This window comes from Chelonoidis abingdonii, chromosome 5 (assembly GCF_003597395.2).
Source record: "Chelonoidis abingdonii isolate Lonesome George chromosome 5, CheloAbing_2.0, whole genome shotgun sequence".
In the NCBI taxonomy this organism is placed as follows: Eukaryota; Metazoa; Chordata; order Testudines; family Testudinidae; genus Chelonoidis; species Chelonoidis abingdonii.
In genome coordinates, this window is record NC_133773.1 from 44,862,359 (window position 1) to 45,150,716 (window position 288,358).

The 288,358-nt window shown below is 39.8% G+C and overlaps 1 protein-coding gene across 1 annotated transcript; it reads left to right on the plus strand.

The window, feature by feature from the left end:
- The first annotated feature begins 3,971 nt into the window (after positions 1–3,971).
- Positions 3,972–234,808, plus strand: FAT4 (FAT atypical cadherin 4). Its single transcript, XM_032775006.2, has 17 exons — positions 3,972–9,564; positions 121,927–122,058; positions 125,595–125,856; positions 129,874–130,224; positions 138,513–139,435; positions 140,156–140,330; positions 164,209–164,389; positions 170,999–171,249; positions 174,103–178,452; positions 198,281–198,385; positions 200,918–201,225; positions 210,050–210,135; positions 212,137–212,316; positions 214,644–214,768; positions 215,736–215,953; positions 224,669–224,930; positions 231,489–234,808. The coding sequence occupies exons 1-17, from the start codon at positions 4,129–4,131 to the stop codon at positions 233,363–233,365; spliced, it is 15,222 nt and encodes a 5,073-aa protein (XP_032630897.1). The 5' UTR covers positions 3,972–4,128; the 3' UTR covers positions 233,366–234,808.
- The last annotated feature ends 53,550 nt before the right edge of the window (positions 234,809–288,358 follow it).

The following is a 288,358-nucleotide window of genomic DNA, read 5'->3' on the forward strand; positions in this document are numbered from 1 at the left end:
ATTCCATACCCCTCCTGCACCCCAAGCCCCTGTCCTGAGCCTCATGCCGCATCCTGCACTCCTCTTGCATCCAACCCACCAATGCCCTGCCCTGAGCCCCCTGCACCTCAACTCCCTGCCCTGAGCCCCCACTGCACCCTGTACCATTTCTGCACCCCGTGGGGGCAGCGTTGGGGTAGGGACTTTGGGGAAGAGGTTGGATTGGGGCAGGGAAAGGATGGGAAGAGATGGAGCAGGAGCGGGGCCTAATGGAAGGGGTAGAGTGGAGGCAGGACCAGAGGCAGCGATGGGGGGTGTCAATGATGTGGCCCTCAGTTCAATGAACTAGTCCTCATGTGGCCTACGTGGTCATTTGAGTTTGAGACCCCTGAGCTAGACGCAATAATCAAATCCATTTATCCACAGTCCCCTTTACTTGGTGTTAACTTGTATCTCTAACTCAAAAGAGTTCCAATCTATAAAGACCATGACCAAGTATGTGTTGCTCTTCCAGACTATGCCAGATTCCAACTCAGCCATAAAACAGAAAAGGAGATACACGGGAATTAATGACTGGCAGTATCTCTTTACTTTTGGTAGCAATACCACCCAAGAATAGGGCCAAATATTTCTTCTTCAGTGAGGAATGCCAGCCAAGAATCTTGCTAACATTTATATTTGATCTCCCTCTTGCATTACAGCCATGGGAAAACAACATAACAAACCACCTCTGGCACTGTATCATCATGCTAAATGGGACTAACAGTATTCTTTGGATGCCACATTATTAGTATTCTATCCCTATTTCTTTTCACCTAACTTCTATCCTTTTTAATCTTTCTCCCAACTTTTGCTACTTTTCTTAAGAGGGAAAGTCCAATAAACAATGTGGCTGCTGTTTTCTTTTATTTCAACAGTATGTTTACTGTTACTGATTTAGTTGTCATTTTACAAGTTTAGTTGCTATCAACAAGGTGAAAACACATCTGGTAACCATTCAGGTTTGATCTTATTTATTAATTAAAGAGATTTTAAGTACCAAAGCTTGACTGGTATTTATTTAGACAAGTAGTCTGTTAGACAGCACATAACAGAAAGGGTTATATGTTACCATAGTTTGTGTGAACTGACCTTTGCAGCTGATAGCAGTTGACAGACAGTGCTGCTTGGTTGATAGGTCAACAGATTATACTGAAGTGTTTAATAAATTATAAATGTTTTTGCTACCTTATTAATTTCTGGCTACGCTGTTATGCCCTGATACTTATACCATTACTGCAGACAGTTTAGAGACTAAGGCTCCCAAGAAATTTCTTTTGACACCTGTATTTTGAGAAAGAGTGATTATTGAGCTAAGATTCTTTATATCGTTGGACAGAAATTACACCTTAACCAAAAAGATGCAATTCATAGGTTCCTGCAAATCATCTTTTTCCCCCTTTTTTCCCCCTGCGGCTATCCCAAGCCAATAAAGCGGAAATAGCATTGTAATAGGAACCTTCCACTCTTCCAATAAAATTTGATGTAATAGACAATGCACTAAAATCTGTTTTAATGAAAGAACACTAGAGGCCACTCTTTACCTGTACAGTAGTTGAGTTTCCAGTCATTGCTTGGTGACTCATCTGCATAAGAAAGTACAAACATGCTGAGGGTCAAGGGGGTGGAAATGCAGACATTTAAATCTTCACTACTGTGTGTAATTCACAATATCCTAAACATCCACTTGATTTGTTTAGAAGTTTGTTGCTGCATAGCTGAACATTTTCTTGAGGATAAAACAACTTGATCACAGATTGTTCCTTGCTTTTCTAAAGATTTCATTTAAACAAAGAAATGCAGGCCTGTGGCCATATCATTTTTGTTTTTAATAATAGACATGCCTTTGTAAATCATCTTGTTTTAGCATAACTTCCGTTTACAGTGCTCAGATTTTTTTTTAATTAAAACTGAATTTCTTTCAGCAGAGACAAAATTTTTTATCAGTATAACTATTAAAATGCATTGCTTACAAAAAGGGCAAGCTCCCAGCAAAATGTACTTTCGTAGGGGGTTTCCCTCTCTCACTCCAATGACCTGGAAAAATAATTGTTCAAGGAAAAGGATAAAAGTTGAATCCTGATCTAGGCCCCACTCCCCGAAATTTCATAGTTTAATGGAGAACAAACTTATCTGCTCTACTGCATCAAAAGAAACTCAGACCCTGACACATCCCTCACAGCATCAGCATATAAAACCTTTAGCTCTGGTACTTGGATCCTACTGGATCAACTATTTTTGATACCTGCCTCCAACAGGGAAGAAGCCACTCTCATTGCACCACTAAAATTCAGAACTTGATGCATTCTGGCACGGCAGCGCTGAGAAACCCCAGATCCGGCATCTGTATCCTGGCTAATTTTTGGCCCAACCCCAGTAATTGTATGGCATCACAGCACAGGAGTATTGCAGAGATACTTGGATCTAGGATCTGGAGCTTGTGTCAGGCTGTTTGGCCCCCAACTCCACCAATTACACTGGTTAAATAGGGAAGAAGTTTATCTTCTCCTTCTACCAACAAATAAAATCTGAATGTCCGTGCTTCCTAGGATGGATTTTATCTTATATAGGCAACTATATCTTCCCACCCCCTCAAAAAAAGTGTCACAATTTTTCACACTTGCTGTCTGGTTACCCTAGTGCATCTGCTGCAATGGCACTGCAAATATCCAAGTCTAAACATGTTCCTTGCTTCACTAGTGGGCTAAATCTGCAGGGTGGAGGGCAAATACTGATTGCATCTGCCAGGATCGAGACCCAGGGTTTGCAACACTGTCACATCAGGATGTGTTAGGCTGAGGGCTCTGGAAGGAGTGACCTGCGTGCAGGGAACACATGCAAGAGGTTGACAGAGCATATGCGATTAGCAGCTTTCACTTTGGGGGGATGGGTGAGTGTGGGGAGCTTGACAGAAAGCCTGCTGCAAAGTTTGCACAAAGGGAAACACTGGGAAGCCTGTCTGCTGCCAAAGGGGATGAACGAGTTAATGCAAATCTGCGCACTGCATTCCCAGACGCGCTTTACCTAATCCCCTTCTCATTTATTATTATAGCAACCTAGCGCTCCTCCCTGCAAACCCAACCAACCGCCCCCTCCTCCTTGTTGCTGTGCTGCTGGCTGGCCGCTTGCAATGGGAGGACCCCCGCCTCCAGCCGCGGCGGTGTGATTGGCACCCAAAGGGGGGCTAGAGGCCAGGCTCTGGAAGCTGAGCTCTCCATCTAGGGAGGAGAGGCGGGGACTCTTCTCGCCGGGGCTCAATTGCAGGGCGAGAGGGAGGGGGCTGTCGGTGACAGGCCAATTGGAGATCGCGGGGGGTGGGGGGGAGTCAGGGCTGGAAGCAAAGAGTGAAGAGCTCAATGAGTAGTGAGGAAACTTTGTGGCTCTGGGCTGCGCGCTACGTGGGCGCGGGGCAGGCAGCCGCTCTAGCCGTGCCAGCGGGGAGCTGTCCTCCAGCCGCTCCGGGGGCCAGCCCCGCGCCGAGGATTACAAGTGAGCCGGAGCCTGGTGGGACAGGGGCAAAGCTGCAGAGGGGCGCGCGGACAGCTTTGCTCTTGCTGTGAGACTGTAGGTGCCCCCCCTCGCCCCCCGACACACACCTCCCCGCTCCTGGCATGGTGAGGGGAGCGGGGCTTCTGCGGCTGCCGGCTGCCCAGCCCGGAACGGCGCGGCGGGGGCGGGCTGGAGCGCCCGGGATGTACAACTGAGCCAAGCCCCGGCCGAGCTGACCATGCTGAGAGGCGCCGCTCGCTGCCCGCGCCCCCTGACAGCCCCGGAGCAGCCGCGGCGGCGGCAGGAGGGGCAGAGCCGAGCCGCTGAATGAGCGTGGCCGGAGTGCCGCGGGGCAACTCGTTCGCCGGAGCTCTTCCCAGTGGCGGCGGGCGGCGAGAAGCCCGGCTCCGCTCTGCGGCGTGACTTGCAGGGAAGTTGTCTCGGGCTGGACACCGTTACTCCGTCCCGCGAGGAGAGGAGCTGCGTCCTGCACAGCCGGACCCCGGCCAACTCACCGCACACCCCTCCCTCTGCAGCCGAGGGGAGCAGCGGCTGTTCAACACCCCTTGCCCTGGGCGAGCCGTGCGCTGGAGGGGAGGAGATGCGGGCAGCGCTGTGGATATGCTGACACCCGCCCTCCCCTACCTGGATGCCTTTGCTGATGGGGGTTTGTTTGCCTTCTTGAGACTCGCCGCGCCTTGGCTTGGTGGACTTGCATTGATTGTGGGCTTGTTTTTTTGGGGGTGGCTGGATTTCCACACCCCACGCCTGAGCACCATGGGCCTCCTGTCAGCAGGTAGCTCCTCTCTGTCTTGGCTATCCCCCTTTGCGTTTCTTCTGCTGCTGCCTCACCATGTCTCTGCTGAGCCCCGACAGGTCTTCCAGGTGCTGGAGGAGCAGCCCCCGGGCACCTGGGTGGGCACCATCGTCACCCGCCCAGGCTTCACCTACCGCTTAAGTGAGCATCATGCCCTTTTCTCCATCAATGCCACCTCGGGGGCGCTGCACACCCGTGCCACCATCGACCGAGAGAGTCTGGCCAGTGACGTGATGGACCTGGTGGTGCTCTCCAGCCAGCCCACCTATCCTAGTGAGGTGCGTGTCCTGGTGCTAGACCTGAATGACAATGCACCTGTCTTCCCAGACTCCTCCATTGTGGTGACTTTCAAGGAGGATACAGGCAGCGGCCGTCAGCTTATTCTAGACACAGCCACTGATGCTGACAGTGGCACCAATGGTGTGGACCACAGCTCCTACCGCATTGTGGCTGGCAATGAGGAAGGGCGCTTCCAGCTCAACATCACCCTCAATCCCAGTGGGGAAGGTGCCTTCCTGCACCTGGTATCTCGGGGTGGACTAGACCGAGAGGCCACCCCCACCTACCAGCTGCTGGTGCAAGTGGAGGACAAGGGAGAGCCACGGCGGCATGGATATCTGCAGGTTAATGTCACTGTGCAGGACATCAATGACAACCCACCCATCTTCAGCCAAGTTCTCTACCAGGCCCGGGTGCCTGAGGATGCGCCAATTGGGGCCAGTGTCCTTCAGGTGGCAGCAGCTGATGCTGATGAAGGTACCAATGCTGACATCCACTACCGTTTGGAGGGGACAGAGGGTGGTGGTGGGGAGGGGGTTGGGGGAATCCCATTTGAGGTGGATCCGGAGAGTGGAGTGATCCGTATCCGTGAGCCTCTGGACTATGAGACAAGGCGGCAATACTCGCTGACAGTGCAGGCCACAGATCGGGGGGTGCCGGCGCTGAGTGGCCGAGCTGAGGCACTGATCCAACTCCTTGATGTGAATGACAATGAGCCACGGGTGAAATTCCGCTACTTCCCAGCCACCTCCCGTTTTGCATCAGTGGATGAGAATGCGGCACCTGGCACAGTGGTGGCACTGTTAACTGTGAGTGATGCTGACTCGCCTGCTGCCAATGGAAACATCTCAGTGTCAATCCTTGGAGGAAATGAGCAGCGTCATTTTGAGGTGCAGAGCAGTAAGGTGCCAAATCTCAGTCTCATCAAGGTAGCGGCGGCACTGGACCGGGAACGCATTCCTACATACAACCTCACTGTGGCTGTGGCTGACAACTATGGGGCTCCACCGCCACCAGCTGGCTCCCCCACTTCCTCTGTACCTCCAGAAGGGGCAGTTGCTGCCCCAGTGAGCCGCTCTTCAGTGGCCAGCCTGGTGATTTTTGTGAATGACATCAATGACCACCCGCCTGTCTTTGGACAGTCTGTTTATCAGGTCAATATCAGTGAGGAGGTGCCACCGGGCAGCTATGTGAGGGGTCTGAGTGCCACTGATCGTGACTCCGGTCTCAATGCCAACCTCAAATACAGCATTGTCTCTGGCAATGAGCTGGGCTGGTTCTGCATCAGCGAGCATAGCGGCCTGGTCACCACCACTGGCATTGCTGGCTCTGGAACTAGTGTCCCGGGTATTGGCATGGCGTCCTCTAGTGGGCTGGATCGAGAGACAGCTTTACAGGTGGTGCTGAACATCAGTGCCCGTGACCAAGGGGTGCAGCCCAAGTTTTCCTATGCCCAGCTGGTGGTGACCATCCTGGACGTCAATGACCAGAGACCTCTCTTCAGTCAGCCGGATGGCTACCAGGTGTCCCTGGCTGAGAATTCCCCTTCAGGAACTGAGTTGCTGGTCTTGAGTGCCACCGATGGGGATTTGGGGGACAATGGGACAGTACGCTTCTCCCTGCAGGAGGCTGAGCCATCAGTGACAGCAGTTGGCCCTTTGGTGGCCACTCGCCGGGTCTTCCGCTTGGATCCTGTGTCAGGCAAGCTCAGTACCATCTCGCAGTTGGATAGGGAAGAACAGGACCATTACTCCCTGCAGGTCCTGGCCACCGATCTGGGCTCTCCTCCTCTCTCCTCAGTAACCCGAGTCAATGTGAGCCTGCTGGATGTGAATGATAACAGCCCTGTGTTTTACCCAGTCCAGTATTTTCCACATATCCAGGAGAATGAGCCTGCAGGCAGCTATGTTACTACCATTTCTGCCAGTGACCCAGACCTGGGGCCCAATGGGACAATCAAATACAGTATCTCAGCTGGAGATAACTCCAGGTTTCAGATCCATGGCCAGACAGGGGTCATCACCACAAAAATAGCCCTGGATAGGGAGGAAAAGACTGCCTACCAGCTGCAAATAATAGCCACTGATGGTGGCAACCTCCAGTCCCAAAACCAGGCCATAGTTACTATCACTGTTTTGGACACCCAGGACAACCCCCCAGTTTTCAACCAAGGTATATACAGCTTTGTTGTCTTCGAAAACGTTGCCTTGGGCTATCATGTTGGCACCGTTTTTGCTTCTACAATGGACCTCAACACGAACATTACTTACCTTATTACAACAGGTGACCAAAGGGGCATGTTTGCCATCAACAAAGTGACAGGCCAGATCACCACAGCCAGTATCATTGATCGGGAAGAGCAAGCATTTTACCAGCTAAAAGTGGTGGCTAGTGGTGGGGCAATAACTGGAGATACCACGGTCAATATAACTGTGAAAGATTTAAATGACAATTCCCCTCATTTTCTTCATGCAGTGGAAAGTGTTAATGTGGTTGAGAACTGGAAAGCTGGGCACACCATATTCCAAGCCAAAGCTGTTGACCCTGATGAAGATGTCAATGGCATGGTCATTTACAGCCTTAAGCAGAATCCTAAGGGCCTGTTTACGATCAATGAACAAAATGGTGCCATAAGTTTAATAGGGACACTTGACATAAATGCTGGATCTTACCAGGTGGAAATTTTGGCCTCAGATATGGGAGTTCCACAGCGTTCTTCTAGTTTCATTCTAACTGTATCTGTCCGTGATGTAAATGATAACCCACCAATATTTGATCAGCTTTCCTATGAAGTCACTATTTCAGAGTCCGAGCCTGTGAATTCCAGATTCTTTAAAGTGCAAGCTTCTGACAAAGATTCAGGAGCAAACGGAGAAATAGCTTATAGTATAATTGAAGGAAATTCCGGGGATGCCTTTGGCATATTCCCAGATGGCCAGCTGTATATAAAGAGTGAATTGGACCGTGAACTTCAAGAAAGATATATTCTTCTGGTTGTTGCTTCTGATAGAGCAGTGGAACCACTTAGTGCTACTGTGAATGTTACAATAATTTTAGAGGATGTAAATGATAATAGACCATTGTTTAACAGTACCAATTATGTGTTTTATTTTGAAGAGGAACAGAATGGTGGATCATCTGTAGGTAAAATAAGTGCTGTAGATAAAGACTTTGGACAAAACGGTGAAGTCAGGTATTCATTTGAAAATATGCAGCCAGATTTTGAATTGAACACAATAACTGGGGAAATAACAAGCACTCATCAGTTTGATAGGGAAACTCTTATGAGGCAAAGGGGAAAAGCAGTATTTAGTCTTACAGTAATAGCAACAGATCAAGGGTTGCCAAAACCTTTAAAGGATCAGGCAACTGTGCAGATTTACATGAAGGATATCAATGATAATGCACCCAAATTTTTAAAAGATCTCTATCAAGCTACAATATCAGAATTAGCAGCAAACCTAACACAGGTTTTAAGAGTTTCTGCCTCAGATGTTGATGAAGGTAGTAATGGATTGATTCACTATTCTGTAATTAAAGGAAATGAAGAAAACCAGTTTACAATTGACAGTGGCACTGGTCAAGTAACATTAATAGGTAAACTGGACCATGAAGCTACTGCATCTTACTCACTTATTATCCAAGCAGTAGATTCTGGGACAGTTCCCCTAAGCTCAACTTGTACATTAAGCATTGAGGTACTGGATGAAAATGACAACAGTCCTTCCTTCCCTAAATCTACTTTGCTTGTAGATGTCTTAGAAAACATGAGACTAGGTGAACTTGTATCTTCTGTCACTGCCACTGATTCTGATTCAGGTGACAATGCTGACCTTCATTACAGTATTACAGGGACAAATAATCATGGAACCTTTAGCATCAGTCCCAACACTGGCAGTATTTTTCTTGCAAAAAAATTGGACTTTGAAACACAATCTTTGTATAAACTAAACATAACAGCGAAAGACCAAGGAAGGCCACCTCGGTCATCTACAATGTCAGTGGTAATACATGTTAGGGATTTTAATGACAACCCTCCTAATTTTCCTCCTGGGGATGTTTTTAAATCTATTGTTGAGAACATTCCTGTTGGTAGTTCTGTGATTTCTGTGACTGCTCATGATCCGGATGCAGATATTAATGGGCAGCTAACATATGCAATCATTCAACAGATGCCAAGAGGCAACCATTTTAGTATAGATGAAATCAGAGGGACAATATTTACTAATGCTGAAATAGATCGTGAATTTGCTAATCTCTTTGAATTAACAGTGAAAGCCACTGATCAAGCTGTCCCTGTAGAATCCAGACGATTTGCATTGAAGAATGTAACCATTTTAGTAACAGATCAAAATGATAATGTTCCTACATTTATATCACAAAACGCTCTTGCTGCAGACCCATCGGTTGTGATTGGTTCAGTCCTAACTACAATTGTTGCTGCTGATCCTGATGAAGGAGCAAATGGGGAAGTTGAGTATGAAATAATCAATGGGGACACTGAAACCTTTATTGTGGATCGTTACAGTGGAGATCTAAGAGTGGCGGCAGCTTTGGTGCCTTCTCAGCTCATATACAACCTCATAGTTTCAGCCACAGATCATGGCCCTGAAAGGAGGAAATCAACCACTGAAATGACAGTCATTCTGCAAGGGCTTGATGGGCCAGTGTTTACTCAGCCAAAATATATAACTATTTTAAAAGAAGGAGAGCCAATTGGGACTAATGTAATATCCATAGAAGCAGCTAGTCCAAGGGGTTCTGAAGTCCTGGTGGAGTATTACATAGTTTCAGTGCGTTGTGAAGACAAAAGTTTTGGACGTCTCTTTACCATTGGTCGCCATACTGGTGTAATCCAGACTGCTGCCATTTTGGACAGGGAGCAAGGAGTACGTTTGTACCTGGTGAACGTTTATGCCATTGAAAAATCAGCTTTTTTGCCTCGAACACAGCGAGCAGAGGTAAAATATTTTATTCAATGAATATTTGCACTTTTTATATTCTGAATAAGTTGCTTTTTGTTGTATCAGCTGACCATTTTGATTTTACAGATGTTGGTGATCAAAGTAAGTGAAAACTCCAATATCAGTCTTGACATCTGTTGGTTCATTAGAGAAACATAAGCTTTAAACCTGCAACAAACTACTTTCTATGAAGCTGAGGACGTCCATGCATAGAATAGCATTATTAATATTTCTTCAGTGTCAGTAGTTTTTTTTCCCCTGGTATTTTTGATAGTTATGAGTACAGTGCTGCTGTTCTGTCTTCTTAGCCAAGGGTACTGGCCAATTAACTTTTGGATGCTAAATATCTCTGTTTTAAGCAAAAGGCTTTTCTGGGTCTTTTATACATCGTCATTCTAGCCATAATCCGCCATCCCCCCCCCATTTTGTTTTTTTGGGTAAGCCTTTCCACTTCTAGCTGAGTTGCTTTCTCTAGAAGCATCACATCAATATTAGTCTGAGAATTGGACAGTAGGTGGTGATTGCTGTCTGAATAACTCAGACATAGTCCTGGACTGGACTGGACAAAATTGATCCACACTGCCTCGTGTCCAGTTCATTCACTTAAATGGATCTCCTACCATTATATCTCAAAGTTACTGCTGTTCCTCTGGTGCTGACTGTAGTAAAAATTGTGAAAAAAATCTTGCTGATACCCTCAGGTTGCTATGAAGTATGAAAATATGACATTTTATCAGAATGCCACTTTAAATGATTCACTGGAGAGTGTTAAAAAGTTCTCTCCATGATTAGCTTGAATATTAAAGCATAGGGAAATAGGCCCTAGGAAATTACTTATGAAACAAGAATATTTTAATTGCCATTTTCCTAAAGGCTGTATTTGACTGTAGACTCTATTACACAGCTGGAAGCATATACTGCGATATTGTCTTTTAGATAGAGACTTAAATATGGGGCTTTGCTTTTATTTTTACTTATGCCATAGGCCTTCTTCCCCCTACCCCCCCACCCTGCATGTGTGCTATAAGTCATTTAATTTTCATTCATTGGAAGTTTGGAACCAGCATTGTTTTATAGGTCAACCAGCAGGTGATGCTGGAAGTGCACAGTGGTTCAACCATTTCCCCTTAGCTAAGCACATTACCTCAGTGTTGTTCAGCCTTTCACATCCAGGAGTTGTCCCAATCCAGTCTCCCCTATAGAAGTGCATTTTACTGTTTCTAAATCACCAGGAATGTTATGCTTTTTTCGAGAGCTGTGCTGAATGTAGTATCTGGTATTGTGTTATTTGACTCATGCAGTTTTTTGTTTCACTTGTTATTGCTTTTTGTTTCATTTTGATGTTTGGTATGATACTTCAAAGAGTGCAGGATTGGGCTCCTATATAGGTAATTGTTTATTTTGGGCCAGAAATTAAGAGTTTTAAAGTCAAAAGAAATTTGTCAATATGTATAAGGCATCTTATTTTGTTGTTTGCATACACTGTACAATGTTTTATAATATGTTAGGAAGAGCAATAATGAATTTGAGCACTATAGCTATTTTAGAAATGCAGGATATTGATTTTAATTAGTGGTTCTCAAACTTTTGTGCTGGCAACTCCTTTCACATAACAAGCCTCTGAGTGCAACCCCCATTATACATTAAAAACACTTTTTTAAAATATATTTAACACAATTATAAATGCTGGATGCAAAGCGGGGTTTGGGGTGGAGGATGACAGCTTGCGACCCCCCCATGTAATAATCTTGTGACACCCTGAGGGGTCCTGACCCCCATTTTGAGTACCCCTGATTTAAATTATGTATATTACTGATATTACAAGATTCCTATTATTGTTCTTTGCAAAGTATGCGAGTAAATTATGAACATTAATATAAAGAAGGCAAAAAAAGCACAAGAGGAATAAGTATGTGTGTAAAATTTTCCATGGTGATTTTGTTGTATTAAGGATTAACAGTTTTCCTCAGTAGGGAATTTGGGCCCACTCCTGCAAACACTGATTTCAAATAAAGCTTTTTCAATCTTGAGACTACTTGCATAAGCAGGGAATGCTCGAGTGAGTAAGGGCTTGCAGGACCCTGTGGTTGCAATAGGTTCACACTTTGTAAAAATGCTTAATAAGAGCATATGGTGAGCATGAAGAAAGCAAGCATTGAAATCTTAAACCAACTTTAAATTGTTGAACACAAGCCACTCCTAAAATGAAAAGCAAATGTGTTTCTGTGCAAGAATATTGAAAGCAGTGGTTGAGAGCTAGGATTTCATATTATTATTGGTTGCATCTTTATAACTTCTAAAATGCTTTCTCCCCCCAAAACAAACATAATTAGTTCACTGTGCTTCCTTAGAAATACATTATAAATTATCATCAGTTATCAACTTCAAAAAAAATCTTAATCAATTGCAGTCTCTGTCCTTACCCTGGTTATGGTATTTACCGATTTATCTTTCATTGGAAAGACTTTGCTTACCCCATGTTTGAACAAGAACCACTGAAATTGACATTTTAAGGGCAAGCCTGTTGTCAGAGGGTGCTGAATAAGCACAATGCAATCAGTGTCCTTATTCTTTGACAGATATTTTGTTTTGCTAAAGCAGTGGTTTGAACGACTGACTCCTAAGTTTACAGATTTAAATTTCAGAATTTTAAGAAAATGCCATTGCACAACTACAAATAGATGCTACCAGTAATCCTTAAAATTCCAACCTGAAAAGTGCAAATTTTAATATATGCCTTCTTGCATCAAGTCCACAGGTTATAACCTTTAACTTTTTGGTCTGAATTCTAATTTTTTTACTTTGGAGATTTTAATAGTAATTTTACCAAAACTTATATTAGGGAATAGGAATGCAAAATCATAGAAATGTAGGTCTGGAAGGGACCTTGAAAGGTTATCAGGTTCAGTCTCCTGCACTTAGACAGGACCAAATAAACCTAGACTGTCCGTGTCAGGTGTTTGTTCAACCTGTTCTTAAAAACTTCCAGTGGTGGGGATTCCACAGCCTCCCTTGGAAGCTACCCTTATAGTTAGAAATGTTTTCCTAATATGTAACCTAAATCTTCTTGTTGCAGATTAAGCCCATTACTTCCTGGCCTATCTTCAGTGACATGGTGGACAAGTGTTCCTTGTCCTCTTTATAATAGCCCTTAACATATTGGATGACCATTATCAGGTCCCTCAGTCTTTTTCTCAAGATTAAACATGTCCAGTTTTTTATCTTTCTGCATAGGTCAGACTTTCTAAACCTTTAATCAATTTTGATGCTCTTCTCTGGACTTCCTTCAATTTGTCCACATTTTCCCAGAGTGTGGCACCCCGAATGAACACAGTACTCTAGCTGAGCCCTCTCCAGTGCTGACCAGAGTGGGACAATTACTTCCTGTGTCTTGCATACAACACTCCTGTTAATGCAGCCCAGAATATTAGCCTTTTTTTTAAACTGTATCACATAGGTGAATCCTATTCAGTTTGTGATCCACTATAATGCCTAGATCTTCTTCAGAAATACTTACCACCTAGACAGTTATTCCCCACCTAGACAGTTGTGCATTTGATTTTTTCCTCCCTAAATGAAGTACTTTGCACTTATCTTTATTGAATTATATTGTGTACATGTACATACAACCCTGCCACATGCAATATTTAAACATTCTTATTTGTAATGTTTTCACCTACCTCATTTTATTAGTATATGTTTGGTAAAATGAGGATTTAAAAGATCCTCTTTGGTAGATATTGCTGTAGATACAATTTTACATTTTCTTAGTGTCCAATCAAAGACATCTATAAAGTTATTACTATAATTAGAGGCTAGTAGGTCAAGTACTCTGTTTTCTAAAGCTATGCTTAGTTAATGAGAGCATAATATTATTTTGCATTTTTTTCTAAGCTCTGTTACAAGGGATGTGCGGATCTTACTTTTAAACCAGTTAAGAAAAAGATGTTAGTTCTAGTAGAATAAATAGACCAGAAGAATGTCTACTTGGTTCTTCTGTACAGCCTGGCATGCTTACAGCAGCACTGTGGCCAAACATCATCTTAAATGCTGTGTAGCACATAAGTGATTCAGAGAGCACTCAGTGTTACATTTGTTAGCTCAGAATGATGAAGAGGACAGTAATAGAACATGAGAAATAAGAATGGGTTATTTAATGCTTTTCCAAGTGAGGCTTGAAGAGGCATGGAGGTATGTGATAGATGGCTAGTATGGTGTCAGGGAATATTTTCAGGCTTGGAAATGTTTGCCAGACACTTTCTATCAAGTTGCCTATATGAAAGAATAGCGTGTGTGAGTGAGAGATGGAGAGAGAGAGAGAAGGACCAGTGAAGTCCAGGGGCAGTTCCTCCATCAGAAACCTAACCTGTACACTTCCATCTGTTGGGAAGTGGCATGATGCTTGAATTTGTACCAGGATTCTGCCCCTGGACTCTACTTATGCCTTTTGTATATGTCTGATAATTATGAATTACCAACATTGGATTGGGTAAATCAGAAGGAAAATCATTTACCATCCTTCACATTCATCCCCATAGGAATTTTCATACTGGATTAGACCTTTGGTCCATGAACTACATATCTGCCAGTGGTGCATACCAGATATTTCCAAGGAGTGTATAAAATTGGCGTAGTTTACAATGATGCAATAACATGTTTATGCAGAGTTTCTTCTAAACATCGGTCAGTTTATGTCTTGAAGAAATGGGATTTATATTGCATATACACATTAAGTAATGCTAATCCAAAATAATTAGTCAAGCCTCAAAATCATGAGATTAGTTTAAAAATCATGCAATTTAAAGAAAATAATATATGTGGTGATCCTTTTATTTGTTGTCTGGTTTTTGAGCCTTTAGGGTTCTCACTGTCTTTCTTTTCTCCCCTACTATGATGATTAGAAACTTACTGTTTTTTAAAAACGAAACATGAGATTCTCATATACCCACAGAACTTTGTGAACTGAGGCTTTATGGGAAGCACTAATTATTGCGAGGTTTGTGATCAAATACCAAGAGTTAGCAATACTAAATGTTTAACTCAGCTAGTGTAATTTTGGATATTATTATCCAGTTGAATGTTTGATTCTTTTAAAAATCCTGCTAAACTCTTTGACAAGATAATACCCAGTGTCAATGAGTTCCACAGACTACTTATAAGTTGTTTAAAAAATACCTCTTTCCTTTTATCAGTTACAAATTTGTTCTCTTATAATTTATTTAGATCCCACTATTCTTGTGTTATGAGAAAGCATAAAACAAGCCCCTTAATTTGGTCTTTTTTTTACCATTTGTTATTTTGTATACATCTCTCATGTTCCTCTTAAGATTACATTTTTCAGAAATGGATTTTTTAGCTCATTGCCTCCCAGTTCCCTCTATGCATTTCTTATTAATCTCTGTCAACAGATGTTTGAACTTTTTAACCCAATGACTATATTTTTAATATGTATAATATGCATAATTAATACTTGGAAATGGCTCCAAAATGTGCTAGTTTTCGCATATTTTTTTTAAAAAAACTCCTCCTCTTCCCATTCCGTAAGTGGGTTACAAATGTATGTTGTGTTGTAACTGGTGTAGTATTATGCCTGGGACCACTGGTCACCCTCAATCTTTGGGTATCCAGGAAACAGTTAATACAAAGATAAGAGCAAAACCCAGCTGCATATTTTTACCTTGGTAATAAACAAAGAAGATTGCAGGTTCCTTTTAAAGCAGGGGTGGCCAACCTGTGGCTTCGGAGCTGTATGCGGCTCTTCATAGTTAATATGCAGCTCCTTGCATATGCATTGACTCCGGGGCTGGAGCTATAGATGCTAACTTTCCAATGTGCTGGGGCGTGCTCAACCCCCTGCTCTGCCCCAGGCCCTGTCCCCACTCCACCCCTTCTCCTGAGCCTGCCATGCCCTCACTCTTCCCCGCTTCCCACCAGAGCCTCCTGCACACTGCGTAACAGCTGATCGTGGCGGAAGGGAGTTATGGGGAGGGAGTGGGAGGCACTGATTGGTGGGGCTGCCGGTGGGCAGGAGGTGCTGCAGGTTGGAGTGGGGGGAGCTTATGGGGGGGCTGCTCACATATTAGTGTGGGTCTTTAGCAATGGTACATTGGTAAATTCTGGCTCCCTCTCAGGCTCAGGTTGGCTGACCCGCCAGAGCCAGGCAGGATCTCTGGTTTGGAAATTTAACCCTTAAATGCATAACTTCCTGGGAAGAAGCAGTGGGTTCCTTAGTCCACTTCTGGTGGTTTGACCCTCTGTCTGAACCACCAGTCGAATTGGGTGATATCTCTTCTGGACGGGATCTGGGCTGAGGAATGTCATGGCTTAGAGAGTGCCCTCTTGTTGTCCTGAAAATGTAGGTTGGTGGGTACTGAATTAGTAGGTGGTAAATGGAATCTTATTTCTGTTAATTAAAATAAATAAAAAGAATCTCTAAAATTGTTCCAAGGGAAAAAAGTGTTCCGTTATTTTTTAAATTATGAGGTTTAGCATTGGTTTAGGTGAAGAGGAAAACATCGAAAGAAAGTTGTAATAATAATTAGTGTATACAGTGCTTTTTTCATCAGTAGATCTGAAGGTACATTTACAAATGAGGTCTGTATCACTTTCCCGATTTCATAGATTGGGAAATAGAGGGGCAGAGCAATGAAGGGAATTGCCCAAGATTAGCCAGCAGGCTAGTGTCAGAGCTGATAATAGTAAAAGGTCTCCTGAATTGTGGTCCAGTGCTCAACCCACTAGGTAACACTGTCTCCCCTAAATCCAGGTTCAGAGATTTCTTTGTTCCTGCCATGTTCAAAAAAAAATCTACTTACAAGACTAAAACACTTTGTCCAGCCCCAGTCAACGTTTAGAGGACACAGTGGTGTTGAAATAGTGCAGATCTGGAGAAGAGTGAAAAATCTGGACACTATAAACTGGAACCTGCTCCTACTGAAGACAATAACAAAACTCCTCTTGAAATCAGTGGGAGCTGGCTAAAACCATAACTATATAACCGAACTATTATGATGTGTACAGTGATTTGAATATGTAAAGTACGATGTAAGTGCTATTATTATAAACATCATACTCTAACTTCAGACCGAATTTCTGACTTCAGTGCTGTTGCCTAGATTGTTACACATTTAATATCCTCTTGTGTGAGAAATGGGAAGTTGTGCGTTGGTGTGGTAATGTATTTAAGAAATGCAACAAAGTGTTTAATATGCAGCACTGGAGAGTTTTACATTAAGGCAAGTTAGAGAATCTGAAACAGGGATTTTTAGATGAATATTTTGTGGCATAAATTATTTATTTTTGTAAGAACAATGGAGTATTCCTTGTATTCATACTATTTATAGATTTTTATTCTTTAGTGATCCATAGCATACTAATTGTAGCCTGAAAAAGGAAATCACTTATGACATACTGAGTAAACAGTGACCCCTTGTCAAGGTTCTAAAGCCAAAGCCAAATTGCCTTTGGTTTTGATATTCTGGATTCTAATGGGATAGTTGTTGATTGTTTCATATATTACTGTAGTTTGCACTGATCGGAAATTAAATTACCGGTTAGTACTTTTCTTGATGTAAAGTGGGAGATGAACATGCCTTAAACTATGTCACAAATTATTCCAAAGCAATTTGTGTCCAGTTATAAATTCAGAAATATTCTTTTTAACTCCTTTGTCTTTTATTTAAATCCTTTTCGTAGTAAAATTTGACATCTTTCTGTTATTTGTGCTGTGTAATGTATGCTGTCTAATTTCTCACAAAGTTATAGTTATGTGGCATTATTATTAGCTTAAAAATCCTAGGTTAAAATGCATTATCTTGGGAATGTAAAATATTCTTTCATTTCTTCATAGTGATAATGTTGCATTATGAATTTAGGAATAATGTCACATAACTATATGACCATTGTTTTAATTGGCCTCATCCTGCCAGATTCAGAGTGTCTCATACAAAGTTCTGAAAAACTCTCAAATCCCATTGACTTCAGTAGTCCCTACCTTTGCCATGTAAAATGTTACACCTAACCTATTGCAATGTGGGTTTCTTTAAAACGGATTCTTGGAATGTTAGATTCAGCATTTCTTGAAATAGTGGTTATCCATTGATTACAGATACAGTACTTAACCAATTTTTATATGTGTCTTTGGCCCCCTAAACCATTCTCCATTGTCATTGGGCATTTCCTGTGCATTTGTTGGACTACACCCCAATGGGAGAGGACTCCTTTGTCTATACCCTTTTGATTGAGAATCCAGAGGGCATTAGAATCCAAAAAGTCTCACTATTGTTTCTAAGAGGTTGAAGGTTGTCGTGCCTCCCTGGGACAGTTTGCATTGAATTTTGAAACTACAGTAAGCTCCAATCTACACAGTTTTTGCACTGGTATAAGTAAATCTGTAGAAAAAAGCAACTTTTTAGTTAAATCAGTGCAACCCCCTAGTGTGAACGTAGTTACGCTGATATAGCTTGTTTCAAATGTGTCTAAACTAGAGGTTTGCATTGCTTGTAACTAAATTGGTTTTTCCAATTTAATTATATCCATGCAAAAACTGTCTGAAGACAAGCCCTAAGCCTCGGGTATAGAAATGAAATGTATAAAGGATGGAGAGAAAATAAAAGGAAAACAAAACTAATATATTTAGTCTTATAGTTGGCAAACATGATGCCGGATTGCTGTGGTATATCTTATGATTGATTTCAGTAAAATTACAGCCTTACTTTTGCCAAGAATAAAACTAGATCTGTGAGAGGCAGTGTTTATTTTAGTCTGATTTTTCTCAGAATTCATAATAAATATTGCCTTAATTAGACCATTTGAGTCTGAGACTGTCACCTATGTATTGTTTTTTATAATGTTCAATTTTTGTTTATTTCCCGCTGTAGCAAATACCAAAAGGACAAATAGTAACAATTGAAAAAACTAAAAACCATAGTTATGCTCTAAAAATACATATATTAACAACAGTAATGCAAAAGAATGCCAAAGGAGGTTTTCAAGGAAGCACTAATTTCTGTACTGCCAACTATGCAAAAAGAAAAAAAAATAGAGCTTTAGTGTTTAATATTTATGTAAAAATTGTTGTGCAGACTACATGCACGTGAATGCAGTTTTGATGAGTTAAATCTCAGTTCATGGATATGATATGGCAACCATGAATAACCATGCCAATATTTTATATATGGGTTGCAATATGTTTAACACAGCAATCTAGACATTATCCAGATATGTAGACATAAAGGCATTCTGATGGCATCTGATAAAAGCATTCAGCAAAATCAAAAGTTTCAATGTTTAGGAAGTAGTCCTGAAGGCTCTTCTCCGCCCTTCCCCCCGCACATGGTGGCAAGGGGCAGCGAGCAGAAGCTTGGTCCTGCCGACTCCCCTGCCTCTTCCCATAGTGTGCTCTCCGTCCCTCCCTCCCTGCTGGCCGATCAGCTGATGGCACTTGTGAGGAAGGGGGTGGAGAAGGAGCAGAGTCAGCATGCTTGCTGCTCCCACTGGAGGCAGAGAAGAAGCAGAGGCAGGGCCTTTGGGAAGGGGGGAGTGGAATAGGGGCATATTCCCTCCAGCCCCCTGCCCTGACTGCCCCCAAGCCCTCTGCCCTGAGCCTCGCAGCCCCGCACACCCCCCAGACCCCTGTCCTGAGCTCTGTACCTCCCTCATACACACCCAGCCCTCTGCTTGACTCCTTCACACCCCACAACCCGAGTCCTGACTCTGGCACCCTCACACATCCCCAGCCCTGCCACCCCCTGCCCTGACACCTGCACCCCCTTCACATGCCCCCAGCCTTCTGCCCTGACTCTTGCACCCCCCACATCCTGACTCTTGCACTCCCACATCCCCACCCTGAACATCAAACGAGAGTTCCTGCACCCCCCCCCCCATATTCCCACCTGCACCCTTCACACCAAATGGGAGCTGACCAGGTAAGTGCCCCACACCCAAACCTCCTGCTCTAACCCTGAGCCCCCTCCCTCATTCTAGCTCCTGGCCAGACCCTTCACCCCAGCCCTGACGCTCAAATATGCAACCCCACATTTTGAGAGTCCCTAAGCCTCTGACTGTCAGCTGCTGGGGCTGGATGACAGGGGATGGATGACCTGATAATTTCCCTGCTCTGTTCATTCCCTTTGAAGCACCTGGCATTGACCACTGTTGGAAGACATGATTCTGGGCTAGATAGGCATACTGGGTCAGACCAGTGGTCCATTCTTGTGTTGTTACATTAAGGGCCATTGCATTTAATGTTTTTGTGAAGTGAATTTTTAATTAGGACAGTTTTTCTGTTGTATTCCAATAGTAATTTGTGTTTAAAAGCAGCTTTGATATTTGATAACTCATGGTGACAGAAAATACTGAATTCATATCACAAGGCAGAGAGAGAGAAATTAGACTGTAGAGCTAACTTGTGGTTTTGCCACAAGTCCTGCGTACGGGCAGTGTGCAGTTATGCTGCCTCAGGAGCGGACTGTGATTTGGGAACAGCCAAAGAAAGCAATCTGGATTAGGCTTTTAAATGTCAACTTCTTTGAAGCTATTCTTCATAAATTAGTGGGATTTTCTTGGAATATTTTAGGAAAGATCAATACAAGTGCCTTTACATCTATACATCTGTATAGTGTCTACCTAAAATACCTGATATTTTCCATGGGTTTTTGTTACCAAATTATATTTTATATACCCTAGTGGGTTTTTCCCCCTCTCTCAATTTCTGACAACATGAAGTTTTGCTGGATTAAAAAGATTTGTAGTATAGAAACACAAGGAAACATTTGCCATTTGAAGTATGTATGCAAGCAGAAGGCTAATGCTGTGGTTTGTTTATTGTTTAAATATCTACTTGTATTTGTGAATAGGAATTTACTGATTTTTGAGGCCAACTCTTCTTATCTTGGTGAAGTCAGTGGGAGTTGTGTCACTGATTTCACTGGGAGAAGTTCTGGAACTTTTGGAGTTCAATACACAAATTAAAGACAACCTGGATTTTTCACCCTATAAGGTAGCATCAAAGAGCTTTAAATTATACAAGGATTAATTTATGACTGTGTTGACCTGTAAAAGAATTTATTACACTGGTTTGGCATCAGCCTTTTTTTTTCTATCTAGTAGCTGAGGTGCACAGAGTGGCTTTTAATGCTCAAGAAGAAGAAACAAGGCTTGAATATTATATGCAGATACTTAGATTTTCAGTAAAGGCTTGAATACTAACCGCTTTGTATGCATTAAACTGAAAATCCCGTTTTTATCATATTTTTATTTCCTTACATAATGTTACCAAATGGTTGTAATTATTCAAAAAAAGTTAAATGATCCTGTTGAGATTATAGTTAATTAAACGTAGGCAGTGATGTCTTATTTTTTTAAGTCTAGCCACTGACAGATTTAGAACACTGCTTAACCCTTGTACTGATGTAGAAAGGAGGAAGTGGGAGTGAACATTTTCTTTGCTGGGCAAGATCACATTGGGTAGGAGAAAACTACACATTCCTGCCAAAGTGCTTGGATCAGACTAAAGGAACACAGATGGCTGTAACTGATAAAGGTGTTTGTTATTGCTTTTCTGCTCAGCACTGTGTGTGAGAGGGACACAGAGTGCGTGTGTCTTTGTGTGTTTAGCTAAAGTATTTTTATTTAATAGGAGAATGGACATTGTGTGCATCCAGTTATCTTGTATGCCTGTGGTCAATAGAAGGGTACTTACTAATGGCCAAGCTCTAAGGGAACAAATCCTAAGCTGTTGAGCAAAGCCCACTTATTACATCTATGCTACATAAGAAAAATATTGTATCCTCACCACCAGCTGATTGTGCTGCCTGCACAATCACTTCATAGCTGCTAATATAAATACTAGTTGAAGCAATGCAAATGGTCTGCTCCTCCCTCCCATATCAGGTTTTGTCTCAGATGGTCTGTGAAATGTATGTGTTTTGCCCACTCAGGATTCTGTAATCACAAACCTTTCTCTATATAAGGTGTGGTGATCTTTGGATCTTTTCTGTGGTGCAGGGGTTGGGCTATGTGTTAGAGTCCCCTGTACTATGATGGTTTGGGGTGTTAGTGGACGGGAGAAGAGCCCAATATTTTGCCCTTGTTACATTGATTGAATGAGTGGAAATTCTTTACACAGATGTGAAGAAAAGAGTGGAGAATGTATGATTTATTTCTTAACTTTACATTGGAAAGTTGTCATTTTTAATGACAAGTGTAAAATTAAACAATCCATTGGAATACAATATATACACAGAATAAGTCCACGTTAATAGACATGGAATATATATCTGGTATAACTATAAATCGCCAAAATTATTATTTTTTCAACCTATAGTGAAATATACTGGTGAAAATCTTTATGGATAAAAAATATTTCTGTCGCTCAGCAGAGATACTATGTATTATATTCTGTTGTCAGCATGCAGCAAGAAAAGTAACTTTTCCAGAATTGACTTTTTGAAAAAGTTTAATGACTATTATACTTCAGCAATAAATCCAGAAAAACTAGTGCTTTGTCTTTCAATGCAGCCAAAAAGAGGTTGGTCCTGCTGAGAGTCTGTTATGGTCCCAGGCGGGCTATCCAGAATTACACTTGTTTTTCCCAGGGGGAGTTATTACCGTCATAAATCAATTTTAAAAGTCTGTGTTGTAGAGAAAGTGCTCATAATAACTTTCTCCTTTCTCTTTTGATTCTTCACAATTATTTAACGTGAAAAGACCATCAGGGTTTAATCAACTCATAGTTCTTCACTTTCTGGGTTGTCACAAAGAGAATTTTGCACCATCTAGTAGTAGTTCACAAGTTGACCTCTTATGAAAGATTGAAATGATCCTCTTAATATAACGTGAAACCAAAGGATTTTGAATTGCATTTTTTGCTAAGCCAAGTTGTTAAAACTGAATTATAGAAATAAAAATAGGCGTTTTCTTTTTCTTCCTTTTATCGCCATACTGTAGGTATACCTGCAATGCCACTGTTATTTTAAACCTTTATTTATTATTATTATTTATTATTGCAGAGGTAGTTGCTGAAATGAGATAAGCTGTGTTCAAATATACAGGAAGTCATGGGCTCCAAACTTGCAATGTGATTCGAATGGATGGACGCTTGTGATTATGTGATTATTACCCCTTTTGACTCACAGGGGTAAGGGTCTGCTCACCTGGATCCACTTTCAGGGTTGGGGCCTTTGTCTCTATCCGGAAGACCTTACAGTCAATAGACCTGCAAACATATATACATGAATAATTTTACATACATGCCATGGTGTTTTCAGGCTTGGATCCAAAGTGTTTGAGAGGGTGTTAAGAACGCATTTTGTGAATTCCGTTTATTTTAATGGATATTTTAATAATAATAATAATTTTAATATATAAATGCTATCTTCAAACTGCCCTTCTGTGTAGCCATTTAGTTTATTTTCTGCTTTCTTTTAACTCGTCTTTTTTCTATTTTTCTATTATTATTTAAAACTTTGGTTATTTTTTATGTAACCTGTTTTCAATTTAAAAACAATAATCAATCGGGGAAAAAGCATTACACATCCACCCCTTGATTTACACTGCTATATATTTTAAATAATTATTCATTTGCTAAGATTAAAATACTAAACTTCCTTCTTGTGTCAAAGTGACATTTTGCTCCTGTCCAGTCCGTGAAACGTCCATTCAGAGAGAACACCCCTAGACTTGCTTAAGTGTGCAGTCCTCCAAGGTTCTGAGTTCTCTGGCTTTGATCTGGAGCAGCTCATATTTAACTGTGTAAGGTAGAGCCTTGAGAAGTCTCTATAAGACTCCCTTCCAGTAGCCATTTGATTTCATCTACAAATGAGCAGGGCATTCTCGATATCACAGGGTGTGGCTCCCAGTTAGGTCAGTGAAGATGTTGCGCTGAAGTCAGTCCCTGGCCCACCTGATCCCTGTGGGAGGTGGTGCGACTTCTTCCCACATAGCTGCCCGTGGTGGGGAGGCTCAACACTGAGGTCTAGGTCTAGGCTATGGAGTGACGAGATCCATCATGGCACCACTGCCGCTGTTGATGTGCTGACACCTGTGTCTGAGCCTGTGGCCTCTTGAGAAAAGTCTTCCCCATCCCATAAGAAGTTATGGCCTACTACCTGCTACAGGTGTCCTCAAAATGGAGTTGTCTACTCAGGCATAAACCAGGGTAACAAGAGTGGTCAGGGGATGGGCATGACATAGATTAGTAATGAATTATGGAAACCTAATGTAAAAAAAAAGATGATATATTGCTGTACCACTAGCATCCTCTGTACTCCACCTACTCTTTCAGAAAAAGACTCAGTGGTGAAATTCACACCCATGCAGAGGATTGAAGTACTGCTTAAGACCCACTCAGACCTTTAACACGACACTGAAATGGTACAAGGGATAAGCAGGGCCTTGTGGAGACCTCCTTGCAACATGCATGGGAAGTCAAGAAACTCAGGCTCTGTTGGACCAAGGGGGGAAGAGAGTTCCAAAGTGGAGGGACTTCCACTGAAAAGATATTTCCCAATTCTCTTTACATCTAAATTTAGAGACTGTTGATTTCCGTATCCCAGTTGATCTCATCTGTCTACAAAAAGCACGAAGAGCCGGTTGGCACATTTTATTCCACTCCCTGCACTGACCTCATAGAAAATATTCAGGAAAATACAGCCAGAGACTGTGTTAACTTTCTTACAGAGCCTCCTCCACATTGAAGAGCCTCCCTTAAAGGAAAATAACTGGGGCAGTCATCAGCTGAGTCCACCAACAATCTTTTGGAGCTGCACTGTCAGGAAGTGAGGCAAAGCTGCAGGGAGCCAAGATCCAGTGCAGAGACATAGGGCCCCCATCCAGATATAGTCCTGGATTTTGTGTGGCTGTTTTGAAAACCCCACAGATCTGGGGGGATTCATGAGTTTTGGGTGCTGAGCCACCCAAAGTAGCAACTGGGAGGAAGTCCTGCTAGGAGAGCCTGAGGAAATCCCCCTCCTCTCTGTTTCCTTCATATGGGTTTGCCTGTCAGATGATACAGTCAGGCCTTGGGTTTTTGATCTTTACACAGCTTGTACTTGATCTGATAGGTGCTCTCCCTTTCCTGTTCTTATGGCCCTGCACAAGGTTTATTTCAGCTCTAGGTTTCTATTACCATCTTGTTCCTTTTGTGGACAGTGTGGTTGTAGTGAGATTAAGGGAAAAGAAGAACAAGTCCAAGATTGGTATTGTGGAGCATAGTGGGCAAGGCTTTCATTTGTATGAAAGCTTTTCTCCTACAATGCTCAGATTTATTATTATTCATATGTTTACTTTATGCAGCAAATAAAAATGTGAACTTGACCTGTTGAGAAGCCAGTATCCATGCCTGGCTCAGCTTGTTAAACCCAGAAGGCTACAGAAACATTGGAGAACAGGGACAAAAGGAAGCTTCTAAAGAAGAGAAGGACATGTTCCAGGTCTTTTTTTTGCATTAAGTAATTATTTAAAAATACAACCATACATCACTATCTGAAAATGATATGTATGACCTTTAAAATACTTGCAGAAATAAATAATTACAAACAGGCTATATTTGTTGTTCCATAAAATGATTGAGCAACAATATCCATCAACCCAGACTTGGGAAAGAATGACTGGAAATTATGTCTTTCATTCTCCATTTATAAAAGCAAAAATCTTTGAACAGGCAGCTTCATTAAAACACATTAAGAAAGATTCCTGTTTTATAAATGCTGGCAGTAATGTTTTCCCACTGATCACAGCTGAAAAGCCACAGGATACTCTTGCTAATGAACACGAGAGAGAAACAGCCCTTTAGACTTCATGCTAGAGCAAAGAGATTTTATGTTGGTCTTTTCTGTTTCCTATCATCAACAAAGCTGAGCTATTGCAGAAGTTTTCTTTATAAAGTAGAAATTAAGGCATCTGAAAAATAGTTGTAAAGCCTTACTAATGGAAGCCTGTCAAAATGGATACCTGAAATTTTACTGATAAGAGCATCTTTCTAGTTTAGTATCTTTTGGACACTCTCTCTTTTAAAACACACTATACCTATTATGAAATATAGCCCTAGTTCTGTAGTAATTGAAATATTTGGTCTTTTGGGGCTGAAGAATGAGTCACAAAGGAGGGAGAACAAACCCTACTATAAGAACTGGTAACATCATTTGATAATGGTTTGTTCAGTACCTTGAGATAGTCCATATGAAAACACTCTATTGTATATAAATGTAACATTATAATTATCTGTCAGGGCTACTACACAAATAGGGAAATAAAGTAGAGCTGTGTTCCCTCAGACAAAAAGTCAATACAGAGGACATAGTTTTATGGAAAGAAATGGTATTATTAAGGCCTTGATCCTGCAAAGGTTTATGCACTAGTAACTTTACACATAGGAGTAGTCCTGTTAAGTTCAGTATGTGTAAAGTTGCTTGGGTGGTTTTGTCTTTGCAGGATTGGGCCCTAAATTTGTAAAAGGAATTATTACAAACAATTGACTTGGTTCTCCTTTCACTCATGCCAGTTTTTTTGCAGTGTAATTGTACCGACTTTGCTGTAGTTACTCTTGATTTATACTGGAGTAAGGCCTAATGTAACTAAAATATAAAGGCTTTGGATTTAATTAAATTAAAATATATACGATTAGACTGAAAGTGACACAGGGTAAATATTAAACATCCTTTTAACAAAATCACTCCTTTCCCCAGAGGATCAAAAACTCTAGGTGTTCTGTGGCCTACAGTGAGACACTTTACACGGATGGAATTCAGTACTGAAGAGTATAAGACAATAGTGTTAACCTAGTACTAGTATGAAAATGACTAGCGATAAATTAAATTCAAGTACTATTGGGACTAGTACAGCTTAATGTGGAACATTTCTTTAGAAACCGTGGTCTCAAAGTCAATTAAACTCCAAAAAAATATGTTAGGAGACATATGTGGTGTTCATTGTACACATAATTTGAAAATAGATGTGGATCCTTGTGTATTATTAACATTCAGCACTTCTAAAAGACAAAAATGAGCTAGTTATTTTTTTATCTAATGTACGTGAACACGTTTGGTACAAAAGTGTTTTCCTAAGATGGTACAAAGACAGACAGACTATCTTAACTAGTTAAGTAGGTGTGTGTTAGCAGGCCAGCACTAACAATGTATTATCAGATATGGATGTTACATCCATTCCAGTTGTCAGTTTGCTTGTGGGAGGAGTAGAGGAAGAGAGAGGAGTAAAGAAATGCAGAGAGACAAGGTTTACTTAGATGTCTTGTTACTCTATTGATTATTTTTGTTTTATAAACCTTTTTATTAGCTATTTTAATTTCAGGAATAGTTTATTTAAAACAATTATTTTTGGGAAAAACATAAACAGTCAGTACTTTTTTTAATGTATAAAATTTAACTAATGAACTACTTTTTTTAAAAGAGTTGAAGGCCAAATTCTGCTCCCGTTACTCTGATGAGTAATCCCATTGAGACCAATGGGATTACTCATCTGAGTAAAGTAAACAGGCTTTCATGTGATTCTGTGTAGATTATTTGTAGGCCATATATCATACTTTCGAGAAGAACATGTTTCTTTGAGATAAGAAAGTGCTGTTTGCCAAAAATAGGAATTTCTTTATTAAAACCATTCCCATTAGATAATCAGTACAGAAAACTGCAGACTCAGAATAAGTTGAATGTAACTGTTCTTCACTTTTTCCTGCCCACATTCTTTCTCTTTTCCATAGTGACCAATATTCCTCTCCTTTCAGGATTTAATTTACTGATAACTCTGCAAATTCAGACTTAGATACATATTTTGCCTTCCTGGGCTGGAGAGTAGCATATTAACAATTATCCCTTTTAGTATTTGCACGGCATAGGAACCATAGTAGCATAATATATGAATTTCCCTATTCTCCAGCTATTCAGATCCCACTAGATGTAGTTTTTTTACTCCAGTTGGTACAGAGTTAAGGTGATGCTGAGCAGTTTTGAAAATCACACCTTAGATATTTCAGTTGTTAACAGTAAAAAATTCTTTAATTTCTTTTTTAGTTGGTTTGGTATCCATATTCAATATTTATATTCAAATCATTGAATGGATGAAATAGGCTGCATAATAAATTCTTTGGTGTTTAGAACTTTTTAACAGACTTTACAAGACAATGTTCTCTTTAAAAGAAGTTCTGATTATTAATAACTTCTTTAGCACCTAAGAGCGTATTATCACTTCAGTTGCTTTCCATGAATTCAAAGATTTGACAGTATTTCAGGACCCCTAAAAATATTTTAACATAATTGTAATAAGTGTGTCTTTTCATAATGCTGTAAGTCTCTCATTTGGAATAAAGGATTCTGAATTAAAAAGAAAACACTGTATTCTGTTCCCTTTGTGACTCCCAAAGACATTGATTAATTGAGACAGTCAACATGACTTTCTTTTTACAAGAAAAAGGTAAATAATTAACTAAGTTCTTTTTTCTCTCTCTCCCACTGAGCATATAAAATACCTATAAAAGAATGTAGAAATGAGACATTTGGTGGAGTTGTTGTGCACAGTGGAAACATAGCTGAATATTTCATAATTTACTATATATAACAAATAATTAATTTTCATGTCATAGATGTTATGATCTGAATATAGTAATGTATTTTCCTAGTCATTTGGTTAAACAGAGAGAAAATAGCTGCTGCTCTCCCTGGGTGTGCAACTAAAGTGAAACTTATACACAACAATTTACAAACAGTTGCTATTACACTTGTGCCTAGCATTAGAACTGAAGATTCAGTCTCTGAAAGTGCAGAATAAAAATAAAAAAACCCAAAATAACAATTCATTTATCTGCATCAGTACTCGATTCAAAATGGATTGTAATTAAAAATGTTAAAACTAGAATAATCTACAGGAAGTTTTCAGTCTTCTGTTGCAAGACTTATTCTTAAAGACATTTCTGATTTGTCAAAACATTACTTATTTATCATTGTAATTTGAGGATTACATCTTTTGCCTGAAGGGATCATTGGAGAGGAGCTGAGTTTCTGTTGTGGACTAAGGAATTATTTGAATTTGTACAGAACAAATCTTCCCCCAACCTCCAAAGTCTGTAGAAGGGCCAAGAAGTAACATTACCAATGGAAGTCTGCTGTATGTATGTGTGCAGTTTAGGAGACATGTCTAGGTAATGCATTGTCTAATTGCGAGGGTTGCAGGGAGTGGGAATTGAGGTTGAGCCACAGAAAGAGCTGGCAGATCTTTTACTATCTGGATCTATCAACTACACCTTCAGTGGAGTAGTGGTGCAGAAACGAGTGTAGCTTTAGGGATATAGTAATACATGGAAGGTCTCTGCAGCTTTCTACAGCTTGTAGGGCAGGGGTGGGCAAGCTATGGCCCGAGAGCTGCATCCAGCCCTTCAGATGTTTTAATCCGGTCCTTGAACTCCTGTCAGGAAGCAGGGTTGTGAGGGGCAGGGGGCTTGCATGGCTCTCGGAAGCACTGGCATGTCCCTCCTACGGCTCCTATGTGAAGGGAAGCCAGGAGGCTCTTCACACTGCCACCAGCAAATGGAGCCAATGGGAGCTGCAGGGGCAGTGCCTGCGGACGGAGCAATGTGTAAAGCCACCTGGCTGCACCTCTGTGTAGGAGCCAGAGGGGGGACATGCTGCTTCTTCCAGCAGCTGGTTGAGGGAAGCGCTGCCTGGAGCCTGCACCTCTGACACTCTCCCATGCCCCAACCCCTTTCCCCAGCCCTGATCCCCCTCCCTGCCTCCAAACCCCTCAGTCCCACCCTTCTGCACCCCAAAATCCTCACCTCCAGCTGGAGCCCTCACCCCCCGCCATCGACACCACAACCCCCTACCCCAGCCTGGAGCCCCCTCCTATACCCTGAACTCTTCATTTCTGGCCCCACCCCAGAGCCCAAATCCCCAGCTAGAGCCCTCGCCCCTTCCCCACTCAACCCTATTTTGGGAACATTCATGGCCCACCATACAATTTCCATACCCAGATGTGGCTCTTGGGCCAAAAAGTTTGTCCACCCCTATTGTAGGGATAGATTCACCCTTTTTTCAGCTCCCGCCATCCCACACCCTAGCTATTTAGGCTGTTTACTGGGGGACAATTTGTCTTTGTACAAATAACCAATGCACTTAGACCTCTTTGTAAGTTTCAATAAATTTTCCCAGCAATGTGTAAGATTACACTGGGATACACATCTTGATGATCAATCACAGTCTTTACAACTAGATATTTGTGAAGCACTGAGGCAATCCTGAATGTCTGTTGACATCTATTGCTGTGAAAATTGCAGTATGGAGATTTGGTTTTAATTTATAAGGTCCCAAATGCTGAAGTGTGGTTAAATGCTCTGAGAAGTTACTCTGTAAAAATTGTACGTTAATGGTCGGTCAATGGCTTCTAGATCAAATATGCTCAGTTTAAGAGTGCTTTAAAAATGTTTTTTCCCCTAACTTATTACACTGAAGGAACAACAATGTGTTTTCTAACACTGATTGAAAGGAAAATTCAAAACATTGTGAGTTGCAGCACCAAAACCAGCTGGAAACATATGGTGCCTTTAAGGCACAGCCTTGCACTGGAGTACTGTAGAGGCTCACTGTGCCCAGGAGGTGCTGGCACAGTGGCTCACAAGGGAGAAGGAATGGTTGCTGTTGGACTGTGGCTATTAAAGTTCAGCTATTTCTAATGTTGCTTATCTGCTCCTCCCTGTTCCTGGCCTGCTCCCACTGAGGAGGAGTGATGAGGCTAGGGACCTGACCATTCCCTGTCTCTGCATATCCTCTTTGGAGAGGCTGGTCCTTACAATGGTGCTAATCTTGCTCTCCCATTGTGCTCCCTGAATTCAGTGCGACTGCCATTGTGCCTGGCCTCCATATAGGAGTTTAAGGGATGGGGGAAGCTCTTCGTGGACTTGTTTAGGGCTTGTTACAATCTTGCCACAGTTTTTGTTTCAATTATAGTTAATTTCTTAAGGGTCTGATTTACAGAAATGTAGATGCACTAACACAGATGACCTAACCTCCTTACGCAGCCCACCAGGCCCCTGTCGTACAGTGGGGAAGGCAAAAAAGCCCACTTTGCCTCAGCCAAGACAAGGAAAATTCAGCCCCAGAAGAATAAATGGTGACTAGCACAAGGCCCACAGCAGATCGTAACAGCTTGGTCCTACTCTGATCCCCTCGATGGGAGAGTAGGTGTTGCTACCCTGTGATTGCTGAGAGAGGCCTTCTCTGCAACTGTATATATACTCTTCTCTTCCCCTGAGCACCTGGAGGGGCAGTGTGCCTTCTCACTTCAGCCAATTCCAGTTCATTAAGTGTCCCTCTCCCCATAATCCATATGCAGAGAGGTCTCTTAAAGCAGTAGTTCTCAAACTTGGGCCACCGCTTGTTCAGGGAAGCTTCTGGCGGGCCAGGCCAGTTTATTTACCTGCCGTGTCTGCAGGTTCGGCCGATCGCGGCTCTCACTGGCTGCGGTTCGCTGCTCCAGGCCAGTGAGGGCTGTGGGAAGAGGTGCGGGACGAGGGATGTGCTGGCTGCCCTTCCTGCAGCCTCCATTGGGTGACCGTGGCCAGTGGAAGCAGCGATCGGCTGACTCTGCGGACGCTGCAGGTAAACAAACCGGCCCGGCCCGCCAGGGGCTTTCCCTGAACAAGCAGCAGCCCAAGTTTGAGAACCACAGTCTAAAAGGACCCCTTTTTCTTTCTGCTGGCTTGACAAAGACCCACTGCATTCAGCTGTAGTTAGCACATTTCACGTGAGCCCCCGGATAAATATTGTAGCTAAGTCTCTTCCTATGTGTGAAAACTGTTGTAAGAAGAATTTACAAAGTCACATCCCTTCGCTGATATCCAACTTGTTCTGTGATGTTTGTGTTACAGGCTGATAGGTTTTTGTCTGACTCCACTGGATTTTTAAAAGGCCTCCAACACAGCAGCATGATGACCAGGTTATCTCTTTTAGATTATTTAATTTTCTGTGAGGGGCAATAAATTCTGATCTATAGTGTAAATCCCCTCCCTCGCAATGGCAGTTTTATTCTCTGAAAGTGAAGTCATTACTATGTTTTTTAAGTCATTAGTAGGTTTTTATTAAAGGTGACATTTTCAAAATTTTCAAAAGTGCCCAAGTCCCTCTCCCCCCATCCCCACAAAAAAGACTACTTAGGCACTTAAGGACAGACTTTTAAAGGTATTTAGGTGGCTGTCTCCCATGGACACTTCAGTGTTTATTGAAAATCAAGGTGACTTAAGTGCCTATCACTTTTAAAAATAGGATTTAACTCTGAAACCATTTTGATACTTTTGAAAATATTACCGTCAGTGCCCTTTGATTATAAGTGTGGAAAGTGCAGACTACCATGCAGGACTGGGTCCTTACTATGTTTTTGTTGTTGTTGCAGAAAGGTGAGATGCCCCTTTGACAAGCCATACTGACTTTGTTCTGAAAATGATTGCTGAGCCATCTGAGATTTGTCTAGTTTAGAAGGTTGCATGTATTTTTTGTAAGATTTTGCCCTTCTGGCTGAAGTTAGGTTTTCATCTGTTTTTATTCACATTTTTCAAATAATCCCTGTGCTGTTCTTACGTTTTCAGAAATAGAGCCTTGTGGTACTGAGAGGGTCAGTGTTTTCTTTTTCTAGTGTTAATTTTACTTTAGCAAATAAATATTCTTAATAGATTCTTGGAAAAAAAAGAAACAGGAAACAGTTAACCTTGTTTGTTATGGATTGTATTTCCTATTGTAATGAACCTGAAAATGCTATCTAAGGCAGTCTTTGACTATACTTTGCCATAGTTCTGCCAAAATATAACAAAATGCTATCTAAGGAATTCTTTAACAATAGAACTACTCCTTATTTTAAATGCAGACTAGCATTAAGGACTGCCTTAGCAAACAATGTTTTATTTTTTCACAAAAGAAGATAATTAAAGACCTGATCTTGCAAGCTGTTGAGTGTTTCCTGTGAGATGCTGACACCCTATGCTTCCATTGGTTTCAATGGCTATTAAGGGTGTTTGGCACCTTGCAGAAGAAACTCAGCAATTTAGAAGATCATCCCCCTGGCAGAGGGAAGCGTACAGGGTGTGTGCCCCTCCTGCAGAGTACACAGCCTTCACTCTGTGTGAGCTCCAGTCACTGTAGCTCACAGAGTGCAGGAGTGATGGACATGGATAGACCAGGGAAGGGTCAGGAGCTACTTTGTGAATCTTCCCCAGAAATGGGAGCATGTTAAAGTCATACAAGCCATTGAGTTGAAGTCTCATGGAATGGCTGTGGAACCACTTTTTCGTGCATCCTGTCGTGGAGTCTTCCTCCTCTTGCTCCGGTGTATTTACTTTTGCTTGGCCCAGCAGCTTCTCATATTGAATGCTAGGTAGAGTATTTGCCCCTACTGAACTAATTCTAAGATAGTTCTTGGTATGTGAACTCAAAATGAACCAAAAAAAAAAAATTAAAACAACAGACCACAATTTCTGAAAAATATTAATTATTATTATTTTATTTTAAATTATATTCTGGTTTTATCACCAAAACTGTAGACTATTTTGGATTTATACTCTTTTTCTAAATTTAATTGTGGTATTTCCGAGTATGTAATAGTTTGCATTTATTGTTGTTCATTTAGCACTTTTTTTGCTGTTTTACTGCAGAGAGAAGTGTTTGATTTATTCCTGCAATTAATTTCTATCCCTTTTAGTGCTATCTCATCAAGACTTTTTAAAAAAGAAATCTTAACAATAATAGTAGTTTTGAATCTCTTTTATCTTCATTTTGTTCCAGCTCAGTGGTGAATATTCCAAATTCTCCATGGTAATAGAGAAGTAATTCAGAAGTAAATATCTTGCCAGATCTTTGCATTTTCATTACAATTATTGCCAAGTAGAAGGAGTACTTTATCAGACATAAAGCTTTGTAGTACTAGAACATAAGATGTTTAAAGCTGATGCAAATTAGTGTTTTCTTTTCATTGTGAGTTTACCGCTGAAGTGGTACAATCTTTTAAGAACCAAAGATCTTTTCTAAGAAAGATTTCACTGGCATCTCTTTGTTGAAACCATAGAGACACTTTTGGTAAGCAAGTAGTATGATGCATCCCTGGAGTTTTTTACAGGCAGAACAGAGAGATCTCCTTTACTCTGCCTATTTTGTTACTTGTGGATTATGTGTATTAGGAGTTATCCCATTATATGGTACATTTATAACTCTTCCGTTCAGGTTTTGAAGTAACCAGGTTGGAACTGCATGTAGCCCTGCTAACAGAAAAAAACACAGACAAAAATAAAATGAGTGTATTGGGCTACTTTTAAGACAAGTAATTAACCAAAGGTTTCTATTTCAATTGATTCAGACCTTTTTTTACTAGCTTGGGTTGTTGCTCCTGGTCATAGTGTTTTTTTTTCCTTCTCATTTTGCACCTTACATCTAAACCATAAATAAATGGGGGACTCAAATGATTTTTGTAGAAGATTATGCCTGATTTTATTGCAGTTGAAATAACTGTTTTCCAGAAAGCTGTACGTCATTATGAGAATGAGGGCTGTAAAAGTCAACTATGCTCAGAATTCACAGGAGACCCCCGTTCAGTGCTTCAGTCTCATATGACTAACACATTTCTTAAAATGTACCCAAATGAACAAGCGACATTCTTTAGTGGATCAAATATCTATCGCTTTTAGAAATCCACCCATGTGTTTTCAGGGATTGTTCAACTGTTAAGGGAGAAGACTCAAGGGGTCAAGTTGAAAGAACCAGTACAGTTAAGTACCCTTCTTAGAATAATGTTGTTGTATTTTGTACTTTATATTCATTCTGTTAGCTGATATGAATTCATAACTGAGCACACGTAGACTGCAGTTAAATTTAGCAGAGTCCTAGTATAAAAAGACTTAGGCTTAGAAATGTTTCGCTTAGACAGTTTACAAGAAGGCTGCCCACATTCTTCTGCAGACTTTTAGTTTTTGAGAGGCCTCTTTTATCCATATATTTTTAGATCAAATCAACTCTTGTTGAATAACTCATAAATGATATTGGTGAATGCAAAACTCTACTATAGTCGAAAGTAATCAGCTAAAATGTTAAGGTTCTTCAATGGGTATTTAATTAAACTTCATGAAAAATAATCTAATAAAAATATAATTAATCATTATTTAAAAAAACTAGTTAATTATTAAAATGCTATAATGATAATGATCTGTAAAGCAAACATATTGTGTTTTTACAATAACTGATTTGTAATTACCATAGTAAAATATCATGTTTATATGTCATACATGATACCATTTTATGAGAAATTAACATATGAATAATATTGGACCATATTCTAGTTCTGCACCAGTCAAAGCCATTGGGATTCTGCAGAAGCATGGGGGTGGGGGGGCGAAAGGGAGTCTAGCTGTGTGGGTCTCTCTGCAGGATCTGGGCCTCTATCAGAACGTAAAGTAAATTATTCAAAAACAGGGCACTTAGGCTTGTCTTTGATAAAATTTGGCAGGCTGTGCATAAATGAAATTGACCCAAGTCTTGTAAGAGAACTACAGCTAGTGCATGCATTAAGGTATGTATATTGTGATGGGGAGTGTCATAAGTAGATAGGTAAGGTAAGGGTTAAGTTTCTTTTACCTGGAAAGGGTAACCAAACACCTGACCAGAGGACCAATCAGAGAACTGGATTGTTTAAAGTCAGGGGCGGGAATTTGTATACTCGGGGTCTTTGTTGTTTTCTCGGCTATGGGTAAACAAGTTTTCTTCTAACTCCATCTTATCTCAAATATTCTACTAAAAGTCTGTGAGTACAAAGGAAAACAAAGTAATTCGGCTATGAGGAGCTTTGTGTTGTATGTACAGATGTGGATTGCTGTGTCTTTGTTGTTTTCCTCGGCTGTGAGAAAACAAGCTTTGCTTCTAACTACCTCTGCTTTCAACCCTTCTCCTAAACATCTGTGAGTACAAAAGGAAGCAAAGTAATTCGGCTATGAGGAGCTTTGTGTTGTATTTACATGTATGTGATTGCTGGTCTATTTAAATTGGCTATTTTTTAAATCAGACTGGGTTATTCAGATTTTCTTAAGTAGGAGCCTGTATAAATGTTTATGCAAGTTATTAGTCTGTATTGTCTCTTTTTCTATATAAAGCTTTCTTTTTTTCAAAACTTGTGGAAGTTTCTTTTTCTAGTAAGGCAGAGAAAGTGAAACCTCTGTATCAGGTACCTGTCTCCCTCACGGGAAGGCAGGCACGGGGAAAGGCAAAGCCAAGCTGTTGGTATTTTGCATCTCAATTGTCCTGAGGGCAGAGAACGCTTATCTCTTGGGAAGCAGAGAAACCGGTTTCTTGATACTTGCAGGCTAGACCAAGAGGCAAGCCTGGGAAGGAGGGGGGAAGGGGTTTTCTCCCCTGCTTTTAGCATCCAAGGGATTTGGAATCTGGGTGTCCCACCAAGGGAGGGTTGGGGACACCAGAGAGAGGAAAGGGGGGATCAGGCCCTATCAATTCCTGATCTGGTGGCAGCCTATCAAATCTAAGCTGGAGATTAAGCTTAGAGGATTTCATGCGAGTACCTTATATTTGAACTCTAATGTTCAAATTGAGGATTAATACTTGACAGGGAGGAAAAAGGGTGAACTATTTGTACGCTGCTATGAATTCTGCCAGGATCAGAACAAGGCACTCAGATGTAGTAATAAATGTTTGTCTGTGTGTGAAAGAAAATTCTGAAAAAGCATAAGACTAAAGAAAAAACAACAACAATTTGCTCTCTTCCCTGGGCTTCATGCATTTTTTAAGGGGCAAAAACTTTATCAAACAGGTGAATTTTCACATTTCAGTCCAAATATAGTCAACTAGAGAGAACCTTCACTGGCATGCATAAATTATTGCTACCTGGAATGAATTAGGGAGATAATAGAGCATAAGTAAAAAATTACCATAAAAGCAGGTTTGAAGGCAATTTTATTATGCCACTGTTACTGGAAGTTCATCTGTGTAATTCAGACTGCTGTCTTCACTGGGTTATATGTGTGTTCCTTTCAACACATGTGACAAACAAAATCCACTTACAAACTGAATGTACTTTACCGCTGGTAATATGTGGTAGGAAGATTTCCAAGACATGTTACTGCAAACTATATGTCTTTCACACCACTATCCCGATAACCTTTTGTCATTGCCCAGTAAAACTAACACTGACATTGGTGAAAGCAGAAAAATGTCCTTAAAAGAGAAACTTTTGGTTAAAGCACATGACTAGGATACAGGAGATTTGAGTTCTCTTCCAACCTCCATATGTCACACTGGGCAGGCCATTTAATCTTGTGTGTCACCATCTTTGCATTCTTGATTTGGAGATAATATTTTCCTGCTTCACAGGAGTATGATGAAGCTAAATTAATTAATGTCTGTAAGGGCTTTGATAGATTTGATGGGTGAAACAATAGAAGTGTGTAGGTTTTTTCTTTCTTTGGGTATCATGCTGCAGTTACATGTTGAAATGTTCTGTAGCACATAAACTATGCCACGGCTTGAAAAATTTGCAACTATCCAGAGGACTAAACCAACCAGTGTTAGCCAGCATCTGGTATTAAAGACAGGCTGCACTACCTTTGAGGGCAAAGGCCAAAAGAGTTGGTGAGAAGCCAAGCTGTGTTTGGAAGGGGGCTTATTAGTGTCCTGCCATTGTGGTAACCTTAGATCCTACTCAACGGCTCCTTCTTTGGTATCAGCCTCTTGGTAATGGATGACTAATTAATTTAAAGCGCCTTCATTCCTTCCCTTTGGTTTATGGATTGGAGAACAAGCTTTTTCTGTCTCAACTTGGAGCCTTCTAACTGTTGGGGAGAGAGAATTTCACAGCTGCTCAGGGGGAAAGCGCAATGAAACGGACCAAAACATTTTTAGTTTCAACTGCTGCTGAAGTTAAGGAGCACTGGCCATAAAGTTGACTGAATGAAGATTCAGGAAGACAGTAGTGCAATGTTTCTTAATTGATATCATGCTATTTTAGAAAAACAACCAATAGAAAATTATTTTTTACATAAATGAAAGATAAAATTCTGCCAAAATTGATGCATTAGAGCTCTTTACTCACTCTGCACTGACAAATGAAAGCTTCAATTTTTCAGACATGATGCATGTTTTTGTTGTTTATTTGTATTGTGGTAGAGCCTAGGGGCCAGGGCTCCATTGTACTAGACATTTGTACACATAACAAAGAGATGGTCCTTGCCCCCAAAAGCTTACAATCTAAGTTTAAGCTGATAGAAAACAGGTGGATATGGCGGACATACAAGGTGAAGACAAAGTAACAATGAGATGATTATAACAACATGGTAAGCATCAGTTCCAGCACACCAGCTGCGTAAGCAGTGTCAGATTTTTTTTGTAGGCATCTTGATATAGGTGGGTTTTAAGGAAAAATTTGAAGGAGGATAATGTAGTGGCTCTACAGATTTTTACTGGTTACTCCTCCCATGCATAAGGGGTGGTGAGGAAGAAAACATGATGGTGTTTGTCAGAAAATTTCACAAATAGGAAATCAAGAAGGGCATTGTTGGCTGAGGAGAGGCTGGAATCTTCAACTCAGTAATGTATAAGAAGTTGGATGGGGCTAAGACATGAAAAGCCTTAGGGCTTGTACACGCTGACCAGAGGTGAAATTAAGCTGGTACGGGCCAGTACAGAGGACCGGTAAGAAAAGGAGACTGGCTGAGGGAGGGAGAAGGCTGCCCCCTGCATAAGAGTAGTTTAAACTCAGCTGTTCCCTGAGTGGTTCAGCCCTCAGGGTTAGGAGCGGTTTCTGGCATCCTTTTTAACTTCACTCACAGTAGCAGGGGGGAGGGTGTGTCTGACCATGGCAGGGACAGTCCTTGTCTGCCCCCAGGATGAGAGGATCTTGTCTCCAATACTAATATACACAACAACTACAAGCATTTGGCTTCACAGGTTAAATCCAGAGCTAATAAAAGGAGGTGGAAGGGGAAAACTCACTGTCACATTGGTTTCTCGTCTCCTCCCTCCCCCTCCTCCAGCCAGGCGGCAGAAAGGCTCTGCATTCCTTCCCCCCGCCAGCAGGGGTTCTCCTCTAGGCTCTAGCTTGCAGTAGGGACACTGGCTGAGATGCCTGCTGCTGCTGCCTGCATAAGAACAGTTTAAACTCAGCTGTTCCCTGCGCAGTTCAGCCCCCAGGGTTAGAAGCCATTTCTGGCATCCTTGTTAATTTCACTCCCAGTTGTTGTTGGAGGGGGGAGGGTGTGTGTGACCATGGCAGGGGCAGTTCTTTTCTGCCCCCGGGGATGAGGGGTCTCCTATACACACAAAACACAATCAAAATCAGGAACCATTTCCAAGTTCAAATCTATCCCATTCCCTCCCCAGAAGAGGATCATGGTTGTGATGTCCAAACTGCTTGCAGATCCTCTTTGAAATGTTACTGAACTGCGCAGGGAACACCTGAGTTTAAACTGATCTTGTGCAGGAGGCAGGCTTCTCCCTCCCTCAGCCAGTCTCCCTGCTCCTGCTGCAAGCTAGAGGGAAGCCCCTGCAGCTGCTGCTCAGTGCCAAGCAGGGAGAAAGCGTGGAGCCTAGTGTCCGCAGCCTGGCTGGAGGAGGAGGGAAGACACGGAGAAAAATGTGACCGTGAGTTTTCACATTTTCATGCTTATTCCAATAGTAAAGTTTTATTACAGACAGTACTGGTAGTAGTAATAGTAGCTTTATTTTCTCTGTCTATGTCATGCAATGGGAGGGATCCATGAAGTACGTAGGAGAGGTGGGTGGGTTGCTTGCGATTGGACCATACGGGTAAGAAATGTAAATTACTTTCACCCCTGCCCAAACCCCAGGGCTCCCAGCTGCCTCTGCAGCTGGTAGCTCTGGGGGTGATTTAAAGGGCCTGGCTCCTAGTTTCAGCTGAAACCCCAAGCCCTTTAAATCCTGATTTAAAAGCCCCGGGATTTAAAGGCCCCACCTCTTCCGATAGAGGCCACGCCTCTTCCAGTTGAGCCTCTCCCCCTCCGCAGGACTCTAGAGTACCAGCAAGTCCTTTAAGTTACTTTCACCCCTGACTCTGACATATATGTTGCTCAGAGCTGCGAATAAGTTACTCCTAGAATGACGTAAATTACACTGACCTAAGCGCCGATATAGACAGTGCTATGTCGGTGGAAGAGCTCCCACCAACATAACTAACTTTTCTCACTGAGGTAGTTTTATTATACTGGCGGAAGAGCTCTCTCCTGTTGGCATAGGGTGTCTTCACCAGCACTTCTAGTGTACACTAGCTCTTAGAATGAAGAGAAGTAGCTTGTGCCTGATGTTGTGAAAAGTGGGAGCTAGAGGAGGGATACAAAGAGGGAGGTGATGTGGTGAAGTGATGAGCCAAGAAGATTACTTCTGCAGAAGAGTGTGGAATGGATTTAAAGGTGTAAGCAGGGGTGAAAGTAACTTAAAGGACTTACCAGTACAGGGCTGCAACCGGAAGGGGCATGGCCTCAACTGGAAGAGATGGGACTTTAGAGCTCTGGGCCCTTTAAATCTCAATTTAAAGTGCCCGGGGCTCTGGCTGCGGTCGTGGCAGTTGGGAGCCCTGGGCTCTTTAAATCACTGCCAGAACTACCTGCTGCGGAGGTGGCTGGGAGCCCTGGGTCTCGGTGGCCATTTAAAGGGCTAGGGCTCCAGCCACCACTACCCTGGGCCCGTTAAATTGCCACCTGAGCTCCGCTGCCACAGCTCTGGGGTAGCAGTGGCGGCTGAGGGCTCAGGTGGTGATTTAAAGGGCCCAGGGCTCTGCTTTAAATCCTTTAAATCTCCGCTGGCTCCAGCACCGAGGCTTGGGCAGCGATTTAAAGGGCCTGGGGCAGTAGCGATGACTGAAGCTCCAAGCCCTTTAAATCGCCTCCTGAGCCCTGCTGCCTGAGACCTGGGGTAGTGGCGGCGGGGCTCCAGTGGTGATTTAAAGGGTCAGGGGCTCCTAGCCACCACTACTGCAGCAGAGCCCCAGGCCCTTTAAATCGCTGCCTGAACCCTGCTGCTGGGGCCCCCAGGGTAGTGGTGGTGGCTGGGGTCTCTGGTGGTGATTTAAAGGGCCCAGGGATCCTGGCCACTGCTACCGCAGTGGAGCCCTGGACTCTTTAAATCAGTGATGGAGACCTGGGGGCTGCCGCTACTACTCCTTGGGCTCGGAGCACTGGCAGAGATTTAAAGGGCCAGTGGCTGTAGTGGCAGCTGGGAGTCATGAGCCCTTTAAATTGCCGACTGAGCCCCGCTGCTGGAGCCCTGCAGTAGCGGTGGTGGGGCTCTGGTGGTGATTTAATGGACCAGGGGCTTCCAGCCGTCGCTACTGCAGTGGAGCCACAGGGCCTTTCAATTACCAACAGAGCCTCGGGGCTCCCGGCCACCTCTGCTACCTGGGGACTCCAGCAGCGGGGCTCTGGTGGCAATTTAAAGAGCCTGGGGCTCCAGCTGCTGCCAGGAGCCCCAGGCCCTTTAAATTGCCACCTGGGGAAGCCAGTCCGGTAGGGTGTACTGGCTCTTGCCAGTACTGTGTACCGTACTGTACCGGCTTACTTTCGTCAAGACCAGAGAGTAGGAGGTTGTAACAGTTGTGATGTGAGATGCTCAGTGATTGGATAAGATTAATAGATTCATAGACTCTAGGACTGGAAGGGACCTCGAGAGGTCATCGAGTCCAGTCCCCTGCCCTCATGACAGGACCAAATACTGTCTAGACCATCCCTGATAGACATTTATCTAACCTACTCTTAAATGATGGAGATTCCACAACCTCCCTAGGCAATTTATTTCCAGTGTTTAACTAGCCCTGACAGTTAGGAACTTTTTCCTAATGTCCAACCTAAACTCCCTTGCTGCAGTTTAAGCCCATTGCTTCTTGTTCTCATCATTAGAGGCTAAGGTGAACAAGTTTTCTCCCTCCTCCTGATGACACCCTTTTAGATACCTGAAAACTGCTATCATGTCCCCTCTCAGTCTTCTCTTTTCCAAACTAAATAAACCCCAATTCTTTCAGCCTTCCTTCATAGGTCATGTTCTCAAGACCTTTAATCATTCTGTTGCTCTTCTCTGGACCCTCTCCAATTTCTCCACTCTTTCTTGAAATGCGGTGCCCAGAACTGGACACACATACTCCAGTTGAGGCCTAACCAGCGCAGAGTAGAGCGGAAGAATGACTTCTCGTGTCTTGTTTACAACACACCTGTTAATGCATCCCAGAATCACGTTTGCTTTTTTTGCAACAGTATCACACTGTTGACTCATATTTAGCTTGTGGTCCACTATGACCCCTAGATCTCTTTCTGCCATACTCCTTCCTAGACAGTCTCTTCCCATTCTGTATGTGTGAAACTGATTGTTCCTTCCTAAGTGGAGCACTTTGCATTTGTCTTTATTGAACTTCATCCGGTTTACCTCAGACCATTTCTCCAATTTGTCCAGATCATTTTGAATTTTGACCCTGTTCTCCAAAGCAGTTGCAATCCCTCCCAGTTTGGTATCGTCTGCAAACTTAATAAGCGTACTTTCTATGCCAACATCTAAGTCGTTGATGAAGATATTGAACAGAGCCGGTCCCAAAACAGACCCCTGCGGAACCCCACTTGTTATACCTTTCCAGCAGGATTGGGAGCCATTAATAACTACTCTCTGAGTACGGTTATCCAGCCAGTTATGCACCCACCTTATAGTAGCCCCATCTAAATTGTATTTGCCTAGTTTATCGATAAGATATATCATGCGAGACCGTATCAAATGCCTTACTAAAGTCTAGGTATACCACATCCACCGCTTCTCCCTTATCCACAAGACTCGTTATCCTATCAAAGAAAGCTATCAGATTGGTTTGACATGATTTGTTCTTTACAAATCCATGCTGGCTATTCCCTATCACCTTACCACCTTCCAAGTGTTTGCAGATGATTTCTTTAATTACTTGCTCCATTATCTTCCCTGGCACAGAAGTTAAACTAACTGGTCTGTAGTTTCCTGGGTTGTTTTTATTTCCCTTTTTATAGATGGGCACTATATTTGCCCTTTTCCAGTCTTCTGGAATCTCTCCCGTCTCCCATGACTTTCCAAAGATAATAGCTAGAGGCTCAGATACCTCCTCTATTAACTCCTTGAGTATTCTAGGATGCATTTCATCAGGCCCTGGTGACTTGCAGGCATCTAACTTTTCTAAGTGATTTTTAACTTGCTCTTTTTTTATTTTATCTTCTAAACCTACCCCCTTCCCATAAGCATTCACTATGTTAGACATTCCTTCAGACTTCTCAGTGAAGACCGAAACAAAGAAGTCATTAAGCATCTCTGCCATTTCCAAGTTTCCTGTTACTGTTTCTCCCTCCTCACTGAGCAGTGGCCTACCCTGTCCTTGGTCTTCCTCTTGCTTCTAATGTATTGATAAAAAGTCTTCTTGTTTCCCTTTATTCCCATAGCTAGTTTGAGCTCATTTTGTGCCTTTGCCTTTCTAATCTTGCCCCTGCATTCCTGTGTTGTTTGCCTATATTCATCCTTTGTAATCTGACCTAGTTTCCATTTTTTATATGACTCCTTTTTATTTTGTAGGTCATGCAAGATCTCGTGGTTAAGCCAAGGTGGTCTTTTGCCACATTTTCTATCTTTCCTACCCATCGGAAATAGCTTGCTTTTGGCCCTTAATAGTGTCCCTTTGAAAAACTGCCAACTCTCCTCAGTTGTTTTTTTCCCCTCAGTCTTGATTCCCATGGGACCTTTACCTATCAGCTCTCTGAGCTTACCAAAATCTGCCTTCCTGAAATCCATTGTCTCTATTTTTGCTGTACTCCCTTCTACCCTTCCTTAGAATTGCAAAACTCTATGATTTCATGATCACTTTCACCCAAGCTTCCTTCTACTTTCAATTCTCAACGAGTTCCTCCCTATTTGTTAAAATCAAGTCTAGAACAGCTTCCCCCCAGTAGCTTTTTCAACCTTCTGAAATAAAAAAGTTGTCTGCAATGCAGTCCAGGAACTTATTGGATAGTCTGTGCCCTGCGGTGTTATTTTCCCAACATATATCTGGATAGTTGAAGTCCCCATCACCACCAAATCTTGGCTTTGGATGATTTTGTTAGTTGTTTAAAAAAAAGCCTCATCCACCTCTTCCACCTGGTTAGGTGGCCTGTAGTAGACTCCTAGCACGACATCACCCTTGTTTTTTACCCCTTTTATCCTAACCAGAGACTCTCAACACTTCCGTCTCCTATGTCCATCTCCACCTCAGTCCAAGTGTGTACATTTTTAATATATAAGGCAACACCTCCTCCCTTTTTTCCCTGTCTATCCTTCCTGAGCAACTATACCCATCCACACCAACATTCCAATCATGTGTATTATTCCACCCAAGTTTCAGTGATGCCAACAAATGTCATAGTTGTATTTTTATTAGCACTTCCAGTTCTTCCTGCTTATTACCCATACTTCTCGCATTTGTATATAGGCATCTAAGAGATACTGGTTTGATCTTGCCTCCAGTTTTTGCCCTGACCCTCCTTTCTCTCCATTATAGCCCACTTATCCCTCTTGTTTCGACCCATCTCCCAGGTCTTCATGTTCCCACCCACTTACCTGTCGGGCTTTGCTCACCTGTCCATTGGAACCTAGTTTAAAGCCCTCCTCACTAGGTTAGCCAGTCTGTGTGCAAATAGGGTCTTTCCCCTCCTCGAAAGGTGAACCCCATCTCTGCCTAGCAGTCCTTCCTCGAATAGCATCCCGTGGTCGAGGAAGCCAAAGCAAAGCAAAGAGTTTCAGCTGTGCAGATGGAGGGGAAAGTCCAGATTTTGGAGATGTTGAACTGAAAGAATAATCAAGGTTTAGACACAACCTGGATGTATGGCTCTAGAGAGAGGGCTCAGTCAAAATGATACCCACATTATGGACCTGAGTAACAGGGAGGAATGTGATGTTGTCTCTGGTGAATAATAGACACATACAGTGAAATATGATTTAAACATCAACTGATTAAGGGTAGAAGATTTAATATGTATATAATTAATGTTCACTGATCACCAGCCATATACATGTGCACCCTGAATTACTTGTGAGGATTAGTGGTAGGATTTTCAATTAATATAGATATTTCTTCTCCTTCCATTTTCATGATTTAGTATGGAATTCAGGAGTTAAAGTACAGTAACTGCGTGAAACAAATGTAAATTAAATGTACATTTGAGATAGTTAAATAGTTTAACAGTAATTGTGAACATGTTTTACACATTATAAATCATCACAAACAAAAAGAGATGGTTGCTTGTCCTTGTTACTTTAAAGTTTGAAAAGGGTTTTCCTCTTCTGTGAGCCACATCTTATTGTATTCAGAGTCATAGTTCAGTAGGGTGCTTGTGATCTGCATGGGATTAATCTTTCTTAGGGAGCAATGAAAGTTTTCTTATTTTACTCTCTGTCGACAAGGCTTTTTTAAAGTAATGCTCTTATGAGGTCATTAGACATTTGAGGGTTAGTCACTTTGTTAGCCCAAACACTAAAACCTTGTGTCTTTGGGTTCTGATTAGTGACACTTTAATAAAGTCATTTGAAGTTCAGTGGACTGAATTTTCCACCTTTTCTAATGTTTCTATGGTCACAGGGAAGCGACCTGTATTCAAGCCTGTATACAATCTTTTAAATGCAAATCTTTCAAAAGGAACTGTGTAATTTTGTGTATCGGACTTCTTCATTGGCTTTAAAAAGTGGCTTTCAAAAAAAAAACAAAAAACTACAGCAGTGTTTTTATTCCTTCTCCTTTCTGTCCCCCTCCCTTTTCTTTTTCTTTTTCTTTTTCTTTCTTTTCTTTTCTTTTCTTTTTGTTTTTTTTTCTGGATGTGACAACAGTTGAGTAAGCTGTAGTCTTTTTGGATAACAAAAGATTGAGAAAATCTTTAAACTTTTTATTGCAGCACTTTTTTTGGATGGGCCAGTGCAGACAAAGACCTTTTCCACTTGATTAGATAATAAGGCTAACATAGACTTTGAGTGAAAAATACCTTAACATTCCCTGATTTTTCTTTTTTTACGGAGAAAAGGAAAACTATGCCTAATCGGCTACAATTAAATCATTCATGGTGAACTCACTTTGGAGGAATTAATGCATTTTGTATTGGCTAACGACTTGAGTGAACATTTACAACATGTGAGAACAGAGAGGAAGAAAAATTATGGCTGTCTTTTGGTTCACAAGGAACAGGGGAGGCAGGTCATTGACTTGATTTTCATGGGAAGACTGACTCTAGGCTGCTCGCATATTCAGAGGCTGAACAACCTGGTATTGACAGCTGCAGTTTGGGGAGGGGAGCATGCAAGAGCATTGTGCCATGGTTTGTTGAGGAAAAATAAGGGAAGATTTAAAACAAAGCTGTGAAAGGGAACAGTAGTTCTAGTGTCTTGGAGATGAGTGGCTGTTCCTTGTAAGTGGCTGATAAAAGTGTTACTCTTTCTCTGAATCAGTCATGTTAGGACTGTGACAGGAGAAATATTTGTTATAATTAAAGGGACTGCCTTTAAGTGAGAAACAGTTTGCACTTAATTAAACTGAAGAAAAAGTACAAAAACCTCTCACTGGATGCTATAAAAATGCAAAGTAAGAGGTGCTTTGTGTCCTTTTGTCTTCTGCACTGGTGAGATAGGTACATACAGAACAAACTTGGAAATCCAGATGTGATTTCCCAGAACCAAGCTGTGGTACATAACAGAAAATGGTCACTAACCATTTTTTATTATTTACTTTTTACATATCATGCCTTCTACCTAGTCCACATACTTCATGATTAGAAAAAAAGAAGCCATAGTAACTGAGGAAACACACACACACACATGCAAATACTCAGTCTCAGCCTCACACAACTCTACTTGAATTGTCTCTTACACACACACCTGGACAGACATTGACACATACACACAGTCTCTCTCTCTCTCTCTCTCTCTCTCTCTCTCACACACACACACACACAGTTTTCACTCATTTTCTCATACACAGCCAACCACACCACTCTTATCAATCATTCATTATGCAACCCCACCATCTGAGCCACATGCATCCCAGATCACCCGATTCTTCCCCCACCCACTCAGGCATGATTCATTCTTCACGTTGTCACAGTTTCGTTCACTCACCCTCAGAGACCCCAACTCATCAATTCTCTCCCTTCACCAAACTCTTCAATTCTTTCTTTCCTCCCTCCCCACTTAATTTGCTATATTCCTGCCTCATCAAATCTCAGCACCTCTCTCCACACTAGGCTTCCTCCTAACTTCTTGTGGCTTCCTCAAGCTTCTTTCCCCCTCATGTCTCAGTTCTTACCTTGAAGGCATTAGCAACACATTCACATCTCCTCAGTGCTATTACACTTTAGAAAACCATATTCCCAGACTCTGGGGAGGGCCATGCTTGGGGGGCGGGGGAACCATTGGAGCTGCTGGGATCTTTGATCATACCATGGAGAGAAATAAGGAAACATGTATTTTCAGTTCTGCTCATTGGCCTAAAGAGGGAGCTACTGGAGCAGCATGAAAAAAAGAGGCTGAGCCAACCATGGAACAAGGTTGCAGGGCGGAAGAACAGGAGTGCTCTGTACCTGGGTTTAGTTTACAGGTGTGTGGAGGGACCAGGCCTGGCCCAGGGAAGAAGGACCCTCGACGAGTCAATGATCTTCATTGCCCCTTCCAATAGGATTAGCTTAGGGGGAAACTGAAGAGCGAGGAAACCTAGGGATTCAGCATCAGTCACTGCAGCTGTCCCTTGACTAGCTTAGTACAGAGGCAGAGTGAGCAGAGCTCCTTCAATAGATCCAATAGTGTAACAACATCAGATGTTTTCTCATACCTCAGTAGTAGCATCAATTTACAATCATTAAGTTATATGGCAGTGTTATAGATGTGTTTGGTACCAGGATATTAGAGCAACCAGGTGGGAGAGGTGATACTGTGTATTGGATCAACTTCTGTTGATGAGAGAGAGAAGCTTTTGAGCTTACAGAGAGCTCATTGTGTAAGCTTGAAAGCTCGCCTCTCTCACCAACAGAAGTTGGTCCAGTACAAGATATTACCGTTCCCACCTTGTCTCATTAATGATTATGTTAAAATTTTAAGGCTTTCTTTGTAACAGATATGGCTAGAAATATGTGGTTTTTCAATTTATTTATGTTAATGAAAGCTTAGGTTCTGTAGAAATTGATGTTATTGGTTATATTCTTCTGGGAAAGTTTCCTAGTTAAAGTGTCCTGGGACAGTGAGATTGTGTAAGGGCGACTTAAATCCTGTTTTACGTAGTTTGTTATCAGTGTAGAATTTAGACTATGTATTTTTCAATTTGACCTGAAATAGTTGGTCCAGCTTATTTCTATCAAACCTTCCATTGACACATTCTGTACAAGAATGGGATCACTTGGAAGCATAGACCCTAACTGTTTCACCTTTTCTGTGAAACTCAACTATTCCCAACATTTTGTAATGATTTCTATTGCAATTTACTCTTGGATTTTTCAGGATCAGTACTAAATCATCTGTACATATGGCATGTATGGAGAGTGTGCGTATTTTAGTATCCCACATTAGATCCCCTTTACATCCTGAAGGTCCCATAATTGTTGAGCCAAAGGTTCCAGTGCTAGAGCGAAGAGTAATGTAGTTGCAGGTACCTTGGGTTGTAGGTTAAATGAGGTGGGGTGTCACTTGTGTATACTACACTGACACAACTGCATAGAGTTGCTTTGTCTCCCTTATGCCGTTTAGTACTATTTTCTGTATATAACCTTGGAGGCAAGCACTCTGGGTTTGCCAAGTACTAGGTTCTAGCCCTCAGTGGTTCTCCATAAATGCTGATACCTATTATGCAACTGATCTCTTTACTAGGGCTGGCAAAATAAAAGTGCGGCACTCTAGGAACAATTACTAAGATCTGTAAGAAAAAGTCAATCCAGTAGTTCCTAATCTAGTCTCTAAGGTCAGTTCTGTACAGGGCTATAAAGGTAAGTGTCTTGTTGCAACCCTTCTGCATTCTCCTGCTGTCTGAAGGCCACTCCTCTGTATACTCTTGATGCAAACTACTGGCCCCTTACCAGCACCAAGGTGCATCTCTGCCTGACTCCTAGGCTGCTTGCTGTCCAGGTTTCCCTTCACAGCCCTCTGCCAGGCAACTGCTTCACACCTACTGCTCCTGCTCTCAGCCTCTGGCTATCTCCTCTCTGACCTCAGATTACTGCTTCCTTTTACTGTATTCTGGGAATTATGGAGCTATCCGCTGGCTGGATTTTCTCCTTCAAGCTGAGTCGAGGATGATGGAGGGAAAGTATCCAGCAGTGAGACAAGATTTTCACAATACTGCCATCACAGTGTGGCTGATTATATAACTAATAAAAGAGGACACTATTTCTTAAGGCTTAATAATATTACACAAAAATATCTATTTGATCTGTCTTTTGTCATACATTTTCTTTGTGTCTATTATAGTGATTACCACAAGTTATGTTACTGATTTCACTTGTAACACATTCAGTATTTCGTCATAGGTACTGGACTAGTCAAAACTTCACAAACCTTGTTTGATTTGTGTGTAATAGCTGATCCAGTTTGCTGTGCACCCAGGCGGCCAATGTTTTGACTAGCAGACTACAGCCAAAGATTATAAGCTGCATAATTCTGAAAGCTTCTGCGTTCCCCTGCATCTTTACTGGATTTGAAATAGTATTATGAAAGCATTATTTGCTATTCCAGGTAGTGTCCCCACTTCATACAAATGACTCAGAGTATATTATAAAATGGCACCAACAGTTCACTGAATTTGTCATGAAAGGTGTACTTACATGTCCATTATTTCCTAGGGATTTCCCTTTTCTGGTAGTCTTGGGGTTTTCCTTAAATTCTCTTTTACTTGGCACCATTAAAGCTTTTTTCTTTATCTTCCACACTAATTCAGTCAATTTGTTCCTTTCTACAAGATCCTCTAATCCTACCTTATTTTTATCCATTGTGATATATGAAGAGCTTTTTAAAAAATATTTGACTTCTGTAAAATTTATTTTGTCTGGACTACTGATTAAAATATCTCCTTTTCACTAAATACCTATTACTATTTTATTCCTCTTTGGTTTTTTGCATCAGGCATTTGCCAGCCTTTACAATAACACTTTTAGTGAGCCAATATATTTTTAAACTTTCTCTGAAACTCCTCTGCCAGTTTATAATTTAGAAAACTCAGGTTAGCTGATTACATAGATTCATAGACTCTAGGACTGGAAGGGACCTCGAGAGGTCATCGAGTCCAGTCCCCTGCCCTCATGACAGGACCAAATACTGTCTAGACCATCCCTGATAGACATTTATCTAACCTACTCTTAAATATCTCCAGAGATGGAGATTCCACAACCTCCCTAGGCAATTTATTCCAGTGTTTAACTACCCTGACAGTTAGGAACTTTTTCCTAATGTCCAACCTAAATCTCCCTTGCTGCAGTTTAAGCCCATTGCTTCTTGTTCTATCATTAGAGGCTAAGGTGAACAAGTTTTCTCCCTCCTCCTGATGACACCCTTTTAGATACCTGAAAACTGCTATCATGTCCCCTCTCAGTCTTCTCTTTTCCAAACTAAATAAACCCAATTCTTTCAGCCTTCCTTCATAGCTCATGTTCTCAAGACCTTTAATCATTCTTGTTGCTCTTCTCTGGACCCTCTCCAATTTCTCCACATCTTTCTTGAAATGCGGTGCCCAGAACTGGACACAATACTCCAGTTGAGGCCTAACCAGCGCAGAGTAGAGCGGAAGAATGACTTCTCGTGTCTTGTTTACAACACACCTGTTAATGCATCCCAGAATCACGTTTGCTTTTTTTGCAACAGTATCACACTGTTGACTCATATTTAGCTTGTGGTCCACTGTGACCCCTAGATCTCTTTCTGCCATACTCCTTCCTAGACAGTCTCTTCCCATTCTGTATGTGTGAAACTGATTGTTCCTTCCTAAGTGGAGCACTTTGCATTTGTCTTTATTGAACTTCATCCGGTTTACCTCAGACCATTTCTCCAATTTGTCCAGATCATTTTGAATTTTGACCCTGTCCTCCAAAGCAGTTGCAATCCCTCCCAGTTTGGTATCGTCTGCAAACTTAATAAGCGTACTTTCTATGCCAACATCTAGGTCGTTGATGAAGATATTGAACAGAGCCGGTCCCAAAACAGACCCCTGCGGAACCCCACTTGTTATACCTTTCCAGCAGGATGCTCAACTTTCTAAAGCATTTTGAACAATTCTTCTGTAAACTGTTTGTCTTTGAACTGTTTTCTACTGTTCAATGGAAGAACTGTCCAATTTAGGAGTTAAACACCGGCTAAAAGCAAAACAAAAATAAGACTGGGGTTAGCAAAGAACAGAGAGAGAGCTTGCAAGTAGGTGAGTTTTTGCTCTAATGGCTTTTATTTGAATCTCTGCTTCACTCAAACTTCAGAAATCAAATGCGCACAAGCAATGCAGTAGATAATTTGAGATGTGCGCGGGAAGGTTGTCCACCTGATAATGAGGAATACCACTTCCTCCAAAACAAAGGAAGCTGGAAAAAGAACAGCTTTTAAAAAGCCCTCATTCAGCTCCTGGCTTCCCAGGAAGAAGGTAGGGATTATAAATTATTCCTCCTGTCTGTTTTGAAAAAGATTATATGGGAATTTATTTATTTAAGATTTGTTTACCTTTAAAACAAAAAAGCCCATGTAGTGAATTGTTTTGCATAAATACAAGAACATTGTATCATACATCACATAATTTGTGTACAAAATATTCTACTTAAAATACATTAGGAAGGTTAAGATTTGAACCAAGAAATAAACACAGTTTCCTATAGTCTTGCTGATAGTTTAAAGAGACAAATTATATTTTACACATACACAAAGGAGGAATTTCTAGGCCCAACAGACAACTTAGCAGTGCACTGCAAGTGCTCAGGCACCAGAAGGAAAGGAATCTCCTCCCTCCTCATGCTGTGAAGTGACAGCAGTGTAGTATGATGATTGGAAGTGGAGAAGCAGCATCAGGTTTTAGGAGGGATGTACTTTGGGGAGGCACTAACGGCTCAAGAATGCAAGCTGAGACCAACCTGGTACACAGACATACTGCATGTCATGGTGGTCTCAGGATGCTAATAGAGATCTTTTCTCTACTACTCTGCTTGCCTGCTGCACTTTGGATTGCTAATGAACAAGTGGAGCTGAGCCATAGTATTACAGCTTGTCTGCTCTTTGGATGTTACTGCAGCAGTCCCATTGCTCCTTGGGCCATTACCCTACATGCAGGGATAATGGCCAGTGAATGTGCATAGTTACAGATCCCCTGGCCCAGCATACTCTTCTTACCTGACACATCCATAAGCTCCCTTTCACGCTGGGTGCGGGGAATCCTGGAGAGCACAGCTCTGTCGTATACACAGCGTGCAAAACGAAGCTTGCAAGCTACAGAGCACAGTTGTCCTTAGGATTTATGGGACCCTATGCAGTATTATTAAACTAGTGCCCTTAGGCCCGACTTGGGGCACAGCCACCACCCCCACCCGTGGACCCCCAGAAGAACAACTCTCCTCCTCCCCCATTGCTGACACACACCGAGCTTCATATGCAGCAGACGCTGCAGCAGCCCAGGCTCAAAGCCCGGTAGGATGGGGAGGTACGAGGCAGCAAAGCATACTGAGTCGTCCAGCCCGCTTCATGGCAGCGGAGAGTCACAGTTCCCCGCAGAGACCCCTGTACCCTCTCCCTCATGCAGAATGGCTTCGCCGGCACATTCAGCTCTGTGAATATTGCCCCTGCCTAAGGAGACTGCAGCACGTGCTGGATGTGTGGGAGCTGACCTGCTCTTACCGCTGTTCTGGTGGTGTCCCAAATTTTCAGGTGCCCTGGGCAGCTGCATATGTTGTGTATGCCTAATGACGGCCCTGCTGCAAAACCATAGTTAGATTTCCAGACGTTTTCCTTACAGAGTTCAGCCACCAGCACCGACTAGACCTGAGCAACCAATTTCCATAGAGTTCTGGCTTGATATACTCTGCTTATTTGTCAAATATTAGGTTTATTTCCGCTCTGAAATTAGAGAATTGTGGAAAGAGACATGTGCATGACCAGTGGATTGAAGGACACCAAAATGGGAGTGCCTCACAATTCCCTTATGCAGATTAGGCAAGAAAGGAAAGAGTTACCCCTTTGTTTTGCATTAGTGGGAATCAACCCTCAGAAAGGAATTACAGGAGACATTTTTCCAATGCAGAACTCCCTCTGGTTCTCTGGGAAGTTCCTGATCCCTCTCCTTAGTCACCAAAATTTTTAATTTGGTCTGTAGTGTTAATAATCTCTGTAGATAACACAGAACAATTTCGAGGTGTATATATCACTGTATAGTGCCCGGAGAGATCAGTCAATGTCTTTATCTCAGATCTCAAATGGCTTAATCAATTTGTCATTATGAAACACTTCAAAATGGAATTGGTTTGATCTGTAATCTTGTCACTCAGCCCAGGAGATTATCTATCCTTAATTGACTTGTAGAGCAGTAACCTGCACAACCTGATAGATAAATGCCATCAGCAGTACTTATTCTTTTCCCATGTCTACAGCACACAACTCTTCCCTTCATTCTAGCATCCAGGCCTTTAGAGCAGTGGTTTTCAAACTGCAGGTCGCAACTCCGTACTGGGTCGCGAAATGTAAGGCACTGGGTTGCGGTGGCTCCGGTCAGTACTGCCGACCAGGCATTAAAAGTCCCATTGGTGGTGCTGCCCAGCTAAGGCAGGCTAGTCCCTATCTGTTCTGATACCGTGCTGCGCCCTGGAAGTGACCAGCAGCGGGTCCAGCTCCTAGGCGGGGGTCATGGGGCTCCGTGCAGTCCCCCTCCCCGAGCACTGGCTCTGCACTTTCATTGCCTGGGAGCCAGCCAATAGGAACTGGGGGTGGGCAGTGCCTGTGGGTGAAGATGTGAGGAGCTGCTTGCGCACTTCTGCCTAGGAGTTGGACCTGCTGCTGGCTGCTTCTGGGACGCAACGCGGTCTGTGGTGCCAGAACAGGCAGGAAGCCTGCCTTAGCACCCCTGCTGCATCACTGACTGGGAGCCGCCTAAGGTAAGCCCATGCCCCAACCCTGTGTCTCAGTCCCCTACCCTAGCCCTGAGCCCCCCCAACCCTAAAAGGTTGTCTCTTTCACCAACCAAACCTAGTCCAATCAAAGATATTCGCACCCCACCTTGTCTCTATCAATATCCTACTGACACAGCTGCAACAACACTGCGGTTTGCATTGGCTGTTGACAATTGCCTAAAGAAGTTTCATTTTGATTCCAAAGATTATATGATTGACAATATAAACAGTTTATAGCTGTTTGGTGATATCACAGGTTACTTTATGGCCTTCCTGTTTCGTAGTATTTGAGAACTTGGAATCTAATCCTTATGTATTTTTTAGTATGATGAATCAAACTTTAGTATAGGGTAAAAAGTCACTCCTAGACATTTGTCCTGATTAACTTGTCGGGTATTGAAATAAAATACCAGACACTTGACATGTCAGAGGCTGATACGAAAGATGGGGTAAGAAGACACCAATAATGCCAGTCTGCTGTCCCTGTACCTTGCTTGAAGGAAGACCTCCTGCTCCCACTGAAAAGAAGGGTCTTATTTTCTCTCTGCTGCCACTGCTCGGATTATCCTGACTATCAGGATGTTGGGGAGTCAGAGGGCTCTACATCTCTATCCCAATCCAGCCTCGTAACTGCTGAGAGGATATAGTCTCCACTATTTTATTACTTCATCTGTTGTATTAGTTTTCATCCTTGAATAGAGCCAATGACTGTTTCTGTTGCTCATAGCTTTCCTAAGGGTCTGCCAAGTGAAATTGACATTATGTTTGTCAGTTTCTTTACTGCTTCTGGACTGCAGACATTTAATTTTCTTTTCTTTTCACTGAAATCTTAAATTCTGCAGTAACTGATGGGTTAGATCTCCCTCCCCTAGCACAAATGCACACTTGCCAGAGAAAACTTCCTTCTTGCCACTTGTTGGTGAACTTTACAGGAACCTACAGAGAAATGTGTTGGGGTTTTTTGTGTGACCATAGGGTGAGATTCTGGCTCCATTGTTGTTAATGGCAAAACTCCCATTGATGTCAGCAGGGCAAGGATTTCACTCATACCCTTTATGAGCTGTATCTGATTCGCTAAGTAGTTAATCAGAGATAGTCTGTTTACATTAGCAATAAAATAAAATCACAGCTTTTATGCTTGAAGATAAATATAGCCATTTTAGATTTTAGTGGAGCAGTTTGTAGCTGAGTTGGGTAGATTTTTTAAAAAAGTGTGTAACCCATCAAAAGGTTTAGCAGACAATTTGAATGATTGCTTAATTCCACCAGTCTTACAATAATTTTAAAATGGAAAATCAGCTAGCAGTTTAGTGATATCATTCAGAAATGTCTTGCTAACATTCTTTTAAAACAAACAAAGAATCTGTTCACTGATTGATATACATCATCTCTGCATCCTGTCCCTTGTTTTCTTATACTTTCATATATATTGTTTTGTTGAGAGTAAAAAAAAAATACCATTGTGATAAGCAGTTTCTTTTAAAATAATCTAGTGCCAATTTAGTTTGGGCAAATAAAGCCTTGAAGTGCAGCCAGCCTAAAAATGCTAACTCTCATTTTGTGTACTGTTGACTGGATTAAGTTGTTAGGGTTATGTATTCACTATGTATCATACAGGCTCTCTGTAGTCTTAGTACTGAAATGGTTTAATTATTTGGAGTGACATGAATATGTTTTGCTTTCATCAATATTAAGTTAAACAGAAACCTCTGAGGTATTTGCAATTCAAAAGGTCTGATTCTAATCTAGTTTACACCAATGTAACCCTGCTAGATTCTGTTGAGTGACTCCAATGTCACTGAGAGTTGAACAGGTTCCTGTACTCCTCCAAGACTAACATTTCATTGTAAGATTAAATATCTTACTGTCTAGCTTTGCAGTTCACAATATGTGAGTGCATGTATGCCTGCATATGTGGATGGAGACTTCAAAAAAAGCTAACAGACTCAGAATGCTTCACTTTACTCTTTATGGTTAAAGGTTTTATATCCAGGTCTGTTTCTTTTCTTTTGACAGTAATGGTTCAGGATAAAATCATTAAAAACTCCCTATAATCCAAAATAAAGTCAGAACAGGGTAGGGTAAAGAATGATAGTGCAGAACTAGGGTTGCCAATTTTGATTAGACATATTCTTGACGGTTTCATCACATGACATAATCTTTAATGAAAGATTAATTTTTAATTCCTGGAGAGTCCAAGGCAATCCTGGAGGGTTGGCAACTCTATTTGGCAAATGTAAGAACATCCTTATTCAGTAAAATTCTACTGATCTCTGACTGCTTTTAGCAAACAACAGGACATATAAAAGTTATACTTATATTAAGACTATGAGAGAAATAGAAAACAGGTTACAGTAGAACTACAAAGAATTAATGATAGAAAAGGAACTGAAGCCCACAGAGGCAGAGCAGTAAGATGAGACAGATCTTAGTTAAAAATTAAGTTGTTTTATCTAAATATTCACATTCTAAAACTTTTGGTGTTAGTACAAAGTTCATCTGATGGTATCCAGTGCACACAGAGAAGGATTTTAAACAATTTTATTATGTCTGTCACATGTGAATATGTGAAACAAAGACCTCAGTTATGTGGTAATATCTGGTTTTTATTTTTAAATTAACACATGTGTTTCCAGTTTAGGCAATAATAGGAATGATCAAGGCTCATCTCTTGTGTAATTTTCTCCTTGTTCCCTAGCTACTCCACCCATATTACCTTGTTTAACATCCTTTAGAATTTCCAGCTCTTTGTGCTCATACCTTCCTCAGTGCTCTCCCTCCCTTTCCTTACATGCCAAATGACCACTTTCTTTCTCTTTTCAGTCAAACCCACTTTAAAACTCATATTGTTCATGAAGTTTATCAACGTTAATCCATTACAAAAGAACAATGAGGAAAAAGTGGGCAGAAATTATATTTGCACCCCTTAGTATTTAGACTGGTGGTCTGATACATTTAAGTGTCGGATGTGCTTTGTCTTGGCACTTTATAATTTATAATCTAGATCAGACATGTCTTCCTTTATGTTCTATACCGCACCAAGCAGACTGATAGTGAATAATTCTAATAGGGACTTGCTTAACATTTATTTGTTACATGCTATAGAGAAAACTGGGATACTTTAAGATGTATGATGGCAGGGTTTTTTTGTTTGTTTGTGTGATTTTTTTGTAAATGTAAGCATATGAAAATTGCACCTAAGATTTTTTTTTTTAAAATGGATGCCTAAAGGTAGGCCCTTATGACCATGTTTAGCCATTTACATAAGTAGTCCTATTTTCAAAAGTGCTAGGCTAAGAGTCCTCATTGTGTCTGGTGAGCCGAATTTTAGGTATCCATTTCTGAAAATCCTTGCCTGCTTGTTTATGTTACAACTTTTGGAAGCCTGTAGTAAAAAAGGACAAGGTACTATAAAGGTGGCGATTTGCTGCATGCTATTGTGAAGATCTATACACATTTTAGCCTGAGATTTTCATCAGAGACTGATCAAATGTCACTTTGTTCCAAGTAGCAAAATGTATACAGACTTTATGGAGCATTATAGAGCATCTTCATTTGAGGCAAGCATACTTTTAAATGGCAAGATTTAACACAGTTATAGTGCTTAAAAAAAGGTTAAAATCCACTTCTTAATGGTTGTGTCATTTGTATGGGGATATAGTTCCTTTATACTGGAAATATACTAATAGAACAGCAAAATACAGGGAACTGATTTGCTAAGAAAATCGATGGACTAGTGATGTAGGCAGAATCTCTTTTCTTTGTTGAGAAAGGGAGCATACCATTTGCTTAGATGAATTGCATTAAGATGTTTATACATGTTCAATTTCTTTAAGGTAATAAAATAACTTAGTGAGTGCAGCTATACAGTAATGATTCTGGTGAGAAGGTTTCAAGGCTGTTATTTATTTAGGGTTTTTTTTGTTTGTTTTAATTTGGGCTTAATTACTACTGACACTGACCTTAGGACTCTTGAGGGGAAGCACTGTGCTCTGGCTGAAATAACACCTGCTGTTCAAAAATATTTCACCTGAACATCTCTCACCATGATGCAGAGTGTAGTAAATGAAGAAGAATGGCAATGGGAAGGGAAGAGGGCTGAGCCAAGGTGGCATTGTAACCTTTCTTAGGACAACTGCATGATTGCAGTTCTGTGTATTTAAAGGAAGGGGTAAAGAGTATGTCATGCAGATGGGAGCAGAGCTGGAGCTCTCTGCAGAATTGTCCCTGAAAATCCCATAGAAATGCCAGCAGGAGTTAATGCTGTTCATATCAACATTAATTCTTGCTACAAATCTTTGGGATGTTTTATCTGTATCCACTGTTTTTTATTGTTTATTGACAGGCATCTGATAGAGACGTGGTACTGCATGGAACTATAAAGGTTTTTGTTATTGTTGTTGCCAGCCTGAGATATCACATGCTGGCTTTGCAGAACCTTTCTGATGCTTCTCCACCATTCAGTATCAAAATTAACAAGCAATACCGTCATGTTTGGAGCATATTGTGTTATGGTGTTCATCCATAAAGAATGGTTTTAAGCTTATCAGGGAAAATATGCACTCTTTGAAATGAACAAGAGGAAGTTATTAGCTACTGAGATTTTTCTCATATAGAGACTTTATTATTTTATATGAAACACTGTAAGGGGCTACAATCCACAGGTATGCCTCAAATCATATAGTAGTTCCAGAGTTAAGTACATTTTAAAGAGGATTACAATGTGATGTGATAAATGAATGGTGTGTACTCTTCAACACTGTTGGTCTACATTTTTATTTGAGAAATGACAGCATACAATAGCTTTTCTTCAGAATTAAAGTGACTTCTGGAGTTTGCCTTCTCAACATCTTGATACTTACTATTCCAGCTAAGGTAAACCTGTCTAAGACTGGCATGTACATGCAGATAACAGTTAAAAAAAAAGCACCCTGTATCACAGCTGCATCCTGTGATTGACATAGTAATATCCTGAGAATAGTAGTCCTGCTGTTTTAATCATGTTTTGTTTTCTGTGAGCTATGTATCACAAGTATTCTCCTCAATGGGCTCAGCAGACCTGAAGTGTGGAATTGATAAAAGCTGCCTTGTCAATGAGGCTCTCTCTGAATTATTCCAAAGGCTAAGATTGCAGCTGTGATGGGTGTTCCCACAAGCAGTCATGGTGGTCTCATTTCAGGGCAACCTGATAATTTTCTTTTTTTTTCTTTTTTTTTTTAGTGAAGTGGAGCATATTGTTATTTAGTTCAATCTCCATCTATTTATCCAGTAATGACTGGAAATATGAATTGCTGGGTATTTTAATGGCTCCACATTGTTTGGGGAACAAAAGACAAACTCTTTTAAGATTTGAGCATCATGTTTAGAAACATTATGGCTGGAGAAAATGGAATATTTAAATAAATGATCTAATTCATATTAATTATTTATTAGTAGTAACAGCTTCCCCTCACTCCCTATGTTGCAGCCGTCGGAGACTGAGCACAGTTACCTACCCTGCACATACACTAAAGCAAGGACTGTATAGATCTAGCTGCATGAGACACCTCAAAGGAAGAGGGGAGGAGGGTGAATAATGGCATCATCTCCCCCTCATGCCATCCATCAGAACCGGCCAGTCAGAAAGGGATGCATCCTTTTGAAAAGACCATTGAGGAGGTATTGGATCTTGCGGTACTTGAGGGTGGGATTTTCAAAAGCACTCAACATCTGCTCCCACTGAAATCAATGGAGGCCAATGCTGATTACTTCTGAAAGTCCTGTTCAGTGCCTCCTGAAGCTTCTTCTGGGCAGAGCAGCTCCTCACCATGCCCAATGTGAGGTGCTGCCCTGAAAGGCACAAGCCAACTTAAGGTGTATAGCAAATTGACTGTACACAATGTTTATGTAATTCAAACCTCAATTATTACTACTAATAGATGACTCCATAACATGTTTACCTGAGGTACACCAAGGTCAACAAGATTTTTTTTTTCCTCCGAAGAACTGAGGCCATAATTAAACCTTTCTTATGGAGTTTTTTGTTAATGACATCATAACATTTTCATAGTTACCAGTATTGATGTCATATACTTGCAACGTTAGGTGATGAATAATTAGCAGGAGCAGGTAGCTGTTAAGAAAGATCCTGGGTTTGTAAAGATATCCCTATTAATCAATCATAGAAAGATAAATACAAAATACAGCGGACGAAAGCTGGTCATGATTCAGCAATGTGCCCTTGTTGCCAAGAAGGCCAACAGCATATTGAGCTGTATTAGTAGGAGCATTGCCAGCAGATCGAGGGAAGTGGTGAGGGAAGTGGTGAGGCCACACTTGGAGTATTGCATCCAGTTTGCCCCCCCCCACTACAGAAGGGATGTGGACAAATTGGAGAGAGTCCAGTGGAGGGCAACGAAAATAATCGGGGTTATTTAGTCAGCAGAAGAGAAGAGTGGGGAGGGGGCTATGATAGCAGCCTTCAACTACCTGAAGGGGGGTTCCAAAGAGGATTGAGCTCGGCTGTTCTTTGTGGTGGCAAATGACAGAACAAGGAGCAGTAGTCTCAAGTTGCAGTGGGGGAGGTCTAGGTTGGATATTAGGAAACACTATTTCACTAGGAGGGTGGTGAAGCACTGGAATGGTTACCTAGGGAGGTGGTGGAATCTCTATCCTTAGAGGTTTTTAAGGCCCAGCTTGACAAAGCCCTGCCTGGGATAATTTAGTTGGTGTTGGTCCTGCTTTGAGCAGTGGATTGGAATACATGACCTCCTGAGGTCTCTTTCAATCATAATATTCTATGATTCTCTGGGAAAAAAAAGTAGAATGAGTCGTCCCCAGATAAAGCATGAACCCCAGTCTTGGGACCATCCTGTTAGTCCCCATGCTCCCAGCCAAGGAATTGTCACTAGGCAGAGATACCTGGCAAAACCCCATCATTGAGCAAGATACTGAGACACATGCTTTGCTGAAAGATTTTTCACATAACTCTGCAAGTCAATATTCCCAGGCTACACTGGCAGGCGAATATCAAGATATTTAACTCTGTATTAATAATTGTATTTTTGTTTGGTTTGTATGTTTGTATGTTTTGAAGCTGGTTGTGAGATAGATTCTTTTGGTGAGTAAACTACTGTTCATATGGGGAGCAAAAGCTAGCTTACCGAACAATTGTTCATCCTTTATTTCACAGGCCAAAAGTACCAGCATGATGATTGACCAAATATGGATATCCTAGTTGTTTGTAGTCATTCATAAAGTTATGCTAACAATCACCATTGGATTAAAAAAAATCCCTTTTATAGATTGTTTTGACAAAAGATACGCTTGCAACACCAACTACCACTGCAACATCTTGATAGCTTTAAGTGTTCTTTCCCTAGGTCAAATTTATTACTGACATGATGACACACACAAATTCACTGACAAGCTGAAAATGATCTATGAAGCAAACTCTAGGAGTAAATTTATAACCTAACCCATGGGGAAAATAATTTAAAGTCAGGAATTAAATAATAGGAAAACAAAAGGGCAGGACAGAGATGGACAGAGAAACTGGTAAAACACACATTAACATTGAGATGTACCAACCAGACTTACTCTATATGATATCCTAGGGGTTTCACACAAAGGTCTGTAGGATGTTATTTTATAACTCCTTCTCATAGGTTTCACTGCTCTGACTAATGAGAAGCTGAATATTTTTCTTCAGCTTTGCAGGTAGCGTTGAAAGTATGATAAATAAAGTATAAATGGTTGAATACTAAGGGCTTGTATCCTGTGGATATGTTTGCATCTTAGTTTTAGAAAGGCGTAGTCCTTTCTCCTGGGGGAGGGGTTGTCATTTACTGCTGAGTCTCTTGTCAGATTGATGTGAGTAGTCTTAGAGAGCCCTTAGACATTATTGAATTGTATATGTTAATAAAGTGACAGAAGTAGGGAACCTCCTTCCCCGTAGAAACAGCTAGCTCCTTCACTTATCTATAAAATTCTTTCCTTTCAACCACTGATATTAGTTTCTTTTGAAGTCGTTTAATCTTTGCTTTATAAAAAATTGGAGGAAAATTATTTTAAGCAGATCGATGGGCAAAAGGAAATCTTGTGATTGAACACTCACAAAAAAAGGTGTGATTGCAGGAGTTAACGCATTTGATGCTGGCATGTGGTGCTTACTGAGGGCTGCACCTATTTAATATAGAACTATGTTCTAATTGAATATCACGAGGAACAGTGCACATATAGAAACATCATGGTTACTGCTTTACTGGAAATACATAGAGAATCCTTCCTCATAGAAAAATTGAAACAGTTAAAGGTTTGTCAGTGTTGCTGTTTTTTTAAAATAATATTTGGATTATAAATATCATAATAAGTAGAAATAATGTTTAGAGTAATTCTGAGGAAAAATTAGATATAACAAAGGTATTTCTAATGGTCCGCTAGGCCCCAACTCATCAAAGCAATTAAGCACACACTAACTTTAAGCACACACTTAAATCCATCCCTGTTCAGCAAAGTATTTAAGCAGGTGCTTAACTTTAAGCATGCACTTAAGTCCCATTGAAGTAATTCTTTGAGTTCACCAAGTGTACTATGTTTTTACATATGTAAATTCCAAAAAAAATGACATTTTTTATTAATGCTAGTTTAGTTAAAAAATGAAAAATCACAATGCAGCAGCTTCACTGCATTGATACTGGTTGCCAGAAAATACAGAGAACTCCTAGCCATAAAGCTCATAGCTATCAGCAAGACAATTGAAGAAAACAAATTTGTATTGCCAAATTAAGATATATATATTTGGAATGAAAAGTTAGTGCCCTATAATCATTACTCTTTGTCTGTCTCTGCATTATCTCAGAGACAATAAATTATTATCCTTTTTATAGTTGGCTGTGGAGTATCAGTGCTATCTCTTCTAGATTTCAGAGTTACAGGTCACATTTTTGTGTGTAGTTGCAAATCAGTTTTAAGTTTCATTCCATATTTATTTTTTCTTTTGATCGGTACATGTTTTTGGCATTTTCACTCTCCTCCATGTTTTTTTTTAAATTATTTTTTTGCATACGGTCCCATAGTTTGGCAAGAACAGAATTGTATCATCTCAGGACTTCAAGACATGGAATATTTGGCAAGGTTTTTCATGAACTGTCTCTTGAGAATTTGCCAGTTTTTTGCTGGATATGAGGACACCAATTTAGGATGCTGAGACAGGGTTAGTAATTGCAAAACAATCCTCACTTTGTAACAAGAATTAATTTAATTAATATAATTTATTTTCTAATTACACTTGAATTCTGAAGCACAAATTCTGAAAAAACTGTATTCGGCTGCCATACTTTAATGCGTGACATATTTTTGTAGTTTGATTGGCTGCTAGATATCCCACATTTTTGTCTCTTTTCCAATAATAATAAAAGGAGGTAACAGCCAACCTAAGGAGACCAACCAAACAAATGATCAAAAATATGCTAATACAATATCCACGCTTACATTCCTTCACAGACTCTGCTGGTCATTATAATATCCCGCTCTCTGCTCTCATATCAAGTGCCTTATGCAGAAATACTTACTCAGAGACCCTCTCTTGGGAATAAGGTTGCCCATTGATTTAATTCCTGAATTAGGTCCTCAGCATTGGACTTGAAGACTCACAGTAGTACAGTGTGAGTTCATTCTCGTAGTGAGGACTGTACTTTTGCAATTCTTCTTAGATATTTTATTTAGCAGGTATCTTTTGGAACTATATGGACATTGGCCAACTGTCATTCTCAGCTAAGCAATTCTAGTCTCAGTCTCAGCTGTCTTGTTGAGGAGTGTCCACACCTGAAAGCATTTGATGAAATCCCACAATAAATCCCACAACTTGTAGGAATGTAGTTGCGCCATGTTCCTGAAAATTTATTACTATTATTTATTATTAATTTAATAATTGTGTAGTAGTGTCAGCAATGTGCATTGAAATGAAACGTGAGAAGGAACTAGAAGAAGGATGATACCACCTCTGGGTTAGATTCAGGCAGCAAAGCCACAGCCCCAAAGTTGAAGGAGTGCTGAGACTACTCTGCTGGAATTTCCAGATGCTCTAAAGCCTGATATTCAATACTCTGAGTACTTGCAGTTCCTAATTTCAGCTTAGTGGAAATGGCAAGTGCTCACACTTCTGAAAATCAGGCTCTTTGTGCCTTAGATAGGTCCAGTGCATCCAGGAGCACAGAGGAAGCTTGTGCCTTAGTAGCTCTACTACAGACTTTGAAAGGTGCAGGTTGTACTTCCCATGTGGTGGCCTAAATCTACTGGTCATTTCAGAGGGTGGTAGAGGCATGGGTCTGCCCTCACTTCTTCCTGTACCTTCTGTGGAATCTAGCAATGATTATTACTGTGACTGGCTGCTGTGAAGGGGCACAGAGGGTCAGGCATGACTTCTTATAACCTCTTCTTTGACTATTTGTACTGGGCTAGTCACAGTGTCTCTCTAGATGCATAGTTTGTGGAGATTATTATTAAAATTACTTTACTATGATGGCTTACACCACACTTCACAGATAAGAGCGCATTGTCATTTGGCTCTGTACCATGCTCAGTGTTTAAATCCAAAAACTAAATCCAAGAACCTCAAGTCATTACAGAAAGTCATTTTTTAGAAGTAATAACTTTTTTCAAAAGGAAAACAAACACTACCCTCCAACCCACTCCCCCCCAGAATAGCTGTGTACTTGAAATCTTGTCAGGGCTTCTTTATTGAGTGAAAGAGCATGCTTCTGTCTATTTCAGTTATTTATAAGCTGCCTGTCACTGTGGCATTCTAAGCCCTGTGTTTATCATGGCAGAGATTTTACCAAATGCTGTAACACCTCTACAGATTATAGGGCAGTTCATTCTCTCTCCTCACTCAGTCTTTGGCCTCTCTGCTGACATAGCCAGGATGGGTGCCAAATCTAATTGTTTATGTTATGTGGACCACCTGTCCCCTGCTGTCAACGTGCACTGGCCTTCTGTGACTAGTGACCAGGGCTGGATCTGAAATGGTGACCTTAAGGTGAAAGTCTCTGTTGCATTCCTATTCCCAGTCTTCTGAATTGTCCTGTTCTCCGACAAAGGTGGTGTTTTGAGTTAAAAAAACTGATACCACATGACATTTAACAATACCTGAAAAATGATATCAGTACTAACAGGACTGAAGGGAAAAACCTGTTCTAATTTAAGAACTAGTCCTACATTTCCAATACACCCAAATCTCTAATGAAAGCTTATGCACAGCGAAGGCTGTAAATATGACCGCATTCTTAACAGTTCAGTCACGTTTACTAAAGGTCCCAGGCTGATAAACTTACCCCTTTTGAATAGTACCTTACAATGAGAGTAGCCCATTTATTTAAAGGCTCAGCATGAAGAAAACTAAAAGAATCTGGCCCTAAATGATGCACATTCAAATAACATCATCACATTGGAACTGATTGTGAACAATTTACTGATGTTGGTGAGCAACTACTTATACAACTATTCAATGAACCAATGGATCAACTCATAAGTAAGAGCTTATCAGGGTGAGCAAGGGTTTCCCAATTTGGCAAATCATATGTGAGTAGGAATTAAAGTGGCATGTAAAAATTAAATCTATTTGTCCATTTATTTTTACTCAAATTTAATTTCAAGGTCCTTATTATTGAAAATAGAAGTGCCCTTTGCACTTGTATTTACTATTGTATTGTACAATGTTTTTTTGGGGGGAGGTGATTACTAATATCTGTTAAATGTTTACTTGTTATGACATAAATATGTGAAGTAGTGAACATTTAGATTTCTCAAACTGTTTCATTCAGATTGCAGTCTTGCTGATTCTGCTATTGTAGTGCAAGCCAGAGTGACAAAGCTACAAAGCAAGAGATAGGAAAAAGCAGATGGAAGTTAAAATATCAGGAAATGTCTCAAAGAAATTCCTTTGGGCTAGGCTGAAAAATCATGTAGGGTGTCAGACATCCTTGTTTTTAACACATTTTGTTTTTTGTTTTGATTCCGCATCTTTGTGGCTCACCTTTAATATGGGTAGCCAGTAAAAACAATGGGCCAGATTATTGTTCCCCTGCCGTGGAAAATCTTTGGTAGAGAAGCTAGGAGGAGGAGAACTCCATAAAGTTTCTCTCATGGAGGTTCCAGTAGATCGTTCCATTGCAGTGAAGGGGGAGTGGGATCAGGTCTCAGAATCCACAAAGCTCAGGGATCTGCCAGCTGGCAGAGTCATCTATATAGAGACCTTGTGCCTTAGTTACCTCCCAGTTCCTGTTGGTCTCCCCAGCCTCTCCTTCACAATTGTTTCTGTCTCTGGAAACAACTCCATAAAGGAGTTTTCCACACTGGGGAGGGACTTTACAGGAAAGGTCCTATGGCTGTATATTACCTTTAGAATAGATTACCTGCTGGTTTCTGTGAAATGGCTCGCCTCCAATCTTTCCCCTCATTCCTTAGTCTGCTCCATTACTTTAATCCTTGACCCAGCAGACAGCTCTGTGTAGGATCTAAGGACAAGGAGAACAGGTCTGGGGAGAGAGCACTCCTGTCCCCTTCTGGCGCAGTGTTGTTATATTTATACCAACAATTTAAGAAGTGTCAAAGCTAAGAAAATACCCTAGTCACATGTGACTGTGTTTTCTAGCCATTATTGATACTGTGTGTGAAGTAATCAGAGACAGAACACTGATAACCTACAGTTTATTTGATTGCCTCTATTCTGCATGGATTTAGAGGGGAGCTTGTATTGCTCCCTGTGAAAAGGTGGGTACAGTACATTAGCTGGATTTCCCTGGAGGTCCTTAAGCATGATGCTTGCCTATAGGCTTAATATCTTCTGTAGCTCCCTTTGGGCTGTGTGTGCTACACCACCCCTGAAGTAGTTCAGAGCTTATTTGGGCTTTACAGTATATTAAATACAGTGTAACACATGCAGTTTCAAAACAAATTGTTTTGTTCCTACATGACACTGACTAGAATTACTTGATCTTGAATTTTGGCAGGCTGGTATTTTGGTAAATTATTCATGAAAACTGTTCACTAGGTTTCACTGGAGTGTTAATAATGACTTGGCATATCTCTGACCTTATCTCCTTAAGACTGTGAACTAATCACTCCATCTTTCCTCCCTTACCCCTCTCCCCGTTCTCTGGCACGTTTTCATTTTGCTGTTATGATGGAGTCTTTAACCTTTGCAAAAACATGTGCAGTAGTGAACATCTAGATTTCTCAAACTGTTTCATTCAGGTTGCAGTCTTGCTGATTCTGCTGTTGTAGTGCAATATTTTTTTGAACTGAACAGAGCAGGGAAATGGACAGCAGTTTCATCTGTAATATATAGAGATCAGTTATAACCAAATTCCCAGTTTCAAATACTTACATACTTTGGGGAAATTTGAATTTAGATCCAGGTTTGAACATGACAGTTTAGGTCATCAAGGCTGATCATGGTTCATCAATATGATCATGAGATGGGTAAATCTGCTACTTTAAAATTACGATGGCCATCAGTTAATCACAGTTAACACATGAGATTAACTCAAAACAAATTAACGTGTAATTCTGGAGATGGGACTTGGCAGCGGCTGGGCTAGGAGGGAGACACAGCTGGCCTTAGGAGTGGACAAGGGGGCCAGGCCACCGCTCAGGGCACCATGCTCAGGAAGGTGCTACTGCATGTCTCTGGGGCAGGGGTGCCCAGCCTCACTGCTGTTCCCGCCTCCCCCTTCACCTGCCCCATGGAGCTGCACCTGGCGAAAGTGCTCCAGACTGGGAGCCTGCTTCCTGTCTGCTGTGTAGAGCAGGGAGGTCCGGGGGGAGCTGGGCTGGGCTGATGTTGGCATGTCCACCTCCCGTGTACCCGGTCTCTGATGAGTTGAGGTCGGGAGACGGGGGAACTGCTGGCTCAGTAGTGAGTGCTGCTGAGAGCAGCTGCTGCTGGCTGAAAATGTGTTCAGACTCCTGAGTGCTCTGCTTAAAGAGACAGTGCTCCTCCTCCCCCCGCCTCCCAACACACACACACTCTCACACTAAACCAAGGTATGAAATAATGCCCTGGTGTGCCAGGAGTGGCCAGAGGGCTGTGGGATGGCCATGGGCTCCGGCAAGATGCTGGCCCCATGAGACAGCATGGAGCCCGCCTTGAGCCTGAGGCAGAGAGCCAGGCACCACTAGTCACAACAGCAGCACAGAAGTAAATAAGTAAATCCAAAAATATTTAAATAAATTATCGTTTAACACTGTGAATAAAACTGTGATTAATCATGACTATTTTTTTAATCTCGTAATTAATCATCATTAGAGTCCTAGGCTTTCAAGTCAGAAGGGACCATTATGATCATCTAGTCTGACGCCCTGCACAACACAGGCCACAGAGTCTCACCCACCCACGCCTGTAATAAACCTCTAACCTATGCCTGAGCTATTGAAGTCCTCAAATCATGGTTTAAAGACATTTTTTAAAAATCTTTTGATAGCCCTATTTATTACCCAATGAAAAAAAGATGTAGAAACTAGGTCTCCAGAATGGGTACTTTTCTCTAGCAAAGATGCCACTATTACTGTTTTTTTTTTTTTACAGGAAAATCTAGAGATCTAATGAAAATAATGACGGCCAGTAGTATCAAATCATTTGGTTGTAGTGCCCAATACTATATTGTTTGCACTCTCAAACCTCCCACTAGCTTTAATGATAGTTTCACATGGGGAAACAGTACAAGAACAGACACACAGTTGCTGCACTTTGACTACCTGTGTTGACTGACTTTGCCCTTCATTTTAAACAGCTGATTCTAGTAATTGAAGAACAAAAAATTCAAGAGGCACTTGGAACATTCTTGTTTAATTTAAGCTATTTAATGATAAGCAGTAAAACTCACATGATTAAGTTCCAGTTGTAAATGATATAAATTAATTTGAAAGTAAATGCTGTAATTGTCATGATATTCTTTGAGGGACTGATCCAAAGTCCAGTGACGTCCAGTGGGAGTTTTCTCATTGACATCAATGAGCTTTGATAAGGTCCTGGCTTCTGAGGTCAGCAGCAGTTGCTTACTAGTTAACTTTCAAACAAAGTTATAAGTGAACTCAGAATAAAACAAATGAACCAGAATTAAATATTTCTCATTTGATAGCATGACAATAAAAATTATGTCTATAATTATTTCAGTCAAGATCTATCAAAATATTTATTTATTGGTGGAAAATGTGTGCATCTTTAGTCTTTTGTGTTTGATACATTTGTTCTCAGATGATCATAAAAGGACAATATGCCAAAAAGCTAAATACTTGTCACTGTGCCATATTAAAGGCTAACGTTTTCCAGAATACTTGCAACATGTATAATGCCCACATCTTGGATACAGAACACTGGAAATGTTCAAACACTGACCTTGTGGTGCTTTGATGAGAAGAAAAATCTTTTTGAATTACAGGGATTGGTTTGGTTTTTTTTTTAATCCAAGTGTTCTTTGTTAACCACTAAATTATAGATTATTGTGGCATGAAATAAAAGTTCACTTACACTGCACATTTTTGTTCTGAAATTGGCAAAAGAAGGAAATGCTGATATGGGTGTATACATCAGAGGAAGACTTATCAAAGAAACATGCATTCACACACCCACTTTTTCAAAAGTTATGGTCACTAAATGATAGGCTTCCTTCCCTTCTTTGAATGTCAAGAGATTCTAAAGAATGTATTTCTATATATACACAAGTCTGTACTAAAAATTAAAAAAAACAGCAGTAGGTCACAGCAGAATCATAGAGGCCTGGCTGCAGTGGGAGATGAGAAAACTTCAGACCCAGTCTGACCTTGCCCCTTCATCCTTTCCCTTCAGTAGAGCTTATTTTTGCTATTTAGGAGGTGGGGAGGAAGACAAAATATTTATATATGTTATACACACATTTTATTGTCTGTAATTATGTAGCTGTTTCTTGCTGCTTTATTTAATGTGTATTGATTGCACTTTAACACCCTTCAGAGTTGACAAGTTTAAATATTGCAACTATTAGCGCCCATCAACTTTATGATTTTCTATTGCTTCTCTATCAAGTAAGATTTTATGTTAGTAAAAGGAATATATTTATGTTTATACAAGTATGACAGGCCGAGATTGGTGTCTCAGTACATAAATGCTGGAGTTAAAAAGCAGACACACTACCCACTGCAGTGTATGCTGAACAGCATATATTTCTTAACAAATTCATGTTTTTTCTTCAGCAGCTCATCACTGTCTTGTGTTAGTGTCTGGCCTTGTGTTTCAGAGCCAGAAAGGAAAAAGCATGTATGCTGGTTAACTTTATTTTAAGCCTTTTTTATACTTGTACTGTAGTTCTGAAATATTTCCTTTTGAATGGGTTATTACATATTTAAATAATATAAAATATTGCTATTTATTATTATGACAGCATGTAGAGGCCACAGTCAGGATCAAGTGCATATTTAATGTAGTAGGTGTTCTACAAAACCATGACTACAAAACATAAAATTCCTGCCTGGGAGATCTGCCGATCCAAAAGGAATGATAAAAAGAGGAGGAACTGGGAACAAGATACAAGCAAACTGACATCACCTCACATTAAGCCCCTTTAAGGGCCAGAGAGCCAAGGTTTGACTTTTGACTTCAGTGGCAGACCAGGTCAGGGTGGGAATGCTGACCCATCTCCCCATGTCCTCATATATCCAGAAGAGAGGAGGGCTATATAGGTACATGCCGGTGCAGTAAATACCCTCTTTTACCTGAACCAGGTGGAGCATCACCCATCTTCCCACCCATGGAAGAGGTGAAATACCAGGTTTTGGCAGGATGCACTGTGGTGTGACGGGGCAAAACCAGGTGGCTGTAGTAAAGTAATGGGAGAGAGATATATTAGCCACAGGCTAAACAAATCCCTGTTACTGGGATAAGCAAATGGCAACAGCTCCAGGTCAATTAAGACACCTGGGGCCAATTAAGATCTTTCCAGAAGGCAGGGAGGACAGCTAGGTTGATTGGGACACCTGAAGCCAGTCAGGAGCTGGCTGAAACCAGCTAAACGCCTCCCAGTTAGTCAGGTGGGCATGTGTGTCAGGAGCTGTAGGAGGAATTTGCACTGTTGGAAAGACTGAGCAATACAAACCATATCAGGCACAAGGAAGGAGGCCCTGACGTAAGGATGAAGTGGATCTTGAAGAAGTGGGGGCTGCTGTGGGGAAGTGGCCCAGGGAATTCTATGCATCCTGTTTCTAAAACATTAGCTACCATAGGTAATACTATTAGGGTCCTCGGCTTGGAGTCCAGAGTAGAGGGTTGGCTCCTCCCTTTGGCCCCCCGATTAATCACTGAGCCTGGGAGACAACAGAGACTGTGCAAGGGGGGGTAGCTTCTCCTCACCTCTCTCATTGGCTTATGATGAAAATGGCTCAGTAGGCTGTGACTCCTGTCTCTAGAGAGAGAAGGGTTACGTGGAGGGTCACAGTGAGCCTCTGAGGCTACCGAAAACTGCCAGGAAACACGGGACCCATGGAGACAAGGACAGAGATTTGTCACAGTGGCTGTTGTGCTAGTTGCTAGGGTGGCCAATTTTGGTTGGATATATTCCTGGAGGTTTCATCACATGACATAGTCTTTAATTAAAGATTAATCATTAATTCATGGAGACGCTAGGACAATGCTGGAGGGTTGGCAACCCTACTAGTCCCTCCTTTCTCAGCGGGCCAGGAAGAAACTTTTTCCTCACTGCCAGATTGGCTAAGGCAAAGTGGGTTTTTTTCCACCTTCCCCATGGTTGGTTTGGGTAGGCTTAGTTGAATGAACATGAAATGGGAATTAGGCAATTATGTCACAATTCATTATGTAAATGTGGGGTGCACGTCCAGTGCAGGTACTATGTATGGAAGGGATACAGTGATCAGATAAAATGGATTGGTAAAGGGTTTAAAGGAGATATTCTTTAAAGGAGAGAAAATGAGTTTAGGGGCAGGGTTTGGGGCTCCTATGACTGGTGTGTCAGGAAGCCAAAGAGTCAACTCCTACTGCTGTATAGCCCACCTATATCCCACCTGTAACTCCAGCAGGTTGGCTGGGGACCAGGATGGGTAAAGGGGAGGACTGACAGAAGGCCCACCCATGATTTTGAAATTAGCTGCACTGTACACTGGTCCCAGATATTTAAGAATAAAGTTGCGGCCAAATTAAACCACATTTAGGGCTTGTCTTCATTACTGGCAATCAACGCTGCTGCAATCGATGCAGCAGGTGTTGATTTAGTGGGTCTAGTGAAGGCCTGCTAAATCGACAGCAGAGCACTCTCCAGTTGATGCCGATACTCCAGCTCCCCGAAAAGAGGAGGTAAGTTGGCAGAAGAGCATCTCCTATCAATGCAATGCAGTGAAAACACTGCGGTAAGTCGACCAAAGCTATGTGGACTCCAGCAACATAATTCACATGGCTGGAGTAGCGTAACTTAAGTTGACTTACCCCTGTAGTGTAGACAAGGCTTTTGTGTCTCCCTTTCCTTCTTCCGGCATAGCTGGATAATGGTCAAAATAATGGTAGTCACATGTAATGCTCTTTCTATGGTGTTGGATTTTTGTCCAGAGACAACCTGCCGACATAGGTTTAGAAGAGGGGAACAATCAAAATAGCTACAGCTATATCCCATACATTTGTGGTATATAGACATATTTAATAAATAAAATGTTGTCTTGTTATTATAATAAGAAAGATGTCTTGAAAAATTTTCTAACACCTAGTTGCCAGAAGATTGAGCCGATTAGCCCATGTGGATAATATCTGTCACCACTCCCAAAGATTGCATCCCCAAACCAGGCATAATTAAATCAATTCCATCCTCCACAAATAAATTAGCTCTATCTCCTGTTAACATGGTGGATTGTTCATCCCTTGAAGATTTTAGATTAAGCTTGAATGTTCCAGCAAAAGAATGTTTGGAGTGTCAGAAAGTTTTAATGCAAGGTTTTCCACCATAAGTTTCCATGTCCTCCTTCTCACTTGTTGAAAATTGTTCTTCCTCTGGGGATGCCTACATGAAATTCCCAGCCAGCAATCTAAAGCTACAGGGCATCTAGTCAAATGAGATGCATTAAGAATAGAGAAAAATAAGACTGAAACATAAGAAATACAATGAAAACGTAGCTAGCTATACTTGCTGCAAAAGCTCAGCAAGAGAGGTCCCCTTCACATAGTCGAAAATAGGAGATATCTACATTTTTTAGAGAATATACTGTCTCTTGGCAGGCAGTATGTCAGCAATGAACATTCTGATTTCAAATGTTTTTGTCATTGCTGCCCCTTCATTGTTCCTTCCAGGGATCCTTCATTTCTATCTTTCAGATTATTTTGGTCTATTCTCCACAGACATCATCCACAAAGCTAATTGTTGTAGCTTCCATGGAGAATATGGGGTGTGTCTTAAGAAATTACCATTAGTCATATCCTGAATCCCATGAGCTTACCTTCATTGGTTTTGGGGGGAAAAGTTTTAGTTTCTTTTTTTCTGAACCATTTTATCCTTTGGAAGTTATATACACACAGTAGCTTTCTCTCAGTCTGCCTTTTCATCTAATTTCCAAATAACCATCTACCATTCCCACAGCCATCTGCTTTTTTTTTTTGGCGCATTAAACCCAGTTTCTCACGTTATTTGTCCTGGCTACAAGTGTTTATCTGAGTCTAACTTGCTAGCTGGTTTGAATCTCAATTTAAGTGGTCAGAGCTCAAATGTCGTAATCTGCTCTTAATATTACACTATACTTTTCTACTGTGTATCAAATATGAATTATTTACAGATCACACTGTGGAAGGGTAAATATAGAAACACTTTGGTAGAGTAGATTCATAATCAAAGTAAACACATTAATATATTTGCACTAGTGATCTTCCTTACAGGAGTTATTTCACTCAAATCATTTTGGTGAGGCCAAATTCTATAATGATTTACATCTTTTCCATTCACCCAAATTTGTCTCAATCAGTTTCTACAGTAAAGAGATTTTTTATAATTATATGCACAGAATATATTAGAACAATTATGGAGATTTTGTGTGTGACAATGTCAGTTATGCTCTTTGAGTTATAAAAATCTAGCCCTTAAATGTTTTCTTAATTACCTGTTTCTCTGAGAGTATAGAAGCTATTCAAACAAACCAAAGAGATTGACTGGCAAACTTCACGTCTAGATCCATTTTGTTCAAATGAGATCTGTGTATGCATTTCATCTGCTCCTACAGGAAAGCCAGTAAGAGAAGGTAACCTATCAACAGCTGTCCTACATCTGGGGTTAAAATGATTTAAATAGAAACTGTGAGCTTCTCAAAGTCTTTGGTTAATTGCTCAAGGGGAAGCCATATATTTTTTAAGTTATGTAAATAAACAAAAAGGAAGGCGTAAAATTCTACAATCACAAATAGGTAGTTAGTGAGTACAATATTTTCCCAAGCTAACCAAAGCTGTTATGTGTTTTATCACTAGACCATTGACTTAATGTATTTTTTTAAAAAAATCTCCTCCCCAGTTAGTGAGACAACGGGTAGGTATACTATAATATAGCTTTAGCTATCTATAGATAGGGAGTGTGTGTGTGTGTGTGTGTGTGCGCGCGCGCATGAGAGAGAGAGAGAGCACTATATAATTATCATTTTTGTTAAGACTCCTGTTTCCTTTTTAGTATTTCTCCTGGTTAAAATTAGTCTCTAGCTTTACAGTAAACAGTGTTTGTTATGATTTAGTAGTCTTCCGAGTATATAGGAAAAGTGATTTATTATTTTTGTGATAGTCTTGCTTTGGGAATTTGAAAGATTGTGAATCATTAATTAGCATCACTTCTTCCTTTAAATTACCATTGTTTGTTTAACCTGTGGAAGGCCAAGCTTGACCATAAACCATCAAACTAACATTTTAATGGTGTCTTTTGTAATTCTATGGAATGAGATATCTTTCTGGAGAAAACAGATATTTTTTTTCAGGGTTTATCACCAGTATTAGTTTGATGGGAACAATAAAATAAATCTGTCGGTTCAAATACTGAACCACAGCATCCAACCCCAAAACTGGGTTACGTCCAGGGGATCTTGTATGGTTTGGATGAAAAGAACTCCTTCTCATAGGAGCCAAATAGTGAAAACAGGGCTGCTTCATGATTGCTACTGTAGCTGCAGCAGGCCCTTTGAATAGTATGCTCCCCCTCCATGAGGGAGAATGGTCAGGGGTGAAAGTAAAATACAGTTCTTACCGGTACAGGTCCTGCTCTGCTGCCCCTGCCCCCCAGGGGGTGGGGCCTCAGATGGAAGAGGCAGGGCCAGGGTAGAAGTAAGTTACATATTTTACCTGTACAGTCCAAACACAAACAACCCATTTCTCCTACATTGTTCATGGATCCCTCCCATTGCATGACTTAGATATAAAAAGTAAAGCCACTATTATACTAGCAGGACTGTCTGTAATAAAACTTTACTATTGGAATAAGCCTGAAAAACTGAAAACTCACTGTCACATTTTTCTTCTTGTCCTCCAGCCAGGCTGCCCAATGTGGCTAGGCTCCCCATTCCCCTGACGCTCCCACTCAACAGGGCTGCAGGGGTTCCCCTCTAGCTTGTAGCAGCGAGCAGGGGGACTGGCTGGGGGAGAAGCCTCCCCAGGTAGCCTGCTGCCTGCATAGGAACAGTTTAAACTTAGCTGTTCACTCCCTGGTCTGAACCCGGGGATTCGGGGCTATTTCTGGCATCCTTGTTAATTTCACTCACGGTTGTTGGGGGGTGGGGGTGACCAAAGCCGAGGCAGTTCTTTTCTGCCCCCTGGATGAGGCGATCTTCAATAATATAATACACAAAAAGTATAATCAAAATCAGGAACCATTTCCAAGTTCAAGCAGGCTACTTGGGGAGGCTTCTCCCTCAGCCAGTCCCCCTGCTACAAGCTAGAGGGGAGTCTCTGCAGCCCCTGCTGAGTGGGAGAGTCGGGGGAACGTAGAGCCTAGCTGTGTCGGGCAGCCTGGCTGGAGGAGGAGAGGAAGAGAAACAACAACCAAATGTGACAATGAGTTTTTCCTTTCCAAGCTTTTATTAGCTTTGAGTTTGAACGTTTTGTTATGCAGCCAAAAGGGGTGAAAGTAAGTCAGTACTGAATGCTTCACTTATTTGCCGGTACACTACTGCACCTTTTTTCTCTGGAACTCCGTACTGGGCTGTACCGGCTTACTTTCACCTCTGAGAATGGTCCATGGATCTTTGTAGTTGCAGAATCATTGGCCACCCCTTCTAGATTCTTCTGTGCTCCTGGGACCCTCTCTAGGACCCTCCGTATTGCACCTTGCAGGAGATGCAGACACCTTAGGGGACTCTGCAGATCCCGACCCTCCACTACTCTTATTTGCATGATGGAACGATACCTTTACTTCTGGTTCAGGGCACAATCATGGTGGAACAAGCAGGATCTGATGTAATACAGACATTTGTTTCCAAGGTATTGCATTTTCTTAATTGGTTTAGACCAGTTTTCAGTCTGTGGTCCCCTGGCTCCTGGGGATCTGCAGATTATTTCTAAGATTTCCAAAGGGGTCCGTACCTCCATTCAACATTTTCAAGAGTCTGCAAAGGAAAAAAGGTCAAAACCCCACTGATTTAGACCCCAGCTTTGATCTATTGTAAAATGTTACTATTAAATAGAAACGTTGTTTAAGTTGTAAATATCTGTTTTGTTTTAAAAATCTAACATTTAATTGTCAAGAAATTGTCAATAAAACAAACAACAAAATAGTTTTTAAGTAAAAGTAATTATATTAATATAAGCCCCTACTATATTTTGCTGTACTGCTGCAGAGGCAGCAGAGGGAGCACAAGTTAACACAAACTCCTTTATCAGGAGCTGTGCAGACATCACTGATGGCGTTCTCTAGGATGTTTATTAAAAAACAAAAGAAAAACAAAAACAAAAGTTAAACACCCACTAACTTAGTAAAATCAGGGCCTGTTTTCCATAAGAAAGGGAATGGATATATTTTTCTATATTAAATATGAGCCTAATTATAACAAGATAAAAAGTTAAAACACATGCTATCACTGATACTGGGCCAAATGTTATTCTCAATTGCACCCATGAAATCCCACTTAAATTGTGACAATAGTGTTTTATACAGCAATGAAATTGAGAAAATAATTATTTTGGAGAGCTATATGGTAACTCCTCATAATAATATGCTTTTCATACTGTGACCCTTTTTAATAAGCTCTCTCTTAATCTGTGGCAAAAGTTTATTTGTTTCATATCTGTTTCAATGTAAAGTAGTCTAATAGAGCAAATTAACAAAAGTAGGTACTGGAAGGAAAGTGACAGTGGGAAAGTATATTTGGGGTCACATCCTGGCTCACTGAAGTCAGTGGGAGTTTTGCCTTTGATTACAACAGGTACAGGATTACACCTGTGGGACTACAGAGTTTTTAAATCCTTTAGCCTATTCTCCTGCTGACTGAAAAGTAGGAACTAGCTCTTTTCTCTGTCTGTATCCCCAATCCTCTTCGTGCGTGTGCGAGAGTGAGATTGCACGTGGAATGGCAGTTAAAAATACTGTGACTAATGACAATGAAACAATTGTGATTCTGGTTATTTGTTGATTAAGCCTCACACCTGCTATTTTGTCAGCTTCTCTTTCATTTGATCAGAAGTTCTTTGGACAGGGCCAGCTTTATGGTTTTTGGTCCCTGAAGCAAAAACCCAAATGAAGTCAGAGAGGTGTTTTTCTGCAGGGGGTTTCATAAATAAAATGGAAGCTTTAATATTTTGCTTCAGAGAGGAGATGCCAATAGCACATCTTTGCTGAATTGTTAAGCAGAACTAAAGGTTATTGAAACATGCACAGATACAGAGCTAGCGGCCCAGATCCCTGTCTCTGTATGTTTAAAAGCATAAGCAGTGCCACTGGCCAATAACTATTCCAGGTAATAAAGTGAGTAGATAGACTTTTTTGTATGAAACAATAAACCTCCAGCCTACTTGCAAAGAAGTGCCCTGCCTACTTGAAATGCTCCGAAGGCCAACTCTTGAGTACAATACAGATATGTATGAGCTGCTAAGAAATGAGATGTCGTATGAGCAGGTCAAGTAACGTATTCATTGTTTCCCCATATCTCCTTTTAAAATTCTGTCATGTTTTGCTGAAAGCCAAAGTGTAAAAGTTTAGGCGCCATATTTGGGCTTCCATATGAACAAGACAGCCAAGATGCACAGGAATTTCATCTTTGCCCAAAGTCTTAAAATTACAAAATACTTTTACTTTGCCTTTCTAGAAAAGCATTGAGAAATTATTATTATTATTTTGTGTATGGCTGTTATCAAATCTGGGTTTTTGTCTTGAATGATTGTTTCTTAGGGCTTGTCTACACTACCACACAGGGTTGATCTAAGATACGCAACTTCAGCTACGTGAAACAACTTTTTTTTTAAAAAAGGGCACTCTGGAACCTTTATTTCTCCATCACATTATATTGTTATACAGCTATAACAGTAGCTTGATGTAATGGATAGTATACAACTAGGCATTTGGTTAAAGTATCAAATTGACTATTAGAATATGTGATTAGCTGGTGATCTGTCTAGATAATGAGCTTTATCCAACTAATGAATTTGTGTTTTGTGCTACCCTTTTATTTATTTTCTTATATAAAATTAGAATACTCTCCCTTTTTCTTTGCCATGCATGAAAAAGCAGACAAGTGCCAATTGTACCATAGAGTTCCAAAAAGGGCATTCAGAGTGGCCTGGCGGCTATGTGGGATATTTTCCCTGAGTTCTGTGTCGAAGAAATCTGTGTCCAATACTCCAGCTCATATTATTAACAGTTGCACTTTTCCCATAGAACACAACTACCATGAAAGATCATGACTATGTGGAGAGAGGCAGTCCCTACTATAGTTTATTGAGCAATTTGAAGATTAAGACTAATATCTTGAAATCAAATTTTCAGTTGAGGAGCCTCTATGATAATGTGTGTGAGCTAATCAGTGTTGCTTAGTAGGTGAGCAACTGCATGATGTTCCAGAGGGCTTTTTAAATGACTGTTTTCATTGCATGTAAACAGTGTATTATACAAGCTGGAGGTCACTAACACTCCTCATTTGTTACAATGGATGGATAAAACCATTTTTAACTTGTTGGTATCAAGGTGTCCAGTATTGCCAGGAATATATAGCGTCCAGGAGAAACCCAAGGCAGCATCTCACTGTGACAATGAGGACATAGATGCTTCCATCTTGGGTTGTGAAATGGTGTAGAAATATACTTCAAAATCAGGGCTTTGGAGCTGTGCTCCAGCTCCGCTCCAACTCCAGGCAAAAACCTGCAGCTCCACTGCTCTGGAGCTGCTCTGTGCTCCAGCTCTGGGCTCCGCTCCAAAGCCCTGTTCAAAATGTTTCCTTCTTACCTCAGTATCACTCCTCTCCTGTCACGGTTAGATTCTGCCATCTTTCTGTGATAAATCAAGTGTCTTTATTAAGATCATGATTTTTAGTGTATAGCAAAGTTATGAATTTAAACTCCTAGGCTTGTCTTTTGAAACTGTTGTGTAGATATTCTTTGTTAGGTCACATATAGAGTAGATATATGGCTTATTACAACATTCTGTAACCAGTAACCCCCTTTTTTGTCCTATGACTAGCAGTATGTTAATGGGCTACTTCATCTTGAATTGTCCCTTAGAATTTGTGCTAAGCACTTATGCTAAACTATCTGTTTAATCATGTATTTAGCTGTGACACTGTCAATACCTTTCCCAAACCTGAAGAAGAGCTCTGTGTAGATCAAACGCTTGCCTCTCTTCCCAACAGATGTTGGTCCAATCAAATATATTCCTTACTAGCCTTGTCTATCTCTGTATTGTTGGCATTTATGGTAATATTTTATGACCTTTCCTAGTGGTTTAACATTAATGTTGAATACTTAACTGGGGGTTAAATGAATTCTGCTAGTTGACTGTTAACTCCCGCCCTGTGGCTTCTCAACCCCTTTTTGGGGACATAGAGTGCACCCACAATGAGAAACCTTTGTTGGTATGGTTCGTAAATCAGCTGGGCTACTGAGAGTGGGAGATGGCAGGAATAAAATGGCGGGGCAGGTGCTCCATGCAAATGTGCAAACATGTAGGGAGTTGGGACTAGAGATACCAACCAATCCTATATCTGAGCACAACTGAAAGACCTCACACCCTTAGTCTTCCAAGACATCCTAATGATAGGAGATAAATGCAGTCTGTGCCATCAGTACTTTCTCCATGCCCTCTGTCACTACATTCATGTGATGACTTCTTCTGTGGAAGAAGAGGATGTGACCCCAAGAAATCTTCCTACATTCATAACATTTCCAGCATTTAAATAAGATGTCAATGTTGTCTATCTTGTCTCATTTGTGGTTAGTTTCTACTGTTTGCGAAATTCCAAGTATAAAGCAAAGTAGATAGATATTAAAGAGAAATAAACAATACGGTTTCCCTCCTGATAGGTCTGTTTCCCAATCTCCCTAGGTCTGGCCAGTTCCCTCTTTCCTGTTTCAGTGTTTATTAGCGTTTCTGAATTGGCTAGTGAATATTTGCCACTTCTTGTTCTTTTGGGAGCTGGACAGACAAACACAGAAATGCCATAAAGTAGAGAGTAGAACCTTACTTCTCTATAAAACAACAACAAAAACAAAAAAAACCCACCATAAGTTTAAAGGGAAAACTATAACTATATGAAATGATCAGTTTGCATATTTTTGCTACGCAAAAAACAAGGGAAAGAAAGATGTGGGCTGGGAATGGGATTCAAGCCAATCGGCTTGGTTGGTAGAGCATCTGAAGAGTAGCCAAGAAATCTCCCCCTCCCCCCTTCCAGGTTACATCTTCAATATTTTTCCTCAAAGAAAAACTTACAGCTTAGTGGTATGAAATCAGGTAACCTCCCACCTCATAGCTATTGCTGGTTTTGACTATTACTAAAGAGACAGAATAAGAGATTTTAAAGATTGTATGACAAATTCTCTCTCCAGTTATATCTGTGGAGCCAGTGACTAAAATGGACTTGCACTGATATAACTGAACAGAGTTCAGCGTTATCTTTATACTGCTGCTGGAGATTAACCTGTGAAAATCCGAGAGAGGGGAAAGTTACACAAGTATCAATGCTGCAGACCAAGCTTTTTAAAAAAAAAAACAAAAATGTAATTCAAGCCACAGAAAAGTAACTATACATTGAGAAAAGGGATAAATATATTTTCTGGCTAAGAATTAATTGAACACAAGAAATTTAAGAACAGATTTTTTGGGAGGAGAAGGGGAGAGATAATCTCTTCAACTTCTCCATTATGCCAATTTACAGATAATTATTATTCACAATCTGCTTATTCAAGAAAGTTAAAAAAAGAAGTCTATGCATTTTTTGGGAGTGGAGAAGGTAGAGGAGGAAAACAGAATTTCAGTAAGGGTCTCTTCCCTTCCTGCCATCCTGATTGGACCAAAAAAAATAATCCTCTCCCCGTCCCCCAACATTTTGTCTTCCCTAGACAGACATCTGCCTGAGGCATTCTGATAAAATTTGATGGAATTTTGGTACACTGTGGAAACAGTGCTTTACATTTTTCCTCTTAGAGCTCCAAGAGCCAAAAATAACAATATAGTGAGCATTCAGATTTATAAATCGCATCCACTGGTGCCTTGTTGATGTGCATCCCTTGTTCACTTCCATGGGTATATTTCATTCTGGTAGAAGGGAAAAGTAAAATATTATGGTCGGCCACCACATTTATCTCTGAATATTTTTCTCTCATAATTTTTGTTACTAAATAGAACAGTTTCACACCAAAAAATTAAAGTGATAATTCAAGATTCTGAAATTATGGTATGTATAGAAGATCCCTCCTCTCCTTTTAACAGCATAGTGCTTGTTTGAAAACTGATCACAGCTCATGTATACATCACTTTGCCTTTCTCAAGGCATGTTTTCAGAGTAAAAGACACATCAAGGGCCACTAAAATATTAATGTGACACAGCAGTATCCCTAGGGAAGAAAGGTGTATTGTTTGAAGAGGTCAAAGTTAAGATAAATAAATAAATAATGACAACTCCTGAATGTATATTAAGTGAAGGTTTAAATAGCCACTCATGCAATCCTCATCAAGAGATAATTAAGCTTTATATAAAGTCTGTGAAGTCTGAGGATGGGAGTATCACACACATTTCATTTTGTAGTAGGATTAATAATGTTACACATTGGTGCTTTAGATGGTAACATTACAAAATACAGAGCAGTCACGCCTGAAGTTAATATTTGATTGTGAAGGATGCAGCTTCAGAATAAAATGTAAGAGCATCCCAAATACTCTACAAAGGAACAAATCCTTTTTTATTGTGTTTTCAGAAATCATGGACATTCAGGCTATAATGTGCAAATACATCTATAAAGGATCTCAAAACTCTTCTTTCTGAATTCTTATATTTCTTTCCAGATATGCTGAGCTAGCCTTGTAAAATTGAGGCATTTAATGTTTCGTTTTCAAAACATTTTTGTGTTTATAGATGCAGTTTTTTAGATCATTAGTAAAAGAACCAATTCTATTCTGTTTACTTGTAATATTTCAGTAATTTAAAATATTTATTTGTATGCTTATGTTTAAAAGTAATAATAATAAATATGCATTACATCTATTTTTCTAATACGTTTATTCTGGATATAAATGATCATTAAAATATTGATCAGGAAGTTTAGAATTTTAATCTTCTTTCCAGGTGTTTATGAAAAAATAGATGAATACTAAATACCATTCTCTAAACCCCATAGTTGATAATCTGTCTAGCAGAGAGAGAGAGCGAGAGAGAGCGAGAGTGCTCACATATAAAAATGATGAGAGGAACAGGGATGAGGGACAGATTTGCAGAAATGAGAGACACTTGTTACTTAGGGATCCTATAAAAATACTTCCTCTTGTAGACACAGCTGCCTTACAAAATGTTATTTTACAGTATATTGTAGACATCACATAAATATCCCTAATTCACAGCTAGGATACGGTGCAATATGGGCCTCTTATTTATACGTGTGCGCCCATTGTTTATAAAAGATGTAAAAGATGACAGGCAGAAAAAGAGAATGCAGTGGCAGGATAATTTTTGAGGCTGTGATAAAGCAGTCTCAAAATTAGATATTATAGATACGATTTCCTTTGTGGGGGGGAATGAAAATATATTTCTAACACCTCTTTCCTCCTGCCCAGTTACAGCCCTGTAAAAAGTCTATTTTAAACATTCTGCTAGTTGTTTATGGAGTGGAGAACAGCAGTGTCCCTACATTTTAATTATTCCGGTTACAGGCTTAATGTAGTTGAGCCTTTAATTGGTCATGTGTAGATGGCAGCATTTACCTACTGTACTTTCTCATTAAATGGCTTCAGGTGAGTAGGAATGACAGTTTACAGTGTAGAGATAAAATCATATTCCACATCTAATACAGGTAAACACTTATTTGGGCCAAACCCTGCTCAAGTCAGAGGGGCTACTAATGTGAGTAGGGTGAGCAAGATTAGGGTCTTAGGAAGTAAAGTTCATTACCGTTACACATTAAGGCCTCTTTACATTGCCAATAATTAGACTCTCTATGTGCAGGATTTTTTTCCTACTGTGAATAATCTTCAAATGTTAAACCACCTTTGGGTGTTTCAGTTGTTCGGGCTGAAAAAGGGCAGTGCTGAGTGTTCCTGTCTTCTGATAAGAAGCTTTGCATGAGAACCTACCTTTTAACCATCGCACCCTTATTTCAAATCTTTCACTGTGGTGATTGACGCTCCCCAGAGACAGGATTACAGTGGTTCTGTATTCCAAGAACTATTGAGATTTTTATAGAAAACTACAACTCACTTATGTTGGGACTCACCTAACTATTCTCTTATTGTTGAGTTTTGTTGTTTTAAGTAAATTATTTCCCCAGAGCCTTTATAAATTTAAATTGAATACTATAAATCTGAAGTACAGTAATTCCAAGAATTCTTAGAGGCACGGGTTTTCAATAAATGAAATCACTTAACATTTTGGAAGTTTTAAATGCTGACAGATTGGGGAGAGTACAGGGGGAGAGAGGGAACCATGCAATCATGATCTAACTGAGGTATTTATTAGCTGGCTTTTGGACAAATAAAGATGAATTCTTTGGAGGAATAAATAGTGTGACACAAAATAAACGAATAGCTGCAAAACTGCATATAATACCAAAGAATGTAACCCTTTTTCATTTTTTCAACAAACTCATTTATAAAGAAAAAAGTGAAATTTGTATGCCCAAAATTTAGCCCACTTTTTTCTTTATAACTCTGCAGTGTATATACAACTAGTGAGACATTTTTAAAAAAGTGTTTTAGCCTTACAGCTCAGAATTCACAAACAACAAAACCAGTGTGTATATACACCAAAGTGAAAAACTGAAACAGATTGACAGTGCCTCAGAAAATATGGTAGGGTTGGGTGACTCCACATTACCCCTTGCATTAGGATGTAGATTAAAGGCCCAGTTGAGCTCAGCATTTAATACAAATAGCAAAATGTTTGGGTGTGTGTGTGGGGGGAGGGTGTTGCCTGAAATCACCATTTAAGATTTTCCATAAAGATCTTTTAATAGTCTGACAGTCTTCTTTTATAATTCTGTTTGTTTAAAAATATCTGCACACCTCTTTGTTGAGCTTGGCTATTTCAGCAAAATAAAATATATACAGTCTCTGTCCTGAAGAGTTTACAGTACGAACAAGGCACACGCAGCCAGAAAGAATCTTCTGGGGAGAACAATGGAGGAAATGAGTAAGATTTTTTTAAATTTATTTGTAAAATTATTATTATTGACTCATATTTCCAGTTATTATATTAAATCTAAAATGAAAACAAAAACAATACCTGGAAACCCCACAAATAAAATAATAGTGTGAAGAACATAGTACTATAAGATTCTGTAAGAATCTATGGCTTAGCAAGTTCTGTTGCCATAAAGATTGGCTGTGAAGAATAACAAAGTAATAAAAGCCAAATACTTCTGTTTGTAATTGTGGTGGTGATGTGCTGAGCAGCAGTAAGAACAAATCAAATGCAGATGTTTTTTGCATGAAGACCTGACGTTTATTAGTGATATGATGCTCAAGGTGATGTTGACAATGGAATTGCAATAAATACATGTCACAAACTGTAACATTCCCCAGGGTTCAGTCTGGACTGTTGAAAGAGCTGTGTCCCCTCAGTTCTGAAACTGGGGTGCCTTTTAGACTGCTTTACTGTGACAGCAGCCATTCCTGGCCTGTTCACACACAGCCTCTAGCATGCAAAATCACTCCCAATTGAATGATATGTTCTAGCCAGCCACCCCTGAATTACATAACAAAATGACATCAGCAAATTCCCAGTCCCAGACTTCTTGCCAAAAATGTGCATCTTGTACTGCCCATCTTGTTTTTCTGTGCAGTACAAGCTTATAGAAAATTCATCGTTTCATCAATAGATATTCACAAACCCTGTTATCTCAAATGGAGGTTTCAGACACTTCAAACCCTCACTGCTTTAGATAAACCAATACAACATATTTATTAACTACAGAAAGAAATATGTTACGTGATTACAAGTAATGAGGCATAAAAGTCAGAATTGATTACAAAGAAATAAAAGGTGAAACACAAACGAATACCTGATTTAACAATCTGAATGAATTAAAAGCAGAGGTTTTTCCTTACTGCATGTTTTTACCGACTGAACTCCTTCAGTCAGGACCACATCCCCAGTTCACTGACACTTTCTTTGTCTTTCAAATGTTGTTTTTGACATGAGTAGAGATGAGGGAAGAGAGGTGATTTGTGTCCTCTTTTCTTCCTTCTTTTCTTTGAGAATCATCTCCAGCTGGGGTTCAGGCGAAGGCAAGTCTACTTTCCAAGATGTAGATTTCTCGCTCAGATCTTTCTTCCTGCCAAAGAATAGCTGCTCAACCTGGTAATAGTCCATTTGATTATGTTGACACCTAGCTGAGGTGCTGGCTAACCTTTTGTCTCTGAGGAACTGGTTTGGGCTGCTTTTCGGAACTTGGGGCATGTCTCAGTATTGTCATACAGTAAAATCTTGTAACTTTACATACAATGTTGCTACACACATTTTACTAGGACAATAATATTCAGTAGATTATAGTTTTAAAATGATGCCCCACAAGGCATACTTCATACAAAATTTATCATAATCTTGTAAAAGTGGTGGACATAACAGTACAGTCTGTCACACAAACTATTGAAAAGGAATGCAGATGAGTATACCTGGCATCTTCAGAAAAGTGTCATAAAGCAGAAAAGTTTGTAATGGCCTGAGGTCTGATTCAACTGCTGTTAAACTCCAGACTCAGTGTTCTTACTCAACTCTCCACTGCTGGTAAATTCTCAGTGGAACTATTTCCCCAAGTCTTCAAGGGTTCTTGTTTAAAATCTCATGCATATGTCAGATGGCTTGAAACTGGGTGTGGATAGCTAGGATTTTACTTGTTCCAGGGGTAATAAATGAAGACATGATAGAGAGGCAGGTACAGGACATGTTACATAGCTAACCTCTCTAACACTTCAGATGCATACGTTAGAGGGTCACTTGTAAAATTAGGAAGTTATAATGCATTGACCACAAGCACCCTGGCGCTGTTGCATCAGAATATTGTCAGCTGCATTGTTTCTGCTGGTTCAGGAAGGATATGGAAAAATCAGAGGAAAATAAAAGTTATACAAAGACTAGAGGTAGATAGTAAGACATATGAACAGAGCTTGGAGGAACTGAATTTTTATGGTCTAGAGCAGTGGTTTTCAACCTATGGTCCACAGACCCCTGAGGGTCTGCAGACTATGTCTAAGATTTCCAAAGGGGTCTGCACCTCCATTTGAATTTTTTAGGGGCCTGCAAATGAAAAAAGGTTGAAAACCACCGATCTAGAAAAAAGAAAACTCCTAAAGCACCTTTATTGTCAAGAGCAGCTCAGACAAGAGAATTCAAATGATACATTAGCAGAATGGATGATTCAGGTGATGTTTCCTTGTTCTTCTCTAATAACACAATAGAACCCTCAATAGATTCTATATTAGAGAAGAATAGTACAACTGGGTGGAGGTTCTGTCAAAGAAAGAAGTATTAATATTTCATAGCAAGCCAATGTAAAGAATATCATACATCCATAATATGGTTATGATAGCTCAATGCAGTTAGTAGTTATGCAGCTTCATTTCGAAAAAGTTGGAAGTGATGGAACAGCTCTATTGGAGTTTGGCAATGAATGCATTAAATTAACAAATGTAACTAGTAGTCACAAGAGTATATATTTCTGCTGCAAAGTCTTCACAGGATAAAGACATAAAATATGCAAATTGTACAGCTGAAAAAACATTAGTACAATGTCAGTCATCCTATGTGCAGGGTATAACCAAAAGTGTTTTCAGGATATTTAAACTCATTTACTAGCTCTGAAATAATCTCAACAAGTGGGGACACAGAGGAGGAACAGCTATGCTTGCATAGATGATTTCTATTTAATTGCAAGGGCTTCTTGGTTACATGGACAAGATAAACCTCTGCATTCAGCGAGCAACACTTTTAATCATGCATTTTTCCAGAAGACAAATGTTCAGGGTCTGTAAAGTATATTGATTATATTCTACCCTCTGTTTGGAAATGATTTTATTAAGGGCCTTCATATATAACTGACCATGGGGAATTTTGTAGGATTCAGCTGTGAAGGATGTCACATTTCAAAACTCCCACTGAAGACAGTAATTACTCATCACTCATTGACAGCTTTATAGATGTTGCTGGAGGACAGCTCCAAACACATAACCAATGTCCTTTTAATCACCAAAAATAACAACACATTGGCAATTGGAATAAAAGCTGCTGAAAGCTTCAGCATGTCTAGAATATTTAGCTGACGCTTATTGAACACCAGCAGATCAGTCATGATTTAAACAATTGTAATCTTAACCATCCAGATTAGAACCTAGACAGGATGTCAGTAGTGCTCAGTGCATTTGGAATTAAAGACTTCTCAATCCCCTTCCCTGAAAGTGAGCACTTTTCAGACTAGATGGGGTTTGTCAGGCATTCCAGCATCATGAAATTGTGGATGGTGCAAAGGAATATTTAAGGAATATTGGTGTCCTTTGTTTGCTAAGTGAGATATTAATAAGGCCTGTCATCGATGTAATTACAGCTATCCCTATTGCCTGAAGCAGCAAATACAAGCTACAGAGCAAGTTCACAAGTGCTGTGTCTCAAGAAACCCAGGAAACCATAGATATCCTTATCAAAAATCAAACTGAATGCAGGCAATGGGTGCTGGTCCACTGGTACCCCACAGTTGTCTAACCTCAAAGTCTAGAGAGATTAGCCATTTTACCCACAAAAACAAAATAAAAACCCCTCATGTCAGAAATCATTTGAAAGAATTGAAAATAACTACATATTGCATTAAAGTGTTCAGCTGGGTGTTTCCCTGTAGTGTGTATGGCTGTGAAAAAGTAACATTTCTTACCTTCAGACATAGCTCTTAGTTGCTTTTTTGTTTATTTCTTGTGGATGGAGGAGCCATTGACAGGATAGCTTCTAAGAGAGGCAGGATTCAAGTTGAAGGCAGGGCAGTATAATGAAAAGGCCAACACACCAAGTGATAGGAATATTTCCCCCTGGCCAGGTCCTTGGGGTCTGCAGCACTTGAAGGGTTTTTTTGTTTCACCATAGCCCTGCCAAGTAACTTGCCCTTGAGGAAGGTTCTGTGAGGTTCTCCTCAGCTGCCTAAAATTCTCTGCCCTGCTCCTGTGGCAGGACAGTCTGTCAGTAGGTGGAGCTGCAGTTTGGTGCAGATGGTGTTGGATGACACTTGAAGGCTTCTTCACCTCTTGCCTTCCCTTATTACCAATAATACACTGTACAGAAATGGTCCAAAACACTTCAATTATCCAATTGCACTATTATAAGTTGTTTGACCATGAGAACAGCCATACTGGGTCAGACCAAAAGGTCCATCTAGCCCAGTATCCTGTCTTCTGACAGTGGCCAATGCCAAGTGCCCTAGAGGGAATGAACAGGTAATCATCAAGTGAGCCATCCCCTGTCACCCATTCCCAGCTTCTGGCAAACTGTTTGGAACCACTAGTCTAGAATTGAAATGTGTGGGTTTTTTTGTTTGTTTGTTTGTTTTTTTTGGTCAGTGAAAATTCTAGCTGTGATTGTTTTTAGCAGATTTCTTATATTGTCTTATTATGACTTTTTTTGGGTTTTCCTGTCTCTGTGCTTCCTAGATCAATATTTAACTGTCTTTGGCACAATCCTTGTCCTCCTGACCAGAAAATTATATTTCTTCAGCCATGTTAAGAATCTTTCTGGACCTCGTTGCTAATCCCCCAAACCTCTTTTATAAAAAGCTAGACTTTTTTCTAGATCTGCCAGCCCTTTTGCTTCAAAATCTAAGATATTATTTTTAAGCATAAATATTCTGAAATGGTTTTCTACTAAAACATATTAAAGTAATTTTACTTAATTATTCATGATTTAAGCCCCAGCACTCACTAGTGTATATTTATTTTGTAATCGTCTACTGAGACTTTTCTTTTGGTAACAAATTCCTGAAAATAGGGCCCAGCTGTTACCCACCTGTGTATGGATGGAGATATAACTTTCAGGAGGCTTAGTTAACTGCAACTCAATCAGGTATTCACATATATTAGGCAAATAGCATGTTTAACATGTTTTTCATATATCCTTGCAGATGGGCTGTGAGATGGGCAAACTTGTAAGACTTTTGTGTCATTATCTCTCAGTTAACTTCGAAAACATTATCTCTGTAACCATAAGGGATAAAAATACTTATTGTTTTTAAAATAATAAATGCTTTGGGAGCAGAATTCTGTAGCAAAGGAAGAATAATAGAGCTGCAGAAATCCAGGACCCTGGTCATATTTTGCAGTTGGTAAAGTAACAAGTTTTCATTTTTTTACAGTGCTTTTCAAGTGTAACTGCTGCTCAGTGAGGATTTCAGTGGAAACTGTACCTAGAACTTCTAATTCTAAAGCAGAGACTTTCTTTGCCACTTGAGTCTAAAGACTGTATCTCTTAACAAGATGCAGTAGCAAACAGCAATCCTCTTGGGGATCACCCAAAGAGGGGGATACGCAAAATACTCCTACAGTTTGTTACACAACACTTTAAATTATTATGGTGCTTAAGTAAAATAAAATAAGATTTTATGCATACCAGAAAAAAATATAAGTTAAAATTGTCATCATTTACTGTAGTTATATATTACAGAAGCAACTTTGTGTCATAGCCATTGTGTAGACTTACACAATTCAGAAAGTCATATAATAAAAGTAAAACAAATCTTTCATGATGGCGCTTTGTCACGGGACTGCTGTTTTCTATACTGTACCCAATGACTAAGTTAATGGCCAGATTCTCTTTTGCCATAACTATATTGAAATAAAATGGATTGATTTAGACCAGCAGAAAATTTGGTCCAGTGTAATTAACATTTCAATACCAGGAAGTAAACTTAAGTTGGGGGGAGAGAAATGATTATCCAAAAGGTTGTTTTGTTTCCTAGTGTAACTCTATTACTTGTTGTGGAAGTTATTATAAGTTGTTATCCATAGTGTAACTTCATTTATAATTTACAGCATGTGGAAATGTACCAAAAGAGCAAAGGATGTATCCTCTCGCTATACATCAAATAGCCAATTTGCTCACTTATTATGAATAATAACACTGTGCTAGAGTACAGCATAGAATTGTAGCACATAGTGCCTAATTCTCTGGTAACATAAACTCTCTACAGCTCCAGTGAAATAAGTGAAGTTGGATATTATATAAAATAGCACCAAATGTGACCTGTGTTCTATAATCATTTTATTCTTCTGGCAATGCATTAGCAATGTCGTGGCTGTATATTTTCCTTCATTAAAGAAGTGTAAGTAATGGCAATCATGGTTTGAAGAAGACTTCCCAAATATATCAACTTTGAAGTTATTGAAACCACACTATATCTTTAAGGTAAGCATAGGAACTAAGATTAGAAATGTTTTTGACTAAACTACTGAAATACATTGGACAAATACTGTTTCAAAGCAGTAATATTTTCTCAGTACTTCCCAGTGTAATGCAATTATATGGAACTCACTGTTAAAGAATTCAGAGGAGAACAGAAGGTTCCCTGCTAAGAATGCACAACTTGGCGGGTGTGTGCCCAAGAGTGCCTTTGGGGATTGGATTGGTTGTGGAGGATTCCGTTAGATTTGAGCTGCAGGAACAAACTAGAAAAGGTCAAGCCAGTTTAACCACAGTGGATAATATGCTGCATATGTTTTCCAGTTTTCAAGTAGTTTTTTTGCCTTAGTTCTCGTACTATGTATTCTGCCAGGAATTTCTAAAAGTGCAGAAGAGAATTTGTCCAATGTTGAGGGAAGAAGGATTTTTTCATGCAATGTAGTAGATTAGATTGTGGTTTTGATTGTGGATAACTGAGAGTGAAGATGCTATTCTTTTATTTGCATGTACATTTCTGTCATTTATTAACCACCTGCCAAATGTTGTGCAAAGTAGGAAATGAGTATGAGCTGCTGGGGGTGCTTCATGTAACTATCTTCAGGGGTTACCTTTTTATTCATGCCTTCCTCCCCCTCCTTATCACTGAAATTTATCATGGTATTTTTGTGATAAATTCATCTTCACTAACCCTGAAACTTCAGTCTTTCCCAGAACTTGTTTGAGGTACTGAAGTGGCGTCAGAGTAAATCTCCCAACTGAAATCTCGATGTGAATTTATTAATCATCCTTTCATTGAGAATAAAAGCAGTGAAGAAAAGATTATTAGACATAACTTGGGCTGTTATTAATATAAGGCTCAGTTGTGGCTTTGCCACCACCTTGTGTTATGAGACATCAGATTGTTGTGCTGCCAAAGGAGCCACTGGGGATTGGGATTGTATTGTGATTGGATTTTTTGTTTGTTTGTTTTCTCATGCTGCACAATGGACATATTCTGCATCAGTCCTGTAGCTGGCATAATGTGTCTCCTGGCTTGCTGGCCTGGCATATTGGGCATGGGCATAGCCAAGGTTTGTCTGCTCATCTACTTGCATAGGAGGGGACATAATGGCTCGGTGGAGGTTGCTGTCTCCACTGCACTACTACCTGTGACATGAACTGCCAATCCATGGAAATAAGGGGGAGACTTATGCTTACTTAGTCCCTTGTACAGGCAGGCAGGCCAGGATTTGACCCATAATGTCTGCTCCTTCTGTTGCCCAGAACAGTTAATTAACAACATTATTTCAAAGCTGTTCTGACATCATTCAGTAATTACAGTACACAAAGAAAGATCTTGTTGGTGCTATCTGGTGCTGTTCAAGTTAAAATTTAAATTATTGTTAAACAAAATTAGCAAGATGAATATCAGCTTTATTTACAAAATAAGGGGAAATGTTTGCCAAAGGTCAGTTGACAAAATTGATATAGGAAAAACAGTTTTTAACCTTGTAATAGGTTACAATTAAGTATATAAACATAGTTTGGAGTTGTATGTTCAATTGTATGTTCAGAAAATATGTATGCTACCTCCTCCCACTCCTCTCCTCTATCTAATTATGTTGAAAGAAGCTGTGTGAAACAAAATGAAAAAAAACTTTGATAATTCTAAAGTAGCTGCTTGAACTCCTTTCTCGCCTGGAGGAAATCTTAAAATGTGGCTGGACTTTATTTGTTTTCAATTCCCAAGTTCTGTAGAATATGCAAGTCTACTATACTTTTAAAATGGTAGCGCAGTGTTTGTTTGCAATGACTTTTAACAAAATGCTAATGGACTGTACTAATTACAAGAGCCATAAAAAAGCAGAGAAGAAATATTTTTTTTGTTTAAATGAAAAAGTGGGTGGAAGTTAATTGAAAATCAAATTCCATACAAAGCCCTGATCTAGCTATAATATTAAATGATCACCTAAATCTATTTCAGATCAAGAAGCAAATCCCACAGAGAACTTAGTGGGTTTTTTGTTTTATTTTGTTGTTTTTTTAAAAGGGATGCAACAAAGACCCTTCACCCGATTCTTCACTTTACTTCATGGATTAAACATTTCTTTGAAGCTGTGGATGTCAATGGTGTAGAATTATAAGTAAAATAACAAATGGAATGGTTTTTCTTCCACACTGAAGCCTTGACCCCTCAAATTAGAACATAAAGAATGCCAAGGCGATTTGGATTAGTGGTGATCTGAGCCTTAAAGTTCTACATAGGTGGCTGAATAATCAAAGGATTTCTACATTGTTTTATTTTGCTAACTGACAATTTTAAGTTTTTCTTTTTTTTAAAGGTTCTTGATTTTAAAGATTCCTTAATTTGTACTGAGCAACTGAAGCATTGCCAGTCTTTGTCTTTGCCAGTTAAAGACATGTCCAGTCAATACACAGGAGTTGTGGGAAGCTGATTATATTTAATTACGCTGTTCCACTCACATTTATGTGCAGATTAGAATATGGTAGCCATTTAACAGAATTATCATAATACTTTCTGAATACACTTCATATGGAAATCACCAGTAACATATAACGTTCAAAAGAAAATGGAGTTCCTCCAATTCTATTTAAAAATAAATCAAACAGTCCCAGCGCCATCATACAAAATACTGTTACTTAAATAATCCACAAATAATACCGCTTCATGTAAATTGTGTGCCCCGCCTGCTCTGGTTATTTCAGTTTATATGCAAAAGTAAAGAAGTGCACCTATTAATTGAACCTACTAAAAAAATAGATCATTATGGTTTCTTATGGCCTTAAAATCCATGAATGTATAACATTATAAAACCAGAAATATTTGAAACCAAAAGAACACAAAACTACACTCTCCATCTATGATCAACTCCATCAAACCTCGCTTCCTGCGGCAGCCTGCACAAACAGATGCACCTTGCAATATGTCCTGGATGTTGCAAAAGGCTTTGGTAGATAGATAATTCATTGTGTTCTAATTGTATTGTTTACAGGGCAGACCTGAGCTAGTGAGCATAACAGAGGTAAATCCAATTTGGGTATATATCAGGAGATTAATGACAGAGGTTGGTTGTTGTAATGAAATATCTTTAATGTTGGACTTTTTGGGTGGTGAGAGAGAAAAGAATGCCCAGTATGTGGCAACACAAAAGAGGATTAGGAAATATGAAGCTGGGGTGTAAAGGAGATCCTGCATAGTAACAAGTGTGTCTGCTTCTGGGAGGTAAGCTTCTTTTTAGCATATATCCTTATTTAAGATGGGCATTATTCAATTCCCAGAGATAGTTAATCCCCTTCTGCAAAATAAATAAAAGAGAGGCTTCTCTCGCCCTTATATTGCCTCTTTTTTTATTTTGTAGACAGATTCTCAGTATTTTTTTCTCTTTTTTTTAAGTAAAAAAGTAAATTTAGAGTTTATTAAGACCTTCTAGATTTACTTTCCATTTGGACATTATTATGACTTGATCAAATTAAGATAACTCACTATTATCCCATCTTTATATTGCTCGTTTGTCCCATCTTCGTATTGCTGTTTGGAAAAAGAAATGTATCCACATTCTGCCCTGCTTTCTCAGATAAATCTCCCTTTGACTTCCACAAGAGGAGCAATACCTGAGAAGCTACTATAGGATTTGGCTCTGTGTTTCTATTCCAACCTAAAAATAAATAAATAAATAAAAATCCACCAAAGTGAGAAAATTGGTTTGTATATTTCTGCTTACAAAATATCACTTGAAATACAAGGACACTAATGTTCACAGCCTTGAGCCCCCAAGATATTAACATGTTGTATCATTCCTTATTTGACTGATTCTGGTTCCAGTTGAAATGACTCCAAAGTACATTGATCTTTGTTGAAATTACTAGTGGCAACAATGCATTCACTGACTTTATAGTTGGAATGTTTGCACTCAACACCTTTCTTGTCACTTGTAAATGTCACTGCTGAATCACAAAAGACATCACTTTACTTTGGTCAGCCTAGAATTTAAACAGATGTTTACAAATATGACATTGATGTGGATTTTTTTTCTGGTTCTGAAACGTATTGTGGACAATGCATAAAAGTCAGTAAGGAAGCAGGATAAAACAGGACTGCAGTCAACTCATTGCTTTTGACAAGAGTGCTGTGAAAGATGTCTATACCTGCATAACAATGAGTTTCTTTATTTAAAAGGGAAGCTCAGTTTCACTATTTAGGCAATTATCTCAAGGTGCTCATAGAAGAATCTGTAGTAAATCAAGGGAGCTGGAATTGAATGTGGTGTGCATCGTGACAAACAGAATGCTGAAGAAATTAATTGTTAAAAGGACCAGCGGTCTTCTTGCTCATCCTCTAAAACGAAACACCTGTCCCACTCTTCATGTTGGCTATTCTTCCCCTTCAGTTAGAAGTAAGAGAAAAATCAATCATTTGAATTCAGCAGACTTGATCAACTCACACGAAGCACAATAAAAAATGGCATACACTAACTAGGGGCATATGTAGATTGAAATAAAATCATTTGCATGTTCAAAGTAGAATGATCTGCAGGAGGGATACCCAATTGCTTTAGCAATGTCCATTCAGCTGAGTCCTTTGGGAATATATCAGAGGGATTAATATTAGGGAGGGAGAGGTATTATTTAAGCTTACTACCAATGTGGACACAAGAACAAATGGATATAAACTGGACACTAGGAAGTTTAGGCTTGAAATTAGAGAAGGTTGTCTAACCATTACAGGAGCTTGAAAGTTCTGGAACAGCCTTCCAAGGGGAGTGGAGTGGGCAAAATGCATATCTGGCTTTAGACTAAGCTTGAACATTTAGTGGAGGGTGCTACTGATTGGGATAGCCTAATTTTGGCAATGTCTTTTGATTATCAGCAGGTAAGTAGCCCAGTGGTATATGGATGGGATGCTAGATGAGGTAGGATGTGAGTTACTACAGAGAGGTCTTTCCTGAGTGCCTGTGGTGAGTCTTGCCCACATGCTCAGGGTTTTAACTAATCGCCATATTTGGGATTGGGGAAGTAATTTTCCTCCAGGGCAGATTGGCAAGGTCCTGGAGGGTTTCGCCTTCCTCTGCAGCATGGGACATGGGGTCACTTGCTGGAGGATTCTCTGCAGCTTGAGGTCTTCAAACCACGATTTGAGGACTTCAATAACTCAGACATAGGTCAGGGGCTTGTTACAGGAATGGGTGGGTGAGATTCTGTGGCCTGCATTGGGCAGGAGGTCAGACTAGATGATCATAATGGTCCCTTCTGACCTTAAAGTCTATGAGTCTATAAGTTAACAAGAGGGTTTTAAAAAAGGGGGGGGGACTGAGTTTTACGGGAAGTAAATGTACATGAATTAGGAGCATTTTTAAAAGTTAGCAGGTTCTCTGTCTATTTTTCACATTTCTGTTAGGCTTTGCTCCGTGGCCTCTTTGATTTGAAATGTGGTCAGTGCCTGAGCAGTGAAGAGCAAACTACTAGGATTTGTGTTTGTGTGAGTATCCTGATATTTGGAAGTTTTCTAACTTTTCTGTACCATTTGCCTTTCTCTGAGCCCCAAAAGTAAAGTTACTCAAGTGCTTAAATGTTTGCAGATTAAGCCCCTGATTTTGCTTTTTCGTAGCTTTTCTGTGAATATTTCTGCAGAAGGTTATTGACGAGGTTAGAATTTTACTATGTCCTAAGGAATGCAAGTTAACAAAGATCATTAAAATTGTTGCAGATTCCATTGTTTAATAAAGTGCTCTCTCTTGCATTAAAAATTCACAGACTATAAAACATATAAATACCACAAGCAGAGGAAAGGGATAGATTTTCTATTGCATTTATTAACATGAGGCAGATTATGTAGGTTCTGGCAGTCTAGACAGGAGAACTGTAATGTTTCTTCTTGCCTTCCTCATTAATTTTGATAGATTTGAGGGGTTTGCATTTATGCACTAACAGGTTTCCATTAGTCTCTTTTGTTCGACCTTTCCTACACTGTACTCTCATTATTACACATGCAGCAGAAATTAACATGTTAGCAGCAATTTATACAAAATGTGGAAAGAACATCATTAACTTCACTGGAGTTACTCAAGATTTACACTGATGTGAATGAGAGCAGAAAGTGACTCAGAATATTAATTATTATTGTCTACATATTTGTCTTTAATTTCTTTTTAGATTAAAGAAGTAATGTACATTTCCATAGTCACAACATATGACTTCATCTCCTGAACTGCAAAGGGCTAAAATACAGGGGCATTTCACCCATAATCTCATGCCAGAGAAAACTATGGTGACCTAATTGTTTGAGAACATACATGAACTGTTGCAACTAATGAGTTAGGAAAGATGGTTTGTGCTGTGAAGTGTGATTCCTATATTAGAAATCTGTTTGAAAAACACATAGGTAATAGCCAGTAGTAAGTTTTCAATTAGAACATACCAACAAAGTAGGATTCCGATTTTTAGAAGGGCCCTCTTTTGGTTTTAACCTCTTTTGGAACATATCATGGTGAAGGAATCAGAACTTCCAATCATATTTCAGCAAGCAATACCAATAAGCCAAGAACATTAGCAGATATCTGACATCAAGGAGCTTTCCCTACAGTGTGAAACACACCACTTCCCACCAATACTGATCATCACTGCAGGAAATTAACTTGTTTAAAGTTGTCATGGGAATCAGAAAAAAAGTCAGGAATTACAGAAGAGGTGCTCCCACTTCATGCTGTCCATAGAACTAACTTTGGACACCATATTCTTGAGCATAAGCGCACCATTATTATTTTTATATAGTACCATAAATATGTATGTTGCTGTATAATAGAGGGATTGTGCCAAACAAATACGTCCTTGAAGAGTATACAAGCTAAAGGCACGAACAGATATAGTACAGAATAAACACAGGATAAAGTTTGGTCATTAGAGACATCCAATTTTTTCCATGATTCACAACCTAGTGTCTTCAAAGGAGATAATATATGCAAAGTAATAAATAGAATGGAGTATCTTTATTCCATCATCCCTTGGTTTCACTAGACAGCTGAAACAAACTGTGTCCCTATGCCCAACAGTACATCATCTGGCCTTTTAAAATCATTTCTGAAAATAGTATGTTAAGTTTGAAGACAGATCAATGCATCATGAAGTGATTTAAATTTTTTTTTATAATATTTAATTGAAGATCATCTCACAATTGAACTAAACTCTCCAGGATTAGCCAGCACTTTCAGAAACAACAGCTCCAGTTTGTCATTTAGCAATAACTGCTGCTGCTGCAGAATATCTGTTTTCAAAAAGGGAGAGGTAAAAATGGAGAGTTTTAAAAATATATTTCAACAAGGGAGGAGAACCTCCTGGAAATAAGGGGCCTCCCCAAAAGGAAGTGGGATTTATGTAATTGTGAGGAATGATAATTTATAAAAGTATTTCATACTAAGTACAATTAGGGTTTCTAATTTAAAAGCATCACCTTCAACACACACACAAACTTACAATCGAAATATTTGCTTATGCTGAAGTAAACAATTTCTTGGATATTCTCAATTTCTGCATCATTAAGCATTAGCTTAATGGACTTCTAGTCAATTTCATGGTTGAGACCATCACAGGCCTAATGGCTGTAGGGTAGGTAAATACAGGGTACCTGTGGTAAATGTATCACATGCATACTAATTTCAAAAGGCTTCCTGTATCTGCCCATTCCTGCACAAACCAATTTTTCCTATATGTTACTTACACAAAACATAGTAAAATAGCACTTCTTGATACTGTTATGGAAAGGCAGCAACCTCTCAGTTTTAAAGGTTTCACCTTTCTGTCATAAAGAGAAGTGTTGCTATCCATCAGAAGTATTCAGGAAAAGTTCTTTAGACTACAAGTTGGCTTGCAAGGTGCTGGTCAGGTGGGGATGTTTGTTACATTTAACTTGGTTAAGACAATATGGATATATGAAAGTTAACTGTCACTATTTATCCCCTTGGCAAATTCTTAATGTTTTGTTACAGTCTCCATCATGGTGATCACAAACTAGAAACTTTACACTCCTTTTGTTCATTAGATTTTAGCAAACCCACATACCTTTCAGCATTTTTGAGAGGTCATCACATTTTGAAAGTTGTTCATGTCTGAAATAGAAACATCGTTGTGCTCTTTCATCATCTTCTGAACATCTTAGGTCCTCCATAAATTCTGCCATAAAAGCAATATTTGTAGAAGATTGGTTGGGACATTATAAGTTGGTATTTGTGTTTAGAGCTATGCCAGAGCTTGCAAGGCAGATTTTAAAAACCAAACAGCTAGCTTTTTATTGTAAAGCTGAATTTTTTTTTTTTAAATCAGCCATCCTGGTAACTTTGCAAAAACTCAAACTATCCATCTGCAATTTCTCATGAGACCTCTGCCAGGTGAGACTCAAACCAGAGGTAAATTGGAGATGTTAGAGACTCAGCTGGTGTAAATCAGAATAGCTCTGTTAACTTTAGTTGAGTGGTGCTGATTTACAGTAGTGGAGGACTGGCCTGATGTTTTTCAAATGTTTACATAAAAATAATCTCACAGTCTAATGTACATTTACTCAGTGTGCCCAAGAAAAATGAGGCTTTTATTTCACTATCTCAATTTGGAAATACAGTAGGATTCACATCTATTACTTAACAAACAGATTATCTTTATAAAACCCGAATTTACTGCTCTGTAATCTCTGCCGATAATGAAATCCTTTTATTCAAACATTTTACAGATTGTGTCTTTTAAGACATAAATATGTGATGATTTTTTGAATAAATTTAAAAAAATGGATTTTTTTCTGTGAAGAAAACTAATCAGAAGCTGTCTATTTAACCCTTATAATTTCATATGTTGTTGCCTGTCATTCAGAAGTAACCTTGTAACTTGAGTTCCTGCTGCTTTCAAGGGTCTTAATGTTACTGATCTCTCTATAAAAAATGACTTTTGGTTTTAGACCTCAATCAAGTATCTGGGAAGTGGGGAAAGCAGCAGGTGCTCCCCTTTCTCTTCATTCTTTGAAGAGCTTAATAACTTCATTCAAACTTTCCAACCTTTGACTCCACTGGCTCTGCTAACTAGGCTTGGAACGTAGACCATACTGTGAAGTTATGCAGTGTTGGTGTTAAGATCACATGCAGTGTTAATGTTACAAAGAAATTTTTTTGGATGGAAAAAAACCGTATAATTAATGAACAACTTCTTTGTTCCGTAAGAGTGGTATGCATATTTCTAGCAACATATAAGTGGAAGAGGTGCTAATTATGTTTAATGATGGCAATAAACTAGAAAGCTTCAGACCTATAATAACCGGAGGTGTAAGTTTAAACTAGTGTCTGCCTTTCAACCAGGCTGTTTCATGTATTTGTCTACATGGTAGATCACATTTATCAAGACAGAAAATTAAATAAACTACTAGAGTAACTGAGTCAAATTCTGAGATCCTAAATCAGTTTTTACTAGGGCAAACTCCAAATGGTCTTATGGGCATAAAAGAACTGAATATACAACGAATAAGAATCTCAAGATGTACCCTTTTGTGTGTTACTAGAATATATGAAATATATCTTTACTTAAATTGTAGGTAACAAAATAAGAAGTGTAATACTATAAAATAATTTTGTAAATACAGAAGTCATTTAGCCTCACAAAATTCTGCATTTTCTGGGCAAATTCTGGTTTTAAGGCATGAGTAGTATATTACTATTTTTTTTTTCATAGCAGTCATGGCAATAGAGGTTGAATAGAATATGTTCCTGTGCTCATAAGTTTTCATGACAGTTCTGCAAGGCTGGAGTTATTGTATGATTTATTTAATCTTTCTGTTGATTACAGACTGTAACTGTTTTTAAGCAGATTTAGTGTCACTGAATAAAATGAGACTGTGCTTTATTTTACCTTCTCTTGAACTGTTGGTCTTTATCTTATTTTGGTTATTTTAGGGCTAAAACGTATACAACTTATACAAATAATTCCATCGGTCGTGTGACTGTAAAGCATTGTGAAAATGTATGCTGCTCTACAATATTGAATAGCTGAAACAATAGGCCAAGTTCATACCTGGTGCAATTACCATCACTGAAGTAAATGGAGTTACACCTGAATAGGCAGATTTAGATTAAATAGGCAAAGTTCTGTTGTGGTTTCTCTATTTGAATATTCTGTAGGAAGTGATTTCATCTGATTATGAAAACCATATCACCAAACAATGTCACAGCTGAGTCCCAGTTCCACAAATGGATTTAGGTACCTAAAACCCACTTTAGATGCAACTGAGATACTCAACTCCCCCTACTAAGCTCTCACCTAACCTGGAGGTACCTACATTTTCACCACTTAAGTCTCTTACATGTCTAAGTTTCTGCTACTGGGCATACATACTTTTGTCTCAGCTAGGGTATCTGGGCACCAAGTGAAAGTAAGGGTTGCACATCATAGGGGATTTTTAAGAGCAGGTTGGACAAATACCTGTCAGGGATGGTCTAGATAACACTTAGTCCTGCCTTGAATGCAGGAGACTGGACTAGATGATCTCTTGAGGTCCCTTCCACTTCTATGTTTCTATCCTATCTCGCCTGTGGGTCCAATCTGGTAGGTGTTTTTTTTTTTTTTTAAATAGATTCATATAGCCTATGGCCATAAGAAACCACTGTGATTATCTAGTCTGACTTTCTCTGTATAGCACAAGGCAAAATAATTCCTGGAGTGTATTTTTTAGGAAAAAAAATCCGATCTTGATTTATTCAATGATGGAGAATCCACCACAATCCTTGGCAAATTGTTCCAATGGCTAATTACCCTCACTGTTAAAAATGTACACCATATTTCCAGTCTTAACTTGTCTAGCTTCAACATCTAGCCATTGGCTCATGATGTATGTTTCTCTGGTAGGTTGAAGAGCCCATCATGAAATAATTGTTCCCTAGGTAGGTACTTTCAGAGTGTCATCAAGTCACCACTTGCATTACTGTTTGTTAAACTAAAGGGATAGAATTCCTTGAGTCTACCACTGTAAGACATATTTTCTAATCCTTTAATCATTCCAGTGACTCTCCTCTGAACTCTCAACAATTTATCAACAACATGTTTGAGCTGTAGACACTAGCACTGGACGCAGTATTCCAGGAGAAGTTGCACTAGTGTCAGATGCAGAGGTAAAAAATAACTTATCTACTCCTACTTAAGATTCTCTTAAATATGCATCCTAGGATGGCATTAGGACTTTTGTCCACAGCATCACAGTGAGAGCTCATGTTTAGCTGATTATCTATGATGACCCCCAAATCTTTTTCAGAGTCACTGCTTCCCTGGAGAGAGTCCCCCATTCTGTAAGTATGCTCTACATTCTTTGTTCCCAGATGTAGATATTTATATTTAGCCATATGAAAATACATATTGTTTGTTTACTTCCAGTTTAGCAAGCAATCTAGATCGCTCTGAATCAGTGATCGGTCTTCTTCATTATTTACCACTCCCCCAAATGTCTGTCATCTGTAGATTTTATCAATAATGATTTTCTTCCAGGTCATAGATAAAGATGTTAAATAGTACAAGGACAAGAACTGATCCCCATGGACCCCACTGGAAATAGATTATGATGATGGTTCCCCACTTATAGTAAAATTCTGAGACCTATTCATTAGCCAGTTTTTAATCCATTTAATAAGTGCCATGTTAATTTATCTAGTTCTACTCTTTTAATAAAAATATCATGCAATACAAAGTCAAACTCTTTAAAGAAGTCTAAGTATATCACATCAACACTATTACCTTTATCAACCAAACTTGTAATCTCATCAAAAAAAGATATCAAGTTAGTTTGTCAGGATGTTGTTTTCATAAACCCATGTTGATTTGCATTAACTGTGTTGCCCTTCTTTAATTCTCTATTGATCAGATTCATTATCTTGCACAGGATCGATGTCAGACTGACAGGCCTATCATTACCTGGGTCATCCTACTTACCCTTTTAAAAAAATGGCATAACATTAGCTTTCTTCCAGTCTTCTGGAATTTCCCCAGTAGTGCAAACCATATTGAAAATCAGTCTTAATGGTTCAGTGAGTTCCTCAGCCAGCTCTTTTACAAGTCTTGGATACTAGTTATCTGGATGCTTATTTAAAAATGTCTAACTTTAGTAGCTTCTGTTTCACATCCCCCAGAGATACTAGTGAAGTGGAAAGCAAGATATCATATGTTTGTCCCCCAAATACGGAACAGAAACGGTTACTGAATACATCTGCCATTTCCATCCTCTAACAGACCAATACCAATTGTCAGGATTCTTTTTTTTCCATATATATTTAAAACAACCTCTTTCTTATATTCCATAACTCTGCTAGCTATAGAGTGTCCCGTGGCTTCCTTCATCAGATTTCTACAGTTCCTATATTTTGATTTATATTCATTACTATCAAATTCCCCTTTCTTCCATTTGTTATATATTATTTTTTATAGCTGCCTTCACTTCCCCTGTAAACCAGGTTGTTTATTAATCCAGTTTGGCCTTTTCCCCTCAGTAATGGGCTTTGGGGGCATCTAATAAGGTATTCTTAAATGGTACCCTATTAGCATTCATATTTTTCTGATTAAATTCTTCCTCCCACCTGATTTGACTTATAATTATTCTCAGTCTTATGAAATTAATCCTCTTAAAGCACCAAGTATATATGTAGGTAACTGGTCTGGACATTATTTTGCCTGTACATTATAAATGTGATCAAGTCATGATCACTTGTACTTAAGCTACCATAAACTTTTAGTTGTGTAATCAGTTGTTCTTTATATTTTAGGACAAGGTCTCATATAGAGTTTCTCTGTGTTGGATGCAACACATTTTGAGTTAGGACATTTTCATTTATTATGTTTGGATATTCCAAAAAATTTTTTGTAGTGGCCGCATGAAACTTCCAGCATATGTCTCTCAAATTGAAGTTCCCGCGGATCACACAGGATTTCTTTTCCCTACACATTATAGATAAGGCATTGTGACAGACCCAGGCCAGTGGGGTACAGGAGTCTGGTAGAGGGCAAATACACTGGTCACTGGATGAGTAGTTTTCTGTTCCCTGAGTGACCAGAGCAGGGGCTGCACTAGAGTAATCAGGAACCTGCTAGAACCAATTAAGGCAGACAGGCTGATTAGAACACCTGCAGCCAATCAAGGCAGGCTAATCAGGGCACCTGAGTTTAAAAAGGAGCTCCCTCCAGTCAGGCGAGGGGGAGCCAGAGGAGAGGAAGTGTGTGTGAGGAGCTGGGAGCAAGAGGTGCAAGGAGCTGAGAGTGAGAGGGTGTGTTGCTGGAGGACTAATGAGTACAAGCATTATCAGACACCAGGAGGAAGGTCCTGCATTGAGGATAAAGAAGGTATTTGGAGGAGGCCATGGGGAAGTAGCCCAGGGAGTTGTAGCTGTCATGCAGCTGTTACAGGAGGCACTATAGGCAGCTGCAGTCCACAGGGCCCTGGGCTGGAACCTGGAGTAGAGGGTGGGCCCGGGTTCCCCCCAAACCTCCCAACTCCTGATCAGACACAGGAGAAGTTGATCCAGACTGTGGGGAAGATCACTGAGGTGAGCAAATCTGCCAAATAAGTGCAGGACCCACCAAGGTAGAGGAGGAACTTTGTCACAGCATGTAAACTGGCAGTCATCCTGTTTCCTAGGTTGTGTGTAACAGACACCAGCTAGTACCCCACATTGTACTTTTTCTGTTAAGACATAGATCCATAAGCATTCAGGGAGTCAGGCAACGTAGGTTCTATAACAAACTGTGCTGAAGACTTTTTGTGACACTGGGGATGCAGCCTAATTTCTCCAGGTCTCATTGACTCATCTAAATTATCATCCTAATAGTAATCTTAATATTGTGAACATAAATTTATTAATGTTTGAAATGTTCATTGAGAATTTTTGATGGAAGACATTATATAAATGCAAAAATTCTGAGATTACTCTTAACTTCTGATGCATACTATTAGCATAAATAGTTATTATTCAATCAATATTTTTATGTTTACATAAGTGTTTTGTGTATTTCCATTTATGTCTGACTCTATCTCTTCAATCACAGAACATTTTAAAACAAAGTATTCCCCATGTCCACGTCCCATCAAGTTATATGAAGTTAAAAAAAGACAGCAGTTTAAAATATACTAACATATATGTCTCAGAGACGCAAGTGGCCTATGGTCAAAAGTTCTGTATAAAGCTGTGTGTCAGCTTCCTTGCCAGCATTAACATTAACTAGTATAGGGTTTTTTAAAAAATCCTCAGAATTCATTTGTCATAGTAGTTCTTCAATTACAGTTCTGTTCTTTCAAATGTTGACACTAACTTGAAATTTGCTACTGCTGTTTCATGACTGGTGCAAAAGACGATAGTAGCTATTATGTTTCACAGTTGACATGACATTTTTACATAGGAAATTTCTACTTTATGTTGAGAACGGTATGGATTGCAGCCTACCCTTTAACCTTGTTCACATACTACATAATATAATACCGTGTTTCAGTTTACTGTAAAAAACTCAGTTTTGTTGTAAAAGTAATTTCAGTTCTTTATATTTTATATAAATATGGCATAGTGAACTATCATCTCATTAGTTCTGTATGATATTGTTCAGTGAATACTAGCTAATACGCCCAACATTAGGAATTTGTTGGTTCAGTTAAAAATAACCAAGATTGGGAATAATAATACTTGACTCTCTGAGGACTCTCTGAGGACTTGTAATCTACCACAACATGAAAACAATCATGTTAAGAACATGAACTTCAGTATCACTCATGTAGAATGAAAAAGCAAAACAAAGGATAATTTTGAAGAAGTTGACTGACTGTATTTTCATGTATTCCATGTTGTAAACATGGAAAATTATATTTTTTCTTTTAGCCTCATTGTTCCTTGCGATATTTAAATTTCATGTAATATTTTTCAGACTTGTTTTGCCATCACATTTGAATATTCATTATGATTTTCAGGAGTGTAAAGAAATCACAGTCCCATTGATTTGTGGACTCTTGGCATCACTAAAAATCCTCCCATAAGTTTTTATAAATCTGAATGTTATGGTAATGGCCATGTCAATCAAGCTGTTGGGTTTTGTTGAGCTACCTGAGCTCTTCAAAGTCTTCAGCCATTATTCAAAGGCTTTAAAGGAGTAAAAACTTGAAAGTATTGCACTCCTTCAGTTGGATTGCTCTATTTCTGTGAGGTGAAACAGGGAGAATAAAAGAGATGGAGGTAGCCTGAAGATACGGGGTTGGAAAGGAAAAGAAAGGTAAGGAGACTGCTTCTCTCACTTTAAATATTGTTGGAAGGACAAAACGGTTCCTTTTTTAGGGACTGTTATTAAAACTCAACTGTTTAGATTTCCCAAACATACAGTCATTCATAGCTAAGATTTCTCATGGTCTACAAGGCCCTTGAGGTGTGTGTGGAAAGCCCTGGGGGTGCGGGGTGGACATGGGGAAGGCCAAGAGCTAGGAGTTGATTACAGGGGCCTTATGTACATGAGCTCTACTTATCCAGATGTCTTTTCAATTCACTGTGATCATGGAGGTGTTATTCCTCTTCTGGGGGAGTAGCAGGGCCTCCATAATCTTTATTTTGGTTGCCTGGATCTTAAGTGGAGCTATCATCTTCTGCCTCTGTGGCTTAAGGGACTATGGATCTATCACTGAGACCTGTATATGGTGCCCCAGTTTTCATAGTCATGTTTCTGTTTCAGAAGAGCCAAACAGAACGCTTGTTTACTTATTCATAGAGATGTTGTTTCAGTGGTAAAGTAAATGCTGAAATAACCGTAAAAAAAAAAAAAAAGACCTCCTTGCCATTACGCACAATACAGTAAGGTCTGACTTCCAGGTGTTGGATAAATTCAATGTCTGTATGTTGTCAGTATTTCTTGATCTTGCTTGGAAAACAAAGTGTTAGCAACATAGTTTATAGTAATTCTATATGTGAGGGAAAAAAATACATATTCTCTTTAGTGCTATTTTTAATACTTCTTTGAAGGTAAGGAAGGTATTGAAAGATTTCAAAAGCAACTCAGGATCTGATGCTGAGCTACTTCAGAACAGTGCAATTTATGGTTACAAAATATAGTAATCAGAGTTTCCACTAAGACTGTCAGGGTGAGGATAGCTGTAGCTTCTCTTCCTTAAAAGAAGGATACAAAAATTCATGAAGGACCCCCAATTCTGCAGATATTCTTGAATGTAGTCCTATTTATCCTATGAGTGAAAGCCACGCAGAAATTTTTTGACTCTAAAAAGAAAACAGTCCGGCTGAAACAGTTTCTAAATTAGAATTTAGAAAGTAACAATTTTTCAGTAAATAAAAATGTAAGGCACCATACTTCATTCTTTGTTTTATTAGTATATTCAGGTTCTTGTAGTGCTCCTTTCAGCATCCATGCACAGCATCTGGTGTGTGGATATGCTCCTTCCTGTGGCAAGTTCGACTGTCCCCTGACACAGCGGTTGCCCCTCAGAAGATGACAGAGTTGGAGAAGTGAAGCAGAAGTAGGTGGGCTTGTGACTGGGGAGTCTGATGATTTATCTGTATTCTCATCTTGTCTGCAGTAAAACTGCTGGGGAAAACCATCTGAGGCTGCATCAACTCCCACGGAACTGTGGAACTGCCTTTTTTAATCTAATCCTGATAGTGCCACTCTGGAGCTCCACTGCAAGTGTACTAGAAGAGTGTCAAGTGCAGAGGCACAGACTGCTCCTCCACACAATTGACCCTGGCTTCTCCAAGATGCAAGGTTCTGTGGGCAGAACATCCTCTCATTCTGCAGAGGATGGGAGCATATCCCATCTCCATTGCCCAGCAGAAAAACTCCTAGCAGATTCTGGGTTCCTCTCTCCTATCTAGGGATGTACAAGGTTCACAGGTTAACCGGTAAGCATTAGTCTTACCAGTTAACCTACCTTAACTGTTAAACCTGGGCTGGCAAGCTGGCCGGCCCCAGCTGCCCCCACTGACTGGACCGGGCTTAGCTGCACCACCCGGCCGGAGGGGCCCCAGCCACTCCAGCAGATTGGCCCCAGTCCCAACAGTGCCGACCCCAGCTGGAGGGGCCCCAGCCATGCCAGTGGATCAGGTCCAGCTGCGCTGGTCGGTGGGATCGGCCCCAACTGCTTAATCAGTTAACCATTTAAACAATATATTTTAAATCGTTTAAACGGTTAACTTTTTAAACAGTATTTACATCCCTACGCCTATCCAGATTACATCTGCTTACTGCTGACTGAGGGATCCCTTAAGGAGCTGGTTTTTATTCACAACAGTTTCTCTTGTATACTTTCAAAGGAGCAAATGGCAAGCTTAGATGTTTTTGCAATATAAGGTCAAGTCCTTGGTCAACGTGGTGTGCAGGATTTTTCTTTTTCTTTCATCACTTGATCTTTTCCTTTCTTCTGCTTATTCTCTCCTGCTTATTCTTTCTCCATGTGACCCCCTTTATCTTATCTGTTCACATCTATTGTACTGGGCTCTGGCTCTTCCTTTCCTCCCCACTTCTAAATTATACTCCGATCTTGGTTGCACCTGTGTAAATCCAGAGCAACTCCACTGACTTTAATCTGCCCCATAGCTCGTTATTTTTAATTTCCTCCCTGCCATAAGAAGGTATTTTTTTAAATCACCATGGGAATAATTTTGCTGCGACCCTCTGTGTGACTCCTACTAGATTCATCCTATTGTTTGTGCAGTCTTTACTTCACTACTGGAGTGAACTTGTCCTACTGCCCAGTGGTAATGTATGATCTAATTAGTGTGAAATCATACTTGTGAATTTAATTGGTTGATTTATTTAATTTACAAGTGTGACATTTCCATTCTTGAATTGCAAGGGGTTTTTCTGCGTGGATTTTTGTCTTTGGCGTGGACTGCAATGTGCTTACCTTCACAATCCATATATTATTAAATGCCAATACACCTCATTTAATGAAATGCAAAGTTATAAACTAAATGGTTCCCAAATGCATAAAGTCCCAGTGTTTTACCCTCAAAACAAGAAAGTGTTTGGCAGGTATTTGTATCAGGACCCTTTTTTTTTTTTTTTTTTTTTTTTACGAGACGTAATGCCAGCTACAGGAGAATTCATATGTGTTCATAAAGAAATCACCACATTTATCTAGGGAATGAGCTGTGTCTTACAAGATCAAATTAGTGTGATGCTTTCAAAGTTTCACAGTGGAGGTGAGACTGCCATTGGCTAAAAGCCAGATTTTATGGGTGTACAATGGAAAGCAAAGTGCACAGAGGGGGTCTCTCCCAAACAGCCAAGCAGAATTACAGTATATGTGCTCAGTGGAATGCAGGGACTATTTTCTCCTTCCCTTTCTAGGGGCACAAAAGTGTACCAAAGAGGCATGGAGGAAGCTGGATCATACATTTGTTCTCCTGTACAACCTGCTAGTTTGACATGTAGTAAACCAGTCCCTGTGCATACCCAATAGCTCAAAAGGCACTCACTGAAGTGGAATACCCCTTAGTGCTTCCTCTGGGCAGTGCAGGTCCTGGTTACCCTTACCCAAGGCCTCAACACAAGCTGTCCCTAAATGATTGACAGAAGCACTGTCTGACCCATAACCTGCGCTACAGACAACACTAATGCATCATGTCACTAGAAGTTCTTATTCATGTGCAGAAAAATGTCACAATTCATTCCAAGCTTTCTCTTTACTTTGGAGGGCAAACAAGTTTTGCCAAGCCAATACCTAGCACTGCTTACTCTCCCCTCCACACTGATTTAGTTGTGCTGGCTGACACACTGTGGAGTGGGAAAGAACAAAGGCTCTGTCCAGTCCCTACTCCTTTATGCCAACTCCTCCCCACCTGTGCAGAAGAAGCATAGCTTCTCCATAGTAGTTGTTCTGTCCTGCACGCAGAATGGGATTGAAGAAGTGCCTTAAACTCCCTTCATTCCCTACATGTGTACGTAAATGGGTCCCAACAGAGTTTTTAGTAATTTAACACTTAACATATATTTTTGCAAATTGTGGGGGTCCAAACTGAGGTGTTATGGATGGTGGAGGTCATGTGGGGTGAGTGACTGATAAAGGTTATAAAACTGGGATCTGGCTTCATCCCTTTACTGATCATTTCTAGACTTCTCAACTTTTGTTTTAAGATGAAGAACTTGTTTAAAGCAGGAGTAAATATTTTGGGGTGCTAGCTGGACGCTAGTGAAACACACTTTCAACCTTAACTATTTGGGGGGGAAAGGATTGTTTTTTTCTTTAAGAATATAAACTAAACTTCATTTTTTTCTTTTAACAATACTGATGAAATATTCTGCATTTCATTATGTTTCTGATGGAGAAGAAAATAAACCCATTTGTGACATTTAGTTAACTTTTTTATTCCTTGTACTGTTCATTTTACTTGGATCTTTATCTTTCATTTGTAAATGGGATTATTTCTGTTCCCCATGTATATTCCATTGTGCTTGTTTTGGTGTGTCTTGAAGTCCATGTGCCATAGCTTTCTTAAATTTATCTATTTGTCTTTTACATTATTTAACTCAGTCCTCAATTCTTCAGTTATATCTGAGACTGCACCTTCCTAAAAAGAGCTGTAAATTATGTAGCACTTAAATCCATACTCAAAGAGTAGGGATTTCAGGAAAAGCTGGAAGGCAGCACAATTTTTTTTTTTTACCTCTCAAAAATACTTACTCAGTTGTTTGAAAAGTTAGAATGGAATAAGCTCACAAAGCCCAACTCTTTATTATGTAGCCACACACTCAGGGAGCTTTCAAAAGCATTTCAGTATCAAGAATGGAGCTAACCTCATCTTGTCCTCACTACTGGCTGTTCTTGCAGGGCTTGGCTGGTTTCCAGCTTTGCCTGTTGTTCATACATATTTCTTTGCTGGTAAGGAACACACTCAAGTCCCAGGAACACATGCTGCTGAATGCTAGGAGATATTTTGTAGTTTAAGATTAATAGAAGTAATTGCCTTTGTTTGAGAAATAAAGTCAGCCATGACTGCATACATGTGACATGCATAAGTAATAGATAATTGGTAGTTGGAACAGCCTTAATTGTTGGCTTTTACTTGCCCTTTCCAAAATGAAGCTGAAATGGGGCCTAGAGATGTTTGACACCTCTCCCCCTCCCCCACATGCCTCAGGGTACTTAATACAACATCACAATAAATCTTTGCATGAACTGAATTGACAGAGTTTCTAAACACATAAATAACTTTGTTTAAATCAGGGAAGCTTGGCCAGTGCAGACTGTATTGTTTGGAATTTCAGACAGGAGGTATACACTGAAGCTGAACAGTTTGGATGAACCCCTGAATCTAATGTTCATTTCATTAACCAATGTTGTCAGAAGACATTTTTGTCTGCTTCTAAGAATATTTATGGTTTGCATTCTAGGATTAAGTGGTACAAATAATGGCATCTAACGTTAATGTCTGTATATAGTGTGATGTTTATTCATCTGTTTCCATGAACTTCTACAGAGATTAAATTTTCAGTCACATATTCACTGACTAATATCTTTGCTTCAAAATGTCATTGATTTCAATAAATGCTTAGTCCAAGAACTGATGGATTCCTAACAATGTGAGCAGATAAATCATATTGCAAGTTTTTACTAAAAATAATACTTGCAAACCTCTCATCAGAACATTTATTTTTTCATACACTGGTACCATCTGGACAATCTCTTCACTTTGCAAAAAGTTTGGTGTGTCCACAGTAGGTAACACATTTCCAGACAACGCCTTATTGTCTGCATAAGCAAGCGTATGCTGGACTCAAAGACCTTGCATACCTACTTGGGATCGAGATTAAATTACTAACCTTTTTGGCATTTTAATGTAAAATGTTCTTTATTATGGCCTTCTCATAGCTGAAGTATGAGTCACTTACAAACCATAATAGATTTTGGCTATGCTACATGATGAAGTGTTCTGGATGCAGTGAAACATTTAATCCAGACTCCAGGCAGAGTAATTCCCAGTGGCTACCTAAAAAGAAAAGAAAAGAAAAGCAAATTATGGCACCTTCTCTTCACAGTATTAAGATTATTACTGGTTAGAAACAGAGATTATTTAAAAGTACAAGAAAAAATGACTGCTTTTCTTTTTAATTATTGAATGGCAATGAAGGTGAATTTAACTATAATTTTTATGACTTCTTGTGACCAGTCAGTTAAACCTACGGGTTTGGAAACCAATACGATCTGTGGTTGTTTTTTTAGAAAACATTGTTTCTTCCTACAAATGATGCAACTGTAGAATGTCAAATTGCCTTACTAAAATGGTATTTTACTGTATAAAAGTGTAAAGAAAAAAACAATTTTGTGGTGTTAAGGGAAAAACCCGTTCAAAACACTAAAATTAGGGCCCAAGAATAGAATCTACTACACAAGATGTTATTTTTTTTTAAACTTCTGAATCACATGAAGTATGATATTGTGCTAATTATTTTCTGGGGGAGATGCACTCTGTTGAGAGAACATTGAGTCATATAATTTCTAAAGCTTTAAGGACTGAAGATCAAAGGCAGTGTGTACCCTCTCAATAGGAGGAAAAACATGTTATAAACTGGACACTTATCCAGCCACTTATCTTTTGTTTTGTGATTATTTGCAACAGTAAGTGAGCTATAACTGCTAACATCCTGCAAGACCAGAAGAGAGGATAAAATTTGCAAAGGTACCTGGCAAATTAGGAGCCTAAGTCCCATTGACTTTCCGTGAGATTTAGGCACTACCAGTGAATTATCTAACCCTGGGGCTATGGAATATTCTGATGGGGGTCATCCTCAAGTTGTTTGACTCTAATTAAATAATTACATGATTAAATATTATTTGGGCCAGAAAAGAGTTAGCATTACTATATTATAGGCCAGTAATTAGGGCACTCAGCCGAAAAGTGGCTGATCCATGTTCCCTTGAAGTCCACCTGCTTATCCCTTGAACATGGATCAGCCACTTTTCGGCTGAGTGCCCTAATTACTGGCCTATGATATAGTTTCTTCCACAGCACAACATCAACCAGTGTATTAACCTTTCACCACTGCTTACAAGTGGGATTCTTTTATGTCTAAAAAAAAGCCTGCTGGCCCATAGCAGAATAATCTGATGTGATTCTTAATACTCTGCCTAGGACTTTGTGTTGTATAGAAAAGTGAATATTCAGATGTGTTAATCAACTCATATCTGTCTTTATTAGAATATAAACGGTTACCTTGTTCAAAGGCATATTATGATAAGCAGGTGGACTTCCACTCTGTTCTGAAGATTGTAAACATAAACTTGACCTGCAGGGCATGTACCACCTTCCTAGGCTCTGGCATAATTGATAATTAAAATAATAAACATAAGGCTATATTTTTTTTTCTCTCCAAACTTGGCTGTTCCTAGGATTTTCCATACTGGTCCTCTGATGCAGACCCTAGTTCTCTCTGCATCTGAGAAATGCTCTAACTCCTCCCTTAATACCTGGGTGGAGCTATCAAGATGCACCTGCTACTTCTCTCTAGTATCTCGATGCTATGTCAATGTCATATTTGTGACATCACAGTTTAGTGGAAATGCATAAGCTCTGATTCTGCAGATACTTAGCATGTGTGTAACTTCACTCAGGTGAGTAGTCCCTCAGATTACTTGTGAATAAAGCTACACATATGCATAAGTATTTGCAGTATTGGGCAGCCATAGTTTGTTGCAAGTACAAAAATGCCACAGAGATGGAGATAGGAAGGAAATAAATATCCTTGGCCAAATTCTGCTCTCAGTCAGATCAGTGTAATGGAACAAAGTTTAGCCTTCTGTTTTCTGATTTAGCATTTCTATGGATATTTGAAGACTGGAAATATCCTTACTTCTTGTCATACTGAAAACTTTTTTCAGATTATGGGCCAGAACTGTCTCCTGTATAGAAAGGAGAAAAGGCTTGAGTTTTCTGTCATACATTATAAAACTCTAGGCATAAACAAGAGCCCTCTGCTAACAATTATAGCAGTGTGTGATATAGTATCTTTAGATTAGATGGTATCTCATGAGACTTCCAGAGAACATGACTTCAGCAAATGGAAAAAAGAAAGCATGACACAACAATATATAAATGAAAAGAAAAGAAAATCAGTTGCGTTTCCACAAATTAGCTTTCCTCTATGTTTGATCAATAATAAAAGAAGAAATGTTAAACACTTAACAAGACATTTGGGGGTTCCTTTCTTCTTAGATCATATTCTCTCCAAAGGATTCTGATCAAGAACACAAACGGACATGGTGATTAGTAGGGAGGGTTATTGCATATTTTTTCTGCTGCCAAGCATACTATAGTTGCTGCCACATGAGCCAGTTCAGCATTTTTGTGGCATTTTTGTTTCCTAGTTTTCATTGGACAATTGAAAAGTTTGGTGGGAAAAATGTATTGTTTCTCACTTTGTACCTTTTAAATCTCTTCTCTCACCTCTAGATAAAATTTACTAAATAATGGGCCTATGGAGACTTAAACACACTGGACCATATTCCATCCAAATCCAGTCTACGTAAGGGTAGAATCTGGCACATTTCCTCCAAATGCAATTGGATGAAAGCATCTCTGCTTTACTTTACATACCTTTCTAGCTCATAAACCCCATAGGTTAGGTCACTAAAATAATTTTATTCCAGAACTGAAATGACTCATTTTATGTCAAGCATGGAATTTGTTTAGCTATTCAGCAGTAATTGTCTAGGGTTTTGTTTGTTGCTGAAGGTGGGGTCTCTTTTGACTAAAAATGTAAAACCTGACTCTCCAGCAGCCATTTAATAATTGAGTAGATTATATCATGGAGATATGGGGACAGGATAATTGTGTATATAATGTATATAAATTGGACACTCATCTTTTTCAGTTAATGTTGTCTGGCTTGTGTCTGGTAAGCCACTTTAGTTGACACTTTTCATGCCCCTTACAAATAACGTTAAAAAAATTGCATGAAGAATAAAGCTACTCAGGGCTTGATCCTGCAAGACCGCTTTATGTGGGACTGCCTTTGAAGAAAGTTGGAATTCCTCTTGTGGAAGCCTGGTAGGATCAGTGCCAGAGGGACAAAATAAAATGTTTCATACTCTGATCCAATGCTGAGAACCATGTGAGCATGGGAGGGTCCCTCACCCAGTTCATATTCTCTCTGCCTTTGCATGAATGTGCAGGAGGCTCAAGAAGACTGCTCTTTCTTTGTACCCTCATTAGGGTTGCAGAAAACTGAACAGCCTTGCCCCACCCCTTCTCTGAGGCCCTGTCCCCTGCTCACTCCATCCTCCTCCCTCTGTCACTCGCTCTCCCCCACCCTCGCTCATTTTCATCAGGTTGGGGCACGGGGTTGAGGTACAAAGGGGGAGTGAGGGCTCCAGCTGGGGGTGTAGACTCTGGGAGATGAGAGGATTGAGGTGCAGGAGGGGGCTCCAGGCTGTGGCAGGAGGTTGGGGTATGGGAAGGGGTATGAACTCTGGAGGCCTGAAATGGTACAGGATGGGGCTCTGGGCTGGAGGAAGGGGTTGGGGTGTGGGAGAAATTGCGGGCTCTATCTGGGAGAGTGGGCTTGGTGGGGCTGGAGATGAGGAGTTTGGGGTACAGGAGGGAATGCAGGGTGCGGGCTCTGGGAGGAAGTTTGGGATGCAGGAGGGTGTGCAGAGCACGAGATCCAGGCAGCATTCACCTCAGGTGGCTCCCAGAAGCAGTGACATGTTTCACAGGTTCCTAGGCACAGGCACAGCCAGGTGGCTCCCCTCGCCTGCAGATGCTGCTCCTGCAGCTCCCATTGTCCGCAGTATTCAGCCAATGAGAACTGCAGAGATGGCGCTCGGGGCGGGGACAATGCATGGAGTCCCTGTGGCCAACACCTAGAAGCTAGCGGAAGATGCTGGCAGCTTCCTGGGAGCCATGTGGAGTCTGCCTGGAACCCTGCATGCCACGCTGCGGGCGACCAACTGGACTTTTAACAGCCCGGTCAGCAGTGGTGACTGGAGCCGCCAGGTCCCTTTTCAACTGGGCGTTCTGATTGAAAACTGGACGCCTGGCAAGCGTAATCCTCGAAGGAAAAAAAATGCCCTTTTATGAATAGAAAAGTTGTGATGATTGTAGAGTAATATGGCAAAGAATATAGTTTACAGTTGAATGTGCACAAAACAAAAACTAGGCGGTATGCCAGGATTCTGGGAAGACATGCAACATTCCAGTGAATGACACAGTCATACAGCAAGTGAGACATTATTTCTGCTTCGGAAGCATCATTACAGAGGAGGTTAAAGCTTGCCATAGCCTTCACACTTGCAACTGGGAACTTGGGAAGGAATGTGCTCTCCTGAGAAACAACACAATTTAACCAGAAAAGCAGTATTTCATGCTTTGCTCTGAGTAAAGGCCTCATTCCAAACTATTGAATTTAATGGGAGTTTTGCTACTGACTTCAATGAGTGCAGAATCAAGCCCTAATTGATTACTTATATAAATAGTGTCTGATTGATTGCTTTGTGATGTAAGCTCCCAGTTTGATTATTTATGTGTGATTAGACCTGAAGTTGTTTGGTTGAGAAAAGAACTCTTAATCTCATATTGTTTTTACCTCATGCTAGCAAACTTAATGTTACTCATTCCCCCAGGGCATGGTGTAATGTGGATTTGTTTATAGAAAAAAAAATTTAAGAGATTAATTTGAACGTAAATAATAATCCTAACTAGTTCAAGTTAATTAATATTTCCCCTGCTTGGAAAATATCTAAGGCCATAGGCTGTCCTAGAAATCAGATTGGCACAGAGATTTTGAGGATAAATGAAGGTTCTGCTGTAGGAGCACGTTTCTTGCATTAGTGTAAGAATGTTACCAAGTCTTGAGTCTGAGGAAATTGTTAATTACAAGTGTAGAGGGGGAAGTTTATCCTGTTATTTGAACTCAGTAGTTTTGCTAACGGACTTTTTGTCATTATTAGTTTCTTTTCTAATAAATATGTTTTCTTAATCATGCAGCCCTTACTTATGTAAATAGTACCATTGAGTTCAATGGACTAAGTAAGTAAAAATATTTGCATGAGGCCCTAATTATGATATTATTGTATTGTCTTAAGAGCAGATATGTTGCATAATAAGAAAGCAAACCTCATTCTCCAATATCCTAAAGGCATACTTGAAATTTGTGAGGAGGAAAGTGTTATGGAAAAGTAGAGTGATCAGGCTATTCTTTTTATCTCTGCCTATAGTAGATCTATTCAAGTTCTTAGTCAGCTGACAATAACAAGTTTTGATTCTGGTATTATGACTCTGTATTGCAATCCTTGTACACTAAGTCTCTTGTTGAAATAAATGGAATGCTAAGGTGTACAAGGCTTGACATGCTGGCCCCACGGAAACCAATGTTAGTTTTGCATAGACTTCAGCAGGACCAGGATTTCACTCAAAGATTTCAGAATTGGGATTTTATTTTGTTGTGAATAGGCAGCTCGTGACACAGGTAATCATGATACAAATCAAATATTTGGGGAACCTGTGAGGTAGATTGTGAAACCTGGAAGGTCATTTTCAGCAAATGTAAGCTGGTGAATATCTAGGAAAGGGAAAGGTAGTTTATTAAGGAAGGATCTGTATTGGCTTTGATATTTGTTCTAGAATGTTATTTCCTCCCTGCCCTCCATCTCCTCAACAAATGTATAAATAATAAATATTGAAGTCGTTCACTGAACTAGCCATACCTCTTCAAACTAGGACACTATAAAAAGTTGGTGAGCACAACTTCCCAATGAGCTTCTGCCCTCATACCTCAGCTTGTGAAAGTATTTCATCTATTAAATTAATTTTCTATCTCCTAAATAGTTATTATTTTCCTGTAAGGTGGTCGCAGCTGCCCCTCCGTCCATCTGGTAGGGAGGCCACACCCCTTGCTACAAGTCCTCTGGAAGAGCCCAGTTTTGTGGGAATATGCATCAGGGGTCTCTGAAACTCGGCGGGGTAACCCAGTACTGAGTCTAGGAGCCCCGGTCCTCCAAGCAGAGAGGACACTAAACAGTTTGGGAGCTCTAGCCCACAGTCAGGGTAAAGCAGCAGTGTCCATAATCCCCGGCCCTCCAGCAGGGCGAGGCAACAAGCAGTTAGGTGCTCTGGCTGGTATTTAGGGCAGAACAATAATGAGTCTATTAGCCAAGGCCTACAGACAGGACAGTGCAGTAACAAGTCTATTATTCCAGCCTTCAAACAGGGTGGGGCAGAAAATGCAGGAAGCTCTGGCCTGTACTCAGGACAGAGCAATAATGAGCCTTTAAGCCCAAGCCCTCAAACAGGGCGGGGCAGCAAATAGTTGGGGACCCTGGCTCTGGCGGATTGCCAACAAACACAGGCCTCTCAGCCTGTGGTGGGGAAACTGCCACCCCAGGGGTGAGGTGGTAGGGATAGGAGGACACAGGCCTACCCAACTCCACTGCGTCCCAGCCCAGGGCTCTAACAGTGGCAGAATGGTCTGCCACTGGGTCAGCGGGAAAATCCAGCCGCAACGCAGCTCCCATGGCTACTTCCTACACACCCATTCGACACAGGGTACCTGGGTCCCAGGGTCATCATCCGTCTCGCTTGGGTAAACAGCTAATGGCAGCCCCAGCAACTCCTCGATGTCTCTGGCGACCAGCAGCTCTGGCAGTCCCTCCACATCTCGGGCACTGCAGCAGTTGCTGTCGGGTCTGCACTCCAGCAGCGGGTGAGGGATGTCCTGCTCCTCTCCAACTGAGCTGGAGGGCTGGCTTTTTATACTTCCAGTTCCTGTCCTGGCTCCGCCCACCGAGGGGGCTTGCAGTTATCCCAACTCTGTCTCTGAGGGAAGCCACACCCTTTCACCATATTTCCCAATAGCTCCAAATAGAAGACTAAGTACTAGCTCTTAGAGACCAATACAAGCAGAAATACAATTTGAATGTATTTTTTATTGAATGGGCCCTAAGGTGTAGAACAAAGCAACTGACAGTGTTGCGGGGAGGGAGTGTGAGGAAATAATAGTCTCTCTCCTCTTGAGCTACCTTGCTTCAGTAACATCAGTTTTAATGGGCATATGCCATTGTTCTTTCAGTTTGCAGTGCTGTGTGTAGACTATCTTTAATTCTACTACAACTGTCTACATGGCTGGATAATTAGAAATACACTACCTGCAAATAAATCATAAAGATAGACCCAATATATCAATCCTGGTATACCACAGATAAATACATCAGAAAATTACTATTACAAACACACCTAAAAATATCGCATTCTGATTATAATTGACCTTTTTTGTTTCATTGTGAGCTAGCTCTGTTCCTGCATTTTAAAAGGGGTGTCAGTATGAAATATGGCTGTTCTATTTATTTGTTGCACTGAATTTTCAGGTTAAGATCCAGAATGACTTATTGATCTTACGTATAAATCTCTGCAATGCAAAGGCATTAGCTGGAAGAAACCCAAAAGTTGACAAACATTACAAAGGACAATCAGTCATTGTGAAAATGTGTTCTGGTGGTGAAATGTCACCTGCGGCTGAAACATTAGCTGTGCATATATATCATTAATAAATAAATTGAAAAGCTGCATAGCTGCTGTACTTTCAAGCTGTAGCTGGTGAAATTTAATAGTTTCAGTAGAACAACAGCATGCTTCAGCTGTGACAGTTCAAGGGCCAAGACTTGACTGGCAGGTATAAAATATAATAATCCTTAATCTTCCATTTCTTACTAACTCCTTTCTCATTCTATGAGTAATTGTCACAATACTGCCTCAGTTTCTTCAAAAATGAACCTCTCGGACAATTTAATTCTTTGAAAATGAATCTCTCTGGCTGTTTAATTAGAGTAATTGTTTGTGACACTATAGTTAATGTTGGGTCAGCATATTAAAGATTTATTACAAACTCTTGTTTTCAGAGGTTTGAATCTGGCAACAAAAGCTTCCTGGTGGAAGTTTCGCATATGAGGTCTCATCCTGGGAGATATCTATGCACTGCTGGTAATAAATATACAGATAAATTAAATATAATGTAATTAATTATGGCCTTCTGTAAAAGGCACTCAAAGCTGACAGGTCCAACATTTGACTTACACTTTTAACAAGTGCTTTCCCACAATGTTCATGCAATGTTTATTATAGTAACACAGATGACTCAGTTCTCTTCTATAATTACATACAAAAATGCCAGCAGCCCAACACTCATGAACAACCCTACAATAACAGATCTCAAAGCAAACAAATACTGGTGAATAAAATAATGTTTAAACTTCAGACTTTCTAAGAATTATTATAAACATGTTTGCAAACAAGATTTTAAAAATTCGAAAGCATATATAAACAAGTGTTTAAAAACAAAAGTGGTTTGCTTATGCAGGGCCTAGTCTCCTTACTTCATTGACGCTAATGGGAACTGATTGCTCTCAGCATCCTGTAGAATGAGGTCCTTAGATAGTTTTCTGAGTTTTTTCAAAAACCTACGGTTATTGTTTTGAAAACTGAAATTTGCCAGAGATGTATAAAAGGTACATGAAAGTATTTATGGGAGGAATGGACAAGTAGGCAGTTGAAATTGACATTGAGGTCAGGTTGGAGAGAGAAACAATAAGAAACAGGATCAGATAAATATAGATGAACTGAGTTGGGAAGACTCTTGTTCAGATTAAGTGACCTCAAGGCCACAGATTGAGACAGAGCATGGGGTAGATTAAGGAGCAGTGGAAGCTCCCTAAAAGTGGGGAAGCCACCGGTGCCTGAACCATATCACTACCCCGTCCCAACCCTTCCCCCAAGGCCCAGCCCCTGCATGGCCCCTTCCCCTGAGTTCCCGCCCCTGCACTTTCCCTTCCTCCAAGACACCACTCCTCAATCACTCGCCAGTGCCTCTCCCCCTGTCACTTACCCTTACAGCCAGTAAGCCTCCTACCCCGTGTTCTGGCACACCTGGGTATATTGGCAGAGACTATTTATTCCTTACAGAAATGAAACTCCTACCATTGAGGTGCTTATTCTCCTGATCAAATAAAACTGATTCTCCCATCGATTACCTTAGTGTTAGGTCATAGCAGAGTATAAGAAGAAAATCTAGTAGTTTACTAGAGCTTGTAGAAACTACTGGCAGTGGAGTTCAAATGTCTGCACTGATTATACCCAGACCAGGTTAAGCCATATGTTCTCAATCAAGTGTGGGGAAATCCCTTGTGGGCAATGAGAAAGGGAGGTACTAAAATACAATTATTATTCTATCTATCAATCTGCATATCTGCTTTTTCTTTTAAGGTATTCATTTCTTTGTTTCTTTTTCTATCTAGCTCACCTATCTACCTTTCCCTGTTTGTAAAATAGACAACAAAGACAGCCCTGCCCCAGCTACTCAGTTTTCTATTTGGTGGTCTTCAGATTCTGGTGACCACTTAATGTTTTGAGCCCTGTGGGAAGCATTTACTTTCACTATAGATATAAAACAGCTGTTGTCTTCTCTTCCTTTATTAGAACCTTAGCAAGCAATACTCAATGAACAGTGAAAAAGCAAGCCCTACAGTTTTGAATTTCAGCATCAGCAATCCTGTGAGAATTAAACAATCTTACTCACATAGAACAATGAGTAAATAACCTTGTCCAATCTTTCAGACACTAGCATTAATATTTGTGAAGTATATAAACACAATGTATTAAAAGAATATTTGTTTAGATGTGACTAGGCAGGGATAAGGAATTTGTGTTTGCAATTATCAGAGAATCTTGGATGGGGGGAGATGGGCAGAACAGAATGCTTTTTTATATAAAATGCAAGGGAATTTTTCCTCCCGCAGAACTGAGAGTTGCCAATATGTAAACATTTCAGGGGGAATTTTACACCACCTCATCTTTATGTCAGGCAGCATTTAATGGTTGAATGATCTTCTTCCCCAGGTCTTGGCAGCTGTTCTCCAAGGGCCAACATTGAGGATTGCAATGACAGTTGATCAGTGGACGTAGTCCAATATAAACTAGGCTAAGACCATTTAAAATCAATTGCTATCAACAAGTCAAATGAACTTTATTTATGTTAGAGGCTTTTCTATGAGGATTTCATAACAACATGGAATTTTAATAGCCTTAGGGACTTTTTCTGTTGTTGCTGTTGTTATTTGGGAATGTTCTTATTCATCTGTTTAGGCATAGTACCTGATTTTTTTCAAAGTTAGGTGATTTGCAACATTCATGTTTAATCAATGTCTGATGGATACAGCACTCATGAAACTTTTCTTTTTTCTTGCATCTTAGGTGGAAATAACACTTCAAGATATCAATGACAACCCACCAGTATTCCCAACAGACATGCTTGATCTAACTGTAGAAGAGAATATAGGAGATGGATCTAAAATAATGCAGCTGACAGCCATGGATGCTGATGAGGTAGAGAATGTTTCTTATCTGAACAAGATTATTAAATAATACCATTTTGTGAACATATTTTGACTTGATCTTGAACTACTGTAATGAGAATTTCACCTGAGAAAGAAGTGCATTTTTCTACTACAGTCTTCCCCTTCTCCTACCCCACAGTATATTCTGAAAGTATCATAGTTGTGAGTTACTCTCTTGGAAAGATTGTTAGTCAAAGTTGCTGTCACCTGAGGGCATTCACTGGGCTGTGTGAAATGAGTGGATGCTCTCAATCCACCTTTTAATGAGCAGTTGTACAGATTAAAAAAATCACAATCCATAGTTTGATACTAATTAGCATCCTTTTTGTCATTCTCAGCAAAGATGTTACACACTGACTTGACACAGAAACTGGACTATCAGATCAGTCCTAAAAGTGCTCACTTTAGCCCATGGTCAAGGCTCCTTGGTGGGGAAGTGTTTGAAACCATAATTTCAGATCCAAACAGCTTTGAATATGAAGATGTCCAAAATCCAAAGATTCAAAATTTACAGACTAGTCATTGTGTCAGGCAAAGATATTTTTAACCTGGGGAAGCTTTCACAGTGTTTGCCTACTCTATGACTAGATCTAGCTACTGTCACTATTACGTGTTACCATGGGCTTTAATTTTATAAAAATAAAAGGGAAAGGAAAGAACTTTGAAAAACCCTATTGCACATAGTACTTTTCCTAGCATCTGATGGTCAACCATACGGATTCAGTGCTATCAAGACATTACAACTGAGCAGCCATTAAGAATATAATGGAAGCATTCCAGCTGAAAGGCTGACCTAGGAATGATATTACAATATTGTTGGAAGTCTGTGTGTATGTGTAATTTCATTGATTTATTCATTTCTTTTGGGTGAGAAGTAATTTAAATATTAATTGTAATGTTTTGTTAATTTTAATTGATTTTCTGTTGACTATACAAAAGGTTACAAAGTCAATAGATGTGTACTAGGCAAGTTGTATTACCAATAAACTATAAAATCAAAGAATTAAAAAACAAACACCTTTCATTTAAATAAATAATGAGTTAACTCAACAGTAGTAAGGCTAATCCTATAACTCTTTTAGTGTTAGCTTAGTGCCGGCTTCTATGACTGTTTTAATGATAGTTTATCTAGTCCCTTCTATAACCAAACTAATGGAACACCTCCAATATGAGTAAAGATGTGTGTATGTCTCCTTTCTTTCTTTCTTTCTTTCTTTCTTTCTTTCTTTCTTTCTTTCTTTCTTTCTTTCTCCTTCCAGTTTGTTGGTTTCTCTTCCTAGCAGCATCTCTTTTGTAAGGGCAAAGAGCAGGACTTTGTGTCCCTGCATCTAATAGAAAGGATGTGTAAGTCAGTTATCCACAATGTAAGTTGTAGCTGGTAGATAAAATGTGAATAAAAGAATCATGACTTCATAATAGTGACATGTCTGTTTGTAAGTGTGGAGCCTAATTTTAACATTGTTTGTAACTGGATGATTAGAGGCACATGTTTTTAGAAAACATCAGATGATATTAGGTATCAATAACCATATATTTTATTTTATTTTTAGCATACTAATATGCTACTAGAGCTGGTTCCAAACCTCTCATTTCAATGAGTCTTTCCTTTGACTTCCAGGGAGGAGGAATGATGATACTTAATTTTCGTAGTCTAATGCCAGTTATTTAAAATGTTTCTGAAGAGTGCAAGATGCATTTTTGATGTTTGTAACAATGTGCATTTTAAAATTCCATATACATCTTTACTTGTGTGTTTCTAACAATAGAAGATTTTAACTATCTTCCTTTCCATTCTGAAGTGAATTGTATGATCTTTTTTTACATGTAATATTCTTGCCACAATAAATTTTTAGATATTGAGGGTCTGACTTCTAAAACCTGGCCTACTTTTTTCACCTGTAATTTACGTAAGCAGATGACTGCAGCTCAATATGTTGCTCGTGCCTATAGACATCTATCTATTGGCTGCATGCGCAATTGCAGGAAAGAATAAAATTGTGGGCATAAAAAAGGAAGCCAGATTAAGACCCCTTCAAAAATCATGCTCTAAATGTGTAAAAATCCTTTGTATGTTTTATATAATGGCTTTTGGCCAGTAGTTTTCATTATTAAGGCATTCATTCAGATCAACATAACTGTGATGTCATTTCATAGGCACCAGGTAGTAGCCATGGCTTTAACAATTACAACTTTTTGTATTTTGCCAATTTTTTTAGTCAGTGTATAGACAGGAAATGTCTATATATCAGATGATTTGTTTTAATGGGTTTTAAGTATTTTGATTTTCTTTGCCTTTCACCTAATTTATGAAAAGTTACTGATTTTGCCAGACCATATCAAATGCAGTCAGTTTCATAGCTGGACTCCATTATGAGAAAATGGGAATAACTGGTTAAATGGAACAAATAATAAAGAGTGTGGTCACCTAAGAAATTCAAAGTTTTCACTGAATGTTTTTGTTAAACTATACAATTACAGGAAAATGCATTACGTACACCAGGTACACCTGAATATACAGAGAGTATGTGGACTGAAGTGCTATGCATAGCTGTTTGAGTCTGGGCAGCTTTATACGTTTTAATTTATTTGATCAATTAGCTGATTCTTGGTTTTTGAACAAACATTCTGGATAAAAAATTTGGTAAGAGACATAGTGTCCAACTGTTCAGATAAGTATCTTTATCTCTCTCATGGCACCAGATATGAACATGGCATTTAAGGTTACATCTACTCTACATGCTAGGGTTGTGATTCCCTTGCTTGTGAACAGAGCTAATGTGAGTATAAATAGCAGTGTAACTGCGGTAGCGTTGGTAGTTGCACCGAAGGCATAGCTGAACTATGTCAGGTACATGCCCACTAGTTTCAGGTGAATTTATACTCGGCACAGGTCAGCATATCTCTGTTGCCACTACCCAGGCTACAGTGGCTACACTCGGTGAGTGCTAGTGTAAGTGTGTGTACATGAGCAGGGGAATCACAAACTTAGCTGACGGAGTAGATGTAGCCTAAGTGACCTGTAATTTTAAACAGCAAGTTTATCATTTCATTTTAAAGAAGGATGTTTGCCAGTTGGCTGCTACTTCTCCATTACTCCCTGTGCGCCGAGGCATGGAATAGAAAGGGCTGAATTGAGCCCTGTTTTAGACTGATCACTTAATTCAGCTTCACAAACTTAAAACAATAAAATGAAACATTAATCACTGTTAACAGAGAAAATGATATGGTAAATAGATTATGGTGAAACTGACTTGATCTTAAACCAGATTTCGAAATCTGTAGAAGACCAGTGTTTCCCTGCACTTTATTTTACTGACTAGATTTGATCCTTTTTTTGAACAGGAGTTAAAAATCTGATAATCTTTAAATCTAATAAATATTAGACGTGTGTGGGTTATGTGTGTGTGCTATTTTGTTAAGGAAATTGTTCCGAACAATGTTTGCAGATGGCAGTTGTTGGAATGATTTGGTCTTAAAGGGTTGCCCGACAAATAACTTAGTCTGACTACTTTTGTTTTTATTTAGGGAGCTAATGCTCTTGTCACTTACACTATCATCAGTGGTGCTGATGACAGCTTCCACATTGACCCAGAATCAGGAGATCTGATAGCCACCAAACGTTTGGATAGGGAACGTTGCTCCAAGTATTCCCTGCTGGTTCGTGCTGATGATGGTCTACAGTCCTCAGACATGAGAATAAACATTACTATTAGTGATGTTAATGATCACATACCAAAATTCTCTAAACCTGTGTATTCGTTTGATGTACCAGAGGATACTACCCCAGGTAAATAAGGAATAAACCTTGTTATTTTCTAAAATTGATGGTCCACACCCTTTATTTTCAGTTGACCTATACAGCAGTGATCACTAATATTGTCACTATTGACACACTAATTTTATTGCTAACACGTGGCAGATTAGCATTCCATTTTTTTTCATGTGTACCATCACTATTTATCCATATTATTTAGAGCATAGACATTCACATAGAAACACGACACAGAGGTTGAATGCTAAAAATTATTTCTGTTTTTCTTATAATGGTGACATTGCGGTAAACATTTGCAAATATTTCTGTTATGTCATTTTTCAGGGATGCAAAACTATAATTAAATAATTCCTTGCGGGTTCAAATTCTATAGAATATGTGCTTCCAAGAAACCACCTCCCTGCTTTATCCATTCACCTTTATCTTACTCATTCACAGCATAGGCACAGGGCCTCAAGGTGGGATGCAGCTTTTACTTACCCTTTCTCTTCTTCAGGCAAGGTAGGGCAACCTTGCTGTGTTTGGGGCAGGTGACACCCTCCTCATTTTTGTGGTTCCTCCATCTTTTTAATGGTGAGGAGAAAGCCAAATGGAACCAAATCCCATTCCCATAAATTGACTGTCTTTAGGGGTGGTCAGGAAGGGGCCCAACTTTCCTCATAGGCAGCAGAAGAAGGGACATTCCTGTTGCCAGAGTTAGCTATTGAACAAATGGTAGGCCTCCCAGAAAAGGAAGACTGCCATTTTTAGGTGTAGGGCAGGGCTCATATCTTTATGTGTTTTTTTACATGCCCAGTGCAAGGAGCACTCCAGTCCTGATTGAGGCCTCTGGGTCCTACTACTAAATGAGAATGAACAGAAAAATGTTGTGCAGTGGCAGCCACTCAGTGTTCCCAGAAGACCACAGGTAGTGGACATCAGGTCCCAGCAGGAAGCGGGAGTAAGGTTGCTACATTTGGGGAGTCAGCTGGACCAGAAAAATGTAGGCTGACTAAATATGAGACCTTCATAGATTTGAACTGATATTTATAAGCTAAACTAAGACCCCTAACTTGCCTCAGTTTCAAGTGAATTAAGATTTGAAGTGAACATTTTGCACAGCTCTCTTCATAACTCCATCTTATTCACCTCTGGGCTGAAACTTGGTATGCATATCCTCAGCCCAAAATGAATGTTGTTTTTCATTGTATCATATACAATGGGAATGGAAATATACTGTGAGAATTCATAGTATTTTTATGCTTCAACATATCAGATAATGTAGTCTCTCAATGTTTTATTAACAATAGATGCATCCTGCCAAAGGACCTGTGGAATTACTAGAGCATAAGTGAGAGGGTTTTGTAGATCTTTTCTTTTATATACTACCATTAAAAAGAAGTAAATACACAAGGGAAAGAAAAACCTTATAATATTAAAGGGTCAGACTCGGTCTGACCAAGAGAGGAAATTCTGAGTTAAGTTTGGAATTCTTTCCTTCACTCATGCTGTTGTGCATGCTGTAGATAATACACTACATATGGTGGGCAAGACCACTACCATGGTCAGAGACCACTACCATGCTCAGTGCAGTGAATTGGAAAAAAAATGACTCTAGCAGTGATTGCGGTACCATGGGAATTCATGTACTAAGCACAGAAAGATAGTTGCTGAGGCTGCCTAGGGTAATGAATGTGGTATTTTTAGGCTCAGTATGTTTTAAGGGGAATTAGTTTACAGGTGTACATACTGTATAATCTTGGTAGCTTGAGATGAGAATATTCTCTTAAATCACTAAAACAATCTTCAAAAATATAGAATTCAAGCATCAAAAATTAATAAAAAGTTGTAATAATTTGAGGACAGTATATTTACTTAAGGCCAAAATGTGCTAGATATATACTGGTCCAGTGGTGTTTGGCACAGAATTGTGCCTTCATCCGCTCCCTATCACAGGTGCCCACAGGGGTGCTACTGTTAGATGGTGTAGCTTGTCCCATTCCACTTTCCAATGATCTTGCTTCAGTTGACAGGCCAACATGCAGGGGGCAGGTAGGTGTTTCCCACTTGGTGTGTCTTATGTCCTAGATCAGTGGTTCCCAAACTTGGGTCGCTGCTTTGTAGGGAAAGCCCCTGGCAGGTCGGGCTGGTTTGTTTACCTGCCACGTCCGCAAGTTTGGCCGATCGCATTGCCCACTGGCTGCTGTTCACTGCTCCAAGCCAATGGGAGCTGCTGAAAGCAGTGGCCAGTATGTCCCTTGGCCCGTGCCGCTTCCTGCAGCCCCCATTGGCCTGGAGCGGCAAACCGTGGCCACTAGGCGCCGCGATCGGCCAAACCTGCGGACGTGGCAGGTAAACAACCTGGCCCACCTTGCTAGGGGCTTTCCCTGAACAAGCAGCGTCTCAAGTTTGGGAAACACTATCCTAGGTGATGCACAAGTGGAACATTCCCAGGATTCCATCCAGTGTAGGGATTGTAATTGCGGTTTGCTCTTTTACGCGGGTGCATGAAGGCTCTTTACCTCCCTTTTTAACCCTGCACATTGCACAAAGGCTAGCAATGATTGGCTCCTTATTTATTTGCAAATTATAGTTGCAGCTGATATGCTGACTATTCATTTGGTAATCGTATCCTGCATTAGGACAGCCTTTTAGCTGCAATCAGCAGTACTGAAACATTAGGAAATCAAATATCAGTAACAGAAACCAGAATGTTCAGCTTGATTAAACAGATGAAATTGTAGCACTAATTTTCATTCTGATATTGAGCAGTTTTCATGGTTGCATAGCTCAAATATAACTAATTGTGTTGTAAAGCATGTAATTTATCTGGTTTTATGAAAAAGCAACAAAATTATTTTCTATTTTGGAAACGTAGTGACCTTAATTATAATTAGTATTAAAAATTCTTAAACACTGACACCCAATTTCTAAACTTCAGTAAAGCAGGGATAGCATAGCAAGTATAGCAAGAAGTGCAAAAATAAAACAATGGGCCAAACTCAAAGGAAGTAGGAATTATGCTTGAATAAAGACTGCAAGAATGGACCCTCTCTGAAGAATGAGAGTTTTAGTTTCCTGACCAAGTATTATGTTGTTGCTCATGGTAATTTAAAAAAAGAAAAAAAAGAAAACGAAAAGTTTGTAATACACTGAACAGACATTACAACTTTCAGAAGCTCCATTCAAAAACAGAATAAATGTAGGTTTAATAGCTGCCATTTATCTACACTCAGGGTTCCCGTCCTTGAACACTGCAAGTTAAATACTATTGAAAGGCAGCATATTTCCTTTTTGCAATTTTAAATAAAAAATAGAGATGCCTGTCCATGGTTCTGTATGTCCTAAGAATAATTTAAAATAAAAACCATACTAGAATAACCACTCAGCAGCCTAATAAAACTTGTATACAATAAAATTAAATATAAGAGAAAGTAAAAAATGTCCCTGTGGAGCGAAAGTTTGTGAAATTATTGATCATTTTGAGCACACTCTTATGGAAAAGTCACATAGAATTTAATGAAATATTTTTTCTATAGGTTTTGTAAACCATCTTATAGAATTTAATATAGAATTTTCTCCTTTTTTTAAGGATGGTTTAAAAAATAGAAAGGATTTTTTCTATTAAAATCTATTAAATTTTTAGAGTAATTATAGAGCACACTCTTAATTTCTGTGGCACCCAACAGGTTTCATCCCTTTTAAATGTAGTCCCAAGGAAAAAACAGATATCTAGTTAATTTAGGTATATTTCAGTGCCTCAGTGGGACTAATTGCATGCTTAAAGTTAAGCAAGTGCTTTAGTGCTTTGCTGAATAGGAATGGACCTTGGTGCTTAAGTGCTTTGGTAAACTGGGGGCCTAAATATGTAATTAATTCCCAATTTTAACAAAAACATAAAATTTTGAGGCTCTTATTTCTTGAGGAAGAGACCTGTTATTCCACAAGAATGGCCTGTTTACCAGTTCTGTAGGAGTATTCAGTTTTATTTCTAGTCTTTTTGAAATTCCTTGTACTTGTTCTCTCACTGAGTTCTTCCATTGTTCTGTGTAGGTTCTTTGGTAGCAGCCATTTTAGCTACTGATGATGACTCTGGTGTAAATGGAGAAATCACATATACTGTGAGTGAAGACGATGAAGATGGTATGTTCTTCCTGAATCCGGTCACTGGAGTCTTTAACCTGACTCGCATATTGGACTATGAAGTGCAGCAATATTACATTCTTACTATCCATGCAGGAGATGGTGGTGGTCAGTTCACTACCATCAGAGTTTACTTCAACATACTAGATGTAAATGATAATCCGCCACTATTCAGCATGCCCTCATACAGCACGTCCTTGACGGAAAATCTGCCTCCAGGATCTACTATTCTCAACTTGAATGTTACTGATGCAGATGATGGTATGTGTTCCTTTGTATTCTAAAAATTCTGATGGCAAATGCATGTTGCATGTCAGCAAGATATTAAGGCATTTGCTCATGAATGGGCAAATAATAGTCATCCTTATAAACATTATTTATCCACAAAAACCATACAGTTGTATCTGAAATATCTAGGGTTTTTTTAAAAATACCTGGATATTTTAGTTACCGCTGTGTGTAAATGGTGACTTTTTGATGGCTCACACTGTTTTAGAATGTAAGGTTTTTTCCGTGTTTCTATTTGACATCAGTTAAAAAAAACAAAAAAGACATTTAATACATGTCTATACTTAGTGAAGTCAAGTACTGGCTTCTCTGGCATCCCTGTTGGGCATACAAATTATTAGAATGTTTTACATATTGAGCATATTGAACTATGTAGGCACAATGAGAACAGAATACTTAATGATAATGTTCTTAATATTGTGAGTTTAAATCCGATCTATAATACAACTGTTTTAATTTAATATTTTATTTGGATTTGTTTTTCTTAACATTATTTTAAAACAAAACGTATAATAGGTTCTAAAACACTACAAGGAAATATGTGGGAACCTCATCAGTAGTCATTACAATGCCCCCAGTAAATGTATTGTATACTATAAGGGAATATGAAGGGACGATGTCAGTACATGTCAGAGAAATGCTTACTTAAAAGGTCTTAATGCTTGGATTATACACATGAGGGTTTATGAGGTGTCAACATGTAGGGATTTAAAAGATGATAATGTGTATAATTTGTTTAGCAAACTGATTTTTGTCGTATAGTTTATGCCTGTAATGACTAATGAAGAATAATTATGCACAAACTTTAAAATATTACTGTGTAGGGTATTTGATTTTATTAAATGCAAAAAGTCATTAATGAAGTTAAGTTTTATAAAAAATAACTGAAAAATGTAGATTTTAGAAGTGAAGGATAATCCGTGTTATGGACACATCACTCAAAATAGCATCAGTGAGGTTATAGAAGAAGAATAAACACACCAAAAAGCACAAAAAAGCAAATGAAAAAGCAACTAGGAATGGGGTATAATGCTTGGCATTGAATTTTCTCTTGATTTGGGTGACCACCTTAATGTCATTAAACATTGTGGACCTTATTATCCATTGCCTTTCACTTTATTCATTTATTTACACTGAGCAGAATGGGCATGAAATACTTCCAGATCGTAATAGTAACATTTTATACCTACTTTGCACTCAAATTCCATAGATGTAAATGACAACACAAGGTGTGAGGCAGTGGGGAATAAGGTGCAGTATCCCCTATATTTTATGGCAAATTTACTTTTTTATTAGGCTAGATTTAAAATTAATAGAGCAGAAACTGCATTACCTGGGCATGCTAGGTTCACTATAGTATATTGAGAAACAAGGTGTTTGATTGGACCAACTTCTGTTGGTGTGAGAGACAAGCTTCAGATTACACATATTATCATCTTTTAAATCTTTGCATGTTGACAGCTTGTAAACCTTCATGCTCTATAATTGGTCCAAAGATATTACCTCACCCACTCACCTTCTTTTTAGTAGCCTGGGACCACCACAGCTACAACAACTCAGCATAGGTACTTACAGTATACTTTATAAAACAATCTCTGTAACTTCAGCAAATGTTACAAGCTATGTTGATGTTTCAATCCTGAAATCTCTACCAGTGTAATTTCCTGCACACTGGTGTAAAACAAGGTAGCAGTTACAACTCTACTTCTCCATAAATAGCTCACAGAATGTATATTAATAAACTATTGTTTTGTGGAAGTTGTCTGATTATTTATGTTAAATCATACGAACAGCCTGCAGAGCTATGAAGGGCATGTTGTTTTATATCAGGCTGCTTTTTCTGTCAATCCAAGATAGACATTAGTAAAGTCTGCAAAAGCCTGCAGTAAGAAAATACTTCCGTTGTTATTTTGCTGTTTGACCTTCCTCTTGGGAAACAATGGTTGTTTTCAGCAGTTTGACGTGCTTTTATATACCGATAGATAGTAATATCAAAGAGAGTCTGCTACAGTTTTTAAATCTGTGCAAAAAAAAAAAGACATGCATTGCGTCTTGTATTTTTGTTTCTGGTTTTTGTTTTTGTTTCATATGGAATTAATAGAAATGTTTAAAGGTATAACTTGAGTAACTTCCTCACAAACCAAAGCAACCTCTTGACTGAGCTTTTAAGAGATTTAGAAAAGAGAGAGACTACCACAGAAAAAAACTCCAGGAAAGATGTTAGGGTATCTGCTGGTCATGCTCAGGGCCCTGTATGTGCCAACATGAGCGGGAAAGGGTTAGTTCTTCCTTGTTCCATTCATATTAATTAACCAAATTAAAAACTTTAAAGAGCTTGACATATCCCTATCTGAGCTTTGAAGGCAAGCATCTGTAAGAGAGAAAAGATAAATCCAATGAGGCAGCTAACTACTTTTCAGTCTTGACAGTGATCAGTGTGGAGGAGTCCTCCCGTCTTGGATAAAGATGGTTCACAATAGCAATACAGATGAAAGATGCCCCCACCTCCAATTAAGTGCATAGTGTTTTGTTTTTGTTTTTGTTTTTTTTTAAATGGACAATGCCTTTCTCTAGTGAGACTATGAATTTCTGGATCCATTACAGACAATAGTAAGGCTCCCATTAACTTCAGTAGGGCCAGGATTTCAGCTGAGCATGTGAGTAGCATGATGTGTTTCCAAGATTCAGACCCAAGAGAATGATGAGATATTTGTTTGTTTTGTTTCAAAAAGCAATACAAAGAATGAATATATTGCATCACGTAGAAATAGACAGGGAAGTGTAATAAAACTGTCATGAATTGGAAGAATAACAAATACCGGAAGTTCAGTACTACTATGAACAAATATTGTCAGAGAAGTAAAATAGCATGTGGGTGTGAAGATAAAAAAAGAATGAGTAATAAGTTGCATATGGAACAAGTGATAAAATATACCACAAAAAAACTGTAAACACAGAGGAATAAATGTAATGAAAGTATTTCTAATTCGATCTTCTTTAGGGTTCATTTTTTTCCCAGTGAAAGCCAGTGGCCAAATTCCCATTCGTTTAAATAAGAGTAGGATTGCTAACTGATGAATTTTGTAGTTTTTCATGCTATGAATACATTTCCTTGACATTTCCGAATATTTTCATGGGTAAAGTTAAGCAAGTTAAAACCAAGGTAAATAAATGTATAATATTATAATACTTAGTGCTTCACTTGTTCAAAGTGATATACAAACATTAATTAATATATGTCTGGCATATAAATACATTAATCTTTTCCAAATGTTATTTAAATGTATCATTTTTCATGTCCGGCTCTACATATTTAAAAGAGGATGATTTAGAGTCTTACTACTTTGAGAACAATAAACAGCAATAATTAATACTTTGTATATAAGAATCATTTATTTCCTGAGAAGTTCAGTGGGTAGGGGAGAAGCTACTGAATAAAATTGGCAGGAAATATAAAGTAGCGAGACACATAAATGTCCGACTTGAGATTATACACTGTGGAAAAATAAGTTAAGAGAGGGTTAGTTAGAATATAAAAATCCATTAAGTTTCAAACACAACCTTTATGACCAAAGAGGCTAAGTATAGAATTTTAAAATTATGTATTTATGATTTCAGTGTTTAATGCAGAGACCAGAAAGAGGAAATAGATCTCAACTCACCTTTTTAAAAAATAATATAAATGTTTAGCATGAGCTCTGGGTTTTAATTTTTCAAAATACATTTTTTTCAATATATAGCATGCCTAAAATCACTTTGTCAGGATTCAAAATGTATTTTTCTTACCAAAATGTATAGATGTCTTCCTTGGCCATAATTGTAGCAGTTATATTTCAATCATAAGATAAGGGTTGTTCATTTGATATTTTGAATGCTCTTTCATATATGGTAAAGCATATATGTATACATTATTCTCTTTTGCTCTGCCCAATCTAGTTCTTGTTCGCTTTTATTGGTACAGTTTCTAAAATAATTATTTTATATAACCTCTCTGCCCCTCTCTTTTGAGTGTGTATCATTATTTGCATTAAGAATCAGATATAGGGTAAATTTCTGACCCAGTGAAGTCAATGGAAAAGCTTCCTTTGACTTAAATAGGGCCAGGATTTCACCCTTAATCTGTGTTATTTTAAAGAGATCTTCAGGGACTCACCTTGTAGCCATGCATAGCACCTTTGACTTCAGTGAGCCTCTTCATGGACATAAGCGTTAATGGATACTCCCTATCCAATTTCAGGGTATGGACTTTACGGTTCTGATTTACCACTACATTACTCAGCATTATTTTATGCTGGTTAGATTAATGGAGTTACACTGCTTTGAAATTGGAGTAACACAGTGGGGAATCAAGCTTTATATCTCTAAAGCAACCAAATTCTTCTTCTCATATGATAATGTTGTTTATATGTTTATATTCTAGTAGTGATGGGCAATATCCACCTGCAATGCAAATATAGATTGTGTGTAAATATACAATTACTGTCATCCCTAATTCATTTAATTTACTCCCCCCCCCAAAAAAAAGTTCATTATTTTTATTGCCACTATCCTTGTTCAAGAACAGTGTTTGTTCTGCTTCCTCATCCTTATTTCCCTTTTGCTGGATACATCTTACTAACCCTCAAGGCCTATAGTTTTAGGGCCAAATTCTTGTTCCACTGAAATCAACTGAAATATTGACATTAACTTTAATGAAACTTCAGTGTAACCAGGATGTGTCTTTTTACACGAAATAGTTTACAGGCACAATTGATACATTGTTTCAAATCAAAATTATTTTGAGACTAGAAGGGAAGGGTAGGTTTAACAGATCCTGATACAGATATCATTAAAGTCCATAGAAAAATTCCACAGACTACAGTGGAAGTAGGTTTGATACCTGTTGAATTATAAGATACTTATTACATAACATTAACATGTTCAAAGCACTTATAACATTTATAAATCCAAAGTGATCCCTAGTGATTAAATCCATAATATACTTTTTGATTGGCGCATGTGTGAGTAATCTGGGACTCCACTGCTTTTGGTGTCCTTTTGAAGTAAAACATTAAAAAAAAAACAAATAAAAATGTGGCCTAATCAATGTGTTGTTATCGTATGACAACTATGACATTGTTAGCATCACTGAAACTTGGTGGGATAATACACATGATTGGAATGTTGGTGTGGATGGGTATAGTTTGCTCAGGAAGGATAGACAGGGGGGAAAGGGAAGAGGTGTTGCCTTATATATTAAAAACGTACACACTTGGACTGAGGTGGAGATGGACATAGGAGATGGAAGTGTTGAGAGTCTCTGGGTTAGGATAAAAGGGGTAAAAAACAAGGGTGACATCGTGCTAGGAGTCGACTACAGGCCACCTAACCAGATGGAAGAGGTGGATGAGGCTTTTTTTTAAACAACTAACAAAATCATCCAAAGCCCAAGATTTGGTGGTGATGGGAGACTTCAACTATCCAGATATATGTTGGGAAAATAACACCGCGGGGCACAGACTATCAATAAGTTCCTGGACTGCATTGCAGACAAACTTTTTATTTCAGAAGGTTGAAAAAGCTACTAGGGAAGGAAGCTGTTCTAGACTTGATTTTAACAAATAGGGAGGAACTCGTTGAGAATATGAAAGTAGAAGGAAGCTTGGGTGAAAGTGATCATGAAATCATAGAGTTTGCAATTCTAAGGAAGTGTAGAAGGGAGTACAACAAAATAGAGACCATGGATTTCAGGAAGGCGGAATTTGGTAAGCTCAGAGAGCTGATAGGTAAGGTCCCATAGGAATCAAGACTGAGGGGAAAAACAACTGAGGAGAGTTGGCAGTTTTTCAAAGGGACACTCTTAAGGGCCCAAAAGCAAGCTATTCCGATGGGTAGGAAAGATAGAAAATGTGGCAAAAGACCACCTTGGCTTAACCACGAGATCTTGCATGACCTACAAAATAAAAAGGAGTCATATAAAAAATGGAAACTAGGTCAGATTACAAAGGATGAATATAGGCAAATAACACAGGAATGCAGGGGCAAGATTAGAAAGGCAAAGGCACAAAATGAGCTCAAACTAGCTATGGGAATAAAGGGAAACAAGAAGACTTTTTATCAATACATTAGAAGCAAGAGAAGACCAAGGACAGGGTAGGCCCACTGCTCAGTGAGGAGGGAGAAACAGTAACAGGAAACTTGGAAATGGCAGAGATGCTTAATGACTTCTTTTGTTTCGGTCTTCACTGAGAAGTCTGAAGGAATGTCTAACATAGTGAATGCTTATGGGAAGGGGGTAGGTTTAGAAAGATAAAATAAAAAAAAGAGCAAGTTAAAAATCACTTAGAAAAGTTTAGATGCCTGCAAGTCACCAGGGCCTGATGAAATGCATCCTAGAGTACTCGAGGAGTTAATAGAGGAGGTATCTGAGCCTCTAGCTATTATCTTTGGAAAGTCATGGGAGATGGGAGAGATTCCAGAAGACTGGAAAAGGGCAAATATAGTGCCCATCTATAAAAAGGAAAATAAAAACAACCCAGGAAACTACAGACCAGTTAGTTTAACTTCTGTGCCAGGGAAGATAATGGAGCAAGTAATTAAAGAAATCATCTGCAAACACTTGGAAGGTGGTAAGGTGATAGGGAATAGCCAGCATGGATTTGTAAAGAACAAATCGTGTCAAACCAATCTGATAGCTTTTTTTGATAGGATAACGAGTCTTGTGGATAAGGGAGAAGCGGTGGATGTGGTATACCTAGACTTTAGTAAGGCATTTGATACGGTCTCGCATGATATCCTTATCGATAAACTAGGCAAATACAATCTTAGATGGGGCTACTATAAAGTGGATGTATAACTGGCTGGATAACGTACTCAGAGAGTAGTTATTAATGGCTCCCAATCCTGCTGGAAAGGTATAACAAGTGGGGTTCCGCAAGGGTCTGTTTTGGGACCGGCTCTGTTCAATTATCTTCATCAACGAATGTTAGATGTTGGCATAGAAAGTACGCTTATTAAGTTTGCGGATGATACCAAACTGGGAGGGATTGCAACTGCTTTGGAGGACAGGGTCAAAATCAAAAATGATCTGGACAAATTGGAGAAATGGTCTGAGGTAAACCGGATGAAGTTCAATAAAGACAAATGCAAAGTGCTCCACTTAGAAGGAAACAATCAGTTTCACACATACAGAAGTGGGAAGAGACTGTCTAGGAAGGAGTATGGCAGAAAGAGATCTAGGGGTCATAGTGGACCACAAGCTAAATATGAGTCAACAGTGTGATACTGTTGCAAAAAAAGCAAACGTGATTCTGGATGCATTAACAGGTGTGTTGTAAACAAGACACGAGAAGTCATTCTTCCGCTTACCTGCGCTGGTAGGCCTCAACTGGAGTATTGTGTCCAGTTCTGGGCACTGCATTTCAAGAAAGATGGAGAAATTGGAGAGGGTCCAGAGAAAGCAACAAGAATGATTAAAGGTCTTGGAGAACATGACTACGAAGGAAGGCTGAAAGAATGGCGGTTTTATTTAGTTTGGGAAAAGAGAAGACTGAGATGGGGGACATGCTAAGCAGTTTTCAGGTATCTAAAAGGGTGTCATCAGGAGGAGGGAGAAAACTTGTTCACCTTAGCCTCTAAATGAATGAACAAGAAAGCAATGGGCTTAACTGCAGGCAAGAGGAGAATTAAGTAATTTGGACATTAGGAAAAAGTTCCTAACTGTGTTAAACACTGGAATAAATTGCCTAGGGAGGTTGTGGAATCTCCATCTCTGGAGATATTTAAGAGTAGGTTAGATAAATGTCTATCAGGGATGGTCTAGATAGTATTTGGTCCTGTCATGAGGGCAGGGGACTGGACCCGATGACCTCTCGAGGTTCCTTCCAGTCCTAGAGTCTATGAATCTATGGCTTTTTGTGTCATTCAGTGGAAACATGTATGCACGTTTACAGAAATGCATAAATAAAGTTTTTCAATTTATAAATATTTTATCAAGACTGTCAGCTAACCATATCTTCAGTAATGTTTGAGTGCAGTTCTTGATTCTGACATATCAAATATAATATGCAACCTTACCACATCTCTGTTTAATTGCAGATGACACAAAACGTGATTACTTATTCTCCCATTTAATTTCATTGTTTCAAAATGTAAACATTTTGCCATTTTTATCTACCTCTAATGATGTTATTTACTAGAAATTAAAAAACTTACTTCTGTATACTTCATATGTACGACAAGATCAATGGGATTAAGTTACAGTCCTTATTTTTGTTTTACAGGCTCTAACTCACAGTTGTCCTACAGTATTACATCAGGAGATAGCCTAGGTCAATTTAATATTGACAAGAATGGAGTCCTGAGCATCAAGCACCCTTTGGATCGGGAAAGTCAGTCCTTCTATAGCCTTGTTGTTCAGGTTCATGACATGGCTACTCTACCAGCCTCCAGATACACAAGCACAACTCAAGTATCCATTATTCTGCTGGATGTGAATGACAATCCTCCAAGCTTTATCTCTGCAAAGCTGACTTACATTCCAGAAAATACACCCATAGACACCATTGTGTTTAGAGCTCAAGCAACTGACCCGGACAGTGGTCCTAACAGCTACATTGAATATACTCTGCTGAAGCCTTTGGGAAACAAATTCAGTATTGGCACTATTGATGGTGAAGTAAGGCTCATTGGGGAACTTGACAGAGAAGCAGTTGCTAATTATACCTTGACTGTGGTAGCTACAGACAAAGGTCAGCCATGCCTTTCTTCATCTACGGATGTAGTTGTAGTAGTCCTTGATATCAATGATAACAACCCCTTGTTTGCACAAAAGCTATATAAAGTAGAGGTGAGTGAAAATACTCTGACAGGAACAGACCTGATCCAGGTGTTTGCTACAGATGGAGATGAAGGTACAAATGGGCAGGTTCGCTATTCCATAATCAGTGGAAACACCAATAATGAGTTTCGGATAGACTCTGTTACTGGGGTGATAACAGTAGCCAAGCCTTTGGACCGAGAGAAAAAGCCCTCCTACTCATTAACTGTTCAGTCATCTGATCGTGGAAGTAGCCCCAGGACAGACACCACCACAGTCAGTATTGTTCTAATGGACGTTAATGATTTTATTCCTACATTTGAGCTGTCTCCATATTCTGTGAATGTCCCTGAGAATTTAGGGACACTTCCAAAAGTTATTCTTCAGGTGAGTACGTTTAAAAATGTATTTACTACAAAACTATTTGCTTCATCAAAAATTAAACATCTGCTGAGATTTGTACGGTTGAATAATTACCTTTTGAGTATAACATGGCATGAAGTGTTTTTCTTTACGTAATTGTATAACAGTTCCCCTCCCCTCATCTTATATATACATTAGGATTTTAGAGTGTCATTTCATTCCCCTGATTTTCACTTCCATCCCCACAGACCACCTCAATCTGTTCTTTCTTTCTTTCTTTCTTTCTTTCTTTCTTTCAAACTTCCCTCCTTCTCTATTTAAGGTGAGGCATTACTGCAGTTAGAGTTCCAGTCAGTGTGCTCAGACAGCAGCAGACACAATATTCCCTCCAGTTTGACAGGTTCCTGCAAAATGTTCTATGGGTTTTGCTCAACCCAAAGCTGGCTCAGAGGCTAGTTTTAACAATACATTCAGACATGGAGAAAAGGAGTAAATTATTAATTTTGTATTTTAAACTAGCACTTGTTTAAGACACTCATCATTCCTTTTAAATTAAGTCAGTGTGCTGTTACAACCAATTTCTAATAAACCCCCAGGCATTCTAATGAATTCTGTCACACCTGGAGTATTTCCTGTTCCTCATAAAATACTTTCTTATAGAAGGCAATCTTGGTGACAAACACACACAAGCATGTACTCTTCATTATTATTATTTGTTATGATGTGCTTATGTCACTTTTGTAGGTTATAGCAAGGGATGATGATCAAGGTCTAAATGGCAAACTTACATACCTTGTTGTTGGTGGAAATGAAGACGGTGCCTTTACTCTCTCAGCCAATGGAGAGCTCCACTTGGTACAAACCCTGGATCGAGAGACTAAGGAGCAGTACATCTTGTTGATCACAGCTGCTGATTCAGGTAAATCAAACGTGTAGGCCACCCAGGATTCATTTTTTTGCTATTTGCAAGCTTTGCAAAGCCTAATTTTGGTATATAGAAACATATTTGAAGTCTGTGTATTGTTTATTGTTGTTATGTGTAAAGTTAAAGACCTTCAGTTATATGAACACACCTAGAATGAAATCCTGGTTCCACTGAAGTCCATAGGAATTTTGTCATTGACTTTACTGGGACCAGAATTTTACCCTAGTTTTTAGATGCCTGCATGGATGCCTGGATTCTACAGCCATAGAATTTGCTGCAGAATCTAAGTTTTCTTACCAAAAAAATTCATAACAGTAAAAGCTTTGTTATCTGACATGTTGGGGGAAGGAGGGGTGCGGGTAAGTAAAAAATTCCAGTTAACTAAGATGGAGGTGCAGGAGGGAGCTCAAGGCAGGGGTTGGGGCACGGGAAGGGTTATGAGGTGCCAGATCTGGGTGGTGCTCACTTTGGGTGGCTCCCTGTAAGCGGCGACAAGTCCCTGCTTCTCCAAGGTGGAGGCACAGCTAGGCAGCTCTGCACACTGCCTCCGCCCTAAGGCACTGCCCCCACAGCTTCCATTGACTGCAGTTCCCAGCCAATGGGAGCTGCAGAGCCAGCGCAGATACTTCATTTGACTTAAATGGGACCATGATAACAATAAATACTTAAATCACTTTACAAATTTTGTCTAGTTAAGCACAGTGAAATTCTAGGGGATTCCTGTTAAACCAGTTGATATAAATGTAGAAACATAATTCTACTTAGCAATAACAGGAATAATGTGCCCAATTCTCTGCCTATAGTAGCTCTGTCTCTCTGAAGCATTTTGTATTTTATCTGTTAGGATTTGCTTCTGGTTTTCAGCTTGTTTCCAATAGTGTGTTATGTAGTGAGCAGTCAAGCTGGGTTGGAAAGCAGTGCAAGCTGAAACCTTGAAAAAAGGTCATCTTTCTGAAATTCATCAGAAAAACAATCCTTTGGATTTGCTTTTAGCAGTGCAAGTAGCATCTTACTTAATAAAGTACCTCTTATTTCATTTTTTTGCTAATGAAAATCTCTTTCGATATCCAGATGAAATTAAATCTGAAAATTTATGAGGAGCACGTCAAAGGCAAAATTCTGCCTGCCCAAGCCCTGTCCTTTCTTCTTTCAGTGAATCCATGTAAGGGTAGACAGAATAGACACCTGACACTCATAGACACAACTACTAAGAAAACTCAACTGCACACTGTCCTGTGGATGTCCCTTCAGCATACCTGCAAAATTCATGCACTTTCATGTTTATTTTCCCTATGTTGTTGTTTTGTGACTGCACTTCTACTGGTGTCCCCTGAATATTTAGGCTATGGGCTGATTTAGTGAGCCAAGCCGTTCTCCGGGGTCCCCAAAGTCATAGCCAGCCAGTTTGGTATTAGCTATGATCCCAACCTGAATACCTGTTATCCTTCATAGCAGGTACTGGGAGAGCACATGCTGCTCCTATCTGCAACAGATGTAAGGAAGTCATACATGACACTTCCTGTGGTGCTTCCTGAGACACTCTATCTGTGTCTACCCTGAACAGGCAGAATGCCTCAGAACAGTTCTGCTGAACTGCTAATACTCGGCAACACCCTCACAGCAGTCCTCAGAGGCCAAGATTTGGCTTTAAGAGTCCCATATACACTGAAGACCAGATTATGATACCCTTACTCATGCAGAATAGTATTTTGTGGAGTAAGGTGTTACTCATGTGGAATAAGGCTGGCAAAATTAGGCCCTTTGTGAACACGTAGAGCCACACTGCACCTTGTGCACTAACTGATGTAATGAGTGCAAGACAGTTGTACCACTCAGGAGCACAAGAAAGGAATTGCACTTTAGAGAAAAGTTCCTTCCATGCACTCCTCTTCCTTCTGCATGGGAGTAATAATCTGCTAACAGTCCTTACTGATAGCAGGTTACTCCCCCTCCACTCCAGTCAGCTGCACTAATCAACATATAGGGAGGGTGGAGCCAAGGTTCTAGTCACTTTCTACCCCTCTTTATCCACTCCCTGGCCATGTGCGTGTGGAAGGAATAGAGATCTAGGGAGGCAGCGCAAGAGCGTGTGTTGAACAGGTGAATGTCTTAGCCTCCTTATGCCCCATATGGTTGCTCAGGCCAGGCCATAATCTGGCACTTTAAAATAGTTACTAAATGCCAGTTGAACAGCAAATTGTTTCTGCATAATAATTGTTATTTTTATTTTCAATACACTTTCATGCACAGTTTCCCAGAAGTACTCTGACAATGTGAACTAATAATAGGAATAAAGTTATTGATATTTCCTGTTTGTTTTAGTCCCTACATCTCCAGCCATCATTCATGTCTTCACTAGCCACATTCCCTAACAACTTCTTAATCTAGGAACAAATTCTTCCAAGTGCCTAAGAAGTTGTGAGGATTGTGAACTCATATTTAGTCAGTTCTTGAAGTTTTAGAACCTCACAGGCATACTCAACACCTTGCAGGATTTAACCCCAAAGTCCCCTTTGTTCTGAATTAGAGAGCCCCTCTTACAGCATATGCCACCAATCAGAATACGTGAATGCACAGATGTGATTTATAAGTGGGAGTGACAGGCAAAATGATGAACTTTAGAATAATATGATGGTGTTGCAGATGCTCCTCCAAAAACTCTAGTTGCTTGTTTACCAAGACACCAACATGCAACCATTCAAAAGTAGTTTTATGGGTCTGTTTCTAGCACATAAATCACTGTTTGGCTTAGTTGTACCTTTCTTTAAGGCAAATTTGATGGGAGAAGAGAGAGTTTACTTTTTGCTCTATCTGGTGGAAATTCAGAGATGGATAGACATTAAACTCTGGCAGTGTGACAAAAATTGGAGCAGCAGCTTTTATCTCAACTTCTTTAACTCTTTGAATGTTATTGTGGAGAAAATTCTAGCATTCCAACCATCACCATCCTTTTATTTGTTAGTTGCATGGATATTGAGTAGCACATCTGGAAACCTGATAGCTGCCCCAGTCTACTGTTGAAATGAACTACAACTACATCATCTTGCATTTGCAGAATGGTATCTTACTGCACAGCACAGCTAGAACCAGATATGCAGCTGCTAATGCAAAGCCTTGTTCATGTTTTTTTTTTCTTTCAAAATAAACTAGCAACCAGTAGTTTTAATGTAGTTTTAATACTACTCTGAAAAACAAATGAGAGTGGATTGCTTGTTATAGTTAGCAGTTATTGGTATACCACTTTGATTAATATATTTTACTATAGAGAATCTTTGTGATGAAGATTTGCATTCTTCCTTTCAAGCATGCAGGTGGGCAAAGGTTACCTTCATAGAAGTTATGATCCATTAACATAGGCTTTTATGTATCTGCAGCAGGAGATTACGTGAGGAGTTTACCTCTTTGCACAGCCCGTGCCATGGCCACACACCAGAGCTATCCTTGTGAACAGAAACTATTTACCCTTTCCTCTTCCAGCAAGCAAGTAGCCCAAAAAGGCATGTAGAGGAAGTTGGGCCATGGGCAGGGTGGACTGATGCTCCAGGGGGAGCAATTAGGTGGACCAAAGTTCAGCTCCCTATGTTTCAAAGAGCCTCAGGAGGCACAAACTCTCCCCTTGAGACTCTCAGGGAAGGCGAAGTCTGTAGTATTCCCTTCAGAAGGCCATGTACAAGACATGTAATCCAGCTTCATGTGAATAAGGATTAAAGGACTGGGTCCTCAATTTGGAGCCAGGCCATCATTGTTATGCAAATCACCCATCAACTCATAGTAAGGATGGGATTTTTCAGAACACTTAGTGTTGACCTAACTCTGTTTCCATTAAAATCAAAGGTAAAACTGAGCATGTAGGCCAAATCTGAGAGCTTTTCAAAATCTCACTGTGAATGTTTAGGGTCCAACTACCCTTTCCAACATTTCTCCTTATAAAGTGAGTCCTTTCTGTTGAGATTGTGAGAAGGTGATGAAATATATCAGCATTTGACAAGGTATTTGAAAAAAGTGGGTTTCAAATGGAATGAACTGCTTCTGCCTGACTGCTTGTTAGTGAGTTATTCTCTGTTTTGATGTCTTCCACAGCAAAAAATATGTAAATTTATTTAGATCAACCCATATCTTTTAAACTAACTCTGTTCTTCAGTTCTAAAAGGTGTGCAAGAGAGACAGACTAGATTTTTGTATTTGGCACGGATTCATATCTCATAATTGGTTTAAATAAGACAGCCTGAATCATAATGAGGTCAGTCTGCTGTAGGCTTCTCCTTTGTTTTATGGGCTAAGAGAATCATAAGACTAGGACGAATAATGCAGCTAGAAATTTAATTACTCTATACATATTTTAGCATTATAATTAGAAATACCCTAAGATTTTTTGCACTAGACAAATAAGGCACAGATTCTCAAAGGTATTTGGGTGTCAAACTCCCACGGGAGGATCCAGGCTTAAGCCTTTTTTTCTAACTGTGCCCTTAATCAATAAAATTGTCTAGTCTATAAACAGAAATATGTATTATTTCTTAAATATTTCTGCTAGTTTCACTTGAAAGTAGTTGAGAACATGCCTTTTCAAGGAAAAATATGCCCTTTGAGGTTGATTTACCACAACCTAAAAAGGTTGATTCCCAAGTGCAAATGTTCGTCTTTCTCAACAGATGAGGGTTATTCCATTACCAACTAATACATGAGAACAGACAGTTAATGAGTGCCATTCACCATCAGGAAAAATTCCCAAAGGGAAACTTTGCAGAAAGTTGTAAAAAGAAAGTGCTCACAGATACTTCTGTATATGACACTACCTTGCCAGGCAGCCTGGGGTACATACAGGAGTACCTAAGAATAACACTGAATACTGGTGTGATTCACTTTTATGGGTTAGCTTACTAGTCAATATTTGTCATTTTCTTTCATTTTCTGATTAAAAGAGATTTGGCTATTTGTAAAGATCAATTTGCAGTAAGTATGTTTAAAGATCAATTTGCAGTAAGTATGTTTAGCTAGACTAAAGGAAATACTAAGTACCATTTATGGTATAATACAAAAGACAAAGTGAATTGCTACTGTATATTTCCCAAAGGAAGTAGCTACTGTGTGGAGGTGTTTCTACTCATTTATTTCAATCTATATTATTTATTACCATAAGCAATTTAGAGAGCTTCCACTGTGAGGAAAGTACAGTTCTTTCACTCCTCAGCTGGCTGTAGCTGATTTTTCAAGTTTCCTGTAGATTTGCTTCGGCAAATCTCTTGAGTGCCAGCACATATGCACATAAGAGACCACAAAGTTTACCATAGCATATGGCAAGCTTGAGTAGGACACAATGATATGCAATAATGTATCTGCAGAACAATATGAAGAGAGTAATATGTTTTACCCTTAGTATACCTCTACCTTTTAGCCAGTTGCTTTTCACTCTTTTCTTTATTTCCAAATACCCACTTTCTCTTCTCCCCTTTGTGCTTTCCCCAGGTATAACCCCCAGCAGACATCCACTTCTACCATCAATAGTCTGTCCCTTTCCCTGATCAAGTTAGGCATACAGTCACCAGCAGAGCATAAAAATTGAGTCAGATGCCAACATCAGTTTACAATCATTTGTAGGGTTCTTAGCAAAACAGATACAATTCCATGGAACAAGGAGAACAGCAATGACTACATCATCTCACACATACAAACTTAAGTTAATACATTTACTCCTGCCAACCAGTAGTGCACAGTGTTACAATAAAGCTTTGTTCATTCTGTGCTGGACAGGCATGTGTTTAGGATGGCTCGTCATCATCAATTTACTGAGAATGTTCCAAGTGAGCATGGTGACAAAATGAGAACTGATGTTGGCATTGCCTCTGAAATATATATCAGGTAGTTTAGGTTTCACCATAATACTATACAATATTGATTTAAAAGAATAAAGGCATGAAGTGAAGATTTCCAACTATGAGCTGGCATGAGCGCCATCTTGTTTGTTTTATATAGACTTGCCAGTTTTAGGTATGCAAAGCAGGTATATCTTTTTTTGAAAATGTATCTAAATAGGCCCTTCTCTCTCTAATACCATATTGCTTATAGTTTAGGAAAGTAGGCTAGAATCATAGCTCTTGATACTCAAGAAGTCCAAAGGCAGGCAAGAATTATAAAGCTATTGGAAATGTAAACTGTTACATTCCTAAGCTGCTGTAGTTGCATCTTTTGCCTAAATATTACTCCATATGTTATACTTAGCTTTGTAAATATTAGGCAGAAAGTGTTTTAAGAATACTTTCGTCATGGATATGTCACTTTTACATGAAACTGAGACAAATGTGCCGGTGGGTTTGGAAACTGCCAGCTGTGGGCAATCGTGTATATGTGTGTGAATACTTCATCCTCTTGAAAGAATAAGAAGATAAATACTTGAGTGGTAACAGTGCTATGCAAGGCAAATGTCCTGCTCTTTAAAAACTATTAAAATTTTCCAGTCATAATGATCTTAAACCCTGCTTAAACAGCACATTACACCTTATAAATTGGAAGTCTGTTAGCTAATTCTTCACCTCCAGGATGACAATGTCAGGAAGCTTAATTGCTAGGGTAAGACCTGTAAAACATGAGCATATGGCATGAATACTTATCCTGAAGGTTAATCTTCACCAGTTGTATGTGATGTTTTTAAAGTACAATTCAATAACATGCAACCATGATTAAACGGAGCTCACTGTGGGATACACAAGAGTCATAAGCAGACCAAATTGATTTGGTCAGCAGTTTCTAAGGGAACCAGCCTCCCCCGTATTTTCTGTCTACAACAATGACTTAAAGAATAAGTAATTGTTGGTTTAAAAAAATGTTTTTAAGTTCATCTCATTGTTTAAGTTCAATTTTATTTGTTAAAAATGTTGAGTCTTCGAGGCCATTTGGAGTATGTACCCTTTGTGCCCACAAACATGTATCTTCACCTATTGCAGCCTCAGTGACTTAAACACAATATGAACAAATGAAGATGTGCATGTTTTACATGTGCATGTGAACAGTTGCCCCTAAAATCTCTTTCTATTTTTCTTTTCTTTTTTTTTTCAAAATGCATCTTTTTGCTGGGAAGCTTAACATAATTCTGGGTAAAAATGCTGTAGTTTTACTATGCATATCAGTCTTCTCTCAGAAGCATCCCAAATGAGTTGCACTTTATACATCATTAGATTACAGAAAAGTTCTAAGGGCTCTATGATATGATAGATTAATGCCCAAGCCTTTCACTGTAGGAGATCTGAGTTTGATTGCAGCAAATTACTAACTGGCATCTGTTTAGGTCACAAACCCATTACAGAAATTATTGTGGGGAGGTTGCACAGTATGTGCCAGCACGAGTCATGGCTCTAAATAGACCCTGCCAGCCTTTCTATTTCATTGTCAAAAGGGCTAGTGTGATCCTTGGTTGCATTATCAGGTAGATATTGAATAGGAGGAGGGAGTTTATTTTACATCTGTGTTTGGCACTGGTGCTGCTGGAATACTGTGTCCAGTTCTGATGCCCAAAGTTCAAGAAGGATGCTGTTAAATTGGAGAGGGTTCAGAGAAGAACCATGAGAATGACTGAAGGTTTAGAAAATCTGCCTTGTAGTTATAGACTCAAGTTGCTCAATTTGTTTGGCTTAACAGAGAAGCTTAAGGGGTGACATGACCACAGTTTGTAAAAACCTACTTCAGGAATAAGTATTTGATAATGGACTCTTCAGCCCAATGGCTGGAAGTTGAAGCTAGACAAAACCAGACTGGAAATAGGGTGTAAATTTTTAACAGTAAGGGTAAATAACCTCTGGAACAATCAACTAAAGGTTGTGATGGATTTTCCATCACCAACAATTTTAAAATCGAGATTGGATATTTATATGCTCTAGGAATAATGTTTGGGGAAGTTTTATGGCCTGCATTATACTGAAGGTGTTCATGTTGGTGCACTTTGGCAGGTGCCCAGTGCGGGTGTGATCAATCAGTAGGGTCTAGTTCCCTCATACACTGGAATTGTAAATGGATTAGGAAAAGCATCTCCTAAACAATTGGGTTTTAGCCCACAAAATCTTATGCCGAAATAAATTTGTTAGTCTCTAAGGTGCCACAAGGACTCCTTGTTGCTTTTGCTGATACAGACCAACACGGCTACCGCTATGAAACCTATCTTCTAAACAAGCTGAGGGATGGGACTGGTGCTCCTAATATCTGGTACAATAGAGAGACAACCCTTGAATGAAGGGAGTAAGGGTCTGTTCTGTGGTTCTGGGACCAGGTTAATGGGGTGAGGAGCTGGCAGCAGCCTTTCCCGAGGTAGTACAAATTACAAAAGGAAGGATGATCTGCACTCGACAAGTTATTTCCATGAAGTTCCTAGATGTGTTACTTAATAAAGTCACAGCCAAGTTAAACAACATTCCTGGTTTCTTCCCTTTCTTCCTGTGGTGTCCAGGACAATGATGGTCTGATATATTTCTAGGGGATCAAGTTCTCAATCCAAGACTTTCAGAGTAGGACTCAAAGGACCTAGTGGCTTTGTAATTTTATAAGGATTTCAGATTAACCAATATAATTATCTTTTAGTTTCCCTGAACCAGTTGTCTTTTTAGTGACTAAAGAATTTTCTGACAAACTCTGAAACTATTAAGTTGTGAGAGGTTAATCCTATCCCTTGAGCTCATCCGGCTCTGCAGCAATCCCTTTGAATTCTGAGCTCTGGTTGTAATTTCTTACCTCCAGTTCTCCTGTTTAATCACACAGGCAACTGAAACCTCAGTTTGATGCAGACAGAGTTCATAGACACTAGTTATAAGATCATTTTTATTTATAAAAATAAATAAACTTTTATTTTAAAAAAATAAAAGGATTATAAACCAGAAATAACACAATAACCCTTCCTCTCATGTATATATCACCTCACCCAAATGTAAAACATTAGGTAGTAGTGTTAGTCCAAATGAGCTGCATTATATGATGTGGTGGGTCTCAGACCTTGCTCCATAGAACTTTGGCTGAAGCTGGTCAGAAATTTTCCTCTGGAATAATATTCTGTTGGAAAAATGCCAGTTCATTGAAATCAAAACATTCTATGGGAATTGTCGATTTCAATTAACCTTTCAAAGGAGACCAGGCAGCTTTCCTGATGCTTGCCTGCCTATGCACCTCCCCAGCAGCCCGCCGGTAGGGTTGCCTGCTTCCCTGGCTCGTTGGCCAAAGTGCAAAGGCATCAGGGCTCCCAGGAGCATATTTTGTTTCTGAAACACCAAAATGTTCCAATTGTAGGAATGTTCCAATGTTCCCTAAAAGAAATATTGCAAAATTTAACTCCCATGAAAGTGTTCAAGGTTTTGGTTTCTTATCCCAATTTAGGACAATACTTTTCCCCAAACCCTTGACATTTTTCATAGGAGTTAAATTTACTTTCCTGGTAACTTCTCTAATTTTGTTCCTTCTAAGTAAAAATTCAGATTTTCTCTGACTGAACCCAGGAAATGCTTCATTTTAATGATATTTAATAATATGGATCCTTAAAAATACTCTAAGTGCAACCTCTCATAACAAACCACCACCTTCAGAATTGGAACTAGAAATCTATTTGTAAAGCTCTGAAATCTAAGTCTTTATCTCTTAGAGCTCTTCTTCAAGCATTACTCCTACCCATGTGAGGTTGGCTCTTCAAGTCCATCTTCTCCACTTTAGCCTGTCTTGAAGCAGTTCTTCAGAAACTTCACAGTTAATCACATCCTTTTGTATAACATTCATCCATCTAGTTTGGGGCCTTCCAACCCTTCTCGTACCCTACATATTTAAGTTTAAGGAGCTTGTTTCCTATATATTCTTCTGATCTTATTTTCATATGCCCAAATTATCTAAGCCTGGATTCTCATGTCTCCCCCCCCCCCCCCCGTAATTGGTACCATGTTGTTACTGGATGTATAAACCCCACATGAGGATAGAAGAAGTTAAGGGGCAATTCTGTGCCCAAGTTGCCTTGGCTTTCCCAGGTTTTCATACACAGGCTAAAGGTCCTTCTAGCGTGGGAACATTACCCCCCCCCCCCCCCGTAATTGGTACCATGTTGTTACTGGATGTATAAACCCCACATGAGGATAGAAGAAGTTAAGGGGCAATTCTGTGCCCAAGTTGCCTTGGCTCATCGCACCTACAGAGGAGGAATTTAAAAGATAGCCAGACAGCTCAGAAAAGGGAGAATAGCAGATAAGATAGGGGGATGGACTTATCATGAGAACCCTGAAAGAGTCCTTGCTGCAGGGAAGAAGAACTCGCAAGCGGCAGCTACCTCAGGCCCCAGGAGAGGGACTAATTTGTTATAAAGGATTAAGGAATCCTTTGCTCTGTTTTTTCTTGGATTATTTGTGAGGCTGTGACCACACCCTGGACTGAGAAACTGAGTGGCAGGAAGTGACCCAGGGAAGCTTGATACTGCTTGGTCAGAGCCTTGTAGTGAGGGAGGGCCCAAGTCCCCCGGCCTCTTTGAGATAAGGGGGAAGGCGGGTTAAAGATATTGAAAGTTCTGAAATAAGGGTGTGAGGACTTCTGAGGCTTTGAGTTGGGTTAGAAACTCCTTTTTGGATGATACTGGACATTTATACTTTCTTGGACTCGATTACCCTAGAAAGGGATAGACTTCAGTAGTGATCTGGCTGGAGGTCTGAGTTACTATCTACTATCCACTGCCATGCCAGAGTGGTCATCAGCAGGGGATACTACAAATGGGAGAGTTGTGATCCAGGGACCTAACCACTGGGCTGTATCGCCAGCAAGCCCAGCCCTCTCACAACACAATTAAAACTAGTGTGTCAGTATGTTTACACCTACTTGCTCCAGGCACTTCCATGGTTGTGGCATGCCATTGCATCTGAGAGCATTCTTATTTTTCAGGTTGCTTGATGCTTCTGCAACTTCTTCTAGGACTGTTGCCACTATACCCTGGTTGGGTTTTATCATATGGCAGGGTTCTCTTGGATTCTGTTCATTCATAAGCCTTCAAAGTAATTTCTCCACTTTCCTTAATCTGGTTCTCATTGATTAATTCACTTCCACTTTCATCTTTAATTACTTTGATCTCACTAATACCTTTACTTTTCTTATTGCATGTCTTTGCCAATCTAAATGTTTCTTTCTCATCGTCCTTCATTTCAAGATTGGCATATAAGCCTTCCTTGAGTTTAGCTTTAGAGTTTGCCACCTTTTACTTTTTCTTTTTCTTTTTGGCTTTTTTGTACCCCTGAAAATCTTGCTGTGGGATTGTCGCTTGCCAAAGCTTAAAACATTTTCTTTTCCTTCGCAGCTTTCAAATTTTCTCATTCTACCACCAAATCTCAGTGGGGAAAATGGCTCTTGCTTTGTGTCACCAGCGAGATTCTTTGTACATTCTTGAATTTTACCTTTACATCTTGAGCTAAAGGAAGTTATCCCTTAGCTGTCACCTGTTAAATTGGTGGAAACAGGATTGGCTCCCAAACCATCCACAACAAAAGTCATTAATAAGATTGCTTAGTTACAATTTTTTAACACAAATATATTAGGTTCACAAGTTTTGAAAGGGAGTTAACTACATAAAATTTTGAAGATATAATGAAAAGCTGTTTTGGAGCTAGAGGAAGATAAAAGTCAGTTTTTCAAAAATAGGTAACTTTTAATGACTGATAACCCAAAATTTCCTTCAGATTTTGTATATACATTCTCCTTTGTGTTCGGGGTCAAATTGAGAGTTTTTAAGCCAAATTCGTGTTCCAAGCTGAGTTACATGAACACTAAAATACAGCTTCATAATGGATGCTGTTTGCAGACTTTACTATGAAGAGGTTACAGCATCTCCATAATTATTTAAAAACACACCAACATGGAGCAGTGGACCCTGTCTGTCTTTTAATGCGTTTAGAAAGATTGGCTGCTCCACTGTGAGAAAAACCTCATTTACTTCATGAAAATGTTAATGCTTTCTAATAACACACACAACTTCCAGTCTGGGACCCATTCACTGAATATTTGACTGCAGGAATGAAATCAGCTTTGTTGCAAAGCAACAGATTTCAGTTAAGCAAAAATTCGATTTCTTTTGAATTGCTTTCCCTGTTTCAGGATAATGATGTGTTTAATTTACGGGAGCCTACAAAAAATTGTAATCTGCTTGGAGTTTGAACTTTAGTTAGTCATTCGGTCTTACTCATTTTATTTTACTTAATCTTTCTGTGTTCTTTTGGTAAAGCAGGTGCCTGTACTTTTTTTTACAAGTCTATTGTCAATTTTCTAGCACTTAATTGTGATATTTTAGTACTTACAGAGACTTCAGGCTTCTGAGTTTTGAAAGGAATAATAGCTTCATTATTTCCAAAATTGTAAAATATGTCACAAATGACAAGACCCAGAACCTGTGCATATTTTTAAATGAACAATGTGTAGATCACAAACTAAACAGCATATTTCTGTTTTTGTATTTTCTTGTTTTTCTCTATGCTGTATATATAACTTCACCACATAACTGAGCTGTTTTGCTAAACTTTCTATTAACATATTCAGGAGTTGCCTTGCCTGATATTTGTCAGTCTCTGTCTGTTTTCTTCTGTCAATCCAGATTCACTAAACATTTTGGTAATCATTTCTCCTTCCATGCCAAACTGCAACTATGGTATTTAAAGCTGAAGAGAAAACACTGTCATGTACTTGAGCATTACAGTAGGTCAAAAGAGCTTACTCTGCCCATGTGTTCCAGAATTAAACCAGATGAAGATAACAGGTGTTGTTTCACAGTAACCATATAGTAATTAGCAGAAGATATAACTACAGTGATCTCTCCTTTTGTGTATCTTTCAATGTACATATGTGCAGAAAGAATGTCTAATGGTGAAAGGGAGGAAATATTTAGTTCCATACATTTGGTGTGAGTGCATTACTCATGAGTATTAAAGCAAAGTGGAGGCATAACTGAGTACAGCACCGCCATTCATTCCTGTCCATGTCATTTTTTTCTCTGTGTTTGTTATTCTGGCTGTGTGGAGTGGAAATTCTGTGAGATGAGTGAGATGAAACTACCTGTACTGTGTCTACTACAATCTGCCTGCAATTAATTTCCTTACAATTCTGTATGATGGAGGGAGTCACTGTTTGTTTCCCCTTCCTCTTATGGAAAAATGTGGGTGATTCCACTCTCTAAAGCTGAAGATTTTCTGATATCCATGCATATTATGGGAGACCAGCCAGAAGAAAATGTTTGCATGTGGAGTAGAAGAAGGCTGCTGATAGATCTCCTCCAAAAGTACATCTGAGGTTGGTATAAGTAGCATGAAGCAGAAAGAGCACCTTGCTTCTGCACAGCTGCCCGCCCTCCAGATTCCCTGTAGCTTCTTGGTAATATAGCTTTTTCACAGCTCCCATGCTTGTGCCAGCCCTGGAACTTCCTTTAAAAGTTCACTGCACATAGGGGGAAAATGGCACAAGCCACAGCAACCTTGGTCTGTAATGTGCACCAGTTTTCCCCAGAGATTTGGAGGAGACCTACCTGCTGTCTTCCCTATCACTCCTCCCCATCCAACTGTTTTCTTATATGCCGGGGTTTTTTTTTTGTTGTTTGTGTTGTAAATACATTAATGTAAAATGCTTTTCTTTCTGAATGCAGTGCTTTTTATTACTGAGGTTACCAAAAAATTCTAAAACAATCCCAGGTTACATGAGGATCTTCTGCGGGCATTTGTCTGAATTTATTTTTTATAAATTTATATAAGTTTGATTCTTAGTGACTGACAAATAGAAAGTAAACTCTTATATTGGCTTTCACATAGACCGCTGGTAATGTAAACCAGGCTTTGAAATTTCAAAGTCATAGCAAATTAAATACTAATCTGTTCCTCTAGATTTTAAAGATTTGCTTAAGCTGTCATTCTAATCATCTACATTTCTTCAGTCAGTGTTAACATTAAAAGCCTGTATTTTATTAATTATCCAGTGAATGCCTGACTTTTTTCTCCTCCTGAGTAAAACCTTTCAACCTGGATATTCTGTGCTATTGCAGGATCCATGTGTTTTTTGTTTTGAAAAAATGTGATGATAAAACACTAAAGAAACATTCTCAAAATAGAAGGCACCCTCAAAGAAATAACATTTTTAAAAAAATTGAAAAGAAACCAAAATATTACTAAAATTACTATAAATTACTGATAATAGGCCACATTCTGACATTCTCTCACCCTGTGCAACCTTACTGAGGTTTGCACAAAATTTGGTTCATGTAGGCCAGGTGTGAGTACATGGGCATACAGGGATTGGGCAGAAGGAGTCCTCTGCAGAGAAGTCTCTTGTCACTGTTACTGTTTATCATGCTTGCTTCATTATCAGGAGTCCAGCTGATTTAAATGGAATCACAAACCTCTAAAAATGACCTAAGATACCTTGTCTAAACCCCTGTATGCCATGATTTTAAGCTCTAAAATCTCAGGACCTTCCAGGGCTCAGAATGAGTGCTAAGTGGGAAGCAAGAAATCTTGTTGTTCCAATGAGATAAAGCTCTATTTGTTAGCACTGTTGGTTTTTGATATATTATTTAAATAGATTGTTTGGGGTGTTTTAAAGGGCAATTGTTTGTAATTGTCCAGAGGTTAGAATGTTAGGATATGGACTGGAGCTTGAACACTGGGCAGAAGGGAGCAGAGGGGAATCAAAGATGCATGATGAACTTTGGACAATCTTAGGGAGAGCCTGATCCTGGAGGGTGATCGCTCCTGTTGGCTTAAAAAATCTTTATGGGCATTCAGCATCTCTCTGGAGGAACTCGGCACCTCACAGGATTGTTCATTACAAAACAAAATATTTTCAGTTCACTTTTAACATTAAAACTACTAGCAGTTTTGTTTGTGTAAGAAAGCAATATTTAGGCCTGATTCACTACTGTGTTACATCACTTTTAATTTTTAGCATGTTCCTTAGGGCTTTCCTGAATACAGATGGTACTTTGCCTATTCACAGTCAAGATTTGGAGCCACTGCTGTAGATAAAAATCAATGTATTTTGCATTAAAAGGCGTGGAACCACTCCCCCCCCCCACCATACACACCCATCATCATCATCTTCTCATCCAAAAACACCTTTACAGAGATGGGAAGCAGTACAGCACCATCATTCATTCCTGTCCATGTTTTGTTCGTCCATTTAGCCCAGCCAGGTCATGCCCCTGCATCTGATATCCTGCCATCTAGTTGATGGTTGACCTCTAGGTCTACTGTCTTTGGTTACATATGCGTTATTTTCTTTGGCATCCTATCATCTGTTTGTCTTCTACGATGTCCCCACCGTTGTAATCTTTTTGATTGCAGCCAATCCATAGTCCGATTTCACAGAGGAGCCTACTCTCTTAACTTTTTCTTAAAAGACCTACAGTCTTTTGATGTCTGTTTCATTTAATGTATCTGTTTCCAAACAGTTATATTGTTAGTGAACTGTTTTGATAAAATTACGTTTGGTTCCAGGTGAAAAAGCATCAGTTCATAATTTCATGCAGCACTTGTAGCTAAAGTACATCTCCTTTTAACCTCATCTTTGGCACAGATCAAGCTTCCTAGGTACATATAAGATTTTTCTTGTTCTGTGACTTCATTGCTTCATTCAATACTTTTATCTCTTGTCCCTTTTCCAAGATAAAATAAATGACAAGGAGATAAAGTGCTTGTAAGTTCAAGTCGACTACACCAATTTTCCAAGAAAGCAAAAAGTATCTTTGATTCAAATGTATGTGTTAGTTGTACATCATCTGCAGAAGCTAAAGAGTTTCACTCTTTACCCAATGTCACACCCTCCCACTCTCTCACTCTTAATGTGCAGTTTAAAAACATGATGAACACTGCAATTCCATGCCCCTTGTCTTAAATCAAACTTTGATTTGAACTAGTTACTTAATTATCCTCCAGTTCTTACAGTACTACAGGAGTCTTTGTACATAACTTTTATAATTGCAGTTATCATATCTGGAACTCCAGGAGATTTTACTACTTTCCTCCAAACTTAATCAAAAGCCTTAGTGAAGTTGATGAAAACTGCAAACATCTTTAATCCCCATTCTTACTCCCCCTTCCCCCCCCATCACTGTCAGAGTGTGAATATCTGATCAATGAAACTTCTGCCTGATCTGAAGCCACACTGTTCCTTCTCTACTACTTCCTCTAAAACTGGCATTAATCTGTTTCCACCTATTTTCATCATGATTTTTCCTAGTACTGATAATGATCTTACAACTCTGTAATTATTCTAATCAGCAGGATCTCCTTTCTTAGGATTGATAGAACTATTGCATTTAGCTAGTCACCCAGTACCTTCTCTTGCTTCTGTGCCTTCTCATATCTGTTTTCCCTAATACTTTGATAAGTCTTGTCCTGTTTGTTTTTAGCAGTTGAGCTGGAATATTGTCTATTCCTGCAGCTTCACCATTTCTGCTTCTTTTTCTATTTCTTTTTCTGATGGTGGTTTAATGCTGAGATACATTTTGTCTTGCAAGCTGCCCTGTTCCTCTAGCATGTCTAGAATGCTTGCATCTGGATGAACTTCAGGGTTCTGCACTTGGTCAAAATGATCCTTCCATATTTTCAGCACTACTTTGGCATTTGTTGTCAGTTCACCAGTGACCATTCTTACCACTTACATCATTGGCCTGACTGTGCTTCCATACAACTTAACCTCATTTTCATATCTTGTTTTCTTGATGTGTTACCTAGTTGTTGAACCTCTTCTTTCCAGAACTTCTGCTTGTCCAATTTTTGTGATTCACCACATTGTGCAATGCTTTTACTACTTCTGCTTTCCCAGCAACCTTGAAATGTTTATACTTTTCCTGCAGTGTTCTTGTTTTGGTGCTTGTCCTGGTTTTCATTGTTTGCTTAGGCCTTCCAATAACTTCCTTAGCTGTATTTTGTGTCTCTTTCTTGAATATTTTCCATCCAGTCTGTGGTGAGATTTCTTCGTCATTGCAAATCAGTGGTCTGAAATATTCTTCAAGCATCAACTTTTATACCTACCTCACAGAACTATCCTTTCACTTATCAAGATCAAATTTAGCTCTAGTTGCAGTCACCTTTATCTTGGACTTTAACTTCATCTGAATCTTTTCCATTAGTAGACATGATCACTCCCACATTCGGTATTCCTATAGACTCTTAACATCCAACAGTGCCCAGTGCCTTTTACTAAAAATAATGTGGTCAATCTGGGTTTTAATTTAACTGACTGGTGAGTTCCGTATAACCTTGTGTATATCTTTGTGAGGAAACCATGTACCACCAATACTCAGATTGTGCATCTCACAGCAAGTTTTTAACCTTTCCTCATTATCGTTTGCTGCCCCAGTGCTATGTGGTCCAACACTGCTCATTTGCTTACCATGTCATCTACCAACCTTTTGCATTCATATCTCTCATTATCAAAATCATATCATGACCAGGAATCTCATCTACAATGCCATCTAACTGTTGATAAAATCCTTTTGTCTCTTCCTTTTCTGCTGCTTTTGTTGGTGCAGATCAGCTTGTCAACAACAGTAGTAAATCTGGCTATGAAAATCCTCTCAAACATCAGTTTCCAGCTGCTCACTGAAGTCACTGTTCTCTTGTCCACTGCAATGGCCACCCGATCCCTGTGCTTTGCTTGTCCACCTGAATGTCAGGTGTAAAGGAAGGTATAATTTCCAACTATGAATTCTCCTGTATCCAGCCAATATGTCTAATGTATGGCAGTAAAGGAAACCTATAACTTCCTTTTTTCTTCTGCTACTAGCTCAGTCTGTACTAGAGCGAACAGAGTTCTAACATTCCACCTCACAGTACATGTGATATGTTCAGCAGTCGTCTGAAATCCACGACCATTTCCATTTTCTAGGCTTGACAGGCCTGGGTCAAAATCCATATAAGTCAGTCTGGTTTGCTGTACTATAACAAGTAAATTTCAGGTATAATGGATTGCAAATCCACCCTGTCCATCATATGGGAATGCCATGTGATAGCCTGCTGGCCTGCTAGAAACAGGTATCAATGGTTCCACATTAGTTTACTTGACTTCCAAAGCTAACAAGCTTAGACTGCTTATATTTAATATTTTTTTTTCTTCTGCTAGACAAATATATATCTTTAAGTGTATATCTTTCAGGTAAGAGACATATCTTTAAGAGTACTAAAAGAAATCATAAGAGGCCCCATTTTAGCTGTGTGTGGGGACTTAGTTAGCTTTCATTAATCATAGCAGGACCTTATGTGCTGCACTGCAGCACACTGAAAATAATTAGTCCTGAAAGTCATTCCTTAAATTAGAGATAGGATTTGAAACTGCATTTAGAAATAAGAGTAGCATTTTCCAGTGAGTTGATCGTAATGTTGTGTTACAATGGCACTTCATTTAAACTTCGATATACATCTGCAATTTTGTACTTACCATAGATTTTCATATAACATTATTGTCAATAATTCATGATTATGGTGTAGCTAGCTGTTTCATAATTCTTGTTCCTACTTCTTATAAATTCTTGCTTATTGCAGGACTGTTGCTTATTCAAATCCCATGATTAATTTATGTGCATCTTAAGACAGATTAAGTTTTACAGCAACCTTATCACTTAATTCATTTTATAGACAATTATACACAAATACATTGAATTTAATACTTGTGATATTTCAGAAAGTATTTCTGCTCTGCAGCTCACAATAATCCAGTAATAAATATTTTTAAAGAATAAGTGTTAGATAGCTCTAATAAAATATGTTTAACTGGCTTGAACCTTTTTGATGTCACAGTATCATTCATGCCTTGAGATGCCAGCTTGTTTTAAAATGTTATTTTTCAAATGACTTAACTGTAAAACACTAAATTACATGTAATGTGATTCATATGATAATTTTTTCTTCCTGTTAATGTTGTCCTGCCCCAGAAACTGTCCTGGGATCTGTTCTGTTATAGTGCATTTCATAAAAAGTGAAACATTTCTCTGTTTCCAAAATTAAGAAATATTCTTCATATTGTTTTGTGTTAACAAAGATGCCACATGATGTTTAGAAGAAGGGAGGCAGAGTAGATATACTATTAATTATTATTATTATTATTATTTATTTATGATTACATTTTGTAAATAACTTACTAAACTATCAGGGCACTGGTCCTTTAGCCACATGCATGCCCTGTTACAGGATGCCAGAATTTGGAGAATTTTAGTTACCAGCTTGAGTATGTGACAGAGGTGGCAGGTGACTTGGGATCGTGTGATTGCCTTTGGGACAATATAAAGAAATACTCTTAGTTTAATCTAGCAGAGTCCAAAGTCAGGAAAATTGCTAGGAAGCTACCACCTCCCAGGTCATCAGAGGGCAGGAGGCTTAGGACTAGAGCCTGTGAACCTAAAGAGGCCTGATACAAGTGACCGTAAAGCCCAAGGAGAAAGGCCAGAAATAACATGGAGCTGAGACAACAAGGGTAAAGAGTGAATAGTTTAGCACAGATACTTTTTGTCTTACAATATTAGTAAACCTGATCCCCAAAAAAGGAGTTGTACATTTTAAACACTATATGTGTGGTCTGTGAGTACCTTAGGGGTACTGAAGAAGGGGAAACTGAGGCACTGGTTCACTTGACAAGGGCCTAGAAATGGTCACTCTGTAATAACATTATTTCAATAACATTAATAACATATTTTAATTTCTGTGTTTTACATGGTTAAGTTATTGACATGAGTGAAAAGGTTCATGCAGGAATTTCGTAGTAGTACGAAAATAACTTTCTAATCTAAAAGCAGTACAATTCTTTTTTTTTCTCTTGTGGACCCTGTTGGAGACTTTCTACTCACATAGATCTCCAACTTCTTTAATGATAGTTTTGCCTTAATAAGTAGCCATGAATGATGGCTTGATCCAGAAAAGCACTTTTGGGTTGGCTTGCATGAATCAGGGCCTGATCCTATACGTTGCTGGGCCTCTGATGAGGTGCCCTCAACTTCTGTTTACTTCACAGGGAATTGAGGATGCTCAGCACCTTGCAGGATTAAATCCAATGATAGAAGATAATTATGATTGTTAATAACAATAGCAACATTTATCAAGTTTCTCCTGTTAAATACTTGTAGTTAGTGTTGTGGGATTTCCCCTCCCTTGATTGTGTTGGAGAGAATGAAGAGGTGCATGGCGAGCACCTTAATGGCCAGAAAGGAGGAAGCTCCAGTAGGTGAGGCAAGAAGTAATTGGGGCCTGGACACAGGGGCTGAGGGGGGGAATGGGGAGATATGGGCAAGTTATGGAGAAAGAAGAGACAGGATTTATTACAGCTCACATCATCTTTTAAATTTGTCCTTTAAAATTCACCTCTGCTGTGATGCCTAAAAACTACTGAACAGTGGCTGGGCTGCTGGTGTGCTGTGATTGCAGCTTATTATGTTAATCATAATTGTATAACATCTTGTGCTATGCTCCTCCCTTGCCCTCCCATCTGTCTGCTCTATCTACTTGTCTCTTGCCATATACTTATATTATAAACTCTTTGGACCAGAGAGGATTTTTCCTTTGTGTGTGTGTGTGTATAGTGCCTAGCCACAAGACACTATCACAAATAAAATAACACTGATGACAATAATAACAGTAGAGACAGCATTGGTATGATGCAAGACTGGAGTAAAAAATCTAAAACCAAATCTCCAAAGCAGAGAGAATTCTCATCAGGGTTTTCTGCTAAATTTAGTACTGCTAGATTTAAATTCTGCTAGATACAAGACTGTCTGCACGAATCTGCTGAGTCTTGTGTGATTTGGGTTTAGCATTTTTTATAAAAAAATTAAACAGAATCTATTTACATTCAGAGATAGTTATTGGAGCTTGCAATGCAAATTCTCTCACTCAGTATAGGATCACCACACTTTTCAGCAATTAACTTTGAAGCATCATCAAAATCCCTTATGGTACATTTTTAGCATTTGTATAGGAGGACTGTCATAGCTAAAGTTAATGGAAAATGGACTAAACTTAATTATGAAATATATTCAGGGAAACTTGGGGGAAAATCCTGTGGTCCTCTGACAAACTGTCAGAACAATCTTCAGAAAGAACTGCTATCGAAGCAGAATTCAAATCTGGGAACTTGGCCTGACCATGGAAACTACATTTGTCACCACAAATATGGCATTTAAGTCTAATGCAACCGACTTAGTCACCAAATTAAAAAGGACCAAAACCTGTGGTCCTTAATCAAGCAGAACTTCAACTGAGAGTTCTGCTTGGTTGAGGACTGCAGAATTTGGCCCCACATCACTGTTTTTCCATTGAAAGTGTCTTCATGTGTAATTTCTTATTTCTCAGCAACTGCCCAAAAGTCAGTGGATGTGAGCTAGTCAGTCAGTTACAAGGGAGCGAACGTTGTCAGGACTCAATATGAAGTTGCAGCTGTAACTTATTATTGTCAAAAACATCTTAACCTGGGAACCACTTCTGCATCCCTGACTCATGCAAGTACTCTTATTAACTTCAGTTGTATTGCTTGCGTAAATAAAGAATACACATGTAAAAAAGAGTTGTGGAATTGGGCCCTTCAGTACACAAAAGGATGGAATGCAAGGTCAAGACTCAGAATCCATCTTTAGTTCCCTTCTGTTTGCCATCAGTTCACCACTTGTTAAAAGATTGCTGAAATACTCAAGATGGACAGGGTGGATTACAAGAAAACTTTAAAGATTCCTGGATGGCTCAGAGGACTGAAAATATTATGGGATATAGGCAATGGCATAACTCCCAGTGACTTCAGTAGGGTCAGGATTTCACTCCAGTACTGTCTTCTGCTTTACCAATTAAAATTCCACCTAGATTGAACGTGTCCAGAACTTTGCTAGACAATGCTCTGTGTGGAATACGTTGGTGATCTCAATCCAATTTTTAATGGACAGATATCACCATTACAAAAGCATTATTAAATTTATCACTAATTTTCATCTTTTTTTTGACCATTTCACTTAAGAGGCCACGGATTTAATTGCTGTGTAAGTAACAATACCATCTCTCGCTCTCTCTTAGATAGTCCCATCAGGTTAGTGTTGAGATACATTGAACAAGCACTGTGGGGAAGCTTGTGTTGCCATTAGTTGTGTTGTATTTCTTTATTCTGTGAATAAACCAAGGGCTTGAGTTTCCAGTGCTCTCTGTCCATTACCTTTAGCAAGCATTACATTTACTTTTTAAAAGATGGACTTCAAGCCTTTACTGTGAACTGACTTTCTTTTCCTGCTTGTTCCACTATTAATGCTATTTGAATATGATTTATCCTAGATTAATTTTTCTAGTTTGTCTGAAATACCTAATCATCTGTGAAATGTAACAACTTTTCATTTCATTAACTGTCAGGTGAATGAGTCAATTAAATGTATTTGGAATGCTTGTACCCGACACATGCAATAACTGAGGACTCTGTTTCATTTAATGCAGTAAAAATAAACATTCAGTGAGCAATATTTCAACAGTCAAGAACACTTTTTGTAGCCTTTTCTATCGGCAAATATTTGGCTAAATGACATAACTGAAAATGGTACATACAGAATGAATCAAACTCACGGCTTAATGTAAAATTTCCAGTTGAAAGTACATTATTGGCAGAAAAGAATTACTCAATACATAGCATAAAAAGAACTGCATTGTGTAAATCAGTGGTGTCAAACATACACCCTTTGAGCTGGCAGCATCCAGCTCGGTGTTGTGATCCAGCCTGTCTGAGCAATAGACTTTAAAGTGAAGCGTATGGAATTCTTTGGTAAGTTTCACTTCGCAGTTCTTTCACTCCCTTCCTTTGTGCTTTATGCACAGATCCTTCAAGTACTCTGGTGTTTTTGGCAGCTGTCCAGATATAGAGTTCATCACAGATTCATCCTTCGAGGCCAGAGGATACTGCAGCAGCCTTTAATAAGAGTTAAAACAGTGAGAAATATAGTCTTATTGTTTCATAGACAAAATGGGGAAAGACAGACTCAGAAAACTACTGAAGTGATTAAATTGTTTGGCAGAATAAATGTATTTGTTCCTTTCCCCAGAGTAAGTATAATAATCCTGATGAAGCTAATATAATTAAGGCTTGTTGTTAACATTTTCTGTGTTTTAGCTTGCATTTAACAGAGGAAGGGGTTCATAGAGTAGATTCTCACAGATTAAACATGAGATGTCCACTCACTATTTCTCATTTGTTCAAATCCTGCAAAGATTAGTACATAAAGGCAAGACAAAACGTAGGTTAAATGAGTTCAGTTCAGTTTCTTGTAAACCAGTATCCACAACACAGTAAACACTATCTGATTTGGCACTAATTGGCATCATTGTTGGTAGTTTCGTCAAAGAAATCAAGTTTGAATGAGTCTGGAAATTGAACCACCCTCCAGCCCTCAGAGAAGATCACTCCAGGTCAGGATTGTGACATACTGAGGGAATGAAATGAAGTAAACTAACATTCCACTGCCTCTGCTTTATTTGTTCTGTGGATAAATAAATTGAGGGCTTGAGTCTCCAAAGCTGTCAGTGTGCCATCTATGACAGACTTCCATTAGAGAAAAAGAAAAAGCAACCACATGTTCAAATTGGGCCTGATTGTTACAGACAAGACTTTCTATGTGGTTTCCAGTTTATCTTTATGCACGGAACTTTCACTACAAAATATTTCTTGAATAAGATGAGACTGAAAACTTTTGTGTGTGTGTGTGACTTGTACTTTGTACTCAAATGGCCTAATTTAAACAACAAACTTACCCAGTTCTTTACATTGAATTGGCTTTGCAGCTCTGGGATCTGTAACATGCTGAAGTGTTACATTATAAATGAAGAGTGGCATATCCAGTATCAGTATTGTTGTATTTGTAACCTCTAGCATTTTAAATCCCATTTCCCCCCAGGATCTCCTGCCCTTACTGGCACTGGAACTATTGCTGTCACAGTGGATGATGTCAATGACAATGTTCCTACATTTGCCTTTAAGATGTATTCCACCACCATTCCAGAGGATGCACCTACAGGGGCGGATATTTTGCTAGTAAACTCTTCAGATGCTGACGCTTCAATTAATGCAGTTATCAGGTATGGCCTTTACTTTTGATGGATTTAATGCTGCCTGATGTATCACATGAAGATGAAGGTTTTTCCTACTGCTCATCACCACCACCTAAATACTAAAGACAAGTAAAGATGGTGGTTTGTACGTGGTAATATTGTTTCATCAAACCTGGGATTGTTAAAAAATCTTCTAAGGTGGTAATCTGAAGACATGATATTGCAATTTATTTTTAAAATATGCCAAGTTAAAAGCAAATTGAATTTAAACTCATCTGAGTTTAACTGATTTCTAAAACTTTGGATCCCTCTAAATACAAAGAGAAACATGGATAAAGCAGCTATATTTAGCACACAGCCTAATGACCATAAATTGGCCAAATGCTGTAGGTTGGACTAGTGTACATAGCAGTAATATGTCAAATAAAATGGAGATGAATGGGACTATCCATGATGAAATGGAACAGAGATAGAGAGTTTGTTACCTCACTGCTTCCTGTTAACTTTGTATAGTCTTAAAAAAGACTATATAAGTCCAATTCAGCCCTCATCTGCGCAAGAGTAGCTCCCTCTGATGGGACACAATTGGATATAAAGGTTGTAATTAAGAAGGCTTAATTAATTAGTGCTTCTAAAGTATTTTTATGTTGATGGAAGTTACTAAAAAAGTAGAAAATATTATTCTTGAAGGTTGACCAAATCCAGAAGTTTACATCTGATGACTTTTGAAATTGGGGAGTAATTTGGATTTCAGAACTTATATACCAATTCAACTCAATAACTAGTGCTGGGGTTGATTGTAAAATTGTATACGTTTGTTGTTCAGTTCTGAGTTTGTATTTGGCCAAAATCTCACAAGAATAGTTGGTTTCTCCACTGGATCCTAGCCTGATTCAGCTTTGATCTTAATTACCAAACCTTAAACTTAGTGAGATCCAGATCTAAATGGCACTTTCTCCGGCGCTTCTAATTTTAAGGTCAGATTTTCAGACTTGGGTGTTTAAAGTGAGGTATTCAAGTACCATTCCACTAAGCCTAAATATTAATTTAGGTGCCCAATTTTAAAGCTCCAAGCTTGAAAACTGGATTCAACAGTAAGAAGAAGGAGAAGAAGAAGGAGAAGGAGGAGGACTTAGCAGTTAGAATAGCCTCCAACATGCAACATATTAAGCATCTCTGTATATTGCAGAAGATATACAGGCCATTTAATGATGAATTGGTTCTGGAAGCAGAAATATCATTACCCACCTTGCAGTGTCATTTATATATGTTCATGTGGTGACCTCCTTTGATTTGTTGCCAGTGGAGCAAATACATGGGCATCTACTGTGCTTAGTCTGGTGATGAAAAAGCAAAACAAATACTACAAAAGGCAAAAAGTGAATTGTTTTATCTCATTCAGAAAAAATTATGAAATGGGAGAGTTTGGCAGTTTTCTTTTATGTGCCAAATGCTTTGTATAGCTCTACTGGCACAATCATCTTTTTTAACTGGTCAAATTCCTACTGTTGAGCTCTGGCAATAAGCATTTTCAGAGACAAGAATAATGAAGATGTTAAGTGTCAGTGACAGGCTAAACATTACCCACCGAGGACTGATGTGTAATGGAATGGAAGGCAGTCTTGTATTAGTTATTAATCACTCCTTACTATTGAAGCAGACCAGTAATCCTTTCCTTTTTAACTTTTGTGAATACAAATACAAAAATCTATGGGCCCTAAAATACACAGGATGGGGATTAAAAAATAGTCTCAGTGTCATTCACTTTTGCCATTTCATCTACTTTTTGTCTTCAAAGTACAGAATAAAATTACTGTGGTCGTAAATATAGAGATACAGAGAACTAGATTGTAGAAAGGTAAACATGTACAAAATATTATATTTCCTTTTTAACCTGCTTGAAGCCTAGAATAGGAACTTTGTTTTTTTGGCATTTTTAGTCTTGAAAGGCATCCAGATGTAATATTTATAAAATTTACAACAATTAAGCTTTCAATTCCATGCAATCTTACTTCAAGAACATGATTTTGGAAAGCCTTATTATCTTACAGAAGAGGAACTTTGCAAAGCAAAGATTATAGTGTTTATGTCTGGTGATCAGAAATTATCAGATGTCTTTAAAGTAATATGAGCTGTTTTGGAGGACTTATTTATCAATCTTTTTCATTTCATCCACTGTCATCCCAAAGTGGAATAGTAAAGAGAAATATTTCTTTCAAGTGTAGCCATTTAAAACAAAATTGTTTGGGTTTTTTTTTTAAGTCTTATGATAAACTTTGATTTTCTTGGGCATTATTTGTCCAGATTCATCATTCAAAATAATGCATGTAGTAATAGCATATACAATTACAGTAAGACTTGATTTCACAAAACTCTGGCAGAAGGTATAAAGGACTAAATATTTAGGGCCTGCTTTTCAGAGGTGCTTCAGTAAATTCTGTTAAAGTTGTGAGTCCTGAGCACCTCTGAAAATTGGCTCTTTAATTTCCAAGACTGTTGTGCAAAATTCTGAATCAAGAGTCCCACATCAAGCCCAAAACAAACAAACAAACAAAAAAAGCCCAACCCCAAGTTATGCAAGAATCAGATAAATCTCTGGGAAAAAGCAACCTGATGATATATATGCAAATCCTAAGTATAGCTCTTTTTCTTCTATTTTCTGTGTAATATAACCTAGAGTCATTAAAAAAGGTTGATGCAGGTGTGTTTCACCCAAAGGTCACGTGTAGATATATAAGAAAAGACCAAATTTTGTGCATATCAGTCACAAAAGTCATTCCAGGACAGAATGCAGGACTCCACAGAACTTTGCAAGGCCATTTCATGAACAGCTGGCCATGTCCAGAGGATCATGTAGTAATACAACTACTTACTGCTGATCTTATTTTGAATAATTTGGGGGTCCTGTTCAATTGTAGTCTATGGTTAGTATCTTCCTTGCTTGCAGTGAATTCTGCAGAGGGAAAGTCATTATACGAGTGCCCTGTGGCCACAGTTTTCTAGTAGATGGGATTCTGAAGCCCAGCGCCTTGTAACTTATGTCTAAGTAGTATTCAGATACAGCAAAGTCAAAATACAAGACTAAATGCTTGACGTAAATCGGCACTATTAGGCCTCTATCCAGGGAGCGGGGTGTAGGAATCACTTGGTCTGTAAACTGATCAGAGAATATAGCCCATGGATATTTGAAGCTAGTTTATATGAAGTGGATTATATCCATTTTGCTGTGAAATATGGTTTTTCTCGGATTATGAAGGGGTCAAGTCACCGCTGGTGCCTCCTTGTGGCTGGATATGGTGTAGCAGCTCCCTGGTTGTCTGGGAATCTCCTGGCTGCAGTCTACCCTTTCCTTAGAAGCTGAGGGTTGAAGGTCTGTTCTCTTCCCTCTCAGCAACCTAGTTCTGCTCCCCTTTTAAGCTCCTTCTGCAGCATTGCAGGTGAGGCTGGGCAGGACTGACTGAGCCCAGAGCAGTTCCTTAACTCTTGGTTGTCCAGTGTGAGGTTTATATACCCTATCACAGGACTAATACCTGGAGTTTAGGTCACCTTTCATAAATACAGTATGTCAAACATAAACTCTAGTTGTGCAATTGACTCCATGCACGCACGAAGTCCCATTGACTTCAGTGGGGTTCCTCAGAAGCAAACCCTTGTGCCAGCTCAGAACACCACTGAAGACAGTGGAATTCCACATGGATTCAAGAGTCTGCCAGTGTGGAGTCAGTTGCGGGACTGAATCCACGATTTGTAAATATATAGCATGGCCTTGTAAATCAGTACCTGCAAAGGACAAGCATGTAAGACTACAATGTAGCAATATTTTGTAATTCCAATATGTTTTTATTTTCCATTGTATACTTTATTGTAACAAACCACCTTGCCCTTCTGCTGCATCATGGCAGCTGTGATGGGCTGAAATTCACATTGCTGTGAGACTCCACTATTAAAAGGACAGTCTCGGTGAAGAGTCCTTGGCTCTGGGTTGCACTCCTTGAGGTCCTCCAGAGCTGAGTTTAGTAAATTGTAGGATACAGTGAAAGGCACATCTTTTTAGATTATAAGCTCTTTAGGACAGTAATTCTGATTGATTATGTTTGTACAGCTCCTGACACAATGAGGCAAACTTGATTGTTGCTTTTAGGTGCAGTCACAATATTAACAAATAAAAATCTTGTGAATCTTGATAAAAATTATGGTCAGTGGATAAATATGAATTTATTGGCAGAACATGGGGGTGGCAGATTGGGGTGAGAATGGTTTGATTTGTGGCCAGTTGTTGGCAATACTGATTGTCTTTGTTTTTTGTAATTATGTCAAAGTTCTGTCCTGGAGCATACCTGTGCTATGGAGTTATATAGGTTCAGCACATTGTGGATCTCTGTACTTTGTTATTTTTTTTAATTTAAAAACACTTCTTTCTGGTGTCTTTCTCCATGGAAACACTAGCGTTGTCCTTTAACAAGAATATTGGCAAAAAATAAGATGAGAAAGAGGATGCCTGATGCACTGTCATAGCGGCCTGCGTTAAAAGACACTTCAGGTTAGAGGTGAAATTTGCCAGTATGCAGTCTGTAGTTTGAAGGTGTAGTGAAACTTAAATAGTTCATTAGGCCTTTTGCTGGCTTTCTGCATAACGGTGAATTCTACCCCAGACTAATATCTCTTTAGCTAGTAAATAATTACATATAGCCATCTTATTAAATAATAGTTAGGCAATTATGAGTATGCCCAGGGCATTTTTTGGGGATTAATGACTTGCTTGGGAGAGTTTATTGCCATTATTTCCAGCTGGTTATTGATTCCCTAGGAAATGCCCTGGCCTATGTGAATATTCCTGTCATAACCCATTTTGATTTAAAATAAGCAGCAAAAATAGTATTTCTATGTATTTTTTCATACGACCATTCTTGTTCTGGATCAGTACAGAAACATTTAGATTGAACAGTGCTGCTGCTTTTGATTCAGGCATTTCTGAAAAAGCAATTCTCCCTGCAATTACATGTTTTGTTTTTATAAGGGTTATAATACCATAGACTGGAATTGTCCACTTCAACCTTTTGTTTGCATTTGAAAAATTGTACAATTCATTATATTATCTGGTCATCTGGAAAAAAATAATAATCCACAATGCATCAAAATATCATTGAAGATCCATACTTCTGCTCAAAACAAAAATCTAATATATCCATCTAAACAATCGAAGAGTGTCAGTAAGATGGAGCCCAGCCTATCTAATAAGCTATAGCATCATTTTTTCTGGGCAATCAGGACTTTACAAATACATGATTTGACATATTAAAAGCCATGGAAACGGGAGCAGAATTTGGCCTCTTGCTTAACATCAATCTATCCCTACTGATTCCAAGTGATTTACTCTGGATTTAAATTGGTGAAAACAAAAGCAGGCTTTTGCCCAAGTCCACAAAATGATTCAAACTAGAAGTTCTTTCTACTATTTTACAGTAAAACAATCCTTTTGTTATTCACAAATGCTTACTACTATTTACAAATCTTTATTCCTCATTGCATTTTACAGATTCAGATTGGCAGGTCTCAGCCTTATGGGATAATATTTAGTCTGTCAGTGTGTCAGCTTTAACAGTCAGGCTCCAGTCCTGAGAGCCTGCTCTATTCTATCTCCAAATGTACTGAAGTTAATTCTGCTCCACCTTCATCTGTATAAAGCAACCAGATTTTGTCAGTCCCTTGAAGGGTCACTTAAAACAAGTTTCAAACTCCAATGGTTCACTCTAATTTCAAAGATCAGAACAGGCTCCATTCTACTTAGATCATTTCCTGTCTTCATCCATAACGTTAACATAAAGGTGTTGAATGAGCGTTCCCAAACTTGAGCAAAGTCCTAAAAGGAATGCAGTGAAACCTGTCTTAAGTGACTACCCAAAATATCAGCAAACCTCAGTTGCCTAGTAAATATGGTCTTTAATTTAAGATCAAACTTAATTGCACCAGTAAGATGGGGATTATTTAAAACAGTCTCTTAAACCAGAGGAGCCGTTTACTGGAGTTGATCCTTTGTGCAGGTGTCATAGTATACTAATATTGAAGGTCTGTAAAGCAGAGAAGAAGTTTAAATTAGAGAAGTGCTGAATTAGGTGTATTAATGAGTGTTTCCCACCTTTGTGTACTCTTTGGCACCACAAATGGTGGGGAGCTGGAAAGTTTCTTACATATCTCCTAGAGATACTGCCTCTAGTGCTGCCCAACACAATTGTACAACATTTTGGGATAGTTCAATTTGGAGGCCAAAACTTTGGATACACAGCAAAATACCAAACTCAGATGCAGCTGTCCGACCCCTTTTTTTAGTTAAGTACACACTGTTTCTTTGTATTACTATAGCACAGAGAAGCCCTATGAGCCCATTGTGCTAGGTATTGTACACAGAACAAAAAGATAGTCACTGCCTCAAAGAGTTTACAGTCCAAGTATAAGACAAGAGAAAACAAATGGATACAGACAGATGGGAAAGCACAAGGAAACAATGAGACATTATTGGTCAGCATGATAGTAGTTTAGTAGCTTAAATATTTATTATTATCATAATAGAGTTTCTTTCTTATGAGAATACTAATAGAAAATGTCTTGTCTTTTTTTTGTCTTTTGTCTTTTGAACAGCTATAGTCTTATTGGTGGTAATTCACAATTCACAATCAACCCATCAACAGGACAGATCATCACCAGTGCATTACTAGATAGAGAGTCTAAGGAGAACTATACCTTAGTAGTTGTGGCCTGCGATGGTGGCTTTCCCAAAGCCCTTTCCAGTTCTACCAGTGTCCTTGTCACTGTTGCCGATGTGAATGACAATCCTCCCAAATTTCAACACCACCCTTATGTCACCCATATTCCATCACCTACAACTTCAGGTAATTTGATAATGGTGGCCCTTCAGGAGTTAATGGGATAATGTAAAAACTGATCAAGTGATAGGTCATTCCATAAGAAATTTGTAAAATATATTGCCTTGTAACTATTTTATGTTGTCTCTCATGTTTGTGGCTCTTGCTGTTGGAAATAATTAACAGAGTTGAGACAGTGAATGGGTTTGGATTAGTAATTATAATGTATTCTTCTGTGTTTTTTTCTCTTCACATCCACATCAAATCATCCTCTTCTGAAGCTCACTAGTTACAGTATATGCAGTGTTATCCAGAAGAGCTAGTATTTTTCTTTGGCTTGTTATTAATCCACAACAATAATTAAGTAAGGATAGATTAGTTAATCTCTATAAAGAGTTTTGAAGATAAAAAGTTCTGTACATTTTATTATTGAGAAAAAGCATACAGGGCAGTTGATGTGACACCTCTTTCTGGACGGAAAAATAAATGCAAGCTTCTGTGGTGGAAAGGTCCCTTTTTCAAGTTGTGTTTCCAAAGTGTAAAGTACACCTCTGGTTTACAGATAATATTATTTCATTTTTAAAATGGTAGCACATCATCTGCAGTATGTTACACACTTTTAAAATGATTAAGTAATGGAAAATAATTATACTGGAATTGCCACATTTATTAATATTTTTCATGCATAGGATGAGCACTTGTGGAATATAGTAAATATAGAATGTTAATATCCCTCTTAAAAATCATAATGTTCCATAAATAATAGATGTCTAATTATTAACTGAGCTCATTCAGTTTTTTATTAGCTTTATAAAATACCTGAAATATAGGGATGGATGTGATTACTTAGTGAGGTTTTTAAATTGTGTAATTAAGAGACTATATTGCAGTGAGATTGCAGTAGGATTCACTACTCAGCTGATTAAAATAACCATTCCAGGGGCACCATGATGTCCTCTAAAGTGTATACAGATTTATTATTATATTTATTCTTTGCAGGTTTTTGTCTCATAGTAATCCCAAGACATTCATATACATACAGTGATCACAATTAAAAAGTGTCGTAAACTGAAAGATTCTACCAGATTTAAAATGGAATAACTCTGGAACAGAAGAAAGTTTTAAAGTATGATCACTGCATGTATCATAAATTTACAAAATTGCATATTATTGCTCTCATTGCAAGGCTCTAACGCTCTGTACATACAAACATACATGTTCCCTGTATAGAAGATTTTTATTTTCCTTTAAAAGAAATAAAATATCACATTGCCAGGAATTGTGCCCAGTCTTCGAAATGTTTAGTGATTCCAAACTGTGTTTTTGAAGGAATGATTTGTTTTGTCCATACTTCCTCCCCCTTTCAGAACAATAATATCAACAAAGACCTTTTTAGTGCAAGGTGAAACTTCATACATTTTGAGCACAGCTGATCTGAGATCAGCAACATATGGGTAGATTTCTTGTTGAAGGTTTCATTTTCATGCATTTAGGCAGCATACATCACTTATCCAATATTATCAGGTTGTGACCTGCAATTTTTTAATATAAAACTTTTTCTTAATTAGAAAAGAAAAAAATGTCAAAATACAGTCAAAGTCATAATTTCTTTGGACTTCACTAAATTAAAAAACAGGAAATAAAATTAAATAAAACATGTTTTTTTTAAAAAAAAAATCAAAAAATTGAAAACCTGTATGCCAAGCTTCAACTAAAAGGACATTTTAGAATCCCCTCAAACTACTCAAAAAAGCTATTGATGATAATGGGTTTGGCAGGCACAGCACTAATTGTAGTAGAATGTGGTGTAATGTGATAGTCTCAAAGACAATAATATAGTTTCTTGCCATGATTACTTCACAATGGTCTTAATGCACACTTGGAGACGAGAATACAGCCTAGCTTCTTTAATTTTTGTGGCAGGATAAAAAATGGAGTTCTGACAAGTCATCACAACCACATAAAATTAATGTGCCTAAGCAAAGCAGAACTCTTAATTTTGTCCCAATCTTGTCAAGCTCAGGTATTGTAATACTGCTGACTTTTGGTGTTCTTCATCTGGCAGTTCCTCCCTGTGGGGTATAAAATGTTGCTGTCTGAAAAATAGCCACAAGAAGAAATGGTTTAAGGGGACACTGTCAAAGTTACTCTTGTCCCTCACAAATTTTGCCTTCAGAGTTTGAAAATTATGTGGTTTATATAGATAACTGGTGTGAGCCAAGCTTCAGCACTAGCAAAAACAGTGAATGGATGTCCAGCATCGTGGACATTCAGCATCAAATCTTCAAAAACGTGCATACACAACTGAGGCAGACAAGTACCCAGATACATGTGCGTGTGTTGGGTTTGCATGTGCAAACTCAAACTGTCCACGTTTGCTGGAGAACTGGCACACTTAAATACTATGTGTACAGATTATGAAGGTTGATCATACAATACACGCAAAACATAGAATAATTTAAAATATTGCTAAATACTATGCAATGTATTATAATTACAGTTTTCATATAATCTTACTAAGTCAGAGGCCCATTTGCTTACAGGCCTTGACATCTATACATACACATACTGTATTTATTTATTTATTTTTGTGAACACACGTGATTTTCAGGCACAAATGTGGATGTATGCATATGCATGCATTTTGTGTACGTGTGTGTGCGCATGCAAGTAGACCTGAGTGGTTGAAAATTTGGCTTAATATCTCATATTCTCCTTTATCCTTATGAAAAAGAGTTAATTGTCAGAACAGCATCAGGTTACCATGAAAAATAACGGGACTGGTGTGCATAATTCCCAATGCTTCACATTGAAAAATTACTTTCCAATGTCCTATTTTTGTTACGCAAAATTAATTATCCTCTTTGTTCTTCTTGGCAGGTTCGTTTGTGTTTGCTGTGACAGTCACTGATGCTGATTCTGGGCCCAATGCTGAGCTTCATTATTCCCTCATGGGAAAGAACTCTGAAAAATTTCACGTTGACCCAATGAGGGGGGCAATTATGGCTGCTAATCCACTGACAGGGGCTTCTGAAGTGACTTTTTCTGTTCATGTAAAAGATGGTGGCCTATATCCAAAAACAGACTCTACAACTGTAACTGTGAGATTTGCGAACAAAGCAGACTTCCCTCAAGTTCGAGCTGAGCAACAGACTTTCATATTTCCTGAAAATCAAGCAATTGGTACCCTTGTCACCACTGTTTCTGGGTCTTCGTCCAGAGGGGGTTCCTTGTCATACTACATTGCTAGTGGTAACCTTGGCAATACCTTCCAAATTGACCAACTAACAGGACAGTTCTCTATCAGCCAACCATTGGATTTTGAAGAAATACAGAAATATGTGGTTTGGATTGAGGCCAGAGATACGGGCTTTCCTCCTTTCTCCTCTTATGAGAACTTAGAAGTAACAGTGGTAGATGTCAACGATAATGCTCCAGAGTTTGAGCGAGATCCATTCATTGCTGAAATAATGGAGAACCTTTCACCACGTAAAATTCTGACTCTCACTGCTGTAGACAAGGACAGTGGCCCAAATGGACAGTTGAACTATGAAATAATTGATGGCAATAAAGAAAATAGTTTCAGTATTAATCGAGCCACAGGTGAAATTAGAAGTGTCAGACCTTTGGACAGGGAAAACTTGGCTCACTATATGTTAACCATCAAAGTTTCAGACAGAGGTACCCCTCTTCAGAGCGCCACAGTAAAAGTTGTTGTTAATATTTTAGATGAAAATGATAATGCTCCCAGGTTTTCTCAGATATTCAGTGCTCCAGTGCCTGAAAATGCACCTCTGGGTTACACAGTTACACGAGTCACAACTTCAGATGAAGACATTGGTGTGAATGCTATCAGCAGGTACTCCATAAGGGATACAAGTCTTCCATTTAACATAAACCCCAGTACTGGGGACATTACAATCAGTCGACACTTGAACAGGGAAGATACAGACCGCTATAGAATCAGAGTTTCTGCACATGATTCCGGGTGGACTGTAAGCACAGATGTGACTATATTTGTGACAGACATCAATGATAATGCCCCACGATTCACAAAAACATCCTATTACTTAGATTGTCCTGAGCTTACTGAGGTTGGATTAAAAGTAACTCAGGTTTCAGCAATAGATCCCGATGAAGGATCTAATGGCCAAGTTTTCTACTTCATAAAATCCCAGTCTGAGTTCTTCCGAATTAATGCTACCACGGGAGAGATTTTCAATAAGCAATATTTAAGGTATCAAAATTCCAGTGGTTCCAGCAACATCAATATCAACAGGCACAGCTTCATAGTTACTTCTTCAGACCGAGGCAGTCCTTCTTTGCTCAGTGAGACAACAGTCACAATCAACATAGTGGATAGCAATGACAATGTACCACAGTTTCTTGCTAGTAAATATTTTACCCCTGTGACTAAAAATGTAGTAGTTGGTACTAAATTAATTAAAGTTACTGCAGTTGATTATAAGGATTTTGGATTGAATTCTGAAGTTGAGTACTTCATTTCTAAGGAAAATAACACTGACAAATTTAAGCTGGACAGCACTACAGGCTGGATTTCTGTAGCATCTTCACTCATGACTGATTTGAACCAAAACTTTCTGCTTATGGTAAAAGCAAAGGATAAAGGCAATCCTCCCCTCTCATCTGAGGTTACTGTTCAAATAGTTATCACAGAGGAAAACTACTATACACCTGAGTTCTCTCAAAGCCACATAAGTGTTACTATCCCTGAGAGTCATGCTGTCGGAGCAGTTGTCAGAACTGTTTCAGCAAGGGATAGGGATGGTGCTATGAATGGACTAATCACATATAATATTTCTTCAGGAAATGAGGCTGGTATCTTTGCTATTAGTACATCTACAGGGGCATTAACTCTAGCCAAACCCCTTGATTATGAGTTACGTCAAAATCATGAGATGATTGTTAGTGCTACAGATGGAGGATGGGTAGCTAGAACAGGTTACTGTAGTGTCACGGTTAATGTTATTGATGTGAATGACAATTCTCCAATATTCAGCCCAGAAGACTACTTCCCTAATGTATTAGAAAATGCTCCAAGTGGGACAACTGTTATCCGTCTAAATGCAACTGACACTGATTCTGGACCTAATGCCATGATTGCATATGCAGTTCAGTCCTCAGATAGTGATCTCTTTGTCATTGATCCCAACACAGGAATTATCACCACCCAAGGGTTCTTAGACTATGAAACAAAACAAAGTTATCATCTAACTGTGAAAGCTTTTAATGTTCCAGATGAAGAGCGATGCAGTTTTGCTAGTGTCAACATCCAATTAGAAGGAACAAATGAGTATGTACCGCGTTTTGTGTCCAAGCTTTACTATTTTGAGGTCTCTGAAGCAGCTTCTAAAGGCATGGTTGTGGGAGAAGTCTTTGCAAGTGACCGTGATATGGGAACCGATGGAGAAGTCCACTATCTTATCTTTGGCTGTAGCAGAAAGAAGGGTTTCCAGATTAATGAAAAGAGTGGACAGATTTATGTTTCAGGTCCTCTTGACAGAGAAAAGGAAGAACGTATCTCTTTGAAAGTTCTGGCAAAAAATTTTGGAAGCATTCGCGGTGCAGATGTAGATGAAGTAATTGTAAATATCACTGTCTTAGATGCTAATGATCCTCCAGTTTTTAGCCTACAGGTTTACAATATACAAATCAGTGAAGGTGTTCCTCCAGGGACCCATGTCACATTTGTAAGTGCCTTTGATTCAGATTCCGTCCCAAGTTGGAGCAGGTTCTCCTATTTTATTGGTTCTGGGAATGACAATGGTGCCTTTTCTATCAATCCACAAACAGGACAGGTTACTGTCACTGCAGAATTGGACAGAGAAACTTTACCTGTCTATAACCTAACTGTGTTAGCAATTGATTCAGGAACACCTTCAGCAACAGGAAGTGCCTCTTTATTGGTAACATTGGAAGATATCAATGATAATGGACCTACCTTGTCCACCAGCCAGGGAGAAGTAATGGAAAATAATCGTGCCGGAACTCTTGTGATGACACTTCAGTCGTCAGATCCTGATCTCCCTCCAAATCAAGGCCCCTTTACCTACTACTTGCTTAGCACTGGCCCTGCAACCAGTTATTTTAGTCTAAGCACTGCGGGAATTTTGACCACAACTAGGGAAATTGACAGAGAGCAAATAGGCGACTTCTGCTTATCAGTGATTAGCAGAGACTCTGGCATTCCTCAGATGTCTTCCACAGGAACTGTACAAATAAAGGTAATAGACCAAAATGACAATCCATCGCAGCCTAGAACAGTAGAGATCTTTGTTCATTATTATGGCAACCTATTCCCAGGTGGAATTTTAGGCAGTGTGAAACCTCAGGATCCAGATGTTTTAGACAACTTCCGCTGTTCCCTCACTTCAGGAGTTACGAGCCTCTTTAATATTCCAGGGGGCACTTGTGACCTGAATTCCCAGGCAAGGTCCACAGATGGAACATTTGACCTGACAGTTCTTAGCAATGATGGGTTACACAATGCAGTTACTAGCAGTGTTCGAGTTTTCTTTGCAGGGTTCAGTAATGCCACAATTGACAGCAGCATCCTTCTTCGCCTTAGCGTGCAAACTGTGAGAGATTTTTTGACCAATCACTACCTTCACTTCCTGCGTATTGCCAGTTCACAGTTACCCGGATTAGGAACTGCTGTGCAGCTCTATGGGGTTTATGAAGAGAGTAATAGAACTTTCCTGATGGCAGCTGTGAAACGAAACAACAATCAGTATGTGAATCCCAGTGGCGTGGCTACCTTCTTTGAGAGCATCAAAGAAATCCTTTTCCGTCAGAGTGGAGTACGGATAGAGTCTGTGGATCATGATTCATGTGTTCAAAGTCCATGTCAAAATGGAGGAAGCTGCTTGAGAAGGCTAGCTGTGAAACCTGTTTTAAAGAGCCACGAGAGTATCCCAGTAATCATCATGGCAAATGAACCTCTGCAGCCCTTCGTGTGCAGGTGCATGCCAGGGTACGATGGTAATTTGTGTGAAACTGACATTGACGAATGTCTCCCATCCCCTTGCCACAATGATGGGACTTGCCACAACTTGGTGGGAGGATTCTCATGTAATTGCCCAGATGGTTTTACTGGAATGGCCTGTGAGAGAGACATCAATGAGTGCCTGTCCAGCCCTTGTAAAAATGGTGCTGTCTGCCAGAACTTCCCAGGAAGCTTCAGCTGTGTTTGTAAAACTGGATATACAGGTATGATCTTTCTCTCCTTCTGGAATTAGCATGAAACAGAGAGAGGGTAAAAATGTCTTTTGAGTGTCAGTTAGCAGCTGCTCCAGCTATGATTATCAGTCTTAGTATGAGTATTCAAAATAAGCAGAGGAATAATCCGAATAAGAAGCTGACAATAAATAAAACTGAGCAAAGAAAATAAGATGCTGACAGAAACATTGTCCTTATTGTTCTGTCCTCAGGCAAATATCACCCTACAGATCCATGTTAGAAAAAAGAGACTTCACAAAAGCTGCCCCATTTTTTAAATATGCTGCATCCAGTTCCAATATTTTAAAATACTATTTTTCCCATTATTATGTATATGACAGGAACACTTCACATGTACTAAATTCCAGACAAACATGTAGGGAAAGTCAGCCTCTGCCCCAAATTTTTTACGATCATATAAGACAAAAGCAGATGAGGGGAAGGGGGAAGGAAACAACATAAAAGCAGAGTGATCAGGGAGAGAGGCACATGTATGTTGTTTCCATGTTTTGTTTGTTTATGTTTTGTTTTCAGCCAATAATATAAAAGTTACATTTTTATCACTCCGGAGAATTTTTCTGTAATATTTGTAAAGTGTTCAAACAAAGCAGCACCTCAGATGAAAAATCTGAGATCTCTCTCAAACAGCATGCTGCAATTCCCCCTGGTAAATGGGAGTTTGCACTCTGCACTGCCATGTGGGAAAAACACAGTACATGTGTCCAATCAGCAAGGGCAGAATGCTGCGAGAGGATTAAATTCACTCCTCCCTGTGCAGAAAGAAAGGAGTCACTGGGCATGGGACCCTTTTGGCCATTTTAGAAGAAATATCAATAGGTTCAAAGCACAGACTCTTGCAGGCCTCCTTTGCTGTGAGAACAGACAGTCCTAGGCTTCAGTTGAAAATAAGATGTGTTTAGCCTTAGAATCTTCAAGGAGACAGAGAACCACTCAAGTATCAGCACAAGACAATTTATCAAATCCTTGCACTAATTAATTTGCCAATTAAAATTATTTCAGCATGATTATCTGACAGTCTTAAATGACTTAATTATTTAGGCTGTGATTCAGGACAAGCATCCCTATTCAGGACAGCCCTAAAGTGTGTGCTTAACTATAAGCACATGCTTAAGTCCCACTGAAATCATGTGCTTAAGTGCGTTACTGATTCAGAGCCACAGTGTGCTTTGCAAAGTAATGTTCTTGGACTGGTGTGTCTTATAGCATAGGTGTAGGCGGACCTTTATTTGCATATTAAGGGATGGAAATAGAAAACCAGGGTTGGCTTTTTTAGTTTTTTGGTTTTTTGAAGGATGTAAAATTGTTATTATTCTGAAACATTTGAAAAATTCAAACAAAAGAGTTTACAAACATATTTGTATTAGCTAGATTTGACACTTTTTTTTCTAGTGAAGATCCTGAAGCATAAATATTATATATAATTAAATATTTTATCTATACTTAGAGAGAGATGTGGAGAATAGGGGATAGCTGCACATAAAAGTATATACTGTGGAGTCAATTAATGCTTTAAGTTGAAGTGTGGCATGCTAGGCATCTTCTTAGTTTTATTTATGCCTAAAGATGTTGTTTTTAAAGGGCAGAAAAAATAACACACTAGTCACTTTCATTCTTCTTCGAGTGATTGCTCATGTCCATTCAACTTAGGTTTGTGTGCTCTCCACATGCACCACTGCCAGAAGTTTTTCCCTCAGTATCTGTAGGGGACCAGCTCTGTCGCCCCCTGGAGTAATGTGCATATGCTGTGGCATATAGGATGCCCCCGGCCCCCTCCACCCTCAGTTCCTTCTTGCCACCAGTGACAGTGCATGGAACTGTTTCTGCTTCAGCTAGCGCTGTTACTCTCGTTCATTCGAACTCATTTACCTCATGTATATTATTATGTATAGTTTCTCTCTAGTTTTAGTTTCCCTATTTGTTAGTTAGAGACTTAGTAGGTCCCAAACTGGACTTCGCCTCAAGATGGGGCATGCCCAGGATTTAAGCCCTGTGATTGCTGTAAAAGGTCTAAGCCCATTAGTGAGCCACAAAACAGTTGTTTATGATGCTTGGGTGAAGATAAAATTAGTGATAAGTGCAGAATCTGCAAGTCCTTCAAGCCCAGGACGAAGAAGGAGCATGACATTCACTTGAAGTGCTCCTTACCGAGTCTGCCCTTACCCCGATGCCAGAGCAGTGCTGCTATTCGGTGTCAAGCAATGCCACACTGGTACCGTCTGCATGGCACTGGTACCGTCTTCACGGCACCAGTCCCCTTCCGTGGTTCCAGACAAGAAACCCAGGAAGAGGGCAAAGAAGGAAAAGGACAAGTCTGGGGTGGACCAAGGACCTGTCTTGGGCACCTCTTCACCTCCCTCGGGATCTCAGGCCCCAGCTCAGGTCGAGCGGTGTACCCCAGCCCACTGTCCCACCAACTACCCCAGATAGTGAGGAGGTTCTCGTCAGCTCTGGGTGCATCCATGCCAGAGGCCCTGCAAGCAGTGCAAGAGATTATGTCCCTCCCAGTGCTGCCCCCTCTGGCCCCTGTGGGGTCCTGGTCATGGGGTAAACCCGCATTTGGACCACCACAGTCTCCACCTTTACGGCAGTGCTCCCCATCATGGGGGACATTCTGCCAACATTCTCCCTCTCGCAGCCAGCCATGACCATGGTAGGCTTCGCAGCCCCATCTGGTCTCCGGACCTTGGACAAGGGCAGAGAGGCTCGAGTTGCAGCTTTATGGTGACCAGGCGCAGACCTCTGGACGCATGCACGCCCCCTGGCAGGAGTTTCAGAGTCAGCACCCAGAATCTGCATGGCACCTGTACCGCTCCTCTGGAACTTCTGCATTGACCACGGAATCCATCTAGAAGTATGTCACCTTCTGGATGCCAGGAATATGCTAGCAGATCACTTAAGCAGGGACTTCTCATCTCACCACGAGTGGGTGCTCCACCTGGAGGTAGCCGGCTTGATCCTCCAGAGGTGGGGAATTCCCCAAGTGGATTTGTTCACCACCGGGCAGAACAGGCGGTACCACAGGTTCTGCTCCAGATGGGGTCTGGGCAAGTGCTCCTTCTCCGACACCTTCCTCTTGCTGTGGGCAGGAAGCCTGATGTAGGCATTCCCTCTGATTCCACTCATCAGCAAGGTCCTTGCAAAAATCAAAAGGGACAAGGCACAGGTTATCATGATCTCCCCAGCATGGCTGCACCAACATGGGTTCGGCACGCTATTGAGCTTGGTAGCAGTCCCACCATGGCCCCTGCTGGACTGACCAGACCTGCTGTCAGGCGACCATGGTCCCCTCTTGCACCCCAATCTCGCATCTTTCCACGTGAAGATGCTGCTTGGCTGAACCCTAAAGAATGGACCTGTTCGGAGGAGGTCCAGGGGAGTAGAAAACCCTCAACTAGACAGACCTACCTGGCAAAGTGGACAAGGTTTTCCCACTGGACAGCCGAACAGGACATCTGCCCTTCGCATTCTTTGGTGCAGTCAATCTTAGACTGCCTGCTTCAATTGAGGAACCAGGGCCTGGCACACTCCCCTATCAAGATGCATCTGGCAGTCATCTCCACCTTTCATCCGCCCATCTAGGCGCAGACAGTATTCTCCCATGACATGACAGTCAGGTTCCATAGAGGTCTCGAGAGACTTTTTTCTCAAGTTCAGTCCACAGTCCCTCAGTGGCATCTCGACTTGGTTCTGTCCAGGCTCATGGGCCCTCCTTTTGAGCCTTTGACCTCGTGCTCCCTGTCTCACCTACCTCTGGAAGGTAGCTTTCCTGGTGGTGGTGATGTCAGCAAGGAGAGTTTCCAAGCTGCATGCCGTAACCCATGGTTTACAATTAATCCCTGCTTAGAAGTAGGAAAAACTCACTGTCTTTCAGCTGCAATCAATAAACTTGGAGTAACCCTGGGAAAACAACAAAGGAATTCAAAATATTCTTTTTCTGACAGAGAAATGGGAGGCCAACTCACTTGATAGCATGACATTTAATATTCCTGGGGGAATTCTACACCAAAAAAAATTAAAATTATGTGCACAATATTTTAAAATTCTGCATATTTGTCAAAATAATGCAATATAATAATACTGATTTCAATTATTTAGGTAATTTATTTAAACTACAATACAATGGATGGACAATGGGAATGGGGAGCACTGGAGAAAATCCCCAAACTCCATTGCCTAATAGTGATGTAGCTAGGTTTGACCCTTTATTTCTAGTTATAAGTCAATAAATATATGCAGCCATATGCTCAGTGTTACATCATAGGCAACTGAAGAGCAAGGGAGGGCTGAGGAATCAACCTCACAATTTATATTGGCTATTGACCATCTCCAGAAAGATCAGTAGCAAACAGTTCATGGAGTATATTTTGATAAAAATACTTTTTCAGCCAAAAATTTAGAACAGTTCTAATCACAAAGCACCATAATTATTTTTAAGGCCATACTGTCCTTTAAACCACTCTGGCCATGTAAACGAGCCTTAAAACTTTTACACCTGTTTTATACTCCTGGGGGAATTCACAAAGACAATGGGAACAACTCACTAAGCAGGCAGGCTGCTACCTTCTGCTCTGTCTGAGGGGACAGCCTGCACCACACCTACCTCCTCAGACACACCCTGAAGTCCTGCTCTGCCACAATGAGCATGCTGCAAAAGTGAGTGAGAGGGACAGTGTGTGTGTGTGTGTGTGTCTCTCATGCACAACTGCCCACATTTCACACACCCCTGGTGGTGATTTACGCCTCTAGTGGCTGCTCCGGGCACCAATACTGACCTGCCTGTGCTGCCAGGGAGGGGTGCATGACTGCTCTTGCAGCTTCCCTTTACTCCCCCACCAGAAGTCATTTTTCTTCAGGGAAGCAAATAAATCAGCGGGGGACATGAATTCTGCATACACGGAGTGATGCAGAATTCCCCCAGAAATCATTTAAGGACTATATAAGTAAATCCTAACCAATACTTATGGCTACTTTCTCCAGACATAATTAAAGGAAAACTAAGAAAACATAAATGAAAAGATTTACTTCAGGGTTTCCGTAGGTCTTTTTCAGGGAATATTATTATGAATTAATGTGATTGGGGGCCTTATAATATGAACAATAGATTTGAAAATTCACTATAAAAACCTGCAAAGTTGAAACTGGTTTCTCTGTATGCTTTCCTATATTACCTAACCTGCCCTTTACTGAAATATAATTATCATTGCTTGTTATGTATTCATTTTTTGGCCCAAAATCTTCAGTCAGAATCAGGGCACCTTTGTATTAGGCACTGTACAAACAACCCTACCTTGTAGAGTTTACAGTCTGAGACATGATAAGGGATGACAAAACATTCAGGTAGATTGGTGGTTTTTATGTTAGGGAGTTGCTCAGCTCTTTGAAATTATTTAGCTATTACCGGGCTCCTGCTCCTCTCCTGCTACTGACCCAGAGAGTCTCTTCCCACTCTGCCCTCTGGGGTTTCTGTGCCCAGTATGGCTGGTGGACATGAAGGGTAGCTGCTGGGGCTGTGTGCCCATTGCAGCTTAGTCCGATACATGTAGGTTGCAGGAATGGATGCTAGCCCTGAGCCTTACTTTCTGTCAGTCTACTGCTCATCCCCTCTGAGGTGGTGCTGGAGCGTCTGTGCCCTAAATAGCTGGAGACAGAGTGGGAAGACATTCGTTAAGTTAGGGTCAGCATGATATTAAAATTTGCTTTTGTTTGCTCTACCAGGCTGATACAAAGACTGATTTGTAAATAATAAAGTGAGCTTAGTTTGTTTTTTTAAAAAGTCAGTTATGTACAAAAGAAAAGAAAAACAGCTCTGACAGCTAACACATGTTCAACACAAGAAGTTTCTTGATACAAAAGACATTAACGTGATCCTTTGAGTGAACCCCATCAGGAAACTGCAGAGCCTCAGGTCACTAGTGATTATTGTTAATTGACTAGAGGTTCTAATTAAGTTAACGATCCAGGATTTTATTTCACATTGAATTAGTATATCAGATTATTTTGCCAGAAAACATGGCAGAATAATTCTAGGCACCCATCCTCTATAACGCTTTAAGTCATTAACAGCAGTGGTTAAATGGGAACATGTTTGCTGGTACCCGTCAGCAGAACACTGTGTTTGGCTCTAGCAGGTTACTGTAATGTCAGCCTATAGCTTGTAGTTGAAGTTAATGAAAAACACAGGAAACTTTTGTGGGACTAATGTCATATCGTAATGTTCAACCCTTATCAAATGTAAGTTAAACATGGCATTTGTTCTGGACTGTGACACATACTTGAAAACATAAGAACTTATATTTGTATGAATGACATATTTGATGGATTTTGAGATTTTTCCTATAGTTTGAGCTGGGTTTTCTACTCCTGGTGGCATGCTTGCAGAATTGATGTCCCCCACAGATTTCTTTGCTTCCCTGCAGAAAAATGACTTTCTGACAGAGAAGCAAAGGGAAGCTGGAAGAGCAGTCATGGGCCCTTCCCTAGCGGTGCGGGTTCATTGTTTCAGGCACCTTGACACCCATCAAAAAGATAAATCAGTGCAGGGGGGAGGGCTGGGTATGCCTCAATTGGTGCTGGGTCAGACCCCCCAGGAGAGGGTAATACCCAGACTCTCCCATACCCAGATCCCCATGCTGAGCCTCACCCCCTTCACCCAGAATCCCTCCACTTAGTCTCCCGTAACTTTCCGCACCAAGATCCCCACACTCAGCCCCCCACCTCTGGTTCTCCCCAGCCCTACTTGGTCCTGGCTCTGCACCCGATTCCTGCCCCCATCACTCCTCTGCCATGGGGGAATGGGTCAGTGTATGGGGAGCTGTTCCCCTGTCTACTTGACCCCTGTCTGTCTGGACCCCCACCCATAGCCAGACCCCCCAGCCAAGACTCACCCTCCCACACACCCAACCCCTCCCCTGGACCCGAACTCCCACCCTGCCGAGCCTCATTTCCTGCATCCAGAGTCCCTCTGCACCCAGAACACCGCATCAAGTTCCTCCCCTGCATCCAGACCCCCACCCCTGTACCCAGACCACCCCTCAGTGAGTCCCCCGCACTCGAACCCCCACTTTATCAAGCCCTGCCCTTGCACAGCCTCCTTGCCATGCCCACTCCCACATCCAGATCCTTGCCTAGCCCCTACCCACTGCATCTGGGTCCTTGCCCCTCCACCCAGACCACTCACCTGCTGAGCCCCACCCCTCTGCATCTGGACCTCCACCTCTGCACCCAGAGTCCCACCCTGACAGGCCCCCACTCCATGCACCTGGATCACCCCAGTGTGCCTGTCTCACCTGGACCACGATCCCACTGAGCCCCAACAGCTGCAACCATACCCCCACCCCACCAAACCCCATTCCCCGAATACCTGGAACCCCCGCTGAGCCTACCGGAACCCCCCACCAAACTCCAGCCCCCTCCAGCTCCCTCCACTGAGCCCCAGCCATCTTCACCTGTAGCCCACTTCAGAGTCCCATTCTCCCTGCACCTGGAGCCCCTGTAGTGAGCCCCAGTGCATCCAGATCCCCCTGCAGCTAGACCTCCCACTGAGTGGCCTGCACCCAAATTGCGCCTCACAGAACACTCTCACCCCGCACCTTGATGCCCCCACACTAACCCTCCACACCTGGATCCTGCTGAGCTGAGCCTGCCTGCCCATACCTGGTGTGCCTGGCATGAAGGGGCAGGGCCTATGCTTTTTCTGGGGCAGGCCCAGCCCTTGCCATGTGTTAGTGTTGGGTGCAGCCTCACCACCTAATCCATGTCCCCAGGGGGGACTGCAGGATGATCTCCCACCTTCATGCAGCCAGTGGCTTGTGCGCTGCGCTGCCATGCTGGAGCCTCCACATTTATTTATTGACAAATAAAACTTGCAGAATTTTAAAATGTGTGCAGAATTTTTAATTTTTTGGCACAGAAAAAACTACAGGAATAGTTTTCAAATTATATACTCTACATGGTGCCTTATATGCTGGTTAAAACTATCTGTCAGTACTAATAATGTAAAACAGAAAATCAGCGAGTTTTCAGATTTGGGAGTTCTAAACTTCATAGATTAACTGACCTTTCAGGAAACACACCATTCTAATTCAAAGATATGAGGAAAAAAGTCAACTGATAGTTCCTTTCTGCTGACAAGCAGTTAGAATTAAATATTACTTAAGTCCCTGAAGACTAAATAACTGAGACAGAAAAATAAAGATACTAAAGTTTTTAATCAATAACGCAAAATAACTTTAAAGTTGGAGATCAATAGGGCAAATTGGATAATTTGCTCACAATTTAAATTTAGCCCTTTTTTTCTGCCTGAAAACTGTTCACAAACATGTCCTGAGTTCTGTTAATGAATTATTCACAAAAATTTGCCACACAGTATGCAAGCAAATTTCAGCATATGGATTGTTTGTGAACTCTTGTCCTTGGCTATTCACTATTTGTTATTTATGTAGTGAGACTAGATCACCTAAGTCACATGGTATAGTATGCATGTATGTGATTATTTTATTGCCAATATGCCAATATAGAAATGGGGGAAAGTGTTGTAGGGTTAATCCTGTTTCCCTTAAACATTCTTTTCCAAAAAAAGAAATAAATAAAAAGTATTTGACTAAAGACAGATATACTGATTTAACAAAGAGAGCACAAAGTTGTATCTTCATGAATATACTCTCTGTGTGCCTAAGTGAAAGAAGAAGCCAAGATACTTTTGTCCAGCCCCCTACCCATAAGGAGATGAGTAATTCCATTTCAAGTGCTAGGTAGAAAGAGCTAGTGCACCATATGTATAGTTTTAATGGCTGCTCTCAAAATAAAAATACTGTACCTCATAACTGAATTTGCATTCATCATCAAGAGACACCATCTCTGTACTTCTTGTGTGTGGATATTAGTGCTTTCTAACACAGGCCTTCTGTTCCCTGTAAATTAGAGTACATGAGTTGTAGATCTTTGTAATAGCGTACTTCAAGACCGAGAGGGTAGACTTACTTTTATTTGATTGATTATGTTTTATCAGCTGCATGTCACTTCATCACACTGTGGAGGTAATTTAGCTCATTCCATGGAATAGCATTATAAAGACAGATTACCGCAGACCAACATCATTAAGGTTTAACCAGTCTGTTATAATTACGTCTATTAATGATGATCTGGTTTTGTTTTGAAAAGAATCAGTTTCTAAAAGGAATATACTTTGTGGCTTCAAATAGTTTGCCTGCCCTGGCCATGAACCCTACATTTCCTATTTTCCAGACCTTATTAGGTTAAAGGAATGTAGATTTGTTAAATTGTTTCAAATTCAAAATTAAATTAACAACGGAATCAGTTTAAAAGATGAGCATATTGAGGCATGCAATGTAAACACCCCAAAGTTTAAACCAGCAGCTTTCAGTTGGTACACATAGTTATATTTTCATTAACAAATGGTTTGGTTCTTAGTGATTTGAAATGTGATTTATAGTTTCATTTATCTGCAACCTTTCATCCTGACTATAGGAGCTTAACTTGATCTTGTCAATATTAATTAACCCTGTCCCTAATTAATCAGTCTCTCTGGGAGTTTTTGTCAGTGGCATAAAGATCATTTTTTTCTTCTTCCCATGCAGGGCTAGCCCACAACATTTTGGCACCCGAGGCAGGGAGCTCAAATGACGCCCCCATACCCTCCTGCTTGGATCAAAACTTTGAACTGACTCAATTCTGCCTTATTCCTGTTCTACTCCTCTCATGGTACTGCTCTGCTACCTACCCCAATAAAGGAGAACTAACAACTCAAAATACCTTGTTCAACAATTTTAAGTAACACTTAACTTTCAAATACCTGAAGAGCAAATGTAACTTTTCTTATCTACATCGTAAACACTGGCATTTTTATCTGTTTAAATAATCAAAGTGGTGCTTTCTGTGCCTTCTAGGTTGCAAAGATTTGAACTGCTTCCTGCTGAAGGTCCACAGTCCGGGCCAGCTCATGCTCTATTCAGATGGTTGCAAGGGTGACCAGCCTCTCCTGTGTCATTGTGGACCGTAGATGTGTTTTTATTAACTTCAGCTTGGAGAAGCTGCGTTCTCCACTGGCAACTGTTAAAGGAAGTGTTAGAAGTATGCGCAGAGCAACAAAAGCATTTGGAAGGAGCATTTTGGAATATTTGTGCACGTATATTCCAGAACAGCCTTTGGAGTTGATCCTGCTGAAATGTACCTTGAAAGGGCTTTCAGTTCATCACCTAAATCACTCGCATCAATATGCTGCACGTCATCATGTGTCAACACTGTCTCTAGTGCCCTGCATTGCTGGTGTAGGTCTTCTTCAGGTATAGTGAGGAGTTTTGCAATATCATACAACATCCCAAATATACTGCTGCCTGAAACTGTATTGCACAGTCTAGCACCTGATAAAAAATTCAATTTTGAATTGTTGTTTGGGGTCTCTTATGGGATTATCCCAAGCCCCATAATCAAAACGTCACCTTCTTTGGTGACTCCTGAATTCTTCAATGGGTGGAAAAATAGCTTCAGTGTGAAGTTCCTCTGCCATCTTCTGTGCACTCTTCAGAACATTTTGAAATCCCTCATCTGACCGGTAACACTGTAGGTATGACTTTGCTTTGTCCAGTTGTTCCATTGCTCCAGATATATCAAGGTCAACACCTCAGAGTCTCTTACTTACAATATTTATTTCAAATAGAATGTCTTGCCACAACACTAAGCGACACAGAAATTTGAAGTTATGTATGTTTCTGATTATTCCATTTCCCTCTGCCACTGTTCTCCCACAAACAATTCCTATCATAGCATTATCCTCTATAATGGCAACTATGGCACCATCTATCTTCGCAAACTGGTGTTATCGCCTCCACTCAACTTTCCCATTGCGTGGCACTCAGTGGTTTCAGTGTCAGAGAGGATGTTCTCAGATGTTGCTTCAAAATTTGCCGCCGATAAGTTGATGCAGAATAAAATACATAGATGCTTTGAATTACATTAAAAAATTCAGCAACCACACTAGATGCTGATGCTGCATCACCGACCACCAAGTTCAATGAATAAGAACTGCATGGAACAAAAAAAAGCTCGAGGGTTTAACTCTCGGATCCGTGTCTGCATTCCTCCTTTCTTCTCAAGTTGGCACCATTATCATAGCTCTGACCTCACATGTCAGCTATTGCAATTCCCATATCTTCCGGCTTTTTAAGAAGCACATTTGTTATACCAGCTACTGTAGTATCATCAATGTCAATAAATTGTAGAAAATGCTCTCTGGCAGTCACCATTGCAGGGACATTTTCACTAGGTTCTGTTGATGTTACAAAAAACACCTTTAAAGTCATTTGTTCTGTATGGCAGTCTAGGTGTGCAATCCAGAATAACAGAATAATATCTTGCTGACTTCAGATCTGCCACAGTCTTCTGTTTGACTTTTGTTGCCAGTAACTATATAATCTCATTTTGTATTGTTTTTCCAAAGTAATGGTGTGTGTACATTTCTTGGGTGGTGACTCTTCTTAGATGCTGCTGGAGTACAGCATCAAACTCAGCCATCAGCTCCACAGTTTTAAGGAAGTTTCCATTGTTTGGTACTTACAGCTGACCTGAAGTGCCATGCTGTGCTAGGATTTGGGCAGCAAGCATTCTCGGAGTGGCAATGAGCCTTTTCAGAACATTTTCAGTAAAGAGACTCTGATGCAATCTTCTCTTGATGCTGGTCATCTATGGTGGCCTTTAACCGTAGTCTCCTCTCAAGTTCTTTCCACCTATGGAATGCGCTCTGGTGATTTGCTGCCTTCTCATGGCATGCCAGATTTTTCCAGTTCTTTGTTCCCGTAGAACCCAGTGTGGCTGGAACATTAGACTGGAGGAGTTTGCAACAAAAACAGTACGCAGCATTCTAGGTTTCTGAGTACATAAGCCATGGCCTCTCCACTTTGTCAGTGGGGATTTCACACCAGTAATGTGTTGGATGGAAACTTCTGTTTTCATTGTCTTTGGAGAACATGAAGTTTTTCACTTAATGTGGCCCATGCAGTACAAAGAAAGCCCCTCAGGCTACTGCTCAAGTGGGTCCACGGGCCTGGATCATCTAGACTTAAGGTACCAAACTCAGCAGCAGCTGTTTCTTGTACCTCCACCACACTCTTCTCTGATCTACACTTTTCTTCAGGAATGTACATGGTTACATCCATTTGAGATGAAGATATGGATGCTGTAATAGCTTCCAGGTCTCCTGCACTCTGACTAACCAGAAGATCGGGCATCTCCTCACTACTCACATCCTCACTGGGGCCGGAAGGCTCACCATGAACATTTGTGTCTAAGTATCTCAGGAGAGCTCCTTCCTGCTTAGATAGAAAACCTTCCTTTGCTTTCTTTCTTTTTCTGAATGCTGCCCCAGGAGGGCATTTTCTTCTTTCACTCATGACTGCTGTTCTGTGCCAGCTATAGTGGCTCTCAACACTCAATTGAAGGTGACAAATAAGCAGGCTCATAGCAGGGCCTGAGCGTGGGAAAATATCAACGTCTTAAGGGCCTCACTGGCCTCTGCTATTTCAGCTGACTGCCTGTTCTCCTCAAATGGGTTCAGGGAAGCAGAAGGAAGCAGAAGGAAACAGGAAGGAAACAGGAAGCTAGTGTTAATCAGTCCAGACTCCTGGAAGTGCTAGATAGGTACATAAGAGTCTCCTCCTCCTTGCTCTCCCTGCAGCTCCTGTTGCTTTCTGTTATTCCCTCTGACCTTTTCTATTGCCTACCAGTTATGTCTCTTGTGCCCTCCTTCTTCCAGCATAGCACTCCACCATCTGTGCATTTAGAGCGGAGAATATATATGGACCAGCAGCAGACAAAATTTTCTACACTCTGGGTCCTAATGCCCTCCCCCCACAGTCTGGCATCTGAGGTGATCACTTCAATTTGCCTCATGGTAAGGCCAGCCCTGTTCCCATGCCCAAATCAGGAAGGAATCCTCCATCCTGCCAAACTTTATCCTCCACTGAACAGAGGTATTACAGAGGGTGGAAGTTGGAGAGTGAGGTGTCCCCTGAGCTGCAGTGCCCACACCCTTTTCACTGTGCTCGTTTGAGCCCTGCTAGTGTGAGTCTACCTGTAAAGGTTCACATTCGTTGTTGGCAAGCAGAGATAGGTGCCTCCCTGCAGCCCAGACTTAGACGCTTACTTCTGTGGGCAGGGGGAAGAGGTCTCACACTCCCCCACACCTCCATCAGTGTCTCACATTGGCTAACTTAGGCAGTTCCCCGCCTAGCATGCTCCAGGGCATTGTGGCTGTCATTCTAAGACACCTGAGTCCCTTTGTGGAGCACACCATAGGAGTCTAACTATCTTTGTGGATCCAGGCCTGACAAAGCTCCTCTGATTCATCAGCAGGCAGATGTCAGGAAGTCAGTGATATGCAGGGACTCAGCTGCTGAGCTTAATTGTTTGAGGGACTGCGTGCTAAGTGTGAGAGGGCCTGGATAAGTGGGGAGGTATAAAAGTTAGTAGCAAGGACTGAGGAGCAGAGCTCTCGAGTGGGGCAGGACAGCACAGCTCTGTGCTAAACCTGTGGATTCCGCTGCCTACACTAGTTTCTCAGCCCCAATATCCAGCCCAGCTCCCTTATTCCCATCACAAATCACTGTCCATTTTCCCTTTATTTTTATGATGATTGAATTTAATTTAAAAATTGTTATAAAAATGAACATTATAAAAATGAGCTCAAAGATATCTTTCTGTTGGTTGCTTGGGATCAGGGCCGGCTCCAGACATACCAGCTCAGCAAGCAGGTGCTTGGGGCAGCCAAGGAGAAGGGGCAGCATGTCAGGCTCTTCGGTGGCAATTTGGCGGCAGGTTCCTCAGTCCCTCTCGGAGGGAAGGACCTGCCACCAAATTGCCACCAAAGAAGAAAGCAGCACGGTGGAGCTGCCACTGATCACGATCGTGGCTTTTTTGCCTTTTATTTTTAACTCTGCTGCTTGTGGCAGCAAAAACCCTGGAGCCGGTCCTGCCTGGGATGACATGGAGTCTGGGCTCTGGAAAGGAAGAAGTTGAGGCTGAGAAGGGGAACGTAGATGGGGTGTTTAAAGATAACTGTTTAGTGCCTTTATAGGTGTGTTTTGGAAGAAGGTGCATTCCAGCAATTTTAACTGAAAGCTAACAAACATTTTTTGTGTGTGGGGGAGTATCTATTAGCCTGACATACTGCATCAGCCACTCGATGCAGCTATATGCCCCATGAATATTAAGACTTGGCATACCTGAGCCACCCTGGATTATCATTGCCTGATTCTTTCCTTTCCTCCCATTTGATAAACGTGAAGCACTCAAACATATGGTAACAAAATTACTTTCTATATCTCATCAATATAAAGATGAGTGTTTGGCTATCAGATTCACAGTAATCCAAATCTGTGAAAATGAAATCTTAAAGATGAATTTCCCATGTACTGAAAAGTTAATAATCATTTGGCGATATGTTTAACTCCAGGTCATACTTTACCTAAGCAATTCAATGTGTTCACTCATCAAAACATTACTGTTTGACACACATGTTGTTAATCTTAGAGCAGTGAAACTTCATGAAAAATGCCCTGAGGAATGTATTTAGAAAACCCCAAACTTGCCAAACTTGTGAGTTTAATTAAATTCATAGGAAGCATCTCTAAGTAAAACAATGGAAGTAAGCACTTAAGGCCAGATTGAGAATCCGTTACTCACATTGGTGAGCAGTGTTTCACCCAAGTAATCCCATTGGAGTGAATGGAATTACTCAGGTAATTAACTGCTCAGCAATATGAGGAAGGAGTTCACCGTCTGTCCTTTACTGATGTCTATGTTCATTCTCTAATCATGGAAAACAGTTCTATTTTAGTCTCTGCAGATAAAAGAACTGAATCTCTGAACACAAATCCATTTTATCCCAAACAGAACAGGAAAACAACAGTAAATTTGCAAACTTTTCCCACCAAACCCAGATTTATATGTGAGAATTTATGTGTAGCAGACACCTCACTGCAGATGTAAATCATATACAGTTAAACCATTATATTAAAACTCAAACTAGCATACCGGTAATTTACATTAATCAGATGTTCAAAGATGTAATAAACTATCACAGCTGTAGGCCTGCCTCAATAAGCAGATGGGAGAAAAAACATGCTATGTTTTCTAAGAATAGTTTTGTTACTAAAACTGGAAAGCTAGAGTTTATGTGCTGAGATTTCTGCCATAGGAATAGGTAACCTTCAAACACCTTCCAAGAGCCGTCTTTCATATATATATATATATATATATTTAAACCTATCTGCTAGAGAAATATCCTCTCCCAGCTACCCAGATTTCTCCCCAGAATTGGAGAATTGTCTGTCAGGATGGAAAAATATTCGGTTCTGGAGAAGGGATACATTTAAAGTTTAATATCTCATGAACCATCACAAGTAAAAACATGCCAGAGAGCAGAGAATCTATACTTTATGCTGAGAAAAGAACATTTTATTCTTGGCTTGGTGTATTTTGTTCCGAACATTAACATTGTGATACCTTGGCTTATGGAAAAGCTATTTTAAATCATTTTGGAGGTTTCTAAAATATATTGTTTTTTCTCTCTCCCTGAGTCTCTGTAGTTGGATTCATAGGGCTATGGCAGTTTGGCTTTACAGATAGAAGGCTACTGACATGGTACCGAAGGGCTCTGTTCCACTGCTATTGAACTAAATACCAAATCTGTTGATTTTATAGATCTATATGTAGGCATGTCTCTTATTTCTGTTTTGTTTTTTACTTCCTATCTCTTACTCTGTTTTTAATCTCTGATGAGAGTTTGTCTTTCACTGCCTGGTTACCAGATTTTCTTAAAGGCCTTCTTATCAAATGAATTTTTGAAAGTGCTTGTGTGGAGAATCCTTAAGCTTAAATTGAAGTAGCCATCCTATGTTCTACTTTTGTTCCCTGGTTCTGATTTATTGAAGAATGTGTGTAGCATTGATTTGAAGAGGATAAGTGATCTGTACTGGTTCAAAAACAACTTTGTTAAATCAACACAGTTACTTCAAACATGGAGAGCCATTCCTCTCAAGACTTCAGTGAGCAGCAGAGATAGACTTGGATTTGCTCTTTATTCTTAATAAATGTTAGTTTAAAGAGTACCCCAAGCTAGCATAATCAAAGGGAACTTCTTCTCCTGTGTCAAAACAGCTGGTAGGAATGTAAACTAAATTTTACTGGTATCAGCAATTGCTCAAACCATTGTTAAATGTGTTTTCTTCTCTTTAGCTGACTTAGTGGATAATGAGGAAGAACAAAAAGATGTACATTGAGTTTGCTTTAGCTAGGTCATAAAAACTAGCATTATTAGCTTTGAATTTTGACAACTACTCAGAAATGTCAGTGGGTCAAGTTTATTATTTCTAACCCACATATTATCTCCTACTTGAACACAATCAAAGATCAATATTTCTAGGATACTATTTTTTATGACTTAAACAAAACAGCTATATCTAAGATGAGAAAGATTAGACTCCCTCTTGCACATACGAAGAAAAAAAAGAAAAAAATTAAAATACCCCCTCCATCCCCCCAAAAAAGTATAATCAGATACAGGCATTGGACATGCTTCCAGTCCCTTTGGTGAAGTTAAGAGTTTAATATTAACCAAAAAGACTTTTTCCCAGCACTTTCTTGTCATATTGCTGGTACCAACTGATTTAGCAGCCTGTACAGGATAAGTGGCTGATCACTTCTTTTTCATTTAATTTTATATGTATAACCCCTCACCAAAAGGTATTGAAAACAGGCAGACACATGTTGCAAAATTTCTAGGATGCTGAACAAGTTAGCACAGTACAACCCTAGTTTTCTAAATGGATTTAAGGGTATCCAAAATACTCAGAAATGTAGGATCCTGACCAAGCAGAGAGTACTGCATACTGCACGTTACCATCATGGGACATGAGTGACCTTCAGGTAACTAGAGCTTTGGTTTTCTGGAGGTCAAATAGCCAAGATTATGCTAATTAAACATTCAATTTGTTGCACCTACAGGATAATAAGGTTATAAGGAATAGCCAGCATGGATTTTTCAAAAACAAAACATGCCAAACCAACCTAATATCTTTCATTGACAGGGTTACTGGCCAAGTGAATAGGAGGGAAGCAGTAGACATGATATATCTTTATTTTAGTAAGGTATTTGACTCAGTCCCACAGGACATTCTCATAAGAAAACTAGGGAAATAGGCTGTAGATCAGTAGTTCTCAAAGCCAGTCTGCCACTTGTTCAGGGAAAGCCCTTGGTGGGCTGGGCCGGTTTGTTTACTTGCCGCATCTGCAGGTTTGGCCGATCGTGGCTCCCACTGGCTGCGGTTCACCGCTCCAGGCCAATAGGGGCTGCAGTAAGGTCAGCCAGCACCTGGAGCGGCGAACCACAGCCAGTGGGAGCCACGATCGGCCGAACCTGCAGACGCAACAGGTAAACAAACCGGCCTGGCCCACCAAGGTCTTTCCCTGAACAAGCAGTGGACTGGCTTTGAGAACCATTTCTGTAGATGACATTATTATACTGTGGCTGCTGAAAAAGTAGTTATCACTGGTTCACTGTCAGACTGGGAGGATGTATCTGTGTTAGTCCTGGGTACAATACTATTTAATATATTTATTAATTACCTGGATAATAGAGTGGAGAGTATGCTTATAAAATTTGTGGAAGACATCAAGCTGGCAGGGGTTGTAAGCACTTTGGAGGATAGGATTAGAATTTAAAACGAGCTTTGCAAATTAGAGAATTGGTCTGAAATCAACAGAAATTTTTATAGATAAAATTCTATAAAGACAAGTCCAGAGTACTTCACTCTGGAAGGAAAAATCATATGCACAACTACAAAATGGGGAATAACTGGCTAGAAGGTAGTACCGCTGAAACACACACATTGAATATGAGTCAACAATGTGATGCAGTTGCAAAAAAGGCTAATATTCTGGAGTGTATTAAAAAGATTGTCATATGTAAGACACAAGAGGTAACTGTCCTACTCTATGTGGAATTGGTAACCCCCAGCTGGAGTACTGTGTCCAATTCTGGGTGTCACAGTCGAGGAAAGATGTGGATAAATTGGAGAGAGTCCAGAGGACAGCAACAGAAGGTTTAGAAATCTTGACCTATGAGGAAAGGTTGAAAAATGGGCATGTTTTGTCTTGAGAAAAGAAGAGTGAGGGGGGACCTGATAACAGTTTTCAAATATATTAAGGGCTCTTATAAACATGATGCTAATCAATTGGTCCCCATGTCCACTGAAGGTAGGAAAAGAATTAGTGGGTTTCATCTGCAGCAAGGGAGATTTAAGTTAGATATTAGGAAGAACTTCCTAAAGATATATAAGTTCTGGAAGAGGTTACCAATGGAGATTGTGGAGTTCCCATCATTGAAGGTTTCTAAGGTCAGGTTAGAAAAATACCTGTCAGGAAAGATTTAGGTTTACTTGGTCCTATCTCAGCGCAGGGGGAGGCGGGATGGACTTGATGATTTTTAGAAGTCCCTTTCAGCTCTATATTTCTCTTATTCCATGCAGTATTCTAACAGTGTTTAATATTTGTGTTGTGGTGAAAGTGAGACAGTTATCTGTAGTGTAATAAGTAGTACTTATAAGCAGAATGCCAGCTGCCTAGTATTTCCAAGTATTCTGTAGGCAAAATGGTACAGGTGAGTTGTAAAGAGAGATTTGAATAAGGTTAATTGGCTTTGCAGATTTGTCAGGGTGTCATGAGAAAAATATAAAAGTGATTGTTGGAATTTTGACTAATTGGCAATAAAGGCTGTTATCACTAAGTGCCAGGTGTCAACATGTGTAAACTGTATAAGATAATAGGGTGCAGCTAAGCCATGAATGGGATTAAAAATGAAGACAAGTAGTTTGTGGTTGATACAGTGGAAAAGGAAGAACCAGTGGAGGGATGCAAAGACGGAGGTGATGGACTGGGAAAATGAGGTTTATTCAGGCACCACTGTGGTATCTGAGCACCTCAGAGAAGAGAACTCTAGTTCATTATTTCGATTAGGGACATGATTATGGTTCACATGTGAACAGCATTTTAGCTTGGCACTCCTGTACATACTTGTGACAGCTTTTATAGTTTCTCTTCTTGCTATTATTCTTTCATTTATGTACAAAGTCTGCAAAAATACTTACTTGTCGTTTAGGCTTGTTGAAATGAATTATAGGCTGTCAGTTTATTCTCTAGTGAATAATATTTAGCACATGTGACAGTGTCTATTCAGAAGAGAACTGGCTCTAAAGTAACATGCTTTAGCTCCAGAGGACCGTGGTCCTTCTGATTCAGGGTGGAGCTCATAATTGATGGGAAAATATACAAAAAATGACTTATAATATCTGCCTGTGTTAAACCTGCTCCATTCATACTCATTCAAGTTAGGCTTTCTTTATCCTTGATTCCCATCACCCTGATGAGTTCAGTGCACTTAAAAAAATAGGGATAACAGTACTTCCCAGCTATATATTTGATGCTCTCAGTGCGCTTTACAAACATCACCTTATTAAGCCTCACAACACACTTGTAAGATAATAACTTGAGACACTAAAGGGTTAAGTAAATTTCCCAACGTCACACAGTAAATCTGTAGCAGAGCCGGGAATAGAATCTCAGTCTCGATGCCCAATCCTGTGACTGATCCATGGGATCTTTCTTCCTTTCTAAGGCACAGTTGGAAAATACATTCAAGGTTCATAAGCTTGTTGGCCTAAAGTAAGACCCGTGTTGAAACTGACATGAAAACTCTAACATGGAAGTTCATTTGGTTACCTGATTGCAGGGAAAACATGTGAATCCGCTGTCAATTACTGTGAATGCAACCCCTGTTTCAACCGAGGGTCCTGTCAAAGTGGAGTGGAAGGATATTATTGCCACTGTCCATTTGGTGAGTTGCTGTTGGGGGTTTTTTTGTTAACATTTCATAGATATACTGACTTCTTCAGGTTCACTTAAATAAAACCTATATTTATTTATGTCAATTTCAATTTACCAAAATAAATCACATGCATATCCCAAATCATTAGGGTTCCATGACATACAGTTAAAATACAGTCCAGTTAAGAGAAAAAAGCATCTATTTAAAAAATCCTTAGTAATTTATAATATCACTTTCTGTTTCTTCTACATGAGAACAAAAGGGAAGAGAGGAGATTTTTCCTGGTATACACTTATGGCCAGATGTTTACTGGTCCTTGAGAGTGTGTGTGTGTACACATACATGTGTGCAAGATACCTCCCGCTTTGTATGCCCAGCTCACAATCACGGCTGCCTTCCTACACCCTATCCTCTCTTCACACCAGCCTACAAAGGGCCAGGCTGCTTGCGTTGCAACTGGTCACTCATCACTTCCTGCACAATCCATCGCTGAACTCCCCTGGATTGTTTGGATTCCATGCTGCCCCACTTTTTGGATTCCTTAAAGCTACAGTTTTTCCTTATTTTCTTCTGGTGTTTCAGAAGAGAGGGGAAGACATTTCTCAGATGAAAAGCCCAAAAATATTCTGAGTCCTAGGTTGTGCAGCCCTTATTTGCATTGGTGAGTACTTCCTTACACAAGGAGTCCCATTGAGTGCAGGTCACACCACTGAGTTCTGAATAACTATACAGTTATAGTAGGTGTAAAGATTGTGAATTATATATTGTAAGTTCCACAATCAAGTTCTGTTGGTTCACACACTAATAATTTGCAAAGAAGGCATCATATTTTGTTTTCTAGCTATAAAAGGGAAGTTTCTGTTGTATTTCAGCATTCTTACAAAGTAATCACATTTGCAGTCACAACTCCTCAAAAATATGCAGGCAAGGAATCAGTAAACATAATTAACTCTTCTGTTCATGAGCAACATAATCTCAAATATTGAATATGGCACTTATTTTTATAATGATTAGACCTTGCTAAAAAGCATTAGAAAAGATGTGGAAAGATCAAAACACATTACTGTATCATTCCACACTAATCCCGGCCCATTCTTTTTATTGTTTTACTATTAAAACTTTGCAGTGTTTCTAGACCTAAATTCTAAGAATAAAACCAGGAATTCATACAGTCCTATCAATATCTTTTAATAATTACTTGAAGTTAATTATCACTAATTTCTACCAGGAATTGAGCAGCCAGTAATGATACAAAACATAAAAAAGGGTAACTTCAGAGATCTTGGTACAGTCACACAAAGCTTGGGTCTGAATTCAGATCCATTGTGGATTGTCTTTGTTCATGTAGAAAAGAATGATATTAAATAAAACAAATGAAACAGAAAAAGAAAAATGCTGAAAAAATAAACAAATATTTTACAAGGCAGCCAAAAGAGTAACCCTATCTTAGAAAAATGTTCTTCAGAACACATTTTTAACTATTTTGTTGTGCGAATTTTCATCTGTCTTGCACTTGTAATGAATTTCTTATCCTATATTATATCATTTTTCTCAGAGAGTTACTCATTTTCTATATTTATAATCAGATTTCATTATAAATGCATCTAACTTTTGGAGATTAAGATAGAAAAGAAGAAAAGTAATTACAAGTTCAATGACATTTGAAAAAAATGTATGAAGTACACATACATATTCAGATTAAATAAAATACTGAGAAAATGGAAGGCTCGGATGTTTGTAGCCAGATTATAGCAAAGAAAAAATATGCACATCCTCATGGACAAGGCTTAGTATATTTTAAGTTTATTGTAGACTTGAACTGTAAGGACTAATAGATAATGTATAGCCAAATTCAAGAAGGAATGGAACAATCACAATTTAATAAGATGCATTCCACCTTGGCTTGAATTTCTCTTCACGTTATTTGACACAAGTCCACAAATATTTGTGGAGTAAATTCTTTGGCTCAGCATTGCAGTAACAATAAAATTCATTTAAAAAACTAAATGGAAAAAGAACCAGCACAAATAAATACAAACACAGAGTTGGTGGCAGGGAGACAGGAGAAGAATGAAGCTGCATCAACTAGTTAGCTATAAATCAATCTCAGGTTATACAAGTGGAATGGAAAACAGAATGGAAAGTGAACATCTGTATTTATATGTTCAGTAACAAATACATCCCCATATCTGGATTAAAATATATTACGTCCATTGATACCTATATTTGACACAATCTCAGCTCAAAAGTTTTTTTCAAAACCCCTCTCGACATTAACGACAGTATGCTTAGCTTTTTATCCAGTTGTCTATAACTTCATTTGTTGTTTTGTAATGTATGTACTGTAACAAATAACACATTGGGCAATAATTGTTTTTTGTCCAAAATGTATATGTTTTTATTTATGGCGTTTTAAGATGCTTTTTAAGAAACTCAGTCATAAACACATCTAAAAGCACTGAACTACCTGCTTTTATGTCCTGGACTTTGATTAAATGGGGTAAAAATAATTTGATAACAGACATATGTTTCCTTTTATAGGTGTCTTTGGAAATCATTGTGAATTGAATAGTTATGGATTTGAAGAGTTGTCCTATATGGAGTTTCCCAGTATGGATCCAAACAACAATTATATTTATATAAAGTTTGCAACCATCAAAAGTAATGCCTTAATGCTGTATAACTATGACAACCAGACTGGAGAACGGGCAGAATTCCTGGCTCTGGAAGTAACAGAAGAAAGGCTGAGATTCTCCTACAACCTTGGCAGTGGCACGTATAAACTTACCACAACGAAGAAAGTGTCTGATGGCCAGTTTCACACTGTAATTGCCCGGAGGGCTGGAATGGTAAGAAATACTGCACTGAGAATTAAGTTCATTCAGTTCCAAGTCACTTTGGTTTCCATGTAAGCACAAATGAACATAAAACCTGGTAAAGCTGGATTCACTAGCTTTACCTCCAGCTTTGGAAAAAAAACACTTTAATTTGTATCTTGTCCAAAAGGCTTGAAGAATTATAATAGTTTGCTTAGAATACAAAAAAAAAATCTGAACTTGAAAAAATGGGAACAAGAATGAGCTAAAAAGCTATCCAGAAGACTAATTAACTACTGCAGACAATGGGGAAGATTATTAGTGAAGGCTAATTATTTAGTGATCCTACAGTGGACCCTAAGAGAGTGAGTGTAGATGCTTCACTTATTTACTGTAGCTGCAGTAGAGATAGGCAAATTTCTTGGGATCTTCAGGTTCTGAGAGCTTCTTAAACTTTTAGAGATGTTACAAAACTTGTCCTGCTTCCAGTCTTTTATTCTTCTATGACTTAAACCCATGTATTTTCTCAAAGGTGTTCATGATTTTTAAAACAAACATTTTTTAGTTGAAAAGAAGCCTACACAATTAATCAGGGAGAGAAGAACTGCCCAAAAATCTAGGCTAGTGGAAATGGTTGTCTTATACATGGTGCTCTGCCCTTTTCCATTTTTCACCGTTTTTTTTTTGTGATTTTTTCTTTTTGCCTTTTCTCTGTGTTCCTTTCTTAACAGTATCTCCTAAGCAATGTTCCCTCCATGCCTGAAACTAACGTCAGTCCATGAGGACAATACCTGGTTGGGGCTCCAAGTTTTGTTTTGCCTGTCAGGCTAGAAGCAGTATTGGAATAAGGGGACAGCTGTTCTACACAGCATGGCCCCTTCTGAATCCTACAGCTTTCCTACCATTACATGCTGCAGAAATCAATGCTGCTTGGATACTGCACTATTGTATCATTAAACTCTGTTCCCATGTCCAGGGAGCCTTACTGAAAAGATACAGCATAAACTCTGTGTGGGTCCAATAGAAGTTCAACCACTGAGCCAACCATGCTGCTATTTAGGGGTGATGTGCCTTAAGGTTAGAATATAGGGGTGTCTAAGAACACAGGCATCCTAAGAACAGTTGGGTGCTGTGGATCTGTGATTCTACACAGCAGAGAGGCTCTGCCATTGGCTCTTTTCTCTGAGAGGAACTTGAGCCTGCAACTACATTTCTTTTCAACTCAGAGTTACTGACCCAGTTTTTTCACTTTCATGTATATTTGTGCTGGAGGTGGATAGTTTGCCCTAAATTTGATTTTTCTTTTATAAGTGTCAAGGTTTCTTCCCCACTCTGAACTTTAGGGTACAGATGTGGGGACCTGCATGGACACTTCTAAGCTTAATTACCAGCTTAGATTTGGTATCGCAGCCACCACCCCCAAACACTTCTTTTCTTCCCTGGGTAGTCTTAAGAGACTTCACCAATTTCCTGATGAACATAGATCCAGACCCCTTGGATCTTAAAACAAGGAGAAATTAACCATTCCCCCTTCTTTCTCCCACCAACTCCTGGTGGATCCAGATCCAACCCCCTTGGATCTAAAAACAAGGAAAAAATCAATCAGGTATTAAGAAAAAGGCTTTTAATTAAAGAAAAGAATGGTAAAATAAAATCCTCTGGGAGAGATTAGCATACCAGCTGCTCTCACAGACAACAGATTCAAAACACAGAGGATGTTCCCCTGGGCAAAAATATAAATACACACAAGAATACCCAAATTTGATAATTCCCTTAATGGTACCAAGACAAGTTACAAAGAAAATAAACATAAATCTATTTATCCCTTTTTAAAACTTACTACTCTGATAAGAGGCTGCTGGTTCCTTGATCTTTTGCACTCGGGCTGAAACTGAAACTCTAAACAAAGGAAAACTTCCCTCCTTCCTTTTGAAACATCTTCTTCCCTCATTGGTTCCTCTGGTCGGGTGTCAGCTAGGCTAGGTGAACTTCTTAACCCTTTACAAGTAAAAGAGGCATTAACCCTTAACTATCTGTTTATGACAATAAGTGTTTGTAAAGATGTTATTTTCTATGTATTTCTGAAGGATAATTACACAAGTGGATACTGTTTTGTCTTGGAATATATTAATTTTAGATATTTAACACATTAGGGTCCCAATTTTCAAATATAAATTCTTAACCAGACACGTAGGTGTTTATTTAGATATCCAAGTATGGATTTTATTAACTAAATTAACTCAGACCATACATGCTTAAATAAAGATTTATATGCCTAACTACAGGTACACAAGTTAAAAATTTGTAACAAACAAACTAGTCAGGTCTATAGAAGGAGCTGTATTATACTTGAAAGGTATATTTTTCTAGAAAATTACCTTTGTGTATGCTTAAAATTAAAAGCAAGCCTCAAAAAAAGCCTTGATGCTGATACATAGTTGCTGTATTTAAATCTTTCTTAACCACTTCAGCTGTTTACAAACACAAGATGTAAAAAGAATCACTTTTGTCTTAAGTATTTCTGCTGTAGGAAAAAATATCTCCCACATGTCAAAAAATGTATAAAATAACCTCCCTACAGGATTTCAAATCTGTCATTTCCTACAGTGCAGTGGGATTTTATCGGAAACTGGTAAAATCATTAAGTTGTCAGTTTTGAGATATTACAGAGTGACAGGATAGAAACCCTCATAACGTGAAGAGGTAACTGTAGAGTAATGTTAAAGTAACAAGCAGGAGCATTTGACTAATGTTAGAAAATAAATCGTATGAACTCAGGTCCAAGCAAAATATGGTCTCAAATATCCAGCCCTTCCGATGGACTTGTAGCTCATCCTTCTTTTTAGAATGTGTACCTCTGTAAATTAGTGGAAATTACATTTATTGAGCTTAGTAAAAACAAAATCTCATCTTTCATTTTTGTTGTTAATGTACTCTTAAAATATGTATATAGACTAGCCAACTAATTTTATGTGCTCTATGAACTGTTTCATTTATACTCAGCATATAATGTACTTAGGTGCTGCTGGCTCATGTTTCTCAAGAGGAATAGGTTATTCATTATGTATGGAAAGAAATGCAAGATAAGCTTTCATTTTAAAAATAAAACAGAGGAAAGAAATACATAATTTGAACATACTATAGTAAGTGATTTGAATTTGAGAACCATGAATTCAGTATGATGTTTCAGTTCATGGTGGGTATTTGGAAATGAAGTGTGGAGATTTTGTAAGAATTTCAACCAGACATTAATGTTAGTGGTGAGTGAACTTAATTATAAGCAAAAAAAGTCAATATATTACACAAGAATGACACATTAATATCATTTAGTGTTTGTACAGCTCCTGTAGAGTTACATAAACATAAACATTGACTAAACTGTTGTCGAGTGGTAACATTTGATTTAAATTTGCCATAAACTGCTTCTATGCATTTTGCTGTAATATGAAAGCTGAAGATACATCCAGATGATCACATTTATGTTTTGAAAATTTGACATAAGGAGTAATTAACCTTCCATTTTGTTATGCAGTACATTCCACCTGTCATTACTGGGGAAGTGGCACATTTTTGTATTGCTTCTGCTAAACTGGGAATAAAATAAAAATTTCAGAAGACTCAATTCAATTCCCATTAAAATAAGTGGGAGTCATTCAGCTGATTTTATGGACATTAGATTAGAGTGTTAGTGAAGAGGTCATAAATATAACACCATACCTTATTTGAAATTGGAGTTACCAAAACCGATTGATCTGGGTGACTTCATTGTCTGTGCAGAAGATGGCTCTCCATTTCTGGCATCTCCAGATATCATTGCCTCCGCAATGACCATTGGATTATCCCACAGAGTTGCTCACTCCACCTGTTTTATTGATTCACCTGGGGAAGCTAATGGAACCAGACCTTTTTGAGATGGCTTGGAGGAAGAATGCTCAGAGTACAGCTGACAACCACTTCATTGATAGCTACTTTGGTAGCACACTGTAATTATCTTTTCTTACTGATTGATAAGGTGGCTCCCAAATGCCCTCTTCTCATACATCAACCTCATAGGTCACGTTAGTATACAAAGTGATTTACAACAAAGGATGTGTGAAGAGAGATAGAGTCCTCATGGTGGAAGTCTCAGACTTTGAAAAAATCGAAGCAGAAGTCATGTTAGAGGTCTTATGCCAAGACTGTGCAGGAAACAAAGGAGGAGATAATTCTTTCCATCGTTGTAGTGTCTGCGAAGTTCCGATCAGTACACTATATGCTCTCCCCGCTATTCTTCTGGGGAAGTATGATGCATATGGGAGAATCTTTGTTAGGGGTGGACTGAGAGAGGTATGTGGTTTTGAACATTAGTCCAGTTTGTTTATGACAGTTTTTTACTGATAATGTTTGTACTCTGCCCAAGGCTTTGGGAAGACACACTTTGAATCAAATTGAAAATATATATTAGATACCATAGTCTAGTCCATGAAGGAACTAACGTTGAGCCTAGTGGGACTTTTATGTGAAGATCAATAGCAGAATACAGTATGGCCTCAGGTGCCAGACTCTATGTGTGAGGGTGGGGAAGAGTGCCACTAGGACCCAGAGTGTAGAAAATTGTGTCTGCTGATGGTGCATATGTATTCTTTCTGTTCTAGATGCAGAGAGATGATGGAGTGCTGTGCTTGAGGAAAGAGGGCACAAGAGACATAACAGGCAGGCAGGAGAAAAGGTAAGAGGGAATAACAGAAAGCAGCAGGAGCTGCAGGGAGAGAGAGGAGGAGGAGCCTCTTATGTACCTCTCTAGCACCCGGGGAGTCTAGACTGATTAACACCAGCTTCTCAGGAAGCTTCCTGTTTCCTCCTGCTTCCCTGAACCCATTTGAGGAGAACAGGCAGTCAACTGAAGTAGTAGGGACCAGTTAGGCCCTTAAGATGCTGATAGCTTGTCTCATTCAGGCCTTGCTACCAGCCTGCTTATTTGCTCCCTTCAAATGAGTGTTGAGAGCCACTATAGCTGGCACAGAACAGCAGTCATGAATGAAAGAAGAAAATGCCCTCCTGGGGCAGCATTCAGAAAAAGAAAGAAAGCAGAGGAAGGTTTTCTATCTAAGCAGGAAGGAGCTCTCCTGAGATACTTAGACACAAATGTTCATGGTGAGACTTCCGGCCCCAGTGAGAATGTGAGTAATGAGGAGATGCCCGATCTTCTGGTTAGTCAGAGTGCAGGAGACCTGGAAGCTATTACAGCATCCATATCTTCATCTCAAATGGATGTAACCATGTACATTCCTGAAGAAAAGTGTAGATCAGAGAAGAGTGTGGTGGAGGTACAAGAAACAGCTGCTGGCGGAGTTTGGTACGCTTAAGTCTAGATGATCCAGGCCCGTGGACCCACTTGAGCAGTAGCCTGAGGGCGTTCTTTGTACTGCATGGGCCACATTAAGTGAAAAACTTCATGTTCTCCAAAGACAATGAAAAATAGAAGTTTCCACCAACACATTACTGGTGTGAAATCCCCATGGTGACAAAGTGAAGAGGCCATGGCTTATGTACTAAAAACCCAGAATGCTGCATACTGTTTTGTTGCAAACTCTTCCAGTCTAATGTTCCAGCCACACTGAGTTCTATGGGAACAAAGGACTGGAAAAATTGGCTAGGAGACTGGCATGCCATGAGAAGGCAGGAAATCACCAGAGAGTTCCATAGGTGGAGAGCTTGAGATGAGACTAAAGTTAAAGGCCACCTAAGATGACAGCACTAAGAAGATTGCATCAGAGTCTCTTTACTAGGGGTTATAGTGGACCACAAGCTAAATATGAGTCAACAGTGTGATGCTGTTGCAAAAAAAGCAAACATGATCTGGATGCATTAACAAGTGTGTTGTGAGCAAGACACGAGAAGTCATTCTTCCGCTCTTCTGCGCTGGTTAGGCCCAACTGGAATACTGTGTCCAGTTCTGGGCACCGCATTTCAAGAAAGATGTGGAGAAATTGGAGGGGTCCAGAGAAGAGCAGCAAGAATGATTAAAGTCTAGAGAACATGACTTATGAAGGAAGGCTGAAAGATGGTTTTGTTTAGTTTGGAAAAGAGAAGACTGAGAGGGACATGATAGAGCAGTTTTCAGGTATCTAAAAGGGGTCATCAGGAGGAGGAGAAAACTTGTTCACTTAACCTCTAAGGATTGAACAGAAGCAATGGGCTTAAACTGCAGCAAGAGAGGTTTAGGTTTAGACATTAGGAAAAGTTCCTAACTGTCAGGGTGTTTAAACACTGGAATAAATTGCCTAGGGAGGTTGTGGAATCTCACATCTCTGGAGATATTTAAGAGTAGGTTAGAATAAATGTCTATCAGGATGGTCTAGACAGTATTTTGTCCTGCCATGAGCAGGGGACTGGACTCGATGACCTCTCGAGATCCCTTTCAGTCCTAGAATCAATGAATCTATGATCTACTAAAAAGTTCTGGAAAGGCTATTGCCATGTGAGAATGCTTGCTACCCGAAACCTAGCACTGCATGGTCCTTCAGGTCAGCTGTATGTGCCAAACAATGGAAACTTCCTTAAAATTGTGGAGCTGATGGCCTGAGTTTGATGCTGTACTCCAGGAGCACTAAGAAGAGTCACCACCCAAGAATGTACACACACAACTACTTTGGAAAAACAATTCAAATGAGATCATACAGTTACTGGCAACAAAAATCAAACAGAAGATTGTGGCAGATCTGAAGTCAGCAAGTATTACTCTGTTATTCTGGAATGCACACCTGACACCAGCCATACAGAACAAATGATTTTTGTTTTGTAACATTCACAGAACCTAGTGAAAATGTCCTGCAATGGTGACTGTCAGAGAGCTCTCTAGAATTTATTGACATTGATGATACTACAGGAGCTGGTATGAAAAATGTGCTTCTTAAAAGCTGGAATACGGGAATGTGAATAGCTGACTGAGAGGTCAGGGCTATGATAAGGTGCAAAATGAGAAGAAAGAACAAGAATGCAGCACATGGATCCGAATAAACCTCAAACATTTTGTCCCATCAAGTTCTTATCATTGAACTGGGGTCAGTGAGTAACATCGCTCTAGTGAGGCTGCGAATTTAATGTTATTACAAGCATCTATGATTTTTCTCTGCATAACTCATCGATGGCAATTTTGAAGCAGCATCTAGGAAATCCTCTCTGACATCGAAACTGCTGAGTGCCACACTATGGGAAAGTCGAGTGGGAGGCAATAAGCCTATCAAACACCAAACTAGGAAGATAGAGATGCATAGTTGCCATTATGGAGGATAATGCTATGACAGGAACTGTTCATGGGAGAACAGTGGCAGAGGGAAATGGATCACCAGAAACATAGATACTTCAATTTCTGTGTGTCTTAGTGTTGTGGAATGACATACTGTTGTAAGCAGGAGACTCCAAGGTGGTGACCTGGATATGTCTGGAGCAATGGAACAATTGGACAAAGCAAAGTCATACCTAGAGTCTTACCGATCAGATGAGGGATTTCATAACATTCTGAAGAGTGCACAGAAGTTGGCAGAGGAACTTCACACTGAAGCTATTTTCCCACACATTCAAGAATACAAGAGTCACTGAAGAAGAAAACATTTTTATTATAAGGCATGGGATAATCCCATAAGAGACCCCAAACAATTCAAAGTTGAATTCTTTAACCAGATGCTAGATTGTGCAATAGTCAGTTGAAGAATGTTTCATTCGGCTCAAGGAACACAGCAGTATATTTGGGATATTGTATGATATTCCAAAACTCCTCACTATAACTGAAGAAGACCTACACCAGCAATGCAGGGCACTAGAGACAGTGTTAACATATAATGGCATGCATGATATTGATGAGATTGATTTAGGAGATGAACTGAAAGCCCTTTCAAGATACATTTCAGCAGGATCAACTCCAAAGGTTGTTCAGAAATATATGTGCACAAATAAGATGACCACCCTCCTTCCAAATGTTTTTGTTGCTCTGCGCATACTTCTAACACTTCCTGTAACAGTTGCCAGTGGAGAATGCAGCTTCTCCAAGCTGAAGTTAATAAGAGAGGCTGGTTGGCTTTGCAACCATCTGATTAGAACATGAGCTGGCCCAGACTGTGGACCATCAACAGGAAGCATTTTAAATCTTTGCAACCAAGAAGGCACAGAAAGCACCACTTTGATTATTCAAACAGATAAAAATGCCAGTGTTTACGATGCAGAGAAGAAAAGTTACATTTTGCTGTTCTGGCGTTTGAAAGTTAAGTGTTACTTAACATTTTTGAAGAAGGCATTTTAAGTTGTTAGTTCTCCTTTATTGGGGTAGGTAGCAGAACAGTACCATAAGAGGAGTAGAACAGGAATAAAACAGAATTGAGACCTTTCAAAGTTTTGGCCTAAGCAAGGGGTTATGGGGGCATCATTTGAGCTCCCCGCCTCAGGTGCCAAAATGTTGTGGGCCGGCCCTGAAAAGGGTTAATTTTGAGGTGGACCTCTTTTCCACCTGTGCATGCAAAACATCTGGGCCTTCAAACACCTGTGTCTGCTTTCATACTTGTGCATACCCTTTCAATAGTTTAAATCCTGTGCAGATACAAGTGTTACCTAGGTTTTCAAGGTGCAGAGGCAAGGGCTGTAGCCATATGACTATTGGAATACTTGAAGGGCAATTGTAAGCCATCGGACCTGCAAAGTATAGGCATAGGTTTATGTATGTACAGTTTTGTGAATGCCCAAGGGAAGAAAATCTGGTATAATGTGACTAACTAAACCATTGGATATTTTTGTATTTAATAATCAAACAAATGTTAAAGTGGTGAAAATGAGATTAGATAGTCAGTCCTTCTAATATTAAACACATTTTTGTGTTTCTTTGCAGGCAGCATCCTTGACGGTGGACTCCTGTTCTGAGGACCAGGAACCAGGCTATTGTACTGTTAGTAATATGGCTGTTTCCACTGACTGGTAAAGAATATTTCATTTTGCTCTTTGTGATAAAAAGAAGAGGTAAAATTTAAAAATCGTTATAAATAGGAGAAATTTAGAATAACTGCTGTGTCAGACCAGCTAATAGAAGGGGGTCTTTTGTCTTTAGGCATAGCCCGGTACAAGCAATGTTGGCATAAGCTGTACTACAGCAGGACTGGCCTGAGGAGGCATTCTTTCCTGAGGCAGAATTCCCTCCCTGCTTCTTTCTTGTTCCAGGGTGTAGTAATTTTCAACAGGCCTATTGCAGCAGCAAATTCAAACACTGCATCCCCTGCTCTTACTGTGATCCAGCTCAATTGTATGGGCTGATGCCCTGTTGGAGGGAGAGGGGTAGAGCCAAGACTGCCAAGTCCCCAATTCTGGGGAAAAGTAGCAGACATACAGCTTTGGGCAGCCTGAAAAGTGGTGTAATGGGACTCCTTCTTTCCCTTCATTCGCCATAGTGAAAATTCACAATCTAGCCCACATTAATTATCAAACCAGAATATCAGACAGTCAGAATCACTGATGCTTTAAAAAGTAAAAGAAAACTTTAGCCAGTTATAATCTGCTTACTGATAAAAGCATTAAAGACTTTAAAAAACTGTACTCGTGAATCAGATATTTTCTGACTGGCTGATGACAGAATCTGGTCATAATCTAAGCAATGTAAAATGTACCTTTTAAGAACAGTGAAGTCAGCAATTCTGATTCTGCACCAATATCCATCAGGTTTTTATGTTTTTAGCCTGTGGGGATTTTAGCCTCTGGGGTGATTAGAATAGAGTTTTGTCTCAGGATAAATATCTCTCATTATGGAATTAAAATAGCCAAGCTTTAAAATTTAGGCTCCCAGTTACCAGTCACTCTATGTGTGGAACTTCCATTGCAGTCAGGCCAAAATGTGCATATGGACCAGTCACAGAATCAGGCTTATAGGATGAAATCCTGGCACCACTGAAGTCAGAGACAAAACTCCCATTGATTTCAATGGGGTCAGGAGTTCACCTCACAATTTTTAAAAAAAAGTTTATGTTTAGCTCAGCAAACTCTCACTCCACCTGTTTCTAGCCCAATTATCCTTAGAATATTTGAAATTCTACAGTGGCTAGTGTTAGAAATTTTCCTTAGCAAAGCCTCCTAATGCCCTTGTTTTTACCAAAAAAAAATCATTTTACCTGAATAAATATAGGAATACAGACCCAAATTCATGATCCAGCAGTTACATTAGCTCCTAATTTTCACTCTGCTGCTGTTTAACTTTACTTTTCACTTCTTATGAATACATGAGAAATAGCACCAATCTCAGACATACTCTTATCTCCCAGCTGATTGCTACGTCCTCAGGCTAAGTAACTATTCTCAATTTTTTTTCCTGTATATTTGGAATAATTTCCAAATATCTGTATTGTTTTTATTTGCTGTTTTCACTTTTAGCGTGGTGGGAGGGAAGAAGTGTGTTGTACCTACCTCACTTTATAGGAGTGTTGTGAGGACTAATTAGTTAATATTTAAATACATTTTGAAGATGAAAAGTGCTGTATTCTAAGTATTGTTAATATTGTTGCTATTTTCTCACCATTATCTAGCTCACTTTTCATTTAGCCCTATGGCTTCCCCACTAACAAAGCACCTTATTGCCTTGTAATATGGTGCTCCAACTTGTAATTAAATATCACTCCCAATTATAAATATCATTAGGTCAAATCTTTATTCAATACTGACTCAAGCAAAACTCCCCATCCAGTTAAAGGAGATTTGCTTAAGTAAAAACTGAGTGAGAACTTCAGGTTTAGGCCCATTGTAATGGTTGTTTCAGAGGTGGTTTTAACTAGAGCAGATTGATCACTTATGCAATAATTCTGTGACTGCAAAAAATGAACTGTAGAAATTGAACTGTAGAAATGAAAGATCTTAGACTTAGAAGATATGAGTTATTCTATTATCGCCAATTTATGTGCTGATATTAATACATCGATTCTTCTGCTTCTGTTCTAGGACTCTCGATGTACAACCAAATCGAGTAACTGTTGGTGGCATTAGATCTCTAGAGCCAATACTTCATAGGAGAGGACAGGTGGAAAGTCATGATTTTGTGGGTTGTATAATGGAGTTTGCAGTCAATGGACGTCCTCTGGAACCCAGCCAGGCTTTGGCAGCTCAAGGAATCTTAGATCGGTATGTCAGCTGTACCTAGTATCTGATAATATCTATAAAAAAAGAAAATGGCATGAGAGTTAAATGTTAATTAATTCAAATGCCTGTGAATATGAATATACAATATGCTATCAGATGTAAAGGACCAAGGAAGGATCTAAACTTGGAAATAAGATTATGGAGAAATCAGAGTTTGCAGAAACCCAATTCCAATTTTCCACAAAGCAGCAACAGTACATTTCTACCATTATTTAGTATTTTTGTTGTCCAGCAGTCTGAAATAAAGTAGCTCTTTTTAAAAAAGTCCATGTAAATTCCACATGGATTTGACTATACTGGTATGATTCACTAACCTTCCCCTTTTGTTTTTATCCCAAATGTCTGTTCTCTCACTTTCCCAGTCAAATATAACTGAATTTCCCCCATACAATCTCCTTTTGTGAGTGCTGTTTTAGAAATGATTGATTAGCTGAATCAATTGGTTTTTTTTCCATCTCACTGTTTGAAATTATAGTTATAGCAACAGTATGGCTTGCAAACCCGTAATTGCTAGTTCATCTCAGGGCCGCCCAGAGGATTCAGGGAGCCTGGGGTCTTCAGCAGTTGCTGCCAAAGACGCGGCACTTTGGTGGCGGGTCCCAGGGTAGAAGGACCCCCTGTCACCAAATTGCTGCCGAAGACACAGCACTGCGGTGGGGGGGTCCTTCTGCCCCAGGACCTGCCACCGCGGGTCTTCGGGGCAGTTCGGCAGCAGGTTCCGGAGCTGAAGGGTCCCCCGTCGTTGAATTGTCATGGAAGATGCTCCGGGGGCCCAGGCCCGTGAGAGTTTTCTGGGGCCCCCGGAGCGAGCGAAAGACCCCGCTCCAGGACCCCCGAAAAACTCTCATGGGGGCCCCTGCGGGGCCTCAGGCAAATTGCCCCACTTGCCTCCCCCCCCCCCGCGCCCGCCCGGCAGCCCTGGTTCGTCTTTACCCTTTTCACCTCCCAAGCTTGTGTTATTTCTTATGGTGTGAGACTTCCTGAGCTTCTGTAGCTGAAGATGTCAACTTCAATAACATTCTCCTAGAAAACAGCGTCTTGGGACATGCCACCGAAGTAAAAAAATGTCTTTGGATTTTGTATCTTTCACCATCAAAGACTGCTGCCAATCAAGACTTTTCCTTTAGTACCTTGGGCAGTTTAACAATGCAAGATGGCTCCAGGTTTTCTTCGAGATTTGCTTGGCAGATTCAAAGTTAAAACCACCCTACCCACCTCCTTTAAAAGGTTATTATCTAAGAAAATATTGATGAAATTTCAACCTTTTTAAATGATGACAAACCTCTACAACAGGGATCGGCAACCTTTGGCATGCGACCCATCAGGGAAATCCGCTGGTGGGCCAGGATAGTTTGTTTACCTGCAGCATCCGCAGGTTTGGCCGATCGCAGCTCCCACTGGCCACGTTCGCCATTCCAGGCTAATGGGGGCTGCGGGAAGCGTCGGCCAGCACATCCCTCGGCCAGTGGGAGCTTTAAAATGTATGCATGTGCTTAAAATTTTAGCCATGTAACCTTCTTCACAGACCATAAACTTCAACAGTAATCTTGTACCAGTTCTGAAAACCTCTCAACTAATTTTAACAGTCTCTGTCTTAGGCAAAGATTCAGACTACATAATTCATTTATATCTAAAAATACTACTTTCAATTCAAGTTCATTACATGGTAGTTCCCTTCCCCATTCCTGTTTCAGATTATATGTACTGTAGGAATATTACAGATCCTTTTTGTATTACATTGTTAGGCCAAGAATATGTGTATACAAAGAATGTGACTGAAAGGAGGTTGAGGGAAAGACCAGAGTACAACCTGAAGTCATGGAATGAAAGATGATAATTTTCATTATTTTTATTGTGTAACCCAAATGTAAGACTGCCATAAAGATATTGTACATGTTTGAGCATAGTAGTCTTTGAGAAGACTGTTGTTTTTTAAGACATACATAAACACTGATATATATGCATATGAATATTATTTGCAAATTATTCAAGTTACTATCTAATGTGTAGCATATAAGACAGAGTTTTTGTATTTCCTCCTAGTTCCCTCTGAAGTCCTCTCTCTTTTTCTAATAGTGTTACAACTTGGCACTGAAAACTGGGAACTGTTTCAATATATCAGATTTCTTCAGTGCAGAGAACTTAACACTATTACTTTTTACTACTTTACAAGAGACTTTAAACAATCCATCCATGTGGGTTGGGGAGGAAGGGGTGGTATCACTTAAACACATATGACTCCATCCAAAAGGCTTATTTTGTTTGTTTAAAGTACATACTCCAGTGACTACTCTTTTGATTTGTTTTAGATGCCCTAGATTAGAAGGAGCTTGTGCAATTAGCCCTTGCCAACACGGTGGCACCTGTGTTGATTACTGGTCATGGCAGCAATGTTATTGCAAAGATGGATTGACTGGGAAACACTGTGAAAAATGTATGTAGAAGGCTTAATTATCCTTCTGTTTAATCTACAGTTAATCACACAGTTTAATCACGTGCAGTTGGGTTTTATGTTTAGATGACATTAACTGTTGTTAAATGATGAAAACGTGTCATGCTTGCATTCATTGTTACAACAATTATGAACAAAAGTGACACATTGACTTTTTGCCCTATTATCACTTTGAATATGGTAGGGGAAAAAGTTCAAATAAGAAAACACATATATAAATGTAAATACAAACAAGAGGAGCTCATTTATTTTTCAAAAAAAACCCATAATTATGTCTACAATTATTAATTTGCAAATAAATAGCTCTACATAATATAGCTAAGATTGCATAATATAGCAAGCTAATTAAGATATATTCAGATTTTATTTATTTTTGTGATTGCTCTGTGAAAACCATTTAATTCTGTTCATGTCTACCTTCTCTGTTTTCTTACATATTCCATTATTGTATTGATTATTTAGATGCTGTTGTACTAGCTTACAAAAGAGTTTTGCTGCATTTCTGGTAGGATTTTGAGGATTCTGCAGTGTAATTAATATTATATATTAGTTTATACCACCCTAAAGTGTGCTAGGTATTTTACAAAACAAATAGAGCATTGTTCCTACCTTGAAGAGCATACAATTTATTTTATCCCAAGGACACTGTCCAGAGTAAAGGGAAACAAGGGCATACCAAGAAAAAAATCGTAGCTCACAGAGCCAAAATTCCTTCCTTGTTTTCCCCTTGCTCCCAGGGTGTTTTAATTTACTCCTGCCCTATACTAGCAGTAAGATAACTCACTCACGCTCTCTCTGTCTCACATAGCACTGCTGGGTCAGCTGCAGTGGCCAAAGAGTATACGGTTGAAGCCAAGGCTTCACACACTCCTATTTCTTCTCACCTACTTTACCCCAACAAAAGAATTAGATAAAGCATACTCAACGCTTCCTCCTATATTTGTCCTAGATATTACTGCCGATACTGCCTTATCATTAGAAGGCAAAGGACGCCTTGACTACCACATGAGCCGGAATAAGAAACGAGAGTACATGATGAAATATGGCAGTAAGGGAGCCATTTTGGAGCCCCTGAGTGTGAACCATTTGGAAGTGAAATTCAGGACAAGGAGCGAGAATGGAATTTTAATTCATATCCAGGAAAGCAGCAATTACACTACTGTGAAGGTAGGATTAAAGCTAATGCTGACTTGATTTGATTGCACTGCCTGCTGTGTAGTGATCTAAATCACCTCTTCTGTTGCCCTTGTCTTTTTCTTTATAAAATATTACAGCTTTGACTAATGCTGGGCGCTATTCCAGTATCTTTCATCTTCTCAACGATTCTTTCATTATTTTCCAAGATATCAGAAGGTCTTAATGGTTTTGTTTCTAATCAGTTTTGTCTAGACTCCAAGTAAGGGCTATTTTAAGGCCAGCAGGAACATATTTGTTGCCATATTTGTTAACACTACTAAGTTGCATTCTAGAGTGCAAAACTTTTTCCTGTTGGCCTTTTATGTTTTCTTTCTTCAGACACTCCCTCACCACACTGTCAGACTACCAAACACAAGCCAACAAGTTTTCATGAATTCATACTAACACAGTACATGCCAGACAATCTTATTTCATATCCATAAAGTCACCCTTCCTGGAGTTTATCTTGCTCACCAGAATGGAGATGTTAAAAAGGCAAACATTACATGATTCTGAGATGTTCCACTAAATCAGTGCTTTAAGCTCCATGCAGTTTTTTTCCAACTGTTTAGCCCTAGATAAGTTACCTTTCTCAAGAGAAACTGATGAGTTTAGTCCGTGGCTATGACTCAATCCACTTAGTCATAATTCTAAATGAGTACAGCAGTGATGCTGGCAAACCTCTTTATTGGATAGATGCAATCTCCAAGTTTCCTTGACTACTGGAATTCTTTCCAATTTTTTCCCAACATTTAGAGAAACTCCTACATAAGACCACACTTTCTTTGCCTCAGCCAGCATGGATATTGTCTGCTTGCCTGGTTTCCATTCCTACCAGGAGTGCACAACTTTTCTGACAAAAAGGACTGCATTATCAACTTCCAAGAAACCCATAATCAGGACTTAATTTGCATATAATTTATAGCCTTATTGTATAAAAAACAAATGCATTAAAACATATTTATTTTTATTTGCATTTTCCTTGTTAGATTAATAAAAATGGATAGCACTTTGTTGCTTAACAATGAAAAACTGCAGGTATCTACTTTGCTCTCACCCTATATGTACAGAAAGAGAGCAGTAGCCAGGAGCCATATTTTATGCATCCCTAGCTACAAGTTGTACCCCTTGATTCATAACATCTGAGGAGATCTTCTTGTTTTCAATTCTGCAAATTTGGCTAGTGAAGACTAGCTTGGTGGGAATAAATAAAATGCTTAAATTTTGCCTACAGTGGAAATTTGGCAGGCAATAAGCATGATAAAAAAAAGACAAAGTAAACTTTGGTGGTTTAAAGTGCAAGCAGCTTGTTTACAGTAGAACTCCCATCATTTTTTGCAATGATGAAGCTACAGCAAGGGTGCAGCAACAATGCACCCCAGCAGCTTCAAAGATGGGGGTCATCATCTGAAGCTGTAGGCGGAAAGAAGCTGTTTCTCCTTCAAAGGGGGTTTCCCCCTCACCAGCCCTTCTCCCTATTGCGAGAGCTAGAGGGGAGAAGGAGAATGTAGCTAAGAGTGGGTAAGGGAGGAGCTATGTGGAAGTTCATAGTCTCCTTTGGAACAGAGAGGAGGACATATAAGTCTACACAGCACTACTGACCAGCAGATCTACCCTCTCATCCCTGGGATTAGTGTAGGGCTCTTCTTTGTTTATTTGTTTGAGGTAGGGGGTTGACTGGGTTTCTTTGTGAGGTTTTTTTTGGGGTGGGGGGAGAGGGTCAGCTGTATACATGGTGCTAGTTGCCTTTTGGAGACTGGGAAGGAATTTTTCCCTCATTGGCAGATTGATCAGGGTGGGTGGAGGCTTTTTTTTTTTTTCTTTTTTTTTGCCTTCCTGCAGCAGCCCAGAGACCTGATGGATAGGACCATAGGTATGATTCAAGTTGTCACAACTTGGCAGATGCCTAGTGTAGGCACCATCCAATGGTTTATCAGTTCCCTGATAAACTGGAATTGGAAGTGGATTTAGGGGAAGGCATCACCTAAAGTAGCTGATGAATAGGGTTGAGGCTCCCAGTCTCTGGTATGGTTGGGAGAAACCCCCCTTTCCCAGCCCTTTAATCCTCATGAAGGGAGGGTGGTGGGTTCCCAGCCAGAGGCTGGGGACCAGCTGTGGCAGGGTGCGGGGAACCTCTAACAAGTGGAACAGATTAGGGAAGGAATGATGACCTGCCTTATTTGATTTATTGCTGGATAGTTCCCAGATGAGTTAATAAAGTTGCATTCTCATTAAACCACATTCCTTGTGTCTTGTCTGGGGCAATGAGAGATTTTCAGAACCACTTTGTGAAAATGCAGCCTAAGGATCGTCTCTGCAGTATTATCAGGCCTTGCTTTTCTCAGTGTGAAAAAGTTAAAGCTTGAGATCAAATGGTAAATCCAGCTCTTCCTTCGGGTAATATGATGCCCTATGTACTGTGGCCAAAATTATCCATCTTGTTGGCCTGAGTTTAGAAGCCAGTTGACTCCACTGAGAGTTGTGAATTCTCAGCACTTCTGAAAGTCACAGTACTTTTTTAAGTGCTTGATTTTTGTAATCTGACTCTGAATATTTTGACTCACCTTCAAAATTATTTGGTTACTTGATTTGTGCGACTTGTTAACTTATTTGACCAGCAAGATATTAAGCATATGGAAAAGGGATAAAAATCTGAATATGTTTCAAAACTAGAACATGTTATAAATAAGCTACAGTACCTAAATCACACCTGCTTTACTCCCATTATTACTCACTGATTTAAATGGAATTACAGTGGGATAAAACTGGAGTGACACAGTGATGAATCAGGACCATCAAGATTGCAAGTATTTTAATTTAGAAAAAAGTTGGAGAATTCAGTGAACGTTCATAATTAGGTTTCTCGTTATGAGTCAGGGGGCTCTTTAATGTAGAAAATGAGGACATAATAAGATTTAGTGGCTCAGAGCTGAAGCTAGACAAATTCATACTGGAAATAAGTAAAAAGGGGAGGGGGACCAGTTTGAGTAATTAATCACTGAAGCAATTTATAAAGGGATATGATGGATTCTCTATCACTTGAAGTCTATTAATTAAGATTTGTTGTCTTCCTACACGATCTGTTCTAGCTCAGTCAAAAACAATGAGATAAATGCAGCAGTTATTAGGTGAAATTGTATGGCCTGTATTATACAGGAGATCAAATGACCAATATGGTCCTTTATCCCAGATGTGCAGGAAGAAAGACAAGATGTGAGTGATGTGGTTTAATTGACTTTGTTAACTCATCTGGGAAGTATCTAGCAATGAATCATACAGTGCAGGTCATTGTTCCTTCCTTAATCATTTCCACCTACGTATTTGAAAGCTGCGATCAGCCCTCCAAAGCTGGTCTCATCCCATTGCTGGGACTCAGCCTTGCTCCTCTGTATGAGGGTAATAAGGCGGGGAGAGAGGGTTGTGTCGTCGTTGTACCAGATGTTGTATCTGATCCGCAACCCTGTTCTGAAGCTTCTTTAGGGCATTCCTCCCTCTAGTTCCACTTCCAATTCTGGTTCATCAGGGAACTAGACCTATGGAATGAGTACTTGCATCAGACACCTGCCAAAATGAGGATCCAGCAATTCATTTGGCTGCCTCACTCCACCACCTAACCAGGTTCCCAGATACTTAACAATTCCTTCCCTAACAGTGGTTAAAAATATTTCTGCTCTCTGTCTTCCAACTTTACACACCTTCAATCCTTGTCTACCTGTGGTGCCCCTCCCATATCCTCTGCTCTAGTATTTCAGACCAGTTTATAATCCACCTCCCCCGCCCTCGGAGGAGGTCCTGAACCTGCCTTAAATCTCTCTTAACCATCATGATTAAGTCAGCCCACCTATAAAATCCCAAATTCTTTTCCCCATATGCACAGCATTCATGTCTAGTGGCTGCTCCTGGCTGCGAAAGAGTATAAGAGGGGCATTAGCTGGTCTCAGAGTATGCCTCTCCTGTCATGCCAAGACAACATCGCTTTGTCATCTCCACGTGACCTGGTGGCCCAATGTCCACAGATCCATACACCAGCTCTCACTACCCTATTCCTTGCTCCTGAAAATTGGCTTAAAAAGTAAAACTACCCATTCATGCCTTTGAACTCTGATTCTCAACCAGGGGCTGAATGTACATCTTGTATGCATTTAAATGCCAACACCCAACTGCCTGTACCCTTCTGTCCCCTATTTCCTGTTAGGTAGGGTGACCAGACATCCAGTTTTTAAAGGATAGTCCTGAATTTAAGCCCTCCTGCAGATGTCTTGACTTTTCCTTAAAAACAGGCAAATTGTCCCATATTTTCTGTCTCCCCCACATCAGTACTGGCAGGTCCTGCTGTGCGCTGGATCCCTGCTCGCCAGCCGCCCACCCACCAGTGGTGAGTGGGGGGTCCAGTGCCCAATAATGGGGTGAGTGTGCAAGGCTGAGGGTGGGGCAAAGCTGGCTGATCCTCCTGTTTGTCCATCAGTGCAGCCCCTGCTGCAGGCCAGCTCTGGGCCAGCAGGGCCCTGCCCTCCATCCCATTTCAAGCTGGCACTGGCTGCGCGCTGCAAGCTGCGGTGGCTGGTAAGTGCAAGCAAGTGCCAAGCGGCGGCTGGTACGTGTCGCCTCTGCTGCCCACACATCGGCCCTTTATGTGCTCCCCCTCTCACTGTCGTCTCCCTGCTTTGCCCTTTCACCTCTCCCCAGCCCCACTGCTCCTCCATATCCCCCCCGGCGGGGCATGTCCCACTCCCAGTGCTGGGCAGAAAACCAGCCCCTGGTCAGAGTGCTCAGTTCACCAACAGCCTGGCTGGCAGGCTCCTTTCTTCCCCCACTGCCTCTGGCTGGGTAGGGGCCCCGAGAAAGGTCAAGACCCTCCAGCCCAATGCACTGGCCAGGAGGAGGCAAGCCCTGTGTGTGCCAGAGCCCCGCATAGTACTGGAGCAGGGAAGCCTCTCCACCCCTCGGCTAAGCTCTGGAGTCGCAGGGGGAAGCAATTTCCAGCCTGTTCATGCCCTGACCAGGCAGGCTACACAGGAGCCCCCAGGCAAGGGCTTAGCACCCTCTTCACCTCCCCGCCGACTGCCCTGGGTCCTTCCCCCAGGGAGTATGGGGCTGCTGCATCCCCAAGGCACCATCCTCTGCTGAGCCATGTCTCTGGTCAGGTTCGCTGAAGCCCTTGCAGTGAGGTTCCCTGGGTTGTGGTGCACAATGTATCCTTAGGGCTTACCCCATTCCTGCCCATTTTGTAGCCCGGAGACAGAAGGAAGCTGGGTTATGTCGGTGGCCAGCAGCAGCCTGGAGGTGTTAATTGCCTTTCAACACTGTGCGGACAGGAAGGGGCAAGCTGCTTCCATCCACTGGGGAGCAGGGATTAGGAGGGAAAAGAGAGCTCTGCAAAGACATAGGCCAGATCATCCCTCCCCTGTGGCAGGAAGCAGCTCCTGTCCCTTCCCTCCCTCACAGGCTGCTGCTGGCCACATTCTGGCGTGAATCCTGGCAGAAATATAGGGAAGGGAGGCATATGACCCTGCGTGCCCTTATGTTGCCTTGGGAACACGCAGGAGCAGGTACAAGGAGAGGAAAGTCTGTCCTGGGGGCCCAGCCAGGTATGGTGTGCAAATATCACCGGGCAGGGAGGGTTGGGACAGGCGGTCAACCCACCCACCATGTGAGAGAGGAGTACGGGAGTGTGGATGTGTCGTGTGTGTGTGTGTGTGAAAGACCACTCCCCGTGTGAACTATAAAGTCTTAAAGATAAAATAAATAAAAGAATTGAACTACACAGTGTTTCTTTTTAACCAGGAGCTCAGTCAACGTTAATTTGAACGTTTGTACTGCATAGTTCTGATTGATTGCCATTGAACTTGCTTTAATACAAGTAATTTTACCAGGTGTCCTGTATTCAGCATAAGGAAATATGGTCACCCTACTGTTGGGTTGCAGATGTCACTGCTCGATCTTGAATGAGTGCAAGCCAAATGTACTAGTGGAACCCCATCATTGTAGGTCCCATTCTCAAAACCACAACAAGCTGGAATTTTGTGAGGTGTCTCCTGTTGCATTGAAGAAAGAGAGGCCCATCCCTAAGCAGCCTCACTACTGTGTAAGCCCTTAATACCATGCTCTTGCAGCTCTCTGGACTCACCTTGCCATCCCTGATCTGTTTTTGACATCCTCATGGTCCAGATGACCTATTGTTCCCTTCATTTTCCATCCCTAAACTCCAAAGCCCTACCAAAAGTATCCCTTACTGACCCAAGCACCATTCAATGACTCAAAATGCTCCAAAAATAAAACCAAGAATGCAGCATTTAACGAGGAGACCAGATGACCACATTGGCATATCTGATGAAGAACTCAAATTCAAAGAATCTCTATACTGGTGGGTCATTGGGGATCCTCCCCAGGGACTTTGGATTGAGACCAGCCCACTAACAACCTCCTAACCAGAAACTCACTGCAGGATCTGGGTAACCTTTTGTCCTGCAGCAAAATACAGTGCCTGATAAGTGACCATCAATGGTTGATTATGCTAGCCTACCATGCAATAGTGACAGTACCTGATCTTCAAGAATAGGCCAAATCATAGGCACACACCTACTCTCATCTGAAATTGATTAAATCCTCTGAAACCCCAACGTATGTCTTAGATGCTACAAATCTCTGCATTAAACCAAAAGCAGTCATGAGCCATGGTTCCAAAGGGCCAGCTGCATCTTGTCAGGTTCCTTGTTTGCCAAGTCTCAATTTCTGTCCACCTGTAATTGAGACAAAGTCTTGGCTATGCTGTTATCAATCCTGGGCACATGTTTGCACTAAAACAAATATTATAAGTTAAACACTTCAGGGCAGATAGCTCACTGGCCTCATCACACTGAGTGAATTGGAGGGCATGTGCCATCACCAGGTTGTCATGCCAGAACTGCACTCTTTTGTTCACAAATCTTTCCCCCAAATCATCAGTGCAACTGAAATGGGAAAGAATCATAAAGCAAAATACATAGGTGTAAAAGAAGAATAAGAAGCTGTTTGTTCAGTAAAGGGAACTCTTATGATATTAACAGTGCAGCTAGTTGATCATCATATTTTGGATTCTGTTTGGTTTTGCTTAGCGGTTCATGCTTTTCATTATAGCTCATTTGCCAGTCTCACTGCCATTTAAATAAAACCCAGAAATGGGATCCTTCAGAGTGTTATCAGCACAAACCATTTGTTTTGAGTTTAGAAATATGGTGTGGTTCAAGAAACTAGGAGCCACATTCTTTCTTCCTGACTGAAGAAGTCACAATCCAGTCTTGTCACTAGAAATTTTATATTTTCTATATGCCAGGATTATGTTATTTATGTGTCTGTTACCATTGGCCACATGGAATTTTAAAGAAAAATAAATAGTCCTTAAGGGTAATAAATCACTAGGGAATTTATTGGCTGTTGGCAGGTAGAAGAATTATATAACGTGGCATTAAAATTACAGTTCTGGGTTTAGTATTTCAGTGGGTATTGAAAATGTTGGGTCATATGATTTTTTTTCTTTTTGCATAAAAGACAAATAAAAGGCAAAACCTTCAGTCTCCATTCCACTTAATCTTTAAAAGACTAAATAACAAAAGTGAAGAACTAATTGAAATATAGCAGAGTGCAAAACTTAACATCATCTAAAAACCACTTATTCAATCTAATGCTTTTTTTAAGAATACTTTTGAATCTAGCAAATGGTGTTGGTTTTGTTATTACAGTCTATGTGACTGATATTCCAAATGTGGGATTCTTTCATATTGCCCCTCTGTCATGTACATTGGCCAAACCGGACAATCTCTACCCAAAACAATAAATGGACACAAATCTGTCACCAGGATCATAACATTCAAAAACCAGTAGGAGAACACTTCAACCTCTCTACCACCCAGCGACAGACTTTAAGGTGGCAATTTTGCAACAAAAAAACTTCAAAACAGATTCCAAAGAGAGACTGTTGAACTTGAATTAATATGCAAATTAGATACAATTAACTTAGGTTTAAAAAGAGACTGGGAGTGGTTGGGTCATTACACTAATTGAATCTATTTCCCCATGTTAAGTTCTCCTCACACCTTCTATGGGTCTTCTCGATTATCACTTCAAAGGTTTTTTTCCTCCTGCTGATGATAGCTCATTTTAATTGATTGGCTTCTTACAGTTGGTAATGGATACTTCCACCTTTTCATGTTCTCTGTATGTATAAATATCTTCTGTCTGTGTGTTCCATTCTGTGCATCGAAGAAGTGGGCTGTAGCTCATGAAAGCTTATGCTCAAATAAATTTGTTAGTCTCTAAGGTGCCACAAGTACTCCTGTTCTTTTTGTGGATGCAGACTAACACGGCTGCTACTCTAAAAGAACATACAAGATACTATTGACTATATCCAACTATCGTACTTGTACCAGAAATGATGAATTTATGTAGTGCCCATATCATGTGTCTTCTCTGTATATTAATGAAAAATAATTTGGTTTTAAAAGAAAAAAAGGTGGAATCTCACTAAAGGCAAATTCAGGTGACTTCATACATTAGGGACATTTATCTGTGTGACTAAAATGGTCATTGCTTTCCCCCCTTTCCTTTGTAATAGTTAAATAATCTAGGTTATAATGATCATTTGGTACCCTGAGCCATTGTGTTTTGTTTTATGGTGCATTGTTGTAATTTTAATAATTTACCATTTACTTTTTTCCAATGTCTTTATAGATAAAGAGCGGCAAAGTGCATTACACATCTGATGCTGGAGTTGCTGGGAAAGTGGAGAGGAATATTCCTGAAGTTTACACTGCAGATGGTCAATGGCATTCCCTCCTTATTGAAAAGAATGGATCTGCCACTGTTCTATCCATTGACAAGACCTACAGCAGAGAGATTCTCCATGTCACACAAGACTTTGGAGGACTTAATGTTCTTACAGTTTCTCTGGGAGGAATCCCACCAAGCCACACTCCCAGAAGCACAGAGACAGGTAAAAAAGAGAATGGACGTACACATACATATATGTATGTATCTTTTTAATACCTCATCCTGACGTGAGTGAATTATGTAGATATGAAACACTGGTCAGTTTACACCTGGGAGCTCAAGTAGGGGGTCCCATTTACTAAATGTTTTTTAAAAATATTGTAGGGATTATTACTAGGCCAAATCCTACAGACCCTGAGTCAGGAAAACTTCCATTTCAAATCAATGACAGTTTTTCTTGAGTAGGACTGCAAGATTTGTCCTTTTATTGTGTATTTTAATTTGTTTTATTTTTCAAAGGAATGTGTTTAGTTTCTGAAGGATCAAAAATGCATAATACTGTATGATAGTATATGTCATTGCCAAATTTCTCTTTGAGTCTCTTTAATCTGAGGCGATGAATAAATCATATTATTTTTCTAATAGTCTTACTTTAGCCCAGATGTTGCAAATCCAGGCAAATGTTTTACCCAGGTAAATGAGAATTTTGCCTAATTAGGGGTTTGGTAAGAACTGCAGTATTTGGCTTGTCATTAATGGGATTACAATGATTTCTGCAATTCCAACTTCCTTCTGCTGATGCTGCTGCCAGACATAAATCCCCCTTTCTTCATCTGAGAAACAGAAACTGAGTGCAATAATAAACACCCGCTGAACATTAAAACTGTTGAGAAAAGATCAGTTCCTTTGGAGAGTTAAAACCTCAATATAAGACTCTGAAAACAGAGCTAGTCAACTTTTTAGCTGATATTCTGCTCATGATAAGAAAAGATAGACATGATTTTTAACTGCAGACAGTGAGGTATGTTAGGCAGAGCAGACATATGTTTAAAAATCAGTCTTCATATTGAAAACCTGAGTGACTCAAAGCATTATCACCAGATAAAGTAATTTGACTGTTGAGTTAACACTTCACATTTTTGACAATATCCAGTGTAAACAATGACTTCCACTCACGGTGAGTTGATGCAAGATGTGATGTGAAATTGCATGCATGCCATATCTGACCCCATCCTTTTTTACATATATATTTTATGTCATTTACATATATAGTCTGTGCATTAAAAAATTTGTTCCAAAGCAGGAATAAAATAAAATGAGGACAGTAACTCCTAATGCATTAACTGATGGAGAAATAAACAAATTATGAGAGTCTGGCTTGCATTAGGAATGCACAGTCCAAAATCTTTTTCATACTTTTTTAATACTGGATTACACTGTATATGACTTACCAAAGATTTACAAAGGGGAGATATAAAACTCTGTGTGAACTCAGATGTTTGAAAATATCTGAAGTACTAGGAGAGGCAGACAAAAACATACATGGAGGCAGTCCAATATTATAAATCCAATATTGTAAATCCAATAATGCACTCAAACCCAAGTATACCTGACAAAATCACAATTGCTGTAGATCATATGTCTAGTAGACAGAGACCACCAGGAATGAAGCAAGCAAATCCTCCATTTTACTTGGTTTCTAACTTGAACCTAAATCCTCATTTTCCCCTTTATTCAGAAATATAAAAATAGGTGAAAATGAATATTAGAGCAATGATCAAAGAAAAAAAACACAACTCTTTCACAAAAGAAGCCTATCACTGCCATGGCATAGGAAGAGTATGTGTGTAAAACTTGGCAGTATCCTTAATACAGCAGAGACAATACAATAGGGACTCACATCTCTGATCACAACATATTTGACATTGAAAACAGCTACTCTCTCATTTCTGACATCAGAATGTGTTCAGTCTTTAAAATAGTGTCCTTTGAAATCTAAGTCAGTCCTGCCATCCAGTGTGCCTTGACTAAATCTGCTATTTTATAGCAGAGTCAGTATTAATACCATTTATCTCTATGCTAGGCATCTTTAAAGCGTCTTCCACAATTTATAGCGATGTTAGTATAAACACTTGTCACCTCCATCCATAATATTTACACTTGTTGAAACTTTCTCAGACATCAGTAATGAATGAAATGTTTACTTCTCTTTTATTGTTCGTAATTTAAAACTGCTATATTTCATGGTTCAATTGGCGCACACATTTTTTTTACTTCTTTCTCAAGCATTTTTATTATATTCTATAAGATGCAGTTAGTTTTGACTAGCTTCCTGCAAACAAGCCATCACAACAATGGATTCTAGTGACAATCAAGGAGAAAAAGAAGGTTTTAAAGTGAGATACAAAGTTTTGCTGTGACTCAGGCTATGGCTACTCTATGCAGCTTTTAGCGACACGGCTGTGCTGCTACAGCCGTGTTGCTAAAAGCTGCGCAGCGTAGCTACTATTTTTTGGCAGGAGAGAGCTCTCCTGCCGACAAAAAACTTCCACCCTCCAAGAGCAGCAGCAGCTTTGTCAGCAGGAGAGTGCTCCTGCTGACAATGCGCTGTTCACGCCAGTGCTTTTCATTGGTAAAACTTTAGTTGTATGGGGGAGTGTTTTTTTAACACCCCCAAACGACAAAAGTTTTGCCGACGAAGTGCCAATGTAGACATACCCTCAGTGACTTAGAGTTGAGGAGAGAGTTCCAGATAGACACTAGGGAAAGAAGTATCCTCCCATCACTCTCTAACCACTGAAAGCTTCAGGGACGAGATTGAGAGAAAGCCAATACTGGAGTTGTAGAATAAGTATATAGCTGGATATTCAGAGCCAAATTTTCAGACTTGTGCATGCACATAATCTGTGTGTATTAAAACAACTGTGTGTGCATTCACAGTAATTGAGAGTGTAAATTATGGATTAGGTTGTCTCAAATTAGGTGTAGTAAAGGTCAATGCAAAGCTTCACTGCAGCAAGGATCTGCTGGAAAGGACTGTGTCTCAGGGAAGCACAATTCCTCCCTGAACTCCTGTGTGCACAGAAGAAGAGTGCCACTTGCTCCCCACTACTCTGCTTTTGGGGGGATTTCCTCCCTTGAAGACACAACAACCAGGGATAATTTAGCCCTACCTGCTTTCACAATTCTGAAAACCTGGGTCACAGTTAAGAGATGGTGTTAGACCCAAACCATGTTCAATTCAGAGACATGAAGCCATGAACAGGCTGCTTCCTAAAGCAATAGAGGTGAGGACTCTGGCTATAGCACAGTGGAACATTTACAGTCTAAAGTGTGGGCTATTAGAAAAACTACAGAAAAATGAATTTCATTAGACAAGCCAGGAATTTGTTAACCCATGAATAAGGACTTCAGCAAAGCCAGGGTCAAGGTAAGGATGATAGGCAGATTTAGAGATAGGGAAAAGTCAGAGGGAAAAGAAGTTTGAGATCATGGATGACATGAAGATGTGTGGCTTTAGGAATAACCTCTGTTATAAATTAAGGCTGTAGAGTGAACACATGTTGAAATTCCTTTGGGGGACTTTAAATACTGATTGTCTGAACTATGCTCATATATATTTTTTACCAGGAAGTGAATTTATAAATTTGATTTCAGTTCAGTATTTTAGCATATATGCATTCCTGGCAAGATTATGGATGGTTTCCATGTAAAGTCATTGGACATAGGAGCCCCAGTCACATAACCACCTCTTTAACAAACAGGGTCTGTAATCTGATAATGGATTTGGTGAACGTAGAAGTTATAAGTGTAGAAAATGTATGCTTCCCCAAAATTCAGCCACCCATTAATTACTCTGTACTTTAGCATAATAACTCTGTTTCCATGGAAAGCAAAATTAGAATAAAGATCTGAAAATATAGCCTTTAAACAGCATCTTGATGGGTCACACCACAGTTTAAAGACTCAGGCTACAGTCACAAAAATATTCATTTGTATTTCAAAGCTCACGTCTAATCTTGTCACCAGATGACAGAAATGCGTATGTTTGCAAATGCCTTTTTTTAATCTGAAGCTTTTTCTTTCTCTTGGTGTGAGCTTTGTTTCCAAGCTAAAAAGTTTGCGGCAGATGATTCTCAAGCCAAAAATGGGTCTTGTGCTATACAATGTATGTTTATTTTACATTTAAAAACACTTAAAAACTGAATTCAAATATTCAAATGTGGCTGTCTCCACCTCCATATTTAGGCACTTAGATAAAACTGGCCTGATTTTTCAGACATACTGAAGTCACTGGGGACTGTGGGACGATCAGTGTTTTTCTGTGCTTCTGGGGAAAAAGGACCATTTATTTCAGCATGAGATGCCTACACTTGGGATGGAGGTTTGAAAATTTTGACCTAAGCATGTTTTTGTTACTCTAGGGTTCTGAACTTGATGAACAAAACCTTAAGCTCTCTTAAACACCTTATTTATCGGATTTTAAAAAGCCTTTTGCAAGATGGTTTGAAATCATTTATAAAGTCTCTGTTCAAAGAGAATAATGTTCAGATAAATTATTTAACTGCTTGCTTGTCGTTATCTTCCATCCCTTTCTGCACACAGCATGCAAAAAATATTTATTTTTAAAAAATACCATGAACAGTGTCTAGTAAATGCTATGCTAGAAGTTCTTTAGAATGATCCTTCTTTATTTAACCTTGCTGTTGCCCCTTATCACTTTCTCAAAGCAGGTTTCCATGCTTGCTCCATTTGCAGTGATAGTGAGATTTTATCAAAAAGTTTATGAGCAAATGACTCATTAAATACTGCAGGCAAATAACTACCCAAAGAAAGTAAGTTCTTAACATTTGAGGCTAAACCTGAGAAGGCATTGGACCCAATTCTTATATCAATTACACTGATGCAAAGCTGCAGTAACTCCAGTGAATTCAGTGGATTACTCCAGACTTATAGGTATCTGAGTAGCAGCCCTGTTAGTCTGTATCTGCAAAAAGAACAGAAGTACTTGTGGCACCTTAGAGACTAACAAATTTATTTGAGCATAAGCTTTCGTGGGCTACAGCCCTCTTCTTCGGATGCATAGAATGGAACATATATTGAGGAGATATATATACACATACAGAGAGCGTGAAAAGGTGGGAGTTGTCTCAAGGTTAAGGTTTTATTAATCAAACTGTCTGTACTGGGCTATCTTGATTATCATTTCAAACGTTTTTTCTCTTACTTAATTGGCCTCTGAGAGTTGGTAAGACAACTCTCACCTTTTCATGCTCTCTGTATGTGTATATATATCTCCTCAATATATGTGCATCCGATGAAGTGGCCTGTAGCCCACGAAAGCTTATGCTCAAATAAATTTGTTAGTCTCTAAAGTGCCACAAGTACTCCTGTTCTTTTTTCCAGATTTATATTAGGTAATAGCTACACTTGCAGATGTAGAGGGCTATGAGTTAAACCCACCTTTGGAGAGCACAGTGGGGAAAGCGCTGCAGTCTGTCCACGCTGCCAGTTGCTTGCACATTGGCGTATTCACATTTCCAGCACTTGCAGCGGCTACACCTCGTCCACACTGACACCTGGGCATTGTAGCCAAGGCACAGCAGATGTTATTCCTCTCGCCAAGGTGGAGTACCAGCAGCTCTGTAGCCGTGGAGTCAGAACGCTCTACGTGCCTTGTCAGTGTGGACGGGGAGTGAGCTAGTGCACCTGGGGCTGCTTTAATGTGCCTTAACTCACAAGTGTAGCCAAGCCCTTAGTGTAACTCCCCATCCACGCTGGCAAGGCTCTGACTTCGCGGTTACACAGCTGCTGGTACTCCACCTCGGCAAGTGGAATAATGTTTGCTGTGCCCCCGCTGGAGCACCAGTGTGGACAAGGTGTATTTCTGACAGCCAGCAAGGTGTATTTCTGACAGCCAGCATGCTTTCTGCTCCGAGACAAGGCAAACATTACTGTGGAATGCTGTATGAGGGAGAGAGAGGTGGTGGTGGGGGGGTCTGTTGCTGTCTGAACTTACAAGACAGCATGCTGACATGCTCTCACCCCCCAAAAAACACACTCTCTCTCCCCCCACATACACAGAACATACTCTGTGTCACACTCTACTCCAACCCCCCATTTGAAAAGCACGTTGCAGCCACTTGCATGCTGGGATAACTACCACAATGCACCACTTTCTGTGGCCGTTGCAAGAGCTGCTAAAGTGGCCACACCAGTGCACTTGCACCTGTAAGTGTGGACAGATTGTAGCACTTTCTACAAAGACTGGTTTAACTCAAAGCGCTCTACATCTGCAAGTGTAGCCATGCCCTGAGATAATTATCTGTTCACTTAAATGAAACACAAAATATTTTTAAAGCTGAAATTATTGGGACACATTATGCCCTTGCTCACACCCCTGTGATGCCACTGAAATCACTGAGGTTTCATGAGTGTAACTGAGAGCATAACTTGGCCTACTAATTTACAGTTGCAGGAAACGCTGCATAGTGATTAAAGCTACTTCAGTAAACAGAGGTTATTGTATTCTTGGGTTATCCAAAATGATGCTTTTAATGTTGGTCCTTTACAAAACTACAGGAACAGTTGCATTGTGAGGGATGAGAGTGCACTGTATTATTAATAATGTAGATCTTTCTTTGCACTTTTCTACAAATCACCTTGCATATTGTGACTATTCTGTGAGATTCCTTTTTGACACTGAACATTGGTATTTTGTTTTGACTGTGTAGACACTCCATCTTGAGGAGCCAAAGTGACTGTCGTTCTTTCTCCCTAGGTTTTGATGGCTGTTTTGCCTATGTGAAGTACCGTGGAGAAAGCCTGCCTTTCAGTGGAAAGCACAGCATTGCTACCATATCCAAAACGGACTCCTTTGTGAAGATTGGCTGCCGAGGTCCCAACATTTGTGCCAGCAATCCGTGCTGGGGTGAATTAATGTGCATTAACCAGTGGTATGCATATAAATGTGTCCCTCCAGGAGCCTGTGCCTCCAACCCTTGCCAGAATGGTGGCAGCTGTGAACCTGGTGCACATTCTGGATTTACCTGCAGCTGTCCTGAATCATACACGGGAAGAACATGTGAGACGGTAGTGGCTTGTCTTGGTATCCTGTGTGCCCAGGGACATGTGTGCAAGGGTGGAATCAGTGGAGGACACATATGCGTCCCTCACCCTCACCAAGCCGAGCTCTCTTTGCCACTCTGGGCTGTTCCTGCTATTGTTGGCAGTTGTGCTACAATTCTTGCCCTGCTTGTCCTTAGCCTGATCCTCTGTAATCAGTGCAGGGGAAAGAAGACAAAAATGCCAACGGAGGAGAGGAAAACGAAGGAAAAGAAGAAAAAAGGGAGTGAGAATGTTGCATTTGATGATCCTGACAACATTCCGCCCTATGGCGATGACATGACTGTCAGGAAGCAGCCAGAAGGTAACCCTAAACCTGATATAATTGAAAGAGAAAACCCTTACCTCATCTATGATGAGACAGACATACCCCATAATACAGAGACTATACCCAGTGCCCCTCTGGCTTCCCCTGAACCTGAGATAGAGCACTATGACATTGAAAATGCAAGCAGCATTGCTCCTTCAGACGCAGACATTATTCAGCACTACAAGCAGTTCCGGAGTCACACGCCCAAATTCTCTATCCAGAGGCATAGTCCGCTAGGCTTTGCCAGGCAGTCCCCAATGCCACTGGGAGCCAGCAGCTTGACTTATCAACCTTCATACAGTCAGGGACTAAGGACAACTTCCTTGAGCCACTCTGCGTGCCCTACTCCCAACCCTTTGTCTCGTCACAGCCCCGCTCCATTCTCCAAGTCATCAGCTTTCTATAGAAACAGCCCAGCAAGGGAACTCCATCTGTCAATAAGAGAAGGAAGTCCTTTGGAGATGCACAATGATGTCTGCCAGCCTGGCATTTTTAACTATGCCACTAGATTAGGGAGAAGAAGTAAAAGTCCCCAGACCATGGCAACTCATGGTTCCAGACCAGGAAGTCGCCTAAAGCAACCAATAGGACAGATTCCTCTGGAGACTGCTCCTCCTGTAGGACTTTCTATTGAAGAAGTGGAGAGACTTAACACTCCTCGCCCTAGAAATCCAAGCATCTGTAGTGCTGATCATGGAAGGTCTTCTTCAGAGGAGGACTGCAGAAGGCCACTGTCAAGAACAAGGAATCCAGCTGATGGTATTCCAGCTCCAGAATCATCATCAGATAGTGACTCCCATGAGTCTTTCACTTGCTCAGAAATGGAGTATGATAGAGACAAGCCTATGGTGTACACATCCAGAATGCCCAAATTGTCTCAAGTCAATGAGTCAGATGCAGATGATGAAGACAATTATGGTGCTAGGCTGAAGCCTAGGAGGTACCCTGGCCGGAGAGCTGAGGGTGGGCCTGTGGGTGCACAAGCAACAACATCTAATATTGCTGAGAACACATTGCCTATAAAGCTTGGACAGCAAACTGGAAATTTTAACTGGGACAACCTTTTGAACTGGGGTCCAGGCTTTGGACATTACGTAGATGTTTTTAAAGATTTAGCATCACTCCCAGAAAAAGCAGCAGCAGCAGCAAACACAAATGAAGAAAGCAAAGGTGGTACAACAAAGCCCGTTTCCAAAGATGGGGAAGCAGAACAATATGTATAGACCTCATATACTGGCATTGTCAAAATGCAAAATCATGGAACAGTGAAACCATTGTATGGTTGTAGATAAGTGAAAGTCAGCATTTTAAGCCCAGGTCAGTGTGGTTGGAGGAGACTTTTAAAAATAATAACCATTATGCTGCTGAAAAAAACTTAAAACATTTTTAATTTAATTATGCTTGGGTGAATTTATTTCTCCTGCATGCATTGTATTTTAAAAACAAGACTTTCAGCATGCAGCATTTGAAAAGGGTTTCCTATTTACCATTGTTTGGTTTGTGGTTTTTAAATTAATAATGCTTTAATCTGAAAATAAGATCAGATGTTTTTATTGTGGGAGTGTGTGTATTGTCTACAACTTAATAACTTCTTTTGCAATGCAAGAGTCTTGAGGATTTTATTTCCCTCGAGAGACATATAGAAGAAGGAGGGTGAATGAAGGAATTACACTATTAGAGTCTCTCAGAAAATGTACTTACCATATCCTGCAATTCCTCTGTGTGTAAACTTTAATTAAGGAAGAAATAAGTTTGAGTAATTGCTGGCAAAAGTGCCATAAGTTTTATCCATACAAGAGGTGCTAGAAGCAGCTCAACCTGTCCAGCACTTTAGGATTTTTTTTCATTGACAAAGTTGTGTGAGAGCTTCTGAATCACTATGAAATATTTTTGGATGCTTATCCCCTGCCTCTGCACTCCTCCCAGTGCTTTCCCCTGGCATGAAATTATTGGAAGTTGTCCAGTCAAACAGATAGTATAGTCTGCAGAGGCAGCATGTTCTAATGGATTGCAACCAGACTAGATACTAAGAGCTCCTGCATTCTAATCTCAGCTCAGCCATGGGTCAAATCATTCAGTCTCTTAAAGTTTCAGCTGCTCCATCTGTACAAGGGGGCATGATGATAATACTTGCCTGCCTCACAGTGGTATTGTGAGGATTCATTAGCTAACATCTGTAAAGTGCTTAGATGTCATAAAGCACTATAATCGGTGTTTAATTATTATTAAAGCACTGCCTAGCCCACGTGACCTTGGAGGGGCATTTTCTGCATTACATAATTTTCTGAAACAGAAACTTTTGAAGAATTATTTATTGTATAAAAATTACTGCACTCTAGCATGGTGGAGCTGATATGAGAGAAAATTGGTAGACTGACTTACAAGAGCTTATTGTTTGTTCCAAATCTCCTAAAATTTGTAGGCTAAATAGAAATTCACAAAATCCTTTACGTGTTCCTGCAGACCTGAAGATCCTATTGTGCTGTGTAAAGACTTTTTTTTTTTACCTAAACTGTGTTTTTGATATCAATATTTTCCTATGCTGAATAGTTTTCTTACTTTCAGGGAAGGTAAGAAAAATACTTTTTTTTACATTTGTTACTTATGTAACGTCCATATTTTTCACCTTTTGATAAATTTGTAACATACTGTATGCTTTCTACTTGTAAATGCCAATAATAGAATTAAAATATTTATTTAAAAAGTATAGTGCATATCGTTGAAAATACTTCTTATTTGTTACTCTCTTTCTGTTTTCATCCCTTGATATTCTTTTTACCAGTTCCTCCATGGCATATGGTCTTTAAGATAGTATTGTTGGCCTCAAACATATGCACAGAGCTCTGTCATGGTGAATGACATGTTAATTCATCTCCACTAAGTATTGAGCTATTCCTTTTATTCTGCAGTTTTCATATCTGTGGTGTAATGTCAACCAGGCACAGAACCTAAATAATGGATTAAACTGGCTTTCTATAGGACTGGCGGCGAGCACAGTGAAAGATGTCTCACGCATTTATTGTGTGGAACAATATAGAAAGCACAAGACCTATGAACCACCTTAAGTCCCGCTTAAGTTTTGTGCTGTGCCTTTTGCAATGAGGTGCATTGCAATCAACGTGAGAGTGATTTGCCTCACATGCCGTTATCTCCTTCTGGCATTATAGGAGTGGTATTAATATTTTCAGAAAGGGGAGACATTCATCTTTTCTAGAGAGATGGAAAGCATGAAGGGTGGTATCCTTAAGGCTGAGAGAGAGGTTCAAAAGAATCCTCTCTCCTTGAATAAAAACATCTGCTTTCCACCACATATGCATTTAGACAGATATCTATTAATAATTTAATGTCCATTTTACATGGTGGTATACTACTTTGGGGTATATAGATAATAAATAGTTATACATCTTTATACACACTCATCCATAATTTCCATCTTCATGCAAGTCCCAACCTTTCTGAAGTGTCGGCAATAGGAGTGTAAGAGAAAGAAGAATCTTTGAAAAAGTGGTTTTACTGTGCAGGTTTTATATTTATAAAAGAGTAAATCAGACTTTTGAAAACTACTTACATTTAAGTTGGTGAAGGAGAATATAAGCCCTGGAAAACTTAAGGCTCTTAATGTGAAAGATGAGGTTGGAGTGAATGATTTGTCAGGATAGACTAGTTATGTCTTTCTTTTCTTTGGAGAACTTAAGCAAATGATAAATAGTTACATAAAAAGAATAACAGCTAAAGTTTTCATATGCATTACTGTATTTGTTTTAGATTTATTGGCCATCTTGTGTCTGATCTGACAAAGGAGACTTAACATACTCTTTTTGCTAAATACGCTGCTGTTTTCAAGTTGTCACCCAACAATCAGAGCACTCAGCAGAAGATAACAGGCCAGAACAGTACACATTTGTATGTAAGTAGTTACATCTGAAATAACAGGAGATCCACAAATGATTTCTCAGTCTGAAAACTTTCTGTAATTAAACATCTGTCAAAAAGCTGCATGCTTGGTTTGAGTATTATCCTCTAATACTGACTGTACCAGATGCAAGCAGTGATTTTAACAGCACATGAAAGCTTCAGTGAATAAAATCTTTTGAAATTAACACTAAACATATTGAGACCTGCATTATACCAGTTAAAAACTCTGAGATTATCAGTTTATTTTGTTACAGGGAAATAATATACAATGTGGGTTTACTCTACATTGATGGCATTCCTTTAATGTGGCTTAAGTCTACACATTTGGAGTGCATTAATCTAAGCTCCTTTTTCATATTGTCTGTGATTAACCAAAAATATATTTCATTGTTTACTGATTTCTTTGTGATTCCCTGTTTCTGATCCTCAGATAAAAGCAAGTAGATGTTTATGATGCCTCATCCCTCAATAAAATTTCATTCACATAACCAGATATTCTCCCCAAGTCCTAGAGTACACTCAGATCCTCTGATTGAGGAGACAGGAGCCTCAAACATACACACATATATGCTGCTGAATATTAAAAATAACCTGCACAAGAATAGTTTTTTCTGTATGCTCATGTCCACCAGTTTAAACTGATAAGGTGCAACTCCTTCTGTAGATTTGATTTAACAGGCTGTAGCCAGTCACTTCAGACTGGTGGGCTCAAGATGCAAAAAACACCTTTTAAGGTAAAATTCTGCTTTTTCATGACATGTTCACAAATATCCTCAACTCTGAGACAATCACTCTATTTTATTATACGGGTAGAAAATCCATATTCGGCTATATTATGCTTCTGATTTATGAGCAGAATTGAACTGACATTACTGGAGAGTTTTGCATAGAAATCTGTAGCATATTGTAGGCAAGTCATAGATAATTGAATGGAAACAAAATAATCTCCATCATTGTTCATTCCCCTTCATATCTTAAAAATCCAAAGGCATGACCCTTTAAGCACTTATGTTTATCAATAACTTTACATGCAGGAGCAATTCCATTGAAATCAATGGGATTAAACCATATGTAAAGTTATGCACTTGCTTATATGCTTGCGGGGTTTAGGGCCTGATTACGCCCTATTGACGTCAGTGGACATTGCATGCATGTAACTCAGGGTAAAATTGGGCTCCAAATATTCCAGGTAAGAATTTTTTTTGATCAAAAGGAGCTTTTTTCTCAGACGTATTGCTGTAACTCATCTTCTAAATGACTGAAAATAAAACGTTAAAAATCTTTTTCAAATCATCCATATTCAAAATGACTGTCACATTAAAATAAGTGATAGTGTAAAGGACAGATTTTATATATATGCTATATATTAGATGAATATATATATATGTATATTTTCATCTAATTGATGGGATGTCACACCTCACATTGTGGTAATACTGTTATCTATATTATCCAACCACACATTTCTTAGAATAAAAATTCTGACAGTGAAAAGGCCTTAATATATAACTCCAGGATAAGCCTTAGGATTCTATACAAAATCAACAGGGATGAGAAAAGTATCACCCAACTTTCCAACACAAAGCAAAATGGAAACGTATGTATGTTAGTAGTGCTTACTCTCTAGTTATTCTCACTGAGGTTTCAGGGCTTCCTTATCTGTTTCTTTGGCAGGGACGGCTCTACTGTTTTCGCCTTCCCAAGCAGCACACTGAATTGCTGCTGCAGAAGGCAGGGGCAGTCCGTGTGCCCTTAGGGCGGCTCGCACGTTTCCATGGCGGCTGAAGACAGAAACTGCGCTGCTGTGGACAGCTGAACATAGAAGCTGCTGCGAAAACGCGCAGCCCTAATGACACATGAACTGCCCCCGCCATCCGGCGGCAATTCTCGCACTGCTTGGGGGCAAAAACACAAGGACGGCCACTCCTTGCAGATTGCCGCTCCAAGCACCTGCTTGGGATGCTGGTGCCTGAAGCCGGCCCTGTTCTTTGGTGTTTTCTTCTTTTTGTTTTCCTAGATGCACATAAAGAAAACTCAATGAAGGAAAAACGCTGCCCTTGGTGTTCATTCTATGCTTGTGCTATGTATGTGCTTTCCCTTTTCCCCAAGAGCCCCAGGTAATGCAATACATTTAGCAGGCTAGATTGTGTTTAGACTATATGCTTGCACAGAAGAGCAATGGTGAGTTTAAAATTATCTTTAATTTTATTAATATTTTTAAATGTTAAAAATCAAAATGAAATATTTTAGGGTGAAAAATATTTTGTTCAACATGAAAAAAAAAATTAAAATTATTTTGGAAATGCCTATGAACCAAAAATCTGTTATTCTTGAGAACAGAAGAGATATATACTTGAGAACAGACCATAACTGAGGGTACAGAAATGAATTCACATCTTATGCAAGGAGTTCTATGTGTAACCCTTAATAACAAAGGCAGTGTGGTACAGGTCCTGCACCTACACATTCCCCTATCAGTATAAGGAAAGGAATGGGCGGAGGGCATATTGGAGCTCTACTCTGCTACACCAATTATCCACTGACTTGGGGTCTGGTTTCTGTCAGTTGTGCAACTTAGAACTGTCCAGCAGCAATTCTAAGTGACATCAGGGCTGGTGATGGCCCTCAAAATCGTGGAGCTGTAACCAGGCCCTGACATCCTTCTTTGTCCCTCTCCTGCACTAAATAGAGCTGTGGCATAATTCAGCATCCAACCCTTAATCCTAATTCTTCTGTTACCAGTACAACCTTTGGCCTGACCATCAGTTGGTATAAATTGGCATAGCACCGTAGTCTTTCATGAAGTTATGCCAATTTACCCCACTTCAGGAACTTGCTCTTAATTTCTCTCTCTTATGTAGACCTGTTCAAATCTAAAGTCAGCTGCAGAGGGGAAAGCCTCCAGCAGGTGAGGGGCAGCAGGAAACTACATAGCTAAAAATAGCAGTATAGATGGGGAGGAACAGCTTGGGCGAGTAGAGAGCACGTAGGGTATGTACTTGGGTACATACCCAGACCTTTCAGACATGTCTGTATTCTACTCACCTAAACCATGCCTCACTAGCTACACTGCAACTTAAGCCCAGGTATGTTGGAGTACATACTCTACACACAGCTGAAAGAAGCATGACGTAGCCTTAGATTCAAAACTTATTTGCTTTGTTAAAACATTTGAGGGAAACCCCTCTAATATTCTTTTGGAAAACTACAGAAGATTTTAAAAAAATGCAGCTTCAGCTCTGTAGCAGATTAGGCAGAGAAAGAGAAATTGGGTTAAGGAGAGAGATGGAAAAGAAAAGAAAACTGAGGGCAGCACAAAGTGAACAGGGAGAGAACTATCTCTTTTTCCTCATGCTTCCATTTTTAAAATGTGAGACTCTTCGGGTGGGAACTGGCTTTATTTCTCTGTCAAGTGCTGGGTATTTTTTTAACACTAAATCAACAGGGATAGATTGTGCTACAGGCACAACCATGTGCCCGGGTGGCTCCAGGCACCAGCGTAGCAAGCGCGTGCCTGGGGCAGCAAGCTGCAGGGGGTGGCCTGCTGGTCGCTGTGAAGGCGGCATTTCTGCTGGAGGTTTGCCAGTCCCATGGTTTTGGCAGTAATTCAGCAGCAGATATGCTGAAGGAGCGGGACCAGCGGACCTGCCGCCGAATCCACATGACGGGGGCAGACCTCCCGCAGAAATACTGCCGAAGGCTGCCTGACTGCCATGCTTGGGGTGGCAGAAAACAGTAAACACCATGCTTAGATCAATTGTTTTGATAGAGCTAAAGAACATCTAGGGGAGAGAGAAACTGATTTCAGAAAAAGTGTATAAGCGCTCACACTGTAGCGATGCTGCAAGGTTGTGCAGAGTTCTGAGGCTACCAGAGGGGGAAAAGAATGGAAAGTTCAAATACTGAAGCCAGTATTTTTATTTTCCTGTATTTTAAGTCCTTTTGGAGGAAACATTTTCAGGGACAAATCAGAACTGTCAGAAAAAGAAAATCAAGGAGAAAGGCACAGGCCAATTAAAAGCTGAAACAACAACGTTTTTTCCAGTCTTCCATCTGGGCCACCTAGCACAACACAATGTAAGACATTGCAGTGAACTCACATCTTGTGCCAAGCTTTAGTGATAGGTGTCTGGAGCAGGCAGGCAAATAGGGACTGAAATCATAAAGCACTAGTGTCTCAGGAGCAAAAATGATAGTTGTGTGAAGAGAAGTGGCAGATTTACAACCAAGAAGCAGATGAGAAGAAGAGATCCAAGAAGCAGAGGAGGAGAGGAAAATGAGATTATGATATGAGGGGATCCTGCCAACACATTCACACAAGCACCTCCACTTACATTCCACACTCATCTCACAGTCAGTACACTGAAGGACAAGTGTAAGGTCTGTGGGTGGTAATTTCTTGCTTAGCCTTGATTTCCTATTATTGTAAAACAATGCCGGGACTTGTTCCTGTAAATGAGGTTGGCTACACACACACATCACCACACTTTCCAGTTCACTAATATTTGCTCAGTGCTGAATGATAGTTCCCATTACTTTTACACACATGCACAGGCACATATGCACTCTATCTCAGAGGGGCATATCATGTCTTACAGATTCTTTCCCTATTTGCAAGGCTGCATGAATGGAAAGCTGCAGTTGGAAAATAGGTTGGCAAAACAAAAGTGACTAAGGAGTTTGCAATCTTGTGCATGTTCCTCAGATACTAAGGTTCTGTGTGGGACCCTTTAGACAAGCAGTGAGTAGAAAAAGCACTTCCTCTCCTTAACTCTGCTGGGTTATTTACCCTTGCAGCCAGATTCAGACCTTTGGTAATTAGTAAGTATTATTTATTTCCTATCTTGTGCAATCCACTAGAATAGCATATATAAGAAACAAATATGAAAATAAAATAAAAATGCTGCATTACAAAAAGTACAAAAAGTCATTTTGAAAAGTGTAGCTTAGTTTTAATTAGCTAGGATACTTCTTAGTATACTGCTAAATGTGCTCTATAGTAAATTTTCTAAAAGTAAAAAACTCTTAATATGTGTCTTTATAAAACACTCTCTACAACTTTTGCTAGCAGGTTAGACCACCATTTTTTAAATAATGTTCAGGGTGAAAATTATTTGGTTTGCAGATTAACAGAGTGCCAATTAGAGAGGTGCAGCTATACTTTGAGAATGGTTGATTTAAAATAATCGCTGGCAAATCTAGAACAAATAAGAAGAAATATTTGTATGTGCAGTACTGAGTCAATCTGGGGAATTCATTACCACAAGCCATCATCAAGACTGCATGGATGTAAAGTGGGGTTGGATAAGTATTATGACCAAGAATAATATTTGTAGTTATGCATGCCAAGATAATGGTAATCAAATCTCCTTCTTCAAGATCTAAACTAATCTCTGGGTCCATGAAAGAATTTCCCCCATGTATAGCATTTCACAAGTGCATTATCAGAAGGGATTTGCTTGCCAATTAAATAGAGTGACCAAGGCCAGAGACAGGATACTAGATTTGATAAACTATGAGCTGTGCTGGTATGGTAAATCTTATATTCTTATGACTTTAAATATTACTTCATATCTCATATGCACAGTCATAGACTCTAAACAACTGTTGTTGCCTCAGTACTACTTAAACAGAGTTCATAGTTCATCTGTGGACTTAATGCTCAATGGAATATTTTACAGTGCAGAAAATGCTTTGTCAACATCACATGACTCCATCACATGACTTTGAACCGGACCCACATCTCTGTGTAATGCAGACACATCAATAAAAGGAGAGTCAAATACCCAAAAGCAATGTCATCCACCTTACCACCCCCCCTTTTTTCTTCCTCCTGGGCCACACATTATCATAACAAATCTTTAGCTAGTATATTATAAAACATGGATTCTTCTTCGAGTGAGGGTCCCTATGTGTATTCGACATGTGGGTGTTCATGTGCACCATGTACCTGTGTCTGGAAGTGTTTCTTAGCAGTGTCCATGCATAGTGGGTCTCCTCATGCTCCCAGCCGAGCGCATAAGAGGTAGTGCGGGTTGATGCCTCTCCAGTTCCCACTTACTGCGTATTGCCTGAGTCGGAACCCCTGTTCCTTTGTGCTCTTAGTTTTTTAAGAGAATGACTCATTTCAGCTTTGTTGTAAATAATTGTATATAGTTTCTCTACTGACTTCAAAGCTAAGAAAATTCCTGGAAATAATATCTCAGGGGGGCAATAAAATAAGGTATTTTGTAACAATGACAGCAGGAGCAATTACAGCAATCTGTTAACACTCCTCTCCTTCATTTAGGGAGCTAACAGAGCATATGGATGCCTCTTACCAAGAATAAAGCAGCACTATCAAGATGGAACCGTATGATTGTAGATGACTTCTGTTATTACAAGCCTATAAAACCTAAGCACATGTACCCAGCTAAGGCAAAATTGTCATCCTATAATTCGAGTTGCTCACTACCCACCTTTAATTGGAAAGCATGTATGTTGCCAGACAAGAAGCTACATTTATGGTTAGCTGAGATAGAGAGTATTTATCAGTAATTTTTGAGTAAAAATCCTTACAAGAACATTATAGCAAGCAGAAACACAAACAATACAAAGCCAGGGGATTCAGAGTGAAGGATAAACATACAGGAACACCAAAACATACATTTGATCATATGAAAATTCACAGGTAATGTATCCAAACTACATTAGTTCTGACCTCATAGTGGAAAAAATACAGAAAACTCAGATTATCCATAAGAGTTTTGTTTTATCAGTACCCACAGAATCTACAACGTTTTATTCTTAATCATATAATGCATGTGTTAACTCTGTCCTTCCCCAAAGAAGTTCACAGAACTTGGGAGGAAAACACTTAACAGATTCCTAGTTTGATGAACAGGATACTGAAGGCAATAATTATTCTCCACTGCTCATTAGGACTTGAGCCTGTGAAATGCCAAATGGGCTCAAAATGTCACATTAAGCGCTCAGCAGCTTCCAAAATTGGGAGCCAGATTTCATGTTGCCAGCCAAAGATCCAAGCATCATTACATACACAGCGTGCCTGCAATGGAGACATGAAACCATTCATAAACCGGTGCTCTGGAATGTACATTTTCATACTCTAGCTGCAAACAGCAAACTTTCAGGGAGAAAATATCTCACTATACAAAGAGTTAGAAATGAGGGGGTAGGTGGGTAGGCTTGTTAATAGGGCAGAATTAAGGCAATTTGGATATCTGAACTGTGAATTGAGATACTTTCAAATGTTTGGATTTCTTATAATTTTAGTTTTAACTCTGAATCAGCTAATCTGTTACAGTTTGTGGGAGGGATGCGTCAATATGGCTACCAAAGAGCCTAGTAAGGATTGTAGGGAGGAGAGGTGTGGGTTTGATAATAAGCCTGCTATGGTTTTCAGGAGCTGAGTGTCCTCCCTCCCCCAGATGGCTAGCCTTCCAAGGGAATGAGACAAGCATCATTTGTGTCCGAGCTGTTGCATGACATTATGACCTGAGTTATATTTTAAGATGGGCATGTCCCAGTACTGTGGTATCTGTGTCTCCAGCTAGGTTTTTTGCCTCTACCCTGTTTCTTATTGTTTACTGAGTGGTTTGCTACCTGAACCAAATGAGGGAGGTCAAGAGGATTCCTGTTAGCTGGCTGTATTTGTAACGCGTCGTTTATGACTCACCATATTTTTGGATTACTTTAAGCTATAAATACTGTGGCCTCACTTTTCCTGTTGTTAGTAGGATTGTTTTCTGACCTGATTTTGGTCACCTAACTTTTACTGTTTTCTGAATATTGTGGTCCTTGTTCGCTTGCTTTTAGCATTATGTCTCAGCCTCAGAAAGTTTTGTATTTTGCTACTCTACAGATTGCAGTGTATGTGGAACTCTTCAACCACATAGTGTTCAACAAAGATTATGATGAGTAGGGCCCTTCCTAATAATTACTTTGGGTACAGTTATTGAATCATTGCATCTGACAAGTTTTCTGTAGCTTCATCAAAGTTTCCTTTGCCTTCTGATTTTTGGTTGCTTCTGTTTTGACTTAAAGATGTCTCTGGATGTTTGTCACGGGATACGAACTTGGATATTTGTTGTTCTTTAAATGGCATTCAGAAGGAAAAAATGGAATATGACAAGCTCATAATTTTCAGAGATTTTTCTCTTTGTAACCATGAAATAGTTAGACTTGCAATACAGTACGTCGGTAGAATGCAGTATGTCCCTTTTCAGTGAAATTTTCCTGGAGTTAGTTGTGAAAGTTTTTTAATGTTTTTTACATTGTTAGATGAATGTTATTACTTCGGGAAGGGTACTAGATAGATAGTACTTTCGGCATGAAGTACTGTAGATACCTACAGAAAAGATATAGTTGAGGCCTGTGTTAAGCAAGCTTTCCCACTGAGTCCCATCTATATTTCTCAGGCCTCGATCTGAAAGCACCACCACTTTGTTTATGACAGAGCAGCAGAGTGGTTAGTAAATGTCTGGAAAATAGAAGATAGGAAAAAATATGGTTAAAGTTCACCTGAAATATGCAACAAGTTATGAGACTTAAGTCTGCCCTTTAGTGCTGTGTTTCTAAAAAGTGTCAATTGTACAGCTTCATGGGCTTACTTCCTCATTCCGTTTTTATTACTGAATTATTAGGGCTGGATTCTTATGTGGTATAAATCAGCATAGGTCCATTGAAGATAATGGAGCTATGCTGTTTAACACCGGCTGAGATCTGGCTCTTAGCGTTTATCTATTAAGAAAAATGACATTCTCAGTGAGGAAGCTCTTAAAACATCTATGAGTAAATGTCTAACTCTGCAATTACACACATAGAGTTCTGAACTGGCCAATTCATAAACAGCGTCAGCCAAAATCTGATGTTCTCATATTAGGTCTTGCTGTTCACCTGTCTCCAATGGTCTGACAAAGACTGAGAAAGCAGCTGCACAAAATATTGACTCACTACATAAACTTTAAGACTATATAAGCAATTGATTCTTACTTCCCTATTAATAACTGCGTGGCAGAGCCAGATTTTACATACTATAGGCATTTCCCTGAAAATTAACTAGTTCTATTATCAATGCAGAATATGCACCTTTGGCCTCAGTTATTAGACATACTATATGCCTGTCAGTACTGATTTGTACTCCTGTAGATAGTGAAAGCAAATACAAACACATCAGGAAGTTGCTCCAAGTCTGCAATGGTTACCTGTCGTATTTCAGAACTGATGATTTCAGAAAACCTTGAATTAAAACACCTTGTGCCTTTAAGGTAACATGTATGGGGCAGTAAAAGAGTTGCACTACCCTAGTGTAACCCATACACCTCCTTGGTGTGGTGTTCTGTTCGCTCTTGAGGCACCGAGACCACTTAGCCTTAGCTAAGGGCCATGTGGCTTTTAGCTCATGCAGTAGAGAGGCTCATACATTTAGCTCTGGAGGTCCCAAGTTCAATCCTACCCACTAATGACTAAGGTTTGTTGATATTACATTAGCATATGGTCTAATGACCATGGCCATGTCCTCAGCTCCCCTAACCCGTTTGAAGAAACTAACTCCACTGTAGACACTTACCCAGTCCTTACGCTCAGCACAAGAGGGCTGCATCTTGCCAGGGACTGGACTAGATGACCTCTCAAGGTCCGTTCTAGTTCTGTGGTTCTATGATTCTCTCCCCTGCCCTAGAGAACCTACACAGTGATCGGTCACAGTCTGGCCATAAAGATCATAATTAATTTAATAAAGAAGTAGTAACTTTATAGATTACATTAGCATTTACTAAAGCTTCCAAAGTGCCGTGTTTCCATGCATGCACTGGGTCTTGTGTAAAATTGTAGGTGGATCACTTGTGGACTTTTTCTATAGTTGTTCCACAAAACAAGTGTTAGATTGTGAACTGATCTATGCACAAAGGGATGCATAATGCAGATATGGCCCTTGCTTTAGAAGTTAGTGAGTGGGTGAGGATGAGTGGTGGGTAATCATGTCAGGATTGATTTTCAAAGGCACAAATGGAACTTAAGTGCCTAAATCTATTGAAAGTCAATGTGAGTTATACACACGTTCCAAGTATTCATAGCTATGCTTCAGAAGTATTTTTTACCATTATTTATTAGATGCCAACATGGCTATATATGAAAAAAGTGACCAATTTCTGATCTCACATTTGTTACACTGACTAAAATGGAATTAGCATGGAACTGAAAACTTGATGCAGGACTCCAAATGAGAGGGGCTCATTAGCGAACTAAATGCATTTTTTGTTATACTCTGCATAACTGACCAGGGGGCCTGTTTCCAATCAGAAATATTTCTCTATCTTTTCCAACTTCCACTACAAATGTAATTTGAAAATACGCAAGATTCTTGACAGGGTGAGGCACACAATGGTTTAGGGAAAACACAGCTTAAGCCTTTTGGGTCTGATCCTTCTCTGATGTACCCCCTTTTTATACCACCATAACTCCACTGATGGAGAATCAATCCTTCTTACTTTACATTCTCTGCACCTACAACTGAAGTACATCTCCTAAGGCACAAGATTCTAAACAAATAAGACATTGATGTAAATAACATTATATCCATTACCTCACTTGAGAAATGTTATTGAAATGTCTAAGTAGTTGTGCATCTTTTCTGTGGTGACTGGATGGATGTTCCTAGACAGAAAGCAGCAGGAGCCTGATATGTTCAAGGGCTCCTTTACATTGTTATACATTCTAAGAACACTGTGGAAAAATATCTTTCAAAGTTTCTCCATCACAGCCTTTACTATCTTAATTGTCATGGTGTAATTCTCTTTGTTTTGGTTGTTCCTGCTTACTGAAGTTTAAAAAGTTATTTGATCGGTCGCATACAACTTCTGTGTGATCTCAAATACCAGACAAAACACACACGGAAGAAAGAATTGATTGTCCACTTTTGAAAAGACACCAGTGTTCAGCAGTGAGCACTGGCAGTTTTCCTTCCTTTTCTTTCTTTTAAGACCCAATTTGGTGTGTACCAGATTCAACCTCTGCACTGCTCTGTTTTTGTTTTTTACTTCATCTCAGGCACAGTCTCGTTATCATATGCAACGTACTGTACATCCGTAGATGCAGGCACTACAATTCCCTTTTCAGAAGACGCAGATTACCCAAATAAGTATACTAATAAGGCTATGCAGATTCCATGGCCAGTGAATGAATCAGAGCCAATTTCACGGCCACAAGATCATTAAAAGCAACAGCTTCTGGGTTTTCACAGCCTGCATTGAGCTCTGAGGGTGTGAAAGAGCAGACGGCTCTGTATTTCCACAGCTGCAGCTTGCATTAAAAGACGCTGTACCATTCTTTTATTCTTGCTGTAGAAAACTATCCCAAAGTGACCTAGATTTCCAGGGGCCCTGTGCCTTGATTATAACAATCTCGTGACTAGACATGGGCAACATGCAAAGAGTGCCCGCTGAGCCAATTCCCTTTTATTAGAGGAAAAAAAGTTCTCTATGTTTGCCAGACTTAAAAGCCAATGTGGTAAGCTCAGTCAGAGGAGCAGAAATAAGCATTTTCAGCCATGAAATATGAATATATCAAACCATTAACCTATTTGTGACTAGCTGTTTGTTTCGTGACTATATAGTCACTCAGTCTCCACACTGCTAAACACTTCTCTCTTCCTTGCTAAACTTTTGACATTCCCTCCTCTCCCCCCACTCCCCAACATCTCTAAAGATTGTTGTCTGGGGAAGCACTATGGTAGGACACATACTCTCCATTTTCTTTCCCAGCCTGTAAGACACCATGGCTTGGGAGGAGCCCTTACAATGTTGCTTTCAATGTTTTTGGTTCCCAGTGCTCATCCTGTCTTCTCTTTGTCTTTTGAGGCAAATTATCCCCGAACAGAAGTACCAAGGATTAAAGCTAAAGCAAAAGAATGCCCAAGTGTAAAATTGACTCACTGTCTCCTGGGTAGGTGGGGAATGGAGGATTTAGTGTTGGCATGGAGTGTGAAAGGAGCATTTTTAATTGTTTATACAAAGCCTGAGTATCCACAAAGTGTCCCCCATCTGTGGCTGTTTAAATTCCATGCATTGTGCAAGGCCTTCGCTACTCCCTGGGGTAACCGCTCTTTAGAGGCATCAGCTTGATGACTGCTTCCATTTGTCATCTGAGCTGCCTGTAGTCTAGAACTTCTCTGGTGAGGCTCTCTGAGCAGCAAACTCTAATTTAGGATGGCATTCTAACACCCTTATTCATTTTGAGCAGGCCGTTAGCTCCTCAAACAGTCGCATGTATTCCACTTGGACTACTCAAGTGTAGCAGAACCTGGAATTTGTGTGATCTTTGACATTAGCTGTAGTCCCACAAGCCTGATTAGTGGTTCTGCCACTGAAAATTAGTACGTTGGCTGGAGGCATCGCATGAAACAGAGAGTCTGAAAACGAGAGCAAAGTTCATTCTGACCACTTATATGTTGTCTCTCAATAAAGTCTGTTTCTCTTTGTAGTTCATTAGGTAAGGAACACACATTGCCTACACCATTCCCACTCTCCAGGTTATTCCCACAGGGAAGTGGAATTCTTGGAGCTCTTATTTCAGGGTAGCCTTCCCTCGGGGAGGAGGTCGAAAACCGCACCTCTAAACCTGTGGGTCTCAACTGATCTGACAGAGGGAAGGGATCTGTGTCGTTGGAAGTCCACTTGGATGCATTTGAGGCCTAGTCTTATTCTTTGGCACACAGAAGTCTGTGTGAGGCTCACCTCTCTCACACTTGCTTGCTCATATTTATTTATTATAGGTGATCATGGCATTTGAAAGAAAAGTAAAAACATGCTCCTAAACATAACTATTTCTCATAATCCAAGTTAGCAATGCCAGAACGAGTGACAACAGGAGACAACAACATGGATACAGGAGGGAGGAGGTTCACACAGAATAAGACCATAAAGCTACTTGACTCTCAAATACTCAGAGAGACACATGCATGCACACAAACGCTCGCCAGGAACCTTGTTCAGTATAAGATCCTGATACAACATTTTTATTCTGAATGTTTCCTGCTGTTCTTTTGGCTCCCGGGCTAAGAGCTAGAATATGTGTGTTTCCTTTTTCCTTGGCAATGCCCTTACTACATTATTTTATTGGCTCATTCAGTCTCATAGAGAAGAATGGGCCTTCCAGGTGAATGATAGAAAGCTTATGAACTCTCAGAGTGGTGTTCTCTACAGGTCCAGGTCTGATCACAGATGACCCACATTTTGAAAAGAGTTTTCTTTTTATCATAAATATCATAATTTATCATAAACTGTAACACTTTAGAATTATTTATTGTCATTTATTTTGCACACAGTTATAAGGTATCCATCATCATGGAGACTCTGGCTGAACAACATTAAATTGTGGTGTAGCAATTAGGAAAGATTTCAAGTAATTGAGTCACTTTTGTTCATAATGTTTGTGTTTGTATGCTTCAAGTGCGTATGCATTTAGGATGTTCACTGATTTCAGTTTTAATGCTTCCACCAGGTCTGTGCTGGGAGATACACCATTCACAGAAAGTGTCTGTTTCTTCTCATTTCTCAGTCATTTTTCAGAATTGGATGGTCCATTTCTTTTCCTTTGTGTAATCTTTTTCATCTGCCTGTACTTCTTTCTGACCGCGGTTATACACAGGGCATTTACCAGTGTGACACAGCACATGGGTAGAGGTTGTGTATATAAAATGGATAGGGAAGGACTTTTATTTTTTATTCATAGCTAATTATATAATTTGTTTCAACCCTTCATGAAATCCTGGTAACATCCCTAAACTAGCCTCTTATGTACTCAAACAGACATACTTGGGAAATGCACTGGCTTAAACAGTAGGGTAAGGTTTGAATCAATGAAACCTTCCTGTCTTTCTTCAAGTTATGGACTCAAATGCCCCAGTTGCCTTGACTGAGATACCTAAAGAATCCTGTTTCATCTAGATCAGCAGGGCTTCGGGTCAAGAGTCTCTAGTTTTAGCACAATAATGGGAATATATATATACTTAGTCTGTGTTTTACACCACAATGCTGGGGTCACCCACTCAAAGTGCTGAAATAAGAAAGCAAATGAGCTCAGACAATCCAGAACCACAAAAAGAATGCCTTGAAGCTCTCCTCGTTGCAAGTTGGCTGCTCTCTGTTTCCTAGAGATACTGGGGATGGTTTAAAAAAAGAAAGAACAAAAAAAAGGGGGGGGGGGAAGAAAGCAGCGTTTTTATTTCAAATTCCCTTTTCTAAACCAAACCAAATAGAACTGACAATTACTCATTTTTCAAACAAAAGTCTAAATCCTCTTCTCATTAAGTCAGTGGGGTGCACTGGTATTCCTGAGAGCAAAAGTTAGCAGAAAAACCTCTTATATGATGCAATAAGGGTCCTTTAAATACTCTTTTCCAAAGTCAATTGTAAGATATTATTTATCAAATTCTGCTCTCAGAACTCATTGATTTCAATGGGTTACTTGGGTGTAACAAAGGGCAGAATTTAGCCCTGGCACTCTAGTCTCTTAGCCTGCAAACAAATGAAATAATAAACAGATCTCTAAGTGACCTAGTTCAATCCTTCCTCTATTTTGGGCTATTTCCTACTCATTTAAACTGCATTCCTTGTAGCAAGCAGATGCAATTTAAATGTGATCAATAAATATACCCTGGGAAGTATTTATGGAGAAGCCGAACAGCTGTAGAAAAACTTTGAAGAAAGCCTGGCACTTAGCAAAGTTGGACTCACAGTCAAACAACAGTGGAAGGTCATTGGAATAACTATCTCTCTTCCATGAAAGCTTGTCTCAGTGTTCCGCAGGATTTAACTGTATGAGGACAAGTAATTGTATTATGAGGAGAATACATTTTGTTAGTAACCTCTCCCCAGACTCTCTAACTGTGATTCAGAGCATACTTATTTGCTTGGACTGATGTAAAGGGAATTTTGATGGCGGTTAGTCTGCAAGGCATTGGGGAACTTTGTGAGCGCTCTGTAGGGGCTGAATTTTCTTGGCTCTAGAGGAATATTTACGTGCCCATTGATTTCAATAAGAGTTAGCCATCTAAAGACTTTTGTGGACATGGGCCTTGGTTGCTAGATATTACTTTTGCTCCTGTAATTTGAGTCAGGGACACCCAGGGCTTTAGGCAGATGTCTTTCTTTTGTATAAGCCTATATGTGTGTGTGTATATACACACCGTTACCTCGATATAACGCCACCCTATATAACACAAATTTGGATATAACGCAGTAAAGCAGTGCTCGGGGGGAGGGAGAGGCTGCGCACTCTGGTGGATCAAAGCAAGTTCAATATAACATGGTTTCACCTCTAAAGTGGTAAGATTTTTTGGCTCCCAAGGACAGTGTTATATCGAGGTAGAGGTGTATATATAAAGCAGGTCTTTTTGTCATAAATCCTTTATTCAGCATTTCACACCATTGGATTCACTGATCTTTTCTATGCTTCTACGGATATCATAGGCTCAGGAAGGTCAACACAATTTATCACAAAGCCTTCGCTCAGGATCTGTTCACAGTTCATCATGTCTGACAGAGAACATGAAGGTTTCATTATGTCATTAGCCTTTATTAGCACCCCAGTGGCAGTGGCATGGAAGAAGAAAACATAAAGATGGGCAGATCCTACTTCATTGGGAAAATACGTCCCTAGCTCAGAAGGCCAATGTGAGGCCTTGTATCCTGTGACTCAGTTGCTCAGGTAGACCATGAGCAAAGAAGCCACATAGATGTGTCTATACAACCCTCTATGTCCTTCAGATTCCTATAACAATCTGGAGTGAACAGCCACAGGGCTGTGGGCTGAGGAGAGGAAATGGATCTTTGTATACTGGAGCTAAGGGCTCTCATCCCTTTATTCTGAACTCATTGAAACCAATGGCAAAACTCACTTTAACTTTAATGGTACAAGATCAAGGCCATAGCACAGAGACACTGTGGCCACTATCCCAGCCACAGAGGTCTCCATAGCAGCACCACACTCCACCCACATTGTGCCTGAATACTATGATGTCACAATCTGGAATTCAAAGGGTATGAGAAAGGACTTTTATGTTTCTCACAAGTTTTGCATCGCCTAGTGTAAACTTTAAAGCAAATTGACTTCATCTTGATCTGCAAGGTTAATAAAGTGGCAATTGCAATTGCGTCTTTCATTTTTTGACACAGATCAGTAGACTGGTGGCATCAAAATTAATCAAGTTTCTTTTACACCATAACAGTAGGAAATACAGTAGAATCGGACAGTAAAACATCATTTTCATAAAGACTACTGTCCAAATTCTGATCTTCTCCAAACCAATGTGACTAAATAGTAACAAATTTAAATAACAGGATTTATTCTAGATATACACCAGTGTAACAGTGGTTCTACAGCAACAAAAGGGACATTAGGATTATTGCTGCTGCACAGCCTCTTCCACTCCAGAGAACACACAATTTTGTGGTCCATTGCAAAAAACCAACCAAAACAGAAACTTCCCCACGTTCTTTCAACTCCATTAGCAAAACAATGGTCAAAACCCAAACCACTCAAATATAAATAAATAAATGATCTTGCTGGGAATAAATGGTTTCAAATGAACTGTCTGTGTTTCAAAAGCATGATTCTTTTGACAAGTTGATTCCGGAAAATGTCTATCATGCATTTATATGTAATTATTGTTTAATTTCATGTGTGTTAAAATCTGGCCTGATAACCATGGCTTGCTTGGATTTGGCCCCCACTGTCAGCTAAGCCGATGGTGGTCTGTCACAAAATGCTGGTGTTTGCTAGAAAAACCAGTCCAAAATATGGCCTGCTGAATGCTATTTTCATCCATTGTTGGATGTGAAATCCCCGGTTCCAGCCTGAGCCTGAATGTCAACACTGCAATTTTATAGCCCCATGAGCCTGAGTCAGCTGATTTAAGCCAGCTGTGGGTCTTTTATCACAGAGTAGACATGCCCTTAATTCTCATAACACAGAACACAATATCAGTTAGTATGATTTGTCATCTTTGTTGGACATCTCTACTGAGAGGCTAAGGACTGAAAGAGCATAGAGACTGGACTGCTCTCAGTGAGAGAAGTCCAATGATCCAAGGAAGAGGCAATATATAAAACTGTGGACCGCTATTGTCTGTAATGTGCCTGTTATACGAATCAAAATGTCATTTTACCCCCTGGACCTCTCAATCTGACACCTTTCAAAGGAATTCATTTTTAAAGTTTCAGCTCTAAGAAGGGAGTAATCAATGGTGTGTGATACTGCATTAATTGCTAAGCGTCTCTTAGTAAAGCAGCAAATATGTGTGACTATAATAGATCAGGTGACTACTGCAGAATTCTGATACTAAAGACCATGGAGAAAGAGCAGCATTGCTGGGTTACCAAATCCACCTCAGTCTGGGCCAGTTCTAACTCTTCATGCTTTTTGCACATCTCTATGCATATAACTTCCCAGTGGGAGAGTAGTCGGTTATTGAAATAGCACCATAACAGTTATTGTTACAATATTACTAGCCAAACTGAAACCAAAACTATAAAGTACCAAAAATTTCTCAAGAAACCATCATCATGTGAGATCTCCCGATTATGTTTTAGGCCAAAGAGGTTCATATTAATTCTGATAAGATTTGAAAAAATACCCAAACTTTTGGCTGCGTCTTCATATGGCAATCCCATTGGCAGAAAAGAAGGGACGAGGAGAGCACTCAGCCCTATTCTCCATTCACTCTAGTTTTACATTAGTGTAGCTCCATTGGCTTCATTAGATGGATTTGCACTATTATAAGTGAGATCACAGAATCTGATGCAATGGGTGTGGAGACATTTTGGGTGTACAACTCTGTGAGCGTCCTGCAAAAATGGAGTCTAGAATACCCTATTTTACTACAGTTAGTGGAACCTTTGTCTGATAATTGGAGAGCCTGGCAGAAAACCACACAAAACATTTGTTTCAAAATAGAAGCAAAACAAACTAAAAAGTACCCCCATATTGCCAGCCTCACATCATATCAGAATATAACAGCACTTTGAGTATCTCCAAAAAGCACATAATGTCTTTTTCATAAAGATAAGGAAAATCCATTAATCTGTGCTTAAAGGGGTGATCTCTCTGCAGGCAAAAATACTTATTCTGTTAAAAATGGTTTACTGATAAATAGTTTATGATGGCGCTAATGTCCTGCATTGCTATGACTATTTATGCTGTGTTACAGCAGATCTACTACAGACAAACTGCGCCTCAAGTACTTAAAGGCTTATTTCTCAAAGTGAAATGCTCACTCAGCATCCAAGCTTGTTTGTGTAATTAATAACATTTAAAGTGACAGAGGCTTAGTACCTTCGTCCACCACTTTTCTTTAAATACCATTTATATTGCAGAGACTCATCAATTTCTTTTAGTCAGTACCAATTAAATATACCATAACATTACTGCTCTGAAATTTTTAACACTTAAGTTACACTAGTTGTAACTTAATCATATAGGAACCCAGTGGAGACTGATGTTATCTGTAAGGCAGCTGAAGATCATGCTGCATCCAATATTGCTCCTCCGAGGTACACCTATTTTACGTTGAAGGTTGAATTCTGCAAAGTGCAGATCAGATTCTGCTTTCAGTTATGCCTGTGTATATCTGAAATAACTCTACTGGCTTCAACTGAATTGCTACAGATTTATACTGATGTAACTGAGACTTTCAGACTTGAACCCAAAGTAAATCCATAGTAGCTTCATTAGTTTCAGTGGAAATTCCATACTAGCAGTATGAATTTACATTGGTGTTACTATGCCAGCAGAATTTGGACCACTGTATTATGTGTGTTTGCAGGTATTGTAAAATGAAATGATTATTGTAAAATGAAGTGATTAATTTGGAGAAAATATGAAGTGAGAGCAATCTTCTTTCCAAAATGTCCCACCTTGACTGTCCATCACATTCCCTTTATCTTATTTATATCTAAGAAATTTGCTTATTAAAATAAATAACTCTTCATGCTTCTTGTATATCTCTTTGCATACTCATTTCCAGCAGGAGAGCAGTCAGAGCTACTCTTACAGTATTTCTAACCAAATTGAAATCAAAACTAGAAATTACCAGAGATCTCTCAAGAAAGAATCTTTTTGTGAGATCTCCAGATAACTTTTTAGACCAAAGAGGTTCATATTAATTCTGATAGGATCTGAAGAAATGCCCAATCTTTCAGCTTCCTATTTGTATCCCAACCCAAACTCAGATAAACTTTTGAGGCTCAGCTAAGCACCTGTGGTAGGGTTATAAGTTAGCTAACGTTTTATTGTATGTATGTTGCGGTGAGTTTCAGAGGCAGTACTTGCACAGTTTTACAAACAGTCCAATTCTGCCAACTCTTACTCATGCAAACCAGAGCTAATCCAAATTCTGTTGAAGTCAATGAGAGTCTTTGCATTGATGTCACCAGGCATTGGATCAGCTCCATAGTCCTCTTAAAATGTATGTGTACAGTGCCTACAACAATGGGGCTCTGCTCTCATCTGGGAACCGTGGTATAATGCAAATTTTAAAACATGCAAAAAATCTTTTAGGAATCAATAAGACTATTTGCATTAGTAAGGACTGCTCGTGTGACTATGGATTCTCAGGATTAAGTCCTAATAGTGTAGTACTGTATCAGTGCAATATATTTTATAGCTACACTTGATTTCTAGGTCTCTTTGGAGAGTGATTTCAACTAAGAAGGTGAAATATTTGGTGATGTCTTTATCTGGCTGTATAACTCTAATAATTGTATTACAATTAAACTGAAACTGCAACACCTCCCACCTACTAGGATTACATCCTCCCAAACAAGAGAGTTTAGTCATTTTTCCCAAGCTTGTGTGACAGGCTTGGGCACATATTTATTACAGTGTACAATGCTAGAGAAGGTGCATATGCATGAGGAAGAGACTCATTAACTCTATGGCAAATCTCCACTTCAAAGTACCTATTCTGTAAAAAGATTAAAAAGGTTATGTAACTCACAGTTTAGCCACTGCTTTGAAAATGTTAAAATGGGCTTGTTTTGTTAGGAAAGCAGACATAATTTCTGCTAATGGTGTCAAATACACTTTATATCGGACACTTTTCTGAAGAAAAAAATCCTATGTGCAGATCTTAGGGACTTGCAGCTTTTCAAATGAGTGCATGGATCATTAGCGTCCATTCAGCTGGACGGGCTTTGATCATCTTTTAAAAGGAGCTAACAAGAAAGCAGGCAAAGGGAGAAAGAAAGAAGAAAAAGAGATAAAGATGTGCCAACAATTCAAATGGTCCTAATTATTATGCTAGATATAACAAGCTAATTGAATTTGATTCCTTCCCAGTAGAATTATCATTTTCTTTCATTTTGTGTTTTATTAATTATCCTATAGATTTGTGTACAACTATTGATTAGGTCTGAATTCCAAGCCTAATCAAAAATAATTCTTTCATTATGTAGCAGTTAATGGCATGTCAACATTTCAGTTCTAACTTCCCTGCTTTCAGAAGCAATTATAATCTCTCTGTTAAAAAAAAAAAAATCACTTCTGCATCCAGGCTGGCAGCACACAAGGTTGGGGAACACATTTTATTAACAAATAAATCAGTTTAGTAATTTGCAAATTAAGGGCTCAGCTCTGATCTATATGCTTGCCCGTGTTAGCAAAATGATTTGAGAGGAATTTAGCGAGTGTTAACTAAATTCAAATTATGATCTTTTTCCTAGTGTGGACATGCAATACATTTTACTTTGATTCAGCTGGTTGATTCATTATGGGCCTTATCATGTCTCCAAGATCAGGGACTGTCTGGAGTGGTGTTGAAGTGGCTGTCCATAGCCCCAGCCACTGCTCTTCAGAATCCTAGCTGCTTTAGCTGCCTTTAAAGCTTTCATGCACTAAACAGTAATCAATGTGCCCTTATAGCTACTCCTAAGTGTCGCACAAACTAACCATCTGTGACCATGGCCAAAAAGGATTAAACATCCTGCAAAATAAATAACCCTCAAAGGACATGTGGAGGGATAATGTTTGTGTTTTTGTGTATTTTCGTATGTATGAGTCCACAATGTAATCAACAGCCCCTGTCTATGCCATATTCTGATAGTTCAGAGATCAAAAGAACATCCTAGCATTTAAATGAATTGTAAACAGATTGTAAACAGGGGATATCTCGGTATTCATCTCTCTTTGAAATATACTGTGAATGATGAAGGAACAAGCAAATTGCCTTATGTTAATTCTATAGCTAAGTGCCAGTGATGAACCTCCTTCAAAGTCATCCTAATTACCTTTTGTTCCCGGAGGCACTCCTAACTTGTCAAAGAGGACATGAAATTGTATAAAAGACCCTGGGGTCCTGATTATGTCATCTCAGATTAGTTTAAGCTTCATCGGAGGAAGTTTGAGTCGCAAGACTGAGGTCCCAGTTATGGTGGTTCACCCTGAATATGATATTTGGACATTGGACTAAACCATGAACTATTTCTTAAAGAACTCTTTGCAACTACAATCCTCACCATCTCTGCTATGAATCTGAACCTCAATGAATTGAATTCATGTATGTATATATATTGATCTTTTAACCATACTCTCTCTGTCTTTTGTTTCTTAATAAATTTTAGTTTAGTTAATAAGAATTGGCTGTAGTGTATATTTGAGAAATATCTGGTATATTCAATAACCTGGCTGGTAATGTGTCCAATCCTTTGGGATTGATAGAACCTTTTCTTTTATATGATGAAACAAGATTTTCAGAAAACATCATATTTGACTTAGGTACCTGGATGGAGGTCTGAAGTTGGATCACTTTAAGGGAACTGTGTTGTTTGGACTTCTGAGTAACCAGTAAGGCAATAAAGAAACTGTTTTATGCTGGTTTGGTAAATCTAAATATTGGAATATCAACCAGCTTTTGGGGCTTTGGCTTCCCCATTCTTTGCAGTTCACCCTAATTGTGTGACCACAGTTGGCCCCCACTGGGACCCCGGTCACACCAGCATTGGCTGATTTCTTGTAGGCATCACAGCAGAAATGAGTCTAAAGGTGGGATTTGACTGAGGAAGTGTAGGTACCTAATATATTAGCTCAAGGAGGATATGGAATTAGATTGAGCAGAGTACACATTTGTTCTAAGAGGGGTGGCATGGAAACATGGTTACTGTGGTCACAGTAGTGACTTCTTTAAAAATGGCAACTTATTACTGAACGGATCTTCCCTGAGTGGTAATATAATTTCTATCTGCTAATCTTAAAGACTTGTATACTATTTCCTCCTGTAACAGTGCAGAACTATAAGCGATTGAGTAGGATTCTCTTCTGAGATTTGTTATTGTTATTTATTTATTGTATGACAGTAGCTCCTAAATGCTCAAATCAGGGATTGCACTAGATGATGTACAAACACAAATGATGAAAAGATGGTCCCTTCCCCAAAGAGTTTAATACTCCAGCATATGTAAAGTTTCCTCATGCATCATGCATGATCACATCATTAATAGAATTATGTTAACTGAGCTATGATCACAGGGTCTCTATTACTCATGAAGATGCATTATCCAAACTGCACAACCAGGATTATTTTGCAGGCTGGCAGTTAGAAAAATCATGAATATTATACCAGAACAAAGCTGGTGTAACTCCATTGGTTTCAATGAAGCTGTGCTGATTTTCACCATATGGAGATTTGGTCCTATGTAAACTGAGTAAATTTGATCTGGAAATTGCTGGGAGACATTAAACATGGAATCCCATTACACCATTGTGAAGGAGCAGAGAGACTGCAGCCGGGCACAGCAGGGGTTAAAGAACACCTGTGGGTTCAGCTAGCCCTGCCCCAGCATACCTGCAGCCAATGTCAGGCCTGGAGGGGGAAGAAAACAAGGGAGCCTGGATCAGTCTGGGTCTGACTGGAGAAGAGGAAGGAGCTGTATATATGCCTACCTGAAGGCACAGACCTGCAACCTGCCTGCTAACGCAGACACAGGAGGCAAGTAAGTTTTCCGCAACCAAGGGGAACCATGGGGCAACTGGACTAGTGGGGCCATGCCTCAAACTAAAAGGACTTGCATAGGTAGCAGGCCAGAAAAACAGGCCCTGAGCCCCCTCTCACAGCTGGGACAAAGATTCATCTCCCCTACTTGGGGGTTGACCAACACAGGACCCTGGTCCAGGACCTACGGGAAAAGGAGGGATAGGTCCCCCTATAGCCCTTGTAACCAATGATCTAGCCACTAGGCTGCCCGGCCACTGAAGGCCCCTATCAGAAATGGTGGAGAATGCAGGCAACTCCCTAGGCCCTGTTGAAGGGAATTAAAAAAGGAAAAAAAAAATGAGAGAGAGAGAGAAAGTCCTGAGGACAAACCCTTGAATGGAGATGGAACAGCTGCTGAAATGGATGGCTGAGCAAAACACCCACCATCAACAGCAACAACAACTCCTGCAGCAGATGGTCATACAGCAGCAGCAGCAGCAGCAGCAGCCAATTCACGATCTGACAGCCCGACACCAGCATCTGGTCCAACAGGTGGCATCCACTGCGCGATCCATTGCTCCAGCAGAGCTACCGAACCCCGCCACTATCCGACTTGTTAAAATGGGTCCTGATGATAATCCTGAGGCCTTCTTAGAAACTTTGAGCAGGTGGCCATGGTAGCCTGGTGGCCCCAAGACCAGTGGGCTGCAGTGCTGGCCCTGTAATTAATTGGGATAGCACAGAACACATACTGTTGCTTTAGACCCCACCGCTGCCCAGGACTATGCCCAAGTTAAGACAGCAATCCTCAATGTCCTAGATATATACGAGGAGCGACCCACCAATGGCCCCCAGGATTGTGAGGAACGTCAGCCTGCTCCCTCCCTACCAGAGCTTCGGAGGGCTCGAGGATCCGGGGTGCTACAGCTCCCCAACACAGAGTTCCAAAGCCGTTTACCTGCACTCTAGCTCGGAAGACCACGGGTCTACCAGAGGCCCAGCCCGAGCCTGTACTTGGCCCAGAACTTGGGGAGACCTGTCTTGACCAGACCGCCTGGGTACCCCAGCAAGAAATCCCACAAGCCACCCAAGGACCGATGCTTCACGTATGGCCATTCTGGACACTGGTCCAGAGGTTGTCCATACATGGAATGTAGCTTTGGAAAGAACTGGACTCCATGAGCACGAACATGCCCTGGGGACCCAGCAGCATTGACCATCCCATTATGGGTAAATGGGAGAGAAGTGATGTTACTAGTTGATTCAGGGTGTTCCCAGACCCTGGTATGAAGGAGAATGGTGCCATCACATTAAAGTGTGTGCATGGGGATGTGAGGGCCTAGCTCTGCATGGTAGTGGCTTTAATGGTGGGGAGATGCAAGGGGCCCCTGATAGTTGGTCTGGCCCCGACCCTGGCCTACACAGTTATTTTAGGCAGGGACTGGAACTATTCTGGGGAATTGTTAGCTGAACTGTTTGGATCCCCGTCCAGTGGCCAAGGACCTCTATCTCCAGCTCCTGGCCGGCCTGATGATGCGACCCTTGTGGGGTGGGGGAGCTGGCTGACCTTGGTGAAGGGACTTCCCAGTCTTCAGAGTCAACCAGGCCAAACAGGCCCTCTCCCATCCAGGAGGGGAGCTCACCCCATTACCCAAATCAGAGATCCTGACTCGCCTCTCTTATTCGGTGGGCTGACAATACCCTGAACCAGGCATACTCCCAGGTGGCAGCGGTGAATGCGGAGACTGTTGAACCCCACCAAGCGGGATGGTTCCATCACTTTGAGATTCAAGGTGACTGTCTATACTGCATAGAGAAAGACCCACTGACTGAAGAGGTCCAACATCAGCTCTTGGTGCCCTGACCGTACCGGAGGGAATTTATGTGACTTGCCCATACCATACCTGTGGCCAGGCACTTTGGAAGGGAAAAGACGCTACCCCGGATTTTTGCCCAGTTCTTTTGGCCAGGGGTCTACCAAGATGTGGCAGACTTCTGTGCCTCATTCCCAGAGTGCCAGCTCACCGCACCTCGGCCAGTTGAGAGAGCCCCCTTGATTCCCCTCCCACTTGTAAGTATACCCTTAGAGTGAATTGGAGTCAACATAGTTGGCCTGTTGAGAAGAGCTCTGCTGGATACCAGTTTATTCTTGTTGTAGTTGACTATGCGACCTGGTACCCTGAAGCAGTGCTGCTGCGCTCCAGGAACACCAAGGGAGTGGCTATGGAACTTATGAACATCTTCACCCAACTAGGACAGACTCACCTGATAACTCATCATATTCAGACAGACCTGGGCATTAAGGTCAGGGAAAACCCCTGGCCCCTCCCCCAGAAGCTTAGAGAAACCATGAATGAAGAATGTCACTCAGTGTTAACATTGGGGGGTGATTGAGGAGCCATTTAGTGACTGAAAAAGTCCCATGGTACTGGTCCCTAAGCCCAATGGAAGCACCCGCTTTTGCATCAATTTATGCAAGGTCAATGCAGTATCAAAGTTCAATGCCTACCCAATGCTATGGGTTGGATGAATGGCTTGACCTGCTGGGAAAAGTGGAATACATTACCACATTAGACTTAACGAAGGGCTATTAGTAGATTCTTCTCATTCCCAATTCCAGGGGGGGAAAATACTTTCTCCACTCTCTTCAGGCTTTTCCAGTTCCAGACCATGCCCTTCGGTTTGCATGGGGCCCTAGTCACATTTCAGCAGTAATGGTCCAAATTTCTCCTTCCCCATAGCAGATATGCAGCCGCTTAACTAGATGACATGGTGATTTATAGTTACAACTGGCAACACCATTTGGGGGGAGAAAAGAAGGCAGCCTGGCTCAGTCAGGGGCTGACTGGCGAAGAGGCAGGAGCTGTCTGTATGCCTGCCTGAAGGCACAGCCCTGCAACCTACCTGCCAACACAGCCACAGGGAGGCAAGTAAGTTTTCTCTGGCCAAGGGGAACCTACAGAGATGCCCCAACTGTGGGACAACTGGACTAGCAGGGCTACACCCCAAACTAAAAGGACTTCATAGAGAGCAGGCCAGGAAAACAGGCCCTGAAAAGCTGGGAGAAAAATCCTTCTCTCCTGTTTAGAGGTTGAGCAACACAGGACCCTGGGCCAGGACCTGAGAGAAAAGGAGGGGTCGGTCCCACTACAGGCCCCCTAAACAACCATCTAGCCACCAGGCTGCCCAGCCACGGAGGGCCCTATCACAACCATTTTTACAGACTCACTTTTGAGAGCAGAATCACATTTTAATATTACTTAAATGTATATGTCTTTTTTGTATTTTGGTCTAATCTTAGTTTCCAAATGATGTTTGAGTAAAGTTGGCCTAATGAAAATCAGGCAAATATTTTGTGTCATATGTAATAGGTAATGTAAAGTACATATGCTTTAACTAAACCTCTAAAACTAGGGATAAAGAAAGGTTTTCATCTGGATTTAACATCCCAGTAAAACACACAGACCATCTAATGTTGCCAGTCCTGTCGGTACTCTTTGTTAAATTCTACACTGGTATGGGTTTGGCTTTGTACAATAATTCTTCAGATGCAGCAGACATAAGATTTTATTTTTTTAGCTTTGATCTGAGTAGGGAAACCACCATAATGGCTGGAATGATATAAGGGTAAGATAGAACTAAAGCTAATTTCTGTAATGTTTCTTTTAAAGAGTCTTACTTAGTCTAATCTCATTTTGGGAGGATTTGTTGGATGGCTGTAACTATAAAACATTAGCAAGGTAGGTTTCGCACCACACACAAACAAATTTCTAATGTTTAAGATATGGTATGTGGTATTTTTAAGATCCTAAAAAAACTTGTGCTACTGTTCAAGAAAAGCAGTGAGCAATTTTATACAACCAGATTTATTGTTGCTGAAAACCAGCTATACGACTCTGTTTCAATATATGTATGTGCATGAAGACATACACAGTATACTAACTTTATATTCTACACACGCTTAATCATTTGAAAAATACAAGTAGGCAAAATTAAATTACTATGGGATTGAACTGATCCGGTATTTCCTGATAATAGCTAATACTGGAAAGAGAAGACAGGACTATAGAAATGAAGGAGCCTCTAAAGGAAAAATTGGAGGAAACAGAGGGCACTGGTATACCTATATATTTAATTCTCTACTGAAAAACAGTACTCCACAGGTAGAATAAGGATAATTGGAGGGTGTGTAAATAATGCTGGAGATATGGGGATGCAGCCTCACCAAAGGCTCTTAAGCAAAGCAAGCAGTCATAGGATAAGAGGGACGGTTCTTTCATGAAGTGGTAATTGGTTAAAAGACAGGAAACAAAGGGTAGGAATAAATGGTCAGTTTTCAGAGTGGAGAGAGGTAAATAGTGATGTCCCCTCGGGTCTGTACTGGGCCCAGTCCTATTTAACATATTCATAAACAATCTTGAAAAAGGGGTAAACAGTGAGGTGGCAAAATTTGCAGATGATACAAAACTACTCAAGATAGTTAAGTCCCAAGCAGACTGCGAAGATCTACAAAAGGATCTCACAAAACTGGGTGACTGGGCAACAAAATGGCAGATGAAATTTAATGTTGATAAATGCAAAGTAATGCACATTGGAAAACATAATCCTAACTATACATATGCAATGATGGGGTCTAAATTAGCTGTGACCACTCAGGAAAGAGATCTTGGAGTCATTGTGGATAGTTCTCTGAAATCATCCACTCAATGTGCAGCAGCAGTCAAAAAAGCAAACAGAATGTTGGGAATCATCAAGGAAGGGATAGATAATAAGACAGAAAATATCAGATTGCCTCTGTATAAATTCATGGTACGCCCACACCTTGAATACTGCATGCAGATGTGGTCGCCCTATCTCAAAAGAGATATATTGGAATTGGAAAAGGTTCAGAGAAGGGCAACAAAAATTATTATGGGTATAGAACAGCTTCCGTATGAGGAGAGATTAATAAGAATGAGACTTTTCTGCTTGGAAAAGAGGTGACTAAAGGGGAATATAATAGAGGTTTATAAAATCACGAGTGATATAGAGAAAGTAAATGAAGAAGTGTTATTTACTCCTTCTCATAATACAAGAACAAGGGGCCACCAAATGAAATTAATAGGCAGCAAATTTAAAACAAACAGAAGAAAGTGTTTTTTCACGCAACACGTCAGCCTCTGGAACTCCTTGCCAGAGGGTGTTGTGAAGGTCAGTACTATAATGAGGTTCAAAAGGGTGCTAGATAGATTCATGGAAGATAAGTCCATCAATGGCTATTAGCCAGGATGGGCAGGAATGGTATCCCTAGCCTCTGTTTGCCAGAAGCTGAGATTTGGTGACAGGGCATGGATCACTTGATGATAACCTGTCTGTTCATTCCCTTTAGGGCATCTGCCATTGGCCACTGTCAGAGGATAGGATATAGGGCTTGATGGACCTTGGTCTGACCCAGTATGGCAGTTCTTATGTTCTTATGTACATTAAATTGTCTACATGCTTCTAAATTACATCATTCGATTATAAATCCTGTCTTCATATTTTTCAGAAAGTGTCGATGCCCAAATAAAATGTTTTTACTATTTTGTTGCTAAAAATTAATAGTATAGAGAAGGTAAATCAAAATTCCTATTTTTCCTGTTTTAAAATGAACATTCAATTAAACTGAAAGACAGCAAATTTAAAAATAATAATAAGAAATATATTTTTACAGCACATAAGTAACCTGTGGAACTCATTACAACAAGATACTGAAGTAAAGAACTTAGAAGGATTAAAAAAAAATAGATATTCATGTGGATAATCAGAACAGCCAGAATTACATTGTATAGCATATATATGCTAAGTTTTGAATATTTCTAAATTATTTATATAAGGGATATAATCTCTCACACTTCACAGCATAAACCAAACATTACGTGATAGGGATTACAAATAAATTTCCGCTTTGGGTAGCTTTTCTATAGTGGTGCACAGTGTAGTTTCTTGCACTGTCCTTTGAAGCATCTCTTAGGGTATGTCTACACTGAAATTAGACACCTATGGTTGGCCTCTACCAGCTCACTTGGGCTTGTGGGGCTCGGGCAAAGGGGCTGTTTAAGTGCAGTGTAGACATTTGGGCTTGGGCTGCAACCTGAGCTCTGTGACTCTTTCACCTTCCAGAGTCCTGGAGGGTAGGCTCCAGCCCATGCCTGAACATCTACACTACAATTAAACTGCCCCTTAATCTGAGTCAGTAGCCAGAGGTTTTAACTGGAGAATGTCAGAGACAGGATACTGGACTAGGTGAGCTGCTGTTCAGATCCATTATGGGAATTCCTACATTCCTATTTATGGTATTCACTTAGGCCATGCATTGGGACTAGCTACTGTAGATGGGATTAACTTCAATGAGAATCTGCATAACTGCAGGGGTCTGCACTAGCAAATCCCCGTGCAAGAGTGTGGCCTTAGCCAATATTTGTGAGATAATAAAACACACGGTCAGAGGTTTGAGAAACATTGGTTTAACGTAATAAAAATATATATAATAAATGGTAAAGATTGAACAGTGTATTTTACACTGATCACCATATTCTTGAGATTTCCATGATGGAGAAAGTCTTAAAAGGATTTTTTTTTCATTCTAGAATTTGGCCTGCAAGGCTTTTTTTTTTAAATATAACATTACTGTAATGTGAAACCATTAACATTATAGACTGGAACAACCTACAAAAAGAACCATTTGGCAATGTCAAAGAACGTAATAGTGATTATTGTTATTTATTTATTTATTTTTTCCACGTTTGAAATGCAGGTTTTATTCTCTTCTAACTACATGGCCTGCTATAAAATCTTTCCTCATTCTTTTTGCATTCCTAGTATGTTAGTGTGAAGAAGATATGAGACAGGCATACTTTGCTCCATACAAAAAAGTCTCAGACAGTATATCTCACAGGCTGAAGACAGATAGCCTGTCTGTATTCCATAATTCAAAGAACATTAACATAATGTGTGGATGAAGTCAGGAGAATATGTAAACCCACGGCTTGCAGTTTGGTTACTTCTTCAGTTCTGACACCTCTAAATATTTCCCTGAGCACATCAGCCTCAAGCAAATTTCCTAACAGTAATATTTTACATGAATGCAGCTCCCTTCATCTTGAAGGATCACAGAGTGCTTCACAAAATATATACACAGCCACCTCTGATGTGGAGGGAGGCAACCAGTAGGCAAGTTCCACTCTGGCAAACCCTGGCTGCTTATGCTATGGGCTTTTAAATCTAGTCCCAGAAGAGTTTCAAAAGTCTCATTTGGAGGACCAGGGGGTATATAGTATTACATTTATCCTTGAAGTATCCAAATACTTAGTGGATATTCTGATGTCTTAAAATACCCGGTATTCTGAAGAGTGAATTCCATTGACTTCCTGTAAAACAATAAGACACTCTCTGCCTGCAGGACAAGCAGAATTTTAAGACACTAGGATTGTACATCAGAAAGTTAAAGGTCTCAATTAGCACAAGGTGAAATCTGAGCCTGTGGCAGTCAGAATTACAAACATGGACCCTGAGTCCCTGAGCTTATGCACACCAGCAGTCTTAGCATAGTCAATGGGACAGTACACACGCTTAAATTAATCATGTGAGTAACAGTTTTAGGAATTGGGTCTTAATGCTTAGAGTTCCCAGGCCCTGATCTTGCAAGTTGCTCTGCATGGAATACTTTGAAATCAATGGGAGTGAATTACCTAAATACCTTTGTGAATCTGCCCTTAGTCCCTTTTGCTTTGAAATGACTTTAAAAGAGACTTGAGAGCAATGCTGCAATTACAGAAAATTGCTACACCTTATGAAAGTTTTCAGGGGTGATATAGTTTTTAAAATTGCTCAAATGAGATAAATAAATAAATTTAAATAAGTAATAATATTCATTAATAATAAAATAAAGTAGCCTGCTTTATATTTCTTTCTTTTTTTAGATTGTGAGGCAGGTGAATGCACTACTGGCAGGATTTGGCAGAAATAGGGTTAAAAAACCTAGCAGCAACATACCTTTGGCAGCAGCTGCATGTATTGCAGGTGAGTGGACCAATTTGTCAACCTGGCTGCATGTAATCTACTGATGAAGGTTAATAGCTCATCAGCACAATCTTCACTGGGGAATATGAAGAAGCCCCTCCCAGTCTGCTCCAATGGAGATTATAAAGCAGTTCAAGGCATGCATAGGGAAGAGAAATAAAATGGCAGGGTTTTAAGAGGGGAATAATGAAGGCAGCCCCCCTGTGCCTTCCCTGGAGTCTTTTGTTGGGCTAGTTGAAGAAAGCCTTTTTCCTTTAGCAGTTTGGGCAAAGGGCACTAACAAAGAGAGGACATCTTCATTTGCTCATATAATGGTTGTAATCAAACTACACTTCAGTCATGATAGAATTGTATCTTAGGTGTTCAGATTCCCTTGCCTGGTTGCCAATCATCTATACAGCTTGTCATTGAGGTTAAAACAGGACAGCTGATAAGGCATTGCATTGCATTGCATCTTCAGAAACTGTTAGAACAGCAGTTCTAGATGCTACTTACAGCTTTGCTTTTTCTACCAGCAAGAACAAAGTGGGGCCAGCACATACTGATTTTACAACTACTTCAACCCTGGGGACAAATTAATGGGGAAAAACTGTCAAATCAGTACATAATAGGAACAGGTTTATGGGTGCTTCAGGCTATAAGCAAACTGCTTCAACCTGCAGGCCTAGCTGGAGTTGCAAACTCTGTGGATCTACTCCCTTTCTGTCACCTAGAGATGGCAGGATCAATCTTCCTCAGCTTAGTTGGAATCTAAACTACCTAAATGCTAAATGGATGGAGAGGACAGTTTTAAAAAGTTTCTGTCTGCATCTCCTCCTGTCCCATATATGGAGGGTCGAGTCAGCCTAAGATAGAGAGCCCAAGAGTGCTGAGACTGTTTAGTTTCCCCTAGAACCAAAGAGGCCTGTTTATACACAGGGATGGATGATCTTCTGAGGTCTGGTTGGAATGAAATCTTCTCAAAGGTGCTTATTTCAGAATCTATCATTAATTTCTAAAACAGTAAATAACAAAAGTATTTTTTTCTTTCATTAGACACTGCAATGCATCATAACATGAGTTTAAAGTTTCATAAGGAAAGGAAGGAAGGAGGGGATATGTTCATTAAGAATGGTCTGACTTTTGGGAGCTGTGCAAAGCCTTGTTTGGGGTTGAGGTTTTTTTTTTAAGCACTCATCTTTGGAGAAATATGTAGCGTGCCTGTTGGGTAGAGCTAGATCCATAGGACAGAGCACAGCATTGCACAATGAGGGACGTAGCATCATTTCTGCCTGCTCCCCTCTCATTTATAATCCGCCAGATTCTTGGACGAAGGGGAATTGAAACAGGCCTTTGCAGTGGAACAACTTTTCTTTCCCAGGATCTGATGGCTGAGTTGGTCTGACACACCTAATCCCCATCGTTTAAGCAGTCAGTTTAGGCATTGGGGGCCTCCACACAGTGCATGATTTATACCATGACAAAGCACATCCAGAAGGTGCCACTGGGGACAGAAACAGTGAGGGTTAGCTGGAGAGTGCTGAAGTGTGTATTTGTAAGAGATGGTCGCCTGATTATTTTAAAAGATTATAAGTGAAAGTTAAAAGAAAAGGAGATTCATAGTGATAACAACCATTTGTAAAAGATTTGGCACTGGTGTTTCAGAGTGTATCAGACATAAGAAAAAAGACATGTTTAGGTATGAGCCTTTGGGCTAGCTACTTATTGGAAAGGAGGGTTCAGAGTAGTAGAATATCATTCATGCTCCTTGACTGTTGACATAGGGAGTCAAAGAAACTTGTCAACAAGGAGTGTTATAGCCTCACCCAGAAAGCACTAGAAGGGAATTGCATCAATGGTGTCTGGAGGTTGGAGAAGATTAAACAGTAGCATTTTCAAAGGTGCCCCTAGAAAAGGGAGATAGGTGGCTCTCAAAGGATGGTGAATGAGCATATGTGGAAGTTCTGGGAATATGTTTTTTTGTTTTTTTTCCAAAGCACTTTAAGGTGAAGTTTAAAATAGAATGTTTTAGGAGCAGTTTAATATATGGAGATGTTAGAGGGATCTGAGCAAGTCAAAGCTGCCTGTTAAGGCAATGTTAATGTTGCAAAAATCTATCCCCTCAAGAAAATCAACTAAAATAACCCCCTTGGCTATTTCATCAGAAGAAAAGATGAAAGAACCTCAGGAAGGTGCTAAAGTACAATATACACACAAGTCACCCATGCAAATGCAAATTCCCCAGAAGAATAAAACTGCAGTGAATGATTGGGTTATTGACTGGAAAAAGATTTTGCTAATCAGAAACAATAGTGCAATTATGACACAGTTTCATTACATCTGCATTCAGAGTGTAGGGAAGCATCTCAGGCTCATTGAGTTGGGACAGGAAATGGTTTTAGGCCCAACTTTGTGGATTGGGAATGCATCTATTTAGTTTTTTCATCTGTTTTTTCCTTAAAATTTAAAAAATGAAAATTCTATATGAAAACTGTTAACGTGGTGGGAAAACTGAAATGCACAGAAGACAGATAATTCAGTGTTGGGAGTCCCATGACAACCCAACCTCTGCTCTGTGCCTGTCTACCAGGACAAGAATTTTCATTGCATGATTATGAGATTCTGATCAATTTATCATTCCATTCAGCAATTTTCCTTTACCAATATGTGTCAAATGTGTAGAAGTAGGGAAAGAGCATAACAAATTAGTAGATTTATGAAGGGAAATGAAATATTACTACTTGGGAATTACAAGACATGCCATGAGGTTGTTTGGGAAAAGGGAATTGACTAGAAACTGAAGACTAATCCTGAAAATACTTAAGCACACACTTAAAGTTCAGCACATGCCTAAGAGCTTTGCTGATTCTGGGACAATGGGATACTCTTGTACATGAACTTGAAGAATTAGAACCTTGACTATCCCCATGCACTGGAGGGCCCTTCAGTGTCAAGATGAAATGAGTTTCATGCAGTACTGTACATGCATAAGGCTACAATTTACTCAGTGACCTCCATAACTTTAGCTCGCAGTGGTCGGGAGCTACAGGGTACCCTGCTGCCCACAGGATCAGGGAGCTCCTGGAGCTCCAAGCTGCTGAGGGCAGTGGGGGAATCCTCAAGCTCCTGGCTGCAGCAGGGGAACCCCTAAGCTGCCAGCCACCATGGGCCCCCAGATCTGCAGGTGGCAGGGGTACCCTGAAGGTCCTGGTCCTCACGGGCAGCTGCGGGGGACCCTCAGAGTTGCATGCAGCAGGGATGTGGGGATCCACAGATACCCATTTTGTCAGGGACATTTTTAGTAAAAGTCAGGGACAGGTCTGGGCTTCCGTGAATTTTTATTTTTTGTCTGTGACCTCTCCCTGACTTTTACTAAAAATATCTGTGACAAAATCTTAGCCTTATACATGCACCATCATAGCTGTCTTATTCTGCCAGATATATAAGGGTCTCATTTTGTAAGTGTATATGGGGTGCAGTAAGCAAAGGAGCATTATGAGACTCTTACTCTGTTTTTTATCATTTATTATTTCTGCAATACCCAACGTTGTATTAGACACTTATCTTGATTTTCTAGTTTTCTCTTATTTGCTCCAGAGAGCTTACAACATGATTTTAGATGTGACACAACCCGTGAGGGAAATAAACACAAAGGGAGCCAAAAGGATAGAAAGACAAGTCCCACAATAATATGTGATTCAGTTAGTGTGTGTGTGTGTGTGTATGTGTGTGTGAGAGAGAGAGAGAGAACTAGTTTAAAGAACCATCAGTCTGCCTATATATTGTATAGGTATGAACTGACTCACTTCATGTAGATAATATGTTAGTAATGGGCTCTTAGAAAGTTTTTCTTTTTTAAATATAGATAATTTTGTTCATTCTTTTTTCTCAGCTTTTTCTTATTCCTTGGCCAGTATTTATATCATTTGACTTTTTTTCTTGGTTTAAAAATGTGTTTTAGTGGTTACTACTTATTATGTTTCTGTGGCGTTTTATCTATATATACCCTATGAATGTATGTGGTTTCACGTTTTGGGGAATTGAAATACTGATTAATTATATTTTTGTTGATGAGTTAACTGCTGTAGACAAACTGCACAGACTTTGACAGTATAGAAGTTAAACCTCTATTCTTCAGGGAAATATAACTTTTTTTTATTATAATTATTATTACTTGGCATGGGAACACCTTTTTTTCTTTCTATCTAGGTTTGCCTGATTTTTACCCCCATTAGAAAGGGGGCCCAATGTATAAAAGAAAAAAGGATTCATGGCTTAGACTAAGATATTTATTACATGAATTGGAAGAGCATTCTGCACTTCCTTAATAAAAAGTATGCAATCTACCTGGAATCAGTAATATTTTTCTCTAAATAACTCACATTTTAGGAAACTTTATAGCACAATATCATTCTCTTCTTAAATACTGTAGGCATTTCATGATCAAAAAGAAGTGCAACAAAGTTACAGCAGACTCAGTGGCTGGTTACTTTTTTGAAAGAAACATACTGGGCTCAATTTTACTCCCTCACAAGGCAATAATGCAATCCCTCTTGATTTCAATGGGAACAGAGCTGGATCCACTATCATTTTGGTTCACATCTCAAAAAGTCAAAGCACGTTTTTTGTAAGTCTGAATCAGAAGGTCTTCCTTTTTAATCTTGAGTCCTGCAATCAGATCCAGGGGAAGCATCACCTCCTAGTGCACAGGCACTGGACTGGGTATATGAGACCTAGGTTCTCCTCCCCACTCTTCCACTGACCTGCCATGTGACCATGGGCAAGTCACTTCACCTTTCTATGCCTTTGTTCCTCCTACCACCATTTGTATCTTTAGGACATCAGCTCTTCAGGGCAGGAGCTGTCTCTGCATATGTGCGGGTACAATAGCTAGCACAACTGAGCCCTGTTTTCAGCTGAAGCTTCTAGGCACTTCTGTAATATAAAGAATAAATAATAAAATTCATGCCTCTGTGGAGTCCATTAGCTTTGCTGCAGTTCTACACAGGTGCAGGGGTTTATCTATGTTGCTCTTGGGTGCCCCACACCCCGTGAAAATGCATGCTGTCTATGCTCTTTTTCAATTTAAAATATTTTTTACCATGCAGATCTTTTGAGATGAAGATTTTCTTTCTTTTCTGTTTCTCTTACAACTGTGTATTGGGAAAACAGTGTTTTATAACCCTCGTGCACATTTTCCAAAGCAGTATATTCATAGGACAAATGCCAATAAGCTAGAATGTTACATAAATAAGAATACTATAAATTAAGATCAGGCTATTTACATAAAAACTTCAGTTTGGGATTTTGCACAATAATTCATTTAAAAGTATTTTACAGTATATTCAATACAGAAAAGCGAGGTCACCTAGTTTAAACCCTTCCTTTTATAGCCCAGAAGTTTGGAAAGCAAGATTTATTTACTTGTTGGTAAATCAACTTTTGCTTGGTTCTAACCAATAAACCCTAAAGTCACTACAGCTGTAGTTTATTTGGCAGTGAAAATCATTTCAACTACCCTGGCTAATCGTGCTAATTGTTTAATGTCATTATCATGGTGAAAAAATGTTTCTGGGTTAAAACTTTATATTAGTCTCCAGTGATTAGAAGATCTATTTCTTTCTTGATGGAAGCAAATATCTCTTGATTAATGTTACTGGGTGTTATATGTGCACACTGAGAGCAAGAATTAGAATCCCATGTTTCTCTAAATGTGCTGTGGTTACTCAGCCAAACTGAGACCTAGACTGTAAATCTATTGAAGTCAATAGCATTACACCAAGGATGAGTTTGGCCCTTAATCTAAAGATGGTCCCTATTTGTGTAGTATGTTATATGAAATCTTTGCCATTATGGTGCTAGTCCCCACAGTTGGATGTACTTGGCTAAAGAACCTTCTTACTTACAAAGAGACCTTCACTGGACCACGTCCCGAGGTTCTTATTCTTTTTGTTCATTCATAGGCAAATTTTTATGGAGTTTAATGAGCATTCAGATGAAAAAAGGATTCACTGTTTGGGTGAGTTCTGACAGCATTTACAAAAACATTCAGGCAAAAGATTGAAAAGCAAATTTGAAAAGGAGCAAATTTGTTTTGTATCTGCATTTAACAAGAAAGCTACAGTAAAGAAGACTTTGCAGAAGATTGCAAATTTGCGTTTTGTCTTGACCTACTTCTTTATCTGGCTTTGTCCTTACAAAGGCACAGGTGAGATAATTTAAGGATGATAATCATTAATGCTGGTCAAAAATTTTCATTTAAAATCTCTTTTTGACATAATGTGGCTTTTACAATAAAACAGAAATTTCCAAGGAAATGTCCATTTCCAACACCTTTTCCCCAATTATTTGGGAGGAGCAACTGAAACATTTTAGACAAAATCAGAAATTTTCTCAGTTTATGATAGTTGAAATTGAATAATTTTGGCAAAAAACCTAATAAAAATGGTTTGGGCTGATTTTTTTTTTTAATCACCACAAAGCATTTCCTGATCAGTTTGAGTAATCGCTGATTAATAAGGCACTATTCCATAGAACACACAGTAATAAAATTCTCTGAATACTTTGTAGCTGAAATCTATCACCACATACATTTGATATAGGTATGCCAAAACTGAACTATAATTGCCATTGGTGTTGCAACTAGACTATTTTGTCAGATGTTTATTATTGAACATGCCTTCCTTTCAATTCTGCTTAGCAGTTAACATAGATATTAGAGCTGTGCTAGTAATTTGCAATATATGATTGCTTTGTTGAATTATGCTGCTTTTTTCTGTTTGTGACATGCTCATGATTCGTTCATATATTTTTTTTAATACTTTGTTCAAAATGTTTTATTTCCTTGTTAATATATTGCACACAATGCATAGTCAATATTCAAACTTTCAAATGTGTAGCGTGCTGGTTAGTTGCAAAAGTCACCTATTGTTTCTATTCCCTGACTGACATAACAAACTAATAAAAGAATATTAAAAATGACAACTGAATATGCAGTTCAAAATTTGCTTGAGGCAAATACTAAACTATCTTATTTTACGCTTAAGTTCCTTTGTACTAGCAAAGCTTTACCTTCTCAATTCCATCCCACACAGTCTCATCCATCCACATTTAAATCTAGTAAATATAATAAAAGTTCCTGAGAACTAGAATTCAACAGCCTCCATTTTTGTAGTTTAAGTGAAAAAGTTTGCAAAACCCATTCAGTCTCTTTTGATTCCAAAAGAATCTGCCTCCATTAAGTAACTCTCCTATAGCAGTGGTATATTTCTCAGCAGTATTCTGCCTTTCCGTTTAATTGAAGTATTTAGAAGAAAAGTCAAAGGTAACGTGTTTCTTTACAAACCAGAGAGATTTTTAATGTGAGCTAGCTTTTTTGATCTCTTCATCCTTGAACGTGTCCCTTTCTTAAATGAAAAAACTGTTGGTAAATGCCAAGTATTAGACTAACTGTCACTATTATAATTTGTAGCCTGTGCTGCGGTCCTACAGTACATAATGAACTTATTGTCTTCATAGTTATTGATTACATATTTAAAATAAAAATATAAAAATTGAGTGCTAATTATATCAGGTAATGTCTCGTTCTGTAACTTCACAGAGATAGCATCAAAGAATCCTGTGGCACCTTATAGACTAACAGACGTTTTGGAGCATGCATCTGACGAAGTGGGTATTCACCCACGAAAGCTCATGCTCCAAAACGTCTGTTAGTCTATAAGGTGCCACAGGATTCTTTGCTGCTTTTACAGATCCAGACTAACACGGCTACCCCTCTGAGACTTTACAGAAATATTCCCTCTCAAACATGCAAATGTCTCTCCCAGTGATTTTTATGGGGAATAACACATGGACCTTTAAAGGCAGAATTTTTCTCTTAATTTGCAACTGAATAGTATTTAAAAAATGGATTTGAACTCTTCTAAAGGTAACAGATTTTTGGGTCATCCTGTTTTCAAAAGGTAGAACTACTGTATTTTAAGGGGTGTGCTTCTTGTATCACATATATAAATCATAAATCAATTAAAATCAATGGAGCTGTTCTGGTATATGACTAATGTGAGAGATAGAAGAGTAAGATTCCAAGTGCATTATTGGTATATTTCATATCTACATCTTGACAATGAAGACTATGAATGTAGTGTTAAAATGTGATTAAATATTTGTTATTTTGCTCACACACATTTATTTGTTACTGAGAATGTTTAGGTTTTTGTGTGTCAGGGTAGCTGGAATACTGATTACAGATGAGCCTTGGCTTCTGCTAGAGGCATGTGTAGGAAGGAAAGGCCAATTGAACTTTTAAGATATACTTTTTGTAACATTATGACAGAATTGATGGTCTAGTGATCCCTCACAGCATTTTTCTTCCAAAATGAATCGAGTTCTTGGCCACTGTTTTGTGACATTCCATCTTGATTTAATGTACAAAATGTTTGAGCTCTTGGTTATGTCCATAAAGCTTTTAACCTTAGCTTTGGGTTTTAAATTCTATCTCGTAATAAGCACCTTCATTTCATTACAAGAGAGTGGGATCATTTGACTATAAATTACTACAGAAGTTACTGTTTCTCCATTATGGTGTGGACAATCTACTTGCTTTGCATCATCACAGGATCGGGATGGAATAGTGGGAGACAACACAATTCACAGCAGGCTTGCCTTTGAACATTAAATCACCCTTTATAGGCAGGATTGTATTGCTAGAGTTCAGGTTTAATCCAAATTAAGACCAATTTGACCAGTCTTTCTAGAAAATTTTACATGCAGTAAATTCAAACCCAGAAGTATAAATCATACTGAGTGACCTCTGTCTTTCTCTAGAGCTCCTTGGCCCAGCTCACCTTAAACATAACCCCTTTGTCTCTCCCATCTGAAACCAACAACTTTCTTAAAGTGTTAGGTCTAAATAGATTCAGCTGTACTTAATTAGCCCACAGCTGGTAATTTCACCCTGAGCTGCTTCGGAATCCTGGTTTGGGATTAATTTTAGGGTGTACCTACCCTGATCTCTAGTTCAGATTAAGGGTGTGTGAGACTATCAGTGCTGCACTGTACCTCCCCGTGTGGACTCTGTGGTCACAAACTAAAAGGTTCCTACTTTGCATCTGTCTAAAGAGAACTATTCTAATGTTAACTAGAAACCTTTTAGTTCACAGCCGCAGCATCCACACAGGGAAGTTATAGTTCAGCACCTTGGTGCTCACTGCTATTCATATCCACATAATCCAAACTATGGGGCAGTGTAAGTATGCTCATAGGCTGTTGGCTGGCTTGGTAGCACCTCCTCCTAGGGGCCTCCTCCTTGGTAGCACCTCCTCCTGGAGTGAACCATTGTAAAGACATTGACATTTGATTGATCATATGTCTGTGTTTGTTTTTCTTCTGGGCTACACATTCTCCTTGCATGTTATGAATTAAATAATTTTTTCTGAGCAAGTGAGATGCCCTGTGGAAGGTGCTAAAGTGTGCATTGATTTACATCTTCTAAGGAAAACATAACTTTTGGGACACACTAAAGTCATCATCACATATTTATGCAGAATAGATGCAGTACTATTCATGTTTACCTCCTTTGGGGAAGAGGTTAAAATGAACATCACTGCATAAATCAACTTGAAGAATCTCACTTTCTCTATGATACACATTTTATTAATCCTTTGGAGAGAAATATTGATGAATAGGCTGACTTTTATGACTAGTGCAGGTAGCCATAGTTAAGATTGTGAAAACAGTTACCATCATATGTGCAGTTCAGTCAATCGTCCCTATTAAAATCCCAAGAACTTGATATCAGTTATACTTCAAATTAATTACTTAGCTGTCAATTTAGTAACATATCATCATTTTGTTTCCAAGGGAAGGGGTTTCCAACCTCATTTGTGAATGTGGGAATTTTCTTTCCACTACATCTTGTGAGAGTTGAGTGTCCAGTGGCTATTAGCATGCCTACAGTGGGGAAGGAAAAGGTATGCAAAATCCTTGCTGCTGCTGAAATGTCCCTAAGAGGAAAGCCTCACAAAAGATGATCATGTTTATATGATGTTCACAAATGTTATGCCTGCACTAAACAGAAAAAAATTCCCTACAGATAAATATCTGTCTTTGCAATTACTCAGCAGTTGAGTTAACAAGGCCAGCAGAGTGCCAGTTTTTTTGGCAGTGGCTTTTCTAGATATTGAAGCTTTAGATTATCACTTAGAAAATGAAGATCCTCTTAAATCCAAGAGTGGTTGACACTACTACTTGATTGTCACCACCAAGTCACTATTAGTATTTGAGGTCCCCAGTTAGAGTTTTTGTAAATTAAAGCTTTTTCTCCCCTTAAGTTTACATAAGTTTTTTTGTCTGTTTTTGATTTTAAAAGGAGACACTATAAATCAGAATGGAGACACTCATAGCCACTGTAATAAAAATAAATAATAAAGATAAATACAAATATTATCCCTCTCTCTGCTTCTTTTCCTTCAGCTATCTATGCAGTAACATTTTACAAATCAAACACAAGCACACACACTGATCTGTCTAAAAAAGTCAGCCCCTTTGTTCAGCCACATGAATGGCTCCAAGGAGTAATGAATTTGAAATTGGGAATCCATTGGCCCGTATACTGTGTCAGCAGCAGTCACAAGCACTCTGAGTCAAGAGCTGCACATCCTTGGAGACTAATTTTTCAGGCTGTTTGCAGGAAGCAAGGATGATGTACAAATATAGTTGTCTGCATAGTATGCTATGTATGATGTGCTTAGGAAGTATAGAATAGTCCCCAACTTTTGTTTCGAGCACAAATTAGCATGGGAGGAGTAAGGTATTCAGCAAAATGGGAACTGTTGTAAGTAAATGACAAAGCTGAGCTGTTGGACTAACTGTAGCTGATGAGAAATCTCAGAAAGAAATGGCAAGAGTAAATGTCTTTCACATTAACCCCTTAACTGCATGTAAGTGTAACATTAGCACCAGTGCTGGGGCTGAGAATCACACTAATGGTAACTTAGAAATAATTTATCTAACGTATTCTTCAGCATCCAAACTTGCCTTCAGTTAACTTTTCAATCAAAATATGGAAATTATGAGTGGGGGGTCTTAATCAAACCCACTCATAATTTGAATATTAAATCATCGCTGGTACAGACTAAGAATTAGTTCCAGAAATTATCTGATGAATAAACTCGAATAATTAATTTCAAGATATTTTGATCTGCAAACAATTCAAGAATGGAGAAAGAGAACCAATTCATTGAACGGAGTATATCAATATTCACATGAGCTCTAATGAACCATTTCTTTTGCTTCTGATGCCTTCCTTAATTCTCTTATATAGATCACCATCTCCTCTAATAGTATAATGACATAAGAAATGGGAGCATATCACTTCTCTCTGCCAAACCTTTCCAATTTATGACATAAGACTAATAAACAGTGGATATTTTTCTTAGATGGCTTAGAAGCTGAGGGCCTGTGCTTTTCTAGCGAGATGATCTGAGGTGTATCTGTTCTTCCACCAAAAGTACTCAGTCATGATAGGATGTATATTTCCCTCAGCAGGCCTGCTACAGACATACACAAAGATTCATGATCCCCTATTGAATGGAGGCTTTCTGATCCTGTCCTTTGTGAGGTGATGGTGCACGTTACAGTCAGAGCTCTTGTATTTATGTTACCAATTCAGATCTCTTTTTCATTACCAGGTTATTCATGAACCCATCCTGATTTCTTCAGATATATTCATTGTTCCTAATCTGAATAACTTGGCAAATAATAATCATGTTATGGGTTGTTTGTGAAATATTCACATTAACTATTAACTACTTGCTAATTGTTGTTCAAGATCAGTGGTTGGTCACTGATGACAAATTTGTACATTTTCTGCCCCTTGATTGGATGACAAAACTTTTAAAACAGGAAATAAGCTCTAACTTGAGACTTCCACTCTACAAATTAGCAGCAGTGCTGTGAAGGCCAGCCCTGCTCCTGGAGCCCTGCTTGGGTTGGGGATGGGCCAGGAGAAAGAGCTGGCCTCTCCTTTCTTCCCTCCTTCCACACCCCCCAGTTTGGATGGATGGCTGGCTAACTGAGAGGAAATCCCACCCCCTATTTACTGTGCTATAGAGTAAGTCCTCAGGAAGCATAGAGATGACACACATCCTTTACATGCTTCATTCAGCCTCTGGGTTTCCTGTGACAATTTTCTGCTAGGGACAGAAACAGTCCAGAGCAGGGCAGTGAAAGGCTGCAGCTGCACAGAGTAGTAGAACATTTGTTACCTCATTTCTGTACATAGTTCTATTAATCATAAAAGATTTATTTTGACATTGATCTCCTCAGTAAGATACTGCAGGGTACCAGGTGGGAGGCGGGGAGTGCACGGCATTCTGGAAAACCTAGTGAGAAATGTAACATTGCAGTGACTGCTACAGAACATGTGCAAATGCAAGTAACTCCTCCACCAGCCCTGAGAATCAGGGGAAATGGTGAATGTGCCTGGAAAAGGTTCAAACAGCAATGTGAGTGGTATACAAAATCCACTGGGGAAAGTAAACTGGAGGATGAGTAAAAGATTTTTCTGCTCTTAAGCTAAAGGTGAAATACTGCAAGCAGTGATACAAGCAACAAGTAAAGGAGGGGGAGGGGGAGGGGGAAGCAACCCTTCCCACCTGCCTATTCTCACACTATAAAAATGAGCTATCAGGGATGCTCCTGAAGGGGACGCAGATTGTGGTTCCTGAAGAGATGAGAAGAAAAACATAGCAGTGAATTCATGAAGGGTACCTGGGAATGACCAAATCAAAAGGGAGAGCCAGAGAAGTTGTCTTCAGGGCACAGCTGAATAGTGATATCAAAGTAAAGATGAGCAGATGTGGAACACGTCAGAAATGCAGAGATTTCCAGCAGAAAAGAAATCAGTGATACCAGACAAACAATTTGCAATTCCATGGGACAAAATTGGAATTAACATGTTCAACTTGGGATGACATGATTATCTGGTTATAATGGACTCTTTATCACTGTCCCAGAAGTAATCACACTTGAAGATACCACAGCAGCAACAGTTCTCAGGCACATTCAATCTGTATTTGCACATCATGAAATTCCAAGAACAGTAACTGACAAAGAACAACAGTTCAAAAATAAGGAATTCCTGGAGTTTACAAAAATGTATGACTTTTTTCCTGAGACATCTTGTTCCGGATATCCTCAAGCCAGTGTACTAGCTGAACGTGTAGAGTATGTATAGTGAAGAACTGGTACGAAAACCAAGATGCAGAAGATAAGAGTTACACCACTGCAATGTTGAAAAGCCAGTGGCTGAACTCCTCTACATCTACAACAGACATACAAATACTCAATTATTAAATATGGGACAAAAACATAGGATGACAAGTAGTGTGTGATAGTGAGGAAAAGACTGGGCCAGTATAGTCAGATAAAATACTACAAGAAAGGAGCAAGACCTCTTCCAAGGATAAAAATAAGTTTAGGTGAGAATTTGGCAAGATGGGCACTGGCCAGTCAAACTCACAGTGATCAAAGGGTCATTTCACTCATACTCATTGATCACAGATGAAGGCAAACTCTTATGGAGGAATTATAAGCTTCTGCTCAAGGTACTTGACAACTGGGCTGAGACAAGTGAGGTGAGAGCAGACATACAGTTCACCAACTGATCCTGTTATTAATGATGAGACTGAACAGGCCGTTACAGCAAAGGACTTACCAAAAAAAATATATTGCAATATGGCAGATCGGGAAGATTGCTGATATACCCTAAGACTAATAGATATGTTGAATTTATGTTTAAAGCAATATGAAGGGCTGTTAAGTTACTTATTGTATTTGTTATAGTTTGATAGTTTAACAGAGTTTTAGTTCAGTCAGTAACTTAGAAAGTGGTTTAAAAAGAGATGATGTGCATCCTCCAGGAAGTGTAGAGATGCTACATTTACTGTACATTCTTCAGGAAGTATCCTGTTGGGCTGTGAGGAAGAGTGGCTATTCCTCCATCTCCATTAGATGTGGCAATGGAGCCTGGCCTCAGGCATTCCCTCTGCCTCTAGCTGCTCCTCCATCTGGATCTGAGCAGAGAAGGAGCAGCCAACAGTAGGAGCATGGGGCTGTTGGGGACACAGTGATTGGGTTAAGAGCCCCAGGCTCCTCCAGCTACACTCATCTCACCATAGCCAGATCCCAACAAAACTGCTGGTTCCTCCAAAGACTCAACTCTTCACTCTCTGCCAGCTTATCCCTGCTCTCCAGAGAACCTCTGCTTCCCAGTCAGCTCCCAGATGCCTGGTTCTAGTGCTGCTCTAGTCCCCCAAACCCACAGCAGGTGCCAGCTCTCTCTGTATTTCTGACTTACCCTTTCACTCCCAGACACAGGTTCTCAGTGTGGGGTTTTGGGGTTTTTTTCTTACTCACTTAGGAGTGAAGGCTCAGGATGTACTGCATCTACAGCAGCCAGCAAGTGGCTGCTGCACGTGTAACTTAACTAAATCAGGAGGTGTGAGTTGTGCCCCATACATGACTAGGTCAGTAGCGCCTGGTGTGAGTGCTAAGCTCTTTTGAAAATACCAGTGGAGGCGCTGACTCCTTAATCACACCCCAGAAGTGCCCTCTTATACAGTTAATCTCCAGAATTCACAGGGAACTTTAACAAGCTTTTCCAAATATGCTTTTGGTACCATTTGAGACACAGAATAGGCAACTTGCATCCAAGCAAACTTTTGACAGTTATGTCACAGCATCACAAGGGCTATGTGGTCTATTGGGAGGACACAAATTATGAATTTTCATTGTCACTTCTACTAATCTAATTAAAGTAGTTGGAATCAGTAAGAAGTGCTGCAAGTGTGCTCTCTCTCTCTCTCATAAGGATTTTTTGTAAAATTCTATTTTTGCTGAGTTAAGAACTGTTATGCACAGCCCAATTCAGAACAACATGTGATATTTATGAGAAAGAGATAAAAGACAAGATTTAATAGCTTCAATCCTTGGCAGTGTTTCTTGCTCTGGTAACCACACAGAATTTAAGCGGCTTGTCTTAAACTTGAACAAAATTGAACAGAAGAAAGGAAACGATAGTACTGATTCTCGAGCTAGCCAGAAGGATCTTTGGAACTTTGCAAAGGAATGGATTGTTCCTACCCAGGAAATACTCTCTCAGGGTTCAGCAAACTCCACACAGCAAATCTTCCATTTCTGGACTTCTGGATGTAATGGTTTGGAAGGGGACATGCAGGAGATAATATTGACTGGGCAAGTATTATTGTCCATGAGGAAATTTCCATGGGATTCCATGTGATGGTGGTTATAGCTCAGTCATATTTCTTCCTGCTTTTCGCACTCTGCTGCTCCATTCTCACAAACATGGAGTACTGACTCTGCAGAGTAGGATAGAGGACACCAACTGTCTCCCAGCAGGAAGTTAGAATAGCATGCAGCTGAACCAGGGCTTTCTTTTTCTTGCACCTCCTCTCTGTTTTGGAGTTTGGCATTGGCTCAAAGCCTGCAGCCCACATGGAAGCTCTTGCAAGAACTTTACTGCCATTGGCCATCTATATCATCCACACAAAACTGCTCATAGAAGGGAGGAGTGCAACCTGCAGTGTAGATTGTTGCTGCTTCTAGCAACTTTAATTTACCCATGACAATTCATTTGGATATCTGTCTCTTCTGTCCCTGTGCCACTGTGGTTGCTCCCTGGTTTGCCCCCCACCTCAAATGAGCCCACGTGGAGCTCCACCCCTGCTAAACATCATGAAAGGGCTTTTGTGGCATTTGTGGGAGAAGTGAGAGTATGCCGAGTAGCTGGTACTCTCTCCTTTTGAGCCTTCCCACCACCAACTCATCCCTCGGGATCTGGGTGTCTTCTGAGAAGTGGATTTTGGATACACTGAAGAAAGAGGAACAATAGGGGGAATCCTTGGTGTAGGCACTCTCTCTTCTGATGATATATTTTCATATTTTGCAGACTTTGCATTCTTGTAAGACTTTTTTTTCTGAAGGAAAGTGAAAAACATAATTTATAGAGTTGTGGGGGAAATTAATGAGGCAATATGATGTTAGAACATTAGGTACAAAGATCTGTGTGTTCTCTCTGTGCAAAGAACATCAAAAGCACTAATGTTTACATTGCTCTTTGTCAGGTATGTTGGACTAAATTCTATTGGTTCTCAGGTTCCTGTTAATGGAGCTCTTTCTGGATGTCCACATGGTGGAACATTTTGAGAACAAGGAAATAAAGATTTAGGGGGAAAGGATAGTCTTGCTGGGATAATGGACTGGAATTTAGGAGATCCTGATACAATTCTCAGGTCTGTCATGGACCTTGGGCAAGTTTAGGTAATCTCCCTGCGCCCAAATTCCCCATCAAGTAAATGAAGATTAAAAATACTTCCCTGCCTCCTGGGGTTGTACAAGAGTACACTGAGATATGATGGTATAAAAACATAGGTACATAGTCTGAAAATGCTGAAATAGCATTCTCGATACTCTGAAGTCAACAATCTCTGTGAACAATGGATGCTATGGGGTATGCAGCATCACTGTCCCAAAGCTGGGTGCAGGGAAGCAAAGGGGAGGAGTGGAAAGAACTCACCATTTTGGACAGCGGCAGAGAAAGCTTCTCTTGCCTGCCCTTTCCTCCCCTGAATCCTAGGTCCAATTGTGTTTATAGCAGAATGAACTTTTCTTTTTTTTAAGAGGGAAGTTGGACAGAGGAAGGAAAGATTTTACAGGGACTCTGTAGTAAAACTGCATAAGAAAAACTCCCTGCTTGTGGACAGTGTACAAACTCAGGCCTGTTCTTTCTTTTGTCCTATAATGTCTAATAATCTACATGTTCTTCCTCATAATTTGTCAGAGCAAAGACTGGCACAGAAAATCATCATTGGCCAAGGTTCAAATGCAGGATTTCCAATAAACAAAAATTAGTCAGGGTACTTATTTTATCCTCAGCTGCAGTCACTCAAGTGTTTGTTAAAAGATTTGTGTGGACTTAATACATTTCTGCATAGTATCATGGCTAAGATCTCTGGAAATGGAACAGATACATTATTAGTATGAATTGGAAGTCAATGAACTTCCATAAAGATAGAATTAACTAACACATGATGCATCAGAACATAATGACATTATAATTTGCATAAGAACATCAGCCAGAGAGGAAACTATTACTAAAACACTCAATAAAAGAACCCTATAACAATGGATTCTGATTTTTAAGGAAATGGACAGTTTTTTATCATCTGTTCTGTATTGCAGTGGCTGATGTAATGATTGGTTATACTGCACATAGCCGAGGTCACTCCGCAGAGTTTGAGCCAACAGCCATTATTTTAAAAATCGTCCCATTACTTCTGGGGTCTGAATTCCTGGGAGCTTTTTCTCATTGTTGAAAGGAGCCTGTGTGAGGTCTAGGAGTTGTCTCCTTTTGTTCTTTTTTCCTCCCTACTTTATAATTTGTTATTTTCATCTTTCGTGGCCCCTCTCCTTTCATCCACTCCCGTAAGCTATCACGTACTCCATGTGCAAACTTTCACTGCAATGTCCTGAAAAGATAAAAGATGAACAAGTAGGTGGAAAAAATATTTTGCCTTTTAATGTACTTTAACTCATTTCATTCACCATCAGCAGAACTAAGCTCCCATTTACACCTCCCAGACACATTTTGAAATAAGACTTTCTTCCTTTATCATGGAATTCTCTTAGACTAGAAAAGCTAGCCATAAAATATGATGCATTTTGCCTCCTACCAGCATATCTCCATATAAGTAAGTAAGGAGAAGCAATACACTGAGTTTAGTTTAATGTTTAACATGATCCAGAGAAACCTCCTTTGTAGAAATGCTGACTCTTACTAATACAATTGTTTGAAAATGGGTAATGCTGTTGAACTTTGTACAAATATAAAACATAAATCAAAGTACAGTGAGATGTAGATAATTCCTATTGGTCTTTAAATAATGTAGATACTTCAATTGCGCCCAAGTCACAGCAGAAAAGGGTGACATTTCATAGAATCTCTGGGTTGGAAGGGGTCATCTAGTCCAACCCCCTGCTTAAAGCAGGACTAATCCCCAGACAGATTTTTGCCCCAGATCCCTAAATGGTTCCCTCAACGATTGAATTTACAACCCTGGGGTTAGTAGGCTAATGCTCAAACCACTGAGCTATCCCTCCTCCTTCCATTTACTGCATAGCTGGAGCTCTTCTTCCACAAATTGATAGACAGAGACCAGGGTGATTTGTAACAGTGGGTGTTGTGTTTATATTGTGTTCATCCTAACTGCATGTGGTGGAACCTTTGTCCAGCTGGGCAGAAGAAAAGGGATTGTTACTACAAAGACTCTGTGATGCAGTAGGGAGTGGGGTGGATTGACCTGGGAATGTCATTTAGTTTTACTGGGACTGTCTGCATGGGGGATGGGAGAGCAGGGGATGACTTTAGGTGAGGGGCGGCTCCTGAGCCAGGAACAGGTGTGGAGTGAGTCTACACCTTTTCCTGGGAAACTGGGCAAAGGGAGAGGAGGAGAGAAGGGTGGGGAGAAAGCCGGCTGGAGAGATTTTTGGTTTCAGTTTTGGCCTGGCTGGGAAGAGGCAGGGAACCCCAAATCTGGGGTCTAAGATCCTTGCCTCCCCAGAGGGAACAGGCTGAGGAGTCCTGGTTGTACCTGCAAACCCTGCTTGGGACTGCATTCCTGTCATCTAATAAACCTTCTGTTTTACTGGCTGGCTGAGAGTCACAGCGAATCACAAGAAGTCATACAATCATAAATTATTAGGGATGGAAGGGACCTCAGAAGATCATCTAGTCCAACCCCTTGCTCAAAGCAGGACCAATGCCCAAATCCAAATGGCCCCCTCAAGGATTGAACTCACAACCCTGGGTTTAGCAAGCCAATGCTCAAACCACTGAGACTCCCTGACACTCCGTGACAGACTCCCTCTGCAATTGGTGGCAGAGGGGGAGTGAAGGAAAGGTTTACCTGGATGGAATGAGGAGGAACACGAAGTGGCTGGACCAGGTGGGAGGGAGCATTGCCCTTCCAGTTGACTGGGCATGTGAGGGCAGATATTTATACTATTGCCAGTTCTGGAGAATCCTTCTGGACTGGGAGCCGTGGTCCCAGATGCACGGAAGGAAGGGGGATCCACCCACCCAGTAAGAGGGGGACACCATGCTTGAAAAGTTTAGAGAAGTTGGGCTGCCCTCTGGGTAGGTGGGGGCCATATAGGCACCGCTCTCCCTGTGTGAGTAGTAAAGGTCAAGTGGGCTGAGGTGGAGCAAACCCTGTCATCACAGGACAACAAGCATGGGGGTGCAAGTCAAAAATATATTGATGTTATACATGCTGTTGCAACAGAGATTGTTTGTTTCTACAGCAATTCAAGGGTTACAGGGTGCTGCACGACAAACGGTGCCAGACCGGGGGCATGAGCTACTTCTAGAACCCAGGACTAAATGCACAATTTCAATGAGAGACAAGTCACCGCAGGCAGGGGAGATGAGAGTTCAGTGGAGAGAGGCAAAATGGGCATGGCTGGGGAGAGCACATGCACCCAATGGAGAGCCCAGGGAGTGAGGAGGGACAGGATGGTGCAAAGGGGAATGATGATGTTAACCCCCTCTTCTCTGATCCTGTATTTATGAATCACAAGGGTGACACTGGCATGGACCGAGGGAATTGTTCCCTGCTACATGTGGAGAAAAGAAGCAGGATAGGGGGGAGCAGCCATCCCTCCCTGCAGGATAGGGCAGGAGCAACTGAAATAAATGAGGCAACAGCTTTAGACACAGGGCTCCAGGAAGGATCTGCTGTTTGGGGAATGGGTTTGGAGCTCCTGGGAGTAAGCCTGCTTCCTATTGAGGTCAATAGCTTTACATAACAATTTCAGGCTAATTTACAGTTGTTACAGAAGCTGGTGGGGAGATTGGCAGATGTAATATTGATCATTCAACCTTGGTTCAAGTTCAGGATGCTGGAGATAACTAGATGGGGAAGCCCCCAAGCAGTGGGGTAGGAACCATTAATGCGGAGGGGGAGGGGCTGTGTGAGCAAAAATACAATCCTCTACTCCACTAGGCAATGTATGTACATGGGATAAGATCACTCTCCAGGAGGCATGGGGGGAAGTGGCTTAAGATGTTGAGGGTTCCATGGGGTCAGTCGGGGGTATGGTTATGCAGGAGAGTCAGACCCAAAGGTGTGCACCTTCTCTATATTACTAAAGACAAGCTAGTACGAGGTTAATATATATAGATGTATTGTCACTGCTGCACAGGGAAGCTCTGACAGAAAGTAAGCCAGGACAGGCAAGGCAATGAGACATCCAAATGACCAACAGTGCTATAACCTGGGAAAATTGGAAAGTTGTTTGTTAATCTATATCTATAGGTGTGATTTCTGAGAAATACCCAGAGAGAGGCCAAGCGTTATTCAAATATATGGACATAATTCAGCAGGCATATAATACATTCAGGAGTTGGCTTGGTCTAACTATAATAAGCAATAAGAAAAGGGCTGCAACGCAAAGAAGAACTCAATAGGACATACCACATTATACATTGTGGTTGGAATGGATGATCCAACAAGGGCTGGGTGTTCACAACAACAGTATTTATTCCTATACAAGCCCAACAGAGATCCAATGCATGCAGTCACATTTGCTGGGCATTCAAAAAGCGCAGGCATTTCTGGAGCATCTTCAAAGCTTGCAAGATGCACTATGGGACCTAAATGGCCCGTAGTTGCTACATCTGTTGGGGAAGACCCCACTATGGTAAAAGACTGAGAGTAAATTAGATGCCCCTCACATACTTCCCAGTCCAGGCATAGGTGAAGGGGGTCATGGAATAGGAAAGGGGGACAGAAGAGCTGGCAGCAGGGGTGTTGGGAAAAAGCTTAGTTTTCAGCTAAGTTGAGTTGAAAGGTACTCCTTTGGGACTAGCCTAACAAGATGAGGGGTTTACTTCAGAGTTCAAGGTTCCATATAATGGGGTAAGAAGTCATGTGAAGTCCACAGACAGGTTGGGTCACACAGTAAGAAAATATATACACATCACATAGGAAATAAGAACTAAGAGTTTGGGGATCATTTAATCATTTACTTATAGAGAACCTGTGGGTTTATCTCCTGGGTTTAGTTCCTAAGAAGTCACCTGGTGAGCATCACTTGATTCACCATGTGTCATAGCCTCAGGGCAGTTCAGTTTATGATGTAGTAGACCTGAAATTATGTTCAGGCCATATCCCTCCTTTGATGAAGCCATGCACGTGGCTAGGACTTGTGTCCCAGGGGCATGTTAGTAAATTGTGAT

Excerpts from the sequence above, each read along its gene's own strand:
- FAT4 (XM_032775006.2), top strand. The coding sequence starts at position 4,129 with ATGCTGACACCCGCCCTCCCCTACCTGGATGCCTTTGCTGATGGGGGT. Across the intron at positions 9,565-121,926 it reads CTCGAACACAGCGAGCAGAG|GTGGAAATAACACTTCAAGA; the intron begins GTAAAATATTTT and ends CTTGCATCTTAG. Across the intron at positions 139,436-140,155 it reads TTCCAAAAGTTATTCTTCAG|GTTATAGCAAGGGATGATGA; the intron begins GTGAGTACGTTT and ends TCACTTTTGTAG.